This window comes from Dermacentor albipictus, chromosome 7, assembly GCF_038994185.2.
Source record: "Dermacentor albipictus isolate Rhodes 1998 colony chromosome 7, USDA_Dalb.pri_finalv2, whole genome shotgun sequence".
NCBI classification, from domain to species: domain Eukaryota; kingdom Metazoa; phylum Arthropoda; class Arachnida; order Ixodida; family Ixodidae; genus Dermacentor; species Dermacentor albipictus.
In genome coordinates this window covers 19295933-19578745 of record NC_091827.1, presented here as the reverse complement: position 1 = coordinate 19578745, position 282813 = coordinate 19295933, and the positions used below count along the sequence as shown (strand labels likewise).

Sequence of the window (282813 nt, the reverse complement as noted above, 5' to 3'; positions counted from 1 at the left end):
GCACACGTTTTCTCTTTGTCGGCCTTTGTATTTTGCGCTTAACCGTAGATGGAACGCCAACTATCTCGGTCGAATGTGTTCATGTGTGTGAAAACTTATTGTACTGAGGTCCGGAGGCTCGACTTCTCAAGCCAAGGCGGGCCGCTCCCACGTTGGCGCTGTCAGGCCAAGCCTTTCAGCGACATCATGGGCCCTCTGGACTGCCCTTAGTTGGTCCTGAAACAATGGGCTTTGAATCCTTTTCTCCCACTGTGTCCATTCTTCAACGAGGTTGGGGAGAGTCGCGGGACACCCCGCCAGCATATGTCTGATTCCAATGATGCCATTACAATCATTGCATTCCATCTTAATCTCCCTCTCTGGATAGATTTTATTAATGGTGTACGGTGTGGGATATGTACCCGTTTGCAATAAGCGCAGCGAGACTGCCTGAGCCCTGTTCAGTTTTGAATGTGGCAATGGGAATTGTCTGCGTCCTAAATAGTAATGTTTGGTAACATCATTGTATGTTAATAAATGATCTCTGGATTCCCTCGCTTGATGGTGAACGGCTCGGTTGTGACTGTCACGGTTAGCAAGTCCTCGTGCCAAGTCATGAGCAACCTCATTGAGGTTTACCCGAGTCTCGTCCACTTTCCCCATATGCGCAGGAAACCATCGGATTTCAGTTGTCATAATCGCAATGTTTTCAAAAAGTTTAGCTGCAACTCCAGCCACGTAGCCTTTATCAAAACACTTTACAGCGGTTTTCGAATCACTGTAAATGAAGGCCCACTTATTACTCCTGATGGCTAGAGCAATTGCCGCTTGTTCCGCCACCGTGGGGTCCTTGGTAAAAATTGTGAGAGCGTCTTGCACCTTCCCTTGATAATTTGATACAATGGCCGTATAGGCTTCTTTACCGTTCACCCAGGCGGCATCAACTATAGCTGCCAGTTGGTTCTGCTGCTCTATTTCCTTCAAGAGTGCTTTAGCTCTTGCCTTTCTCCTTTCGACATTATATTCTGGATGCATGTTTCTGGGGAGAGGGTTGGTTCTGATCTTGCTCCTAAGAATGTGTTCATGCCCTATTGTTGAAAGGAGTCCTGCAGCTACAGCAGTGCCGCAAACGCCTTGCGAGGTGAAGTGTGCAGGGTGTTTTACATAACTTGGACGAAGCATTTAAGAATAAAAAGTGGTTAGATGAATGAAACCAACCGCATATGGTTTGCAGTCATGTGGAGCTCGTGTATTCCGCTTAATTCGCGAATTAAGACCAATTATGTGAAATAATATGCGTTTCCTGGCGACTTTTTTTAGGCGTTCTCAGTTAAAAAGCCCGCGAAATATGAAATCGCGTGACTGCAATCGTAGTGCAGCGCTTTCATTTAGCTTAAGTGTGAAACTGCAAAACGCTCGGGTGCCAAGGTCGGAAACAGCGAAACGCGAACAGCTGCTCTGTTCAGTATACTGTAGTCGCGATCCGAGCGGGAAAGCATGCAAATGTTTGAGAAGTCTCTAATACCTGTGACGTGGCTGTCGTTCAAAAATATCGGCTACGCCACTGAGAACGGATGCATGTACTGAAAAGTACTAAACAAAATGCTCGTACATAGATGTCGCAGATTAACACAATTTGTGATATATAAAATAAAGGCGCTACGCAATAGTTTCTTCAGTGTCGGATTGTAACGTCGCAGCTGAAATTCGTACTTTTCATCTCCGCGGTTGCGATACCTCCCGTTTGCTGTCTCGTCAAGGCGCCCCACGCTTAACATAGAGAACGAGATCTGAGTAACTGATGCGATAGCACCAGTATCTGCCCAGCCACGTAGGTGCGTCTTTGGTTGCAGTAACTCCAGTATACCTATCCGTTTTTAACGCCGTAAGCCCTAGAGTAGTAGTAGTAGTAGTAGTAGTAGTAATTGGTTTGTTTAGGTGATTGCATAAAGGGCAGTAAAATTGCCGCTGACCGCAGTAACTGCTTAGAGGAAGCAGTGATGTGCGGATCTCAGTCACATGATCGTTTCGTCGTGCACTTTCCCTGTCCTGCAGACATCCCTTGCATGTCCGCGAGGGACATCACTGGGACCTGCAGCGTACACTTTGCGGACATGTACCAGTGTCTTTTGGACAGCGTTTGCTATGAATGTATATTGCTGTCGCAGCATACGCTATCCGACAGATGCAAAGAGCAGATACGAGCACACGCTACTCACCCACGTGTGCGGAATTGTACACTGAAGTTGTGAAAGTAAATTGGGTCAGAAAATTCGTAAAGTACGACGTACACACCAACTCCAGATATGATAGCTTCAGATTGGAATTCGAACATGCGAGAGAACAATTCCGTTACGAGGAAAGGCAGCCTGAGTTGGTGAACGAATATTCACGTGTGCGCCGATAGAGGTCCATGCGGGATCCGTGGCACGTTATCTGAAACAGATTCATGTGCGAAATGCTTGGCACGGCCGTGGTATGGGATATCCAAAGCGACGTCGGGCGGGCGTCCTGTTTGTCTCCGAAAACGGTGCATGGAAATTGGGACACGATTCGGACGTCCTACGGACGAAGTATATTCGCTGGGTGTCTACTGAGAAGTCTGCCGACACCTGGAGAGGTATTCTGTTAAGAGTCCACCTAGTGGACATGTCCATTTCGTCTGCTGCTGAGGTGCTCATTGGCTGTGGTGCCCCGCCGCCGTGGATGTGCAGCCCAGCCCAGCCCAACCAATCAGAACTTCTACAGCAGACGAAATGGACATGTCCACTAGGCGGACTCTTGCAGAATACCTCCCTAAATACCTCCCCAGAACCACGGTCAGCAGTGACGGGGGAAAGTGGGGAGAGAGTGAAAAGACATGACGCAGGTTTACGAAGCAAATTAAAACCTTTGCAAGGACGGCTCGCGCAATGGTGTCGATATCACCCCCCCCCCCCCCCCCCTTGGCCTCCTTTGAATACGCAACTCTTCGGCATAGGCTCACTTGAATATTGCAATGCCTCCGGGATCCGCCCACTGCAACTCGTCCAGACGTACACGGCAACACACCAAACCACGGAAAGGTGAGCATGGGTAGCTTCGCTTTAAAATAACATTAAGGTACTATTTCCCGAGAGGAAATTTATATATGCGCCAAGGCACTCGTGCAACTTATCCACTCTTTTTTTTTCTTTTTAGACCCTGACAATTTTTTTAGACTTGCAGGAACGCCGCATGACACTCGTGCAAGTTGGAACGGGCCATCACTTCCTTGCTATCCAAAAGAACTTGCCTTGAAGGCTGACCATTTTAACACGTAATTTTGCCTTTCCACGGCATTCTACATCAGCCCTGAATATACATTTCTGCACTCTAAATGGCGTATATCTAGGTTGTTTCATAGCGTTCTGGCATCAGTAGACCTCTTCGGTCATCCGTCCTCGACATCCCCGGACTGCCCAAGGTAGAGAGTTAATATGACCAACTGCCCGAGGTGGTGCTTTTGGCCAGCCAGCAGCAGTACGTATGCAGTGTGTCGGGGCGTTCTCCGGCAGTCCGGGACGACAAATCGAAGAGTCCCATCCGCTAGGATATGTCTCCACAGGCTATAAGGAAGTGGATTTGTCACTTCCGTAGCCGTTTATTCTCATAATGTATCTTAATATGTAATTTCGCCCAGAGAAAAATAAAATAAAAACACAGCAACATGTCAGATGGCAATTATTGTTGTGGGATAAGAGGCACCCCAACGGGTGAAACGCATTTTGAGGGTATATGAGCCACGTTTTCGCTGCATAAGAAAACTCCCTTGTTGACAGTCCAATTTGGCTTTTAACTGCTGCGTCATTCTTCTACCGCCTGCACACTCAAGAAAAAGTTTACACTCAAGGGGCTTGTCCCACAGCAATAATCGTCGTCTGTCTTGCCCGCATTTCGTTTAACGCTGCAAACCCGGTACTTCCAAGTCACGAACGGCATGCGCGTTATTAGCGTGACATGGCATTCTCGAAAAGAAAATAGCGAGCGCCGAGTTGAAAAGCAAGCAAGGTAGACGACGATTATCGTTATGGAACAAGATGAGCCCGAAGGGTGTAAACTTTTAGAGTGCAGAAACCCCACCGTGACCCCCCCCAAACTTCCGGCGGAGGACGAACAGACGAGAGCGAAAAGTAACCCTCTAAATAACACAATAAACATGTTTTCAAATAAAATTCATTTTTCTTAGCGTCGGAAACAAAACAATGTCATATCTCTTTAATGTATGCTGCCGCGTCTGTTGGCCAACGCTCTGCTGTTAGCACATACCCACATGTGTGCGATTTTAATTGCGTAGGTGCGAAAGAAGGCGTTTTCGGTGCAGGCTTCGTGGCCGTTAGCTCCCCCGCCGTAGCGGGTAAGCGCCATGGATTAAGGATCAAAGAAGCAAGTGGTTTGGCACTCCGGTGCTAGGCGCTTCGCACCATGCCGCCGAAAAATCAGGCGAGAAAAGCGAGCTCAGCTAAAGACTCCAAAGAACAGCCAGCGCGCTCCAGCAGGCGGGCATCGGCTTCGTCAAAGTCCTCCACGTCCCCCGAAGATACTACGACGCCGGCCCAGCCACAAGGGCGACAGCAACCGGCAGCTGACGCGCCTGCGTGGGTGCAACAGTACCAGCAGCAACAACCCGCGGTACTCCAAGCGCCCATGTGGAACCAAATACCCGTGGGTTACCAGGACCCCATGGGTCAGATGCAGGTATCTCCTCCTGCAGACACCTTGTCTATATATTGCACTGCGCATTGGCTTCAATCCTCTTCTGCATTGACTAGGAAGCGGTTACGTAAGGCATACGCCCCGGTTATGAAGTCAGGTTCACGCGGAACTGTTTTAGCGCACGGCATTGCAGGCAGCTTGGGTGAAAATCTGCGTCAACTCGATTTAGGCCCCGTTGTCGTCAAGTACGACAGAGTCTGCACGGGGCGGGTGGTGTCCGCAGCGACGACCGATCGTGTCGGTGGCAGGAGCCGTCAGTCTGTACATGCGACTCAGTTGCACAATTTTACAGTTCTGTTTAGTCCTACCACGACTCGATTCACACGAAAGGTGCAATAGTTGCCCGGCTATCACGGTTGGGGCCTAGAACGCAAGTAGAACCGCGACGAAACCGCCTTTTATGTTTCTGACAATGCAACAGAATTGATAAAAGGGAAGGAGGCATTATGAAGAGGAAATCTGGTTTGTCGATCGTTATTCAGTAGAAAAACAGCTGACGTCGGGACAGTGGCGTAGCAACAGGGGGGGCCGGGGGGCCGTGGGCCCCGGGTGCACGGGGCCAGTAGGGGGGGGGGGGGTGTCATATACGTCTGAAGACACCCGAAAATTGTCGATATCCTCGCCTTCCCCGACTCCACCCGGGGGGGGGGGGGGGGGAGTGACAGAAGAGCTAAGGGCCCCGGGTGCCAGACGACCTAGCTACGCCACTGCGTCGGGACATATCGCCGTACCGAGTGAGTCAATCCGGGACTTAATCAACTGCGCCTTAACACCAAAGATTCAAGTGGGTTCGACTCCCACCAAAGGTCGTAGGTTCGAGTGCCTTAGTTAACGCCATCTTAAATTCGCCTTAATTCACACACAAGTTCGTGGGCTCGACCTTCATCATTGCCTCCACGATGTCGATTCAAATCCAACTTAAGAGATTTGGCCGGTTCGCCCATATCTCCAAGTAGCTTCGACTCCCGCAAAAAGGTCGTGCGTAAGGTTGCCTTAATTCATTTTCCGCAACGAACACCAGAGGTCGTGGTTTCGACTCCCACCAAAGGTCGAGGGATCGACACCCGATTTTGGTGCCGGACGGTCAAAATGTTGTACCATGAGCTGTCTCTCGGGTATATGCTTGCTCCGTATGTGGCTGGCACGAGTGGCAAATCGCGCGGTGTCCTTTGCGCCAGGGTCAGGCGTACGTGGACCCGGCCGACCCGAACACGGTGCACTACGAGGGCTTCGACGCCGGAGCCCGATTCACCAATTTGGCGCCGGCCCGGGTCCCCCCGCCGCCGCCAGGGGTCATGCCCAACCCGGCCCAGGTGGCGCTCATGCAGGGCCGTAACGTCGTGGTCACGCAGCGCAAGTCCAACGTCTTCTCGGGGGGATCCAGCGGCGGCGTGGACACCGGCTGCACGCTGCAGTGACGTCACGGTCGCCAGCCGCCATCGCGAACGCCCGTTGAAATTGCTGCAGCAGCTGAAGATTCGCAACTGCGGTCATATTCGATACAGTAAATTGCTTACATTACGAACGCTTCTATACAACTTATTAGTTTTAGATTGGGGGACGCAAGCGGCTTGCGTCTAATCTAAAGCTCTCTATTCTGAAAACTTTCGTTGCAGCTGAAGTATAGCTTACTAATAATGAACATGTAGTCTTGCCGGCATGACTGTAGCGCTTTCGAAATAACTTCGTCCTCGCAATTTCATCAATAGTTTGCATTTTTATATACTTTTGTAACGATACTCTTTTATTCCCTCTTCTCTATTTGCCTCTGCCGACAGTTACAGTGCAGGCAGCAGGACTTTCTTTACCTAATAATAAAGCGATCATTTACCACTATCTACGAAGTGTTTTTCTCATAAACTTTAATTGGTAGCTGACTAACATTTCGTTTCTGTCTTGGTCATCCCATACTGCCCAACTGTTAGCTGAAGTTCATGCAAGAAATTGCTTACACAGTGCCTGCTTTGCACAATGTTAACGCCTTAGTGACGAATGTTGCCTACAAACATTTTATCAGAAAAAAAAAAACTTTTTTCTTGCACTGTTTCGGTACGAAGTTTCTCGTTCAACTTTCTCGGCTAGTACTGTCGAATGAGAGGCAGCGTCATTTGTTGGGTTAGAGCAGGAACACAGGACGAGGAGACAAACCGACGGAACATCTCCGCCTGCAGTGGTGTCACACGTGTGATGTAAAGCAAATGAAATGTACACCTACGGGTCACATATGATGAAAGATGCGAGTGCAAACTTCAAATGAACTTATAAGTGGATGGGGTGATGCCCACTTCCAGTTTCCTGCCTGGTGTTTTCCCCCTTTTGCTGGAAAAGTTCCCGCAAAATATGTTTTTCTATTCGTTGATTATGCTTACTCTCGAGCCCCCCACCAGGTCTGGCCATTTTGAGTTGACAAAGCGCCGTGCATACAACGCGCGATAACGATCCTGTCCCTGTATGCATGCTACGTAATACACCGCTACGCGCCGCGGAAAGAACTGAAATTTCAAACCGAATGCCTTTTGCCCTTCCCCTCGCGCGCGCCGCGTTCCCAGCCGGGGAGTCGACGTATATCGCACGAGTGCGCCTACGTAGATCGCACTGCTGTGACGTCACTCGTAGTGACATGTGACTTCGAGAATTATTCAAAGCAACATCTGTTATTTGTGTATCTGATCATTCAATAGACGAACTAAAGTTTAGAGAAATAATAAAACACACAAGCCGAATGTGTGCGTGTGCTTGTTTTCGCACTGCAGCAAGAGGTATGTACAGTCAACAGCAAAAGCTTACGGGATGCGGTTTCCCCTTCACTTGTGAATTCCTGCACTGTTAAGGCATGGCACTTCGTATTTAATGAATCGCCGTGTATAGGTGGCGAAGGCTACCACATGCTGGAACGTTTAATTCGAGGTTGTGTGACCACGCTTCGCGAGAATTCAACTTCTTGGCAGATCCTGCGTCCCGTAAACTTTTGCGGTTGACTGTACTTCCGTTCTTGTCGGCTTGTTCGCACGTCGTGCAATCGTAGGCGCAGGCTACGAAAGTATGTCATTTTCTACCTTGTCCCAGCGCGCGATCATGCTCTATGAATCGTTTGTGTATGCCTCAGTATTCGAGTAGCATTGGCTTGTACCGCTAGTCACGTGTTCTCGTGCACAGCGCGCAAAATCGTGTGCTGCGCGAAAGAAGACAAACGCAACAGCTCGCGCGCAGCAAAAAAGCCAGGGGAAAAATTGCCAACCCTTCCCCTACCGGAAAATGGGGGTAGGCGAAACTTGGCCTGCATGCACCTGACCTTCAGCACGGTTAAGTAACCCACACGTGACAGTGCTGAATTGCTTCGGCCTTCCGCTCCCTCAGCTCCGGATCTTCTCGTTGCTGTCGGGCTGCCTGGCCTCGGGCGGCTCTAACGGCTAGATCGGCGCGCCCGTACACGGACGAGTTCTCGCCGCCGCTCGTCGAAGGCTGCCAGTTCCTTTGGGGAACGCATAACGCGTAGCCGTCCCATCCGTTTTCCAATGAACTGAACGGAAACGAAGCCCGCTCAGCGCACGCGATACCCTTTCACTTCCCGGCGGAAGCGAAACGGCTCTTTGTTGCGCGCGCCTATGCAGCTGGAATCCTTGCTAATGACACACGCTCCGGCGCAGCTGTCAACTCATCAAACCGCCCTTTCACACAGCTGCTCTGCTCAGGTAGCAGCTGGGTTTTTGCGTGACCAGATAGCCACCGAAACTTGCGAGCAAATGCAAGGTTCGTTTGAAAAATAAAGGTGGGGCCTGTGACGTATGCGTAACGCGATTCTCGAGCTCCGGTATGGGAGCCGCCCGTGTACTTAGATTTAGGTGCACGTTAAAGAACCCCAAGTGGTTCAAATTTCTCGAGTCCCCGACTACGGCGTGCCTCATAATCGGATTGTGGTTCTGGCATGTAAAACCCCATCAATTAACTAAATTAATTGAGCTCCGGTACCGGAGAACGCAGGGAAAGAATTCCACTAGCGTAGGCTAGATGGGGTGAGTGGAAAGAGTGTCTCTCTTGGCAGTGGTCCTCACCTCCTGAGTTATGGGTTCACAGCACTGAAACATTGATGAACCACTTTGAAAAATTCTTGTGGTATAACGCTTCCTAAAGGGCACGTAACAGCTTCCAGCAAATAACTGAAATTTGCTATGTGGTCTTGTGAGCACATAGCAAGCACATTTGAATAGGAAATGATCATTTTTTTCAGAGTATTTATGTATACCATCATTAAAGAGTTAACTAGTTCCACAATGGCTTGCAATTTTCCTAAAGCCATGTGAACTGTCATGTGTTTTCATTAGCACTACCGGTCAGGACGCTGAGAATCTACATTAGCACAAACCTCAGCCATGAAGGAGTGACAAACTGCAGATGGCACACTCGCTTCCTTCCTTGAAGTTTTGGTCCTTTTATATGGGTCTTTTACATGTACCTTATGTTGGTGCTGGCCCAGGATGAATAATTTGTGTCAGCTGCAGCTGTTTCATATACTGGGTTGACTTGGTCGAATACATTAAAAATGTCCAGGAGCTCTAGAGAAACCGTACTGACTGCATAGTAGCCGTAGTCGTATGTACTTACCGCCAGTATTTCTTTTATGACGAGGTATTAATTACTTTTAATTAGTGAACGTTTTAATTATTGCTTGAATCGCAAACATATCAATTACAAAGTTGTAGGGCACCTCAATTAAACTCCGAATCAAGCATTTGTTTAGTGCTCAGCTTTGCCTCGTTGGTTTCTCCGAGAAAAAACAAAAGCGCGCGAAACACCAAAAATACGAAATAGCTAACGCGCTCGCGCGCCGCTACTCAAGCGCTCCCAAGCGAATAGTCACGGATACACGGCTTTACTAGCGGTGGCGGCTCGGTACAGGGCTTCACTCTATGTGATGGTCCCGGCATCAAGAGAACACGCCGCTGACGCATTGATAAGCTTAGCGGAGCCTTGTACGATGCGGCGATGAGAGAATGCAGTCGTATATCTTTCAATGGTTGCTTGTAGGCGCTTGAATGGCGGCGTGCGAGTGCGCATCTATTTCGTATTTCGCGGGATTTTGTTTTTTTTTCTTGGAAGAAACAATTAGGACCACTTCAGCCCGAAATAAATGCTTGATTCGGAGGTTACTTAAGGTGCCCTACAACTATGTAATTATTATGTTTGCGATTCAAGCAATAATTAAAACGTCCACGAATTAAAATCAATTAACTAATTAATACTTCGTGATGAAAAATACTGGCTGTAAGTACATACGACTGCCGCTGCTATGCAATCGGTACGATTTCTCTAGAGCTCTTGGGTTCTTTAAAAATCTTGGTCCACGTTAACTGGGTCACCCCTGTACATACGAACACAGGTTGTGGATTTAGTCTAGGAAGTCAATAGCCTGCATTGCTAACACACAACTTCACCCAAAGGTGACATGGTGATATGCTGTTGTCCCTATATTTGATGAAGGTGAATGGCCAGCTCAACTGGTAGCAAAGACACTGTTGTGCCTGTAGTATTTATGAGACTCAAGGGCTATCCGAGATCAGCAATGGTGATTAAGATAAATAATGATGGTGCATTTTCAGGGAAGTAATGTGTTAATTTTTGGTCTCATGAAATTTATCACCATGTGATACATATTCCCCTTATGTATTATGTTTTTACAGCTAGAACAACATTTATGTCTTGTAATATGCTCAGTGATTAGGTTACAAACCCTTGTAGAAAAAAGTACCAGCAGCCTCGTCAAATGAAAGAGTATATTGGGATGGCAACTCATGGTAGGTTAGTCAGTCATTCCATCAAAATTAGTGCTCCAGTTCATCTTTTTATATTATCCACTATATAAAAAAAAATTAAATTATGAGGTTTTACGTGCCAAAACCACTTTCTGATTATGAGGCACGCCGTAGTGGAGGACTCCGGAAATTTCGACCACCTGGGGTTCTTTAACGTGCACCTAAATCTAAGTACACGGGTGTTTTCGCATTTCGCCCCCATCGAAATGCGGCCGCCTTGGCCGGGATTCGATCCCGCGACCTCGTCACTATATAAACTTGTACACATATCCAAGAATCTAGTTAATTTTGTCATCGTCGAAAACTTTCTGCACTGGTATCTCCAGTGCAAGGGCACCTCTCCAAATTCGTGCAACAACTGGAGTACTGTAATAACCACGTGCATCTTTCCTGGCTTATTGTGCATTAATTAAGCTACAATAAGGCTACTTCTTTTTACCTACAATGGCTACACGAGTGTAGCCAATGTAGGAACTGGCCATTAGTTAATTTACACCATTTTACACCAATTTTGAAAATTGGTGCATGAAAAGTGTAGCTGCACCTACCTACACAAAGTTATCTCTTAAAGCAGAAGTGTCTCATGAAAACTACACTTTCTACACAGCAGTTTTGACGAATGTAGGCAGCAGACGACTGACAAACAGGCTGGAGCTGCAAAACATGTGGTGCCATTTTGTCTGCGACTGCCGATGCTGTATGCGGCAACGACTGTGAAGGTTCGTTGCAGGGAAGGCAGCGAAGTGCTCAAGTGACCGTTTGTTACAGAGGAAGGTGAGCTAATCTTCCAAGAATATAAGTTCTCATACTCACGGATGGTGCATATTCAGATTTTGCACTGCATTACATGCATAGAGAAGTTCTCGTCATGTGCTGCAAATTTGCAATGTATTTAGCTGCGGTTTGTCTAGATCTGTTGCAGAAATGAAACTGGTACATTCGCTTTTAGAGCTCCAGCAAGGGCATACACGCAGCGATTGGGTGTGAAGTGCGATGTTGGGCCTTTTTCGTTTGCTGATGCAGAAGACGACGTACAGTCTGCTCTAATTGGCTACAGTCCAGTCAACCAAGCACAGCACATGAAGGCATAGCCTCTGCCCACCACTACACTTGTCTGTATGCAGTGTAGGAAAAAACAAAAAAAAAACAAAAAAACGTAATGTTACTTATGAGAGACTGAGGAAATGTATATCTTTCAATTTGAAAGGCATAAAAACAATTTTATTTCTTCATTAATATGTTGCTTCTAGGAGAACGCTTTAATAAACTCTAGCATCCTTCTGCATTACAAAGGCAGACGACACACTATATTAATGTGCTCATCCGAGTAAGTTATGTGGTTTTGAAACACTTATTGGCCCGTATCATTTCCAGCTTTTTTTTCCCACTGTGAAGTCACCTCTATAACACTATAAGCCAAGGCTACATTGGCAATTTAATAAAGTGTGGCACATGCAAGACAAAAACAAGAAGGGTCGCATGGTTTGCGTGCACCAACTAGCGCAACAACCATGATATGGTATGCATGCACGCAAAGCACCAGCCACACTGGCCGTCATTATTGATGTAACAGTCAAATGATAGCATGACTGTGTTATTGCACAAGCATTGAGCATTGTCAAGCTGACATGATAGTTGGTCGATTAACATGGTGTGAGGCACAACTGAATACAACAATGTTCAAACCAAGAGAGCACACTTTTTCATGCCATGAATGAAACCAGACTGATTTGTGCATGGCATTATGGCTATTGGTTAGTTTTCTCCACATCAGACTAAAAAAACATTACACAAAATCGAAACACGTGAACATAAATTAACACCGCGCATTGATTTAACTAGCTGTTTGAAGAGACCCAAATGCAAAATTTAGTGGTGGTCACGATGTCGATTACTGCGACAGAGCGCTGTCCCTCTGTTGCTATTTTAATTCGTCGTGTAATACAAGCGCGAACTGTGCAAGGACTTCTTGAGGGCGCGTCAAACAGCTAGGAGTAACGGCAATCCACGGCACTTTTTCTGGCTTTCCGGGCGACTTGAAAAGCAGGGCAGACGCGGCAACGCAGTTTACTTCATCTTGGACGTTGGTCATAGTGCAGTCACCTACTCAACCACCCCAAAGTAACGGAGCACATTCTCTGTGTAACGAGGCAAGAAGACGTAGGTCGTGTAACTTGACATAGCGACGACGGCTACAAGCCCAATATCTGATATCAGGATAAGGAAATGCTGTGCGTAAGTTCATCAAACACATTTTTGCAGCAGCAAAGCGCAAATACGGCGAAAACGCACGCACGCACTAGACCAGCGCGCAAAACTGGGAACCATGACCTGACACGGCCTTCACACACTTATCGCGCGCCGCTTCGATGACGACATCGTATCAGGCTACCCAATCTACATGCAGAATTAGCTGAATTAGATAGTTGCGCTCTGGGTAGGCAGTGTTTCTTTCGTCCAAAAGCAACAGTATTCACTAAGAGGAAAAGAACAGAAAAGGATACTGAATACCCTCTTCTCCCAGGACTCCAACATGTAGAGGGACGTGTGGAGATCGTACATGAAGTAATACCACTTGATCTTCTTGTACAAGCGATTTAAAAACGACTTCATCACAATGCGATGCGTACCACGGCGTCAGTAACCACCGTTGAACAAAGGTACAAGAATCAAGGAATCAAGAAGTACGGCTAAGCTGAACGCTGCTTTAGGCTACGCTCGTTCCGCCAGGTTCATGTCACTCATACCTCTGTGTCTGCTCATATGCCACACGATTTCCGCGTGCTTGGCTCACATTGGCTTGTGGTAGCCTCGCGGCGATAAGGTAGTGTCAAAAGATGGCGATCAAACTTCGCCATCTACTTTCGGCGCCGGCAGTAAACAAAAGCATAGCCTTAGAGATCTAAATTTACAATTTTAACAGTAATCGGTTTTTTTCTCTTGCTCAAGTTTTGCAGCAAGCTCAAATTTTGTTATTTGTATGGGTCAGTATAACACTAAAAATTACTTCCATTACTTCTCAAGAGAAAAAGAAGAGGTTAGGTTGCCTTCTCATTTCTTAGCACTCGAACAAATCTCTAAGGCCATGCTTTTGCAGACTGCATGTGGCATGTACCAAAAGTAATCGCTGATCCGAAGCAAACGTTAACATTTTTTACGTCACATCCACTTCCGATTGTGTGGCTGGTTTGGCGCGCAATCTGCAATGTGAGCCGCGCTCATGCAGATGTTGTTTCGACATTGAGTGCTGAATTAATTTACAATACGTTCCGAGAGTACACATTGTGGTGCACAGATCAAAGCAGGTATGCCTCCTGTGGTAAAGCCCACAAGGTTTGCGCACGCCGAGGGGCACACCGATGTTTGCTACGACCCAACCGGCAGGTAAACGTCAGGAAACCGGCGTGTGCTCGAAAGACACTTTATAGCGTTGCGTTGCTGCAGGTATTTGGTGACATGCGGTTCAGATGGCGAAGTCAGGACGTGGGAGGGCTTCCAAGACGACGAACCCAAGTCTTACTCCGTCGGAGAGTCGGCGCTAGCTGTCGCCTGTGGTGTAAGTAGCGCTTTCTTTACTCGGCCGCTGACGTCGTCTCACTATTTTGTTCCATTTGGCAGGGCGACACGTTTTTCGTCGCCATCGACAGCTACTGCGTGAAAGCGTTCGAGGTATCTACCGGGCAGGAGACCAGCGTAGCCGCTAGCTTTCCGTCTGACGTCTACGCAGTTGCCTGCAGTAAGGACGGAAAGACGCTCGTCGCCGGTTCCGGGTAATGCCCTCCACTTTCGGTTCTGCAACTGCCAGTGATTCATTGAGGACTTGGGTCATTCCAGTCCCACACCTAATCGTGCATGCGCACCATGTTATTATGTGGAAACAAGCACGCTTTCCCAGACAGCATCTGGATGTCATCCCGAGCACAGAATCCTTAGGAAGGCCACAGATGACTTTCCCCAATATGTTTGCAGTACATCTGAAATGAAATGCGCAGTTTGCTGTAATAAGTATGTGTATATTTTGTCAAAAACTTTGTTGAATGCTAACTGCTTGTCTAGAGCACAACGCTGTCTGCATAACCATTTTTTTTCTCCATATCGCTTTTGCTTATTCAGTAACACAGGCATCACGTCCAACGTATGCACAACTTTCGAGGATGCATGAAATGCTACTTTTGCCTTATACAATCTACCACATGCACACACCTGGAGCTCTAGTTGCATGCAATAAAATATTTTGTGTTATTTGGCATGATTTGTTAATTTATTGACTCTAGCTACACAAAACCTCTATGCAAAATTCATGTTCTTTTGGCACTACAAATCATGAAATAGTTGTCTTCAAAACTGGCTGCAACGAGATGGCATCGCCCTCAGAAGAACTTTCGAGAGTGGTTCGACAATATGTGCCTCCTCTCAACTAGCTAAGAACATCCTCATGTAAATGTTTTGTTCTTGATGTACCCAAGATGTATTTGGGACGTTGGCATGAAAATGAAGGCATTCTCAGGATGCTCTGTGCCATCTAGCAATCTGACTAAATGGCTGAATACAGTGGTTCATGACCTTGGTCTCACTTTTCATGCGTTTGGTTGCGACTGTCAATGCTTTGGAGTAGACTACCTAAATGCTCTCAACAGTGGAATAATAGTTCGGGGAGATGAGTGCTAAAAGGATGCGCACGTAGAAAAGGGGACAATGTGTGCATCTAACTTAGTGCTAATTAATTGCCACCAGTTACGCAAGACGAACTAACCTAATTATAACAGTTAAACCTCGTTAACTCTTCAAGTGCCATGCCAAAATCTACTTGGCTGGCCACCGATACGAACTCCTGGCCGTGGCCGAGATGATGCGTGAATATAAAACGTCTGTAGACTGGCTGCACCATCTACTTAGAAGTTAGGTAAAATATATGATGGGCAGCATGACAACGCTTATCGACTGTCAGTGTTTCTTGCATATTGTTTTCCGACGTGACGGATGAGCACAAAAAGCCTGCACATTGTTTTTTTTTATTTATTTAATGATGCATAAATTCAAGAACTTGAATTTTCATTCAGACGGCTTTGTTGTTTTGAGATCTCTTCAAGGGACAATAATAGCAACAAGTAGGCCATATTGCATGGGGAACATGAATTACTGTGATTAAAATCATTAATTAGTACAAGTCCTAATTTTTTTTTGAATATTTAGACGAAATTGTAAGATCTTCAGAGACATATTGCCAATGAACAGTATTTGGATTTAAGCCCGGCTAATGTGTTACGCGGACCGAAATTGAATTTGTTGCACTTCGGGAAAACACCCAGCACTCAGTGTTAAGAGAGCAGAATGTTTATTTGCAGTTTGTCTCTGGTACTGGTCACAAGAGCACGCTTTGTTGTGCCATTTGTTGCAGGGACTTCACGTTAAAGGTGGTGGACGTTTTATCTGGAACCAGTCAGTTGCTGACAGGTCACACTGCACCTGTGCTTTGCTGCTGTTTAGACCCCCGTGCAGAATTTATCGTGAGTGGTTGTACACCTTGAGTTCTGGTCGTCTTGAACCTGAAGTGAAAAATGAGTTGGCAGGACGTCATAGTTAGCTGCAATTTCTTTCACGGAAGCTCTGCGAGATATGAAAGGGAACACACAAACAATGCAAGAGCAGATGATAACAACTTGTCAACGATCTTCCACAGATAATCTTCCACAGATACATACTAAATGTAATATGGTCACTCATGTCCAGGAATTTTTTTTAAAAGTTAAGGTAAATTATTGACCATGTTTGTGGATACAGTTGTACGTAGCTGGTAGGGATAGAAATGAAAGGTGCATATGAGTGTACTTATGCTGCATAATTTATGATTGAGACTGTGCGATCTCATGTGCAATATACAGCACTGGAGTTTTTTGTCTGTCATCCCTTTCCCCTTAATAAAGAGCGGAATAAATTTTATTTCGTTTATTTACATAATTTACAGCAGCTTGTCTTAGCCCCACATCTCTGAGGTTCCCAGTGGTGGCTTAAAAAAAGAGACAAAGGTATGGAAATTAAAAAAAGAAGACAAATATTAAGGCAAGTAACAAAACCAGCATGTTCAGTGAAGCGTACTTGGTAAACAGCCTTTATATAATATGTGCAATCTTTCCCTAGTAGGTCTGACTTTGCTAACATTCTCTGCAAACAATAACTTAAGATTTAAAATTAGTAGTTTGTGCATACTCATACAGAATGTACCGGTTTTCATAGTCCAGAGATGAGAGGGACCGGACTTTGGAATAGCTGTGCCATGCGTATATGTGGCATTTTTCACAATTCCAAAAGGCTGAGATGATTTCAGATCTAAATTGACTCCTGATTCTAAATGTTGGTGGTGTCGCTTGTGCAAGGCTGCATGCCTTTGTATAAATTTGAACATCGACTGATAAAATACTTAATATATTTGATAAATATACATTGACGGTTCTTGTTAAACGACTTGCTTGTTCTTCAAGTTTCGCACAGAGGTGACATTTAATGATGCAGTTTTATACCCCAGTAGGATGTGCTGCTTACCTGTTGCATTCGGAATAAACCAGAGATTCACAATTTATGCGGTTACCTTACATAACCAAACAAAACGAAGCTGAGGTGGCTAAATTGTACTGGTTTGTAGTGCTGTCAGTCAGAGAACACAAAAAAATGCAGTCTACATGAAACGCTACTTTCAACTCGTCTTTTTTTTTTTGACAAAAAACAGAGGCTTATATGCCTTGCATTTTCTGTTTTTCTGTGTGTGTGTGTGTGTGTGTGTGTGTGTGTGTGTGTGTGTGTGTGTGTGTTTGTGTTTGTGTTTGTGTGCGCAAAGGCTGAACCCCTGTGAAAACAGCACCTCCAAATTTGGATTCCTATACTTAGGGGGAAAGAAGAAATTAAAAATTAATTTATGTATGGGCCCCTCTTCGAAGCATTGTTACCTGTGCAACATCTTATCTAAGTGTGGTATCTGAAATATAGTGCTTAGATGAATATCCTACAGCACGTCAGGCTCCTGTCTTTTCATAGGTCATATTTTAGTCAGTCAGAGAGGATGGAAGCTCGTCCACATCATGAAACTTGTGTACCAGGCGCTTTTGCGTTATCCTGTCGCACATTGCTTCTGTGCATACACGATTGTACTACATAAATGACTTTTTGTAAGCGGCATCTGCCGTCTGGGTGCCACTGTGAGAATTTCAGTATTGTGCATAAAAAACGCTTCACTTCATACGTACTGTAAACATTTTTGGCCAGCTTTCATTGCATTTGCACCACCAGAAATGTACATGGGTAGCGTTGGTTGTGTTATTTTGTTTGTCTAGTGTGTCAGAACCCTGGCAGTTTCGTTTAGTCGCTCAACCTTATGTGCGGTGCAGCAGGTGTGCATCCATCCAAAGGCAGCATCACTATTGAGCAGCATGTGGTATTTGTTATGCGCAACATTGTAAACACGAAGATGTGTTGCTTTTCTAGTTGTTTGCATTTGGGCTCTTGTACTGTGGCCCTTGTGCAGGCTTCTTCAAGCTGTGATGGCACTGCTAGAGTCTGGAAGCTGTCGGACCAGAGCTGTGTCAGGACGTGGCATGCGATCCTGCCAAAGAGCAATGATTTTAGGTATGCATTGTTTATAGCAGGGCTCAACTGGGGGTTCCACTGTGCTGCCACCTTCTCCAGAGTTTGATACATTCCAACTTTGACATAACATAATTGCAGTGAAGCAAATCTGCAATGCTTTTTTGCCAATATCAGCTTTTACCGAACATAAGGTTATGACAAGTAATAGATATAGGGAAGGTATTTTCATCTGAGATACGACTTCATTATAACCAAGTTCAACTGTACTAGGAGTAGCATGCGCAACCTCTTCATTTGACAACAGGCACAAGGAGAGTGCGATGCTACTTGTGTTTGTTTATTCCAGGCAGTAGCGACAAAATAAAATAATGTGAAATGATTTGGTATGTATGTGGCACCCTCTGCTAGTGAAAAGTGATTCCGTCTTGCTGCATGTGCTTTTTTTTTTTGTCTGCGACTGCTTTCTCTGAATCATCGCTTGTATTACTGGATTATTCCTCGTGTGACATGTGCATGCTGTATTGGAAACATTACGAACATTATCGTTGATGGCAAAATGGGCCCATTGTTAGCAGATACTATGCTATAGCACTTTCTCAAAGCAATACCGGCATCACTGGCTGCTCTGGAATGTGTGAAGATGCATGCATCTACCGCGACTGATCTCGAGCAGTGCGTTTATTCAGTGATCACCGGCAGTGCTTGCTCCTATCATTCATGACTGAAGGAGAGTTTGCTTCTCAGTAATCTTTTTGGGAAGTGTTTCAGCTCGTGTGTCGTCATTACTCCGTGGAAAAGAAAATCGAGAATGTTGGTGCACCGAATAATAGTGAACACTGCCATTTTTGGGAGGGTCACTATCGTGGTTGATGGGTAGCTTGGCACGTTTCTGCCACAGCTGCTGATGGGTGTCCCTTCCTGTGTTGGAGTGCCCTGTGCTGATCACTAACTTACTCATCTGCTCTCAATGCAAAACAGAAATTGAGGAAGTGTTCATGCTAATAAGTTGAATTCGTAGAAAAACATATATAGGTGTGAAATATATACCAATGGTTGTTTGTAATTTTCGGGTGAAGGGACTGAGAGGGCAAAAGGACTTTACAGAACTTCCTAGAGGTTTTCAGTCTGACATACTGAATTAAGTTTGCTGGGTTAGGAGCAAAATGGTAGTCTACTATACTGTAGTTGTCCACTTAAGAGGGATAGCCCACTTGTCACCCTTTCAGGTATTTCTAACAACATTCCGAACTTCCAGCACCCCTAACTGCATTTCATAAATTATATAATGCCTCAATATGCACAAAAAGTAGTAGTACTATGGACAGGACTTGTTTCTTTAATTTAAACTTGTGGAAAAATGCCTTCTTCATAAAACTGGAAAGAAAGTGCGCTTATTTGTATGCATACTAGCAAAATAATGCCAGAAGTTTTCAGAGAGCACGGACAGTGCAGGTTCCACCACCATGTGTACCAAAGAGGTCTTTAGGAGTGTTAGCGGGCATCTTCAGGTTCGCTATTATTTGCTTAGCACAAAAGCTTACTAATAGTGCCACCAAAATACAATTTATGACCTGTCTGCCAACCGTGAGATAGTGGTACAAATGCTATTAGCTCCACCTCACTCGAAGCGTGTGTTGAAATCCACATATGTTAATGCTACTTCTTGGTTAAAACTAAAACGCATTCCTTTATGTGTGCAGGGTCTCCAAGGTGCTTGGCCGTCTGGCTTGGTCCCCATCAGGAGACAAGGTGGCGCTTCCTGTTATTGACATGTTCACATGCAGTGGTTAACCCTCTAAAGGGACACTAAAGGCAAAGATGAGGTCAACGTGGACTGTTAAAATACCAGTCCAGAAACCTTGCAGTGCTTGTTTCGTACCAAGAAAAGCTTTCTTCATGTTCCTTCTCTTCGTGTTGTCTGTTTACCGTCACATACAATGAGTGTCACTCCTTAATAATGAACCATTTAGGCCTGCAAGATGTTCTGCTATACTATAGTTCAGCAATAGGTTTGTTGCCTGCGGGCAATACCAGACAGAACACTGAAAGCGAGCTTTGCCCCTAGTCACCTGTGACGTCTTGTGAAACTCATACAGGCAGTTCTCGTTAGATATGAAACCGATGCGTACATTGCATTTCCGCAACATTCACTGTATGATATTGCTACAGCTAGAAATATTGTGTCATTTTTTTTCCTTTGAGTGCAACTTGAAAAAAAAAAAAGCGAGTCAGGCACCACCGGACTCCGTCTTAGTGCTCTGCCCCTGCTCTGATCCAACAAATGATGCCTGCTGCCTATTAATCACTGTTGGCTGAAGACATTTAGCCAAAAACTTTGTACTCAACATGAAACTCAGCTGGAAATTTTTTTATTATTATTATTGTTGTTCTTATTATTACCTGTAGGCGACACTCATCCACAAGGGTTTAAGGTGCTGGGGTGCTGTGTGGATGTCTTCTAACCTAAGAAAGCGTCGTCAAGCACTTGTGTAGGCTTTGTTCACGTAGCCAACAGTGCTCTTGCAGTGGGGATTCGTCATATCTGACCGCACACCGTCGTTGGCCAAGGGCAATTGTAAATAGTGAATTGTGGATGCAAGCGATTGCGCTGTCTTTCTAGGGTCAGTGTTCTTTAGGCCAGTGTAGAGCAAAACATTGTTGGCCCAGTTTTTGATTTCGAGGCATTTGAGAACTTAGTAGGCCTTAGGTCCAGTTTTGCCATTACACCTTTGCCACTGCCCGCTGTATCTCGATGCTGAATGCTTCTGTAAATTATTTTGTATTGGCAATTAACTTTGCTGTCATTGTGTGATTATAATGTGACCATGAATGTAATCCAAGAAATGATGTGACGACTTGGAATGTGCAGAAAATGACGTAGCCATTAGAATACAAGCTAACCCACATGTAGTGCAGGTGTAGAATGCTTAAGCGTAGCGTGCAAAGCACTGCAGCAGGGTTTTCAGTTGAGATAGTTTGGTCAGACATGCTGATTCCTTCAGCGTAGTATGAATTATCAGACAAAAGTGCAATGTAGATGAGAGATATCCAATTACAACACTGTCTTGAACAGCAACAGCTCTGAAAAAAACATGCCTTCGAATGCATGCATTCAAATGTAGATTTAAAACCTTTCAAAAGAGTTAATCTAAGATATATATTGACGGTCTTCAGCATTACCTCTGGCTATGAACTCATTTACATCAGCAGCAGTGGGCTGTCAACGAAGTGCAGCTTTGAAAGAAATATTGAGCCACAAACAGGAGTGGTAGTGTTCCAACTACATCCTCAATTGGAGGACCTCAGCTGTAACCTCCGAGCTAAACTTTCATGTCAAGAGTTGTGATTCCAAATCATGTCTTTTTTCCTGTCACACATGGGCTGTTATTTCTCTCGGCATCCCAAAGTTCTGGCGTTGTACTTTCACCGAGGCTGCTCGTCACAGTTTGGTAACTAGTGTGTGCCTTGCCTTGTGCAGTTGGCTCTGCCTGTGTGGTCAGAGGTGCGGCTGATTCCACGAGGTTCCTGGGACCAGGTGGAGATGCTGGCGCACGATTCGATTCAGGAGGTGAGCGTGGGCTGCCCCCCGCCCTTTACTTTTGAGGTAGTGTAGTGATGTAGTGATGCCAACTTGTCTGCATTTGCAACTCAATGCAGATTAAGTGCTGCTTCACAGTCGCAGTGAAAAAATAATGCATGAAACACAACATAAATGATGGAAAGGGAGACAACATAATAATATGCTTTCACAATACGTCATAATCCCGCAGGCCCTGTCGATTGTGGCATTCAGTGGCTGTGGCAAATTGCTGGCAGCTGCCACCCGTGGAGGACAGCTGCTGGTGTGGGAATTGAGCACGCGCCAGCTCATGCACACGTGAGAAACTCTTGTTTGCTTCTTTCCCCTTGACCTCACACGAGTGCAAAGTAGTCTCTCCTTCAAGGCTTCAGGCTGTAGTAGCTCTATCACCACCTGTTACCTTGGTATGGGAATCGACAGACGTCTACCAAGGAACGTGCCCCAAGCGCTTGGCTTCTGTGGCAAAATCAGTTCCTCAACATTTGCTTTGGCTGTGCCTTGAATGTGGGGTCTGGGCGATCAGACTTGAGATCTTAAGAAATACTGGACAAAAGCCTGACATACCTGAAAACTATACACCTGTTGGGTGATGGATAGTAAGTCTGCAGAGACATTGCTTCAGTTTTTGCCTGATGCAGAGTTACAACCCAGTAAGATAAGCAAATTTAGTGACACCTTGGGCAAGTGCACTTTGCTGTACAAAGTGTCACATTGGAGGCACGCTGCTAGACAAGGAAGGAAAGTGTCGTTTGGCTTTGATGGCAACGTCAACAGTCAGACTGGTATGCATGCAACATACTTGTTATTTTAGGCGATGCTATAAAAACTGGAAAAATATTCGAGATAAGCATAAGCACGAAAATAGACGGCTGCACCAGTGTTCTTGCATAGCTGCCAGCGCTTGACATTGTGCCTGCTGTTGGTCGGTTCTCTATAGTCAGTTTTGCCGCAGTACAGCCGTGTTACACGGTGAGACTTGTAGAGTGTATTGTGGTGAAGCAGATTATTTGTGCAGCGAAGCATACTAAAAGTGGAAAGGGGGCACTTCCACGGGGTCATTGCTAGTGCTTGCTGTAAACGCATACTGCATTGCCTCTTCATACATTTGGACAAGACCAACCGCCAGATGAAAACTTCTGTGTCTTCAACATGATTTCCAAACTGCAAATTCAACCACATAGCAAGTATGTAAATGTTTTTAGACCCCTGCTCTAAAGTAGATGTATGCCACCAGAATGCTTCAGTTGCAAAGTGGGTTAAGAAAACGTGGCTTTAAAAGAAGCAAGGAAAGTTTAAACATCAAGGAGCCTAGAGATGTCCTCAACAATAAAAGCTCTTGAAGAGGCCCATTCTACATCAGCACTGTGTACAGACTTCGATAAGCTCATCAACCAGCAGAAATCTTCGCTGCCACGTGCACAGGTTGAAAGAAATGTGCACAATTAAATTTTTGGCTGAAAAGGAGATCCGTGTGAGCATGGTGCTCAAAGCTACAGACCATTGGCTTGGCTTGCAAAGAGATACCTGCCGACACCTGATAGTAATGCGTCCAGTGAGTGCCTCTTTCCAGTGTAATTTCGGGGTGTCACTGCTCCACGAACATGTTAAGCAGCTATCATTCTGTCATGACAGTATTAAATAACTGCACTTGTAACACTGTCAAGCGAAAGTGTTGTACTACGGAATTTTGCTGACCATGAAGCATAATTGTTGCAACTGCATAAACATGATACATATCATCATAATCGAATAGAAGAAAGCATTGCATCCAAGGCAAGCTAAGGAAACATCTCAGTTTCGATTGCAGGTGATTACTTACAGCACGGCGAGGATTTTGAACATTTGCAATCACAAAAATAAAGTAGTTTCCACATGCATACCTGCCAAGTAAGCCGATTTTCTTACGAATGTCGCATCAGTGTTTAAGAACACATGATTCTGCTCGCGAAAAGATTTCCGCTCCTGATCTCCGAACGTTCTGTTGGAAGGATTATGATAGCGAGGTACAAGAGGATACTTGCTTCGGGCAAGTTTTTATGCACGAGTTTCCCAAGCAGGTGACACTGGCCACAGCAAAATTACTGAAGAAATCGCCATGGTCTAAAAAGAATGTGTTGCTTGTTAATATTTTGTTCCAAGTTTTCTGCTGCTTGTGTTCTGTGTATAAAGGTAAATCATTGTTGGTAGAGTGTGTGCATCCGTAAAAAAAGAATGTGTGCTTGAAGGGTCTCTGTTATAGTCAGGCTTAACTGTGTTAAGCCTAACTGTGTGGCCCTATGGCTTGCTTGAGGAATGCTGTCTTCACTATCAGCACACCAATGATCAGATGGTGATTCTAACGCAGGGTATCCTGTGGTGAGGACATCTGCAGCCTGAGCTGGAACCCCCGTGAGAAAGAGCTTGTTTACTGCAATGCCCAGGTGAGCCTCTGATTCCTCCAAACAGTGGCGCGCTTTGCACAATCATGAAGCCATACACAGCTGCTGTCGGACCTAATCCGCATGATGGTGAAACGTCTATAGCAGCTTAACTTGGACGAACAATGGCTGTAAGGAGCAAACATCCTCTGCTTTGGAAGGAAGACACATTTATACTAGTAAATATAAGGCTCTCCAACCAGAAGTGATTAATGTTTTGATACAGTCAAAGCAGAGGGAACAGGCTCTCCCCTTTCTGTTCTTGTTGCTCTGTCTATTTAGCAACAATAACAGAAAGGATATTAGGATATTGAGCCATGTTATACTAACAAGTGTAATACTGCATCCTTATAAACCAGAGGTTAGCTTTTTTGGCACTGACAACCTTTGGCTTTCCTCACCAATCTTCCTGACATTCTTGGCTTTGCTCTTGAACCTCAAATGCTCATGACAAAGGCATTACCATGAAATACTGAGCAAGCACCTTCCTTACCAGTTATCAGTTTATCAATTTCAGTTTATTATTCTTTAAATACAATGAATTGGTAAGAGACAACATACAGACGAGGGTCCCAAAGTTGAACTCTGCAACGGGACGCTCGGTTAATAATAACAATGTAGAGATGTATTAAAGATGCATTAAAGATGTATTATTACCTTCCTTAGAGATAATATCAGAAATACAGTCGACTTCCACTAATTTGACCCTGATGGGACTGACAAAATTGATCGAATGGTCCGGTGAGTTGAGTTAAAGTTGAGTTGAGCAAGATGTTGAAAAAAAGTCACAGCACACCGCTGATTCATGACATTATTTGTCCAATCCTAACACACCCCCATATCTAACTTGTGCCTACTTTCCATGGTTCCAAAGTAGAAAACTAATGTAGAGCTGACATTAAAGCTCCTTAACAATGTATAAGCCTAATGCGCACGCTATATTTTAGCAAGCAAATTGGGCAAGAGTCCACTGGTGGCCAATGTCCTAAGGTCAGTTTTAGGCTCTGATTTCTTAGAGGAAAAAAAGGCACACGTTAGAATCGGATAAATACCATAATCAGACATTGTGAGCTACCATTAATGTTTAAAAATCTCCCTAGAGCAGGCCAAAGAGGGGTGTTATTGTTGGGAAATTTTGACTTGTGTTAAGGCATTCACTGTCCCCTGAGTTCCACTGAGACGTGCCAACACTAAAGGGGTCACTATTAGGGCCACCATAGGGGCCACGTTCGTGCCTGTTGACTGGTCAAGTTCAAATTATCCAGCGAAGGCCAATTTTAGGATTGAAGTAATGAAAGTTTAGGCCCATTGAAATGCACCAGCCGGGATCTTCTGTCTAGAGCGAACGAAGCGAAAAATTGAATTAACTGGAGTCGAATCAACGGAAGTCTACTGTGCAATGATTCCCGTAATGGCTGAATGGGTGCATTGCCATATTTTTCTTTGCTAACATCAGTGTCCTGTGTTTGCCTTGCAGGGCCAGTTGGGCCTCGTCGAGGGCATCGAGGGTGGCAGCAGCAAGGAGCATGTGCCACCTCCGGTGGCCAAGGTGAGCTGCCAGTGCGTGCGGGGGCTGTACTTATTTTCTCTCTGTTCAGTTGTACAGGAAGTCTTCCTTGGCAGAGAAGTCTCATTGACCATTACTCAAACAACTGCATGCCAAATATGCTTGGGTAACAATGCAAATGCAGGACACAACACAAAGTGACACATGACATGGACAATGTCTGTCGTCGTAGTGGATTCTTTTTCCCTGTGTTGGTGTTGTTACCCAAGCACCATGGCGATTTGCCAACTAGCCCAATCTGTCGCACTTCTAACCGGCAAAGAGTTTCGCTGCTGTGTTGTTTAACATTTTGTTTGTCCTTTTTAAAAACATTATGGGGTTTTACATGCCAAAACCACTTTCTGATTATGAGGCACGCCGTATTGGGGGACTACGGAAATTTCGACCACCTGGAGTTCTTTAACGTGCACCTAAATCTAAGTACACAGGTGTTTTCGCATTTCGCTCCCATCGAAATGCCGCTGCCGTGGCCGGGATTCGATCCCGCAACCTCGTGCTCAGCAGCCTAACACTATAGCCACTGAGCAACCACGGCGGGTGTTGCTTGTCCTTATCAGCCTTGAGGCCAGCATTAGGGTTGCAGAAAGTAGGTGCAGTGTGTGTGTGTGTCATTTGGTGCAACTTTGGAGGGGAGCTGTTTCAATTCGGTATCGTTTTTCAAGTGCACTTGAGTGGTTTCACTGTGAGGAACCCCAGGAGGGAAGACATTCTGGTGAAATGCAGAGTAACTACTGCTGGAAAATAGATTGTCAAAGCATACAGCTGTAAACTTGCACACTTGTGGCAAACTGCTCTATGCATTTTGCTCTGCTTGCGGCTCTTACTGGTTGAATGTTGTGTGAGGAAGAAGATCGACACACTGAAAAGCACCGTTGCCATCGTGTGGCTCGCACCCTACCTGCTGGTGCTGTGTTTGTCGCTGCTGCTCTACGACCCAAATAAACCCCATTTACAGTTGCCAGAACAATGTTGAGTGAGCTTCTAATTTTCATTGCGAATACTCTGCCTTGAGTCCATAAGCGTGTGCTGTCATGTGAGCAGAGCTGAGAGTGCTTGTCTCCTTCCAGGCGCTGCCAGAAGAAAGAGCAGATGGCGAGGATGACGGCATAGGTGAGTGCCACATAAACCTGCAAGCCTAGCTGTGCTGTTACAGTGATGACCATGCTTACAAATTGTTTTCTTTTAACTTGCAAGTCTTGCTGTGGCAGGGCGGGCATGACGACATGGCTGTTGTGCTAAGCTTTGAAGTTTTTGACCTTATAAAAAATTTTGCAAAATCCACTAATGGAAAGGTTGACCTGTCAGGATCACCAAAAAAAATAAAATGTTACTAGACAGGACTAAACAAGGAGCACACGGGCACGGCTCCTCCATGTTCTGCCTTGTCTGGTAGTGTTTGTTTTTTAATGTGGTGGCGAATCAACTAGACCGTCAGTCAATCCTTTCTGACAAGCTCATTGTTTTTATTACCAGACCTGGGCCAGATCAAGGCAACCTACGAGCCACTCATCTTTGGAGGCTCGGATGCTGAAGAAGAAGAAGATGCAGCTGTGGTGCCAAGTGCAGGGCACGCTGCGCCTGTGCCGGCTGAGTACCGCCCCCGTCTGGTGCAGGAAGCCTTCCAGCCTGGCTCTACACCCATCCACCTCCAGCACCGCTTCATGGTAAGGATTGTCTCGATGGTTCTGCGTCCTGGTGGAAAGAAAAGAAACTGGTAGGGAGTGTCATGTGGCGGTCATAAAGTCTTGTCATAAAAAGGAAGGAGTAATTACGGAAAAAGCAACCAAGCACACGAGAGTAAACTGTTGTCTGTGTCGCCCCTGCAGCTGTGCTGGGTTCGTTGTCTGCTTCTCTGTTGTACCACCCTCGCGGCCGTTCGGCATTTGTAACATGTCCATAATTGTGCGCATGTTCTAGAGGTACTGTTGCCCTTGCAGTGGAATCAGTGTTCTCAGGTGTCAAGGCCGAAATCTAAAGGCATCAAATGCGGCGAGCAGAAAACGAGCAAGGCGGGCTGGAGAAAGCGGCCACAACTCTGGCAGCCAGCGGCACTCAAACCTCCCACGAACTGAGCCATGTATGGTGTGCTGTTCCCAGGATTCAGTGCGCAATGTGCACATTTCCCATGATTCTTCTAGTGAAAGCGGGGAGAAAACATCATCAGAGAACGTTGCCTTGCAAAGGCTAGCCACCTAACGTCATGTTCCCTCTTAAACTTCTTCCTTCCTCAATGTTCTCAGCTGAGCTAGTTGCCTCATACTTTTGGGAGAAATCAGCGAGATGACACTTCATTGATGTGTCATCTTCCTTCCGTGTTGCCAAATAAGTGTCTTCGATATCCTGGAAAGTTGTATCAGGCCTGTGTGCTGCTCTTGCCAGTGGAGGCTCTATGCTAGGTCAGGTCTCAACTTTTTTCTCGATTTATGCTAGTTTGTAATAATATCTCTGCATATTTCTTTATGCAAGCAGAAGCTCATTGAAATTGCTTGGTTGATGCATTGCTGTAACGTGACACAAGAAACACGACCGGATCAAGAAAATGCAATACAGCAGTGACTATCAATAAAATTGAGACCGAAGAGCTTGAAGCACCATTAAGTGGTGTCACATTAGGCATGTGGCCATGTAAAATGTGACCTATTGCACAGTCTCAGATGAATATATAAATTTTTCAACTCATATACACAGTCGACTTCTGTTAATTCGACCCTGACAGGATTGACAAAATTGATTGAATTATCCGGCAGGTGGAATTAAACGAGACACAGAAAATGCTCCAAAACACATAGCTGAGTCACTTGGCAGTATTTGCCTGATTCTAACACGTCTCCTCAAAAGTAGAAAACTAACATAGAAACGTAAATAAGGTTTTTAAATAAAGTCGAAATGCAACACGTACCCGATTTTTTAGCAAGAAAAAATCGTGCCATTTCACTTTGTGAAGGTGGAAGACCAGCGAAGCTGTTTTGCACACAACCCTGAGGTGACACAGATTGTTGAACAAAGGTGCGGACACATTTATTGTCCTATCAGTGGTTATCGTGACGATAGGTGCACGTACACATTTTCGTATCACCTTTGTTAAGAAATGTGTAAGCATTTCTATGCCTACCCAACGAAAAATTTGTCCGTCACGTAAGACGATGCATGGCTCATACCCCTGTAAGCAAGCAAAAAGAAAAAAGTGATCTACCCGAGAGTCTACTAATCTTGAAAATGGTGCCTATTGGTAATTAATGTACTGAAAATGCATGTATGAGACGTATAAGCTTTCGCTATAATGAAGTGATTTCGCATCAAATTTGAGAGTTGAGTTTTTGCACCCACAGATTTCTTGACGGGCACGAAAAATCCACGGAACCCGAGCTATAAACAGCTTCGCTGTAGAATGCGCAAGGGTCATGTGTGTGGCACAACGGAGGCTGGTTTTCTAAAATCAGCTTTGCCGCACGGTTTTGTAAAAACTGTTTCACCGCAATACAATCGTGTTATGCAGTAAAGCATTCGAACGCCGCGAAGGCGGTTTTGGTTTTGTATCTGATTGCACCGTGCAGCCAATTTATGGCCGAATGCATTTGAAAAACAAAAAGGTGCGCAATAGAATTGGATAAATACCATAATCAGACACTGTGAGCTAGTCCTATTGCTTTAAAATATTCCTTAGGCAGGCCGAAAATAGGCATTTTCAATGGGAGATTGACGTGTGTTCAACACATTCACTATCTCCTAAGATTTGCGAGACAGGCGCTGCCACTAAAGAAATCGCTATTGGGGTCACCATTGACTTCAGGTGTGTGCATGCTGTTTGATCAAGGTTGAATTATCTGGCAAAGGCCAATTTTAAGATCAAAACAGCGAAAGTTTCGGCCCGTAGAAATGCACGGGCCCTGGCCAGGAGCTTCGGCAGGGATGGAATTACCAAAAAAATTGAAATGAATGGAGTCAAATTAACGGAAGTCTACTGTATAGACCTTATGCCAAATCCTGGAACTGTACAACCCTTCTTGGCTCATTTAGCCTAATGTATATGGCAGACCTCACGCTACAAATGGAGAAAAGGGCATGACTATTCAAGCTGACCATTCTTGCTACCCTGCCTACTCTAGCTCCTGGGACATTACAACTTGCTTTGTCAGCATAGCAAGTGCAATCGTAGCTGATATTGAGCTGTGTTTTTGTGTTGTTTTGCTGTTTCTGCCACCTACTTCACTGAAAAGTGTTGTGTGCGTAGCAGCACTAACGCCACTCAGATGACCACTCTCTTCACCTTTAGCGAAGGAGCCACCATATCCTTACTTTATTGATTACCATTGATTACTAAGAAAACAAACAGTATGTTTGCTATCTTCATCGGACCTGTCATGGCATGTGAAAAGTCTGCTTGCAGGATTTAGCATAAGGATATGATAGAGCTCCACAGAAAAGTCCAGGTCAGTTTGTGCTTATGATGAGATTGTGTGGGTGCCAGGTGTGGAATTCCGTAGGCATGGTCCGGGCGCACAACACGGCCGAGGAGAGCAGCATTGATGTGGAGTTCCACGACACCTCGGTGCACCATGCGCTACACCGCGGCAACCCCCAGGGCCACACTATGGCAGCACTCAGTGACCAGGCCCTCGTGTTGGCTGGGCCCCAGCAGCTGGAGTGCTTGCATCTAGGTTCCTGGGATGCCAACAAGGAGTGGGCTGTTGACACCCTCTCCGATGGCATCCAGGTGAGTCCATTGGTGGTGTGCTCTGGGAGGTGAATGTTTCCAAGTCATACGGTGCAGTGAACTTGTGTCTATTATTACATTGTGTGCTCACTTACAACTCGCTCCACCATAAGTGGCCTGTAAGAGAGTTGCAAGTGCGCACTCATCCAGTTGTCTCCCTTGTTTTTGTGCACTAAAATCTCGTTAATACACATTAATGGTTAAAACGTAGCTGTGATGAATCCTTGACCCAGTCTCCACAGACCTTATGTGTTGGCTGATTACGCTGTAGTGGGTCATTGTATGCCTTTTGGTCATTGTACAACAGAATCAGTTTTTGTTGTGTAAAGGTTGAATATTCTGCCTCGACTAGCAGTGTGGCTGACCCCGTGCTGTGCCGCAAATAGACCTTCCGCCTATTTTGGAAGTGCAGAGATCGGTCTAACAATGATTCTGGCTTCAGTGTGAATGTAGTGATAAGCATGAGAAGTGCACCAAGGCGTGGCGGCGGCGACAGGTGACTTATGACAGTATGACTTATCGCTGTGTTAGCGTTCTTCGGTTAGCGTTCTGTGTTAGCGTTCTTCGGATACTTAATGCACTTTGCGAAGGCGATGTAGCTATGTATCTATGTTTGTATCTAACCGTTTTTCCGCATACCTGTGTCACTGGGTACACTGGTAGAGCGGTTAGCGCACAGGGCTGCTGTGCTGAGGTGCTGTGCTGTTTGATGACGCGGAGCACCGAGTATGTGCCATTTGGTCTGTGCTGGTCTTCAATGAACCTCTTTGATGCGAACTCAGGTCGCTGGGTAAGTCACAGTAGGTGTGTGCTGCTCTCCTATGAACGTCTTTAGTGCCAACTTCTCTGACTGGGTATGTGCCTTCTGTAACTGGGTATGCATTTTGGAGACCATGAGCACGCTTGGTAGCATTGCTAGATGGTTCCGAGTGTGTTTAAGGAAGCGCAAAAGAGGTGTCCCGCTGCAGTACACACTTCATACATTATCAGTTTCGATGGTTGCAATATGTTGTGTTGCTATATTGATTCAGTGCCAATGCATTGAATCGATATGTCGACAGTCATTGCTAAAAAGGTTCTGCTGCCGTCTTTTTCACCGCTTTGGAACAAATGAAAAACAGAACTTAGTAGGGCATATTTTAGGTAGCATTTACGGTAGCATTTCATTTATTCTGTGTTAGTAGTGGTGGCGGCATGCCAAGAGACACAAATTTGTATTTGGCAGTTAGTGCATAGTACTGTTTAATCTGTAGTTATGCCGCGTTCCTGCCAGGTACATACTAACGAGGTTTCACTGTGCTATTTCATGCTCACCTTTTCATATTCACGAATGTGTACCAACTCGCCCAACAACTTACTCTACTTGTGTCTATTATTCTTGCAGCGTAATGCTACATCATAACATGGAGAGATAGGAAGAATGAAGCTTCGTCTAGAGAACAGGTGTTAAATGAAGAAAGGAATGAGCAAGAGGTGGGACACGTGATGAGTGGGACAGATAAGTGGTGCCCTACGTGAATAATATAGCTAAAGAACAAGCTGCACAGTGTGATGTCAAAAAGGTGCTGTCAGCGTCTTTGCTGGCAGAAAAGATCTCTGTTCAGTGAAATGCACGCATGCTACCAGTGGATCTGTTAGTATGCATAGGCAAGCTGTGCCTACGCGAGCTTTTTTAATTGGACAACAGTAATACTTAGGCGCAGGTCTTCATGTTGCTTTTCTGGGACTGCTGTCCAAACAGCAAATGGTGAAGACGTGTAGAGTAAATTTCTCTGCTCTTCCTGCCTATGCCACATTAATCAGGTGCTTTTTTACACAATATTCATTGTAGTGCCTCCTTTCTTTTTCCATGTGTGCGCCTCTGTATACCAGGAACAGGGGAGAGACATTAAAGACCAACAGCAGTAGAACTTTTGCATTGAATAAGAAATTTTTGTAGTGTTAGTGGAGCTATAGAGAAGGCCCAAGGCTAAAATTTTGTGGAAATTGCAAAAGGGTTCTACGCCTTATGTTGTACCTTCTAACAGGGCTGGCACACTGACTGACAAAAGTTTTTTGTTATGTCTACTGTGCAATGTAAACAGTTTGATTAGCTGTGGCCCCCAGCTCTGAAGGATGCTGCACATTGCACAGGCAGTGGCGGTTGGTGATGACTGGGTTGCCGCATGCTGTAGCTCGGGTCTGGTGCGTCTCTGGACGTTGGGTGGCCTGCAGAAGGCCGTGTGGCGTGCACCAGGACCAGTGGTTGCACTTGTTGCTTCCGGCCGCTCGCTTGCCCTGATCTTCCACCAGGGGGCTGGTGAGCAGCTTTCAGATCACATGACTTTATTTGGTGCTTGTATTTCCAAGGAAAGAAATGCGAATGCCAGGACCTAATCTAGTAGCTACTACTATGTAGTGGCTTGATGTGATTCTTGCCCATCTTCTTGATATCGTACACAGGCATTCAAATGCGTACTGGTTTGGCGTGGCAGTTTGGTGAGAAACAAAAAAACAATATGGACACACATCCATATAGTACAAATATATGCAAAATATAAAAATATTTTTACCATAATATATACAGTTATCTGGATTATGTTGCTAACACCCTTGTAACAATACAGTATATAGTAATGCATGCTTATAGAGTCAAACCTTGATATAACGAATATAGATGTAATTAATTATCGCATATAACAAAGTATAAATGTAAAAATTGTTTGGTTCTGCTTTATTTCTACAAGTACTATCCTGCTGCAAATACAAAACCAAAATATGGGATCCGATACATTATCGGTAACAGCAAATCATTTCTGTGGAAGCCCGCAAGGTTGAGGAAAATATGTGAACAAGAAAAATTGGCATCCACCCATATTGTAGCATGAAACTACATCCTGAGCCAGGACGAATTTTTCTTGAACTGCGAGGCTTTCTTTCTGAAAAACCCGTGTGTGTTTCCTTTGTATTTTCGCGTTATTATTCGGGTAGGTGTCAATTTTCCTTTTCGTGCATTGTCCTTCACCCTGCGTGCTTCGGCAGAAGTGACTTACCATACTCAGTGTCCCAGTGCCTGGAGTTGTCAATTAATTTGCCTTGCTTTGCAATTGGCTAGTCTCCTGGTTAGCTCAGATGGCATAGCGACCACCCCGGAAAGGTGTTGGTCCCGATTCGTATCTCGGACCAGGATGAATTTTTCTTCAACTGCGAGGCTTTGTTTCTGAGAAATACATGTGGGTTTCCTTTGTTGTTTCGTGCTACAATTTGGGTGGATGTCAATTTTTTTGCTTTTATTTTTGTTCATTGATTATAGTGAAGGAAATTTTTGTTTGCATGTGGCTCAATATAATTGTGATCATAAAAATGTCAAATACTGTTGCTGACTGATTTTTCAGACCCATGCGACTATTTCAGCTTATCCGTGGAATTGCCAGCTACCCCTAGAAGCAATGTATATTGGCAACTGAAACTTCAAATGTCGGATGGTGTGCCGCTCAGTTTTTGGGACATGATTGGCTTGGATGATACTGAAAATATGGCAGCCTCAGTGAGAACAGTCAGGGCTATGTCAACAACGAGGGCTATGTCAACTCTACATGATACTGTAACTTTGATTGCAGATTCCTGACAAAATGGCACTGGTTAGGCCTAGCGGCCTAGGCCTAACTTCTTTCGACACAACCTTTCTGGCACAAAAAGGACCACCTTACATGTGGTCTTCTTTGTGTCTAGAGGATCTCTCGGCAAGAGCAACTTGACTGGCACCTTTTAGACATTCATGTATGTTTGGGCCAGCGGCTTGGCTTTATTATCCGCAGGCTGCAAGCCAACAAGCTGATCCGGTGTGATCACACCATTTGCAAAGTTGCATATTAGGAATGCAGCAAAGTCCGCATGTGCAATTTATTGTTCCCATGTCATGTATGGGTATGGCTGGCTGACAGGTCGTCAAATTTCAGAGGCTTTTTTGTTGTGCGGCCTGTCTCAGTTTTGCAAAATGCCATGATGACTATCCATTTGCTTGAAACATGTGATAGCTATTGTACACGGAGGCAACGGTGCATGTTTGCCACATGGTTTGAATTGATAAGCAGTGACAAGCATCTGTGGTGGTAATGCTACGTGTGTGTATGTGTGTGTGCAGGTGTCACAGCAGAGTGGCAGTCACTTGCCATGGTGCAGTACAATGTGGGTGCTGGTGTCCTTGAGCCTCCTATCCCTGTGCCCCTGGCTGAGAGGCAGCGGCTTGCCTGGGCAGGGTGTGTATGACTGCAGTGTTGGCAATCGCAACTTGGCTAACAGTTCTTAGATAGCTACTAGTAGTGTATTAGTAGATAGATAGTACATTTCTGTCAGCCATTTGGGCATAGCGTAACAGAAGAAAGCTTCTCTAAATTAAAAGAAAAAAGTTTTTCTCAGAAAATATTGTTTTCCAAAAATTTCTTTTGATAGTGTTTTGCTTCCGGGATTCACATACTGTAAAACGGCTATGGAGGGAACGTCATCCTACCATTAAAAGCTACACTAGAATTTTGATACAAAGAACACGAATATTGTGAATTGTGGGACATAATCAAGTAAACTTGAAATGTTGTTGGCCATGCTTTTATTTCAGTGAGTACTCTGCTCCTGTTAGAAACAGAAAATGCGAAATTCAAGACAATATCAGCTGCATTGAAGTGAAGCGAGTATATTTGCTTGCTCGGCAGCTCAAAATGTGTATTCTGATAGCAAAAGTTTTGAAAACTCAGCACGAGCAACTTGAAGCAAAATATTCTAGATGCTCGTGCATGTACTGGCGAGTGGCTTGGCTTGGTTGGCCAGCGGCCAACAGGCCAACGTGCTTATTGCATATGACCACTCTGATTGCATATGTCGTCAAAATTCACAGAACACCCATTGCTGGCATCACACTTGCACTTCTTTTTCATAGACCCAATAGAAGTTTATTTTACACCGATGTTGGTATGTGTGCTTATAATGAATGCTATTGGATATAATGAAGATATTTTCCTGTCAGATGTAACTTAATTGTAATCGGGTTCGGCTATGAAACAAACAAGACTCGACTTTTTTCTTGATGCTGTCAAGTTTAGTGACATTGCGTACCTTTCGTGCATTGGTTCCAAACTGCTGGTGCATATTCCAATATTGGTTTTGGGAAGGCTCTGTAGGGCAGCACTGTTATGTCCATTGTAGGTTTTCCCAGTGTACTTGAATGCCTGTATTTTTTAATAATACCTCTGCCTTTTTCTGAATGCAAGTCACGTATTCATTCCATTGGTGATTAGATGTCATTCTCACCCTTAAATATTTAAAGTACAGTAGGCTTACGATATTTCGACTCCGGATAATTATATATTTTTTTATTGAGTCAGTCCCAACCCAAGGTCATGGTGGGCAATCATACATTTCTATGAGCCCAAACTTTTGTTATTTTGATCCTAAAATTGGCCTTGGTTGAACAATTTGAACTTGAGCAATCGGTAAGCAAGTGCCTGACCCCTATGGTGACTTGAATAGTGACCCGTTTACTTGCAGCGTCTGTCTCGGCAGAGCTTAGACGACAGTTAATGCATTGAACATGCCTCAAAAATCTCCCATTGAAAATGCTTATTTTCGACCTGCCCTAGGAGGATTTTCAGGCAATAGCCCTAGTTCGCAATGGCTGATTGCGGTACTTATCCAATTCTAATGCCCTCCCCCTCTTTTTTTACCATAGAGAATTGTCTGAAAACTGCATTCACGGCTGTATTGTGGCAAAATTGGCGTTGAGAAACCAGTCGCCGCTGTTCAACACGTGTTAGACTATTAGACCCATGTCCATTTTGCATGCTAAAAAATCAAGTGCACGTTAGATATCCGTTTTCTTTCGGGGCTTTAATATTATCTCTGCTTTAGTTTTCCACTTTGGACCCATAGAAAACTGATGCACGTTTGATTCTGGGTGTGTTAGAATCGGGAAACTATCGCCTAATGAATCAGCAGTGTGTTTTGACATCAGATAATTCGATCAGATAATTCAGTCAGTTTCGTTGGTCCCGTCAGAATCAAAATAACAGAAGCCGGCTGTATTGGCCAACTTTCAAACATTTACATATAATGTGACAAGTGAATGTTAATGAATTGGTTTCAGTGTGTTATGTGCATTGCTAGTGTTTTCTTATATTTAATTTTTATCTTTGTGCAAAGTCACATTGCTCAAATATCATCCAAAGGATTTACTTAATGGTGCTTAATCACTTGGGCTGCAAATCTGATTGTAAAGTAAGCAGTTAACAAAAAAAATGTGCTTTAACTGCTTTATTGCGAACTATGTCGTTACGCTCTATGGTAGCGTGGTGGCTATGATATTGCGCTGCTTAGATCGAGGTTGTGTGTTCGATCCCAGCCGTAGCAGCTGCATTCTTGATCGTCGCGAAATGCAAAAACGCTTGGGTGCTTAAATTTTGGTACATAATAAAGAGCACCAGGTACTCAAAATTCGTCCAGAGCCTTCCACTACGGCATGCTACATAATCATCATAATTTTATAGCTTTAGCATGTAAAAGCCCCAGAAAAAAAATTTTCATAAATAATTTTAATTGTTTTTCATAAAAAGCAAGAGCAATAATGGCCAACAAGATACCTTGCAGGATGCCCGATATTCTGGGCACGATGTTTCAGTTGACATCATCAGTTTCAAGTTTTTGGTGCTTAAGTGTTATCAGAAAATAATTCCGAGGGTAGTCCTCAATTTAAAAAGTAGCTTGGGACACACAGTATAACACATCTTTAAAATCAAGGAATTGGATCCTGACTACACGTGCCTAGAACTGCTGCAAGATTAAAGCAGCATGAAGACTTCTTAGTGAAAGCCGTGTTGTTGGCTATCAGGGAAGTTGTTTTCTTTAACACAATTACCCAGGCAAATGCTAAAAAATGATGCGCTAAAAGTTTTTGCCCAGAGCAAGGAGCAGGGCCAGTGTACTGGGTGTTGGAATTGTTCTTGCATTCTTTCAATCATTTGGCACATCTGCACTGTTAAAGTGAATTATTAAATGCCAAACATGAAAGAACCTTGTGCAGTAGTCAGTGTCCTCTTCACTGCATACATGGGCACAACAAAATTTCCTCTTGTAAATTTCTGAAATCCATTCAAGAAGTTTGTTGCTGCTTTATGCGATTGCTAGGTTTGACAGCGGATGTTGTGCAGGTACACAGACGAGGGATCACTTGTGTATGTCGACTCTGATGGTGTCGTCTCCATCCTTGGCTCCTCTTATGGATGGAATCCTGTTTGCAACACCCGAGACAATGTGAGTACCCCTGCTGGTCACGTTGGCTCTTCACTTTGGGCTGAAATAGTTCGCCCTGGCTGTAGAAACTTGAGTACAGTCAGCTCTTAATAGTTTCTGGCTGGAAGATGAGCTGAGCTCATCTTCCAGCACTTGCACTTGCAAGTGTGCACTTTTTTGCAAGTGCACACTTGCAAAAAAACCCGAACCATGATCCCAACTCCTCCAGCATTGTTTTGTTACTTATGCAGCCCTCAAGGAGATTTGAGCTTGTTTGTTTCTCTGCAATTGTAAACGACACCAGATGGTATAAGGAGCCTGTTGAAGTGGGAACCTGTGAACATAGGCTTTTTGGTTGTGCCACCAGCCGTCTACTTCAAAAGCCATCTACAAGAGAGGAGTGAACTCTTCGAGTCGTGTTGAAAGGGAAAGAAAGCTTGACAAGTTAGAGCTGAACTTCTTCAAGGCAGAGCGATTTTGCGATACAGTGCGTCGTGTTGGAACTTGTAAATAGGAAAAGCAAACGCAAAAGTGAAACTGACCTGTGTACGGTGAAGCCCATCTTCATTAAGGTTTAATAAATCTTTTTTTCTAATAAGCTTTGCCTTTCTGACATAAGCTTTTTGCTTTTTTATTGTCCTTAAAGGGTTAAATTTATGCTACCGAAGCGTACACACGCTCTGTTTGTGCTGCCAAAAGCCGAGTCGATTCTGCAAGCGACAGGACAAGAGGGGAGAGCGTCTCTTTCTGCATTCCCAAGAGAAGTGAACAGTTGGGAGGGCGAGTTTGGCAGCTTTAGGCGACATGGTCATTGCGTGGCCCTAAATCATTGCATAGGATTGACTGGCATGCTCCTAAGTTGTTTGTGATACCACGTGACTTCCACTTCTGCATTCAGCAACACATTAAGTCTCTCTTTTCATGTCTGAAGCTAGGCTGGACATTTAGGCTGGGCTGGACATTTAGGACGAGTCGTATGAAAGGTGCTGTGGCTGATTGTTTGTGGTGCTCTCGAGGAGTTGAAGATTCATACCATGATTAGAAAGTTGATAGCTACCTAAATAAGCACGCACGCACATGCATGCACGCACACAAACAAACAAAGTGAAACAGAAAATTTTCACGTCAGTACATCTTTAAATTTGTACTCACATTATATTTGTGCAAATGCGGTATATTTGTGGGCAGAATAAGTTCATTCAGTGCATGCACTGCTCTGTTTTGATCCAAAGGCTTGTGGCTTGTGGGAGCTGTAGAAAAAACCAGACAAGTTGCATCTTCAAAGCAGTGCTTAGTTCTCATACCCATCATGCGGATTCAATTGCTGAATTGATGCACTGCACGTCTCAAGCACCTACTTTGTAGGAGCATTGCCAACACTTCGAAGAACATGGAAAAATTACATGGTTTCGTAAGGTGAGATGCACATTAGGGTCATCACCCCTGTGTACAGTTGACTTTCATTAATATGCCTCGGTTAATTCAACTTTTTGATTATTTAGAACGCATTAAAAGTGTGTAGTGCACTTTTTATGCCACCCGCGTTGTGAAACAGATAGGTGAAGATGCTTATTGTGATAGGGTTGGCAGCAATGCACAAAGCTGCAAATGAGGCATGTGGCGACCCACGAGATTCAGTGGTACCAGAATAGGAGACCGAGCACGCACCAGCATTTTCATGTGACGCAGGTAGGCGAGTAATGCGGGTGAAGCTGCTGCAGCGAGCAGTTACTGTTCTCAATCATGCGAGCCTCGCGCCTTTTCTTGTTTAGATGGGATCTAGCGGCTGGAAAACATATATGATTGCAGTTTGGAAGTGTACTGAACGTTGGTGCTGAAAGATTGTGTTTTCTGAGAACATATGAACCAGTAAGAAAGAAGCGTAACTGTATTGTGTCATTTTCTGTGTTCTCAATCGCAAATGTTGGCACTGGGAAGTCGTATGAGACAGGATCATATCAACAAGGCTCTACTGTATACTGTGGTTACCTCTGATTTGTCCGTGTGATGTAGTCCACAAGGTATGCTTTTGCTTCTTGTTCCACCTGCGCAGAATGAGTTCACAACATTGTAAATAGGGATGTGAGCTTCGTGCAAGAAGTGCTGAGCTTGTCCAGGACTAGCATGGAACTCGTCTAAACTTGTCTTAATTCTGATGCCGTCTGCAATGCAAGAACAATCATGTGCCAAGATATCTGTGTGGGTTAGACGACCCTTGGCCGTCCAGGATGCCTCTCGTTGTTTGTGTGTGCCCTTGTAATGAATTACGAACGCATGTGATGCATCAGAGAGACCACTTGTGTTTCCTTCCATCTTGATGGCCCTGTCATGTCTTGCTTTGCAGGTGAAGAGCCAGTCAGACCACTACTTCGTGCTGGGTGTGAGCGAGACGCGCCAGCAAGTTCGGTAAGTCCCGAGCCGTGTCACAGCGGATAGGCCTCAGTGGTGCTCATCTTCGTTGCAGGGCCCTGATGTGCAAGGGGTCCCGTTACCCGCCCACCTTGCCGCGACCTGTCATGGTCGTGCTGGACTTCAGCCTGCCTTTCCTGGGCACGGACTCCGAGAAGGGACGGCTGGAGGTGCTCCTTTTTGCAGCGTGCTCCTCTAGGCCAGAGGCCACATGCTTGCATTTGATTACTGTTCAGGACAGCATCTAGCACCTTAATTTAAAGGGACTCTTAAGGGATACACTAAATTGGGTTAAGCTTTAAAAAATTATCCCAAAACTCCATTTGTGTTAATTTTACAGTAAGAGGTTGATTATTAGTATTGTAGTAGAGTAGTTCACTAATACGGTTCAGATTGGTTTTCTCTGTGGTTTTGCTTTTAAGACTTTCATAAAGAGAATAGACAGTATGCCTCACTGTAATAAGTAACTCTTTTACTTTGTAACATTTCTAGGGCGAACATGATAAGTCACACCTTCTTATAAATTGTTTTCATCTCATTTACTTCTGATAGTGTATCTAACTAGCTCATGCTGAGAGAGATCTTGAAAGTGAATAGTCCATGGCGGAGCTTTTGCTTGTGCTCATGTCATGTTTGCTTGCTTCAGCTGCCTGGTGCAGCACAGTAATATTAGTTAGAGCAGCGTAATGGATTCTACATAGGGTACCCTGTGCTTAAAGGAGCCCGTTTTAAGCATGCCGTCACACCAGTTTCTCACTTGCAACTGCGAGGTCTGAGTGTTGCTAGTTAAGCTGATTTCTGTCCTGAAGGCTGTCCTGATTTTCGTCCTGGAGACTGCGAAACCATGGCTGCTGTAGAGCAAGGAACGCTCAAAGCAGCACCTATGGCTGCTGCTAGCATTTGTAATACTTCTCTCAGTTATGTCGTGGTAGAACAATGGGTGACTGCCAAGATGTGCGGCTACGTGCTTGCGCATCCTCCACTCCCCTTGTTTCTTCTTTATTCACTTGGGTTGCAGCGTGGCATCTTTGGAATGAAATTAGATGTAACCATGAAGGTCAGTTTCATGCAGACACAACAAAAGCAACTTCCATAACATGTTGTTTATGATCCATCTTTCATATTCTTCAGTGCGTCCCTTTTGTAGAGGCAGTTTGTGTACAACAACCACCATAACAAAACCGAATATTTTCACCTCAGTTGCTTTAAATTGGTGAAACTGGTATTCACAGGGGTTAGGCAAGCTTAGTGTTATGGCAGAAAAAAAGAAATGGTTTCAGCGAAACAAACACAATCTGCAAATTGTGGTGTCCTTTGCCTGTTTTGTGGGTGCAAACCTGTCTGGGTGGTTGGAACATGCATGAAAAACATGATTGAGTCGAATCTGATAGCGCACTCCAAATAACAGGCGCCTTGCTGGCAGTAGTTCAAGATTATCGGCTGGCAGAAACTTGGCAAGCTATAAACCAGCAATTTTTTCACCCAACCCACCAGCATCATAGACTGCCAAGGAATTTTCATAAAAACAGTTGGGGAACACCTAGAAAATGGGTAGTTTCAAAATGCCAACATGGTAGAGGAGACACACAGAGGATTGGTGCAGTTAGAACAGCAGAGCGCCTGTGCACATCTTAGGCCTAAGTTGTAGCAGCTAGGCGTTCTTGTTGACAGGAGGAGCTGTGGCGTGTGTGGTGCCTGGAGGATGCCATGCGACGTGCGGGCGAGGAGGGCCGTCAGCTGGCCGACGTCTGCAACCGGAGGCAGCTGCTGCTTCTCAAACTGTTTGCGGTGCGCACCATCCCTTGCTTGCATTCATTTGAACTGCCGTGGGTACAGGCTTTGCTCAGTGAATTCAGTTTTCAGCTTTGTTTGTTTGCCAGTGGTTTTGAATTGTAGATGCAATGCTCTCCAATGTGCCAGTTATGTGTGAAGCTTTTCATGCCACAATGTTGTAAGAAAAGTGTTGATAGATGGCATCATTGTACCAGACCATTTTATTTGAACTTGTAAGGTGCTCTGAAAAAGAAACTGGCTTGTAGAAACGGATACTGCAATTGCTATCACTAAGTTGTGTGTGTTCGATCGAACTGTGGTGATTCTTTGACTGCTTATTTTTAAGTGTTTCTTGGTACTTCCAGTACCATCTACGAAATGTGACCGGGCCTGACCTCTGCAAAAAGGAGGTCCTAGTACAGACCCTGACTATGGGATCTCCTTTCCCTTTTTTTAAGGGATCTCCAATGCAGACATTGTAATTATATGACTATAACCCTGTAGCGGCAGCAGCATCGGCGTCGCACGAGAGTTGACGCAGACGCTCGCGTCTACACGAGGCTCGAGCGGCTGGCGCGTTCCGGCGCGGGCTAGCGTTCCGAAGATCATTTAAAAAGAATGCTACGCTAAGCGATCGAGGTCGGTTCTTCCTCTCCTGCGAGAGCCCGAGACTTTACCGGTCTACGTGGTCGCTCGTCGCCACAGTTTGGTGACCCGGACGTGATATTGCCATACGCTCCTGTGGTAGAGACGACCATGGACCAGACCGACGCTACGAGAGCTCAAGGCCAGAACCCTTCCGAGGAACGCGGTGAGCCCTCCTGTTCCGCCATCGCCGTCCGCCTCCCACAGTACTGGGACCAGCATCCTTCGGCGTGGTTTCTTCAGGCCGAAGCGCAATTTCAAGTCGCTGGTATCCGCTCTCAAGCCTCGAAGTTCCATTACGCCGTCGCAGCGCTCTCGCCCGCCGCCATTGACGCGGTAGCAGATTTGTTGAACTCCCCATTGTCTGCCGCCGCCTATGACGATCTCAAGGCAGCACTGCTACAGCGCACAGCAGCTTCACAGCGTTCTCGCATCCAGCAGCTTCTGTCCGCTGAAGAACTCGGCGACCGACGCCCTAGTCAACTTCTTCGCCGAATGAGCCAGCTGCTCGGAAACAACGCGAGATCCATCGACGACACGCCGTTGCGCGAACTGTTTTTGCAACGACTCCCGGCTAACGTGCAGATGGTCCTGGCGACAGCCTCTACCATGGACCTTACCGGACTTGCCGCTTTGGCCGACAAAGTCATGGAAGTAGCCACCCCAACCATCGCAGCCACGTCACCGTCTCCGGGTGACAATACAACCGCTCTGCAAACTCTTCCCTGCTCTTCTGCGGTGCAATCTCCGCTCGACTCCTTGTGTGAGCGCCTGGAACGCATCTTCTGTGGACCGGAGCATCGCCTCACGTCTCGTCGCCCACGCAGCCGTAGTTCCAGCAGATCAAGACGCACGGGCACTCGCAATGGAGCCTCAACTACAACGCCTGGCGTTTGCTACTACCACCGCCGTTTTGGAAACGACGCTCGTCACTGTCGGCGTCCCTGCGCTTGGCAGGGAAACAGGCCGGCCGACCTCTAACGGCGACGAGTGGTCCGGCCCAGCACACAAGTCGCCTTTTCTACGTGACGGACAGAGTTACGGGACAACGATTCTTAGTCGATACAGGTGCTGACGTCAGCATTCTCCCCGCCCAGCGCTCCGACCGAAAAGCGACTCCTGTGTCGTTTTTGCAAGCCGTCAACGGCACCAAGATTCCAGTTTTCTCGTCACGCTCCGTCATGCTAAACCTTGGCCTTCGACGAGCGTTCCGCTGGATCTTCCTGGTTGCAGACGTCCGTCATGCAGTCATTGGAGCAGACTTCTTGCATAACTTCGGACTCCTTGTGGACATCCAACGACGCCGTCTCGTCGACTCCGTAACCCAGCTATCCGTTTCCGGCGTCCCATCATCAGGCACATCGCCCATAGCGCCTATTTTTGCCATGTTGGAGGAACCTTTCGCCGCGCTCCTACGCGAGTTTCCCACTTTGACGCGCCTGCCGGACTGGACGCAACCGGTACAACATGACGTGTGCCATCACATCGTCACCTCCGGCCCACCGGTCTACTTCCGACCCCGGCGTTTGTCCCCGGAGAAACTCAAGATCGCTCGCGTGGAGTTCGAACACATGCTGCAACTTGGCATCATCCGCCCTTCTTCCAGTAACTGGGCATCACCACTTCACATGGTGCCTAAGAAGACGGGCGACTGGCGCCCCTGCGGCGATTACCGGGCACTAAACAACGTCACAGTTCCTGATCGCTACCCTCTACCGAACATTCAGGACTTCACGGTAGCGTTGCACGGTGCGACGATCTTTTCTAAGATCGATCTCGTTCGCGCCTACCATCAACTACCGGTCGCTGAAGAAGACATTCCCAAGACCGCCATCACCACGCCCTTCGGTCTTTTCGAATTTCTCCGCATGCCTTTCGGTTTACGGAACGCGGGCCAATCCTTTCAGCGTTTCATCGATTCCGTCACCCGAGGTCTGCCTTTCGTTTTTGCATACATTGACGACCTCCTCGTGGCAAGCTCTTCGGCCGAAGAACATCTTCACCACTTGCGGTTGTTGTTTTCACGCCTTGCCAGTAAAGGAATTGTCATCAACGCCGCCAAGAGTGAATTCGGTCAAACCGAACTCGAGTTCCTCGGTCATATCGTCGACGCTAACGGCATTCGACCTCTGCCGTCCAAGATTCGCGTCATCGAAAACTTTCCCCGACCGACCACACTCACCAAGCTTCGCCAATTTCTCGGATTCGTCAATTTCTACCGCCGATTCATTCCCGAGTGCGCACGACTTATGGCTCCGCTAGACGCTCTCCTGGTAAACAAGCGCAAACAAGTGCTTCAGTGGACTGAAGAGGCCGCAGACGCTTTCGCAAAAGTCAAGTCTGCCCTCGCCGACGCCACGCTGCTTAGACACCCAAAGCCAGACGCACCCACTGCCATCATGACCGACGCTTCAAATACCGCCGTTGGTGCCGTTCTGCAGCAATTCATCGACAATGAGTGGCATCCACTCGCTTTTTTCTCCAAGAAACTGAAGCCTGCGCAGTCCCGCTACAGCGTTTTCGGCCGTGAATTACTCGCTGTTTACCTGGCTATCAAGCATTTTCGCCATTTCCTCGAAGGCCGTGCATTCACTGTCTTGACTGACCACAAGCCCCTTGTGCACGCAACGAATCGTTCGGCGTCCTGTTACTCGCCCCGCGAGATTCGACAGCTTTCCTACATCTCCGAGTTTACAACAACGTTCCGCCACATCAAGGGCACCGACAACATTCCAGCTGACGTTCTGAGTCGTGTCAATGTCGTTTCCACGTTGACATCGGAACCTTTCATCATCGAGGCCGACTTACTCGCCAGTCAACAGCGTGACGACACTGAACTTCGCACACTCCGGAATTCGTCAACGTCCCTGAAATTGGAAGACGTCGTTGTGACCCCAGATGGTACGTCTATCGTCTGCGACACTTCTAACGACACACCTAGACCATACATTCCGGCATCTCTTCGCAGACGCCTATTCGAAACCGTGCACAACCTGTCGCACCCTGGCATACGCGCGACACAGAAGCTTCTTTCCAGTCGTTTCGTTTGGCCTCGGCTAAACGCGCAAGTTCGCGATTGGGTTCGCTGCTGTTTGTCATGTCAACGTTCGAAGATCCAGCGTCACCCCATTCCGCCTGCCAAGTCTTTTCTTCCACCGGATGCTCGTTTTGACACCGTACACCTGGACCTCGTCGGCCCTCTTCCACCTTCGAAAGGATACTGCTACATACTGACATGCATCGACCGTTACACACGGTGGCCAGAAGCTACACCTATATCTGATATCTCAGCGCCCACTGTTGCAGCAGCGTTCGTGTCTACGTGGATAGCAAGGTTCGGCTGCCCATCCACAATAATCACAGATCGCGGTCGACAGTTTGACTCAGCGCTCTTCAACGAGCTACTCAAACTACTCGGAACGACACGTTTTCGCACAACTGCTTACCACCCGCAGTCCAACGGACTAGTTGAACGTTTTCACCGGCATCTCAAGGCCTCCCTTATGGCACATGAATCGCCGGAGAAGTGGGTCCTGCATTTGCCTCTCGTCTTACTTGGCATCAGAGCCGCACTCAAGAGCGACCTAGGTTGCTCCTGTGCTGAGCTAGTCTACGGCACCCACCTACGCCTTCCGTGCGATTTCTTTGTCGCCACCCCCCAAACGCCTATGCCATCACCTGCCGAATACGTCGCCGACCTGCAAGCCTTCTTCAGCCAGATGCGCCCCGTGCCTACACGTTCACAAGAAGCAAGGTCCCCGTACGTTTCTCCCGCACTCAGCTCTGCTACCCACGTTTTCGTGCGTAACTGTGCCGTGCGGAAGCCTCTACAACCACACTACTCCGGGCCATATTGTGTTCTAGAGCGTCGTCCGACGACGTTTGTTGTCAATGTCAACGGCCGATCAGACACAATTGCCCTGGAACGTCTCAAACCCGCCTACATCGAAGCACCCGCGCCATCAGCTCCACCTGTATGCGACGCGACCCTGCTGCATCCTTCGTCGCCGCCTGCGCACGTGACACCCAAGACCAACGCGAAGACACGCCGCGTCACGTGGACTTTCCATCGTTCGTCGAACTTTCCTCCTCTCTAGGGGGGGAGCCCTCTGTAGCGGCAGCAGCATCGGCGTCGCACGAGAGTTGACGCAGACGCTCGCGTCTACACGAGGCTCGAGCGGCTGGCGCGTTCCGGCGCGGGCTAGCGTTCCGAAGATCATTTAAAAAGAATGCTACGCTAAGCGATCGAGGTCGGTTCTTCCTCTCCTGCGAGAGCCCGAGACTTTACCGGTCTACGTGGTCGCTCGTCGCCACAACCCAAACTTTCTGTCACATTTTCAGGCTTGAGAAAGCTTTTCATAGTAATAGGTTCACAACTATGCCCTACAACATATGTAGGTGCAGGTAGTTTCGCATATCTCCACAGCAGCTTGCTCATTACATGTGCCAGACATCCTCTTTTGGGCCCGAAAACGCATTATGCACCTTTAGTTTGAGATGTAATATCTTCAATTACTGCAGCAGCTCAATGGCTTTGGTGTTTTGCTGCTCAGCATGAAATTGTGGATTCTATTCTTGGCCCCAGCATCTGCATCCCTATGGGGTGCAAAAACACTTGTGGACTATTCTTAGCATGCATTAAACGACCCCAGAAGTTTGTAATGAATCTGGAGCCCTAAAATACCAAATACCAATACCTCCCTTAGTCTCTGTTATCTTGGGATGTTAAAGGCCAACTGCAAGGAAACTTTCGACCGTGTAAAAAAAAAGCCCTATTTCTATAGATTGTAAATACTGTATAGAGCGGTCTAAGCACAAAATTACGTGTTTTAAGTTTGAGTGGCTACTGCACAAAAAAAACAGAAGAAAGTAATAGTAATATAGAAACTGAAAAAAAAAAATGATGCTGTAATTGTTCGCTGGTATGCGGAACCTAGAATGTTGCGACACAGTGCAGCTGTTTGGCATGACTTCCGAGATTGGGGGCATCTGCGGCACGCTCGAGGCGACATGCACGTGTCTAGGTACTAGTTGAAAAAGTGCTCATAAGAAAGTTAAACATTTACCAGCCCTGCAGCTTGGCCAAGAATGCTTCAATAGTAGAGTTGACTTCTGGTTATTCGACCCTAATGGGACCGATGAAATTGATTGAGTTATCCAACGGGTCGAATTGAACAAGATGCAGAAAAAAACTTCAAAACACAGTCGATTCACTTTGCAGTCTTTTGTCCTATTCTAACACACCCCCGAATCAAACATGCGCTGACTTTCTATGTGTCAAAAGCAGAAAACTAACGTAGGAATGAGGTTAAAGCTCCTAAATGAAGTATAAATCTAATGCGCAACCTGATTTTTTGGCAAGAAAAATTGTTGCACAATGGCAGCCTGTTTTCTAAAGTCAGCTTTGCTAACTCCGCCGCAATACATTCGTGTTATGCAGAAAAGCATACAACCGTTGCGAAGGCATTTCGTGTCCAATTGCACGGCGCAGGCAATTTTTGGCATAATAAGAAAAGAAGGGCGCACATTAGAATTGGGTAAATACCAGAATCAGACATTGTGAGCTATGGTTATTGCTTGAAGATATTTCTAGGGTGGGCCGAAGTAGGTGTTTTCAACGAGACAATGTATGTTTCTGCATTCACTAAGCTCTGCTGAGACAGACGTTACCATGAAAGGGGTTGCTACAGAGGTCAGGCACATTCGTGCTGACTGTTCAAGTTCGAATTATCCAACGAAGGACAATTTTACGATCGAAACAACTGAAAAATAAATTAACGGAAGTGTATATACTACTAATTTGTAATCAATTTCACCAAAGTGAAATTGTGTTGTAGTTGGTCTACACTTTGATCGTAGCCAAAAGGCCGAGAAGCGAGTTGGTCTTTAAACACCATCAGTTGGGTCAATCAATCAATCAGTCCTAGGTTCGCCTTTAAGCCCAATAAGTTGGCTAATCAATCAGTTTTAATATCTTTATTTTCTGGGCAATAAAACTTCCATTCCTGCCTTTATCTGTGCAAATACAGCATAGCAATTTTTTATCCACCATGCTTCGCTGACTGCGTGCAGCTGGCAGCCAAGGCCGAGCGAGAGGTGCGTGCGCTGGACGTGGCACGTCTCATGGACTCTGAACGACTGATCCAGGGAGCAGTGGAGTATGCCTCCAAAAGCCGACGGCTGGTGCTGGCACAGCGCGTCGAGCGTCTTCTGCTTGAACAAGAACCTCAATTTGAAACTGCTCCTGCTGCTCGGTAAGTCTGGGGGTGGGCATTGTCCAAGAACTACTAGTACATAGGCGTGTTCCCCTAGCGGCAGCTCATCTAACATGGGAATGATCACTGGGCTCAATTTTGTGATCAGACCACAGCCTTAAATATGAGCCTGTTGTACTCAGGTTCTTGACCTTTTCCATGCCGTGGACAAGCTGTATCTATCCACATGTTTCTGGTTAAAAAAAAAGGTTAATGAAGAGCTTCGCTCATCAGTGACACTCTTCACTTTCTTGCAATTTTCACTTTCTCTTCGGCGATGCATTTTATTTCTTTAATTTTCTTGCATAGTGTTAAAGCAAACTTTTGCAATGAATCGGCAGAAATTTTTTAAATACGCACTTAAAAGATTGTCTACACTGTTCATGTAGAATGCTGCGCTGAAGAATTTGGTCATTTTTGGCCAGGTTTCAGGATAATAGGGTGCAACCTGGTGGTGAGTGACAAAGTTGACCAAATAGTGGAGCTTGTCTTGTTTGTTTTGTTCGCGCATTGCGGCTTAATTTCTTTTTGCTATTGTCAAAGTGTCAAGCGCTTCTTTGGCTGACAAAAAATAAAAGCAGCAGAGATGATTGTGTACTCATGTGATCTGGCTGTGCTCTTCCTTGACACCACTGTGTCACCACTGCTCTGTAGAGCACAATTAGACCTGTTGCTGGCGAAGTTGATTTACATTTAAATTAACGAGTTACTTGCTGCATTAGCTTGGTAACTGTGACCTTTTATTGCTGAGCATGAAGTTGCAGGTTCAATTTACAGGTTTGATTTGCAGCTGTGCTGGCTGCATAACAATGGGGACAGAATGCAGAAATGCCTTGCACATACAAAGCTTTTGGTGCATAATTAGGATTCACAATTGGTCAAAATTAGTACAAAGTACCACCACTAAGTGTCTTTTGCAACGCCTCGTGTTGCTTTGGAAATTTTTTACGTATAGTGCTATTCGAGGCTATGGCTGCAGGTTCAAGTTGAAATTATCCAAAAATTAATGGCATTTGACTTATTCTCCTTTCGTTGTGTAAGAGGTTGTAGGCTTGCTATTGACATATGAAAAATTTAAGCTGCGATGAATACAACTCATGTTCTGCAACATATCTTGGTAAAACTAGGCAGGACTTCCAAGCTGTTCCATCCATGCGCAAACGTGACCCTGACCAAGCCGACGAAGTGGTGCTGAAGCCCAAGCCACTGCAGCTCTCCAGGAAGAGGCCAGCTGAAGTCACGTGCAAGGAAGGTGGGTTACCTCTTTTAACTTGATAATGCGATTTTGAAGATCGTGATGTACATGTCTTACTTCCGATGAAAGGTAGGCATGTCGAGCAAGCATTTTCTGTCAGGGAGGAGAGGGAACTGAGGAAATGAAAATGCCGCTTCAGGAAAACCACTAGAAGGAGATGCACTCAATTTCTGGATAGCAACAAGCAGACCTTGAAAATGTGAAAACCACTATAATGCCAACTCTCTGTAATTTTTCGTAAAGTTATGAATTTGGGCTCGTATTAAGATTTTACAAGGCTATTGGTGGTTGGCTTACATAGGCTCGTTGCGTCGTCCTCAATTTAAGTAGGACCCTTTTCATAAGCCTGCAGGTTTGTGCCCCGTAAGTGAGTACTGGTAAGACACAGCTGTTATACACCTTTATCTTTAGGGATAATGGCAACCTGCTGTTCATGATCACCAAAAAATCTGACTGGAGCCAAATCAGCGGACGTCTACTGTGTTTCCTACAGTGCACACGAACAATAAGAAATGAAACACAAAAGGAGAGCAGAATTGCATGTTGCATGAAAAAATAGAAAAAGCACCTTTGGAACGAGAACTGAAATTTAGGAAATGGCAATGTGAGCAAGTTGGCAATGGTTCGCAACGACTAGAGAGCAAGGAAACGGTGAAGCGAAAACGTGAGAATGAGAGAGTGTGTATCTGAATCTTTCTGCTAGGGAAGTGCCTTTGATTCAACTGCTTACCAACGTAGGGGCTGGGATAGGACGCAGACGGGAGTGTCTTCTGCCTCACGTGCCAAGTTACAAAGTTGTGGTGCCTGCTCTTTCTTGTTAGTGTCGCTGCCCACTGACGAGCATCGCACCACACTAGAACTACCCGTGACCCGCGGCAACCCATTTAAGGTGACAAAGGTGAGGCTTTGTAAAATATAATACGCATGCATGTGTTAAATTGTACGTTTTTTCACTAACATTGCCTGTGACATGTAGTGCTATGCTGGCTTGTCACTTGATTTATTTAAGGTGTACATTGTTTGTAGATTTGAATGCAATGTCCAGTCAGGTGATTTAGAAACCTCCAGTTATTACATTTGCTAACTATATTCACTTAAGGATACGCACTGCAATTGCACGACTGAAGCTGGGCATTAGTGAGGCCTTGTTCTCTTAGTAGAGGCCCTGATATTAGCTCATCTCTCAAGATAACCACCCCAAATTTTGCTATAATATCCCCTTCAGGTGCCATGGGCACAACTGTGTGCACCAACGTAGTGTGCCAAAAGCAAAAAAAAAAAAGCACCTGTGAAATAATTATATTTAAACTTGGGCATACATCTTCAAACTTTTTTGATTAGAGCTGCACTGCAGATTTGAATATAAGAGTAAAATGTATACGTGAAAAATGTGCAATGCTAGCAAAACGAGTTGGAAGGTAGACGACTGGGTGCAGGAAAAATCCAAGGAAGCTGCTGAAACTAAATTGTTAATGTACAGAATTTGATACAAGGGGAATTAATTTTGTCCTGCAGTGTACAAGGGAAGCTTTTTTGGGACAATTAACTGGGATGCCAGTGCGTGTGTAGATGTGTGCCAGTTCGCTGCAATAAATTCTTGCACACATAGTGCGGTGCATTGAAGTGTCAGAATATCTACGGCACATGACAGCAGGGTTTCATGCCTGGCGACAAATGTGAAGCGTAGCTGCGTGGCACTGAAAGGCAAGCTTGACTAAACACAAAGCCTTCTTGCACTGTGGTAAACAGCACATTCTTAGCCATGGCTAAATTTTAGACATGCAAGTTTATCAATGCTTTTGCTTGCACTTAATACAACTCTGACTTAATCGGTCACTTAATACATGTGGTTTGCCAGCTTCACTAGACCAAGATGACTTTTTTCACTACAAAGGTTTCTTCCCGAACCCATAAGAGTTTCCCTTGTGGCGGCGTGCTAAATTCAGGTGTATGGCTACTTTTCCTTCCACTGTTATCAAATTTGGTGTTCAGCAGTGTGTTCACACCCGACTACATTGTCACAATGCTAAGCAGTGGAACATGTGATAGCTTATTCTGCTCATAGTGAATCTGCAGCATTAAGCTACGATTCCCAAAACATTTAAATAGTAACAGCTTTCAGAACATTTGGTGTATGGTTTATGGAAAGAGAAAGAAAGCGAGCAAAACTCAAAGAAGCCGTCCCGACTTTCCGTTTGCACAGCGAGACATTGGTTCTCTCAAACACCCTGCAAAGGAACTAGACATGTTCCATGCCCAACCCAGTGGTTGCATGGCTTTGAAAGGGTGATTGTCTTGGTATGGCAGCGAAATAACTGCTAGTAGCGGGCCTTGCATTTGAGCACAAGGCTGTTTCTCGCAGTGGCAAGGAGACTGCCAAAGCCAAGTTAACAAAAATCGCAGTGCATGCCATCTACTTGCTGCATCGGGCCAACCCGAAAAAGAATGTAGCAGCCACCTCGAAGGAGGGCCACATGTCCAAAACGGTCTATTGCATGAGCGAAACTGGTCTGTTCACTGCGGATCTGAGAGCAGCACTCCTGTGGTGTGCAGGGAATACCCAGGGCAGCTTTTCAAAATACTTTGTGCATTCTTTTTATTTGAGGGAGAAAAAAAAAAGAAAAGCTGCACAAGCGATAGCACGCCACAAACAACGGGAATTTGTGTTTTCGAATGCATTCCAAAACCTTGCATTAGCATATTTGCTGTAAATTAGAAAGTGAATCATTGCAAACTAATTAAGAACGCAAAATACTGCGTTTGTTCAGATTGCTGCTAACAAAATGTAGTAGGTTTCATCCGCATGGAAAGCTTCTCTATTTTAAACCTTAGTGTATTAGCTGGGCCACTCTGATAGTAGTGTTTTGTGCCAGATAAACAAGTGATGCACTTATGCACCACCATTCACCTAGGGTAAAGGTTTTCACAAGAACATTGAAGTTTGAACTGTAGATGCGATTTAGTGCTCGTCACAGCTAATGTGGAAAGCACAGGTTAACGATATAGAAAGCCACTGCTATGCTGGCATATTGCTTGCCTTTATACCCCTTACACATTTGCTCAGCCACATTCGGGCACACTGCTTGGAGCAGTCGCAGTGAAGAAACTTGCTAATTCGCATCAGTGATACTTTCACTCTGCGTAGTTACTGTGATTACGAACTGGAGTGGCAGTGATGTTGCAGCGTCAAGTGGATCTTCCTACACTGGGTACCGTATTGTGCAAGTATAAAGTAATCGCTGGAATGTTTTGTTGGCCCTCCAGTCGCAGGAGAGCCCAGTGGGAGACGATGCCGCCAATGGTGGCAAGCCTCGAGGAGACGCGGTGGCCAGCATTCGACAGCTGACACTGCAGTTCGGAGCCCGCAGCGACGCTGCCCCTGCTGCCACCAAGTCCGGCGTGCAGCTGTACATGGAATCAATTAGAGCCACACTGCTTGAGGAAGAGCCGGGCCTTGCAGAGGACCAGCTTGTCAGCCGGACGGTGGCGAGATTCAGGGCTCTGTCCCAAGAGGAGCGGGCGGTGAGCTTGGATTTGATTACTCGCGCCCAGAAGTCTGACGTGATCAAAGCCAAGGCAATATTCTGCCTGGTTGAAACACGGCCACGACTGCTGCTAGGATGTCCCGAGCAGCCGAGTTGTACAGCGCTAAAGCAGCACTGCTGGAGAAAGATGGAACTGCTGTTCAGATCCGTTTCCACCATATGATTTTTAGGCACTTACCACTGAGTTACAAACTCCATCTTTAGTTAGCCTTAACCATGTAAATCCACAGAAAGTGTAAGGGAAAATTTAATTCAAATGTAGAAATACAGTAGTAAAGAAAAGGGAAATGAAAGCAAACGAAAAGACAACTTGCTGCAGGTGGGAGCTCAACCCAAACCTGCATTATGCCTTGCATGCTTTACCATTCAAGCTTGCGCGACAGCCATACTCTTTGTTAGCTATGTATGTGTATAAGGTTAAACCTAGGAGTGTTAAGTTATTTTCTCTCTCGTGGCGTTGGCGCATGTGTTCATATTTGGGTCACACCACAAAAGCAGTGAATTCGCATAACCTCTGTAGTTGCGCCAAAGTTTCGGCACTGAGAGGTTGTCTTCTGCTTCACAGAAGAGCGCTACCTTCCCTTTAAGTAATGTTAAACTTGTCGAAATATTTTTGTTGCTGGATGCGCACTTCGGCCCTTTTCAACACTGCAGACATTGTTAAATGTTGATCATGCGAACAGTATGGCACCCCTATTTCTTTGGCTAGAAACCTTGGACTGCATCCCATTCGTGGACATGCATGCCTTAGACATATAGACTGCATGTACACAGTTGGCCTCCCTAATTTGCAGCAGTATACAGATTTTGATATGTGCATGATTGCTTGTAATCTTGTTGCATCTGTTTCCATAAAGTAAAGGCAAACAGCAGGACCTGTCCACAGCAGTGCACTACTGTATGGTAAAATAGAAAATGTGAAACTTTTAGCCCTCATGACATGTTATACAATAGTAATCCCTTTGCCAGCAATATGAAGGATGTTTTGGCCATCATATTCTCAGAACGCTTTACATGTCCCATTGGAGCAAAACATGCTATGGCTTCAGCCAAAAAGCAAAGTGTTTCACTTATACAAGAACCTCATTTCAGTTAAAGAATGAGGCTTGTTTGTATCAGCCAAAATTACCTGCACTGGCCCCAGCCTCCATTGCAGCAATGTGTAAGAAATGTTACCTGTGATTACAGCAGTGGCTAGTATGCTTTTCTGTAGGCCAGTGACGTATTGCTACAATCACATTTTTGGAAAGTATCGGTACATCATACTTTTAATGCACACCTTTAGTTGTATTGTCACAACTTGTGAACTGACTGAAGGCAAAAAAAAAAAGGAAAACTGCAGTATCGAACTTATTTTCCTAAAAATCAAATTTCTGTGCAGAAAATGTCGCTTGTCAACAATATCTGAGCCAGTGATCACGTGCAATTTTGTCGCCATCTTTGAGGCTGCATTCACCTCTTCACAACAAAACTGCAGTTGCATGCGATGCTGTCGAAGGAGCCACATGGCGCATGAACTATGATTTCAAGAAAAATGTGTGGATTTTGGTGCAAGTTGTCGCGATGGCACGTGCAGGAGTGGAACAGCCGGGCCAAGCAGCGGTCACAGAGTCCTGTGCGTGCCGCCAAAAGACTCCGACCCGCCGTATGAACGCACTCTCGTTAGCCCAGGGTCAGCTGGGCAGTCCGTACTCGTCCACCTTCTCTAGGAGGCTGCAGACTATGGCCGACTCTACCTGCAAGCAGCAATTAAAAAGCCCCCGTTGCGGTCACGTGGTGCGTGTGCTCCTAGTGATCAAGGCTCACCCCGAGGATGTACTCGCAGGTGCGCGGCTCCAGCAAGTACAGGGACACACTGTCGAGGTTGCCCTTCGCCTGGCGGCACCTGCAGTTGAACAGGAGATGCACCACAGGCGCCTAGGCATTTATTCCCCTAAGCCTAAAGTGAATTTCTCGATAAAGGCAATTTTATTCTCCGTCTACGAATGTGAGTAGAAACTGAGGAGTGCAGTCCAAACAGTACACTCATCTATTTAGGTTAGTGTATCTCAATTACAAGTCTGTGTACAGTCGAAAGACCACTTGCTGTACTGAGTGTTTTAACACAGGTTTCTCCTGTTTACTCAATAGGAGAAGGTTATCTGTATGTGGCACCAGAAAGTAACCGAGGACCATGCTGAATTTGCCAAACAAATTTTCTTTGTGATGACAAAACTAAAGTGTCCTGTCTCAATTCTTGTCACACTGTGTCATTAGTCTCGTTGCAAACATTAACACTGTAGCGTTAAATTATAAAAAATTAATTGTATAGTGGGGTGTGAAAACCACAATCTGATTATGAGGCACTTAATATGGGAGGACTCTGCATTAATTTAACTACCTTCAGTTATTAATGCGCATCTAAATCTAAGTACACGAGCTTTCTTGCATTCCACCCCCATCAAAATTCAGCCGCTCCGACATAGCCACTGGGCTGTCACACTGTAGTATTGGCAGATTGACATGGCGCAATTTGATGGCTAGCACTCAGTGCAGTCCTCACCAGTACGTTTGATCTTGCAAGGTAGGGGTTGCTTCAAAGACAGTATCCCTATACTTGTGATATAGTATGTCACACTAATTAAAACTAGATCATGTTGAGGTCTGGCTGTAGTAAATCAATGAGAGGATCACAATGCACTATAACCAGTGGCAGCACTTACTTCAGGAGGACTTCCACTGTGCGAGGCTTGCCCGTGAGGTCGCAGGTGTCCCCGGATCCATAAAAGTGCGTTAGGTACCTGCAGCAGAACAGCATGCCCTACCGTCTTATCCACACTCAATACATGTTGTTCAGCGCAACTCACACTTCTATTGAAAAGCCTTTTGCAATGTAAACCTTCCGACTCTGGATTCCAGAGGGTGTTTGTTGGGGTTCAGGCAGTAGAAGACTGCCATGCTTTTTCAGATAATGTGTGGAATACGACCACATCTCTTGTGCAAAGTGAGATGCAGAATCGACGAGGATGGGCACCCTTTTATGGATGTTTTGATTTGTTGTAAACGGTGTGCCAAATATCAAGCTGTCTGTAAAAGAGCGCTTGGAGCGCAATTAAGAATTCTGGTCATGCGGCTGCTGGGACATGTGCTTTTCTAGCGCCTGCTGCAGGCCGTAGTGGGAGTAGCATGCACTGCATGGCATGCCATGGTTGTCCGCCATGTTTGATTACAAGAGAAACAGTGTGAACTGTTCTGCTTTTGGCCTCCGATGGCTTTGGCAAGCGGGTAAATGCTCATCTCAGGCACAGATCTTGAGTGGGTTCCACACTGTTGCAATAAGGTTTGGAGCACAACAGAAACCAGTCAAATTTACCATTAATACGCCTGCTATGTTGCTTGTGCTACAAATTGCCTTTTTTCATGTCAGTGAAATTTTCAGCTTGGGCAAATGTAGCAAAAGGAGTTTCTTTTAAGTATGAAACTACAAACAGCAGCACACTGTGCAGATGAGCAAGACTTTATAAATAGCTTCATTTGTTTTGTGTAGATACTTCACACAGTAGCTCAAAATAACTGATGACACCTCAACATAATAGTTTCAGGTTCTATTGGCCAAAAACATTTCGATGAGAGTTGCAGTGAAGTTCAATTTCGTTCTTCATCCTTTTAATGGCACAAACGTCTGATGACATGCTACAGGCACACAATCTGGCAAATATCCCATTCAATTGTGAGGTATGATACACTGTCAATAAATATGTAGACTTTTTTTTAAAATGTGCTGCAGAATTGGCATGTTGAACTTTCCCCGTATAGCAATACTCTGAAGAGAAATGGAGCCACTTTAGTTAAAGCGGTCCTAACCACCCCTCAAGCTTCATGAAAAGACAGTCCATGGATAGCATACGCTGCTGCGAACATCTCAGCCAAGTTTTGCGAGGCGTGTGGAGTTTGTAAGCATAGCGTGAAGTCGCCTTTCTCTAAAATGCTCTTCTCGTCACTCTTTACTGGACACTTTATTTCATAATATAGTGGATTTGCGCACGCGGCTGCTATTAGCCAACATCTGACATCAAGAAGGGTGTTTGGATCAGTCTGCTTCTTCTTACTGTTACTGTGTATATTTATTGACGAAGTTTAATGAACTGGACGAAGTAAGCGAAAATCTATCAAATTTCCATAATAGTTACCTACTTCCGGAAGAAGCTGGGCCACGGCAGCCCACATAGGAAATAAACTTTGGCCATCCTGCTTATTGGTGTTGTAGCCGTGGGGTCTCGCCAGTTTCGAGTGGTTATGAACGCTCAGCTTGCCAGCGCGTGCGCACTCCTGGCTGCTGCTGGTTAGACACCTTGACAGACTTATTGATAGCGCTTCAAAATGCTCAAGTTGGATGTGGCTACTATCCGTTGGTGAAGCTGGTGAAACACAAAGCCCGCCCACACCATGGTCAGACGACCATATGAGTGCGAGCACGCACTCAAGCCCTGTCGTGCACAAAGCAAACGCAGCGCATATGCGCTGCGGTCTGCCATGACGAGTCCACTGGCTAAGACTGCATTATTTAAAAAATGATGGTAGCACTAAAAGGGACGAACACACGGTGAAAAGACGATACGACGACGAGGGAACGCTTGTCGTCGTGTCGTCTTTTCACCGTGTGTTCGTCCCTTTTAGCGCTACCATCAGTTTTTAAAGAATGTGTCACCAACTAGCACAGCACCAAGTTTTATTGAAGGTTACTGCGGCTTGCTGAGAACAGCAGTGGCTCGTCGTAGACACCAAAATTGGAAGTAGTGATGTCTACGTTATCCAAAATCAAATTTGAACTGTGCACCATGGTGACTTTCAGTAGAAGGAGCGTTGTGGGCACACCCCGCTCTACCGTAGCCTTCGCAGTGCAAAGCGAGTGTTTGATTGCCAAGAACTCTGCTTTGGCTGAAGGCATTGAAGTACTCTTCGTGGCAAAGTATTTCTGAAGTAGCCTGTTTAACTTCAAATGAATTTCTCCAGGCCCCCTTTAAGCAGAAGGTTCAATCGACCCCAGCTCAGTGTATGTCCTTGCAACTACTCCACAGAACAAATTATGTGCACCATGACTGAATGGGATACTGCATAGCAAGGTATCACTGGAGTAAGGATTGGGGAACAGAATTAGTAGGTGACAGACATTAAGAAAAAATGTCACGGTCACAAAAAAAAGTCTACTAATTTGTCCATAGCCAGTTAATCCATCAAGACCATGCACATCTCTATTGCATGGGGGAAAAAAGAACTTACAATAGACTAATGAAGGCCTTAGCAGAACAATGCTAAGGTCTCCTTTATCAGGCTTTCTGCTCGCCACATTTGTGCCCATTCAACAAGATATGCAACAATATGCAAAATATCATACTTTCCTGCCTCAACACATTAGGGCAAGAGTGAGTAAATAAGGGCAAGGGCACCCTCACATGTTAGGTTTTGCAATAGGTGACTCAAAGTCCAGGCCTACAAAGGAGCTCGGGTTTTTCGGTACAAAATTTTTAACTCCCGATTATATACTTCAATAGCATATATTAAAACTTGTAGATGGGTTCAATTATTTCCTCATGTGAGTATTGCAGACCTACTGATATTGTCCATCCTTCTTACAAGTATGGTATTGGAAACATTTATATGGTAACTGTACATTGGGTTGATTTCTTGCTGTCTATTGCCTCCAAAACTGAATATCTGCAACGCTCTCTTAATGAAGAGTACATTAATGCACAGAACTCGTGTGTGATTTATTTACAATTTATGTTGTACCTCACTCCACTCTAGTTGATAACAGAGATGACTCACATTTCTGAACAAAGTAATTGCAAATTTAACCAGTTGTTATTTAGCTGTAGCAGAAATTAAAAGGTGCCACGAACCCAGTGCTTGAAACAGCCACTGCTTTGCAGCAACAAGTCTTAACGGTCCAACAGCCAGTTATCTCACCTGGGCGTGCGGCCAGGCTTGCGCTCAGAATGCTGGTCCAGCCAGGTCAGGTGTGCCTGGTGGTCCCAAATGCCCAGCAGGATGCTAGTCCGTTCCTTGCCTTTCTCCTCATGGAACTGGCTCACCCGCTGGCCATAGCAGAACTCGTACTTCCACCAGCCTGCACCCTGCACAGAACACTTTTCTTCAACATGACAGCTGCCTCTGCAACGTCACGATTTGGGACTCGTGATATAGGGCTCACTTGTGGGAAAACACAGGGAAAGTGGGAGATGGAAATTCAAGACGATGAGCAAACAGAGAACAAGGTGAAAGCAGGAGCCAATGTTTCGACAAGTGGACTTGCCTTCTTCAAGGCTGAAGAAGACTGGCCTTGAAGAAGACAAGTACACTTGTCGAAATGTTGGCTCCTGCTTTCACCTTGTTCTCATTTTGCTCAAGGCTCACTTCTGCAGCTCCTACATGTCCATATTAACAGCGTGTTCAAATTCACGCATTGGCCGCTATACAGCTGAAGCAAGGCAAACATGACAAAACGCCTCTAATGGCCTCACTGATGAAGCCACTGCGTGCTGCCTGGCTTATTAAAGTGTGGCGCTCCCTATCTGTGAGGCCAGTGATTTCCTGTACAGTACTTGAGAGGACTGGCATCGTGCAAACTTGTGCAGCCAAGTAAATCGAATGTACCATGTTTTACGGGGTGTAACCAGCAGAACTAGCTGGCAAAATAAATTTTTACTTTTCAGCATGGTGGTCAGTGCACCTGGTGGCATTATTTCTTATTTCTTCCCTGAATATAGTACGTATGTGCCCTTACACTTGCAACATTTTCAAATTGCAAAACTCATGTAATTAAGAGCATGTGAAAATAAGGAGTCTTACATATTACACCTGTAACATTATCGTGAGCATCTGAGCCATGTAATTGTTCCTTTACATACAGCCACATGTCTGCACTTGAAAGTTGCTTTCTGTTACAGAAAAACAGTCCTCTGAATGTCAACTGTGCATTATTGTTCTGGGTAGACAGAGCAAATGAGATTGGTCTTGTAGGATTATTTGAATCATGCATAAGCCATCAATACGCTGTCTGTGAAATCTGAAGTAACCTTATTTTGCGAATTTCTTCCAAAAGTTTAGTAAAGGTAACATAAATAAAATTAAAACTAGAATGATAAACAATGCTGGACCTCATATGGAAAGAAAAAAAAGCACATAAAATTGCATATATCTACGGGCTCTGAGCACCATAATTTGTACATTAACGATTTTGAAAATAGTTTTTGGTCTAAGACTCGGCTCCCCCAAATTCCACCACTTTTGCTCACTCTTACAGACATCGCACGCAATGGCTACTGAGTGAATTCCTTTAACATCACAATTAATCAGTGCCCACCAACACAGAGAAATCAAAACAAGCAGAGAAATCTTCGCTGATGAGGCACTGAATGATACTGCGGAATTTGAGAAGAGTGGTACCACGTCAGGTTGCCTAATGCACTCTTGAGGTCGTGCTTCGAGATTGTGTGGTGCACACACAAATTGATCAGAGCATAGTTGACCGGTGTTCCAAGCAGATGCATTACACGAATGCAGTAGGAATGACGAAGAGATGGTGAAGGCTGCGAGGGTGTGGCAGTATCGTCTAATTACCAATAACTCAATCTTTTAGAGGAATTATTAGAGTTGCAGAATGGGTGCCAAGAGAAGAGCATTGCAGTCCAGGACATTTGTATGAAAGGGGCCCCACAATAAGATGGCCATGCAAAGACGAGACAACAAAAAGAAAAAAAAATCTATTACTGTGAACAGCCAGTTGTCAGGTACACCAACCACCAAATCATGCATACTTTGGGCTATGTTAATAATCAGATAATGATAATTGCAAGGCTTATTCTTGTACTTGTGCATTTTGCCACTAGCCAGAGATTCGTTTTCTGAATCATCACAATGTGGCAAGCAAGTCGTGTGTTGTAGGAGCAGAGTGAACACCTCACCCCTGTCAGGCAGTGGCTGCCTGCGAGGAAGTCCTTCACCAGCTGGGACAACTTGTCAGCTGATGGAGGTGGCTGCGGTGCCAGTGGCTCGGGAGGAAGCAGCTGCACCTGTTCTGTCCCAAAACCCTTGGGCCGTCGGGGGGCACCATCTTGGGCCACACACTGGATTGGGTTCTCTGGCGACGTTTCCGGACTGTACAAGGTGGCAGAAGAAGAAAAAAAAAAATAAATCCTGAGGTTTCTCATGCCAAAACGATGGTTCTGATTATGAGTCTCCAGATTAATTTTCACCACTGAGGTTCCCGCATTTCACCCCCATTGAAATGCGGCCAGGGATTGAACTCACTATCTCAAACTCAGCAGTGCAACACCCGCCACAGCAGCTTAGCGGCTATAGTGTTGCACTGCTAAGCTGAGGTCACGACCCGCCCACGGCGGCTGCATTTCGATGGGGGCGAAATGCAAAAACGCATATGTCCCGTGCATCGGGGGCTTATAAAGGATCCCCTGGTAGTCAAAATTAATCAGAGTGCCCCCCTACGGCCTGCCTCATAATCAAATCGTAAAACCCCAGAATTCATTCAGCAGTGCAACGCCTTAGCCACTGGACCACTGCAGCGGGCAGCGTAGCTGGGGGCAATACAGACCACGCATGTTGCGGTGGAAAAGACATGAAAACATGTAAAGAAACGACCGGACAGGAAAAAACGACAGACCATGCATGTGTGGTCATGAAAAATAGCCTTACAATTTCTGTTATAATTGGCCAGTTTTGTTCTTTTCTAGGTGCTACTTTTTGTTAGTGTGCACAATGCATTTTTTTTAGAATTTGTATTGTAACTTGCACCCACTTTAGTCATTTTTTAAAAACACACTGCAAATTCTCTTAACCTTTGCAGCACAATGAGTGCTGACCCAAATGTCAAGCTCTAAATAGCATTACATTTCTGTGCACAGCCACTGCAGCCACTGCACTTGCCTGTTGCCTTGCAAAGGGACACAATGTTGCAGCTTGCATGTCACCAATCGCTAGGTTTGCAGCCCACAATGCAATAAGGGCGATTCATCGTTCCCGCAACAAGAAACCTCGAGAGCAGCAATGATCGTGCAGCTCACATCAACACGGAGCATGTTGTAACACAAGGAGACACTTCCTGCGGACTGGAAGTGCTTGAGTGTAGTGAACAATTTTTGTTGTGTACTCGCTCTGTTTTTATATATATAAGCAAATTAACCAACATTGCAACTATTAAGAACATTCAAGCACTATAAAGTTGGAAAAATGGTCGATGATGCAACCTGGGTATCCAATCGCATAGCTTGCCCAAGTGATGTCATCTACGCTAAGTAGATTGTAACAGGGTGGCTGAAAACTCAGGGGAGTGGCGCTGCTGCGATTAGTAGTGATGCACATTTTTAAAACCTTATAGTAAGTTACATGCTTCAATTAATGATCAGATGGACCTCCTCTAATGAATCAGTATGTTTCTACAATATCGTCAAAATCGTTTCAGGGTCCCTTTAATGCCATTCTTGCACTATTAAATGCTACAGGGTTGTACTCTCAATGGATACTTTTTGTGCTGTGTAGTGTCCTGTGCAATGACTCACTAGAGCCATGGGCATTCTGTCGTACACAGAGCACAGCCCCTAGGCAGTCATTGATTACCACCAAGCAACACACAAACATGCAATATTATTACTGTGTCCAGTCTATATTGAGAAGTCCATGGTGGCTTGCCCATGGCACTGCATGCTCAAAACCGAAGTGCTGGGTGATGACGCAAACACACAACAAATGATGGTGCGTGTGTACAGTGTGAAATAAACTAAACCCAACAAATCGACAAGGCGTCTTCGTACAAGTCTCTTGGCCGAAATGTCTGTTTCGCACCATATCTCATTCTAGCATTGCACTTCAAGCGTCCACTTTCCGGTGAACTGCTCTCTTGCTATCGGCAAGGCTGTTGACGCACCTGGTTGCGGCTCCAAAACCCGATACCTTGTCAAATCACATTAAAAAATTTTTTTTTTTTAAATATGCGCGCTCAGTGGCTGATTCGACACACCTGTAGTCTGGGTGAGCGCAGAGGTAAGGGGTAAACACCACGGCCTGGTACTCGCACGTGGAGAGCTCTTCGATGCTCAGCACCTCGTTGCGGGCCTCCGGGTTGCAGACGTACAGCACGCGGGTTGCGCGCTGCGCGCCCTCTCCCAGCTCGCACGCCGTGCCTCCGGTCATGTTGACCGCAAAGTACGGAAGCTCCAGGCCCGCTTCCAGCCGAATGCGGGGCGGCCGCTGCACATGGATGGACGCTGCTTAACTGCGCAATTGGCTGCACGTCCGCACAGTGCAGGCACCGGCCTGCGCCGTGCCTTTTCCAACATGTAAGCGTGCACCCCCCGTTTTCACAGTTACCTACCCGGCTTCTCTCCGATAAGTAGCTCGCATCTGAAATGAACGGAGCACAGACATTAGCACACGGTCGTCACTTGTTGTAGTCACAACTGCAATTACCATCAACTTCCAGCTTCTTGGCGTCGTACTTGCCCAGGTAGTACTGTTGCAGGACTACCTGGAACAAAAACGTCCACGTGGAATAAGAAACGCGTAGCGTCACAGCTCACGAACGGTTGCAAGGATGCTGCCAACGTATCTTTACTAAACTGAAAGCAGGGCTTTTATGCACCTTGTTGTCGATGCTTTCCTCGTGGTATTGCCGAACGCTCTTGCCATGGCACAGCTCGTATGTCCAGTACTGCTCCAGCTAGAAGAGAAAACCGGAAGCACTGCAGCCGTCACTGCGCGGTAAAACACTTCAATCGTCTCGCTTACACGGTAGGAACAGAAGAGCCGGGAGAAGAGCGGCTTCAGCAGCTCCAGCGGCGTTGGCCCCGTGTACGGGGAAGCAGCGTCGGCGTCCTGCGCCACATAGAACCACGTTAGTACGGCGGATCTCGACGATGAGCCGTGAGCACCTCTCGTGATAGTGGGTTGGCGGGCAGCAGGCACTGGTAGCGCTCCTTTTCGGCAGACACCATCCACAGCGTTTCTAGCTGCGACAGGGACCATGGGGAAACATCAGCCAGCCACTGAATCTCTTCGTCTTACCTCGGCGGGCGCCAGCTTTTTGTCAGGCGAGGAACCCGGCCAGTTTATGCTGAACAGGACCGAGTCGTCGGCGAGGTTACCACGAGCCGAGCGCAGCAGCAAGGCCAAGGTTGCTCCATAGAGGAGCTTAAGTATTGTCATGTTTCCCTAAAGTGAAAGCAAAGTTTTTCGGTGCATAGAGTACAGCCTGCGAACACGAACGGGCTGCCACTTTTCATATTACACGTAACATATCTTCGCCGCCTCAGCTGCTGTTACGCTACTCCAGCTGAGGCTGAGCTGAGCGGCGCTCACGACATCTCCTGGCGGTTTAGTAGTTTCTGGTTTCGTACATGGTGGCCTCCAAGATCTGCAAAAAAAAAGAAAGAAAACGTAGTGGCGCTGCCGATGGTAGCGATGCACGATGTTCAACGGTTCTTTCTCCACGGGGAACAGTCCTTCCTATACATCAAGGTGTTTATACGAATACGACAAAAACTGGTCGAGTCAACTTGTCGGTATAAGATTTGCTTGTCGTGTTCATGTAAGCGCTAGCGGACGGCCTGCGCCAGCGTCATGATGCACCAGCTGCCATAGAGTTAGAACTCAGCTGCAGGTGGTCCGTGCCCGACCAATGGCCCGACTCGACCCGTTCTTGAATTTGTGTAAAAGAAGCCAGCTAGTTTTTACATACTACGCAAGAGGAAAGATAGCATGATGCCATAGAATAAAGAACCAACTATGATGATGCCGTACTTCAATCTATACCAAGGAGGATCCTCTTTGATTCATGCCATGCCAACATGGAGGAAGAAAAATATTATGCTTAACAACGATGGTGAAATATGGCGGCTATGACGTTTTCATTGAGCTTGCCATAGAGTTACTATACTGACTCTAGAGGACAAGCTACCCATAGGGCCCATGCATTAAAATCGGGAACCTCAAGAGCGCCGCCATGTTGCTACGCGCCGAGGTTGCCAGCTCCTGAGACGCTTGCTAGACTTGGTGACAGTAGTCGGTTTTAATCCGGCAACAGTAGCAGCGTAGCAGCATGGCGTCTCGCTTGTAGTGTTGTGATGTGTGCATGCAGCAGTGTGTTTGGGCTTTATAAGTCGGTTCTTTATTCTATGTTGCGGGATGGTGTAGGTGTGGCCTATGTTGTCCGTACAGCTGGCAGTTATGCAACCGAGGGATGATCCTGTTCAAGTTTCCGGCCGTATGCGGTTTTCAGCGGTCACGCCTGTAGCAAGAGTGTCACTCGACGACGTTACGAGCTCGAAGCTGTGGTCAGATTCCTCGTTGGCGTTCCGCAATTCTCTTCTCACGGCGCGGTATGTTGCAAAAGCCGCTTTCGCGATCTATCGTCGTGACGATAGATCGGCTTTTTTATTATCATAGGTAATGATCCAGCTGTAGGGCACATGTAACCGACAAACGAAGTCTCAGGAGAGCACCTGAGATGATAATAGAGCAGGCGGCGCAGGAACTCCAGGGCACCCAAGGGACAGTGGGGGGATCAAAGCTCGAAGCAGAACGGTACGTAGGTTGGGGCCGCCGAGGCAGGTGTGTGCCAGGGAGTGTTCGCGCGGACAGCTCCCCTGGCACGCGCAGCCGTGCCTCGCAAAGTCGAGATACTTTAAAGGCACCTGCGCCCATGATCTTTCTTTTGCCTCGGCGCAGTGAGCACGATCAACGAGAATAATGTGGAGGGCATCCGGTGCAGTCGCGAATGCATTATGACAAATGTAGTAGACTTTATATATATTGCTACAGACTATTACTACAGACGCGTCGCCTGGCGTCTGTAGTAATATCAGAGTTGGTTGTATGAACTTTATGCATAATACGCTTTGTTACGGTACCTTAACGGAATGGGTCTAGAGGACGGTGTTGGTACATTTTTTCGTACCGCCCTAATCCTATACCCCCTCTACAAACACACACATACCCCCCTTTTTTATGTATACATACAATTCCTTGCCATGACGGATCATAGCCTCCTTTATTTTTGAAAAATAGAGGAGGCTATTGACAGATTGACCAGTTCAAGTTGTCAACTTGTCAGTAACTGTAGTAGGAATCACTGTAATAAACACAATTCCACGATCGGATTGTTTACTTTCATTTTTTGTTGTAACACTGAGGACTACATAGAACTTTATTTTGTATATGTGAGAGAAGTATGTGGATATCATGAGCTTAAGCCAATGTGCGATACACAGACAAAGCAGCTGCTACAACATGAACTGCATTGAGGGCCACACAACACATACGTAATTAAAGGTGCAAAATATAGGGGGAAGCTTCAAAATGCGCTCTGTAGCACTGCAAAGTATAACATATAGTGTATGTGTACAATAAAGGTTCAAAAATACAATGCATCAATGTCCCATTTGCCTTCAAGTTTATTATGAAGTTCAAGTTTACTGAAGTTTATTATGAGCATATGTACAACAGGAATCTACTAACACACCTGCAGTCAAGGTGGCTGTTCGAGGTGTGCTGGCTGCCTCAGTGTAAGAAAAAGAAATTGGGTAAATGTCGACACCAGTGCCACTGCTTCTTGCCTCTGACCTGCACGTGCCTCTGCGGCATCTTTGTGCACAAGTGTGCTGGCGTGGCGAGGCGTAGGAGTCATCTGAGAGAAAAAGTATTGTTTACATGGAGAAGTGGCTGTTCACATTGCCTGTCACTTTCCCTCAAATGTTTCCATGGCGACTAGGGTGACACACCCGCAGTCAAGGTGGCTGTTCGAGGTGTGCTGGCTGCCTAAACGAAATAAAAAGAAATTAGATGAATGTAGATACCAGTGCTATTGCTTACTGCCTCTTACCTGCATTTGCCTCCACGGCCTCTTGGCTTGCGGAGTCTGTATGAGGGAGCTGCTGTGGCTAGGCGTAGGCATTGTCTAAGCAAAAAGAAAAGGCCATTTAAATGGGGAATTATGGAAATAAAAGCGGTTGTTATGTCTGCTTCTTGCACTCTTCTTGCCTAAAAGTTTTCAAACGTAGTGCCCAGAACACACCAGCACTTTGACTGCTTCTGCTTTTTACCTGCAGGTGTTGCTGCGAGATCCTTAGTATGGCTGCGTGCAGCATTGTAACACTTGGTGGAGGCATTTGAAGTGGTAGCCAAAAATATAAAGAATCATCCTTGTCTGCACGAATGCTTTTAATTTCTAAATGCAGTGGTAACTATCACTATTGGTGCAAGGAAAATGAGCTGGAGCTGTCCACATGATGTACTTATTTTACCTGCGAGTATGGTCAACAAAAATGTGTCCCAGCTGCTTAGTGGTATTCGGGATTATGTCAGTATTGCATATGTGCCTGTTGTCGAAAATAACTGAATTTTGAAAATGCTCGCAGGGATCTGATGTGCATATCTGCAGTTTATGGATACATGTAAAAGATTCAGCATCAAGTGCAAGTGAACGGTCCCACAGGCCCGGAGTCGATCATGCAAATAGATTCGTTGCACAAATTTGTGACCAGAAAAGATATTCCACATGAAATGGCACGCAAGGAAGTGTTGAAAATATTGTACAGTTAATAAAACGCCTAAGCTATTAATATGTGGGTTGATGCACTCGTTATGCAAAACGGAGGTGAGGCGTGCAGACAGGACACAAGAGTAGAGTATTTACAAGCAAACACGAGCGCCGCCCACTTTTCTACTCTTGTGTCCTGTCTGCACGCCTCACCTCTGTTTTGCATAATGAATCCTTACCAACTAGCTCAGCTTTCTGTCGTTCTAAGTCTCGATGCACTCGATTTCGTCCGCATTAGGCACTCGCCTCTTGATTACTTCGTGGCACAGAAATATTCGGCATCAGGCTGTTTTTCCGCTGTGGCCTTTGTAGAAGCATGATTGTTCAAAGTGCAACAATTAAACAGATTCTTTGAGTTGCTTGTGGCTTCGCCAGTACAATTCCGGTGCGCTGGTCCGCCTGTCCAGCAATTTCCTACTGAAGTAAAACCTGCAAATAAAAACGCCGCTCCGCATGCAGAAAAATGCTCTACTGTGACGCTTCTCAAACGATTGTGATGTACCACAAAAGCTGCCTACTCACGTGATATTCTCAACAAGGAGATACATTCGTTTACTTACATGTGAAGGTATATGCCAGACCACTTCGGGGCTTCGGTAGCACATAAGGCACGAGTGTGCCATAGCGTCCGAAGTCGACGCGCGATCGCATGTCAAACCTAAACGAAACTACGACGCATCCAAAAAACAGATTCGAAACCGAAATTCGCGTCATCCTTTATTGCATGACTGCGTACATCGTGATTTCCATAAGTCACGGACTTAGCGATCGCTTTCTGTAAACTTAATATTAACGTACCACCTTCATAAAGCCATCAGGTATGCGTTTTTAGATGACAAAACATAAGGTGACTTGTACTTGTTCTCAGCTCTTTCAATAGTTTTTGCGCTGGCCACATTGACCAGTAGCAACAGGGCGGCGCCCTAGAGGTTCCCACTTTTCCGGCCCAGCTTTTCCTCTAGAGTTGTTCTACTAACTCTATGGAGCTTGCGATCGTTTTCAGCATTCAGCCATCTCTTTCTTTGTAATTTTCTACTTCCAGCCGCTTTCCCCTAAATAAAATAGTTTCGGTTTCAGTTTCGAAAATTTCAAAAAAAGAACACGCATGACCAAGACTTAATCGAATTAGTCACACTGATTCTTTGAGATGTGTGCTGAATCCGTACAGAAGTTTTTCTGCATGTATAGCGATTGTAAGCAATGAAAATAGTAATTTAATATCAACAAAATGTGTCGTTTGAACCAGTGCAGCACTGGTGCACTCTTTCTCAACACTTTTTTTAATTCTAAGAGGTTCTGTTGTGCACCGAGCATGCCTCGGACGAGCTTTTCTTATTTTCGTTTTTTTCCCCCCTTCTTTTTTTTTTTTCCTTTGAGTACGGTGCGTGCGTGACAGGCGACTGCAGCCACTGCAGCAAGTTGTGAGGCGGTTGGGGCTATTGAGCTCGCATCTTGCGATGAACTGTGAAGATTGGGCGAGCGCTTTGGAACCGTAGCAGACATGTCTTCGGCCGAATGTCTACGCTTGCTGTGGACGTAGAATCACAGAAGTCACGAAGTGGTTTGTGTGCGCGCTCTGCTCGTTGTCCGGTGCTGCTGCTGCTGACGTGTGTGCGTGTTCACCGTTGGAGCACTCGCATGAGCGCTGACGCTTTCTCGCCAGCGCACAGTATCCGTACACCCGTGTGACTGCGTTGATGTGCCACACTGTCGATTCGTCGGCTGATGCTTCGGCCTGCAGCGAACCCGCCCGCCGCCACTCCAGGTAACCGCCTCCCTCCGCGGGGTCAGGCACATCTCGGCAAGCACGACGCTATTGCATGGGAAGCTATCGTACAAAACCACCACAACTGACACACGTACGGACACACAGGACGAATACACGAAAAAAGGCGTCAAATCTTGTCTTTCTATCGTGCGATCTAAATACATGGGGGCAGCGCTGCTCGTAGCAACTTCACGCTGCACCGCGAGCGCTTCCCGTTGTGCCGATTCCGCCGGCAACTGACAGATCACACCTGTCTCTTCAGAGATGGCATTGCGTCCTTACACTTTCATTTGCCGTAGGTGTAGCACGGATTGTTACAAATCTTGATCCTTTTGTGCGCCTTGAATACCCTCTTCGAGCAGTGGCAGGTGGGGAAACAAAAACAAAATCGCTCATCCCTGCTTCCGGGGCGAAGTGAGTTCTGCGCTTGCCGAAGCTGAGGTCCGTGTGTTCCCGTGTTCCCAGATGGAGGATCCATGCAGCGGGGTTCCACGCGTGGTGCGAGCACCGGCCCTCAAGCGAGGCCGTGCGGACGCTACGCCACTCTCCGAGCGGGTAAGTTCACCACCGATCGAGATCGGAACCACCTGTTGATTCACGCCTAGCGCGCAGCCGCTATCCCTGCAATAGCCGCGCGGTGTTCAAAAGAAAAACACACGATCCCCTCGGTTATAGGCGTCGGCGCAGACACCCAGTTGCATGTATACTTGCATCCGAAAGAAAGTGTCAACACTCGTCGCGTCGGTTTCCTCGGCGCACTCGGTGCGTTTGAAAGGCGTGGCGATGGAATAAGAAGTAGCGGTACCAACGCGAATGGCCTTGTTGACAGCAGCGCTCCTCGTTGTGGGGGTGCCCTTTTTTTTTGCGAGGTGCGCGTTGGCGTGCTGTGTGGGCGGCGGCTAGCGCGCGCCAAGCATGCGTCCCGAGGCGAGACTACCCGCCACCCCCGAGGAACCGTGCTCAGCTGAGACCGTGCCCCTGCTGCAGGTCAAGCTCGAGCGGGTGCTGGGTCTGACGGTGACGAGCAGCGCGGCGCTTGACTGCGATCCCAGCTCGGGCTTGGTCGCCTATCCAGCCGGGTGAGTTCACCACCGGCAGCGCCCATCTAGCTGCCAGCGGCAGCGCTTGATGCCTTCGTCCGTGTCTTGTGCGGTGTGTTATGGTCACCTAATTGGCGGTCTTGGTAATGATGGACTGGCGAACACTGGAACAGACGAAACTCTGCACTCGCGGCTTCGATCGCGATCGAGCACACGGCCACTTTTGATCGCGATCGGGCCGTATACGGATCGAAATTATCGACCTCGGTTAGCTCCCACCCCCAGCCTGCGCGAAGCAGGAAATAGCGACCGACAAATTCGATCCCGATCAGGCTCGATCGCGATCGAAAGTGCGCCGTGTGACACCCGTATGAAGTACATACCATGATCAATGTTGCAATTTAAAATGTCATCAGGCTTTTAATAGCAGTGTTTTTTTACCCATTTTGATGATGCCAAGTCAGCACGCTGTTATGCCAGGCATACATTATGTATATATTGGCCGTTATGCTTTGGTGCAACAACTACATTATTACTGTACCGTAACAGATCTGAGTCGTCTGTGGTTTCTGTGCCAGTATATTACTGTAGTATGCAAGTATGGCTGTCAAGTGTGCAAACCACGTTGTACTAAATGCATCTGCCATTCTGGGCCTTCCATCTGTGCTTTCCATACTCTACACTATTGGTTCCTACCTTTGGTAACTGTATCAAAATTGTGTTAAAAAAAACATTCAAGTGCACATTGCGAGAGTACAAGGTCAACTTATGCCAGCTTCGCCATTGTAAGTCAAACTTGCATTGGCAAAGTAGACAATGCGACAAAAGGATTTCATATTGTCACATTGTTGTGACGGTGCCAAGTGACAACCGTGATAATCCATTGAAAAACGAACACACTTCAAAAATTGAAACAATACGTGACGGTATGACAATGGGGTTAGGGGTATATTCGTGGATGTCAGCTTCTCCTTTTATCACACAGCATAGCAGCTTGACAAAAAAACGAAATGACCTCGTACACAAGGTAACCAGTTCAGTTGTAGTATTACTGTTCTTGACACCTCTTAGTGCATTATCGTAACTGAGTAAAAATATTTTTGTGGTTTCTAGCCTGGAGTTTCGCATTGAAGCAGTCATGTAAGAATTAAACCTGAAGACCCTTATCAAAGTGGTCCATTCACATTACACCCAACATCAGTGTGACACTTGCAGCTATATAAAATGGATCAAGCATATATCACTTTTACTTAATTTTTATTAGACTTTTCCTGAATAATATTTTTGTTTTGTTTTAGGCATTGGGTTTTAATCGAACATGAGGTTAATGGGATTAAATGTTAGGATGTTAGGAAGCTGAGCACAATATTGACATGGAGATTCTTCATTGTTTGTGTCTGTATGTCGTTCTAGCTTCTCTAACAATGTTTGCCATCACGTGCCGTCTAAACATCATCCTGATGAAACCATCTTGCCATATTTTCGTTTTCCCAGTCTTGCTGGCTCTGTTTCTGAACACCTAAGTGGAAAGGGATGGCTAAAAATGGGTAAAGAGTGCCACCAGCAAGGCACATGCTAAAACTTCTTCCATGTGATTGTGATTTGATCTGTTGTATTGCTTTTTCTGTTTGAACATTAGCATAGCTTCCAACTCTCCCAAATGTTTCGTAAAGTTTATGAATTTGAGCACATTCTGTGACATTACGAAAGTTGCAATAGGTTTCATGAAAGTTGTTTCACTTGAGTTTGCCAACTTGCAAACTCACAAACTTTTGTTGGGCATGTTGAATGAACCAATATGCAATGTACAGTAGGCACAGGTAGGAAACATTCCAGGCGAGGACAATTGCTGAAGTTCCACAGGATTGCATCTAGCATTGTAGTAGCGTGGAACTTCACCAGTTGGATCCTGTGAAACGTTATCCAGAATTTATTGCCAGTCATTATCATCAGCTTTGAAACTTAACCACCAAGATCATTGCTAAGGCTTTTTGGTGAGAATAAAAGTGATAGCAGACATGTTGGCTGTGTGCTCATGCTGTCAAAGGTTTTGTTTGTTTGAGGTGCACAACAGCACCCATTCACATGTGTGCTGATTTTGTACACTATCTCTCAGGTGTGCGCTGGTGTTGTACAACACACGCAAGAACCGGCAGCAGCATATCTTGAATGCATCCAAGAAGACCATCACATGCTTGGCCTTCTCCTGGGATGGCAAGTACCTGGCCACTGGCGAGGTAGGTGCAGTGCACTGGCTTGGCGACTAGCTTGACCACTGACCACTGTCCTTGCAGTGCGGTCATCAGCCACACGTGCGCATCTGGGATGTTGCTGAGAAGACCCAGGCAGCTGAGTTTCCAGGCCACAAATTTGGCGTCACCTGCGTGGTATGTTGTGTTGCATTACTGCAGCTATGTCAGTGTAATTTTACTGGGTAGATGTCCCTACGACGCTAAGACGTTGAAACTGGAACTGTAAATCTTAGTCCAGCTCAAAACAGTGTGGGTACACAGATGAAGGTGCCAGCCATGCAAGGGGCTGACTAGCGAATACTTTATTGACTTTAATAAGCATGCTATAATGCCAAGAAACAAGCAAGTAAAAGGGCCAGGGAATGTGTTTGTCTTCACCTGAACTACCTCCATTTTTAGATCTTGTTTGGGTTCTGTTCAACAACTTCCTCCTGTGCAGGCATTCTCTCCCAACCTCAAATATGTGGTCTCAGTGGGCACCCAGCATGACATGGTGGTCAACGTGTGGGACTGGCGCAGCAACACTAAGCTGGCCTCAAACAAAGTGTCAGCCAAGGTAAGGGGCCCACTGCATGTTTCCGTGCCTTCCCATATAGACCAGAATCTTTTACTTTTGAATCTGTGTTTAGAGCAAGCGCACCATCTCAACCCCTGTCAGCATCTGTCGGCAGTACCGACGCAGGGGCTGCAGGTTTGTGACGGAAAGGATACCTGGCTCTGCGGTATCCTTCTTGCTCGTTTGCCAGTTCCCGCAGCCCCTGCAAAAGATGATTACCACCTGTAGGCACTCCAGATTCTGGTCTATAGACACAGCTTCCTTCTCTGCAGGTCAAGGCAGTGTCCTTCTCCTCTGGCGGGCACTACTTTGTCACCGTGGGCAACCGCCATGTCAAGTTCTGGTACCTGGAATACTCTAGGGGGACTAAGGTATGCTACCCATGCATGTCTTTTATGCCAGCTGGGTTTTGATTGTGCTTTAACGTGCTGTTGTTGATAACTGTGGCTGTGCCTCCTGTGCTGGTATGGTGTTTATAATCATGGAGTAAAGGAAAAACTTTGCAAGGCAACCTCCTTTTTCACCGTTGTCCCCAGTCTTTCACTCAGGGAATCATTGGAAATATGCATATTGCACGTTGAATTTTGGGAACAGCAAGTGCTATACACGGCCTAATTTGTGGTCCGTTTAAGTGTCGCTGGCTTATGAAGTTGCCGCCTTTTTCTCCACCTTGTGCCGTTCGCTTTCTGCTCGCTGCATTTGGTGCCTTTCATTCTCGGCCTCAGTACCTAGAAACATTGTTACCATTGCAACAGCAACACCAGCTCCAGAGTGTCCGCATAATTAGCCATGCATTACAACTTCAGAGTGTCTCCGCGAGCGGCTCGGCAGACAAGCACGCTATGAACCCAGCGCAGCAACACAGGATGACTAGCAAAGACTGCTTGCCATCACGTGCCTGAGTGCTTTTGTCATGGTGCTTCATCTTAATTTTTAGCACAAGGCTTCAAGATTGTCACATGACGCTTCCTCCTAGTTTTTTTTCTTCCTCCCGCCATGTTTGTAATTCACTATCGGAAAATTCCTTCACTTGTGAGAAGAAGCTCTATGCCAGCAGGCGACCCTGTATGCCTTGCAGTACAAGCCCGAGCCCGTGCCTCTCATGGGCCGGTCGGCCATTCTCGGGGACCAGCGTAACAACTACTTTTGTGGCGTGGCCTGTGGGCGGGGTGAGTGCCAAGGAAGCACCTTTGCCATCACCCGGTCTGGCCTATTGTGCGAATTCAACAGCCGCCGCCTACTCGACAAATGGGTAGAACTCAGGGTGAGTACACTCCCTTGCTCTGCCTAGTTCCCGGCTACTAGGCACAGCTGTCTGTGTGTGACCTTGTTGGGCTGGTGATTGATTCGTGAACAAGGTTCAGAAGCATGTCTTTGGGCTGCTGTGTCTGTTGCAGCAAAATGGGTAATGAGGGTTGTACAGTTAAAGAGGTGGGGGGGTAAGGGGGCTAGAGGAACTGCGACGTTATGTTTTTTATTTATTATAAATTAATATGCCCGTAAATGGAAGTTATTTCTTGTGAGTTATCTAACAACACATATATGGTGCTTTGAAGTTAGGCAGATAGTTTTTCTGTCATCTGTTAACACCTTTTTTTTTTGTCACTAATGCTTATATTGTGCTGCTGCCCACTATTGAGGCAGTTGCCTAGATGAACTGCTGTTTGATGCAGCTTTTTGCAACTGCCCTCTTCTGCTTGTTCAAGGAAAAATAAACATGATTTCATTTGGGTGACCATAAGGAAAGAAGTCCTCTTTGCTTCGGTCTATGCCCCTGTGCAGAGCAGCTGTGCAAACTGCATCACTGTGGGGCGGGACTGCCTGTTTGTGGGCTGCGCGGACGGTGTGGTGCGATGCTTCAGTCCATCGACGCTGCACTTCCTGGCAACGCTGCCGCGGCCACACCCGCTAGGATTGGATTTGGCCCTTGCAACGGGAGTTGGGGGTGCTCCCCCTGTCGTGGGAGGAAACTCGGCACCACCTCGTCACCCTCACACAGTGGCACTCTGCTTCGACGAGGTGCATCGGCGGCTGACGTGTGTCTACAACGACCACAGCCTGTTTGTGTGGGACGTGGGTGACCTGAAGCGCATTGGAAAGTGCCACTCCTACCTCTTCCACAGTGCCTGCATCTGGGGCATTGAGGTCAGTGGTCTGAAAACTTTCAGGGGAACGTCGCTGAATGTTGTTATTTTTGGCTTAGACACTCTTGATGGTCCTGGGTTTTTGTTCTGTTATGAACATATTGGGTGTTGTGAAGGTTTGCAACTTCCGGCTCTCTGGGAATTTTGAACACTCTGCAAAATAGTTGGATTGCAACCAACCTGTACTTTGTATTGTCATAGGCACGTTTCATGTCAAATGACTTTGATTGTTGTGCCTGTTTAAACTTGTGCAGGTGTCATTGGAGGGCCTTTTCAGAAACATGTTTGGTATATGAACAGGGTGGAAGTGACCAGCCTAGAGCCTCACCAAGCGATCTTCATTTTGTGGGGCACTATTCAGTGTTATGGTTTCCGGAGTGGTACAGTTCATTGCAATGCATAAAAGAGTTCAGGACAAGTTCATTTTCTCAGCTGCTTGTAACATAGCGGAAAATGGTTGTTGTGAAATGCATTCCCTTTCTGCAAGTCAAATCACTCTGCGGCTCTTCTGTTTTGCCTCAGGGTTGGCTGGGCTTGATGATGCTTGACAATGATGGTGCATGCACAACCTGAGAATGGCATTGCAAGTAATATGTCGTGCTACAGTTGCTGGTCACTTGCCAACCTGAAGCTCTGCCAATGCTCTAGGGGAAACCATACTGGAGGGCTCCAAAATCGCACCACTTCCTGAACACACGCGTAGTGCTTTTCACCTCCACAACTGTGCACTCAGCAACTCTTCTGATGCTTGAATCATGTATCAGTTAAGAGTGTAGTGTGATGTCACTTATCTGCAGCCCTATTGGCCTTCCTGCACAATGTTCACACGAAAATATGTCACTGTTGTCAGGTGGTTGCTTGTGACACTGGTTGTGGTGTTCTTCATCCATTTGTGTCTAAGAGAGGTTCACGCTATGACTGCTGGACTCTGCAGTTTGAGCAGTTGTCTCATTTAAAGGCGCCGTGCTAAACCTTTTTGCCAAAACGGAGAATGCACTGGAGTGAGTGCAGTGCCTTTCAGTGAATATACTATTCTCCAAAAAAGTGTTTGAATAGGATTTAATTATAACACAGATATTCTTTCTTTCTTTCTTTATTGATTTATTTAACACAATCTTCAGATTGTCTTAAATAAATCAGTAAAGAAAGAAAGAAAAAAAAGATAGATATTAGTGTGCATTTCACGATTTCCCCTCGACACCATGTTTTCTCTTGGCTGTTGCGGCACTGAAAGCAATACCTTTCCTATTGCTGCTTACCTATTAATGCATTAGCTTTTCTTAACTTGTTTCTCAGTTTCATGTTGCCATTTCCAGCACAAACCTTGGCAGTGTGCCAGAAGGTGCTTTCATTGGGGAAAGTGCACACAATGCCACCAATGCGAGATAGGAGTTTGGTCATGTGATGCAAAGCTTGGTTGTTGCCTTCAACGCCACCAGATGGTGTTGCTCTCTGCAAAAAACCTGGGTACTGGAAACAGCAGATGAGGAAGGAAGCGTTTTATGGTAACTCAAGAGGCAGTGTCCTACTCTTTGAAGCTAGGTCAGGATGTCTTAGAACGCGCAGCTATAAAAAGAAATTTAACGAAGAAGACACATGTACAGTGTGTGATAAATCTGTAGAAACAATAGAACACCTCATACTAAAATGTGATGGTATCCATCCCGATGTCGATGCGGTCATAGTCATGCTTCCTGAGGCCCTGGCTTTAGAGATGGCAATATCATGTAAATGAATATGCAGTGGAAATTAGCAAGAAGCGATTGGAAGGTTGGTGGCTCAAAAGCAAAGAGGTGACATAAGGTTAAAAGTGTAGGAAGACATATTTAAAGAAAATGGCGAATTTTAATAACTTACTACACAGTTAAACAATAATAAAAAGCTGAGCATGGTGGCAACCGCCATCACCCTGTTTCAATGCGGACGCTCCTACCTTCCATCCATCCATCCATCCAAGAGAGAGGGAGAGGGAGATAGGTAGGACATTGGGCAAAATAAGCATAAGAGCTTGGTGGTGCAACCCACCACCCACTTTCACAGGGGATGCTTATATCAGCCATCCATCCACTCATGCACAAGTGATGGAACCCACTGATTGTACCCGAAGTATCATGGAAGTTTTGCCACAGTGTGGTCACACCTCGCCTTTCCCTTAATGAGTTGGTGGGGATGCGAGCGTTTGTTGCCGTGTCGCATTAACCAGGTGGTGTTTACAAGAGCGCCAGCGGTGGCTTGCTTGGTACGGTGCTGCACACCTGACTGCGTCATTGTGTGCTTAGAAAGGCAGTGAGTACATGAGCATCAGAGAGGAGCTTAACAATTTAAACTATAATGCTATAAAACATTCTTTATGTTGAATTGTATGAAGAAAGCAGGACCTCCTGATCCCCCAAGCGATACGATGAGATCAGGAGTGACAACGTCTAGCCCACATCACAGCTCACATTTAAACATTGTTACCTGCTTGTAACCATTGTGCGATATTCCTTTTTTCCTTCTTTTCACAGTGCACTAATGGTAACCCTTCAAGGTTGACGTCTGACAAATGTGCTGTAGAACAACTAAGGAGCACTGATAGTGTGAGCAGGACACGTTAACAACTACTAATTCTCCATTTGCTAGAAGATTGCAGGGCTTTGCATGCATGTGCAAGCTTAGCTTTCGCTTAGGAGTAATGGCTGGTGTCTGTGGGCTGTCTTGCAGGTGTACGATGTCTTAGGCCAGGCTTATTAGAGAGTGCCTTGAAGCTGCAGAAGAGAGGGAGTGACCTTTTCTGTGAGGCTGTAGGCTCCCTGCTCATGCAAGAGAATAATATATTTGGCTTGCATGTTCGTGGCGACATCGTTCACAGACCGGAAACATTTTCTTACCGTGTCTGAAAGTGTTGCAGCCGTGTAATACAACAAACATGTCACGCAAACACTGTTGTTATTTGGCAGACTTGTGCTGCAGGAAGGAAACAACTCAGTAGCAAGCATATCGACAAGCAAACTGACGGTTTGTTGAACTTAAAAATCTTGCAGCTTACATTTTATCTCTATATATATGGTGCCTGCGCACATTTAAGATGTAATGGAGGCCATTGTAAATATTCCAGAAGATTGTGCAGTCATAGGGGTCAGTGACACAAGTGACCGATCTTGTTAGAAGGTGCTGAAACAGATTCAGTCTTAGAACAATAAGACACCGCAGAACTTTCCTGTAGGCTATTGCGTAATGGTAAGAAACGGTTCAGTGTAATTACAGCAGACATGGCAGATGATGGCACTAGAACTTTGATACCATATGATGTTGGCAGCATCATTTTATGGCATGCTTTCAATGTGGACTGATCTACAGGAATGTTACAGCCTGCAGCTGGGTAATGTAGCAAGCCTTTCATGTTGTGAGCTCATTTCTAAGCTTACTTATTTCCATTTTCTCAGAAATCACGGGACTGTCTTATCTTTGTTAATTTCTGAACACATGACCGAATTTGAGATTGCACACCCATCAAAGGGTAAGTTGCTTATATACTAGTTGCAACCCTAGAAAGTTACATTTGACATTGGCCAGTGAACCAATTTCATAAATGTCGCTGCACAGAACTACCCGGCCAATGGAGATCTGCTGCCAGCTGGCACGTTTCTTACCTGTTCGAGTGACGACACGATCCGAGTATGGAACCTGGATCGAGCGGCAGCTGGCAGTCGCAACATCTACTGTCCCGTAAGTGCCGTTGCGATCTTGGGGTTGTCCTTCCTTACCAGCGTGTGGTCTCACCCAGGAACTCCTCAGTATCCTGTACATGGATCCAAACCTGACCTTCATCTGTGACGCCGACTTCCAAGGTGAGAGCATGACAAGCTGCTCAGTATTTGGATTGGCTCCAAAGTCCTTGATGCACAGCAAATGTGTTTTTTTCAACCTGCTTTTCAATTAGCCACTTATTTGCACGCTCTTTTTGCGCAGCTTAAATGTGCAGCAGTGTTGTAAGCAGTTGCTTTGTGCAGGTGGCAGCAGTGACAAGGTGGACACAACATACGATGGCAAGAACGGTGTACGCTGCCTCTGCATCAGCCCGAATGGGAAACAGCTAGCCTCAGGCGACCGCACGGGTAACATTCGGTGCGTTGGGCATGCCATTCCCTATGGACGATTACATTTAGCACTAGCAGGGATTGTTGACAGTAAGGTGCTGGATTTCTCCTACCTTTGCTTGTTCCATTGTGCATTGTGCATACTGGGCCAAAGTGCAACTTCTTGCTGACATGAGTTGCAGCAAATTCTAAAGGGATTGCTGAGGAGATGAGATGATCACAGCTTACCACAAGCAGCTACTTGTCACATTTTCGTCACATTTTCTTGGGCTTTGTCTCGTTGTTGGCTTATCATTCCTCAGAAACAGCATCAATTAATCAATTACAACAGAACTGCTTGTTGGCCTAGTTTGTGCTTGCTAAAAGACATGTATACATACACGCATGCGCTGGCTGTTCACAAATCTATGTAACCCAGCGGTCAAACAATCTAGTTTCCGATTTATAGAGCACGATAGATGTATCACTAATGCAATTTGTACCTTTCTTTTTTTATATAGTAGGCTTCCATGAGCTCACGTGCTGTTTGAAATCTACTCCTGCCAAGAATCCTAATCTCAGAAAACCATGGTTTGCACAAGCAGGCCTTGCAGTGTGCAGGCAAATGTGCCACGCCATCTTTCATTAGATTTAGGGAACACGAACTAAATCTAATGAAAGATGGTGTTTTCTTGGAAGAAAGGTGCATATTACAATTGGGTAAATACGATGGTGATGATATGTAGTGTTTAATATGCAAGGGCTAGGTGTGCCCATCATGTGCCAAGCATTGATCGTATGTTTTCAATGTTGCAAAGGGTAGGTGTAACATGTCTATAAAAGGGCCTAAATACACTTGCTGTAAAGTGCATAAAATATATATGTATTAAAATTATGTTAATCACTAGTGAGGTGTGCTATGACCGTAAAAGTTGTATGTTACAAAAACATGATATAACGAACATGGGTCATTCATCGCTAGCACTACTGCCTCACCAGGGCCCTTAAAGGCCAACAGCAAAGAAATTTCACTTATTTAAATTGGTTATGAATAAGGAGTACGTAGGTACTACTGAAGCAATCTTGGCAAAGTTGCAGGGCTGGTGATTGTGTAATTTTCACATTAGCAGCCTTAAATGGCACCTGAGCCGACGAGGCATGCACCTGGTGGTTGCCAGGTGTGATGCAAGTCCCACAACATCGCTGAAGCGATGCTGTGGGACTTGCAGGAAGGTGTGGGCAACAGCTGATCTCGGGAGTTCTTGTCGAGGAACTATGTGTTCTTAGTCTTGCGTCACTTCTGGCGAGCAGTAATGGTGGGCTTTTTTCTTTTCCAATTACGGTGTAAAAGATGGTTATTTTTGCAAGCTTTATGTGACTCATCCACTCATATTTCAAGTGTAAAATGTTGCAAGGAGTCTGCTCTGTATCGCCTGTATTTAAATATAAGCTATTTACAAAGCCTAAAATTTTGTTGCTGTTGGCCTTTAAGTGTGAGGGCCTGAAGGCATGTGCTGTACAAAATGCTACTATTGCAGCTGCAGCCTCTGGTGAGAAGATGGGTAACGAAACACAACATCTGATACTACTACCTGGGGAAGAAGGAAGGAATGGAAGGGGCCTTTCATGCATTCTTAGCCTGCGACTGACTGTAGTCTCTTGTTCCCTCTGTTCGCAGTATACACCAGCTGCAAAGGACAGGTGCCCAAGAGGTCTGCAAGATCGAGGCTCACGACTCTGAAGTGCTGTGCCTCGAGTACTCGGGGCCTCCAGACGAGGGTGGCAGGCTGCTGGCCTCGGGCAGTCGTGATCGCTTCGTGCACCTCTTCGATGTGGACCAGGATTATGCCTTCCAGCAGACACTGGACGACCATTCATCCTCCATCACAGCCGTGCGATTTGTGCGGGGAACCCCGCCAGGCACATTGCAGATGATTTCCTGCGGCGCTGACAAGTCAATAGTTTTTCGGAAGGCACAACAGGTGGGTAGGCCATGTGGATACCTTCCGTTTTGGACAGCCAACTCTTGCAGCTGTGTGGTCCTTCTTTCTCTGTATAGGCGTACGAATATTCGAAACTTTCATATAACACAGTAGACATAGAAAACGAGAAGTTGTGTAGTGTACCGCGCTACATTGCTCAGTGAGGCAGACTTTTCGTGCTAAACTGCTATCATTTGCAATCATCAGAGAGTCCTGAGTATGTGAATAAGCTTCTCGTTTATAGCAGCTAGTGCTCCGTTTGTGCTTTTAATAAACAATTCTTTATAATGTGCACTGTAAATGCAGAAATTTGCTAATGTTGCAAATATACTACGATGTTAACATCGTTTTGTACTGATGCTGAAAGTGGGCGTTAATTACTCGAGACCTGTTCGAAAAGTATTTGACGTTTGCTCTGTTTCTGGCGCCATGTGATTCACATTTGGTTTGGTCTCCAAAATGACTATACACACACTCTTTGTGATCCGTTTTAGGTGACTGACCACACAGTGTTGTAGCGTGTCTGAAAAGCGCTCCCTTTGGCTGCTCCACTGTTGCAGGCGCAGGGTCCACCAGTGTTTTCGCGGAAACACCACGTAGTGGGGAAAAGCACGCTTTATGACATGGAGGTTGATAGCTCACAGGAGCAGGTGCTGGCTGCATGCCAAGACCGTCAGGTGCGTGTCTATGCGCTGGCCTCGGGAAAGAACACGCGCTGCTTCCGTGGCAGTCCTGCCGAGGAAGGCACACTCATCAAGGTAAGCTGCTGCTGACAGGCGATCGGTGTTTGAAGCTAAGGAAAATGTGCAGAAGTGCTCTCATGTTTGTTTGGCTTGATTGGTGAGCCATTTTGATGCCCAGTGACTGGCGCCAGCAACCATCTAGCAGGCCATGTTAACAATTCATCTGATGGGCCTCGTGGCAGGTGGCTCTGGACCCGACAGGCACATACCTGGCCACCAGCTGCACGGACAAGACGTTGGCGCTGTACGAGTACAGCACGGGCGAGTGCCTGGCTTCAATGCTGGGCCATTCGGAGCTGGTTACTGGGCTGCGGTTTAGCCACGATGGTCGCCATCTCATCTCAGTCTCTGGTGACAGGTGTGTAGAAAGCCTTGCTTCTCTGGCTTAAGACAACGAGCTCTGACGGGCCATTGTGGCTTCCTTCGCAGTTGCATCTTTGTGTGGCGGCTGCCTCCAGAGGTGAGCCAGGTGATCTGCAGCAGCCAGGCTGGTGTACCCTTGCCCACCACGTGGCAGGATGCAAGGTGCGTGCCTAACAGAAGTGGACACTCATTTGTTGTCTGCACCCCCAGACATCTAGTTTAGTGGGTCGTGGGTTACAACACAGCAGGCACCCAGTAGTGGCACCTGCTGTGCTGTACAGGCATAACAGATGGTAAGCATGTATCGAGGATGACAGGTATAGGCTTGAGTGGTTCGAAGCACCTGTCGTTCCTGTAATGTTTAATTGTGGGAAGCAGTTACTTGACAGCCTGCATTTAAAAACCGGCTTTTCATCGCAATCAAATGTGCACGACACAATACATAAAGTTGGAGCAAAAAATGTGATAAATTTTATCCTGACAGCCATTGTACTATACATAAAATGTGAGAAGTTGCGTAGGGGAGCTTGCTGCGTTGCTCAGGGAGCCGGAGTTTTTTTTTGTTTTTTTTTTGTTTTTAAATGCTGTGATTCTCACTTTCGTAGAAGTCATGGGTATGCAAACAAACTATTTATTTGTGCCCAATGTCCCGTTTGTGCTTTTAACGAACAACGCTTGATAATGTGCAATGTAATGGCAAGAACTTCTGAGCTTGTGTAATGGCAATACGTCTGAGTATTGTACATGCTCTTTCTTGTGCAGTGCTGCCCTGGAGGCCGAGCGAGACCCGTGAGTGCAGACGGCTACAGTAATGCATAATTTGTGGGCATTGCTGCTCGGTCGCTAGCTTTCCATCATTGCCTGCTCTGTTGTCAGCTACCGGAAGACAAGTACCTCGTGCGATTTCGTAAGCCATAGGTGGCATGTCTGGGGTCGATTACGCATTCTTGTGGAGCTGAAACCGCCTCATTCTAAGCCACAGTGCACACATTTGTGCCCATTGTGTGCTTGTCATGGTAACTCGTTTTATGCTTCTCATAGGACTTCTGCCCCCATCTTCTGATCTCATGCTGCTGGCAGTTTCACTAGTTGTGTCAGTTTCGCAAGTTGTAATTAATTCCACGTCAGTATTACACATCCCTGTTGTGCATGATGAGTGACTGTTAATGCAGCATTGTGAAGAACGTAATGCAGTCAGACTGTCACATCTTCAGTGCTTAAGTGTGACATTTAGCGATGCATGGGAAATTCAGCAAACTCCAGTGGCAGTCTTGTAATGTCAAACTTTGATAGAACAAGATCATACCTGCAGCAAAATATTTTGTGAAACAGCAAATTTCAGATAAGTTGGGGTTTATATGCTTCAGCAGTGCAACTTGCTGTGCAGCTTTTGATAACAAGCCTGGCAGACAGCATCGTGGGGCATAATTTAAGTTACTGAGCAATGAATGCCAAGGTGATGTGATCCAGTCAATAATAATGTATAAACCTGTGTAGGGGCAACACCCATTAAGGGCCACACCCTCAGCTTGGCAACCAACAATTTGAAAAAAAAAAAAATGAAACATTCAATCGAGAAGCAATTGTGTTTGGTGCATTGATGTTGCATGCAAACATCGGCGAATTCTTGTGCATTAGCTCATCCTCAGGCATTGGCAAATTTGCATGCATCGCTACCAGATGGTGAGAGCTGCGATTTGACCTCTGACGTTTGGGGCACGGCCACAACCGGCTTCTTCATGTTTCTCCCTGGCAGCGCACAAGTCGCCCATGCCATGTTATTTTTATTTTTTTGTGGGATTAGTTTTCGCAGTCAGCTCAACCAGGTTCTTTGGCTCATTTGTCAACTGCCGGGAGTCTGCACTAAAGAGGAAGCGTTTGATTATGTATGGCGCTGGCGTACATGGCAATAGCTTAATCCATGAATGTGCTAGCGAAGTGAGCATGAGCAGCAGTGGCAGTGATAGCGAAGATGAATGACCAAGTGCATGTCGTGCATGAATTAATGAATAAATTTGTTATGCAAAGCATTTGCTTTTGTTGGTCAGTCTTGTAGGATTCGGCGGATTTTATACTCGTGTTCAGAAAATTAGCACCAAATGACCTGTTCCTGTGTAGGAGCCGCACTTCAATAAAATCACAAAAAGAAAAGTGTGGTTTATATGGCATGTACTTGCCAACCCTAGTGTGCTGAACACAAAGCATGCAGACAGAGGCACTTTGCTTCATTGTTCATACCATTGCTACCCTTGTCTCTTCTTGTTACTGTGGCCCTTCGCTATCACTGAATCGAGGGGCCTTGAGGCTTCAGGTATTGCCATGAATGTACTGAAAATGATGTAGGCCTTGTGGATTTATTTCCTTTTCATTGGTCAGCTGTGCACTGTTTCTGTGCTGGGTAGCTGTCATTTATGAGCCCGTTTGTCATTTTTTCATTGTTTCCTGATAGTATCCTTTTGAAGCAGCCGAGGCCCTCTGCACGCAGGCGGGCGTCCTCTGTGGCGGTGGCGCGGCCCTTGGTGTCTGGCAGCCCACAGGAGGAGTCGCCTCCCGAGTACCGCTTCACGCTGGGTCCCCTGCCATCGTGGGCCAAGAAGCAGGTGCTGGACAATTTGCTTAGTGTTTTCTCCTTCCACCCTTGCAGAAACATACTGTATCAGCACAAATATAGCATGACTGTGAATGCCGTAGAACCATGGTATAGTAAACTGGTCAGAGCCAAGCAGAATGTTCGCTCAAAAAGTTTCACATTAGATACCTCTGTCATATACACATCTGTGGACTGGTTTGAAAGCTTGCAAGCAACGATGCCGAATGTATTATTGGATGATGCAGACCAAGGAACACTATGGTGTTGTGAAGCGAAAACAAGGTACAAGCAAGTTCAAAGGGTGAAATGCTGTTCTTAATTTGTTAGGATAGAACACAGGCCACTGTATGTTGCTGACGTTTCCATATGCTTTGCACAGGTTTCGTAGTGGTCCTTGAAACCCTTGAATGTCAAACTGCGATTTTCAAGGGCCCTAAGTTTTAGAGAGAGCTTAAAAATCGCTGAATTTTTGGGGGGTTAGACTTAGTGGATGCTATTTTTCTATAGGACCCCAAGGTTTGAGCAATCTAGTCAAACCAATCAAGTCTGATTAGCATCTCCATTTTGTTTGTCGTGGCTAGTGATGCTTTACGCAAAAAAAAAACATTAAAAAAAATGTGTTGTTTTCGAGCTATCAGGTGTCATGGCGCTTTAATTCTTAAAAAATAGAATGCTTTGCTAGGGCCCTGAAAGTCTTTGAAAACCCTTGAACATTTTCTTCGAAAGCATCTATATACCCCGTTTATATCGATACACTTACTCATGCATGCAGATGATGGAGCAGCAGCAGCCAGTGAACAGCAAGCCCCCTGCTGCCGCACCACCTGTTCCCCAGCCCCGAGGTCGCTGGGCCCAGCGCTTTGACGCAGCGCGTTCGCTGTTTGAGAATGGCAAAGAGGTATGGGCCAACCGCTATTAGCCTCCTATCTACTTCAAAGCTTGAACACACATTTATAGGACTTTTCAGCACTTAAACATTGACGACATGCTGAGGAAACGCTGAAAGGTAGGCTAGGTTAGTTAGTGCAGGCTCACAATTCAGGGTATCTCGATGCACCAAGGACCAAAACAAGAACAAGTAAACAAGCAGGACATGTATTAGCTTGCCTTCTCTCCTCTTAGGAGTTTGACATCAGAAGCAAGTTTTTGTTAACCCGCGACATGACTAGACAATGTCTACTCTTCCAGTGATTTTTGAAACAATTTTTTTCAATAAACTGCTTCATTCTTTATCCATGCATATGTGGTGTTGCCTTGAATAAACTTTAGGGGTGAGTGACGCATTTCCACTCTGTTTGTTTGTTTCTTCCTCTGGTCCCTGCTGCGTCATGCATTAGTGAATGAAAGTTGGCTGAATGAAAGTGAATGCAAGTCGGCTTTGCGTATAATCGCATATTAAGTCAGTGCTTGCCCTTGTCTTGTGAAATCGGAGAAGTTCAGACTGGTTGTCCAACGTCACTGTCTGCCTGAAGGGCATTTCTGCTGCTGTTTCCCTTCCTGAGAAGGATCATTTTCATCCCCGCCGATGGTAGTGCTTGACTAGATGACGAAATTCTCTTCTGGGCGCTAATTGACAGTCAATCACTTCAGTTGGTAACCCTGAGCTTGGAGGAGAAAAATCAGCTCCTTGTTCAGGAAACAAGTAGTGAGCTGGGAACGTAGCGCTTGAGGCATCCCAATCATGCTAAATTAGCTTTTCTATAAGAATGTTTAAAGCTTTTCGCACATCGTTTTCTACCAAGAAAGGATGAAGTTTCCCTAAAATATTTGATCCTAATAACTTCTTCAGGAGAAATTTTCTCAAATAGAAACCCCTTGAAGGTTGTACATTCTTGGTCAGTAATTTTTGTAGCTTCGTATCTGCTCACCAGTTTGTGTCAAGTTACACAGGGCATCACAAAAGCTTTCCCTGCAACCTCCCTTACTGTAGTGTGAGTTTAGTTCTGCTGTGCATAGTGACTCATTTAAGATATGCTGCAGTTTTTCGCTATAGCTTGAAGAAATGTCAACAGTGCCACAGTCGAACAAGGAACGTCGCTTCAGTGATGTTTTTTTTACCACTGTTAACCACTTCAAGCCTCCTTCTTTTTGTAATTTTTTGTCTAGTTTGCGGTGCCACGTTGTTGCTTAGGTAGACACAGGTCTTTGTCGCCGTGACTGGATACCGTCACTTCTAAAAACTGTATAAAACCAGTGTGTCAGTAAAAGATGGTCGCTTCAATGTATACTTTCTAAAATTTTGTGCTGTCTGTCTCTCTGAAAAATTGGGCCATTTCTCCTTAAGAAATAAAAAAGAAATTGTTCATTTGTTCATTTATTTAGTGGCACTTTTTAGACAACTAAGAAAAAAAGAAATTGAGCTGCACTTGTCCCTGACAAAGCCTGAAGGCTGCACCTGGACAAGTGTCTTTGGTGCAGATGGATTAACATGAATATAGACGGGGCACGCAGAAGGAAGCAGACATAAGCCTCAGGTGTGACATGATATAATTCAACATGAAAAGACAACCACGATTGACTGAGGCAGAGATATACCAAGGCGTGACTGTGCCTGCACTTGTTTTAATTTTAGTTTCATGACCAAGACAGCATGTCTCGTGCATTTCTTTGCGCTCTTTTAGCATTTTCCTTTCCCTGTTTCTAGAAACTGAAATAGTGTGCTTCTGCTCTTTCCATTTTTCTTTATGCTGCAGTGCTTTGCAGTAGCATGGGTGCTTCGTGGATGCTTGGGTGCTGCTCCGGCTCTCCTGACAGACGTCTTAGCATGTTTGTCCCTTTCTTCTCTCATCTTTCTCTCCTTTTCTGTTTGAGGCTGCACACAGCTCCATGATGTTAAAGAGGCGAGCTGGTGCTTGCCGACTTGTGTTGTTAGCAAGGCCCAGTGGTAATGGGCACTTCCTTGTCGTCGTTTTTGGAGGCAAGCTCTTTGCTTTTGTTGCAGTAGTAGCCAGTATTGTAATCAAAGGAAAGCCAGCAAGAAGTGTGCAAATTCTCTTTTCGTGTGCACGAGCATGTTAAGCAAGTCATATAGTAGTATGCCGTCATGCAACGTGGGCGATATTCTTGCGCAGTTACTTTTGGTAGTGCAATCACTTTCTCGAGATTTCATGTGACTCGTCACTGGATGCATTGAAGTATACGGCTGACAGCGTTCCCGGCATTCTGCTAAAGGAGTTGGCTTGGCTTAGCTCCAGAAGTGCCGTTGACTTATATGGGAACACGCCTGGTTCTGAACCGAGTGAAACCTTGTGAAAGGAATTGTATCCCCAAAAATGATTGCCCAGGAATACTGCCCCTGTACAGATTGTTGCACACTCACCGTTCCTCTTAACATCCTGGAGCTCCTTACACCTGTGAGCAAAATTACATGGACTGTGGATACCATGAAAAACTACAGCATAGCAGCTTACGTGGTGCACAGACTATTTAAGGGGCCCCTCACCAGGCCCTATTGCGAATTTTGGTTATACACTGGAAGCTGTAAAACGCTGTCTAAGGAGTAACGAGACAGTTCTCTCTTCTCCAATACTGAACCAATCTGAAAAATTATTTGGTAAAACACTGTATAAGGACCGTTTTACCAAAATACTTTTGCAGATTGGTTCATTATTGGAGAAGACAAAACTGTCCCGTTACCATGCCACCAGGAGACGAGCATCACTGCCGATGGGGACACTCTCTCCCTCTGCCTCTAGTAGTGCTCCCATATAGTATTCCTTCTCTGACTTGTCCCATACCTGAGCCAAGGGAAGCACCACGGCGTCGAGCACCACCTCCTTCTTTTCCTTCTTCTCTTTTTCTTTCTGCGCGGTGTGCTTACAGTGGTAGCGTTGTGCTTCCCGTATTGGATGGTTAGTCATGGTGAGTGGCGTAGATTGCACTGCGAAGAGGCACTGGTGCATATGACTTTGACTCCCTGGCTTAGAGTGGAGCTGTCTTGAAAGGGAGGGTGCACAGCATCTGCTATGAAATTTGACCTGTTATCTCGACGCTACATGTCGCAATGCTTTCCAAGCGTGATCGTCAGCATGTGGTGCATACGCTACTCTTGTTTGTTTAAATTGTGAAACCTGGTGAGGGGGCCCTTCAAGAGTAACAACTGCACATTCTCACGGCCCAGGTCAGGCTGTAGGCAGACTAAGAGGAAACTCTGTGGAACCAGCGACCTGTATACTTTTGCTTGCAAGTGTACTGCAGTATCACATTGTCATCATTAGTATCGCAGTGTCATAATATTTATCGAGGCCATGAATTTTGTGTGGGTGCACCACTGAGGTACATCCCCATAAATTTTACTCTGACCTCTGTTTTAAGAGCGTAAATGATTCCCAATCCTGGTGGACAGGCTTTCAGCCACTCTCAAATTGTCAGTGACTGCTTTTTGCCTGTGGTATATGTTGAACACTTGTTGGTTGGAATTCATTCATTCATTCATTCATTCATTCATTCATTCATTCATTCATTCATTCATTCATTCATTCATTCATTCATTCATTCATTCATTCATTCTATGCTATGCTTTGAGAGCAGCTCCCTTGTGGAGGTGCCCGGGAAGGCGACTCGAGTAGCGCAGCGAGTGGCAGTGTGCGCATGGAAGACGGCGATGCCGAAGACGAGCACTCGGACACGGAGGGCAGTGGTGGCGTCCTCTACCCTGTGCCCCAGGACGGAAACAGCACTGAGCCTGTGGGCAGCTTCCGGGTTACGGAGGCTGACCTGCCCCGCCGGCGCCCACACCGACGTGTCTACAACAGTACCCCAGGTGTGGAGCGCAGTCTCAGCCAGCAGCCTGTTGTGATTTGCGTCTGCTCGCTGCAACAAATTTTCACCAAATGAAGTATCGCACGTCACGAAACTGTCTATGGTGTAATTTTGCAAATTGGTAATGTCTGCTTTATAATAAAAGTAATTAATTTTTGATGCCAAAGGGCAAAGCGGAAAATGACGCATTGTAATTGGGCTGTCAGTTCTCAAATGAGCTCTCAGCATTTTGACCGTACTGCTTACTAGTCCTCACGAACATTGTTTAACTGCACGAACAAACGGACTACAGAGACAGCATGAGTCCCATGCTGTCTCTGTGGTCCGTTTGTTCGCGCAGTTAAACAATGTTCGCTAATATGTACGAACTCGCCCAACAACAAGTTCTTCTTACTAGTCCTCACGGAAATTCTGGCCTGATACCGCAATCTACTTTGCGCAGATCTGCAGAGTGAGGCCAACAGCGAGGACGAAGACTCGAGCAGTACAGCCGAGCTGCGGCCTTTGTCAATGTGTGTCAGCACCGAAAACCTGGACAAGCTGGGCCAGCGGGAGCACTTTATGCGCGCCACCTACGAGAGCCTCGAGCAGCCTGTGACGCCCCCTTCCCTGGCATCCGCTGGGCCCAGCCCCGGCACCCGCTCGAGCCTGTCCGCTCGCCACCACCGGCCAGAGAGCTCCATGTTGGGCTCGGGCAACAGCCGTAGGCGCGAGGAACTGGCGCAAGCCCTCAACCAGGCACGGCAGAAGCTGAACGCTCTGGGCTGGTGCAGCAGCAAGAGCAGCGGTGACCTGCTGGCGGTCAACCCCGAAGAGAACCTGATTCGCCGAACTGCCTCCATGACCGACATATCCACCAGACGTCGGCTTACCTACTCGTCAGGTGTGCACTGGCATGTTGCCGAGACCCCTAGGGTTTTTCTTTCACACGTAATTAGAGGAGCCTCCCGAATTTTATGCCAAGGCAAATTCGAGCTCATTCTATGATTTTACTAACGTTGCGTCGAGTCTTGTGAAAGATCTCGTTCTTGAAATAGCTTCGCCTGTTGGTCTACGATCATGTTTTTTAAGTCTTCTGATGGTGAAAGGGCACCAGAGGCATACCTGCTTCGAGCAAGTTTATTCGGGCAAATTTGGCGCCAGCAAAATCGCTGGAAAAGATCGCTGTGATCTAAAAACAGTCTTGTTCGTCACACTCGGCTGATCCAGATTGGCTGCAGCTTGTGTGTTGTGCCTAAGGGTAAATTGTTAACATAGTGCATATGTATACCACAAAAGGTATGCATTCGGGACAAATCAGGGGGAAAGAAATGAAAAACAAAATTGGCTATTGCTTCCCTCTCCTCTTCTGGTTGCAGATTTGTCTGTGGAATTTTTATTAATTTGAATGTTTGCAGGTTAGCAGGTATGTGCTTTGAATTTCCATCACATAAGTTAGCCTGTTCCTGCATTCAGAGAGAGCAAGGACCGAAAACTCAACTGCACACACACATGTACAAGCACACATACACTGTGACAAAACTGAATGGGAATGATGTTTTTTCTCTAGAACAAAGCTGAAAACTAACAGTTCCAGGGCCAATAATCTATCTTATACTGCTACTCCTTTTATCTTTCAAATGTCTACCACTGATATAGCACCACACATCGCAGGAGTTGAACAGGAAGCAGAAGATAATTCTCTCCACAATAATTTCTCCTTGACTTTATTGTGGCATTCATGAGGATGCAAAGAAAGTGATGCCCCTGCCAAAGTTGTGTAGAATATACAAATATGTAAAAAATGTCAGAGTCAAAATCATCCAGGGCTGTCCACTACTGTGTGTGTTATTGTCCCAGACTCGCTTTGACAAGGGGAGAGTGAGCCTTTTTCTCAAGAGGCAGGACTGACACTGTCATGGTGGAAAACAAAGCCACACAATTTCTATGCACTGTTATTGTGTGAATGCGCGCCTTTCTCTTTGTTCATTTACAATATGTCCAAGGGGGTGGGATCATCTTGGACTATCGGGATGGTTAATTTTTCAAGCTGTGCATATGAAGATAAAATTTCTCCGTCTGCTCGTGCTGTTTGCAATGTCGCACCATCTAGCCCGAATAAAGGTGTTAGATGCATAGGGGAAAGTTGGTGAAGACACCCAGAAAAAAAAAGGGGTAGTAATCTTATTCAGTTGTGGTAATGTCCAGGTGACTCGGTCGGCCTCTGGTCCCAGCAGCAGCAGCAGCAACAGCAGCCTCAGCAGCAGCCACAGCAGCAGCCACAGCAGCAGCTGTCCCCATTGCAAGGCATGCTGCGCAGTGCCAGCCTCGGGGCCCTGCACATGGCCGGTAGGCGGGTGCCCCCGGTGCAGGTGTCGGATGACTCTTCTTCCTCTTCGGACAACGAGTCGACAGTCAAGGGTCCCACCCAGGTACGTCGTGGCACCATTTCATACAGGTGACGCTGAATGTGTAGTTTGTGGCAACAATGTTTCGCCCGCAGAGTAATGAAATCCAAATGGATGTATAGCATTCACACAGAGGGAATTAGTGCCGGTGCCGAATAAAACGCGAACGGTGGAGCGTATGGCTCAAGCACAACTGAAAGTGTTGTGCGCGCCTTTCGTTCATCACCATTGACAGGTGCGCACACCTGGTTTGACAGCATTATGCGATGATGCTCCCCCTACACTATGATACTTTTGTCTATGTTCTGCTTCTCTTTTATTTGAAGGCAAGAAAATAAAAATAAAAGGAAACAGAAGCCAAAACATCGCAGTATAGGGCGAGTATTATCGTACAGTACAGCCTAACCGCACGTGTTACCGGCATCAAATGGAGCGCAAACAGCTGTGCGCACGCTACTCTCAGCGCGGTCGTCTTTTCTCACTTTCAAATAAAAGAGAACCATAACAGAGACGAAAATATTGCAGTGTAGAAGGCACATCATTGCGCAGTGCAGCCAAACTGGATGTGCACGCCTGTCAACAGTGATGACTGGATTCAGTGATGTTTCGGCCGCACGCACCGCTGTTTACGTTTCACTTGACGCTTATAGCACATGCAGCATTGCTTTGAATTGTGACTACAATTGAACATCAATATAATGGACACGGATATAGGAAACTGTTGGATATATCAGAGTAAATCTAAGCTATTGATCAGCAATGTCGATATCGGCATGTGCCAAATATACAGTTATAAGTGACTATAGGATATGATGAAGGTTTTATCTTGTCAGGTGCAATTTTTCTGTAAACGAGGTTTGATTGTTGGGCATGGTGGTAGTACAGTATAACATATATAGAGAAGTGTTGTGCGAGCGTTTTGTATTTATTAAGGGCTGTCCAGCTTCATAACAGTGCAGTGAATGGTCTCTCCAATCTCTCGTTCGTGACTGCCCGGGTTTGCGGGGACGTTGCGTGTGCCAACAGTGATTCGCTTATGTAAGCACGTCAGGTTGTCTTGAGAAGTTGAAGAAAACAAATCGGACACCAAAAGTTCTGCATGTCTATCAGGTCAACTAGTCATGGTGCTCTTTGGCGATAGTTGGCCCTTGCGTCATAAAATGCTACATATCATTGTCATCATTATCGGGTTTTGCGTAGCTTCTGAAATCACAGTATTCTGCTGTTAGTACTACAATGCATTGCCATGCCATGCCTTTGCATGCTGCATTCAGCTGCAGCCGCATACTGCAATGTGGCACCTGCATTCAGATAAGGGTAGAATACACAAAATTCTCGTACACCGTTTTGCCGAACGAATCCAGCAGTAGGAAGCTAAAGCGTTCTTTTAGTAGAGACCAGTGGCTATGACCGGATAGATAGGAGCAGGATGAAGAGCTAAGTATTTCCACTTTACCTTCAGTAGGCGCAACTTCCACAAGTGGATACGACGCACGCTTTTTTTACTTCTCGAAAGCAAATGGCTCACTCACAGCTGCGAATGTTCATTCCAACAGCACCGTACAAAGCAGTCAAAGGCTTACTGCGCATTATATATCACCAGCTGTCGCATCACTGCTTTGCATTAAGAGCTAAACCGTAATTTTCGCATAATGCTTGAGAAAGTTGGCATCAGTGGTGGACATTGTGTGCGCATGTGTGTGCAGGTGGTGACTCCAAGTAGCGGACGCGAGTGGGGCGGACGTGGCCACGAGGGTCCACGCGCCCTGGTGGAGCCCATGCTCCATGGGGGCCGTGGAGGGGGAGCAGCCACGCCGGGCACACCGCGGCCCCTGCCCTCGAATCCGGCCGTGGCACCTCTCACTCGGGAGCTTTGCGAACGCGTCGCCCAGGAGTTGGCACGCATCACTTCTTACGCCATCCACGTCTTTCAGAGGGTACGTAGACTGTTTTGACAATTGAGGATACCCGTAGTGTAACAGATGCCCGGGATGCCGACTACAGAGTAGACGAATGGAACGGTGTGCTTGTGTTCGATGCAACTTGGCACTGTTAAAGGAGTAGTACTGTTACCTATTATTGAGGAGTTGCATGAATGCTGTGGCACACCTCTCTGGTGTGAAAGAGTGACACTCGGCAAGTGTAAGAGCTTGGAAATGCCGATGGGAAATTTTAACTTGATTTAAATTCAGTCTCCAAATGCTAGACTTGACAATAGTGACCCTATCACAGTGTCATGAGCAAAATTTGCTGATGCGTAGCTGTGTGACTGGCTACGATGTGGGCATAAAAATAAATAAACGAGTAATGCCGCTCAATTTTTCTGGAACTTGCGTGTGGCAGCGGCAGCGATAACGGGAACTGAGCAAACTCTTCAAATAAGCTGTTGAGATCCTGTTTCCTCAGTGCATCCAATGCACAGCTGGAGCTAGATATACCTGTGCCAAGTAAGCTATGGCTGCATATTTAGCTGTGCTGCCAACATCTTTAGCTGGATTCTCTGCCAATGAGTCGAGAAATGATTCGGGCTCACTCCCGGCACCATTTACACTGCTATCACGCTATGTACGAGCTGCAACGATCGCATGTGGAATGATACATTGTCTTCCCTCCATGCAGGTGACCATGGATGTGGACTTGTCCCCAGCCGACAGGTCAGCTATGACCAACACCCTCGCGCACGGTGTGCTGCAAGCCCAGCAGAACCTGCGTCCAGCAGCACCTACGCCACTTCTGGCACCACCAGGAGCGGCCCCCCTGTGGTCAGCACCGCCAGCTGAGCCACCTGTCTTCCAGCAGTTTCCAGCTGCACGGCGATTCACCACTGCCGAACCTGCACCTCCCGCCGTATGTGCAATTGTGATCTTCCACAGCAGTGCCTTCATTCACCATGATAGAATGAGAGATGGCCAAGCTCTGCCAACGCTCCGAACCCTCTGCATTACATATATGTCGAGTTCCCGCTGCTTGGTGCCAGGTAGCAGCATGGTTAATTGGTTCCTACAGCAAATTTCCGTTAATCTGAATGCGGTTAATTCGATTATTCAGTTCATTCGATCCCGACTGAAGGTCCTGGCCAGAGTTTATGCATTTCTATGGGCCTTAACTTTCCCTATTTTGATCCTAAAATTGGCCTTTGCTGGATAATTAGAATGTGACCAGTCAGCAGGCACACATGTGACCCCTATGGTGACCCTAATAGCGGCTCCTTTCTTGGCAGCATGTCTTGGTAGAGCTTAGGAGACAGTGAATGCATTGTACACATGTAAAAAAAAAAATCTGCCGAAAACACCTATTGTTTGCCTGCTTAGCAAGATGTTTAAGCAGTAGCAGCAGCTCACAATGTCTGGTCATAGTATTTACCCAATTCTAACGCATGCTTTCTTGGGGAAATTCTAAGATTGGGCCAAGAATAGCCTATGCAGTGCAGCTGAATACGAATCCAAATCCACATTTGCAGCATTTGTACGCTTTCCCGCAAAGCTGACTTTAGGGAGTCAGCCGTCATTTGACTCCTACTTATGTTTTACTAAAATATTGGGTACCTGTTAGATTCATACTTGTAGGAGCTTTAATGTCATTTCGACATTAGTTTTTTTTTACTTTTGACACAAAGAAAGTGGGCGTGCATTTGTTGTGGGGGCCATGTTAGAATCTGGCAAATACTGCCAAATGACTCAGTGGTGCGTTTCGGCGTTTTTTTTCTGCATCTTGTTTAATTCAACCTGCCGTAGAATTCAATCAATTTGGCCGGTTCTGTCTGGGTCGAGCTAACAGAAGTCTACTGTATTTTGGTGCTCTGCCCTGTATGAAAGTACCTAGTTGTAGGTAATAACGCTGGATATTTATTTTATGTCTTGGGAGTTTGAAAAATAGCTACACGTTGCACCACTGTACATTAGAGTAGCTTTAAATAACAGGAAATGTATAACCTGGTGAACGGTCGTTTGAGTGTGCCTTTTCACAGCAATAAATATGCAAGAAATACCTGTGGCAGCCATCTTTAAAACATTAAACTCCTATTTAAAACAACTTGGGGCAGCTGATAATTACGCTGTGCATTTGAACGAAGAATGACAAGCGCAGAATAAATCCCACAGCATATGATATCGTGCCGTCCTTCGAACCTTCTTAAATGCAAACGTGTAAGGAGCAACAAAATGTGATAAAATTGCCATGCATAGTGGCAGTCAAAGATGACAATGTCCACAAAGTGGATAAGATATCGGGTATTGAGACAGAGTATGAACTAGAGCATGGTAATGAAATTGACAGGGTATCATACTTCGGATTGGATACATCAACAAAAAGTTGACATTTAATTGATGACAGTTTTTTTAATACTGACTGCGTTGTCGGTTGTTAGCGAATAGTACGTCGCATCTATGTCTTCAGAGTATTGTTGCTAGTGTAAAATTAGCATTATAGAGTTAATTTGCTACAACTGCAGTTGGTTTTGTGTACTAATGTACTAATTGTCTCTGTTCCAACATGCAGCGGTACTGAATGTAGTAGTATAGCATTTTTCTCATAACCAGTATATGCATCATACAATCTGTATCCTAATCCTGTGAGGGATCCATGATATTGTGAATTTAAAAAAAAAAGAAAAAGAAGAGAGAGAGCTAGATTAAGTCAGCTTGATGGATGCAACGTCAACAGTTGTGTTTTCATGGCATGCAGCCGCCCCCCCTGGCACCCATGGGTGGTCCCCTCAATCAGTCGAGCTCGGACCTCAATGCGCTGCTGCAGCAGTACTCGGAGCAGCTCATGAAGATGGTCAAGGAGCAGATGGCCAAAGGCGACAGCAAGCCCAGTGATTCCACATGACTCTTTTAGATGAAGCCATTTTTATTTTATTTTATTTTATTGCTGCCAATAAAGGGCTTTCAGCTGGTGACATGCTCGACGATGCCCTGGTGGATGAGCTTCTCGCACTGAGAGCGCTCGAGGAAGTGCGTGGTGTCCCGTGCCAGCACAATGCACGTGCCGTCCTCCGTCTCGAAGTCTCCGTAGTCCCGTATGCACCGCACCTGCACGTACAGTGACTTGGGCGGGCTTCGGTAGCGGGTCAGGTCCAGTCCGACGCTGGACATGTAGTCGGCTAGCAAGCCGTTGTAACGCCGCAGCCATTGTTGCTGCACAAGACAGTAGACGCCGAGTCAGTTTTCTTCGTGCAGTAATTGTTTCATGCTTGCACACCTCTAGGGAGAAACTGTGGGTTCATTAGTACAGGACACTGCTGCTTTATTTATCGCACTTTGAGGTTTAACTTGGAACATTGCCTCAGGGTAGTGAAGTGCTTCGAACTTAGAGTAATTATTTTTGTTTTTAATTTTGATTACAGGTCTAGTGCAACAACAGGTCATCTTTTCCATAACATATTTACTAAACCTACATTTTTCTAACTCACTGCGCATAATTTGTGTATTCTAAACAATTTGTTGTAATGGCCTGAAATCATCAAATGACAAATCTGGGCATAAATATGTGAAGAAAAAGCAAATGCTTCAAAAGCGTTCGTATTAAGATTTATAATGATAGGACAGTATAGGAAAATGACGCTGGTTGCACAGCTATATTGCATGCAGACACTCATTGTGAAGCTCTGTAGTTTTTATGGGTTTGTGACTGCTACATTGCGCAGACCGGCTCGTTTGTTATATTATGGCTTTTTCATTTTTTCTACATTCTATAAAAGCACTTTGTCCTTCTGGTTTCTAACATTCTTGTGGCTAGTTATATTGTCCTTAAAGTAAACACTAATTTATTAATTTTATGGTAATGCTTAGTTTTCAGTGCTTTGCAGCGAAAAGAATTGCAATATGCAAAATGGCTTGCAGATGTACTCAATGTTGCTATCCAGAAAATATCCATGTCTTGCGACACCAGCAAGCAAATTATTCCTCAGTTCTAAAAAATTTATTGCAGAGAAATGCCAAACAGGAAGACTGGGACCTGTGGAACAATAAAAGCCTCAGCGACTTGTTGTTATGCTATCCACACTGGGCTGAACCAGGTAGAGTTGTTTCATGTCTGAAGGCTGTACTGCAGGACACAAACCCTAACTTTCATATCTGCAGACTCTCCTGAATTTTCGTAATGTTAAATAATTTGAACTCGTTGGTCTCTGAACCAGCTGTTTGAAGTTTTCAAATAATGAAAGCATGCTGGAATGGCACTTGGTTAGAGCAATTATAACAGGCAAGTTCCTGAAGCAGGTGAAATTGACAAAAACAATGTCTCTGAAATCAAAGTTTCTGTGATCTAAAAACATTGTCTTGCTTGTCGGTTTTTGCTGTGCTGCATCTAAAAGTAAATCATTAATAACAGGCATATGTATTACCGAAAAGGGGTGCTCATGGCAAGCTTTAAAGAACTGTTAGTTTGGACAAAAAATTCAAAAGGAGAAACTATGGCCTTCCTTTTATAAGATTTCATGAAAGTAGCCTACACACTAATAAACATACAGCCAACCAATGTGCGTATTTAATATGTGTTGACCCTGTTCTGTAAAATGCTGCACAACACTGTCCACTGTCCTTATGTAAGATTAATGATGCATACTTATGACTGCTGTGATTGACATCATTTTCACTGAAAACATCAGGAGTGACAATAAATTGCGTGCCATTATGTTTCCATTACTTATCAATAACAGACAATAGAACAAAATCAGATGCATACATACGTAGATACAAGGCCATGTGTCTCACTTTGACCCATTTTCATGTGCTGAAAGTTATTGATCATGAACGAACTAGCCCGACAGCCTGTTCTCGTGAACCACACTGCTAGGTCATGGATAAACTACCACTTGAGATTCTAGATTTAAAGGTAACCATCTCCAATGAGAATCAGTCCCACTGGGTGCAACTCTAAAAAAGCAAAGCCAGCCATTCTTGTGAAATCTGTGAATCCTTATGCAAAATTTCAAAGAAGCATAAATCAAAAGAATTTGAGATTTTACTGAAATTACTGAGAATTAAAAAAAAAATCTGAAATATACAAAATATGTGCCTTGCTCCTGGTTTCAACTTCTCAAAAATATTGTGCATATTTGATTGTGTGAATATTAGCCGTGGTGGGAAAGTTGTGTCTTCACAAATGTGAAAACACGTATGTGTCTATTGCATAAGGAGCATATTTTGGGGGGGCTCCTTGCACCAAGCATGTGGTTCCTTCTGCATTCTTTAGGCTTTTGAAGCAATAGTCAGGTTGGGGAACATGTGCCAACATCCTCGTACACGATTATCATGCTTGATCGGCTTTTTTTCTGTAAGTAAGCTGGCCCAATAGACTTTGAATCTACGCTGGTGCCTTTGTGCGTTTTGTACAGTATCTCAAGTAATGAATAAGCACATTTGCACTGGCTCTAGCTAGCAAGAATTTTGCGAACAGTTAGTATACCGATCTAAATTGTTGTTAGGAAATCCTTGAGTTTCAGCCAAGGATAAATGCTTGTCTATCATGAACTTCAATGCACGTAGTGTGGTGGACAAGACCGATTTCCTAGAAATTCGCTTGCTACAACATGATCCGCACATCGCGGTCATAATAGAAACCTGGCTGCGTAGCGATATAACAAACTTATCTTTTCACCCGATTACAAAGTTTTTTGTAAGAGGGTTCCTGGAATGAGGAGACCTCCCACCGAGAGTTGAACCAGGGCTTACCCCGGAAAACTGTTTCCAAAATAAAAGTTTATTCCTCCTCCTCCTTGTAAGGATGGAATGCACGAAGGTGGAGGTGTAGCCGTTCTACTTAAATATCAGATAGGAGCTACACTTGTCGGTGATACTACCGAGCTGGAGTGGTTATGCCTTAGATTATCATGCTGGGGTCATTGCTATGTGCTGTACGCATCTTACAGACCAACTGACGCTACACCAGATTACTTGATCAAACTTCAAGAGAATATGTCTCTCTACCAAAATAAAATTTTATTGATGGCGACCTTAACTTGCCTGGTGTCAAGTGGGAGCTCCTCCAGGCAAACAATAATTTTTGACATTATGCTTACACATGATCTAATCCAAGTGGTTAATGAACCCACACATGTACAAGGGTCGTCATGTTCTATATTAGATGTTATACTTTTAAACTGAACCTTTTCTGAGCATATCATGACCTTGTTGCGATTTCCTTGCCCCTTGTCAAGACTACTGCTCCTAAAATTGCTAAAAGCACATCTTTTAAAGATTACTCCACAGCTGATGATGCCAGCATCATTGACTACATGGAAACCTGTCTTACAGGCTTTGCAGATAAAAGTGGTGATGTGTGTACTCTACAGACAGCCTTTACTAGAACTTGCAGATATTGCACAGATACATTTAAACTTACTAAAACTGAGAAAGTCAATAAAAGTGTGCCTTGGATGGCACAATGCTTAGTTGCCTATTGTGACTAATCTTCTACTTTTATCTGGTTTATGTAGCTCTGTTTGCTCCCACTTCTGCTTTCCATAATCGACTGGGAAGAACGGATTGATTAAGGCTTTCAGTTTTTATCTTTTCACAAATTGTTTTGTGAGCAATATATCATATAAAAGTTTATTTTTTATCAATATGTATATGAATGTACTATGCATGTTTGTATTTTTATTTGTCTAGTCTGCCATCCAGAGCTCAGAATATGCACGTCAAACTTGGGCTGTCCAGAGAGCCCACGATGCGGCGGTTAGGCTCAGCCTACCAGTCCCCACGTGGGAGCGGCCCGCAGCTCTGCCCTAGGGGAAAGCTTCTCAGGACCTTGTTATTAAAGTTTTGTCTGTCTGTCTGTTAGTCTTGCAGATAAACATGTCTGCCCGTCCTGCATGGGCCAAGATGTGGTCTGCAGCATCCACTAAATAAAAGAATGTCTGTCTTCGTGTGCCATAAGGGGCAAGGTTAATTTCATTAACTGCGTAAGACCAGGTTTTTTAGTGCTGCTGTTACACGCGCTTATTTAATTACATTAGACGTTAGGATGGCGACAGCTGCACTGGATGCAGTGTTTACCAATCCCGGATAGGCATAATTCAAGCAGAATTATTTCAGATTACTTTCGCGTTTCTCGCATGAAGCCGCAACAGCTAATTTGAGCTGCGACAGTACGCATTCGACGGCCCGATGAGTTGCAATCACCCTCTACCCCCTTTAAATGCCAGTGTAGCGCGGGAGCTCGCAATTACAGTTGTCGTTACATTTCATACGGGTTTACTGTAGGTTAGCTGAGGTGCTTCGTGTGCAAGTAGTGCTAGCAATCGCACACGTCTACTCATGCAACCCTCGCTGAGGCAACCTCTGCAGAGAGCAACGAGCGACAGCACCTCTTGCTCGGACAGGTTCTCCCTGAGCTCGGCGGCCAGCGCGGTGCCAAATCCCCATCGCATGTCGCGGGCCGACATCAGCCGCTGGTACAGGTAGGCGAGCAGGCAGCGCCGGATCTGACTCAGGGCGACGTGCCGTGCATGAACCGTGGCGTGTCTGTTCTCCATGTGCGTCTCCACGTCGTTCTGGTTCTCCGTGAAGAGAGCCTGCATGTCGGCCAGGCAGTCTCGAAGTGCATCCTCCTGCGCACAAGTGATCGCTCGCCGCTGTGGTTCGGGGCGCTGCGGTTCAAGGGGCTGCGCGCCACCCTGACCTCTTACCTTCAACGGTGGAAGCCAACCGCGAGAGCGCTTTAGCTCCTTAACGAGTTCTAGCGCTTTTTCAACAAACAGCACCATGCTTCACCTCCAACAGCTGCCTGAACCGCGCGAAATAGCGCGTGCTCAACTTTCGCGCTTTTCGCTGATGATGATCCCTTAGAACTCGCGCCAGTCGCGGCGCGTCAGCAAAGTCAGATTTTCCTGATATTTAAAATTATTAAACTACAAATTAGACACTCGTGATTCAGTTGTCAACTGCGGCGATTTTTGGCGCACACATTTGGTGCGGCGATTTTTGGTGCACATTTGTGAGGGAAGGAGCATAGGGCAGTGTCGCAGTGTTGGTTCTTTATTCATGGTGTGTCGTCTGGCGGCTAAACCTGCGAAAGAGTGACTCTTTTTGGTATGACAGCCTGGGGTGCTGGGGCACTCCGGTCAAATGCAGTATCTTCTACCGCTGCAGCCTGGAGTCATTGCTTGCAACTGGAGCCACAAAGGTGCAACACAGGACCTTCGGAATCGGTAGTTATGGTTGTCTCGGAGGCCATGCATTTCCGTAGCCTACTATGGTTTTCCGTGCTGCATTCGCACCTTTTTTATCCCTTTATTATGTCCACGGCAGTGAGTGATTGCGAACTTTATTTAGGCCCTGAGGAAAAAGAATTAAATCAGTCCGGCCGGCTCCACCCAAGTCGGGGCCCTCTGGACAGCCCTGAGCTGAGCGATGAGCTCTGTGCTTCTGGGCGCTGAGTCCCAGGAGGACTAGCTGGTCAGGAAAGTCCGTGCCCCGCGTTGGCAGGGCACAGCCATGTATTCGAAGTTGTATTCGTGGCCGCACCGGTCGCACTGTGGGTATTCAGTAGAAAGATCTGGATTGATCCTACTTAGTGTCCTTGGTGGAATGTATGTCTGCAACTGTCTGTAAGTGAAGGCCTGTGCTTTTTTGACCTTTGGGTGATGAGGAGGAAAAATTATTCGTCCTAAGCCATCATTTGAAGTGATTTCGCGGTATGACACGAGCTGGTCTTTGTTGTCTAGGTCCCTCCAGGCTGGGTCGAAGCGAGGGCGCGGACCGCAGACGCGGAATGCGAGTTCTCGCGCCAGTTGGTGTGCCCGCTCGTTCGGATTACAGTCGATCAGGACGTCCGGAAATGTTGCCTTTGTGGGCCGGGAACCATGTGATGTGTGGGGACATGAGGTTGTGTGTAATTTCCCGTTTATTAGAATATTTTGTTGACAACCGTAGCTGCTTTCTAAGAGACGGGGGCCGCCGAGAAGGTTCTATAATGGCTATTCTTGAGTCCGAGTAAATGACGTATTTTTAATTGCCATTTCTTCTGCTTCATGAGTGAAGTTGGTAACTATACTGTGGCTGCGTTGTCGAGTGAGCCACGGTCGTCCAGCACGGAGACCGCGTAGGCGCCTAAGTTCCATCTGGCCGCGTCAACGAAGAGGACTTGCGTTTCGTCACGTTTGATTTCATGTTGTCGAGGACTGCCTTGGCTCTCGCTTTTCTCCGCCCTTCGTTGCGGGTCGGGTGTATGTTTCTTGGGATTGGATCAACAGTTATTGCCCTCTTGCATTTGTGCATAGTTGCGACTTCTCTGGTGGCACGAAGAGGGGCTGTATACCTACTTCTAGTAAGATGTCGATGCCCGCCCTTGTGAGTGAGAGCATATTAATTTGGGCTTTTCGCTGTGCCTCAAGAAGTTCGGTTGCGGTGTTGTGTAGCCCCAGTTGGAGGAGTCGTTCCGTGCTAGAGAGAGAGAGAGAGAGAGAGAGAGATAATTTAATTAAAAGAATACAGAGAGGTCGGCCTGAGCTAAGGCGATCTAGCCTGCTAGTGTTTCTATGAAGGCTTAGGACCTTCTTAAATTCTGCTCTGATTAGTGCGTCGATTTTGTTCAGCTCCGTCTTCCAGTTGAAGGGGGCGGCATAGGTTATGTGGCTGATGAGGAAGGCGCGAAATGCTTTCATGAGGTTGTCCTCCATTGCTGCGAACTCAACTTTATAGAATGTTCTTCAATCTCTTTTTTGATTGCCGTTAATTTAGACCTCAGCCTCCTGTTTAGCTTCTGCTGTTTCCATCTTTCTCTTAAAGCGTTCTTGGCCTCCAGGAGGTGTGCGAATCTGGAGTCCATGGCTGGTACTGCCAGGTCCGTGCTTATTCCTTTAGTGGCGTTGGCCACCGTAATATTTAGATTTTCCATATGAGCTCTTCGGAGGTTCCTTATCTGTCCTCATTACCGCTCATTTTTCGGAGGAGGTCCCAGTCGTCGTGGGTGTACGTCTTGGGAGGAGTGGGGGTGTGATGCGGGCGTTGATTTCTAGGATGAAGTGGTCACTGCCAAGGTCCTCCTGCAGGTTGTCCCACGATCCGTCCGCCTTTCCGAGGAACGTCAGGTCCGGGGTGGTGTCCCTTTGAACCGAGTGTCCTCTGCGCGACGGGAACCTCGAGTCCGTGATGAGTTTCATGCCTAGGCTGTCCGCGCACTCGGCAAGGTTAATCCCTTTCTTGTCATTAGTGGCGTATCTCCAGACGGTGTTGTGCGCGTTGAAGTCTACGGCAACGATCAACGGCATGTCCTTGGCTTGCGACGCGGCCAATGTGAGAAGCTTATTCAAATTCCTGAGTCTGTCAATAGGGGAACTGTAGACGTTTGGTACGTAAAGGTTAGTCTTTAGGGCCCGACTGGGAATGATTTCTGTGAGCATGGATTCCAGGACTTTCTTGTATGTCGGGGTTCCCCTTTCCACAAAGCTGACGTCTTTGCGGATGAGAGTGGCAATGCCCCTGACTTCTATGAGCGCGTAGTCCAGGGTCGGCCTGGAAACCCTGTGCCCCGAGAAGGACATGTTTTGAATGTTCTTTCCCGCGCTGCACTCTGTGCCACCGTGTGATCATGTTAAGAAAAGCCACCGTGTGGCTTTTCTTAACATGATCTGACGAATTGCGTTAGGTTAATTAGCTTTCTTGTTGTTGAATGAGTTACAGTTCCATTGCCAGCTAGATATTGAAATATTGCGGTGCGTTATCCATTGTACTGTTCTGGCATGACCCCCTTTTTGCTGGGCTCACTTATTGATCCTGGCGGCTTGGCGTGTGCGGGCAACGCAGGTAGAGGTCCCAGAGAAGACGTGGCCCCTGGGTCCGGCGTGGGGGTTGTTTTCGTGGTTTTGGGATGAGCGATTGGTCTTTCTAGGCGACTGAGTCAGATTTACGCGAGTGCCTCCTTAATTTCAGTAATTGCCGATTGAAATGTGTTGTACTTACCCTTCTTCTTGCTGCGCTTCTTGGCTTCGTTGTCGCCGATGGCACGACAAGCGCTGGTTTTTCTAGCTCTTTTTTTTTGTGCACTGTGGCTCCTAGGGGGGAATTCTGTAACAGTCCACCTATAGTGGACATGTCCATTTCGTCTGTTGTTGAGGTTCTGATTGGCTGCGCTGTGCTGCGCGTCCACAGCCGCCAGGCACCGCGGCCAATCAGCACTCTAGGCACGTCTATAGCATATGGGCCTTTTTTCGATCGGGTCCTCAATACGGAAGGGGGGAGGGGGTTACCGATTGTTGCGAGATCTGTTGGTGAAGAAATGCGCTATTTATTGGTATTTTCCTAGCTGCTCCTAAATTCTACTGAGTTATCTGATTCTAGTGTTACCTGTTGGCATAGAAATAAACTATTCGTTCTATTTTTAAAAATTTTTTTTTGCCCTCGGCCGTTGCCTAGCCCATCCGCTTTTGAGTTTGAGTTTATTGAACGTTACAAGGGGGGGGGGGGGGGTGTTACTTATGGAGAAAGGTATACAGAAAGAGGTCCCTTAGTGTGAACACTGCAATGTGCCCCCCCCCCCCCCTGTCCCCTTTAGAAGAACCCTACCTATGTATACTGCGCCGAAGAAAAGCATATATATGCTTTTCTTTTTCAAGGCGACATACCATATTTACTCGATTCTAAGCACCCCCTTTTTTTCATGATCGCGATGCCCAAAGTGAGGGGGGGGTGCTTAGATTCGAAAAATCTGGAATGACCCCTCCTCTCCCTTTTCGCTGCGACATCACGACGAGACGGGTGCGAGAAATAACATTTTATTTTGCAAACATCCAAAAGAAAAATCGGTGCAGACAGTGAGCCCACCGCTTGTGTCGGATGCTTAGTCACTGTCACTGCCACTCACGAGCTCGCGCGGCTCTGCAGTCCGGCTGTGCGGCAAGATCGCGCCGCGGACGCTGTTCCACCTCGGGACTTCGACGGCTCCGGCTCGATGACAGTGCGAGCAAGCGCGCTTGGCGGTCTTGGCTACGCGCTCTTCCCAACAAATAGGGGGGTGCTTAGATTCGCATGCAAACTTTTTTTCCAAATTTTTTCGCGAAAGTAGAGGGGGGTGCTTAGAATCGCGAAAATGCGGTATGTCGCCTTGAAAAAGAAAATTGCAGTTGTCGAAACGTTGGCTGCCGCTTTTACCTTGTTCTCGTTTTGCTCGTCGTCTTGTATTTCTATCTCCCGCCTTCCCCGTGTTTTCCCTGGATGTGCACATTTCCTTATTACAAGGGACGCGCAGTATTCTTCAATTTTGGCACGACGATTTTCCCTTAAAGCGCTTCTCAGAAAAAAGTATGTTTCAACAAAAGACTATACGAACACCGAGACGGTACAATTCCACTAGTCTTCGTATTGTAAATAAAAAGTGACGCAAGTCAGTAACGTAAGGCGCTTTTCTCAGCCTGTCTTTTCTGGCCTAGGTCCTTTCGCTGGTTGTTGCGTTCCTTCTTGTGGTTTTCGCACTTCGCCATTGAATCAGACGCTGACGCGTCTCTCATATGGCATTGACGACCACACGGGGCGACGGATTATTAAAGGAAAACAAAGAAATAACTAAAGGAAAAAACGAAAAGTGGAACGAAGTGGGGGTGTCCTTTGTAAGGTCCTGATTTTTTTTCATTGACTCAGCTCGCAGAGTAGCGCATTTCACGAGATTAAAGCTTTCACGAAGTTTTATTTCTTTTCTAGCGCATTATTTCCCAATGGAACAGGTAGCCTAATGACATTTTCGTTGAAGGTCTTATGCAGTGCTTACGCGGCCTGCAATAGAAATGATCCAGTTTGAGTTATTTGAACAATCTTCTTTTATTTTTATGCTGCATTTTGGGAATGTGATATAGCTATTAACCTTTAAATCTTGTTCACGTATATTTTGTACTATATGTGCGTATATCTTGTAAACAATTACTTGTTTATGTGTATTTCGTACTCCGTCACTGACCAAGTCAAAAAGTATTTGACGTTTCGGAACCTGTACGGGTTCCGAAACGTCTAATACATTTAGATGCAATGAGGAGGAGGAAAGAACTTTATTGTTTGCCCTGCGAGTTGGTGGGGAGGGCCAAAGGGCCCGCCTAGGTGACGGCCAGGAGTTCTTGGGTCCTGGCGGCATCCTCGGCCCGCTGGACGGCCCATAATTGATCTTCGAGGGCGGGGCTGAGCAGCGCGGCTTCCCAGCGCGTGCGAAGGCTGCTGCTAGAGACCGCGTTTTCTTTATTGCTATTTAGCCCTCGGCATTCCCATAATATATGCTCCAGAGTGGCTCTGGATTCACATGTTCTGCATTTGTCCGTAGGATATACATCCGGATATATGATGTGCGAGAGCGCAGGATTCGGGTACGTCCTAGTTTGTAACTGCCGCCATGCGACAGACTGCTTTTTTGTCAATTTTTCGTGAGGTCGCGGGAATATGCACCTCTGTAACCTATAATGTTTCGTAATGTCATTATATGTTGTCATTCTGTCCTCCCACTCCCACTCATTTACCGCACCGTCACGTCCGGAGGGTGTCGGGGCGACACTTGCGACTGCGGCTCGGTCCGTAAGCCCTCGAGCCGCGTCATGTGCCGCCTCGTTGTTGCCGTCCTCCGCGAGGGTGTGAGCGGGTGTCCAGGTGATATATATCTTTCTTTTGTAATTTTGCCCTCCTGCAAGAAGAATTCGTAGTGCCTCCGGGGAGATTCGGCCGTTGGCAAAGTTTCTTATTGCCGTCTGAGAGTCGCTGACTATCACGGTTGCGTTAGTCTGAGCTGCTGCGAGCGCTATGGCTACTTCTTCAGCTATCTCGTTACTTGTGGTGCGTATCGTCGCGCATGTCTTGCACCGTTTATCCCTATCGATTACGGCTGCCGTAAATCCCCGTCTGCGACTGTATCGAGCCGCGTCTACGAACACTGCGTCCTTGTCGCTGCCGAATTTCTTCTGTATTTGCATCGCTCTGTTCTTTCTTCTGTCCTCATTGTGTTCTGGGTGCATGTTCTTTGGTAAGGGAGGTATTACCAATCTTTCCTTTGTATCTCTCGGGATGTCCACCTTGACACCATGCTGTGTGTGGTAACCTATGTCTAATCTCTCTAGGATGTGTCTGCCTGCTCTAGTCTTAGAGAGGCGTTCATATTGTGCCGTACATTGCGCTTCAATGAGCTCGTCTATAGTGTTGTGTAGGCCTAATTGCAGCAACTTGTCCGTGCTGGTGCTGATCGGTAATCCTATGGCTAGTTTGTATATTTTCCGAATGAGGCATTCTAGTTTGATCTTTTCCGCGACCTGCCATTTTAAGTACGGCGCTACGTACACTATTCTACTTATTACGAAGGCCTGTATTAACCTGATGGTGTTTTCCTCTTTCATCCCGCTATGTTTATTTGTTATCCTTCTGATTAGCCTCATGATTTGCGCTACAGTTCCCTCCAGTCTTCTGAGGGTTTCTCCGTTGTTGCCCTTGGCTTCAATGAGGAGCCCCAATACCCTTATCCTATCGACCTTGGGTATGGGTTTCCCATCGGCCGTCTTTAACTGTATCTCCTCTCTATGAGTGAGCTCTTCCCTGTAGTTGCCTGGTTTGCGACCTCTGCGAGTCGGTCTGTACAGTAACAGCTCCGATTTCTCTGCCGAGCATGTTAGCCCTGTCCCCTCTAGATATTTTTCGATTGTTTCGACCGCTGTTTGAAGCGTTTGTTCTATCTGCCCGTCACTTCCGTTTCTCACCCATAGGGTAATATCGTCTGCGTATAAGGTATGATTTAGACCCTCGATTTCTTGTAGCTTGGCTGGCAGCCCGATAAGCGCCAGATTGAATAGCATCGGTGATAAGACCGAGCCCTGTGGCGTACCTGCGCTGCCTATCTCGATATTCTCCGAAACTAGGTCCGCTATCGTGATCTTTGCCTTTCTGCCCGTTAGAAAATTGCGTACATAATCGTACGTGCGTTTTCCCAGTCCTAGTTCGCCTACTCTATCCAGTATCGTTGCATGTGTTACGTTATCGAAGGCCTTTTTTAGGTCCAACCCGAGAATTGCCTTTGTCGATCTGCCCGAATCGTCTATGATCTGATGTTTTAGTTGTAACAGAGCGTCCTGCGCTGAGAGGTTTCTCCTGAATCCTATCATCGTGGGCGGGAGCGCGTCGCAGTCTTCGAGGTAGGTGGTCATCCTAGCTAGGACCACGTGTTCCATGAGTTTCCCCACGCAAGAAGTGAGAGATATGGGTCTCAAGTTCTCAATTTGCAGTCGCTTGCCCGGTTTAGGTATTAACACGATTTGTGCCGTCTTCCATTGCTGCGGAATCTGCCCTGCCTCCCAGCATTCGTTAATATATTCGGTTAACTTAGCTATAGACTCATCGTCCAAGTTCCTTAGCGTTTTATTCGTTACACCGTCTAGTCCGGGTGCCGACTTGGTATTGAGTTTCTGCAGGGCTGCCCTGACCTCTGACTCGCCGATTTTGCTGTCTAATTCGTCATTTACCTGCCCTGTGTAGTCAGGGTGTACGACGGGCAGCACTTGCGAGATGTATCTTTTCTCGATTTCCTTGAGGAAGTCCTGCTCTGTCCCTCGGTACGTTTGTATTAGCCGATTTATATTTTGCCTATGTGCCGACTTTGTCCCGTCCGGGTCTAACAAATATCGAAGGATGTTCCACGTTTTTGCCATTCCTATCTGACTGTCCATGTTGTTGCATTTTTCCTCCCACTGTTGTTTGCATAGCTGCTGGGCGTACTTTTCTATGTCCATGTTCAATTTGGCTATCTTTCTACGAAGCGTCCGGTTGTGTTTTTGTTTTTTCCATCTCCGTTGCAACCCTGCCTTAGCTTCCCACATGTGTAAAAGCTTACTGTCTACGTTCTCTAGATGCGCCTCCGGCGGGACCATTTTCGTAGCTGCCGCCACATCTCCCTTTAGTTTTTCGGTCCATTCCTCAATACCTTGTGTCGTGTCGTCGGCCTCCTCCCTTATTTTCCTGAATTTGTCCCAGTCGACAATCTTAAGTGGTCTACCCTTTGTCTTGCGCGGCCCTGCCCTTACCGTTATTTCTAGTATATTGTGATCGCTCCCAAAGTCGTGTTGCGTATTTGTCCACTGCGCGTCCCGTATGTTCTTGGTGAATGTTAGATCTGGCGTAGTATCCGCGCAAACGCTGGTACCTATTCTCGTGGGAACAGATGGGTCGGTCACGAGGGTCAGACCTTCCTGCTGCGCGTCTAGCCACAGGTTCCTGCCTTTTTGAGTTTCGATTTTGTAACCCCACGCCGCGTGTTGGGCGTTAAAATCGCCTCCGATCACTACCGCTCGGTTGTCCGCTATGGCTAGTGTTTTTTTAAAGAGCGATCGAAATTTATGGTGTCTGCACTTTGGACTGCTATAAATATTTAATACAAAGAGGCTGTCCTTCGTTTTCCGCATGGGTATGAGTTCTAATAGAATGTGATCGATTGACTTAACTTCCGTGTCGTGTTGAACGACCGAGTGATTTCGCTTTACCAACTTCGTTAGCGCCTTCGTCTCCCCTTCGGCTCTACCAAAGGACTTGTAACCCGACAATTTTGCCAGCCCATTTGTTTCCTGCATCATTATAATATCCGGGTTTTCTTTGTCTTTAAGGTGTTGTTGCAAAATGTATCGTTTTCGATCGTATCCTCTACAATTCCATTGCCAAATCGTGTATCTAGTTCGTCTGTCCATGGCGGCGTTACAGGTTCTCCAATCCCTCGGCGGGTACGGGGGGCCTAGTGTACGGCTTAATGGCCGTCTTAACCGGTCCCCCCCTACTTGTTTGCGGTCCCCATATTGCTAGTTTGGCTTCGAAGTCAGCCATCATTTGTTGCACTTGCTGTAGTATCGCCTTTCCTAGCGCCTCCATCTTTGCCTCTATCTTCGCCTCAAGCCTCACTTCCAGTTGTTCTAGTTTAGTTTCAAATTTTGTTTCGTTCTGTTTGATGCTGGTTTCGATTTTCTGTTCAAATTCCTCCTGTCTTCCTTGGAGCGTCGTGGCTGGCTTGGGTTTCTTTACTCCGGTTTCAATCGGAGCGTTCTCGGTCTTACGTTTAATGGCGGTGAGGGCTACATCCTCCTCCATTGCTGTCTCTTTTTCCTCCCTTATAACTCGCGAGCTTTCCTCGTTGCGTGGCACTTTCCCGCTCCTCAAACGGTCGTTCTCTTGCCTGAGTTTTTTAATTTCATCCATGAACGCAACATTGCTCTGCCTGATTTGCGCCAATTCTTTCTCTAGCGTCTTAACTCTATTTCGAAAAGCAGCCTCTGCCTCCGCACGCGCCCCGGAAGCCGCGTCCGCCCAGCTCACCTGTAAGGGTCCTGCCGCGTCGTTGACGTTGCTCTTTCCTTTTGGGCTCTGCGATCTTCCTCCCCCCTGTGCTCTGGTAGATTCGGTATTACTGGTCTTGGGTCTGGATCTCGATCTGGACCGCGATCTCGATCTGGTTCTATTCGACGTCGAGCGGCCCCTTTCCCTTGCCTGGAGCTTGGGGAAATCTTCTAGTCCAGATCCGTCCTTTGTCCGATATTCCGACCGCTGTCTCCAGTCTTCCCGTCCTGGCCTGTACAGTCTTTCAGCTTCCCTTTCGTGGTACATCGTTTCTTCTTCCTCTCCTCTGACTCGCTCCCAGCGGCGCCTCTTTACCAAATACGGTAACTTGTATCTGGCATTACATCGGCGATCCGCCGTAGGATGGTCTTTGCCGCAGAGCTGGCACTTCGCTTCGCACTCGTGGTCCTGTGGCGGGTTCTCCAAGCCGCAGCCTCTGCATATCCTGCTGTTCGGGTTCGGGCAGACATCGGCTCTGTGACCAAGGCGTCCGCACTGGTAGCATATGTCTATTTGCTTCCGGTATAGTGAACACTTGACCAGTGCTCTTCCGTATCTCACGTAGTTTGGGACGTGATGCCCGTCGAAAAGGATGATGACATTCGTGGTGTTTCCCATCCTTTTGGCCATGAGGACCGTCGGATTCTTTGGTGTTACAAGCATCTCCACTATTTCTCTAGGAGACACCCTCGTGCGTTACTCCTCTTATCACTCCCTTAGAAGTATCCTCCGGAGCCGACTCGTACGCGTTGGCTTCGAACTCCTTGTCTCCCATCCTCAGTCGAGTGATAGTCCTGTATTTTTCGGCGCGCTCCTCCGATGGCGTGCTGATCACTAGAATGTTCTGTTTGTAGTTGGCACACACCGTGTCATCTTCCGATTCCTTTCTGGGGATTCCCGCGGCGTTGGCGACGCAGCATTCTAGGCGATTGATCCCATAGTCGGTGACGTTGAAGCTGTCACGTGGGCGCACTATTATCTTGTACTCCGCCTTCGGCAAACTGGGCATCCTGCTTGCCGCCATGATTTGTCTTGCTTTTTGTCCCTTGTTCCACCTATTACTGAATGCGTTCTCGCTGGAGAAGCGCGCTGCCTGATCCTGGGTTCCGTGGGATTTTGTCCGCTCACTGGCACATCCTCCTCTCTTCACAACACGCCAACCTGCTTCGTCCTCATACTCTTCTCTCGGTATATCATCCCCTTCGACGCGCACCGTTGCCATCTTGCAGCTCTAACCCGAAAAGAGGCGGGGCTCCAGCCACCGCGGGGCTCCAGCCACCAGCTTCGTTGGGTTAGGCTTAGCGGCCGTGTAGGCGTGGCGCTATATAAAGTGGTCGATGTGCCGAAAATAAACGGTCCACCTACTTGAGAATGATATCAGGGTGGTCCGTGGAACTTGCACTTCCTTCTCGATAATAAGGCGTCGGTGAATTCTTCGAATGTACGCCGAGAATCATTCAAAATCTGCGGAGCCGACGCGACACAGATCCGCACTTTGCGTCTTCTTCTTCTTCCATCCAGATGCAATGAGTCAATTAAAAATTAAGACGCAATGAATCCATACATAAAAGATACCGTATTTCTTGAATGCCTTGGGGACGAGGACATTTTAATACTTACTGATCACGGCAGCCTAAACAAACATTTACAAAGCACTACTCCAAAAGCTGCTGAGTGGATTAACTCAAATTCGTTGCAGTAGAGTGTACTATAAATCGAATTGCAGGCACCAGTCTTGAATGCCAGCGACGACAGCTTATCACTACCGCAGTTTTGGTTTCGTAAGGGTTCTAACGCGCATCTATTTCTTCTTTAGTAATGCTCTCCTGAGAAAAAGAAAGCGCAGGTTTGAATGGACTACATATGAGATACACGTCATTCGACTAAACAAACATGGCGCTGCTTCTTGGTGCCCCTTGATACAGTGTACTAGAAATTGTACCTTTGAAATGACATGTGAACCGAAACATTGTATCAGATAACTAGCGGGGATTTCTCCCAAAAGTTTGTCTGCATTTCCTGAGCAGAAAACTCAAGTAATTAGGACTAAAAGGGACAATGAAGAGAAACATTAAACGAGCTTAACTGGTGCATTATTTCTTATAAGCAGTTTTTTTTTTGCGGTAAGAGGTTAATTACTAGACGTGAAAATGAAAGCCACTTTCTCATTTCTTGTTCGACGCCGAAGCCCCAGCAATTGGATGTGCGTGCTTGTGGCGTGAATGAATACTCATTCACGCCACAAGCACGCACATCCAATGTTTTCAAGCGGCGACATACTATAGCGCCTGCCGCGAACGTGTATGCACTGATATATGTGTATGTGATGGATAGTTAACGTGGCGCGACTGTCGTCACATAGCGGTATAACTGAGCAACTGCAAAATGACTGTCATCAATGCACGTGACGACAGCTTTTCAACGGATGATTACATCGATTTCTCCTGCTAATATTGCTTTCATGTCACTCCCCACGCTGCTATATGCCGTCACCGCGGCAGCTTTTGCCGGAAAATGTACGCAGGGAGCGCTTCGCGCCTCGCATTGTTAGTGGCAGCGCCTTCCGTAATTTCGCATTTGAAGAGCACTTACTCCATAACAGTTCACAAAATGTACTTGACTTGGTATAAGCAACCGATCTCTTGGCCAACCTCCCCATATATAGTGGGTATGAATCACGACTTGGGTGAACAGCAACAGCAGCAGCAGCTTGAAGAAGAGGAGGCGCGGCATCTCGAGCAGCAGCGGCGGCGGCTTCGGCCCGCCCGCGACCCCTTCGCCATGTCGTCGGACGATGACGACGGGGACGCGGGGATTCTGCACCTGCTGGAGACGGCCGCGCGCGCCGCGGTCGTCGCGTTCACGCTGACGTTCGTCGCGTGGCTCTACTGCCGGCTGAGCCAGCGCCGCTGCAAGTGCGCCGCCCGGCTCGAGGGCAAGACGGCCCTGGTGACCGGCGGCAGCGCGGGCATCGGCTACGAGACGGCCAAGGCGCTGGCGTCGCGCGGGGCGCGCGTCATCTTCACCTGCCGCAACATGGAGGTGGGCCGCCAGGCGCTCGCCTCCATGATCGAGGCGAGCGGCGGCGGCGACGTGGTGCTCAAGCACCTCGACCTCTGCTCGCTGTCCTCGGTGCGCCGCCTGGCGGCCGACGTCCTGGAGACCGAGCCCCGACTCGACCTGCTCGTCAACAACGCGGGCCGGTCGGCGCCGCCGCAGCGGTCGCTCACCGTCGACGGCTACGAGACGACCATACAGAGCAACCACCTGGGCCACGCGCTGCTCACGGGCATGCTGCTCGACCTGCTGCGCCGCTCGGCCCCGTCGCGCGTCGTCGTAGTCTCGTCCATGGTGCACGCGTGGACGCAGCTGGACCCGGACGACCCCTTCCTCGAGCACCACTACACGCCGAGCCGCGCGTACGGCCTCTCCAAGCTGTACAACGTGTACTTCGCCCGCGAGCTGGCCGACAAGCTCCGCGGCGAGCAGGTCACCGTCAACGCCCTCCACCCGGGCCTGGTCAAGTCGCGCTTCTTCCGCGAGCCGCCCATCACGTACTGCTCCAAATTCCTGCGATACGCCGTCATACCGCTATTCTCAAAGGTGCCCGCAGATTTTTCGAAGAGAAGGTTTTCGTAGTTAACACTGCACACGGGTTTGGCGTATCTGGCATTTGGGTATCTTGTAACCGCATCCCGAAAGAAAAAAAATCAACGACCCTTTCGCGGCTTCAGAACGCCGTAGCGAGTTACAAGAGTTACGAAAATGTAGGTCTCAACGAGACAATAAGCGAGGATTAGTTTCAAAGCGGGTAATATTAACGATGCGAGCGTAATTAGCGTCAATATAGTCGAGATTTAACCCCATTGCACTTAGCCCCTGTAAAGGGTGCAACTGCGTAGATACATACATGTTGAGGCAAAGCCACCGTACGGGACAATATTGAGAAATGGAGCGGGTTCGCGTGGACCAAGCTGTGCTCGCGCGATACAATGATGTCTAGAAGGCGGCTTCGGTGGTGCCCACAAAAAGAGAGAATTAGTGGGCCAGTAGGTAAAATTAACGGTACGGGCGTAATTAGCGCCAATATGGACGAAAATTAGCCGCACGTACTGCACCATAGCCTGCGCGCTATCTCCGGGATCTGCCCACCTGGCGTCTTGGTTAAAAAGAAACAGAAGCAAATGTCGACGCTAAAGATGACAACGAATAAGATACGAAATCAGTGAATAATGACCATGAATAAGAGAGAGAGGATAGAGATATATATAATCATTTAATCATCGAATAGTTCGAACCACCGTACGTGTACGTCAACCTTGTCTTCTTTAGCGTCGACACTTGGTTGACCCTCTTTTTTTTTATTTTCTCACAAGCCTAATCTAGCCGTGAAAGCCCAGGCCATACACACTTGTGCACCCGCCTATCTCTGCAGTTACGTACTGCACTTCCTGACCTTGCGATGACGTCGTTGCAGTATATCTCAGCAAGTGTGATTGCATTTGTTCCATTGATCGTTGTCTGCAAAAGCAGCACCAGCGTTTAAATTTTCTTCAGGCGGAATATTTTCTACCCATAATTAAAATACATTTAGTGCCTAAGTGAACTATGTGTAGCTTGAAAATCCTTTCTTTCTATTTTTGCAGAAATTGACACCCTACTGCTGATAGGAGCAGTAAATAAAGTAGCACAAACTCCCACTGACGATTTGAATGCATTCGAGATGTGCGATGAAAGTGATCCACGGCACAATTCAAGAAGTAATGCACTCTCCGCCGCACTGGGGGATTGGACAGAATGTGCTATACAAACACTGCCAAGGAAAGCAGTTGTCGCCTTGAAGAAGACAATTCTCTTTGTCGAAACGCTGTCTTCAGTGGCATCCCCTGCTCGACCTTAAACTCTTATGTATATGTATACTTGTATACATTGAGTCGACTGTCGCCTACTGTACTATCTTTCATCTAGGCTGCTTATGTATCTGTTAGTTTACCGGGTGACATATAACTGATATCAACTGCATTTCGAAACGGAACAATCGGTTGATCGAGCTTTTGCAGTGCATGCACCAACACCAGAGCAACGATAAACGCGTGCGTGTTGTCGCCGTGTCTGCTGCAGTCGCCCTCGGAGGGTGCCCAGACGAGCATCCACCTGTGCCTGGCACCCGAGTTGGCGCACACGACGGGCCGCTACTTCATGGACTGCCGCGAGGCGAGGCCAGGCGCGCACGCCCTGGACCCGGTGCTCCAGCGGCAGGCCTGGGAGATCACCGAGCAGGCGCTCAACGTGCGCCTATGCAACTGAGCGGACGCCACGTCGAAAGCATGTCTAAAGCCTTGCCAGCTGTGCTGCTGTTGTGGAGTTAACAAAATCTGTTGCTCTATTCGGAGACGTTGCGGGTTAACTTGCAGACGCGGTATAGTTTGGGGAAGCAACGAGTTTTGCGCGAGTTGTCGCGTTACGGTTGTTGTTATTGATGGTCGCGATGATGACGATGATGATCTGTGTAGTACGTTCTCTTCTCCTTTGGATCGGTTGATGTGCGAGAAGATCGATCCGGATCTGGTACTCGTCTAAAATAATTAAAACATGCAAGAAAAAGGAAAGAAAACCGAATAAACGGTTCGTCTTATATATAGTCACATCACTTAGTTAATTGTGGTCGTCCTAAAGTCTCGGGAGCGCCACCGAAATTCCAGCAGCCTTTTTTGGTCACTTCAGCAGCCTTCCATGTGCGAGCGCTATAGCTAGCCTTTTGAGCGAAAGTCCATCGAGATTTATAGCATATTGCAGGCATCCGGAGCTGCGAAGCATGCAAGGTTCACTTGCGCTGGACGCAAGATTCCAGGATGCTATACCGGAGGATGTGACTTATTTGCCTGCAATACATTTCAAGGCCCGATCCATGATCCTCTTGCGTGATATTTTCTTCTGCCTGGTGACACGGAAACGAAGCAAGCCTAAAGCTTTTTGCTGCCCACGGCATCCGTTATTTTACCCTTCTCTTGACAGTCGACTTTGCACTGAACCGATCTGAGCCGCACAAATTCCTCAATAATGACGCTTCCTAAATGTCAGAACGGTCTGTTCCCTGATGTCACAGCCGTCTGTTTTTGAAGGTGCGCGTTTGTACCCGCGAGCTGTCTTCAGGCAACGAACTATCTCGCCTACTAACAAATGAAGTCGGTCAATATGTAAGTCGGCAATAAATTCTGCAGGTCAGTAAAGAAAGATCTTTGATCTTTTTGAAAGATCAAAGTGTTTACTGTAATTCACCGCCAAGCTATGCGTTATTGCCTGTTATCAGTTTTACGTTTATTAATTTATTTTTTGTTTGTCTGAGGTCCTCCCGAGATTTTCTCAAATTCGGTGCCTTAAAACGCAATCAGTTTCATGACATCTTCAGTGTTATACAGACAAGTGCATTCGTAACCATTTTTTAACAAGGTCGCCCGTTCGATGCCAAAATGTATCCATCTTTATCACTAAGATGATGAATTTTTTGAAATTTAGTCCTCTTTGTTTTCACTTATTTTATTGTTACTTAGCTATACTTTTTTTTTTCAATCTCGTACTGTGCCGAATGAACAATCTTAACTTGAAAAAAGGCGATATAGCCCGGACATAGTAGAACGGTGAGTTCAGTTAAACTTCGACGCAACGAAGTCAGTAAAACCGGCAATTTGCTTCGTTATATCGAAATTTCTTTGTATTGAAATTCGACCTTTTATACAAATAAGTACAGTCGCCGATCGATTTCTTATACACGGAAAGGGGCTGCAGAATTTTCCGAATTATCGGGCGATCGAAAAAAGCAAATATGAATGAGAAACAATTCGTTTTGATAAATTCGGCAGTCGGCGCGACGAATGATACCGTTTCAAGCCACGTCGACGATACCTCCTCTGCGCTACGCGTAGCCAGCCACGCTTTCGCGTGCACTCCGTCCCCGCAGCTGATAGCGTCGCTATCGGGAAAAGCGCCGGCAGCGGAGAGCGAATGCTTCGTCTGCCTCTCGCTCCAACGGCTCACCGTCGAAACTCGAGATTACGCAATTTCCCATACGAGATGCGCGAGAAGAAAGCTATGATGCCACGCCGTCTCGACACGACTACTCTTTGCAGGGTGCACGGCATGCGTATGCGCTAGCCGCCATGCGCACAGCCACGGCTGAGACGCGCGCCAGAAATCGAGACGTGCGCAAACTCAACCCCCCTCCCACCCCAACCCCGCCCCCTCGCGTGCGCTTGATCGCGCACGGCCGGACTCAACCCCTTGCTCCGTGGACTCGACTCACGCGCTCCTCCGCGCGGAGGTGATAGCCGAATCCGGCCGTGGATCACGTTACCGCAAGCTCGCTCCCCTGCCTCTCTTTCCCTTTGCTCGCGCGGGACGGCACTCGCGAAGCCGCTATCTTTCTTGTCTCTCGCACACTTTCACTCGCACCTAAAGCACACAGTGCGCGGGGCGCGATAGGAGCTTATCGCACGTGGACTTTATACGGAACACGATCCGGCTCCACTTCGGCGGTCGCTCTTGTCACGCGGTGCGTTTGCAAGCAGCCGCTCGTAATTCAATCATTTGACCATCTGCGCCTGCGGAAGTTTCCATTTATTGTCTCGGCATTCCTTTGCGGCGGCAGTGAAATTGCGTTATATTGAAATCGCATACAAACACACTTCATTATATTGAAGTTCTACATAGATTATGTTTTATGGTCAGGATGTTTTGAAAAGTTATATACTTCGTTATATCGAGAGTTTAGTTATATTGAAGTTCGTTATATCGAGGTTTAATTGTATACCCTTTATGTCAAGCTTGGTTAAAGTTATCAGTTTTTCTAATGCTTTCACGATTGCAGCAGCAGTACCACCCTTCATTTCAATGAACTCAAGGAGTGTATTCAAGCTCCAAATAATAACTGTAATCTATCGTGAATGCTTTTTTTAACGTTGTGCGCCCAGTACCTCAGTTCACGAACGCCATGCACATTATCACAGTGACATGTCATTCTTGACAGTAAAGTAGCAATTGGAGTATTCGATAAAGCAAAGAAAAGCAGGATAGAGGGCAATTATTGTTTGGGGACAAGGTACGCCCCAAAGAGTATAAACTTTTTAGAGTGTATGATGCTGTGCAAAAAGCCCTTTATGCACCCGTATTTTTTTCCAATTTTAATACTCTTAAAACAGTTGCACTCTCTGGCCTATATATTTGTCCCACAACAATAATCGTCATCTGCCTCGACTGCTTGCGTTCCTTTTCTTGAAAAACGCTGCACTCGCTACTTTCCTGTTGAGAATGCTATGTGACGCTGATAATGCGCATGCGGTTCATGACTTGAAAGTATCGGGCTCGCAGTGTTGAAGAAAGGAAATATGGGTAAAACAGATGGTGATTATCATTGTGAGACAAGATATGCCCTAAAGAGTGCAAAGATTTTAAAAGTGTAGGGCTCAACTTTAACAAAAACAACCATACTGTACCTTTAAGGCATGCAAGGGTGTATGAAGGGTATATTTCGCAGGTTACACCCTGTAAGGGCGCATTATTTAGTCAACCTAATGATGGCATTACAGAATTGTGTTGGGCTGCTAAGCACGAAGTCGTGTGATCATGGGCGGCCACATTTCAATGGGGGTGAAAACACCCGTGTACTTAGATTTAGGTGCACATTAAAGAACCCCAGGTGGTCCAAATTTCCAGACTCCCCCACTAGGGCGTGCCTCATAATCAGATCATGGTATTGGCATGTAAAACCCCATAAATTAATTTTGTTTGATTATGGGATTATTTCTGCAAACATCTGTCTCAGGATAATGTTCAATTACCAATTGCATGTTGCTCACTAAAACACAGAAGCACACCCAATATCTCATTGTTCGCGTATGTCTGCATAGTTTATTTGGTACATAAAGCTGGCCTTAGTGTCAGGCCTTGGGCAGGAACAACAGAAGAATACATGAATCAACACAAGGGTACAAGAATACCATATGAACAGCATCTTAACGCTGTTGTGCGACAGCACTCGGCACTGCGCATAAGAAAGTTAACATTTAATTACGCAGCTAAATTATCGAAAACAAGAATGGCAAAAGGAAAAATATATATGGCAGTGTATTCGTGGAAATGTCTAGAGAAGATACCCTCATATAGCTAAAACTATATTTTCTAGTTAGTTTTTGTCATATCATGCTTTCTGTTGCATTTTCACCCTGTCATGTGGCTCTTGAAAGCTGAAAGCCTGGGCAGGGCTTGCTACAGTAACTCAAGACACCACTGCACATGTTAATTGTGCAATCCATTGGAAGAGTTCAATAAACAATAAATAAACAGACATGTAATCAGTCCTGAGTGTGCATCTGCATTCCACTAGCTGCTTATCTCCACTTTATGCTGGCAGGTGCCGACATACATAAGCAAGTCATATTTGGGATCCATTTCTGTGAATGGCACAAACATGAAGATGAGTGGAATGCAGTCATGGCGCTCCCCCTTCAAGTGCTCCTCCTATAATACACTTATTGTACACCTTTAATACAGCTATTATATACTTTCCAGCAATGCACTACAGTCGGATACAACTCAAGTCTGCAGTGAAGCCCCGCCCATGTCCTCATAACCGCCAGCCACTGTTCCTCAGCAAGACTGCAAACAGTTCGTACTTCAAACTTTCCCTGTTACCTAAATAAGGCGGTAACGACAAAAATAAATTTATAAACGTGTAATTTTGTACGTTTTCATTCGTCTATAACAGCAGAACAGTGAACTGAAATTAAACACTTGCTTTGCTGCAACTATTTATTGCCGAGTTTCACTTCAGTTGGTAGTGAAGTTTCATAGGTAAAACGGGGTCAGCAGTGAAATTAACTGTACTGCGCACTCTTGAAGTATGCAATGCTCAGACTCCATACACTTTGTCATTGCTTCCACCGATGAAAAGACTCTTCAAGAACAGCAGACGCTCCGGAGGTATCAGGTACTATGCCATTTGAAATGGTCGCATGACGGTGATTTTATGTGTGCTTGTGATTGGCTAACGGAGTAACAACCCAATGTGGTCCGTGTGCTGGTCGGCACCTATAGATCTTTATTGGCCTCAACTATCGCTATTTCAATTCGGAAATTGGCTTTCGCTGGATAATTTGAACTTTACTGGTCAGCATACGCACCCCTGACCCCAAGGTGAACACAATGTTGAACCCACTGGCAGCAGTGTCTGTCTCGGCTGTGCTTGGCGACAGTAAATGCGCGGGTCACGCATTTCCTGCCTATTTTCTGCCTGCTGTAGGAATATTTTCAAGCAAGAACAGCAGCTCACGAGACAATTACATTCGAACGCCTCCACAATGAAATTATACGAATAACGAAGGATTTCGTAAGTCCCGATCTGATTCCTTTATGCCATGCAGAGTCCCCATATGCCATGTGTATTCATCATCAAAAACATTTATTGGTCTCTATAGGATCTTTCGTTGTAGCCAGTCAGGGTCTTCTGGAGGCTCTTGAATGGGTTTAGCATAGGTGGGGCCCTTTGTCCAAGGCTCCAATGGCCTCAGCTCCCTGCGTGCTTGCTGCATGAGACCAATTTGGTCCTCGCAGCAGTCGCTGGCCAGCAGTACCTCCCATTGCTCCACACTTTGATTTATGATTTTGGGGACTGCTATAATAAGTTGGCATTCTCATGTGGTGTGATACAAAGTCGGCTTTTGAACGCACCTCATTACATTTAGCTGCGTATCTGGTGGGGTACGTTTTACACAGTAGGTTTAAGTTAGGGGAAGTTCCCGTCTGGAGCTGTCTCCCATCAGTGGCCTCCGCCCTCGTGAGTGATTTAAGTGCGGAAGGATATCGTATCCTGGTTCCCCTGTAGTGTAACAATAAAGATGAGTGTTCATTTGGAAGAGACGGTAGACTTTCGAGTGTGGATTCTTCGGATGCTCGGATTGTAAACCCTTGAGCTACCCTGTCTACATCTTCGTTCACCGCTATTCCTGCATTTCCCGGCAGCCAGAATATCTTGTATTGGATCGGCTGTGGTTGTGTTGTGTGTTACGCAGCTTGTCGTCTCAAGGAGTACACGGAGTGTGCGGTGGCTTATTCTACCGTTCAAAAAATGCGGGCAGGCGTCTTGAGAATCAGAATTGTTTTGCCGGTTCTGAAGCCCTCCACCGCTGCTAGAGCGACAGTTATAGCTTCTCAGATTCAGTCATGGTGCTTGGCTTATTGAGCCGCTTGTGATTTTGCGATGGTTTGTGCTGATGACCGTGGCCACTGGGTGTCCACATTTAGGATCTCAGGTGGCTGCGTCTACGTACACTACGTCGTTTTTGGTGGAGTACGTGTTGTATGTAATCTGCACCTGCTGCCTGCCTGCCTTTGCGCAAGTTCGGGTCCATGACTTTGGGAAGCTCAGCTCCAGGCACAAAATTAAAGACTCCTGCAAACACCAACAGGCCGAGCACTCCTCAAATGCTTTGGCTATATATAGAACAAATTAAGAGAATGGCATGTGTAATGCGAATGCTTCTACAGTGATGACCACAACAACGAATTTGCCTGTACAGTGAAAGAATACAGGCGTCCCCCAAGGACTCATTGTCGGCTGAGGACAATTTATTGGCATCCTTTTTGAAACTGGGCTGTGACGTCACTCAGGAAGCATCACCGTGCTGCAGGGTCCGAACACCGCAGTAGATACAGTTGCTCGCCCCCCCCCCCCCTTTCTTTCAGCCGACGACATCGTCCAAGCTATCAAGGGCAGTGTGTGTGTATTTCATATGGGAGCGGGTTAGAATCCTGCAAATATTTCAAAATAATTTAGGGATGTGTTACACCACTTCTTCTGCCTCTTATGCAGTTCGACCCACCGGGTAATTCAATCAGTTTTGTTGGAGTCGAATTAACAGAAGTCGACTTACATTAATTAGTTCGACATTTGCCATCAGGCAAACTGATCGCATGAAGCAAACTAAGCATGAGTGTATCTGTACTGAATTTTTTTCTTCTTCTGTTCTGCTGAGGGACTGCAATAAATCAGTTGTGAGTGGGGATTTGGGTGCGAATACAAGACTCCTACATCTGTGGTTTTCGTTCTTCTGTTCTTTGGGTTTGCTTTACAGTATTTGCACTACACTGGCTACACCATGTACCCACCAACTTGCTCAAGGCTTTTTACTTTCAGAGCTGTGATGGTATAGGAACCGAGGAACTGCCTGCGCTAAATTATAGTAGTAAAGGTCAAGCCCTGACACTCGCACTTAGGTCTGTCTCTGGGTGTTTTAAAGTTATCCACGAGGAGTGAAAGTACAATCAATCGAATACTTTATTATTTTCCAAGCACAAAATAATTGCCAAGAACCTAAAGAAGTAAGAAGGGCTGCCCACATTCCCAGGAGTCTTGTTGGTGGCCCTGTTTTGCCAGTGGCACATCGGGAGTGCACAACAGCAAGGGTTAAAAACCGTCTCCGACACACAGAAGAAAAAGATGCATAAAAGCGGGTAAAAAAAAGCCAGTGTCACTGCACGGGAAAGGGCACAGAGTCAACTTTTTCCTCAGCCTTGAATGACGGGTAGAGGCCAGACCGACCCGTGCGTCTATTGACGCCTTTGCTGAAACCGTCCCAGTGGTTGCCTGCGATGCCCAAGGTGTCACCCACGCGTATGTCGATCTCCTGCGAAGAGCGGGCAGTGTGGTTGTATATGGCTATCTGGTTGTGGGCCTTCTGGCCTCCGAAGTAGTAGATGTCATCCAGTGAATGAAAACGGTCGGCAGCATCCACATGTGACAGCTGCAGGATCTCGTAGGCCAAGCGGCAGACCTGCACACGAGTCAGTTTCAAAATTCAGAGGTGGTGGCACTTTACGTGAAAAGTCTGCCAGCATATTGCGACTGTGTGCGTGCAATCATATACCCACTTACAGTGCCTGCAGCAGAGTGTATCTCCATTGAAAAAACACATAAGCATCATATTCAATAATTTCATATGAACATATGGGAATTCCATACAAAAACCTGTATGTTCCCCTATATCATATGGGGCATTTCCCATGTAGGCTTCTCATATAAAAACCTGTGAGTTTTTCGATAGAGAAGAGACTAAGTCACAAACAAAAGAAATTGAGTATGAAGATATGGCTGTGTTTGCATGGACTCATAAAATTCATCTCAGTTATTAATGGCGATAGGTGGTATCATCGATTTCATGGGTTTGAATAGTCACTGGAGAGCCAACGAGCAGATCATGGGGTGGAAAATGAATCATGCATCACATGTTCAAGGTGTCTGAACTAGGATGATGAACCGAAACTCTTTTCAGTTTAGATTTGTGCTACGGTTCAGACATTCTGCCTCAGTTCCAGTTCAGCTCTGGAATAGAAAATAGAACAATTCAAACCAGTTTAAGCCAGTTAATTTACTATTCAATAAAAACCACATCTTTTATTATTTGCTACTAATCACTTTCTCAATGCACAAGGTGATAATAAAAAAGCAACAGTTATGCAGTATTTATCTGCACAAAATGATAGCACTAATTTGCTACACAAATCTGATTGTCTATTCCTAAGCTACTTTTTTTTACCCCTTGGGCACAAAGCCCTTTGCTCTTTTAAGTTCAAACATGTATTTTAACTGTGAGTCAAAGTCGCACTAATTCTGCATATCATCTTGCTTATCAGTTAAACCTTGATATAACGAAGCTGGCGAAATTGGCGATCGGCTTTGTTATATCAAACATTCAATACATTGAAATTCATTCTTTTATGCAAGTTTATGTCACCTTTTATTCAACCTTTTATGCCGATGGACTTTTCTTAGATGCATTATACGAATTATTAGGCGATTGGAAACAGGCACATTAGAATTACAAAAAAATTAATTTTGTGGAATTTGAGAGTCGGCGGCGAACGATGCCGTTTCAAGTGGTGTCGACGACATCTTCACATCGGTGGTACGACACAAAGCTAGCCACATTTTTACGCCCACTCTGCCCCCGTAAGTGATAGTGTCATCCGCAGCGGGATCACGGTTTCACGAAATGCACCAGCAGTGGGGAGCGAATGCTTTGTATGCCCCTAGCTTAAATGCGTCACTGAAACTCGAGATTACGCAGCCTTCAGTACTAAACCAGCGGGAAGACGGTGGATATGATGCCACACCATCTCGGTATGCCCACGCTTTGCATGTGCGGCAGATTAAATCAAAAGCAGGACGTGCGAGCTGCGTATGCGCTCAGTCACAGTGACAGCCATGCGCAGCCAAGGCTGCGCTGGAAAAGGAGACGCGCACCAACCTGCACCCTTCACCCCTTTGACCTTGCTCGCGCGGGAACAGCGCCCATCAAACCGCCATCCTTCTCAGCTCACCCTCGCCCGCTTTCACTAACATTCAAAGCATACCGTGGGTGGTGTGCGATAGTATTTTATCGCACTCGTATTTTGTACGGAACATGACACTGCTCTGGTTTGGCGGTCGCTCTTGGTCGCGTCGTGCGCTGTTTAAGAGGTGCATTCGCAAGCAGTCGCTTGTAATTCAACCATTCGATCATCTGCGTTCGTGGAAGCTTCCGTTTATTGTCTCGGTATTCTTTCACGGCGGCAGTGAAATTTAATTGTATTGAAATCATGTGTAATAACCACTTTTTGTTGCATGCTTTTTGCTATGAGCCTCACTCTGCCATGGCTCATTACTGGGCAGAACTATATAGTTTACCAGGGGCTGTAAACACAATGCCGGCACCAGACACCAGTGTGGTTACATTAAACTCTCTCGCGTCCCCTGACCTTCGTCTTCCCCTCACTGCTGTCATGTCCCCTAATGTTTGATTTCACCACATGACACATACGCGGTGGTGGGATTTGACGTGTAGTAGTTGCAAAGCTGCAAAGAGAGTCCTCCAATGCAAGTGCAACCTGTCAACTTGGATAACACAGGCGCTGTTTGTTGTTTTTCTTGGGCTTCAGGTGCGAAGTTCACTTGAAGGAACCCCTGAAGGTTTCTTCAAGTAAACTTTACTTCAAGAAACCCCTGTAGTTTTCTTCAAGTAAAAACCCATAGGATTGTTTCAGTAAACGAAAAACCCCGTAGGCTTGTTTCAGTAAACGAAAAACCCCGTAGGCTTGTTTCAGTAAACAAATGTTCAGAACTGAAGTCCGTGAAGTGCTTTCTTATTTTGTGGCACTCACCTGTACGAATTCATTTACTATAGTACTATACTGCTTCTAAAAAAGGCTATCCTATTTGCTTACCTTAACTTTTCATGTCAGATCCCGGATTTTCGCTATAACGATATGTCAGAACAAAATGGCCTTTGGTGTTGTTATGTTCGTTATCTCCAGATCTCACTGCGCTATCAGCATAAAATCTGATGCGAACAAATCAACAATGACTAGGACGCATTATTTGCATTTTGGTCCACACCGTGCTTAAAGATCGGCTACAGAATGATTGCACTTGTGCTTAAAAGAAAGAGGTGTTCAGATTAGTTTGTCCTTCAGGTTTGAATTTAAGATGACAGTGCATACCTTCATGTACAATTCAACTAGCAGTAACTGCTTTAAAATAGCACAGGTTTGTGGCAAGCAAGAATAATGATATTGCAAGACGTACAAGCCAAATTGCCTGTATCAACAAAAGTGGCCAGGTACCTGAGAAGAGAAGGTGCAGACCAGGTAGTCGCAGCGGGAAAGCATGTGGATGTCAAGGAGGACACCCCGTAAAGACTCGGAGCTGTAACGCTGTCCCAAGGATGCCGTGTTGGCAATGCGGCTATCCCCAAAGAAGTGGTAGTCCGGGTACCTGTAATGCCACAGGCCTTGTCATTGTCATGGACACTACAGATGCCATAGGTCGGTTCGAAGCAGTGTCTATCTGCTCTGCTCTCAATGTTGAATAAAATTTGCACTAGTGCTTGTCCTGCCCCATGTGGCCTTGTTGCTCCTTTCTGCCAAATATCAATAAGGATGCTCTTTCTCTTTTTTCCAAGAGGGCAAAAGAGGATACCGATGAAAACCTTATTTCGGGAGTAAAAGCCTCTTCCTTAAAAAATTTCATAGTTTAATTAAGACTGGCTGTATGGGCCCGGAAGACACTTGTGGTTTATCTTATTGTGTCAAATACACAATAATTTAAAGGTATTCTGCCATTACCAGGTTAATTTGGACACACCTAAAGCACGGTTGCTCTGTAGAGCAGCATTTGTACATTTGGTGCCACTGCGGTTGATGATGAAGGACAGATACTGCCCTGAACCAGGTAGGTGACAGTAACTTGAAATACACTGTGGTGGTGCAGTCAACACACGCCTTCGCACTCACTTGCTGCGTGCCTCCGCCAGGAGCTTGGGGTCATCAGTGGCCAGGTAGACGCGGCGACGGGGCGCGCTGCCTCCCTTGAGAGAGAGCCGCTCGAAGTAGTCAGCCACGTGTTCCATGTACTCCTCGATGCCGTGGAAGTCGGCTTCGGTGCCCACCTTGTCGGTGCGGCGCACGTGCACACCCACCACAGGTCCCTGGAAGTGCATCTCGCGCGCCGCCTGGTCGAAGAAGCGCTGCAGGCTGGGCTGCGGCCTCAGCAGGTAGCCCAACACCTGCGACACCCACCACAGAGCGGGTTGCCCGTGCAGCCGCGTGAGTCTCGCCGTAAGTTCCTCAGGCACAGCCAGGGGAAGGAAAGCCGGCCTCGGCTGCACGTTGTCGATGATGGGCAGTTCGACGACGGGCGCGCTGGCTATGTCGGCCGACCAGGGTACGCCTGGCGCGGCCTCTGTGCAGCTATTGCTGACTGGCAGAAAGACGCTCTCCCAGCCTGCAGCCGAGTAGCGCCAGCCCTTGGAGTGGAGCACCAGCGTGCGACGCGTGGCGTATGCCGTGATGAGACAGTAAGTGGCGTGGTGCACCTGGCAGCCATAGCCGCAGCCCTTGTTCAGGCTGCACACCAGCTTGGGCGCTCGACTGCAGTCTGCGGGGTGCTGCAGCTGCGACAGGCGGGAGCGCAGCAGGTCCGCCAGGGCGCGCGACTCGGCCTGCCGCCACGCGTCGTGGCCGTCTGCCCGGCGCATCTCCTCCAGGTCCAGCTGGATGGTGCTGCGGCGCAGTGGTTTGAACATGAACCAGGAACCAACAACGTTTACCTCGAGCGTACTGTCAAAGAACTGTGCTACCTGTTGACAAAATGCATTTGTCACACTTAACTCCATTAGGTGGCCAACGTGCACTGAAGATCACATCTGCAAAAGTGATAAGTCAAGAATACAGACACAGGACAAAAGCTTTGGATACACAGGGACCGCAAGGACCATATGTAAGGACTTGGAACATAAGTTGTTACGTTAGCATGCTTTTTGTTTGAAATCATCTTTTTTATAAGGGCAGAGATATAACCCTGTTCATTTGTTAGTGTGAGTACTCATTCTTGTTTGTTTTTTTTTTCTCATTAATGCTGTATATCTGGTGCCCGCATTTTTTTTACAAACTTTTTAGAAAAATCATAATCCACTCCTGCTTGAGTCAATCTGGCTTGTAGTATTGTGAAATAAGTAAATAAAAAACGACCGTGGTTACACTGGCACACGCTGCAAGTACAAGGCATAGATGCAGAGAGACAAAGTTGGCTTTGTTAGTTCTGTTGAGAAACGATTAAATTTCAAAAGCCAAAGCTGCCCCTACCTCAAGCAGAAGGTTACCAATGTGGAACTTACCGTCGGTGCACGGCCAGATCATCGATAATGCGCTGCAGGGTGGCCTTGTCTTCCTGTTTCAGGCTGGGCAGCAACTTCTTGAGCTGTGCACGCGCATAGAACCACAGCTCCTGGACACCATTGGCCACCCTGCGCCGGCGCACCTCATACTCCAAGCTGGGCTCACCGCACCCTGCATGGCGACCTGTGGGTCATATCTTGCCCCAAAAGATTTGCGTGCGCCCTACTATCAAGCAACCTGTCATGATCACATTGCTGGATTGTTCCTGTGTGATTACACTGGGCAGCGGGAATTACGGATCGAGCAGGTATGAGCTAGTCATAAAAGGCAGTAGCATAGTAGACAGCTTCGTGGGAAACGAGGATGCCAAATGCCTAACGGCTATGACACGTGCAACCCAACCGAGCTCTTGCATTGCAACTGCAGACTATGCGTGAGCGGCGATTCGAGTGCCCCTCAGCATCCAACATCCAGTCACCCACGTCAGCAGGAGGAGCCCACCGAGGCCCATCAGCAACCAAGGGTTCATTCACATACTGGCAACAAACCAACATGCTCAGCTTACATAAACTTAGCTTGTATGTGGACCAGTGCCCACACCTGGCTGCTGCTAGTACTTGCGAGAAACGGTGCCTGCCTCAATTGTGGTGCATACAATGCCTAGGTTACCTAATGCTCTGTGGCCCAGCGCACGTGCTTGCGCTCCACAAGCTCCTGAGTACCTACGGGAACCGGGGCCTTGCCACAGGCTCTGAGGCCATGCTACTGTTATTTGATGGCATTGTGCAATCTCACAAAAGAACTCGTGGCAGCTAGGCTGAGCAACACACTTCTGTGTGTCCAAGCGGATGTACATATATCGTGGTCAGGGGAGGGTCATCTACCAGATTGTATTATTTAAATCATTTGTTCTTGCTGTACTTTGCAGTATGAATAGTTACGTTTCTTAGTTCTTATTTATGTCCTCCTCTTTCTCTATTCCATTGCTCTACCTTTTCCGAACAGCTCGTCCACTAGAAGGTGAAACAGTTATTATGGCCACAGCCTTTACTTTCCCTTCTTTTTTTGTTCCCTATGAATGCAATAAATTACTACTACCAGCAAACAGTGCACCACTGTGTTAGCCACCTATAGACTTTTTGCATGATGCCAATAACCCTGTTCAGACACAAGGCAACATTGGGTTTCCACCTCTATTATCATTTTTTTTAAAAACCTGTTTCAGCTCATCAAAGCCACAATTGCCTGGCATCCCATCCTTAGTTCAAGCAATGTGATTGCTGTCACCTACACGAATTTAGCTGAGTGATCCAGCTCATTACGACAGCGCTGTAGCACATGATGTTGAAAAACAGATTACTAGCCACATGTGTGCTGCACACATTCGTCTAAGTATACTGGGTGCTTGTTGAATAAAAGCTGCTACACTTAATTGTTACAATAAATGAACGGACAGTTGGCACGGCCACGCACCGGCCAATTTCACAGGCTAAATCAGTGCACTGAATGCTGTATTGAATGCTGCACACTTATCACATACCTTATGGCAGGATCATCCCATGTAAACACAATGTTTGCATAGTGGCATGCAGCAGTAGATCGGCACATCGAATCTCAGAGAAGGAACGCTGGAAAAACAGCACAAAGCATACAAATATGCAATGGGGTAGGCAAACGGCTACTAGAATGTCCCCGTGTCAATCCCTTATGATGGTGGCCAAAAACCAGCATTGCTTGAATGCACCACAGGGTCACTGGCTTTCTGCAAATCCCTATCACTCCGAAATACTTGTTGAGCTTGTGCAGAATAACTCAGCTCGTGTTATCCTCCATTTGTAATTGCACTGAAACCATAACAGCCATGAAAGCCAGCCTTCCCCTCCCATCTTCCACAGCTCGTTGAAACTTTTGACACCTGAATTTATTTCATAAAATTACCACCATACTGTTCTTCAAAAATTTATTCTATCAATGCAGAACATGTTGCATTGCAGTGATTTTCGTCATAAAGTAAGCATCCCATTCTGTAAAACAAAATTGTTTTCCGGTTCTTTTCTATCAGACACAGCAATTGAATGGAACCACCTTCCCACCTTCCTGATTATTGATGATAATCAACTTTCTCGCGATGCACTATCCAGCATGGTATACTAACATGTTACTTGAATTTTTTCATTGTTGTTATTATCACTGCATTATTTTCTTTTGCTATTGCTTCTATCTTTTACCAACTCACCCCTGTAATGCCTGTGGTCTTGAAGGTGAAATAAATAAATAAAGAGTAAGTTCTGGCTTATTCTCTACAACAGCAGGCACACATGCCTGAGGGCACGGGAACAAATCCTGGCTACAGTGGGTGCATTTCGATGGGGGCGAAATGCAAAAACGCCGGTGTACCGTGCATCGAGTACACATCAAAGAACCCCAGGTGGTCAAAATTAACCAGGAGTCTCCCACTATGGAGTGCCTCATAATCGTGTTGTGGTTTTGGCAAGTAAAACCGCAGAATTTTAAATTTTATATATTTAGCAGGCATATTTTGATGCCCCATTCCTTATCCTGTCTGACAGATGGCATTCCCGCAACAGAAGTCTTGTTTTTGCACACAGTACAGCAAAGGGCCATGGCATGAAAGTAATGCGATGTTCTCTTTAAATGTTCCCTGCGAGAAATCATTTGTGCTACACTGCTATACTGAAGTGGGCATGTTCCTCCCCTGCATAGAGCCATACCTGCTTGCTGGTGAACTGGCTGCTTTGGCTCCTTTGGCTCCTTCCGGCTCGGCTCTCTGCAAGAAAGCAGCACATGGGCCAGCCCTTAGGACATGTGCATGCAATCTCTGAACAAGACACTGAAACCATTTTAACAAAATGTTGCAGAAGCGCTCAACCAGGTCAGAGGGCCACCATAGATGCCATCAGTTTCGCGCGTGACCAATGGGAAGTAAACATGGAAGTTGCAGAGTAGGAAACTCGCAGGATAGGTGGACAGGTATCGCATGTAGAAGCTGCTATGTGCGCGCGTAAGAAGGATAAAAAGAAAAGCTATTCCAACCTAGTTGCCCATCAGCGCTCTGACAAAACGACATTTGTACTGTGGCAGAAGACGTGTCATGACGTAACCACCGCAGGGCGCGAATGAGTTAATTGGAGGTGTGCGTGTTACAAGGGTTGCGATGCACAAAAAACGGCGCGCGAACCGCCTCGTTTCAGGACTTCTTGCCCGCCCATTTGAGTGGTAAATGGCAAAGCTCACTTGATGGCGTTGAGTAGGGAGCGCAGCTCCTCGTTCTGCTGCTTGAGCGACTCTAGCTCCCCAACGGCCCGGGTGAGCCGTGCCAGCACTTGCTCGTCCGGCTCACCGCTGTGGAACAGGGGGCCGCTGATCATCAGCACGACCAGCAGCCACATGACCAGCACGCAGCCGATCAGCTTGCCCAAGCCCATAGCCCTGCACGGAGGAGACGACACGCTGGCAAAGAGATATTATTTCCAAGCGAACGCTTTCCACTCACATGGCTTCCCGTGTGTGGCGGCTTCTTCGGTGTTGCTTTTAAAATGTTGCTAGCCAGCTCCGTTCGACGCATCTTAGCACGTCGGCCTCCAAAGAAGATGCGGCCGGAATGGCCATGCTGTGTACAACAGCGGCATGCTTCCCGGTTAACGCGCGTGAATGCGCTGCAGCAAAGATTCACCGCCGCCGTGGCTCAAGCTGCCAGCTCGCCAGCTGTTTCGTGGGTTTCGTCGCGAGCACCTCTGGGCGCACAGAAGTACGAATCCAGGGCAATCCAGTCCATCGCATCATAGTCGGACGCCCCGACGTGGCGCCACTACGCCTTTATCTATTTATCTGTGTACATGGCCTCCGAGATAAGGCGGCGCGCAAAGCGCGCTCGCGAAAGCTTGGAGGCCATGTTGCGCAACGCGGGAGACGCATCGTAAGCAGCAGCTGGTGGCACCGTTGGCTTGTAGGTCAAACCTTCATATGCCTTGCTGAACTTTCGTGTCAGCCTTATGCAGCATAAAGAATGACCTTAAGGTGCTTTTCTAGTCGCAGAGTGACTAATCGTGTTGCCTCGCAAACTATTCTCGTAGCGTTAAATGAATTCGTGTCGTCTGCTCTCGTCATTTTCCCTCACGTTGCTCACCGTACGAAACCTAGAAACTAGCACATGAGCCGGTGATCAGAGGGAAGAAGTTGAGACGGAGACGCGCGTTCTCGAGGATTAGTGCTCATGTGGCATGGAGGAAGGAAAATCCTCCATGTCATGTGGCACACAATTTTAGTCGTGAATGCGTGTGTATCTTCTACTATCATCATCACTACTTACCAACGTTGGCTCTTTTTCACGCGCTCTCTATTGTAGCCGCATCAATCCAAATCATTAAAAACCCGCAAGGGCGTGCGAAACGCGCCGAAACACGCAACCGGCGAGCAAGAATGGCTGGAGTAGTGCGTTCTGTACAAAGTTTCACCAAATTGCTAACTGCTTGCCGTCTGCTTTCACGGATTGCCTGCCCACCTCGTGCAGCGTCGTATTACCTCTGCAAAGATCAGCTTGCGATCACGACCTATGTCCCCGAACGGTAATGATGGTGGGCACTTCCCCACGTGTTGTATATTTCAGCTGAGCACTATTAAGGAGTTTATAACCCATAACTAAGCATTGGTCTGTATTGTTTTTTTCGTTATCTTGTACGCATGGTTAGTACGTCTCCGTTGGCTTTGCGTGTACACGGTATCTTGACTTGGACTTGACTCAAAACGGCGGCTAGAGGACAGGAGCTGTTACAAACAGAAAAGCAGTTTGTCGTCATCATGAGTTGCGTGAACTAGTAACACTGCACATGATGCGCTAGTTCCCTCGTAGCTGCCTGCGCAAGCGTTCTAAAAGTAGCCCAGTGTCTATGCTTTCTGAAGCGATGGCTAAAACGAGATTTGATGCGGTCCTCTCCGAGTGTTCCTTGCAGCATGAAATGACCGTCAGAAGCTGTTTTCTTGATAAAAACATTTTCTTTAGAGGTCGAGAAGGTGAGGCTGATTTCGTTGGACATCCATCGGCCAAGTCCTGGCAGAGGCAGTGCCCGTCGTCTGAAAATTTTCTACAGTCGTCGTGGTTTTGATGATGTGCGCACCGTTCCGCACGAAGACACAAACAGAAGCCGCACTTGAAGTAATCATTCAGCTGATCAGCTTCACGCCGAACTAGCACACTATTGTTGGCCGCGGTTTCGTGTTACGAAAGGTGGATTTCACCATTCAAATTGCTAACAACTATTGGTAGTGCCATTCATGGTGCATAACGTTTTCGCCTCCTTGTATGGACTGCCTGAACAGTGTGCAAATTATAAGCTGTTCACATGGGCAGGCTTAATGTCGGATGGGTAAATTTTCATTAGCCTGTTACTGAATGCATGCTCCCATTCCTGACGTCTGCGTTCACCAGCACATGAGGGCAAAAATTGACGTACGATCAATGCCTTATAATTTACAGCCATTTACAGACCAAGTTAATGCCACTAACTGTTTAATCTATATTACTCATTTACGTGTTTTAATGTTTCATTTACTTGCAACATGCATACTCGGGCTGTCATTGCCTGAACCACGCATTGTTTCTTCATTGGTTTCAGCAACTTACTCAGTAACAATATTGACAGCCACGTGAAAAGTCTGTTCAGGAACTGTTCGATATATTGCTAGTAAGAAAGGCAGAAGTAAATGCTAAAATAAAAGTGAATATTAACTCATATAGTTGTACTTTGTCGTTTGCTTGTAGTCATTTTCCACTATTATAGTAAGGAGACATCAAACTTACATATATATGATCTTTAATTTTATGTCAGACCTCCATATAGGAGGAAAGGCTCCACCATCACTGTTGCATTTAGTGGAATTAATTTTAGACATATAACAGCAGACCCAAAGATGTCATTAAGCAACTTAAGGCATCAACCTCAAGGATACACACAGCACACAAATGTTAGTACGGTAAATAATTTTTCTCCCAAATTAGACTCTTGTTCTAACGGGTCAAATGAATGAGATGGTGACATTTACCAAAGCGGCCCTACAACCACTGTGACCACAGGCCATAAAAAAAGGGTAGTAGATAAAATATAATAGTAGTAGTAGTAAAAAAGAAATAGGCATATTGGTTAAAATACTTGGTTGGTTAAATTGGTTAAATAAGCACGGATCCAGTGCTAATTAATGTCATTTTTACAAGCTGCCATGTGCAGAGCACTAACACAATACAACGACCTCGAATCTTTTTGGCTCGGTGCATGGTTTGAAAAAAAAAAAAACACATGGGGCACAATGATTCTTGAGCACTATAAATAATAAGAGAACGCATTGTTCTAAACATAAGAAGTGACATCTGGTAGCTCAGCTGGATAAAATCTGGCCTCTCAAATCTTATTTGGACTATGCTTAAAAAAGAAAAGGAGAGGGAAAGAAAAGTGCATATCTAAGCTCTCGGAGTGCCCTAAATAATTTAATATTCAATTTACCATAATATGTTTCAAGCAGACAACGATGTTGATGGGTATCCCTAAGCTAAAGCTTCCTCTTAATAAAGTTTTCAACTTTGTAACTTAGCAATAAAAAATTATATCACAATTCTGTAAACTGCACTTGAGGCATTTAAAGTATATGTATTACACACCACTCTGTAATAAATGTTCTTGCAAAACTCTTGTATATATTGTAACCGTTCCTTTTAAGCTATGAGCACAAATATATTTGACAATTTCAGTTACTTAACAGATGCAGTTTATTGAACTGCAATGTCTGTTTTGTTTATCTGTGTGATATCTGTATCTGCACCAAAAAACAATACTTGTCTTTTTGTGCAGAGTTACCTATTTGTTCAACTTAGGGGATGGGGGGCTCAGCTTAGAAAATTCTTTGTTCTTTCTTATTTTTTTTAGTTCTTTAATCCAGGTTGTACTTCCTGAATTTGGTAGAATTTAAAATTCTCTCTCTCATATCCAGCAAACTTCATTTAAGTCTATTGGCTTAACGAAAGCATTTGTGCATTTTACATCTGTTTGAATATGGAAATCAAAGTTAGCCCTGAGGAATGTCCTCTTAAGGCAAGTATGAGCTCGCTGCTTCTCATTGCTTAGGTACAGAGTACCGAATAAACAGCAGTCAAGCTCTGGGGAGACTGCTCATGATGTACAATAGAATAAGGGAGTACTGACATGATATTTTTGGTACTCTTTTCTTTTTGTTTATTTATTTATTTTCTCTTTGAGCAATGGTTCTATACCTCTAAATCCTAGTGAAAAAAAAAAAAAATTGGTGAGCTGTATAAGGGACGCAGCCACGGAGAAGTCCGTGAAACATCTTCTGCATACTGCAGATGGTGTATTGGCACTAAGTTACAGAAGTGATGTAACCAAATGCACAAATTTTATTTATTCATGCATTTGAAAACTTACACGACTAACTTATGTTACAGCTAGTGGGGGTCTCGCGATCTAACTTTGCAAGCATGCTCTCTCCCCTTCGTAGAGATTGTTTGGGCACTGGGGCACCTGAGACTGCCCTGCACTAGAGTCCCTAGATAAAACAATTTAAATTATTTTATCGTGGGACCCTACCCAGCTCTGCTCGAGCCTGCCGCACTCTTGGGTGGTTGGGGCTCCTGTGCTTGCACTCCCTATGGTGTCAGACGCGTTTTGCTGTGTTCAGAGACGTTGGATATCTCTCCGTTTTGCTTTAGTCGTTTCCCACCATTTCTGGACCTGAACGCAAAGGGCCTGTAGCTGAGAAAACCTCAAATTTCTGCAATGCACACTTGTAGGCTTTATAACCCCTGATAAGCACCAGTTTGAGTTTGATGGTTTATACTTACTATGACGCGGGGAGCTCTCTCGAACATGACCATTCCTTCTCAGACGGACAGGCGTACTGCTGAGCTGCTCCTCTCTTAATGCTGCTCTCTGCATCAATTAGCCTGCCTCACCACATTGACTGCTGCGCATAAGGCTAAATTTAGCTCCGGTTGTGTCATGCAGGGCGCAACAGTGGTGCTGTTGGTATAAATTAAAGAAATAAGTGGTCCAAGGCACACAGCCTTGATGCTCACCAGGAATGATGTCACAGAGAGGAAAGGAGAAAGTTATCGACAACTGTGAACTGTTGGAGATTAGAAAGAAAATCGCGAAGCCAGGACAGGATTAGTGAGCCCAGGTTTCGGCACAGATAGCTTAGATGACAATGGGCTACATGATGGAATGCTTTTGAAAAATCTAGAAAGATGCAGTCTATTTGTTTGTTACTGTTCATGTCAAAGTGCAAGTGTGATGTGAATTCTAGTGACTGGGTTTTGCTAGAAAATCCTTTCCGGAATCCATGCTGTTTTTGGGTAAAATAAGTTGCTGCATATAAGATAAGAGCAGATGTGAGAGGCGATAACGTGCTCGAGCATTTTGCAACAAATACATGTCAGAGAGATCAGGCAATAATTTTCACTTGAACCCTTATTACTGCTTTTGCAATAAAGGTTCACTACACACGGTAATAAACCATGTGCAACAGATTATCAGTGTATCAAATGCAATAGATTATCTTCAGCCAGTTTCTGTTTTGGTTCTACTGTGCTGTGATGTGATGATGCAGAAGGCAATCACGTGGAAACAGGACACTGCATGGTTTTGACAATCGCTCTGTCGTCTGCTGCGCTGCTGCATCGGCCATCACAGTGACTAGCAGCATAGTCAGAGCAAGCCGAAATGGCTGTCAAACGTGACAGTGTGCTGCTACCATGCGATGACCACATTCTGCATCATAATGTCAGGACACAGCAACCTTTTAGGAATCGAAATTGAAACTGGCTAAAAAAAGCTACTATATTAAATTATTTTGGACACTCCGAGGCTTTTCAGTATTCTTTCTAGGGCTTAGATAAGGTCTAGAACATTAATTTAGTTCAAAAGAACAAAAAATGATCAGTCGGGAATGTTGCGTTGCTACCTGCGTAAGGAATTCTCGGGAAGTATTTTCCATAGAAACTAAGCACCTTGAACTGTGCTGTCTCTGCTGTACTCAACCACCATAAGTGTGATGCTTTTACCTATAAGTGCCTTGTTCTTTGCTCTGTGCTATAGGAGGTCCACTGTGTTGGCAGCTGCAGCGAACAGAGAGAGCTCCTCTTCGCAATGGCAGAGCCACCAGCTAGATCGGGCACTGCAGCGCATTGACAATGAGGTGCGTCGCACGGGCCGGGTGACGCGCCGGGACTTGGACGATGTGCTGTCGCAAGCCAGCGCCCTCGGTGAGTGGCATGTCGTTAGGAAGAGCATTATGCTGTACGCCCTTGCAGCGTGGAATGGCATTCACTGTTGACGGTAGACAGGCAGTGTGCGTGCCCGTCATTCCATGCAAACTGCATGCTGTGCACAACTTCGCAGATAAATCAGTGTGCATACAGGGTTCACTGCAATTTATAAACGTCCTATTTACATCTCAAGGATTCAGGTTGAGATGGGTCGTTCTAGTTTTGAGGCTGATCCGATCCATCTGAACAATTGCTTTGCTCTGCGTTGCATTTGCAATGTGGATCTTCTTGCCTTCATTTCTGTGTTTGCGGCAACTTAGGATCTGTTGCCAGCGGCTCTGCAGATAGTTGAATTTTGTGCCGAAAGACAGCCATGAGTCATCCTCATTACGCACTAGGTCTACTCACTAGGGCTAACGTTTTCTTGTCTGTATACCTCAAGAAATTCTTTGCGTAGAAAGCTGATATTTGCTGGAATATTACAGATTCTTTGCATTGAACATTTATATTGAGATTTTTCTGTTCTCTCTGCACGAAGCAACATTGACATTTTCGTATAACTTTATCTCTAAATTTTTAATTTTTTGTGTATGCTGTGTGTGTGTGTGTGTGTGTATATATGTATATATATATAATAATAATAATAAAGTTTATTTCTGCCTCAAAGATACATGGACAGAGGAGCTGCAGAAAAAGCTGTAAAAAATACAGCTTGACAAAGCCGCAGCCCCCATTTTACAGGCAGCAGCAGAAGACAAACAACGACTCAACTTCAGGTGTCGTATAAACGAAACAAAAGAACAAAAATGTAATGCTATACATCGCAAGAGCACTTCAAGCGTACTGAGTAAACACAGGGATAAAAAGATTGTTGTTACTTATCACACTCTCATACATGAAATATTAGATACAGAAGCAAATACTTATTTTGGCACAATTGAAGATGAAAATTGTTCGGAGCTACCATCTATATACATCCTACGCAATACCTTATGAGTACAGGTGAATAAGTCAAAATGTGCAGATGTATAAGCGTTCAGAAGGGAAGGGAGTGTGAATTGCAAACGTTCTTGCCCGGAGTTTAGGCGTGCTGTTGGCACCATCCATTGTTCGGGTTGTCTGAAAGGGTAATTAGTGGTTTTCTCTTGCAAGTTTGCCAATCGTCGAATATGGTTTGTACCATTTTTTATTTCTGTTTTGTAAGAAATGCTCAACCGGTATCGGTATAATTCATAGATTTGGACCACACCGGCTGTAAGAAAGAGACCTTTGCTGGGTGACCCATAGCTAACATTGAAGGCGTAGCGAAGGACCCTTTTCTGCAGCATGTGTATTTTGCGAAGACAAGAATGTGTTGCAGTTCCCCATACAAGATGACAATAATTTACGTGAGAATAAAAAAGTGCGTGATAAAGAGTTAGTTTGAGTGACGTCGGAAGAATGTGCCGTGTGCAACCAATCATGCCCACTACTCTAGCCAGTTGTTTGACGTGAGTTACTTGGTGTTCCCATGACATGGTTGAAGAAAATATAACTCCAAGGCATTTAAAATGATTAACTATTTCTATAGGTCGAGAATTATATAGAATATGACTGTGAATAGAAACCGGTGTTTGAACCGCACCGATGGCACCGGCTGTTAGAACCTCAGCGCTGCCACCAGCTGTTGGAACCTCAGTGCTGACACCCGTTGTTGCAACCGGACCGTTGGCGCCCGTTATTGCAAATGGGTCGCAAGCCCCAAGGGTAGCGTTGGCCTGGCGGCCTGGGGCACACTGGAAGCATCCGAAGGTCCCAGCAAAGCATGAGGCGACTGCTAACAGAACAACTTGTTTATTCTAGCATCGCAAAGAGCGGGCGGTCAGGTCGACCGAAGTAGAGAGACGGGAGAGCACATTACTCAACAGTAGAAATCGGAGCCTCTCTCTTGGCGTCCGGGGGCAGCTGCTCTTATACTCTCGGAGTTGAGAGCAAGAGGGAAGGTCACGAGATGACACCACGTGACGGCAGCGACGGACGGACTGAGAGACACGTTGGGACAAGGAGGTGACGCATCAGACGGGCCGGCGCCGGTCAGACCTCCTCGCTTCACACTGGGGGAGCTCCTCTCCCCGGCTGCCGCGCTTTGACAAGCGTGGGCACACACACACACACGCACACACAAAGACACGTGGCACTGAACATGCCGGGACGCGCTCGGCGGGGCGCGCTCGCGGCCGCTCCGAACGGGCCAAAATGTCCGCCGCTTGGAACGAAGCTCCGGCGTACGTTGCATCCGCGCTGGCTTTACCGCGCGTCGTAGGCGAAACGTAACAGACCGCCCCGCCGGGGGAGGGAGATCCCGATGGTCAGGGGACTGCATCCGCTGTCCGGAGGGATGTCGCTCGATGATGCTCATAACCGAAGTCGGTCGTCCCTCGGCGTTTCTTGAGCGCAGCGCACCGAGAAGGCCTCGTTCTCACGTTCAGGTTCACACAGGACACTGCAAAGTGACTTCGGGAGAGTTCTCATTTTTCTCTCGTTCCCAGCAAGCGTTAGAACTACGCCGAAACTCAGCCGCTCAGTCAGCAAGCACGGCACAATCCTCACTAAGCCATGCCAGGCTCTTTCCCCTTTTATACTACTGCCTAGTTCCTTACAGTAGTCTAGCAGCACTCAGAACGCGTCCACAAATTGGAAAATTGCACTAGAAAGCACATCATCACTTTGAAACACTACACAAAAGCAATATGTTAAAAATCCTGCCTCAGGAAGAAAAACATCAATAACAAACAATTTTGAGGCTGATTCCCACGTTAGCGGCTTCGACTTAAGCCATCGGCGTTACCGTTGAGACTCCCCTTTTTGTAACGCACCTCAAAGGAATATTGTTGCAAAGCGAGGCTCCAGCGCAGGAGGCGGCCATTTTTGAAAGAGATAGTCTGCAGCCATTGGAGAGGGCAGTGATCCGTCTCGAAGCATGCGAAGCGGAGATCGCAGCGAGCGACCGTACACTAGCTCAGCTGGCGAAAACCCCGTAGCCGCATGCGGCGCGGTCCTCCATGCAAACGTCACCCCAGGCAGAAACAGCTCCCAGTCAGTTTGCTGTTCAAACCACAATGCTCTCAACACGCGCTTCATGACGGAGTGGAGCTTCTCAACGGAATTCGACTGGGGGTGGTGCACTGAGCTGTGTAGCAGCTTTACCCCGCACCTTTCGAGAAAGGCTGTCGTCAAAGCGCTAGTAAACACTGTGCCCTGATCTGATTGGATTTCCGCAGGAAAACCAACTCGCGCAAATATGGACAGTAGTGCATTGACTATCTCAACTGAGCTGAGTTCTTTAAGCGGCACTGCTTCAGGGAACTTAGTCGCTGGGCAGATCACAGTCAAAATGTGTCTGTACCCCGTGGCTGTTACCGGCAGAGGTCCCACTGTATCAATAACGAGCCGTCTAAAAGGCTCCGTAATGATAGGTACCAACTTCAACGGCGCCCTCGATTTGTCCCCTGGTTTGCCCACCCGCTGACAGGTGTCGCATGTCTTCACAAAGTGGTCTGCGTCCCGAAAACACCCTGGCCAATAGTACTCTTGCAAGAGACGGTCCTTAGTTTTCTTAACTCCTAGGTGTCCGGACCACGAACCCCCATGAGACAAGCGCAACAGATCCTGACGATAGCACTGAGGCACGATCAGCTGATCGAACTCCACTCCCCTGCGGTCTATATACTTCCGGTACAGGACCCCACCTCTTTCCACAAAGCGAGCATTTTTCTTGGCGACACCTTCCTTGACAATGCAGCGTATGTTTTCTAGGCTGCCATCCTTCTTTTGCTCGGCTATCAAAGCCGACCGGCTGACTTTTAGCAACCTATTAAGTCCGTCTGACGTAGGCGCGATGAGCAAATCTTCAGATAGCTCTTCTAACTTTCCCGCATCGGGCATTTCTTCTCCAGTATCTGGTGCGTTTAACGCTACAGACTCAGTTTTATTCAGCTCGGGCGTGATCTGAATATCAGCTTGCTGCGCCTCTGACCCTTTCTCATCGTTCGACAACGTCGGCCCCGCAACTACCGCCTTTGCAGCGAGCTCCCGAACCTTCGATCTGGTTAAGGCCTGAACGCTAGCCTCACCAAACAAAAGCCCCTTCTCGCGCAGGAGGTGATCGGACCTGTTCGAAAATAGGTACGGGTACTGGGGGGACAGCATAGATGACACGGCCGCCTCCGTCTCAAGTGCTCCGAAAGGTCCTTCAATAAGCACTTTTGCTACGGGCAGACACACGCTATTAGCGTCCACGGCTTGCTTGATCCAAGCGCACTCGCCCGTGAACATATCGGGTTCTACGTAAGAGGGGTGAACTACATCCATCGTAGCTGCGGAATCGCGAAGCACTCGGCACTCTTTCCCGTTCACGAGGAGGTCTCGCATGTAAGGCTCGAGAAGCTTCATGTTCTCGTCAGTGCTGCATAACGACAAAAACACGACTTTTGTTTTTGTTTCTGGACACTGCGCCGAAAAATGACCCGGCTTCTGGCACGTATAACACACGCGCGCTTGCCTCGTCTCGAACCGCTTTCTGCGTTCGGCTTCGGCTGCCGCCGTCTCCTTACGTTCGGTCGGACTGCTTTCACTCGCATCCGCAGTACGTGTGTCCCCCTTTGCTCTCATGGGCGTGAACTTCGGCCTCTCGAACTTAGAGCCAAATTCACCCTTTTGACCGTCCTTAGCTCCGCGAGCCCGACGCGTCACAAACTCTTCGGCTAGCTCAGCGGCTCTAGCCACCGTACTAACGTCTGGCCTATCCAAGACCCAGTACCGCACGTTCTCAGGTAACCGACTATAAAACTGTTCCAGCCCGAAACACTGCAGAACTTTCTCGTGGTCACCAAACGCTTTCTCTTCTTTGAGCCACTCCTGCATGTTTGACATAAGCCTGTAGGCAAACTCTGTATACGACTCACTTTTGCCTTTCTCATTTTCTCGAAACTTCCGACGGAACGCCTCCGCGGACAGCCTGTACTTTTTTAGCAGACTCGATTTCACTTTGTCGAAATCCTCTGCCTCCTCTCTATCCAAGCGAGCGACTACGTCGGCCGCCTCGCCGGGTAACAAAGTGAGCAAGCGCTGTGGCCACGTTTCCCGAGAGAACCCCTGCTTCTCGCACGTTCGCTCAAAGTTAACCAGGAACAAACCAATGTCCTCTCCAAGCTTAAACGGCCGCATCAGGTCAGTCATTTTAAACAATACTCGTTCTCCTGCACCGTGTGCCTGACTTCCATTACGAGCGCGTTCCATCTCTAACTCGAGACGTTTCATTTCCAAAGCGTGTTGACGGTCGCGCTCTCTTTCTTTCTCTTGTTGCTCTCGTTCTATCTGTTCTTTACGTTCACGCTCATCTTTCTCTCTTTGCTCCTTAAGTTCGCGCTCCTGTCTTTTTGTCGTCTCCCTCTCCTCAATGGTCTCAAGGCATTCCGACAGCTCGTCATCCTCAGCTCCTAACTCAAGAATAGCCCTTAGCAGTTCTGGTTTTCTGAGTTTGTCTGAGACATCCAAACCCAACTCTCTTGCAAGCTCCAGCAATTTCGGTTTGCGCAACGACTTCAAATCCATGGCTGCTCTGAATGCTGCTTTCTCTACTGCCTACTATTGTCTTGCCGCAACTAACCCGGCAGCAACGACAACCACAATTACCAGCTCTGTTTCTGACACTAACAAAAGCCTGGCAAAACTCAGAAGAAGAAAGTCCCGCACTCACCAAACCTCGCAGCCAAGAATTCAGCGCAGTCGTTCCGCTGCAGGCAACCAGTCATCACACAGGGCTCGTTGCACTGCTCCCGGATGGTCGTTGTGCTGCTCAGCATACAGACAACCGCATATCTTCGCTGCTGGCCTCCGTTGTCGCGATCTCACCGCTGGCAACCAGATGTTTGAACCGCACCGATGGCACCGGCTGTTAGAACCTCAGCGCTGCCACCAGCTGTCGGAACCTCAGTGCTGACACCCGTTGTTGCAACCGGACCGTTGGCGCCCGTTATTGCAAATGGGTCGCAAGCCCCAAGGGTAGCGTTGGCCTGGCGGCCTGGGGCACACTGGAAGCATCCGAAGGTCCCAGCAAAGCATGAGGCGACTGCTAACAGAACAACTTGTTTATTCTAGCATCGCAAAGAGCGGGCGGTCATAGAATAAAGAACAACTTTAGAGAAGGGAAACTGTACCTTTGGCAGTGGTTCGAAAATAAGCAGCGGCAGCGCATGGAACTAACTTTCGGGGACGCCAGATGACGTTGCTCAATCCGGAAGCGGAAGTGCAAACTTTTTTTTTTTAGCGCAAAATTCAATATGGCCGTTTTTTGCCGGTCGCGTACGCTGGTACGTGCCGTGCTTGCCCTGCAGGCTATGCGGCATGCCTCAATGCCTTCGCTGCCGCTTAGCTGGTGCGTTCTAATTGCCAAGAGCCTCTACTGACGCCCATACAAACAAGCCACAAGTGAGTGAACAGAACGCGCGACTTTATTGGCAGAAGACAAGCAGTGTACATCCTCGTGCAATAGCAGAAATAAAACTTGCATGTCGAGATACGCTGGAATCATTGACGCGAGCTCGTAAACGGCTCACCGTCGTCGTCGCACGTGGTGGTCAGGTTAACGAGCAAGAACCAGCAGCGGAAACATATTGGACAGAGTGTGCCACTTATTTGCAGCGACAGTCGCCGTTTAAAATGCCCAAATTGCATTGCGAAGCAATCGGGAGACGCAGGCATCTGCTGCCGCAGCCTACACAGCGACATGGGCTACCCCAGATTTTAGCCGTTCACTCCTTTCCAACCTGCACGTTTCTTTTCTTTCGGGGGCCGCTAATGTGTGGCTCACACTTGGTGTCTCACATTGTCTCGCTATGGACAAGTCGCTTTCGTGGGCATCGCCTCCATCAGCTACTTTTGCGGGCCTTTCCACCCATGTAGCTATCAACTTCATACGCATCGGACTATGTAAGCACGTATGCTGGTCTCCGTTCATGCCTAATCGCGGCCGAGAAAGGCCAGAGGCACAATATGCCCATTGCTGCAGCAGGAAAGCGCGAACGGGGAGCACGAATCACGGTGCATGAAAATTGGGAGTCTATGTCGCTGTGCAGGCTGCAGGAGCGAATGCTTACTTCGAGAGACTGCTTCCCAGTGCAACCGACCAGGCCGCAATATTCTAAAAACATAACACTGCGACCATAACCAAGTGACATAACAGCAAAATTAAACAGCAATCAGTCACCGCATGAGGTTCAGACAATACGTTATACATTGGCGACGAACTATATGGCAACAGTGAGCATTCACATACACGGGTCTCTTAGGGTACATTGAGCTGCCTACCTACAGGCGTAGTGCCCGACTTCGTCGCACGTGGTGGTCTACTAACGAGCAACAACCAGCAGCAGAAACAGATTGGACAGAGTGTCCCACCTGTTTGCGGCGACAGTCGCTGTTAAAGATGAGCAATTTGCAGTGCAAAGCAGTCGGGTGACGCAGGCATCTGCTGCCGCAGCCTACACAGTGACATGGACTACCCATCATTTTAGCATTGACACCTTTCCAGCCTGCATGTTTCTTTCTTTTGGAGGCCGCTAATGTGTGGCTCACACTTGGTGTCCCACATTGTCTCAATATGGACAAGTCGCTTTCGTGGGCATCACCTTCATCAGCCACTTTTGCGGGCCTTTCCACCCAACTTCATACAGGTCCGACCATGTAAGCACTTATGCTGGTCTCCGTTCATGCCTAATCGCGGCCGAGAAAGGCCAGAGGCACAATTTGCCCATGGCTGCAGCAGGAAAGGGTGAATGGGGAGCACGAATCACGGTGTGCGTAAATTGGGAGTCTATGTCGCTGTGCAGACTGCAGGATCAAATTCTTACTTCGAGAGGCTGCTTCCCAGTTCAACCGACCAGGCCGCAATATTCGAAAAACATAACACTGTGACCATAATCAAGTGACATAACAGCAAAATTAAACAGCAATCAGTCACCGCATGAGGTTCAGACAATACATCATACATTGGCGACGAACCATATGGCAACAGTGAGCATTCACATACACGGGTCTCTTAGGGTACATTGAGCTGCCTACCTACAGGCGTAGTGCCCGACTTCGTCGCACGTGGTGGTCTACTAACGAGCAACAACCAGCAGCAGAAACAGATTGGACAGAGTGTCCCACCTGTTTGCGGCGACAGTCGCTGTTAAAGATGAGCAACTTGCAGTGCAAAGCAGTCGGGTGACGCAGGCATCTGCTGCCGCAGCCTACACAGCGACATGGACTACCCATCATTTTAGCATTGACTCCTTTCCAGCCTGCATGTTTCTTTTCTTTTGGAGGCCGCTAATGTGTGGCTCACACTTGGTGTCCCACATTGTCTCAATATGGACAAGTCGCTTTCGTGGGCATCACCTTCATCGGCCACTTTTGCGGGCCTTTCCACCCAACTTCATACACGTCCGACCATGTAAGCACTTATGCTGGTCTCCGTTCATGCCTAATCGCGGCCGAGAAAGGCCAGAGGCACAATTTGCCCATGGCTGCAGCAGGAAAGGGTGAACGGGGAGCACGAATCACGGTGTGCGTAAATTGGGAGTCTATGTCGCTGTGCAGACTGCAGGATCAAATTCTTACTTCGAGAGGCTGCTTCCCAGTGCAACCGACCAGGCAGCAATATTCGAAAAACATAAAACTGCGACCGTAACCAAGTGACATAACAGCAAAATTAAACGGCAATCAGTCACCGCTTGAGGTTGACAATACATTATACATTGGCTACGAACCATCTTACAGGCATAATGCTTGCCTTTGTCACATGTGGTGGTCTGGTAACGAGCGACAACCTGCGGTACAAACAGATTGGACAGAGCCTTGCACCTGTTTGAACCAACAGTTGCCGTTGAAGATGAGCAACTTCCATTGCGAAGCAATCAGGTGACGCAGGCATCTGCTGCCGCAACCAACACAGCGACATGGACTACCCGGCATTTTAGCGTTAACTCCTTTCCAACCTGCACATTTATTTTCTTTCGGGGGCCGCTATGTGTGGCTCACACTTTGTGTCCCACTTTGTCGCAATGTGGACAAGTCGCTTTTGTGGGCATCACCTTCGGCAGCCATTCTTGCGGGCCTTTCCACCCATACGGCTATCAACTTCATACACTTCGAACCATGTAAGCACATATGCTGGTCTCCGTTTTGAGCAAATCATGGCCGAGGTAGGCCACAAGCACAATTTGCCCATGGCTGCAGCAGGCCAGAACGAACGGGGCTCACCAGTTACGGTGTGTGTATACTGGGAGTCTATGTCGCTTTGCGGACTGCAGGAGCAAATGCTTACCTCGAGGGACTGCTTACCAATGCAACTGACCAGGCCCCCACATCTGTAACACAGTTACCACAACCAAGTGTGGCAGCAAAACCAGATTCTGCAATCAATCACTTCACTGTAGCTTGCACAAAGACCCAGGCTATCAAGGAAGAGGAGCAATCATCAACGAGACTAGGAATATGGAAAATGAGAAAGCTTGCATTCAAGAGAGAAGCCACTCTGCTCTGCAAGCATTGAAGGCTAAAAACATCAAGAAAAGTAAAATGGTGCATAGCACATGTGCATAGGTTAATGCAAGACGCATGCCGATGCTGCATCAGCTATTTCAGGAGAGTAATTGCGCATGACAACATACACTAGAAGATACTGCTACAGATATGTTAGGGTGCTAGACAGTGACTGGTATTAAGTATCAGCGAAATATCCAAATATAAAGGTTGACCTTTATATTTGGATGAGGATGAATAACCTCTAACAAAAATGGGCAATGAGAAAGCTTGCATTTATAGAAGAAAAATTACACTTCGCACAAACGGAATTAACATGGCTTGGAAGCTGATTAAGGACGAACTGATGAAACTCAATCTTTTGGCCAGCGTCGTCCGTGCTTGGTCAGATGTTGCAGGTGCATCTGAAGACGAAGAATTTCTAGAAAGTCCTTTTTGAGTTACTTGGATGACTCAGCCAAATGTCCGTGCTGGTGGAATGGTGGCTGAAGCTCTTTGCAGTCTTAACACAGTCCTTTGCAGACTTGATATCTCATCCATATTCTTGTGCATGTGCTTCTTTGTTCTTGGTGTAAAAGCCTTGCAAATTCGGCTCCAGCCCCTTCCTGTTGGTGCAGATAGGAGCTCCTGTGATGACCAAGATGTGCTTGGCATAGACTCTGTTGGGGCAAAACGGTGACACGTGAGATATAGCACAGATTAGCCAAATTTATGTGGGTTTTATATGTTCGAACCAATTATACTGAACCATATATATGAACAAACATTCATATCTGCTGCAAACGGCAAGCCAATACAGCATAGATCAAACATATTTATTTCTGAACCATATGTTGTTTACCTTGTAGTAGTAGCCAATGTCCACACAATGACCTTGTCGTAGCAGGCAGCAGCTTCTGTTTAGTGCGTGGAGTGTGTTGCTTTATACTGGTGCCGTCCTCATTACTGCATGTCTGGAACAGAAATTTTGACTGAATCAGAAATTGAAAAAGCAAAGTTTTGCAATATGAAATGCAAAAAGGTGTGACATATATGTTGTAATGATTTGCGACTGCAGAACACATGCAAATGTACACTGTCTATTCTAGGGTGCTTAAGCAGCATGTTAAATAAATATTGCTATTGCCCATAAAATTGATGTCTGCCTAACTACAATGCATGTCAACAGCGCAAGTACTATTAAGATCACAAATGAGAACATTTGTGGGTTCATTTATGCTCTAGAAGTGATCACACTGCTAGTTACTCAAGCAAATGCATGAAAGTCATGAAGCTATTAGAACTGATGCATTATTTTTCTCCACGAACGTGATGCACCGCTTCACTACTGCAAAAATAAATGCCCTACGGTAAACCAATCTGAACAGCAAGAACATTTGGAACCAACAAGTACGAAATATGGGTATCATGCTTGCAACTGTTTAATACATTAAATTCTGTACTTTCACTTCATTTTACCAAAGGATTATTCGGTTTTGTGGACGAAAGACGTTGCCGGCCGACTCGAAAAAAAGTTTAATCTGTATATTGATAAGGCTACTCAGTCACCTACAACCACGGCTACAATAACATGAAAAATGAGACGCGCGTTCCGATATCGCTCTTTCTTTCCTGGTTGTGTGTGTAAACCAAACGACAGCCTCGCAAGTAAAGGTTTATTTAGGAAACAGCAACTGAGATCCTCACTGCCCATATGTAATGCAGGATCTAGTTCGTTAACTTGTGCCCGCCTGGAAGGTAATGAGACAGATATTATATAACGATTGAAGCAGCGGTGTTAAACGACTCACCGTTATTGCCGTTGTCAGCCGCAGCAAAATCCAGCTCCCGTTTCGATGCAGACCTGTTCCGAATGGCTCACGACCGAAACCCAACTGCCGGGCTTACATGTCCGCTTGCAAACACGTAACTTCACCCCAAGTTACATAGAAGCGCAAGAAACTAGTTTTAGAAACAAAGAAGCAACCAGTCTTGAGTGTACGAACGAATGAATCCGTGCCGCCGTGCACTCGGAAATACCGGTAAAAATTTTAAATCCAGGCCAGAGGTCACGTGAAAGATCGATGATGCTGAACGCTATTTGCGTTCATAATGGCGAAGAAACAATAAACTTACTAACAAAGAGTACAATATCTAATTAGCAATGATAATTTTGCCCTGTTTTTATGTAAAAGAAAATGCTTCGATAATTGTAAGAGAAAGTTTGTAAGATAAAATTGCGCTTATTACGACGCCTCTACCGGGAAATGTTGGAACTAACGAACGAATCCCGAGGTGATGCTACTAGGTCGGCTTTGTTAGCAGCGGCGCGCGGTCGATTTTTTCGCCCTCTGTGGCCATTAGTTGAACTTGAGAGTGTACGGGGCCTGGGGCGGTCAGGTCGACCGAAGTAGAGAGACGGGAGAGCACATTACTCAACAGTAGAAATCGGAGCCTCTCTCTTGGCGTCCGGGGGCAGCTGCTCTTATACTCTCGGAGTTGAGAGCAAGAGGGAAGGTCACGAGATGACACCACGTGACGGCAGCGACGGACGGACTGAGAGACACGTTGGGACAAGGAGGTGACGCATCAGACGGGCCGGCGCCGGTCAGACCTCCTCGCTTCACACTGGGGGAGCTCCTCTCCCCGGCTGCCGCGCTTTGACAAGCGTGGGCACACACACACACACGCACACACAAAGACACGTGGCACTGAACATGCCGGGACGCGCTCGGCGGGGCGCGCTCGCGGCCGCTCCGAACGGGCCAAAATGTCCGCCGCTTGGAACGAAGCTCCGGCGTACGTTGCATCCGCGCTGGCTTTACCGCGCGTCGTAGGCGAAACGTAACACCGGCTTATTTTTCGGGCAAAATATTACGGCTTTTGTCTTCTTTTCATTCACGCGCATATCATTAGATTTCGACCATTTTTCCAGCGTGACCATTGTTGTATTGCAAGACACTATTAGATCCTGAATGTTTTTCCCAGCAAAAAAAATACTCGTGTCGTCAGCGTATATGATGAATTTGGCATTTTTGTTAATGTTAACAATGTCATTCAGGAATATATTGAAAAGAAGTGGGCCTAACACGCTGCCTTGAGGGACGCCAGAAATAATAGGTTTTACCTCTGATAGTACATTATGTAAGCTAACTGCTTGTTTTCTTTGCGAAAGATATGATTTTATTAACATTGCAGCCTGGCCTCGGATACCATAGTACCATAACTTCTTTAGGAGTAATTCATGATTCACCAAGTCAAATGCCTTTGAAAAATCTACAAATATACCTATTACGAAAGCTCTGTTATCAAATTGGGACAGAATATATTCTTTTTGATGTAGAAGTGCTAGCTCAGTTGATTTATTTTTGCGAAAACCGAACTATATATATATATATATATATATATATATATATATATATATATATATATAATGTACAGTACATTACAAATTACAGTACATAAGTGCAAGTAATTTCCCCTATGTTGTCCTTGGTGTCAGTGTTTGTTGGCTTCTCATGATATGACTATATATATATCCCTTTTAAAATCTTTTTTTTTTTTTTTACTGAACATGTTATCTTGGGCTAATACCATTGGAAAGAGAATGTGTTCCTCTACAATTTGATACTATAGACTTTAAAAACGAGCATGCTCTGTGAGAGGGAAAAAAAAAAAATATTAACTGGACTACCCTAAAGCTACTGCTTTTCCCGTAAGCAGGAAAGAATCAACCGTGGTGAAACAGTCCTTGTGTTCCTTGGTCAAATTCTTGTTCGGCCACTGTTAATTGCTGCTTTGCCCCTCCAAAATGAGCGTTCTTGGCCACTGTGGCGCAGGGCGTCTCTCGGGTCCCCAGGGCCTGCTCCTGGTGCGCATGTGCGGGGCCTTCCTGCGCGAGGAGCCTCCGTCCGAGCGCCAAGAACTGGCACGGGCAGTCTGGGAGAATCTGCAGTCGTTCAACTGCCCGCTGGACGTCAGCCACTACAACGCCCTGCTGCAGGTGTACTTGGAGAACGAGTTCCCCTTCTGCCCGTCCACCTTCCTGGCCACCATGGAGGCTGCCTCCGTTCAGCCCAATAGGGTCAGCTCATTTTCTGGACACTTGGCTCACTCAGTCTGGCCGCGGTAAAACATGTCTCGAGTTGGCACAAACCATGGTGGGGGTCACCACGGCAGGGCACCTTTCATAGACAATGGCCTGCTTTAGGCCATTGAGCCCATTTCACGCTTTTCTGAGCAGTCATCTCAGCAATGGGGCAGGCAACAACACTCCAAGTCATGAACCAACCAGCCCATATGCATATGCGTAGCTGATAATTTGGTTTCATTTATTTATCCCTGTTAGTGGGAGCTATTACATAATAGCTCTCATACTCAAGTACATACTGGAACAAGGGAAAGCACTGAGTGAAACCTTATTGTAATGAACTAGTGTTGATGAACTAAGAACAGTTAATCAAACACAGTCAAGCCTCAATACACCGAACATAGGTATAGAATTATAAGATATAAAAAGTAAATGTAAAATTTAGTTGCTCATGCATTTTTTCAGTGGGGTCTTCTCATGCCATAACGAAGTTAAAGATGCGGCACGTGACGTGGTATCGGTTAACCTCCTCAGACCCGAGAAGAAAGTTCGGTTAGAAAGTGTTTATTTCATATATGATGTTTCTAGTTGTAACCCCCAGAACACAAATTAACAGCAATTTCAGTCATAGCGATCTCGAGCTGTGTGATATTGCATGTCCCCCTACAGGGACATCTGGGTCTCTATACATATATTGGCTGTGCATTGGCACACCACTCAGAGGAGGAAGAAACTGCAAAACTTTATTGATATTTAGAAATGAGCAGTAAAATGCAACTGTGAAGTCAGGCGTGAAAATTGTAGAAGCAATTTCTCCCAACTTCAATGCAGAGGTAGACGTTGCGCTGGGCGCATCGGTGGCGTGTTTTCATCCCTCAACCTGCGTTGCAGCATCTTTGTCCACATGCGAGATCATTTTTGAGTGGTAGGTGAAGAGCCCCTTGTTTTCGGAATGTTTGCGAGGGAAGAGCATTTGGTCGCTTTCTGGGTTGGATGTCCATTTCGTCTTCATCCGAATGTACTTGTTCCATGTTTCCACAAATCAGCGCCTCCGCAACATACATCTTGAAATCAAGGTAGTCCAAGATATTCTTCCTCGGCAGCCCCATGGCGTTTTTGTCTGCTCTGTACTGAAGCCACCCGTTGACGCAAGCAAGGTCCGACAAGTGCAAAATGGTACGAAGCATCCACCAATTCATTCGGCTTCTCTGCGCGTACAGAGCTAGCATTCTGTCCGCTAGGTCGACTCCTCCCATTTTGTCATTGTAATTTTTGATAAACAAGAATACTGACTTATATTTTAGCTTCCGGACGTGTACTGAAAAGATCTTAGTACACGAAGCCAATCAAGAACTCTCAGCACTGAGACCCAGCGTCCCTCTACAGGGACATTTCATTAAGTGCGAAGCGCGGGACAGAAAACAATGTTTTTTCGCAAGGAACACCACTTAAAATGTTCTCTCAACCATAACAATTCTAAAAACATAGCATAAGGCTTACATAAGGTGTGTTATCAATGATCAAAATGTTCTTAAGTCGCCGTCATGAGTAAAACGTGCTCGTGCAGATTGCAGCCATGTTGTCTTCTCGACGAAGCAAACAAACTCTCCCCGCTCTTCACAGATGGCGCTACAATGCTTGTACTCCGACAGGGACACCAGTTCTCTGTTCTATAAAAGCTCAGTCTTAAGTCAGAACCTGAAAACCAATGTCCCCGTACAGGGACGTGGGGTCTGAAGAGGTTAAAGCAAAGCAAATTTTTCTTTTATGCATTGCTGAAAATATGTAGTAAGGCAGGAAAAAATGTCAGAAACAGTCGTGGGCCAGTTTTTCGAACACTTTGTTGTTAGAATCTGGGTGATGGTTAGGACCTCCTGGCAGCATTGCTGCCTACCCTAGAACCAATGTTAACCACTACCGTGATCTTAGATGCCTCAAGGTGTGCCACTCAGTTTTTCAGTTATGATCTGCAAGCACCATACAGCAAACATAGCAGCAGTGGACAGAGTTGCCACCATGTTGATTCAGCACCAAACCGCAAGGTTGTAGATGAAGCAGTGGTTAGCCATAGCAGGTAAAATGTAAATGCATATTTGCAGAAATTCAGTTCTGCTGTCTCAACATGCCAATGTCAGCTGTTGAGAGTGCTACGAAATTCGGGTGATCAGAACCTTCTATGTGCCTTCCACAAAATTTTTCTCATCAGAGTTCTTTTTATCGAGAGATTACCTCTATCTTGAAGGATGGCGTGCTGAGCAAGTCGGTATTCCAGTTATCTATCCGAGTAGTTGCCTGGAGTATTTGGCAAAAGCTTCTTTCAACCATATTTTCCCAGCCACAACATCAACTAGGCAGCTGTTGACCAGGCTTGAAATGGTCTGGTTTTTTGTGTGTGCAGGTGACATTCCAGAGGCTGATCCATCGGTACTGCCAGCAGGGAGACATCGGCGGTGCCAGGTAAGGTGCAAGAATTTGGTCACTGTAGTCCCACCTCTGCATTATTCCACTGCCTGTTGTATAGTACAATAATATCTTGGTTATGAACCCTCATGAATTAAAAAAAAAAGGATAATCTGGACGTATGTGGCCATGCATCAGTTAGTACACATTACTTTCAGAGTGCATCGGGCACTAGTGTCCATAGTCAGCAGTGAGAACTGTATGGGGACATTTTTTTCACATTTACTGCCGCACATGACACTGGTGGTACTGCCGTGCTTTTGTAACAGCGCCGTCACCATCCATGATCGCATTAGTAGTGATCATGGATTTACCTGTGGTGATTGGGGTGATCAGTGGTTTCTTTTTGATTATTAGCAAGGCGCATGCATTGCCGTAAACACGATGGAAGCCAGCAAGAATGACAAAGAGTTCTACTCTGACCTGCGCAATCACTTCAGCCCCACCAGCTACCAGCATACTTGCGACAAAATAATTGGGATGTGTGCACACAACTGAAGAGCATGTCATGTATGCAGTGTCTTACACCACAGCGAGCGCTTATTAGCCGCGAGATGATGACAGTTCTGGCTTCCATGCTAATGTTGTGCAAAATAGAAATGGGAGGTGTGGATTTCTCAAGTAAGTGAAGGCATGTTCATGTAAGAATTAGTTTATAGTTTGCTAAATAGAAATTCAGTTAATTCAAACATTTCTTTTTCGATCCTGTGAAACGTGAATTAACAAGGTTTTTATGTACTGAACTAGCATAGGGTGCACTTTTTGGCTGGAAGCCTGTTGTCTGTGCACTGGGGTGACATGTAATAGTTGAGCATGCTTTGTAATCTGTGTGCACCTCTGACGCTTGAGTTGTGGCACATTTGGGCTCCTGCTTTGTCACCCACTCTTTGTTTGCAAGTAAAAAGCTGCCGTAGCTTCCAAGGGTCGACTGTGATGAAGGAGTCGGAATGGTTACAAAACGTTGGGTTGAACTTCATAAACCAACCAGGCCGGTTTTAGTAGAATTTTTGCTAGTTGTAACAAGGCTAAGCATTGCCGGCAGCGGTCTTGTAGCTTCTGAATGTTACACGCATGTTCCTGTCATTGCTAGCAATCATTTGAGAGGGTGGGTTGTTGTTTGCTTTGTTATTCAGTGTTACAGAAACTATGACTTCTTTACGTTGCATAAGAATTTTTTTTCTTCTCTCTTTTGTCTTCACACGCTACCACTGTTGTGTACGGGTGGCTGGAGCTTTGTCAAGCTGCGAAAGTGCAGCTTTTTTCTCCAACCCCCTTTTTTTCACTGTACATAGTGCGAAAAATAAACTTCCTTGATGGATTGATTGATTGATTGAATAAAACTTTGCCAAGCTTTTTTCCCCCCGTGGAGCATCTGGTTAGAGTGCATCAGTTGGAGAAATTTCAGTGTGCATAGAGGATTTGATTTCGCCGGTCTGCTTGGATAATATGCTCGGTTTGTTGTTGTGCAGCTTAATTATTGAGCTTCAAAGAAGGTATGACAGCTGGTTGCTGCAGGTACCTTGCTAATCACTCGTGTGGCCTTGTTTCAACATTGCAGCAAGATACTGGAACACATGAAGAGCCAAGACATGGCAATCAACGAGAAAGTCTTTAACTCGCTGGTCCTGGGCCACTGCCGTGCTGGGTGAGTGCCACGCTCATACCTGCCAACTCTCCCGAATTCTCTGTAATGTTTACGAATCTGGGCTCGTTCTATGGTGTTACGAGTGTTGTGTTAAGTTTTACGAAAGATATAAAACCTTTCGTGATGTTTTCAAGCTCATGAAAGATATGGCTGTGCGAGGTTGCAAAAAAAGTGCGCAAAAAGGAAATTGTAATGGTACCTGCACCACCCTCTTGTTTCAGTGCAAGGTGCCATATAATCTTTAGCACTTGCTTCGAGGCGATAGCAAAGTCACTGTGATCTAAGAATGTTATCTTGCTTGTCAGTATCGGCTATCTTAAGTTTGCTGCTTTAAGGAAAGGGCAGATGGATGACACAAAGTCGCAAAAACATGCAATTTCTGAATTTAAAGCTTGGTACAAACGTGTGACCTCACACTTTCATTCTATGCTGGAGAACGAAAATAAACACACCAACAGCGATGCTGGCCAGATGCGCAAAACAATTTATTTGAACAACGACATAATTTTTACTTGGCGTTATTTGAAAGCATTTGACAAGACAAACTTCTGATTTGTCGGAAGGAATGGTGAAGTGCAGATTGCACGGAGAAGTGGCGGGTGTAAGAGTTTGATCACATGCTGGTGGGCCGATGCGAGCTGCTTTTGCTCCCCCTAGATGGCAAGGCATGTAACAAGGGCGGGCGATTCAAACACTCTTCTGCTGTTGGCTATTCAAACAAGCAAAATATTGTGTTTCTTTGAGTTTTTATTGACTTGTTCACACCTTTCAAGCCACGCGAACAAGAAAAAACTAATTCAGTATAATCGATTCAGCGTCAAATTTATAATTTTTTGTTTCGTGATATAAATAAAGCCCCCATTGAAGCAAAGCATGGACCAACCAAACTTAACTTTGTTTTTACTTTGTTTTAGTCAATATTTCACCGTATACATGTTTGGTATAATTAGGGTCAACTGTATTGCACCAAGGCACTTAACCTTGGTTCCACCAGCTGCAGTAGATGCAGTAGTTTTATTGAGGTAGTCGTTATCACTCGAATGTAGGTACATCATGGCTTTGAAGAACACATGCATGCTGCTGCACATGACGTCGTATGAGAACTGGCGAGATTTCAGAAGTACTGAAGGTTGGGCTTGTTGTTATGAGTTAATTTCTTGTGTAATGGCACAACAGAAAGCAAACAAGTATGAAAAAAGGTAGACACATTAACCGTGGGCTTGTGCTTCTGCTGTGTCTACTTATATTCTTGTTTTCTTTCTGTGGCAACATTGCACCAGAAGTTAAATAGTGAGAGTGCCTGTCTGCATAACCAGGCGGAGAAAAAGCATGGACTGTTGTCACTGTGACTGTGAAAATGCTGTGATCTTTGATATCCATTTAAATTGTAAAGTTGACCCCTCAATGTCCACCATGAGTTCCCCTGGTTATTAATGAGTTCAAACAGAACTATCGGAGCCATTTTAAGGTCCCTCTGCTAGTGTCTTATACTGTGAAAAACTGTCATTTTTGTTGTTCTGCAACTTGCTCTACCCTGTTTTGGAATTTGTGTTGCACACATTGCTGACCTTGTGCTCATTTTGCAGAGACACTGAAAGTGCCTGGAATGTCCTGGAGGTGATGAGGTACGTTTATTGCTGCTTTTGTGGGTGCACTGCCTGGATACTATCCCCTGCCAATACTGCCAAAATTTTCGGAATATTTTATGAATTTAGACTCCTCTGCGATATTACAAATGCTGCATCAAGTTTCAAGAAAAATTAATTCTGTTTGCTAAGTAAGTTTTGAAAGGTCGGGCTGCACAAGATTACAAAAGATTGCTGTGTGTGTGTCCATTCTGTGATCCGTGTCTAATGTCCTGGAAGAACATCAATGAACTTAAATTCTAATTGCATTAACGCAGATAATCATCCCCAAAGAAGGTGTCCTGCCTGATTTTTGGAGAGCAGTGGTGCATTAAGCGAATGGATTGCAGGAATGCACAGCTGGAGCCAACTGCAGACACATTTCACGCACTGCTGGTTGGCTGTGCCGAACGAGGTGACCAGGCGGGCCTGGAGCGAGCACTACGTGAGGCCGACCGAGTCGATACCTTCCTGCCCGATGAACTGCTGTTGGACGTGGTGCGGGTCCTAGCCTGTGCAGGCCACCACAGCATGCTTGATATGGTATGCGGCCGCTTCCTTCCATTGTTAGCTTCCATGTAGTCTCAGTGCGGCACAAGTTCTCTGATGCAGGAGTCAAGGTAGACAACTGGCCGAGTTGGTTTCGAGGCGTAATTGTAGTTTTGCATAAGAAACCCAGGACAACAAAGAAAGGGCGGATTGCACAAGACTTTGGTCACATTCTTTTATTCACGTTTCAGTTCAATCGCAGTCTCTTTTCATTGTCTCAAATTTTATGCGCCGATTACAATGACAAATGCAGGGTTTTGAGGATTGAGTTGTGTAACCCAACAACTCTAAAGGAAATGTGGCACTAATCCGTCTTCCTCCACTGGTTTCCATAATTTCTTGAACGTGAAATAATTTTGCATTGCATTTTGAATTTCAAAAAGTCGTCACGCACCACAGCCAAACTTCTGTAGTTTTTTGGCCAGGTAAATGTCATCGAGGTGGGAAAGCTAAGATGAGGGTTCTTGTTTAAAAAAAAATTCACAGACGATTGCGATATTCTTTGATGCGAAATTTGAGCTCAAGTCTATACGTGTTTTCATTTTGCAATATATTAGCTGGCACAGATAATCTGTCTCATGCGGACATTCCAACTGGAGTGTAGTGTGGCACTTCTGCCTCGCTAAATGGGATATCGTGAGAGGCAGCATGTGGGTGCGATTCAGAGCAGCTGCCATTGGCAGACCTCCGCTTTTGCAGTGCTTTGTTTCCACACAAGTGACTTGCGCTACTCTGGCGCCATATTGTAGCCATCGTCACCGCACAGACCGTCTTGCGTGGCACTACGCTTTTCTTCTCATGCTTTCCTTCCACGAACTGCGAGAGCGGTCCTTTGTTGCGGGGAAGTCGTGCCACCAGATTGTGAGATGCCGTGTGCCAGTTTTGTGAGATGCTTGGCGGCTGTTTGGACGCCGTCCGCTCTTATTATTTGTCCTGGGCCTTATTGTGCGTTCAGAAGCAAAGAAAATGGACTTTTGCCCATATCAGTATAAATCATTTGTCAGCCTCCCCCATAAGAACCAGCAATTTCATAAACACTCGACCCCCAACCTACTTCACACACAAAAAAAATCATAATTTATGTTCAAAACTACTTATTGCACAAGATAATTAATTGGATACTTGAAGTGACCATGTCAAAATACATCAATGATGCAAGTTTGATCAATATGTGCCCATACATAGGAGTTGTTTTTAAGTGGAGTGTCGCACCTCGGTGGACAGAGTGCCCACGACACCCTGGGAGGCCAGAAAGAGTCTCTGTGCTAATGCATCCTTAAAGAGACACTAAAGTGAAAAGTGATTTCTTCTGCATCAGTAAATCACCGTTCTACAACACCAAAAACACCACTCTTACAACAATAAGACGTTTGGTAAGCCAGAAAAAGCGCAAGAACGAAATACGGGTGGCGACGCCTACTTAAGTTCCCGTAGCTGGGGGCTGTGACGTCATGGATTTTGATGGCATCTTCTAGCGCCTACTAATTATTTATAGTGGTACAGATTGAAGCGGTACAGATTCTAAAGGAACCAAATATTAAACATGCCAAGTTTCGGGAACCTTTATTCAGCCAATGCGGCCCAAATGCGAAAACAAACTTTGGAATCCCTGACGTCACGCTGAAGTACCGGCGCTGGCGTTTCGGCGCGAAATTCAAATACTGGTACTTGAACCTTCATTTTCTCATCTAATATTCAAGCTATTTTCTTGAAATGACTGCCTGCAGGGTTCTCAAACAGTGCTTTATTAGTCTAAACTGATTTATTGTTTCCCTTTAGTGTCCCTTTAATGCTGTGCGAGTGTTAGCAACCACTGCGGGTGTTGTGCAGCTGCTGGAAAGGACGCGGCGCCTGGCAGGCTACACCCAGGACTGCATCAATGTGTGCCTGCAGCTGCTGGCGCAAGGCCAGGACGAGGTGGCTTACCGCATGCTCCTCACCATGGATTCGCCGCGCAATGAGTACCACGGAAACTTTTTCGTCAGCCAGATGGTGCGGCGAGGTCTGGTGAGCGACTTGCATACCGTTTTATATTGTCCTCTGATGTTGCGACAAGGTGGGGCTGTTGCTGCAATGAAATTACCTAGTGGTCAAGTTTATTCACTACATGGCCGTGGGAACAACCTGTGGACACTGTCTCCACGCCAGAAACCCCACCTCTCTCCCTTCAGATTCCCACTTAGGAAGGTGCCGAGGAAGACGCTACAGTGACTGGCCTGCTGTGTACTTGTCTCCGTGAATCATGCAAATATTCTGTTAAAATAAATTTCCCACATGGCTTCTTCTGTGCACAATATTTCAGTGGAGCTGCGGGCTTACAGCTTGTCCGTGATGGAGCTCGGACGCAGACATGGCCTGACCACCAGGGGCAAAGGGAAAACCTATTTACAGAATAGCATACATACACGTGTAAAGGTTGCACCTTCTTTTTCGTTTTGTTTTATTCCCTCCCCCCCCTCCTTCCCCTCTTCATTTTGATGAGATGTGGCCTTTACACGGGAGCCAACAATTTTGGTACAAGTTTTTTAGCCATGCATGGCCCTCCTGAGTGCTCCTTACCAAAAGAGTAAATTAAGTTAACATGCGTTATTATTACAATCAAGTTGTTTGTAAGCACCTCTCTCTGTTTGAACCAGCAACATACTTAGTATTTTTTTTAGCCAGCACCGATGTTGTGGCCGGCAGCATGCTTGCTTGACATACTTCACAACCTTTAGCTTGAATGCAGCATCATATGCTGTTCGATGGTTTCTTCTAGCAGCGTGATCTGAAAATACAGCTGGCCAGACTAGCTGTAACTAGGTTGTGTCCTTGTATCTCTCTTTCTCTCTATTTCTTTCTTTTTTTCATATTTTGGGCTGAGATGCTTTGAATGCAATTCTTGCCCTAGTATAAATGGTATTTACTCTATTCGGAGACAAGTGCACGGCGTACCAGTGACCAGCATCATCTTCCTCACCACCAAGCATGTGCTCTCTTTCATCAGTGTTGCCCGGAGCATTGTAAAAACACATTAGCGCTTACTCCTCAAACTTCTGACATTATGTGCTGTGTGAAGGCTAACAGTGTGCCTTGGTGCAGCCCCTGGAACGTGTCCTGCACTACTGCAAGGACCTGCAGAGTCGGGGCCTCAACAGTCGGGCTCTGGTGCGCTGTGCAGAAGTGGCTCTTGCCAATCACTCTGGTGCGTGTTCTCATCTCTGCTGCTCACATTTACAGTGCTTGCTTGATTCTAACAAACACTTCTCTTTCCGGAAAAATTTATTAAAAAATGACATGCACGTTAGGATGGGCAATGTCCAGAACATGGCGGCCACGATGTAATTCCGGCTCCTTCCCTTGTATCTGGCGCACGCATTCAGCAAAAGCATAAACTCCGGGATTAGTTTTTGTTACTCATACAAATCTGTCCCTGGGGTGTGAATTTGGAGTATATAGGGCTGCCTATAGAGTATGAAATGAAAACTTAAATAGTTTGCACAAGGTATTATCATTGGCATTCAAGATTTCTGCTGTCCAAACCAATCCACACATCAGCTGCAGCTTTAAAAGCTGCGATGTTGTCCATGCCCATTTTGTAGGTTCGTTAGGCCTCCATAGTTTGCAAGGTGTTTAAAGAATTCAGTATCTCAAATGCTGTGGACAGTGCTGAAGGTGAGATCCTATGGGCTGTTAATATTATGATGAGGACGCATCGAAACAGCTACAATGAGGTGATCCAAGCAATAAATTTGAATGTGATCACATTATAGGCAGACTGCAGCCACTTCGTAGGTATCCTGACAAAAAAATATGGGCAAATACCAAAGATAGTGCAGCCTGAAAAATGCAGCCTGCAGGTAGTGCTAGAGTATACTAGAATGTTTATGAGTGGCGCGATTGTTCCTTTTTGCCTGAGGCATGTTGTATCGCTGGTATCGACGGTGCCGCAGTCACTAACTATTGAAGGCGCATCGTGGTAAAGCGCAGCACGCGCTGAAGCGTGGCCCCTCTGGAAAGCATGTCTGGCGTCTGAGCAGATGCATGCTCCAGACTAGCCATGGGTAGAGCTGCGGTCTGCTAGGGCTGTTCAATAGCTGGCAATGACAATGCCGCCGCTACGAGCAGTACTTCGCGTGACACACGCGATAAGGCGATGCACGCATGTGTCAGTCGGTGTACTGCCCACTTATTCTAGTTCACTGTAGCAATGCAGTCTAACCTGCGGACTGCAGCTAATCCCAAAGATAGTGCAGCCTGAAAAATGTGAGCCGGTCGTGAAGGCAGCATAGTCTAGCACAGCGCTTCGAAACGCTAGTTGTCACAAGGAAAGAATGCGAGAAACTGGCATGTGGCGCGCATGCCAGACGTTTCAAAGAGTGGCTTTGGTACGAGAGAAGTATGCGTGCGATCGTAGCCTAATCGTTACAGCATTGGGCTACTATGCTGGAAGACAGGTTCTATCACACCATTGGTCACACACTTATATATAGCATTGTAGGCGGACTTCACCTACATTGGGGGTAGCCATCAGAAAACTGTAGGTGTGTCGAGCGTACGGGAGCACGTATCACGTTGTGCATGAAATCGCAAATTTGTAAGACATTCAAGTTATCATCACTTTAATAAATGAGAGTGTACAAGGTCACCCATGACACACATACGCACTGCTGTCGGGCCATCATAGTTATCACAATGTAAGTATGCTGTCGCATACTTGGAGAGTTAGCGGGGCTAAGTTCTAGCCAACTTTTTTTTTTTTCCAAGTAAGAACAAATTGTCACATACTTTCCCTTCTGCAGTGAAAATCTCGTAAGCAAACAGTCAAGGCTATTGCATTTTTCCCTTTGTGGCAGCGAAAACCAGCTGTACGTTACATTTGACAGTGCATCGTAATCGAGTAAATAGAGTATATTCAGCATTGCAGGTTGGTTTGTATTTCATAAAAGCTAGTTGTAGACAAGGAAACAAAAGGCTTAAGTTTACATTGTGTTTGAATAGCCAGATTTTAAGTTGTACCAAATTTAAATCGACATAAAGAAAGGTTAACCGATTCACACATATTGAATTGTTCATGAATCTGAATACTAGGCCTTATAGTTTCTGTTGCAACATGACAATCAAATGGATGAAATGTAGGAGAATATTTCTGTACATGGACTATTCACAAATTAGGATGGCTAAGATGGCAGAAAGGAAGAGTGCACATCATCTGTCTGGTTGTCATCATCCTCCACTTCGTGTAAGCAACACATGATCTCCCCTTTGGGCAGAGCGTCATCTTGGCACGAACTTATGAGACCTTGGTAGAAGAGTATTGTTTGACTCGAGAGATTTTGATTCTATAGACGGTAAAGAAGACAGTGAAGCAGTTTGCAGCAACACTTTATCATAGTCCATATCACTAAGCTGCTGTAAAATTTTATAAGGTTCTATGTTGCACAACAGAAGCTTGTATTTCTAACATATTCTAGAAAAATAGGGTTGGAACTGATTTGAATCATGTTTCAAGGCTTTAACAGTGGGCCCTCTTGTCGTATTTGTCGGTGCATCGTACAACTACAGTGTTCTCTCAATCGCAGAACTGGCCCTGCCGCTTCTGCGAGAGATGCACCAGCAGGTGAGCACTGCGCATTTTCTAACACTTCCTTCTTTTTACCACAATCAGTTTTTCCAAGAACAGAACGCCTCACCCTTTGTCGTTTTCTTATCTGACTCGGCAAGGGAATTTGAGCTTGCCTAGACGTCTGTCTTATAGGTGCAGAATACATGTACAACCTCCTGTTAAATTTTTCTCTTTATTGCTTCCGTAGTAGTATTCAGAAACTGCTGATTTTTAAGCTGTCAGTCCACAGCTGTTTGTCCTGTTTATTTTGTGCTTGCGTGATGCTTGAGACCATCTTGGTATCTCTGCTGAATAAGCCTGAGCTGTTATCTCGTTTAAACTGTACTACATTTATCGAATTCGGCAGCCTATTAGCCGTGGAGGTCATGCCCACATCTACGTTGTTAAATGCCTGCTGATTGTTATGCTTTTTAATGAAGCGTTATTGCAGTCTAATCGGTGTTGATCTTTTGCTTTGTATAAGCTATGTTTGTCATTTTTACCAATGCAGTGCTATGCTAAGACTTGTGTGTGCCCGCCTGCTAGGTCCTTTAATAGACTGCAGCATGTTTCTAAATCAATAAGTAAAAAATTAAAACAAGCCCGGCCTGTCCACTGCAACTTCGCTGTGCAGGGGATGCCACTGCGGACGCACTACTTCTACCCTTTGGTCTTGGCTCAAGGAAGCAATGAACAGGGCATCTACGACGTCATCAAGGCCATGGTGGACCTTGGAGTGGATGCCAACTATGACCTGCTGTCCGAATACGTCTTCCCAGCTGTGAACACCGAGGACGCTGCCACTGTGGTGGAGAAACTAAAGGTGGTTGTTGCGCAGTTTTGCACCGAGTTGCCTTGAGGCTCGTATCAGCAGCTTGTTTTATTGAATTTCAGTTCAAACTGACTTACCGTATTTACACGATTATAAGTCGGCCACGTTTTTAAATTTTGAAAACCTGAAGTGAGGGGGTCGACTTACAATGAAAACCAAAACATGTTACCGGCAAAAAAGCAAGATGCCATCCTTTACGTCGAAGAAACAAATCACTGCGCAGCGGGCTGCAAGTTCAATGTTTCTGAACGGGTGGTGCGAGAGTGGCGACTGCAGCGAAGTGAAATTTTCACCTGTGACGGCAAGTGAAAAATTTCCCATGTGCCGAAGTCTGGACGCTTGCCGGAGCTGTTGGCTAAGCTTGCGGTGTACGTCGCTATGAGTTATCGGTCCCTGCCAGTGAAGTGCGACAATGTCATGAAACAAGCCCGTACCTTGACCTTTTGAGGACTTACTCCGCTGTGAGTACAACGAGTGGCTGGCGGCAAAAGACCGCGAAATTACGCCAACCGGATCTGTTAAAAGAGCCTCCCTGACGGCTGCGTGTGGTTGGGTGCATTCGGCGTGGGCTCCTGTTCCACAAGATGTCGTGGTGCAGTCGTTTGCCAAATGTGAAATCTTGCTGGACGACAACGCGATGTGGGAGCTTAGCAGCAATGACGATGGCAGCACTAGTGAAGAAGAGTATTCCAGTGACCATGTCAGCTACTAATAAATTTTCGTTATCGAATGTGCCCTCGAGTATGCTCATTTTTTTTTCCTGTCACGCAATTTGGGGGAGTCAACTTATATTCGAGTTGACTTACAATCGTGTAATTACGGTACTAATTTGATTGTAATGTGCACCCTGAATTTCATACTAAAAAAAAGAAAAATCTAAATGCGATATTTTTACTTTTCGGTCAGCACAGTTTTATGGTGAGCTAGAGAAATAGCTATATTCCTCTTGCTCTAGAAAAAGAAAATCAACTTTGGTGCTGCGTGTCTATAACAAAACTATTGAATGTTACTTGTTCTTCTGTTGAATATTACTTGCTCTTGTGAGCAGGTCTGTGAGCTTTAGAGAGGTTTGCAGGTTTACAGCGTCATAACAAGGTCACACCCTATGCTAAAATACCTTCATTTTATGGAATATTCACTATAAACACTCACGTTGATAAGTCAAGCATACTCATAATGATCCCAGATACAACAATCTGTCGATTATAACCACCACATTTCATTGCATTTGCAATTTTTCCAACCCTGCCTATTGAAACTAGATCTAGATAGAAAGAACTGTTTTGAAAGTGCCATCCTGTTGCAGCAAAATTTCAGACCTGGTCGCGGTAAAAAGGGGGTGCATGCGAAGTTATCCGGAAAAAAATATTTCATAAATATTGTAATGGGCCTTCCGAAGCACGAAAGCACAATTGTTCTGGAAAAGAATGCTGGGTCAGCGTGAATGTGGCACGACGCACCACTGCCGCCACGCAAAGGTGGTAAGGAGAAGCAGTTTCCACACCCTTTCACTCTTTCTGTCGCTTGTGTCACTGATTTCTGTTGCTTCGTCTGAGTGCTGGTCCTGCCAAATTTTGAACTATGCTACAGCAACTGGTCCAAATTTCTACCCTACTGAAGTTGTCGGGAGGTCGTGGTTTGTTTATGCTTCATTTACAGCATTGGTGATTGCTGGTAATGGCTGGCAATGACATTCTACCTTTACAAACTTCAAACTTTTTCAGCTTAGGTGAAATGTAACTTGTAATGTAACACGAGCCATCACTGAGCTGTTTGTGGCACCCACAGGGCCTGGGTCTGAGTGTGTCTTCTATTGTGAATCCTCTGGTTCTACACCACCTTCAAGCATCGAAGTTGGAGAAGGCTCTCGCCGTCGGTGAGTTTTTGACACTGCTAGTAGCGGAGGGGGGGCAGAGCATCTGCACATCTGTCACATCATTAAGTAGTTTGAACAGGCCCGTGTTGAACAGTTGTTGGCCTCTACTAGGGCATATTAGTAGTATTGTTAATGTGAAATGTTAGGCTTGTGTGAATATTCAATATTTTCAAATGTTCAGTAGACTGTAATGCGATTTGATAATCTCTTTGGCTTGATTTTCAGTGTTTGAAGCAAACTAATATTTAAAAACACAAAGAGAGCAGCCAATGGTGCGTGCATCGGCAGTGTAGAGGGGATGGCATTTCGGCTGATGCTGCACAAGCAGCATAGTGTGACTGGCAGCAAGGGACGCTTGCCTGCGCGCCGTAAACGTCGAACTATAAATGCCCTTTTAGACACATGATTGTGCATTCAAGTTAACAAATCAAATCTGAGCGCTGTACGTGGAAGGAGTCCTGGTGGGAAGCTGTGCTATTTGTGCACCTTAATGCTTGTGGACTAGATGTTGTCAAGCAGGAATGCACAAGTGTAGAAAGGCTGGAGTGAAGCCAGATGTATCTGAAAACTGCATGCGTTGGGTGACAGACAATATGCTCACAGAGACGTTGCTGCAGTTCACGTACGGTGCAGTTACAAGCTTTTATTTTATCCTGCACGTTCTTTGTGGCAAATCCTTCGAATTGGGGGGGAATGTGGCAGCGTTCGTGAAGCTGCACTCAAAGGCAAATCTATTAGTTGAAATGCTATCAGAATAAGGTTGGCCAGCTATATGTGACAACGTGTTTGAGCTATGGAGGGAAAACACAAGGGTGGAGCGTTTGTGTCACTGTGTCAAGTAGTTGTGTGATCGCGTATAGTTTTCAGTTCATGTTTTGATTGTGGTGTAACACTTGTAAAAAAAAAGTCAATTCATGCTTCGAACGAAAGACTAGGCACTCCGTTGTAGTAGTAACAATAATTTCGAGGCCGCACCTTCGTGGCTTTCTCAGCAGCATTTTGCAGTACAGCTTAGAAGCACCTGCACTTTTCTATAAATTGGTGAGAGACACACACGAGGCAAACCTAATCGGTAAAGAATGGTTAACTTGGTCGGCATCTTCCAAGATATTATACTTAGGCATGGCAATCACTGGAGCTACGAATGATTGACAAATACAGAACTACTTGAAAACGAACTCAAGTATATCCGAGAACTCTGGCAGCACTTTGAAATGCCCTATCGATATGCCATAAGTCTCTTTGGTGCGGCTGCAGCGGAGCAGTTTCCAGTGAACCTGGTGCCATCGGTGATAGTACCGTCTCTGGCTGCCTGCTATCGGGACACTCGCCAGGCTGTGCCTGCTGTCAAGGTGAGACTGGGTTTAAAATGTTTCTGTCGCGTCCATTCCTGCAATAGGGCTTGTCCGCCACTTGTCCCTCACGGGCACACAGGATTTGAGTATGGTGGTTTGTCATTTGCTGGAATACTCTGCAGTGAGGGTGCAAGGCAGTGATTGCTGAGCAATTGAACCGTAAATCGTTTGGCAGATCTGTCGAACCGTACATTGCTGAGCATTGGTTTAGTGTCGTGCACTATCACACCCGATTCTGGAATGGAACAAGAACAGCTGAGCGTGTTGGCTTGCGCTTGGTATAAGCTGCGCCGGACGCCTAGCAGCTGCTGCGACAAACTCTTCAGCCACTCTGCTCATTAATGTTTCGTGAGCGTGCCGATAGAGTGCTCATAACTGGATGCAGACGTAAAAGGAAATATATTTTTAATTGTTTCTTTAGCACCATTTGCTCAAGCCCAGCGATGAGGATTGTGCAAAATCAGAGGTTTGTAGCATTCCGCTGACACACTGGCAAAATACCAGTGAGCCAAACAAAACAGTTACCAAGAACATACAAGCCATGAGCTTATTTACTCAGCTGTGAATCTGCAGCAGTTCATTGCAGCCATGGTCAGCTGGCACATTGCATACCACAATCCGGAAGGATAAATTTATGTTTATGCACCACTCTTTTCTTTTTTTCCGCATTTTTGCAGTCCTTTGGAAGGGCCCAATGGTCTGTTGCATTACTCCAACTTACCTGGTAATAACTTCCCCTCTTCTGCTGGGCACTGTTGGCCATGAGGGCAGGCAGTGGTTTCAGCAGTCATGTTTATAACGAAGTAATTTCAACTCCTTGTTCAGCTTCATTACCCCAAAAATTTACTATTATGTGCCAGCAAGGGTTTACCAATTCTCAGGCATTGCTCAGTCTCCCAGGCACTGTTTGATATGTGGTATGATGCTGACATGCTGACATTTTTCGAATTTCTCACAGCTGCTGTCCATGACACTGCAAGGCCCTGAGGCCACTGCTACAGGGGCAAGCCGTACAGGTAAGCCTCCGCTTAAAGCGGCACTAAAGCATTTCTTGAACGCAGTGACAAAGCATTCCCAATCTGTCGACAAGGCTGCGGTGAGCATGCAAGCCAGGTTTTGTTCAGCTTCGTGGAGTAGGGAGCGTACAATTCCCCATAACACAGTGGCCTACCAGCCTTGCTGATGTCTTGTTTCTCTTACCTTTTGGCTTACCTGGGGCACCACCCTCTTCTCTGTTGAACTAATTTATAATGGCAACTGAACTTTCGGATGCTGCTTGGTGTGTCTGTCAATTTTTCAGACTGATCCACATGTGCAATGTCGCAATCACGAAGGCCGTGAACAAAATTGCCCCCATTCAGGCATTCGAGTTACTGTATGTGCTAGTATCCTGTGCCTTCACTTTTGTTGCCAGGGTGATTCGCTGGCTTTCTGTACGGCTGCTGCGTTTCATCACCTCAGCGCCGAACTGCAACATCAGTCGCCAACTCGCAATGCAGTGACTCTAGTTAGGCATTGCGGAAGTAGCGATACAAGGTAGATAGAGATATCATAAGAAGCCAACAAACACTGACACCAAGGACAACATAGGGGAAATTACTTTTGCTTAATAAATGAAAAAAATAAATGATAAATAAATGGAAATGAAAGTGGATGAAAAAACAACTTGCCGCAGGTGGAGAACGATCCCACAACCTTCGCATTTCGCTTGCGATGCTCTACCAATTGAGCTACCGCGGCGCCGTTTCCTCCACTCTCTTGGGTATTCCCACAAGTTTCCGCAAGGGGGCGTTTGGCATTGCTGATGTACGTAGTGTCCTTTGTCATGTGGTAACATCATGGTTCCTGATAGCAATAGGATCATCACTGTTGTGGTCCTCTGCTCAAGAAGTGCATGTATGGGAAGTGGCTTCTTAATACAGCTGCCCCGTATTATAGCCAATACTACCTTTAGTTCTTTTACCGAAGTCTTTCCGATGTGCTGGTTGGAGTTGCTTGCAATCCAAATTACTTCCTATGACAACTGCAACTTGCTCAGATATTTTTTGCATTTTCACCTGCATGTCATAACATAGCCTACTGTATCCCGTAAAGTTTTGTCCCGGTCTGGCTCTTTTAATCTAAAGGCATAAATTTCTGGCTGCAGCGTGGGGTTGGTGGGGGGGGGGGGGGTACACTGTGTAACCTCGTGCAGTCTTAATTTATGCAAGTTTTGCAATTCGAGAATGTTGCAAAATTTGAGGGCACACGAAATTTTCAAGGCAAAATTGTGGACACCGTGCTGAAAACTGCAAGTTTATTTTGCCAGCTAGTTGTGTTGGCTGTACCTCCTGAAATGTGGCATATTCAATTTACATGGCTGTCCAAGCTTGTGCTGCACTAGTAACAAGTTTTGTTTGCAAAAGCATGCATCGCGTACGGTACGTTGCAAAAATTAGTAGCTGCGAATATGCCCAAAGTCTCCAATTCACGAACAGTTAATTGGCAGCGAAATTATAGCGTCTTACATCAGTACATATGTGCTTACAAGTAGCCTTGTATGTGCAGATTGGGCAGGAAGGTTCTTGACAGAGTGTTTGGTGGACGAGCCAGCTCTGCACCTGAACAACTTGATCCCTGAGCTGCTGGCGAATGTGAGTTGTTTCTTTTTCTGTATGTCTGACTGTTTGTCTCGCTGCATGCGTGCATGCATGCATCTGTTTCTGTGAAGCTTTTTGGGAGGCCATTTTGTACAGGTAGCACGAGTCTGTTAACTTCTAAGACATGATTGGACAGAGGGCTTTGTTGACTTTGGAGTAGGTGGGACTTTTCTGAAATTGAACCAGCTGTAGAGCCCGTGGTATAATTGTGTAACGGCTGTAGGAGTGATGGCGAGGCTATGTGCTTGAGAGGAACGAAGACACGTGTGACCTGTGTATCCTGTGGCGAGTATCACTGGAACTTTCAGCTGTCCTTAAGTACTAAGCTGCTTGAAGTGATGCCAACTTGCTTGGACATTTGTCGCACACTGCTTGCTACTTCTTCGTGTCAATGTCAGGCACAGCGACAGCCTATAAAGCCCCATGATGTGATTGATTTTCATTCCCAGAAGGTGCACATCTCCCGGTCCACTGCAGACACGCTGAGGGCACGTCACGGACAGTCTCTCAACGGTTCAATCCTTGATGCAAGTATCCGGTTGTAGCCTGTATAGATCACGACAGTTATTGACTGCCCTTGTCATAGGCTTAGCTGTGACGACCCTTTGTTCTTTTTTTTTCAAGTACCTGTCATTTCTTGTGATACCAGGAAATGCAAATTAACAAGGTTTTACTTTAGCACAAGTGCACATTACTAAACGTCAGCAGCAGTCTATGCGGGTATTGGCGGGGATGTTACACTAAATAAATGTTACAGATAGCTGGCAAAGGATGAAACTCGTGCATGCTTAACATTTCCTCAAAGTCTTTAAAAATGCAAGAGTCAAGTCTAAAGAGCAAGACAAGTGTACTGACAAATATGTAGTGCTTTGCTAACTGTGCAAAATATTGTACTGGCCAGTGATATCAAGTTTGTGCATGCCTTTTGCATTTTTTTGTACTCCCTTTGCATTCTCGTGTACACCTGGCAAGTAGCATCCCCTAACATTGGGTCCCCTGTTTCTAAAACTCCCTATTATACTATCATCAGTCTGGCCAATGCAGGATGAAAAGCTCTCCCATAATTTGTTTGTTATCCCTCTCGTACATTAAATGAGCCAAACCCATGCCTGCAAATAGTAATCCCATTTTCTATCACGTCCAGCATCTGACATCTCACTCTTACGGTCAGTTACCCCATTAGGTGATTTACAGTTGCATGGTTAAAATTCGCAGCTGAATAACATTGCAGTTTTTTTTACCGTGAAATCAAGTGGATACAGCATGAGCTGCTGCTTGTCTCTGCTGACTGTGTGCCTCTGTGTAAACTTCAGATGCTGGACCAGATATCGGCGGAGAAGCTGGATGACTTTGGTGACACTAGGCTACCTTCTCAGGTATACTGTGCGCATTCACTCGCTCTCATACTGTCCAAGTGCTTCAAAGTGTTGGGCTGCACTTGTCGTGCAATCCAGCTGTCCATGTGTTTGCGATGGTTAGTTGAGCCATACAGAATTGAACTGTCTTCAGCCTAGACACCTTTTACCAATGCTTGCAGAGTGCTTGTTTGTAAAGCGAGACCAGCTGCACACCAGCTTTAATGATGGATACTTCAAAACGTGTGATTCTGCGGGGTGAATTAGCCACGCATGATGTTAGTCATCAACATCATAATGTAAGCATGCATGAAAGCTGTTTACGACACAATACCTAAGTATATTGCTTATTTCTCAGCTTACTTTTTTTTTTTTGCTGTAGTTATCGTTGCAGTCATGTTTGATGTAGCACTTGATTATGCTAAAGCTTTAAAACTGCAATATAACCAATGCTGAAGCGTGAAAGTACAGATGCCAGACCTTCAGTGTAATCTATGGATAAGAACATATCAAAGGTGTTATCCCCATGGCGGCTTGATGTCCACCACCTCCACTGGCTAGGCCTAATTAACGCCACTTCGGCGGAAGTTGGTGACCGAAGTTGTGGCCTGGTGTGGAGTCAGCGAAACTCTTTTCGCAGCAGCCATATGGCACTCAGAAAGCTTAAAAGTTGCCTTGGCAATGAAAGTGAGAGCACCGATGACAGCCTGAATGGCAGCTACTTTGCTCACAGCTGCCGTGTTTGCAACATTACGTGCGCAAGCAGTCTAAGAAACTGAACATTATACTGTGCAATGCCCAACATTGCAATCATCTCTTTTACATTCGTCTTGTAGAATTGGTGGTAGCGCCGCAAGGAAGTCCAAATAATCGAACAAGTCTGAAAAAATAGGTTGATGACTGCGCAGTTTGGTGTGGACTCTGTGATGCCTTAGCGTGCTCCATTAGCTTTTGCTGCCTCGCAAGCAGATTACACATACAGGTCGCACCCACTGTTCCACGTTAGTCCTGCACGTGTATGGCACACGAATGTGAGAAAAAGTGAATATGCTGAGTGTCCCCACATTTGTTTTCTTAGTTATAGCAACAGGCACTTAACCATTCCATTCTGATGTGACAGCGGCACCTATTTTTGTCTTGCGTTGTTCAGTTGTGCAGATAAATGTCTCCATGTTAGCAAGACCGATTGAATAACTTGCAAGTTTGTAGTTTCCTGATGCTTCGTATAATTCGTTTAGGCTGTGTCAGGCCAGCCGTTTTCTCGATATACTCGGTCACACTTTCATGTTCCTTCCAGAACGACATGGGCATTGAGGAGCTGGAGGCCCACCTGCTGGAGCTGCAGGTATGTTCTGTTGGTGGCATCCTCGTGCTGCGGATGTGACTCCACCTCTCTCCTCCTTTTGCAGAGCAAGGGCATGAACACTCGAGGGGCCCTTCGCCGGCTTCTGCTGCTCCACTGCCGCTTCAGGGTCAGTGCATTCGCCGACTTGGCTTTGGGGAAAGGGATACACTTAGCAATCAATTTGTCCGTGAAATGAGAAAACATTTGCGCTAGTGCTTTCAGAATCAGAATCGTTTTACCATGCGTACAATACTCTACACATGTCCATGATAAATACTGGAGGAGGTCGCATAGTCAAAGACTGAAGTTGCAACCTCCTAAAACATCTAATTCAAAGATTTCATAGACTAGGCGCAGTGTCGGTGGTCGAAATAACAAGCAGTAACAATGTCCCAATGACAATGAATAAAAATCTGAGGCCTTGAGTATAACCAAGTTGTTGTCTTGTGTGTGTATAGTTGTCAGATTACCTGTTAAACAAGTAGTTAGGCTGTGGTTGTCTTCTGCAGTATTTTGCACTTGCGTTGCTGCATTATACAGGCAGTGAAATCTTGTTCTGTGCAGACGAGATCAAGGTGATGGGTTCAATTCTGGCTGCGGCAGCTTAATTTCAATGGGGGAATTCGTTGAAGTGCAAAAACAATGGTGTATCATGTGTCAGGTCCACCTCAGGTGGTCTAAATTAATCCAGAGTCCCCCACTATGGCATGCCTTATAATCAGATCGTAGTTATTGCACATTAAGCCCCAGAATTTAATTTCATTGTTAATTTAAATATCTTGTCCTTTATGCATCAAACCACTGTTTCATATCCTCCTTTCATTATTTGCACGAGAGTGCTACGTGCTGAGCCGGCTCACCTCCCACGCAGCACGTGGAGCGGGCCCTGTCGGTGGCCGAGCAGCTGCGTCAGGAGGGCTGCGCCTTCACGGGCGCCATGCACGCCCAGCTGCTCGATTTGTTTGTGTCCATGGGCGACCTGGAACGGGCACGGGACCACATGAGGCTGGTGCGGGACGTGGACCCCTCGTTCCGCTTGGACAGCCACAAGTTGCTCGGCTTGGCCGCCCTCGAGGCCAGCCGAGGACACACCGATGAGGCCCTGCGCTTGCTGGAAGAGGACACAGGTGGTTGCAATTCGTGTAACACAACTTTGGTTTTTAAGGTCCCCTAAACCACTCTGAGCTTGAAGGCGAGCTAGCGGTTTCTCTCTTGCCTTTGCTACCCTCTGCACAGGCGCTCTCTCCTTATCGCTACGGACGATTACAAGTAACCCTGCTCCCTAGCCATTCTTTTTCTCATCAACTCGTTTGCCAATTGATCGGATCTAAGCTCCGCCTTCACTGGCTCTGCGTCATGATGTGACGTGTCTTTTAAGGTTGTCTTGGAGCCAGTGTGCGAAAGCTCTCCAACCTCTCTCCACTAGCCGCCTGGCCGTCGCTCCTCAGTGAGAACTATCTGAGCAGCGTGCGTTGCGAGCCTTCTGTTGCAGCACCGAGTGTATCTGGTATTCAGGTAACCGCAGGCAAGCTGGGCATTTTGATGATTTGTTCACCATAAAGTTGGAAAGGTTATCGATGATGCTACCTGGGTAACCAGTCGGATAGCTCGGCCAACTGACGTCAATGGAGCTAACTAGGTCAATTGCGAGGATGCTGCTGATAACTCTGGGAAGTGGTGCTGCTGCAGTCGGTAGTGAATTTTAAATTCTTATAGCGAACTAGTACACACTTTACACAGAGTGCTTAAATGCATCAGTTAATGATCATAAGCACCTAACTTAAGGACTCTGTACGTTTTCACAAAATCTGGAAAATCATTTTGGGCTCCCTTAAGGCACCAGGTCATCATCTAAAGCGATGCTCTCCAACTTTTTGGGCCGTAAATAAAAATTTTGAGCTATCTAACTGAGAGTAATGTAAACAATACGTTGGGCATTACAGGGTTAAGCACCTATGCATCAATGCTTTGAACGACTAGACATTGTTGGCATGTGCTGTTAATAAATTTTTAAAGAATGTGCTCCAGGAGCTTGGTCTTACAGATCCTTGTCGTGACGGCAGTGTCTATTATATAGGACGCAGTAACGACGGTGGCCGCCAGACACAGCAGAACGGGCTTGACCGGGTGGCCTCCCGCCTGCTGACAGCTCTGGCAGAGCAAGGCGGTCCTGTAGAGCGGGCCCTGCAGCTGTTGCTGGAGCGCTGCTGGGTGAGCCCGTCATCCATCCTGCTGGCACCACTGGTGCGAGCACATCTGGTAAAGGACGACATACCAGGGGCCCTGAAAACATTCGAGGAGTATGCTCGTCGCTACCGGCTCACACCTCTCAAAGGGGAGCTGTCACGACATCTCATCAACAAAGAACTCTCAGAGGAACTGCAGAAAGGTCAGTGTGTTGCCTCTTTTATGTGTGCTTGCATCATACCTGTGTTTCGAAAAGCAGTGCAAGTCAGCATCTATTAGCTCAGTTTTGAACTTCCTAGTTAGTTTGACTACGTTCAAAGCTTAGGAGGGGGTGTTAGTGAAAGTGTATTGTTGCCAACTTGAACAATATTGTATAATTCTAAGTGGAGTGTATCCACAACAGAATATGAGCTCTATCAGTGATGATGGAACCTTGTTCGAACCAATAAGAAGTGCTATTAAACGGCCAGTAAGCACTGACCACCGCAAGAAAGGTAATTACACATTATTGTTCAACAGCTAATCTTAGTTGTCAGCTCAAATCTAGCTATTTTCAGGCAGTCTGAACAAAGATTAGCACTGGTGCAACCACTGAAATGTACAAATCACTTCTTCATAGACAAAAAGGCAGCAAGCTCTTTGAAAGCAATGTTCCCACCATCTTTTATCAGACCAACTGCTTTTTGATTTCGGACGTTATACAGTCGTCTGATTTTTCGGACCCCCCAGGGGCCACGAAAACGTCCAGAAAAGTCGGGCAGTCTGTAAAACTAAATATAGCTCTAAAGACCTGCCAGTACACTTATTAGGTGTATCCGTGCTCGTACTGTGGTAGGAGGTGGTGGGTGCAGGCGTGTATAATTAATAAGGAAAACTTAATAAAGGGAAAATGAGACAACCACCCAATTGTAGCAGTTGCTGCAAAGGGAACCATACGGGTGCCTCGAAAGAAAAGCCTAGCAGTTGAAGACAATTTGTCCTGGTCTGGGACTCGAACCTGGGACCACTGCCTTCTTGGGGCACCAGCTCTGCCACCTGAGCTAACCAGGTGGCTAGCAGATGGCAAGGCGAAGTCAAACTTGTCAACAACTCGAAGCAAAGGCAAGAGTTTGATGTAATAGTTCTGTGGAAACCCACAAGGTGGAGGGAAGTAATTAATAAAGGGAAAATGAGACATCCACCCAATCCTAGCATACGATTGGGTGGATGTCTCATTGCTTCACTGCAATACATCACGTATGCATCGCCCTGTAACAACCCTATATTGAGGCAAAGCTGACTTTTGGGAACTGGCATTATGGAACACGTCGGGCTTTCCAAGTTACGAAGCCATGGGCGAGGATTACAAAGCAGAGTTGGCGGCATTGTTAACAGCGGCGAATTGTTTCAATGAAACACATGGCGCCGAACAGCAAAAAGCTTGGTAGCGAACGTCGAAGAAGCCTAGGCCACTAGGCCTAGTGCTGCCGCGGTGGTGGCTACGGCTGCCAGCAGATCTGCATGCGAGAGCGCCACTTCGAGGTGGCGAGATAATCAAAATAGTTGCAGTGGTGGCTTCGATTAATGCCATTTCAGACCTGTGGTCCAGGAAGAATGTCCAGAAAATCGAATGGCGAAAGTTTTAAATATTCTTATACTTGACTGTATGGGCTACGTTGCAGTGCTATGAAGGTGTCCAAATTATCGGACATGTCTGAAAAATTGGGCTTCCAGAATATCAGTCATTCACTGTGCATGGTGGACATCAAGTTATGATGAGCAAAATTATTTTTTACATGGCAGATTTCATTGCTTTGAAGTTTATTACGTCAAACTGCATTGTGTACTGATGTATAGGGTGTGGGGTATTTCTTTTAATCGTTGCTCTTTCTTGCTCCTAGTGGTGGACATCAGCACAGAGGTCCATGGTGAGGCCAACACCCTGTTTGATTTGACAGCCTACTTCCTCGAGTGTGGTCACGTACGCCAGGCACAGAAGATCCTCGAGGTCAGTTAAACCGTGTCTGTAGAACTCACAGTGATACAGAGGCATGATCGCAAACGAGTGGGATGCACAATGACCCATGAGCTGTGAAGTCATGACACTGCTAGCGAGGCATACATTTGAGATGGCTGTATAGCCTAGCTGTTACAGGAAGTTGCACAACAGTTTGCGGGCAGTATGTAGTTGGTATGTAAGTAACTCAAAGAAAAGCGATCAATGAAGCCTAGATTGGAGCCCCAATGTGGGTGAGAGACCAGGGCGTCATTGAACATGCGCAGCCAAATGCTTTCGTCGGCGGTGAATTATTACTAAAAATAGCCAGCGACACAGCGCTGAAGCAGCTGTACGAGGACAGCAGGATGCACATTCTGCATCTGTAGAGAGGGAACAGAATATAAAAACATGGATCCATTGTAGCAGGCATTTTAGAAGTACCAAGCTCGTATGTAGTGAGGCATGTGAAGAGACTTGGATACAGCGAGGGAATTACACTGGCTATGCGAAAGGCACTTGCAAAGTCTTGGGGTAGATCTCAGGCAGTGGCAAACCAGACTTCTCGGACTTTCAAACTGTGTGAGAACTGCTTTACATAGCTTTGCATCCATTCATGTATCTCGTACTTGGATTTACATGACTTGTTAAAAACTATGTTAAAAACGAGACTAAGGAACATGTGTTTGTCATGTTTCTCTAGTCTAGTTCTGATCTTCGTGCAGTTTCCAAAAGTCCCTAGTATGTACCAGCAAACTTGCCTTAAAACCCCTTGTTTGGATTTGTGTACATATGTGAAGGCTTTTTTGCACTTGGCCTCCGTATGTGTCAGTTGACGCACGCGCACCATGTGCAGACTCCCGGGCTGCGAGCACGGCACGACCGGCTGAACCAGATCTGCGAGAACTTCTTGCGGCGAGGCATGGTGCGTATGGGAAATGACCTCGAAGAGGGCCAGGCCTGACACGACTGGTTCATGCAGGTGACACAGTTGGAGCAGCTCGTCACCATCACACGGAGCGTTTTTGATGTCAACAGAGACAGTCTGTACCAGTCCCTCTTCAGGGCGTACGGTGAGTCTGCGTGCCACGGCGAAATTTTGAACCTGCAGAATTGAAAGCTATGCAGAACCCTCAAGCTTTGATGCAGCAGGTGCTGCGCGTTCATGATATGCAATGACTCGTTCAATCTGTGGCAGTCTGGCTGCTGGTGATAGACAGTTTTAGCAGAGTGTCACTTAGGCTCCGCTCCATTCCTATTCTATGTGCTCGGGTGGCTGCGGAGAGCCGAATTAATTTCGTATTTTTAATGAATACGTCTCTGGGAGACGCTAGCGATGCGCAGTCGGCTTGGTTGCAAAACGACAATGAAGCCAAGTGGACCCTCCCTCACCCTCTGCTGATTTGAGTCTGTAGGGGAGTGAGGGAAGCGTATTTTGTTTTGCTGCTGGCGTAGCGTTGCGTGCACACACACTAGCGCTCCTACTGAACAGCTGTGTGCACATTCTTAGGGTATGCCGGTATGACCGTAGCACACTGTGAATGCTCTGCTAAAACTGTTAAACAGCAGTACCAGCTAGGAACTTGTTTAAGCATTGGTAAAGATGTGGCATACGACTGTATTTTCTAGCTTGCAACCTGCACCCACAATTACAACATCCCCGAGAGAAAGCAGATCTGCACATTACAACACACGGAATAAATGCATACAACAACGCTCAAATCTTTGTAAAAACAATCTCCATTTGCAGGTGCATCACTCATCCGTGTCGTATCTTTGGTTAAACAGCTGGGTTCCCCAGTGGCACTGATTATGTTCGGCTTTGGCTGTACTGCCATCGAGCATTGCTCATAATGATCCGTGTTACGGTTTACCGGCAACACTTGCGCTATTGGCTAACTGATAATACAGCCAAAACACAATATGGTGACCTTGAAAAAAAAGAATGGGCTAAGATAAGAATGGGATAAGGAAAGAAAAAGTTTAACCTGGATGTAATGAAATTGACAAATGCTCCAAAATTTTCGTTACGAAGAGGTTTTTGTTTTATGCAGTTTCAGCATGAAAATCCCCAAAAGAAGCGCACAAATTAAACAAAAGGGTAAATGGAGGTAGACCTCACCGAAAACAGGTTTATTTAGTAGGAAAAAACTGTTCCTTTGCTCTGTTGCTTATTCCTGAGGGACAGCAACACTGAACACTCATAAAACATCAAAGAACACAACGCTGCTCCATTATCATCTTGTGAGCCCACGACGCGGCACAAAACGCCAACGGAAATCCAGCACTTCCTTCGCAGAAGGCAAAGCACCTGATGAATCGACCTCGGAAGATCCATAATCATCACTGTGATAGCGGACACTTTCCACTGGTGCCTCATCAGACATCTCTTCGGCAGTGATGGCACAGTTGTCCAGGGCTGCTCCATTCGCGCACAGTGAAACCCAAGCTTCAGTGAGATTGGGTGGGCCTGCAGGTTCCTCATCTCCACTGCCAGTTTACACAACCTGAAATGCTTTTGTGATCCTCTCCTCTTTTGTGATTGTAGACTGAGATCTAAGTGGAATGGCAAATTTGGCAGCTGCATCCTTCTTTTTTTTTTTTTTTTCCCTCACGAAACAGCATGTTATTGACCATTTTGTCTGGAAGAGTCAATATCTTGTGTTTCTTTGTCGAGGCACTTGTCCTTGGAATGATACACCAAAGTGACTTGATGCATGGACTCAGGAGCTGACTCAAATGCGTGCACGGCATCAAAAATGAAGTGTGAACAGCACGATGGCAAAGCGGAGAGACGAAGAGACATCCTGACTCGCAAAACAGGGAAAGCTACAGTGACCTTTCTTCTAGTAGGGTTGCCTGGTGTAAGGTTAACGAAGGAAAGTGCAGAAACTTCTTCAGCAGCCAAGGAGTGCCACTGCCGGCGCACCTCCGGGAACCTGCAAGCAGCAGAAACGTTACTTAGAACAAGCGGCATGAAGAAGTTTGAAGGAAGGAGGAAAGTACGACACGGCCGCGGCAGCAAGAATAGCATTGCCAGCTTTGCCAGTTTTAGGGAAACGGGGTGCCTCAATGCGCACGCAGACATGTACAGACCGGCGTCGTCCGCGTTGTCGCTTCCTGCTCTGTGCGCCGGTAGCACTCTCCGCGCTCAGGAGATGCATGGAGCTGCTGCTCGCGCTAAAATAAGAAAATTTGGGGCAAAATCACGAGGTGGTTGCTGAGGGGAATCCATTATTTCAAGGGGGTCTCCCACTCTCACTTTGTGGACAGCAGGTGGCAGCAGGTGGACATAATGCACACCGCGGTTGTGAATCTAAAGCTTCCGCAAAAGCAACTGCAGATTTCTTACTCTTTCAACACGCCTAACACTTGACATGCTGTTTGGAGGTATAAATAGCTGTTTTATTTTTCACAGCCTACTTTCTACAATGTTGATTTCTTATAGTGACAAATTTGGTTTCAGAGCTACAAAGTTATGTTCAGCAGCTTTCCTTTTTTTACGGCAGTCACAATATAACGATGATTGGATATAAAGATAGGATTTTTCATTCTTTTTGATATCATTATAAACGGGCTGAACTGTACACACAAGAGTATGGTATGTACAGCTAAACCTTATTACGACGAAACAGCACTCGACACAAAAATATTTGTCTTAAACAGCGAACTCCCGTTAATTCAACCTTTGCAAGACTGCAAGATTTGGTTGAATTAACATATGGTGGCAAAATGAACTTATTAAAATATTTATTATTGCTCACAGTAGTTTGTAAGGCCTTTCTGCTTCTTGCTCTTTCAACGTGACACAACTGGCCTGCTGCAACTAGTGCTGACGTGTTTAAACACTGCCTCAGCGTTGAACTGAAAACAAAAATAGTTTTGAAAATTCTGAAAAGAAGAGTAAGGTAAAAGTGAAGAAAAACGGATTCATTCCTCGGGAGGCAGTAGCGCTGAATGCTGAATGTTTTGCGTTTTCAAGCCTTAGTAACTATTTCGGCGCATGGGGAGACGCCGGCGGTGGTTGAATTGACCGAAGTCGCATGCTTTTGCATTCGCACTAAAAAAAAGTATTTCTTCCATAACCAATGTATGGTTGCTAGCCAGTACTTTATAGTGTATTCAAATTAAGCGAAAATCCGAGTTAACTGAGGTTGAGAGTCGACAGCATCTGATATTTACAAGCATAAAATTGTTTACATGCGTATACCGAGAAGATAATTGCGATATTTCTTATAGCCCTGTTTGTTATATCAGGATGTGACTGTAAAGCCTGTTTTGGGACATGCAGACGCAGCAGGGGATGCCGACCGTGCCCTGGAAGCCTGGGCCCAGATGCAGGAGGAGAATGAGCAGCCCAGCGAGCGTACGCTACGCCTGCTGGCCGCCTTGCTGCAGCGCCTTGGCCGCCCTGTACCCTTCACCGTGCCCACCGTGGAAGCGGGCGCGAAGCAGGACAATTTTGACACTTTACTTACCTCGGACCCGGATGCAGCGTTGGACCTCTGGCACAGGTGCGGCCCTGTTTTACAAGCCTACTCATGCATGCTTTGGTCTGAATGGGCTGCTCTGTTGCTTTGCCGCAACACAAGCATGCCACTTTACAACAGGTTCTGCTGGCAGCAGCTGCATGTGAGGTGTTACACTGTGTCTGCCATTGGGGTGATAGTTCTGTGCCAGATCTTCAGGCCCTTTATCATACTTACTCTAAGCACAGCTGCAATTGTAATGTGAGAAGCAACTCTTAAAGCGAAGCTTTCTTTGCCTACTTCCCCGGGTTTCGGTGTTTGCTGTGTCACCGAGAACAAGGTCTTGCTCAATAAAAAAAAATACTGTTTGTCCAATTGTGGGTTTCGAACTCAAGTCCCTTGTAGCATCAACCTGATGCTTTACTCGTGCCGTTTCATTTTGCCTAATCGCCAAAACTTCGCTTACAACAGTTCTCACTGTGCTTGGGATCTTCATCACTTTTTGTTATGTTTGTGGGAAAATACAATTCTTTGAAATAATGTTAAAAATACAATTTTAATGCAATGCTGATGGCAGAAAGGCCACATTTCTCAATGACTGAGTTGCGGTGCAAGCACGGCTGCTTGAGAGTAGCAGGGGCAGCATCCACTTTAGCTGACCTTTACACTGAGGTCATTGACTTTAGTTGAGGGCGCCTTCTAGATTGGCTCACTGTGAGCTACCCCCAACCTTCGTGCAGAGGAGATAAAAATCATTAACACTCTTCTGTGTACTGGGAAGCTATCAGCAAGCACATATTGTTTATTTTCTTGCAATGACATGGCATCGCATCTCTTGCAGACTTTGCAGTAGTGCACTTGTGAAAAAAAAAAAAAAAAGCCTTCTGACACTGCTTATTAAAGCTGCGTTGCAAATGTCAAGCAGATGCACTCCACTGTGAGTTGATGACTCAGTACTACAGCAGAAAGTGACCACGTGCCTGTAAGAGACAAGGTGGCCAAACAGGGGCAGTAAAGCAGTGGGATCGATTGCACTTCTGCAAACCACAGGTGTCCACACCTGGCACTGCTAATACACTGTGACGTGGCACAACAGAAATCCTAGTTGCACGAGCTCACGCTAAACCATCTTGGATATAAGGCACTGCAACATGAAGGAAGCTTCTGGGATGCTAAAGAAGCAGCTCGCTACAGCCAGCTTCTTTACATCTTAGGTTTTCAGAAGGGTATGCGAATATTCGATAATTTCGAATACCAGCGAATGTGCTTTGGCTCAAATTTCAGTGTTTGGAATTTTCAGATTATTCAGGATGAGCTAATATCAGTACAAAAGCATACAACCCACACTTTCGGTGAGCAAGTAAGTTTGCCACTGACACAACTCATAGCCAAGACAAAGTCTCCGTAGGGCCACAGTTCCGTCCACCGGTTTCTCGATTGGTGAATTTTTAGATCCCGCAAGGCGTATTGCTCAATATTTTGCATCAGTTTGGCCATGGTAGCCTCCGTTCAGTGTGGCAGAATCATAGTTCGGCATGCTCACTCGCAAGTACAATGACTCATACTTGCTTCAAACTCATTTCACAGACGTGAGATAGAGCGTTAGTGGGTGACAGGAGATGTGAATGGACACGGCTATGGACTCGAATGAGTGCAGTTGAATCTTAGTAGACGTAAAAACCGAGTGAGTGGCAGTTGTCATGAGAATGGATCAAAGCCAGTGACAGTGAGTATGATTGGACATGAGTGACTGTCGACGAGTGTGAGTGCACATGAGTATGTATGTGAGAGAGCATGATTGGATGCTGGCAAATGTGAACGAAAGTGGCTGGGATTGCAAGCGAGTGTTGATGAGTTTGAATGGGCATAAGTAGGAACGTGAGTAAATGCCATCCATTCTGAGTACACGTGAGAGTGAGTGAGTGCATGAGCCTGCAGAAAAACATTGGTGAGTGAATATGAGCAAATGCAGGCTTATACTGCCTACCTATGGACAAAGTTTAGTGTGCTTGTCTGTACACTACCATGTCCAGCAAAAAAAAAAAGTGAGAGCGAGAGAGAGAATGAAGATGCTTGCTTGCATTATTCTGCAGGGGCCAAGTGTCCGGCAGTCAGAAGGGCTCCCAGTTGTTGCAGGCGCTTACTCGACAGGGCCGCACCCGGGAGGCCCTCCGGATTTTAGATCAGCTTCTGCAGACTTCTCAGCCAGCTGCCATCTCTGCCCGAGCCCTGCGACCCCTGCTCCAGCAGCTGGCCAGTCTGGGCGAGGTGGAGTCCCTGACCAACCTGCGCTCGCAGCTGCCTGAACGTCTGCTGCGGCAGCTGTCCTATGACAACCTGCTCTGCAATGCATATGTCCACAGGTCAGGTCGAATTGGGGGGCACGATTAAGCAAATTGCCACTGACATACAGCCATCGTGCCGAGAGCTGCCTTGTAACTTGATCATGGTAGTAAAACAAGGTTGTTTGATTTTTTTTATAAGTACAGTCGACTCCTGTTACTTGGATCATTGCGAGACCGCAAGTTTTGGTTGTATTATCTGAAAGCTCCTATTAACAAATGGCGGCACAATGAACGGATTCAAATCTGTTTTATTGCTTGTAGTAGTCTGTCATCGTTGACAGACTATTTCAATGCAATATTACAATAACTATACAAGTCTTCGCTGGCCAGTGGCCCACAGACCACGACATTATTCGCCGTGGCGACAAAAATTGTGAAAAGAGACATTGCCCAGGGCACAACGCAAGCCGTCGTCATCACTGCAGAGCAGATTGCTGCAGTCACTGTAGTCACTGTAGTCATCGAGGGAACCGGTAGCACTGTCTGCTGACGTTCCTGCTGAATTTCTTGTATTTACAAGTTTTTCATAGCCACTGCGCATTAGGGAGAGCCACTGTGGCCGACTTAATTAACCAGTGTGACATGCTTTTGCGTTCGAACTAAACAAGTGTATATGATTTCTCTCTGAGACTTTCCAGCACGTAACTGAGGTTGAATTAATGGGAGTCAACTGCACTGTCTAATGTGATACTGCCACAACCAAGCCCCGAATGCGTACCAGTTTTTCTTGGCATCCAATGCTGCGACGTTCCTTTGTTGTTGAAGTCATAGAGTTTCTTAGAAAAATCAGTATACTAATAGACAATTTTTTGTGGCTATGAAGGGAAAGCTACAGGGACAGAGCTTCTGCACATGTGTTACCCTGCCAAAGTCCACCAGCATTTGACAGTGCTTGGTTGCTCGAAACAGACGGTGAATCGACACAGCTTCTATGTGTGACGGTTTCGCGTTTGCCTAAACGTGGAAGAGAAAAGCCACAAACACAACATAAGTAAAATTTTACATTCAGTGGTGTGTTTTCTTATTGGACTGTTGCTAATAAGGTGTTTGTGCTTTCTTTTCCCCAGGTTAAACTAACACGGATGAAAACGCTGGACTCTTCAGAAGCGCGCTCACTTGTGCGCACTTTGCCGTCGTAGCTTTGCCTTCATAGCCACAGTAACTTGTCCGCGAGTATAGAGGAAACTCTGGCGCTAGTTTGTATGAGAGCTGCAATCATGGTGGTTCAGCCCACACAGAAATGGTACATAGATTTGCCTAGCGTTTGTCCTTCTGGATTGAAATGGCTTTGTGGCTTCGCAAATTGATAAATCTTAACAAAATATTACATTACAAATGCAACAATTCGGAATGATTATGCTGCACACAAGGACTAATTGCCTTGCTTTGTCTAAAATAGTGTGAGTACGTGGATATTTGTAACGATAAAATGCAATAAGTAATGTCACAAGAACATTTTAAACCATGAATACAAAGACTAGACATACCTGTATACTAAACTAACCATCATATCACGTGGTAGCTGAATTGTCGCAGCACCAGACGCATGGGAAGCTCTATGGGTTCATAAACTGGACATCCATGTGTCATGTCTGTACAGTTTCCACGTCAGTCAATATAGCAGGCATCTGTTTACATTGTCATCACTGGAGGCATCATTGTCACAGCTGTGTCAAACCTTGTCATGATGTGTCAAGTTTGTTGTGATAACTGTAATACTAGAACCATACAGTGGGCATCCCCGCTCGAGTAGACAAGGTTGGAGTATGGTGACTAGGTTGGCTGGCTGTGCTCACCATGGTTTTGTGCCTTGTTGGACCTGTACCACGTGCGTGTGTTGCAGGTGTCTGCCTCATGACCACTGCTAGCCTTTTAGCTGTTGTCAGGCTTGCCTCATGTAAGTGGCACAAGCCTATTCTGACGTTAGGGAGTTCAGTATAGCATGTCCATAATCTGCCTGAGTGGCTTCAGTATATATAATAGAGGTGTGCAAATACTTAGATGACACCAAATCGAATTGAATAGTGAATTTTCGAATATTTCAATTCGTGAATCGTGTGTCTACTATTCGATATATTGGGTGTGGACGCCCACGCAGTGCCACCTGTCGCATGGGCCATGGATCCCCTCCTGGTCGATGCCGCACAAACAGAGCACCCAGTGCGCCGTGGACCCATTGCGCTCCGTCGGCTGGGGCCACCTAGAGTTGGCCCTGAGTTGACAGGACTGATCGAAATGATAATGTGACGCAGACCGGGTGAACGATACGGACATGGGGTAACAAGCATAGCGCAAGCTTGGTGTGACTCTCCAAATTTCAGATTCTTTGACGGCGAATCTGACAATGAAACAGCATGAACGGCACATGCTGTTTACCGTCGGCGCCGGCTAGACGCAAGCTAGTGATTGAGTCACATGATGCATAGTCCTTTCGTCTGTCGCACAGATTGACCTTAAGATAACCCAACTGTTGTAAAGTTGGTTTAGCCCTTCTGTATTTTAACAACTCGAAAGGAAAACTTTCTGTGCAAAAAATAAAAGATTGCTGCAAAACACAGGTCCACTAGTAAACTGAGAACCTTATTAATATTCAGTACTACAGAATGTCACTAATTCATTAGTCTCAGGAGGGGGGAGTGGGGGGAAACTATTCTATTGAACAGCAATTCTGCTGATAAACAAAATGTATTTTCGAGACTTTCATGCACAGAACCGAGCTGTAATCAGTGCTGGCACACTAATTTGGTGTTCCCTTACATCAGAGTAGACCCTACTGCATATCTTGATTTCTACGTACCCAAGTTACTAATAGTTTGCAACACACTTTTTATTCAGTGCTAGGAGACTCCAGAGAATGTGCAGCATTACTTTCTTGCTTAACATTTCTAAGCATTAAATATTACGAAAAATTCTCCAATATTCGATATTCAACCATTTTTTTTTTGTCTTGATTTGATTCGATGTTCAGTATGAAATTCACTATTCGGTATTTGCACACCTATAATATATAAGGTTTTAAATGCATGTACTTCACAACGCCAAACCGTGAATGTAACTGCGTGCTCATTATATGACTGTATCCACTCATCCGCATTCCTCGTTCTGCTACTGCAGTGGACGAGCAGGTGACCTGTTGTCACAACTGGAGAATGCGCCGGGCGAGTGGGTGTCTGGTGGACGCTGTCCATTCGGCGGTCTCGTGGGGCTCCTCACACGCCACCCCGAGATGGCCGACCGGGTGGAGGCGTTGGGCCGCACCTACGGCACGGAGCACGACTGCTGGACCCCCCTGAATGCTCTGTGGTCCCATCGGGTGCTTCAGCAGGACTACGCAGGGGCGGACCAATTGCTCAAGGTACTTGTCCTGCTGGCAATGAGGGCACTTGTTAGGAAGAAGACAAGGTTGCGACCTCTAGTAAAGACCCTTTTGGTAATTGTAAAGCTAGCTTTTCCGCAAAGCAGTTTGGCCGACTAATGGTGGCATGGTCATATTTGCAAACAGCATGTACAAGTGTAGTTAGCTTGTATTATGAAACAGAAAATGTAGCTGTGTCTCTCGTGATGAAACCACACACAAGAGACAAGCCCCGACATGTGCGACAAGCACGTGGTCTTCATTTGACCAATGACCAGGCGACCAGGGCCTGTGTGTAGTGCAAAGAAGTGTACTTGGGAATAATGAAAAGGGTCTATAATGTTGCTCTCGGTGACAAATTGGGGCCGGCATTGTTTCGTGAACAGTGCACGTGGCAGTCAATAACCCACTCCCACCTGCATATTTTACGCTCCTTCCCGTGCAGTGCATGGTCAAGTCGTGGTGCATTCAGCGATTGGTATTTCACCAATAAGTGGCAGTGGGGTCCTGGAAAAGACCTGGGAAAGTTACTTAATATAAAATGAGTGTGGTGTGGAAAATAAAGACTCGGATAACACTATGATGGTGACTTTCAACAGTGTTTATTCGCAATGTACAAGTCACATAAGCACAGGTGTGTGTTTAAGAAGAAAGAATGAAAAACAGTCTAAGGTATCAGATTGACTGAGTCAGACGAAGACAAGACAAATACCGTATTTACTCGCATAATGATCGCACTCACGTAATGATCGCACCCCTGAATTTTGTCGTCAAAATTCGATTTTTTTTATTTCCCGTGTAATGATCGCACCCTGAACTTGCCGCAGCGATATGTCGTGTGCCAAGTCTAGCTAATAATGATCGCGCTTACCATCTGTCGAATGCTACACAGACTCGTCTGCACGCACCAAACGTGCTTAAGTAGATGCCTCATTTCATTACTTGCATCACTTTCCGCACTTCCATGGCAAAAAGAGGTACAACCAAACTTGCCTTTATTATGGGTAGGCTTTATGATGGTTATAGTTAACAAAAACAAAAAAGGTGCCTTTTGATTCTTTTCATCTGCACTCGTGAGCACGCAACAAATCGCACACGGCAATGATAGTAGCCACGTTTACACCGATACGTTAGAAGTGTACCTTATCCATACGCTGACGCTTGTAACACAGCTAAGATATTCGCCCACCCTTAGCGGAAACGTGCCGTGTTGGGATAGTAGTGAAAACAGATGCCGCAGTTTCCGCAGCACGCCGGCCATGGGTTTCTGTCACTGGCAGCTAAGCGCGCCCATCTGTTTCTGTCCCCTCAAAGTGGACATGGCTACGTTATTGCCGCAAACTTGCTGATATTAACGATATTATTCATCACTGACACGGAAGAAACTGTTTCAATGCACGTAATGTACTCACGAGAAGAAGAAAAAAAAAAAGATCGCGTTCGGCGCGTTTGGCTTGCTCCACCGGCCGCCATTTTTGTTTTGGTGTACCGCACCCGCATTCCGCAGCAAACGCGGGACGAAAAAATTTTTTTTTCGCGGGAAATTTAACTCGCGTAATGATCGCACCCCTGAATTTGCGTCAATTTTTTCTGACAAAAAAGTGCGATCATTATGCGAGTAAATACGGTATAGCATGGACGCCAACTGCCCACTAATCTTCAATTAGAGATGCACACGCATATTTATGTGCATGCAGCTTACACCGTCGCTATGTGTGACCGGCTAGATCATTTCCAGATACTGTCGATTTGAATTGTGCAGAAGTTCCACCTGAATTAAGAAGCTTTACAATTGATTCGGTATATGGTCAGCCAATTAAAATTTTCTGATTGGTTTTATTTATTTGAACCTAGCAATTAGTAGCTTATCATTGTCACTTGCTGCAGTTTTGTACTTTGTTGTGATTTTGTAACTGCTCCTATCCATAATGCCTCTGGCCCTGAGGGTATCATGGATAAATATGTAAAGATTGTGCAGATACCATTGATGATGATGTTAATGTAAGCAAATAGCATATATTTGCTGCAGTGAGAATATTTATGTTGCATTTGTTGTTTTTTGTTGTTTCATTAGGTTATTCTGCAGATAACAGAGCCATTAACCTGCACATATACCGGGTGTCCCAGCTAACTTGAACCAAGGGTTTAAAAATGAAATATTGGGGTCAGGAGAGTGAAACTACCTGCATATTGGTGACAGGCATTTGGCGCACCACAGGAAATTTTTTGTATCGCAATTACTTAACTAGTAATTAAGATAATTTTTTTAAAATTTTTAATATTGACTTTAGACACTAAGTGTGATTCGCAAAGTTGGAGAGCACTTTCAGAAACCCCCATTCCATTATTCGCCATAAAGAAAACCTTACGTGTACCTCTTTTTTCGAGCTCGAAAGAAAGCCCGCGAAATACAAAAAAAACCACGTGACGAGCGCATTTGCGCGCCGCGATCGTGCTGCTCTCAACCGTGCTTTCAGTGAACGAAATCAGCTCCGGTATTCATTCGGCGGCCCCGTTGCAGCGGCAGGCCGATATCTTGGCGGGGGTTTTTCGTCCGCGTCAGCTAGTTGGCACCCGGCGACGACGACTTAGTCCCAATCTGATAAGATACTGAGATGGCGAGTCTGCTTTGTCACTCAGAAGCAAAAGAGAAATACAGGGAATAATGTTTCGCCGCGAGGTGTTGGCGGCTGTGTGTTGCAGTTTCCTAATGAGGATTTTGAAAGCTGGAAGCAGCGGTGAAGCACAGTTTGTCGTGTGCTCTTCTTATGCCACTCTCATGCGAGACTGAATCTTTGGTGTAGTGATTACTAGCACTGCAGACATGCCGTTTACAAATGAAGAGAAAGCAGACATGGTTCTGGCTCTAGGTGCATGTCATGGGAACAGAAGGCGCGCTGCAGACCTTATGCAACAATGGCACCCAGGCAGGCGGCCAAGTTCAGTAACGATCCTGCGTGCCTTCGAGACGCTGCGACGGATGGGCAGTTTTACGTCCACACGACACAGAGCACCTGTTTTTGACGAGGACTTCGAGACGCATATTTTATCGCTGTTCGCTCTGGAACCCCAAGCAAGCGTGCGCAGCGTGAGCGAGGATACCGGAGTCTCCAGGTCATCAGTTTGGCGAATACTGCGCAAACACCGCCTGCATCCGTACCACGTACAGCTTCATCAAAATCTGTTGCCACGGGACTTCCAAAACAGGACCGATTTTGCTAATTGGATTCTGATAAAGATGCAGGACGACCCGGATTTTTTGAACAAAGTGATATGGAGTGACGAAGCTAGTTTTTCGCGCAATTCACAGGTGAACCTGCACAATGCTCATTACTGGAGCGATTCAAATCCCTACTGGGTTTTACAGACGCAGCACCAGTACCAGTGGTCATTTAGTGTTTGGTGTGGACTTTTCGACGGTAGTTTGATCGGGCCTGTGTTTTTCGACCAGACGCTGACAGCAGATCGCTACACCAATGATATCCTCAGAGGACCCGTTGACGACTTCCTTTCGGATCTACCGCTCGCCAGGGCCACAAATGTGTGGTTTCAACACGATGGCGCCCCCGCGCACAGCAGCGCCAAGGCTCGGACCTGGCTCGACGCAGCGTTCCCGCAGAAATGGATAGGACGACTAGGTCCCGTGAACTGGCCAGCCAGGTCTCCTGATATGACACCTCTGGACTACTTTTTGTGGGGTCATATCAAGGACAAGGTGTACAGCACACCAACTTCCACACCGCAAGACCTTAAAGACAAAATAACGGAAGTCTGTTTAAACATGCCTGAGGCTGTCATACGAAATGCAACGGCTGATTTGGTTACAAGATGCCAGAGCTGTATCGTCGCACAAGGTGACCTATTCGAGCACTTTTTATAATTGGTAAGAAACCGAAATGAAATGGAGTCAGGACAACCGCATGCCACGGCTGTCATCGCCGCACAGCCAAGCCATAAACCGCCACTTTTATTTTCTTTGCAACTGGCAAATAAAACTCCTCTCATTTGAAAACTTCGAGCTTGGCAGTCTTTATCGCGACTGCAAAGCGCAGCGCACTCGCTGCAATTTACACCGTCACGCGCGAACTGGCTGACACGGCCGAAGAAACCACCACCAAGATATCGGCCTGCCTCTGAAACGGGGCCGCCGAATGAATACCGGAGCTGATTTCGTTCACTGAAAGCACGGTTGAGAGCAGCACGATCGCGGCGCGCGAATGCGCTCGTCACGTGGTTTTTTTTGTATTTCGCGAGCTTTCTTTCGAGCTCGAAAAAAGAGGTACACGTAAGGTTTTCTTTATGGCGAATAATGGAATGGGGGTTTCTGAAAGTGCTCTCCAACTTTGCGAATCACACTTAGTGTCTAAAGTCAATATTAAAAATTTTAAAAAAATTATCTTAATTACTAGTTAAGTAATTGCAATACAAAAAATTTCCTGTGGTGCGCCAAATGCCTGTCACCAATATGCAGGTAGTTTCACTCTCCTGACCCCAATATTTCATTTTTAAACCCTTGGTTCAAGTTAGCTGGGACACCCGGTATAGCATTAGCGTAGGTGGACAGCAAGGGCATCTTGGAGAGCTATGTAGTTGGCATCCGACGATGAATGTGCCAAAGAGTTTGAGTTTCGAGTGCACAAGCCCGATGTGTTGATCACTAACCTCCAGCCACCAATCCGTGGCCCCCAACTGCCGACCAAGAAGAAAATCGAAAGAGCAATAAAGCAATTAACTTACTACAGTCAAATCATGACAATTTATGGTTGATTTAATAAAATAAATCATGAACTGCGACGATTTCACTGTGTGGTGCATGCCAGCCATAGCTGCTGAAATGCAGAGATTCCTTGCTGAAACTAGAGTCTGCTGGTTGTTGCGTTTCTCGCAGGAGTTTCCACAGCTGGGTCCACAGCTCCTGTTTGTGCCAGTGATGCACGAGTCCAGGGACAAAAAAGATGTGAGAACTCGTCCACCACTTTATCCCATTCAAGCTTTGTGTGCACAATTGTACATGCCTGAGGCAGTGCCTCAGAAGCAAGAACACTCCTTTAAGCAACAAGTTTCAAAATATGTAGCGTTCATCTTGAAGCACTTCCAATTAGACCTGTCTATTCAAGTACATTCAAGGTCTATTCAAGTACATGTAAAACACAAAAACGCTTTTCTGCGATAACCCTTGGCCCAGTTTTAATGAAGTTTGTTGCATTTGAGAGAGAAAGTTGAATTCTAGTGACTGTTGGAAGCAGATTTTGGATTTAGGTCCTGAATTTTGTTGAAAGAATTTTCAAAAATATGAAAATTAAAAAAAATGGAAGCACAAAGTTTACAAATTAATAGCTTTCCATCAAGAACAGGTAGCGAAATTCTGTAAATGGCTTTCATTAGATTAATAAAAGCAGACAAATTCAGTGTGTCAATTTATATACTATTACATGAATTTGTTAGGTTGTTTACAGAGGTTCCGCAAAAGCTGTATTTTCATATGACTAAATTTTTTGGGATTCATGTGTAACATATCAATTTTGTCAGCTTTAGATGTGCTATTATATGCAATTCACAGAACTGTGATGTCATTTTTCATTGCTGAGTTACGAAGTTGTAAACTTTATAGTTTCTGTTTCTGAAAATGTGTGATTTTTGCCAATTTTTAGTAAAATATTTGACAATAGATCAAAAATTAGAAATGAACAGTCACTAGATTTTAAGTTTTTCTTTTAAATGCAACAAACATCGTCAAGTTCGATGGAGTGGTTGCCGTGAAAAACGAATTCTCCTTTTACATGTATTTAGATAGGAGCACCCGAGCTAAACCTTCCTCTTAAGCACAAAACTCTTGTAATTCAAGTCCATTATGAGCTAGAACACTGAAACTTTCACGCTCTGTGGGCAATATAAGTAGAAATATTGTGGGCATTTATAAGCTACACTTTGTCATCTGTACATGATCATCAACATGTGGGGTTCATATGGCGTTCTTCTTCATCATCGCTTGTGGGGCTCGCTCTTGTGTGATCCGTGCTTTGGGCATGGTCGGTTCGCCGCATCTCCGACGCGTAATAAACGTCGGGATAACTGCTGCATCACAATATGAGTACTTAAGTTAGCATAACATTCTAAAAAAATTTCTATACTTCTCAGCAAACATTTTTTCACAATTTATATGACATATCTTGCCATAAGTTTATTCAAAAATTAGATATTTGGAAATTGCATTTTTTTAGCTTTATATTGACGTATACGTTTTGTTGTAACTATGGTGTATATATTGTTACCAAGCGCATCCACAGAGAAAGCTTAAGACAGTAGAGAAGGCTTCGACGCTTCCTAATGTTGTGTACACTGGCCTCCATCTTTTATGCCAGCGAATGCTTTGTAAATATGCTGTAAATATATTTAAACCTGTTTTATTTCCATAACAATATTAGTCAATAAAATGTCATCACCGAAGCATTAAAGGAGAGCCTTTTATTCATGCTGAAGAAAGAGTTAAGAGGAGGTCATTACAGTATATCACATGCACTCTGAAGAACTGTACAATGGAAAACATCCAAGTTCGAATGCCGTGCAAAGGCTTGTAACCTTGGCTGGGCTGCTTAAATATTGTGAAAGAGTACAGAATGCCAGTGCTTAGTTTGTTTTTGAAACTTGTGTACTTGTGCGCTGCTAGGTAATAGACATAAGGACTTTAGTGATCTCATGAGACTCATGTGATCTCAGTGATCTCATGTCAAGCACTTTTTCAAAAAATTTCAATTATATTCTGGGGTTTTACATGCCAAAACCATGATCCAATTACGAGGCACGCCGGAGTGTGGTACTTTGGATTAATTTTTACCATCTGGGGTTCTTTAGCATGCACCCATTGCACGGTATGCGAGCGTTTTTTTTTTTACGTTTCGCACCCATCGAAATGTGACCACTGCGGCCGGGATTTGATCTCGTGGCTTTGTACTTAGCAGCACCACATCATAGCCACTAAGCCGTCACGGCAGGTTCGCACGTTTCAGGACAATTCGTAAATCGTGCTTAAGGTGCAGCTGGACAAAAGCTGATCTAATTAAATTTATTTTGATTGAATAGATTTTATTTCACAGCGGGCATGGGTTTAGAAAAACATGTCAATAAATGGTAGTGAGGTTGTCTGCTCTTGAAGTGCCCAGTAGCATACCTGCCAACTTTTCGAAGTTTCTGCAAAGTTTGCAGATTCGGGCTTCTTCTTCAAATTTACAAATGGCTTGTCTGGCTTTCCTAAAGGTGTATTCTACTTGTAAAGTACTTTTGCTCCTCACTCTTGCCAGAGTCACTGAGTGGTCCCTGCTTCTAGCAAGTTTATTCACGCAAGTTCCTGAAGCAGGTCAAATCGGAAACTTCAAAATTTCTATGTTCACAGCATGGCTGGTAAAAAAGTATTAGTGTAGCATGCAACACTGCTATTTTCTTTTAAACTTTACCTTTTAAATGCAATCGTAAGGCTTCGTTGTCAGCTGCAACCTTTCTGTGTGCTCCGATATTGCATAGCACGGCGTTGAGCTCCTTTGTGTTTCAGGAACGCATGGCTCGCTACCTGGCAGATACATTGGCTGCTCATGGCAGCTCCCCAAGGAGCCAGGCCGTTGCACAGAGCAATTTGATCCGTGTTCTCGGTGAGTGATCTGTACAGCGCTTCCCTGTTGGTGGCAGGCTTGAAAGATGTGGCCTTGCACGCTGATCGTTTTGTCTTTTGGATAGCTAAAAACCAGCACTGGCTTAGTTTAGTCTAGTGAAGTATTCTTTCCCAGATTTCAAGATGAGTAGACAACCTGCCCTCAAGTGGTAGCCGAGCCGAACCCACATCCTACTTTTAACATTCCCATCCTTTAACCGCGCACATTTTGTAGTAATATGATCCGCATGACGCTTGCAGTTAACGGGATCTTCCACGTCCACTGCCATGGCTACTGACAGGCGCTAACTAGCACTTCTAGGACTGATCTTGTAAATGTACCCAAATATTCAGGAAAGTGAGTGGTAAGATGGCTGCTGCAGTAGCCTAATTAGTAGAGCGTGGCACCCATAATGCGAAAGATGTGTGTTCAGCGCCCACATGTGGCAAGTTGTTTTAGTTTCTTTAGTTTAGCATGAAATGTGTTTTATGTAAAGCTCTATAGAAAATATGTGCCATGTACATGCATCACGAAACCACCATCACACAAATCCATGAGATGACGATGCTTTGCCATTTTATGCCTACCTTATGGTTAAGAAAATAGGCATAGAAAGGATAGGAAGGTTCAATTTGTTAACGGAAATGTGCTCTTTATGAGATATATTTGTTTCAGTGAGGATATTTAGGTATCATTTGCTTTATCACTGAGTAATTTTGTAGACAGCTTGGCTGGCAGCTTGGACACCTATGAAAGTAGTTAAGATTGCAGTGCTTGGAAGTGTCTTGCAGTCATACTTTGCCATTTTGTGCCTGCCTAATAGGAAGGTTTGCTTTATTAAAAGAATTGTGCCCTTGATGACGTGTATATGTTCCAATGAGGATATATAGGTATAATTTGTTTCATCACTGAATAATTTTGTAGAAGAGATGGCCAGCAGCCTGGATATTTATAAGAGTAGTAAATATTGTAGTGCATGGAAGTAGTAAATATATCAGTGCCTGGGCATCGGCATTCCTCACACTTTTTTGAACGTAAATGGTCACCGCTTAGTGGAACTGCAGCCGCTCAATTTTGAACATGTGTATGGGTGGATGCGCGCAATGCTCTAATGATGCAGTTACGCCGCATACGCGCTCGCCATAAGGTCGAATATGCCTGCGATGCCTGGTAGCCTCCGGAATTGTGTTTATGCTGCATGGCAGCACAGCTCTCGAGTGCTTGCTATCGCCATGATTGCTTCACCCTTCTAGCAAAATTGTAATTATTAAAAGACTGCATATTTATGGGACTTGTATTTGTCAATGTATAGCGAAGTTGCCACTGCCTCCTAGAATGCATGTTTTACTTTCATTTTGTGGACCAATTCCTCTGAAAGAGGGATCAACCAATTGTTCATTTTATCCACTTTTATTTCCCCTTGTTTATTATTATTCCTACATTTCAATTAAACATAACAGTTAATTTTCCTATGTTATGTTATGATTTTAGGTGCAATATTACAGATTATTGCAATAAGAGGGCTTACAGTGTTCAACTGACAGCATGGCCTCCGGTTGTGAGCAACATGCTACATCACTTGAAAGGGCATTCATCAGAACGTAGCGTAAAGATTCACTTTCTTTGCAAGTCTTGTGGCACAAGTGCCACGAGGCGCTTGTGCCAGAAGAAATTCAGGTGCTTCTGCCAGAATTTACGTTTCGGCAGAATGTGAATTTGCACCGTCATGGTGTACCTTGCACTCCTCACACCAAAATTTCAACAAACTCTATGTGTCTGTGTATATCAGCGTTGCAGGGTAGCGTGGATGAGGCCCTCAAGCTGCTGCAGGCGGCCGACGAGTCGAGCATATCCCCATGGGCATTGGTTACGCTGCGGGATGCCTTGGAGGCCGCCGGCAAGCCTGTGCCGTTCCAGGTGCCTCAGTCACGGCAGCAGGTATGTTAGGCCTCAGTTGGTTCCCCCCTCCCTGAAACGCCATTCCTTGAAACCTGAGGCATGCATTTGAATGAGTGTGGCGCCTTTCGTAAAACGTGTCCACCACTGAAAGTTTTGACAAGTGAAGGACTTTACATGAACAGTTATTTACCTGCGTTATATTTTGTGGCCTCTAGTTCACTTGTGTATTTTCTTCTAAATGTAATGATTTTTGTTTTCCGCCTATTTTATGTACCGAAGTGTTGCTGTAAGTGCCTACGTCTTAGTACCTGTAACTATCTCTTTTTTGTGTGTCTTTGTGCATTGTGTCATTTTGGGGGTGAATTGAATTGGCACCTTGTCGCACTTTTTTGCCTTTTCGCCACTCCCCTAGGTACCTGTACAATTTTTTTTTATTGTTGCCTGACATAAGCTTATTATACTTCAACTAACACACATTCAATTTTCACAGCTGAAATGATAAATGTAGTGCCATTGATTATCCACTGGCCAGTTTTTCATGGCAAGAGAGAGAGATAGTGATGCTTATTTTATTCTCATATGGAAAAAAGAAATATTGAATCTGAGCCACAGTGGACTGGGTGTTGCTCGCTATCAGTGTCGGAAGCTGCCTTATCACAGTTAATATCTATGCACTATCTATGATTGCATTTGAAGGGGCACATTTCTTAAATGTCTTGCAGACCGCAGTAGCCAAGGAAACTTGTGGAGTGGGCCTAAAGCTACTGCAGCTTTGACAGCTGCAGTGATGCATGTATTGGATGGGATAACGGAAATTTTTTATGTTAATGCAGTTTTCATTTGCACTTGAATGTAACAAGCATGTCATTTATTCATAAATTTTTTTCGGAAAGACAGAGTGCATCAGAATTGAGTATTAAGATATCTTACTGAGGGAGGGTATCAATGTGCTTACTTCCTCAAACCTCTCTCTCTCTAGTCATCTGTACCACGACGTTTATGGTAAACCCTTTAAGGTTGGCCTTGTAAGCCTGATATTTTCTGGGCAAGAAAACACAGCAACATGGTAGTACAAACAAGTAGAAGGGCATTTATTGCTCCTTGCATTCAGATAAGGACAATCACAAGGGGGGAAGTAGAGGGGGGGTCAATTCCTCTTTATTTCAAGGAAATATTATATATAATACCAGAAACACAACGTTATATTGAAACCAAGCTTGTTTATTCAGCAAGTGCCTTTGTTTGAGCGCGAGAACATTTTAACGAGACGTGGTAGAAACTGTAGCATGCAACGCATAATATTGGAAATTTGAAAGTGTGTAAAAAAGATTAATGATATTTTCTGTGCCTTCATATTTCTTGTAAATGAAAAAAATAAAGAAATCAGTTCATTGCAGAAGCTGGCAGCACAAATGAAAAGTGTCAAATTTAGCTCAAACACTGTAGCTTGCCAAACCTTTTAATTTGGACGCATTATCTGTTTTTGTGGATGTACCAATTCGGCCAAGTCTGATATTGTCACTTTGTAGTGATGGTACAAAATAGAACTGCCAAAATTCCAAGTCAAAAATTTAACTCTTTATTGGACGAACTGTGCCCGGCAAAACAAGCAGCACTCGGAGCACTACGAGAGTGGTTAACACAGTCCGTCATCTAACTTTGATCTACAAGTCAAATGTGCCGGCCATTCATACATGACTCATTGTACATTCCAGCATAGTCGCTGGTGCTCACATATGTGCCAGAATGTACAGCACTTTTCACTTTGCACACGCAATCTGATTAGACAAGATTCTTCGCTGTAGCGTCGAAGACAAGATTCAAAAAAGTTTCGATACATGAAGACGCATCTTGCGCCGAAGAAAAGCTTGGTAGCAGTGGTTAGCTGGTGAGAAACAGTCCAGAAAAAGAATGTATGCATGTCAGTATTTCGAAGTTCCGCAAGCATTCACCATTTGGCATGAGACGGAGCAGCCCGTGAGAGCCAGTGAATATTGCCCTCCATGCAGGGGCGTAGCCAAGGGGGGGGGCTTATGGGGCTTCAGCCCCCCCCCCCCCCGAAATTTTTTCGTGCTGTCATGTGCCGCCGACCAAAACAACTCCCGGCACTGGAAATCATGCTCGATTTTGTCTAGAATGTCCTTAATTCACGCTAAACATTGCTAAATCGGGCTTGATTTCGGGGCAACGCCCATGCATCGGGAGTCACATATCGTAACGCAAGGATCGAGCCCCACCGGGCACAAAATTTCAAGGGCGTTTTGAAGGCGAGCGGGCTCGTCTCGGCATCTCGCGGAGGCCGCGGAATCTACGGAGCGCTTGGATTTCAATTCTGAGACGTTGTGGGTATAAAGTTCTCATAACATTTTGATGGGAAAGGTCCATGGACATTTTCAAAGTCGTGCTTTAGATTTTCAATTCCGGAACTTCTTGCGTTTAATGCTGTTGTAAACATTTGTCGCCAAAGGTGCACCGACTTTTCTAAAGTCGTACATCGGGCCATACAACGAGACAAGCCAAATCAACATACTATCAGATAAGTTGACAAAGCACGCAGCGAAATCCGATGAGACAAAGCGTTGTGGTGGTTCATTTGTGCCGTCAGGTCACAGAAAAGAATATAAACATTTTTTTTTTCACCTGCGCCAAAGCATCCATGTCAAGACACTAAAGCCACCATTGTAACTAAGTTCTTATTCATTTTTCTACCTAGACTTTTATTCGCGAGGATATATTGAGCCTCCTTCTCATTTCTTTTTCTTTTCTTTTTTTTCTCGCAACCCGCGGGCTGCCGATCCAGCCAGAGCACATGCGTTTTTCTCGTGCTGCATCGATAACCGCGGGTCGCACTTGGATGCGCGTTTGTTTTTCTCTGGCCGACTGCATTTTCGCCTGGCAGAGTTTTGGACGCTTTCTGGCTAGCAGATGAGAAAAAGAAACAATGCATAGTCGCTCGCCGCCAGCACTGCGGGGACTCGATTGATTGCAACGCGTTCGCTTGAGCGCAACCTCTCCGGAAAATTTTGTCTTGCCGGTGTAGGATACCGAGCAGTACGCGTATGGTTTTCTGTGGACCAAGCGTCACACGTTTTCTTCGATATTCCTTCGGTAGCCACACTAGGTGCCCAAAGTAGGCATTCGATTGTAGCCAACATGCTTTCATTTGCGTTATTCTATTTCGCCGCCCCGCGCACCCACAAAAAAAGAAGACATTGTTGCGGCGCAGCGAATTTTAGCATGGCGAAAGTTCGATTTTGTTACTTCTTTTGCGGAAAGTAATGGGCGACGGGACGCTTCAGTTGCCGGATACTATATTATTATTGCGATATCAGCTCTATGAAGAATCCAGGCGCATTTCTGTCGTTGCCCTCATGTTCCGTATAAATAACGGCCAAGGGCGATACCATCGTGAGCGCGCGCCGCATGCTCTATGTGCGAGTGAAAACGTGCAGGGGGGAAGGGGAGGGGGTGAGCCGATGATGGTGGCTGTCTTGTGTGCGCAAGGGAGAAAATCGGGGTGGAAGCGCGCCGCCTTCCGTCGCACGCTTTGTCTTGGGAGTGGAGGGAGGGGGGGGGGTGCTGTGATCTTTGTATCTGTGGTTGCGGAACCTGCTTATTTGCCCTGTTTGACGCATTATGTATAGGGACTTTTTCTTAGGTGCGTAGATTTATTGGTGACTTATGCGTATATTTAAATATCTTGTTGCGAGGTTTTGTGCATATGCGCAGTGAACATTGTTTCCAGTGACAATTTTCTGCCCTGTATCAAGCTGTATCTTCACATTTGTATATTCCATCGTATCTTCGCATTTCTAATGTACGAAAGCGAGTCAAATGAAAGTGAGACAACCCGCCTCGCGCAATAATGGTTCAGTTCATTATTTTCGAGGCATGTGCGTAGCACATACGCATCTCATTTACAAGTGACATGCAGAGGTGAGGTTAAATGTTCTATAATGCGCTCATACACGGGGTTGAACATGGTTGCGTGACATAATGGACACTTCAAAAGTTGAACAGCTTGGTGTCGTGAGGTTTTTGACAAATGAAGACGTTTCCCAAAAAGAAATTATTCGTCGTATGGCTGCCGTATGCGTTGAACATTGCGTGTCATTGGCCACTGTGAAGCGTTGTAGCAAACTGTTCAAAGAAGCACATGAAAGTTACAAAGACGATCCATGGCCGGGCCTAAGCCACCGTGCAATCACCCCCAACACAATTGAAAAGGCCGTGGTTGCTCAGTGGCTATGGTGTTCGGCTGCTGAGCACGAGGTCGGGCGAATAGAATCGCGGTCATGGCGGCTGCATTTCGATGGAGGCGAAATGCGAAAACACCCGTGTACTTAGATTTAAGTCCACGTCAAAGAACCCCAGATGAGGGTGACGACTTTTTGTCTGCAATTGTGACCGGAGATAACTCACGGTGCCGCTACTACTAGCCTGAAACACCGGCAAAGCTTACAGTGGAAACATTTGAATTCACCACTCCCAAGGAAAACAAAGGCCGTCATTTCTGCCGGAAGAGTGTTGACTTCTTTTTAGATCATTAGGGGCCACTATTGATCGAATTTTCTAAACCTGGAGAGACTCTAAATCGTTTCAGATATTGTGAAAGATTGGATAGGCTGCATGTCGCAATTAAGAGCAAACGACGTGGAAAATCGAGCATTGGGGACATCTTGCTTCACGACATTTCCCAGTCCCACGTCGCTGATGTGGTTAATACAAAACTGGCAAAGTTCAAGTGCGAAACGCTGCAACATCCCCCATGCAGCCCAGACCTGTTGCCTTGCGTCTTCCACATTTGGTAAAATTTGAAGAAACTGCTCGAGGGAACCAGATTTGTGTCGGAAGATGACGTGTAGTCATTTACAGATTTTCCAGGCAGCAACCCAAGGATTTTTATGAGACGGGAATTACGCGACTCGTTAGTAGGACAAGTGTCTAAATACTCATGGTGACTACTTTTAAATAAAGTACCCCGTTTGTCATATATTCGCATTGGCTCACTTTCATTTGACTCGCCCTCGTATATGTTGCAGAACTCCTGCTTTTTATATGTGCTCTCTGTTACGACTATAATTTCGGAGCAATTACTCGCAATGCACAACCGGTAACAGCTGCTCCAGCGCAATACATTCTAACAAAGGAAAGCGTCATTGAGATTTTCCCCTGGTCGTTGCATATGCACCAAAATGTAAACAAGGTTGTTGAATGATATATATATATATATATATATATATAGACCCCTCGACTAATTTTATAAGGAGCGGGCCGAGCTGCAAAGTGAGCCCCCCCCGAACGAAATTTCTGGCTACGCCACTGCCTCCATGCTATGGGAAATGTGGCCAGGCACCTTTTCTGATTTGTTGAAGCGATATCCACACCCAGTGTCATTCCATTGCTTAGCATGGAATATGTTTCCATGGACATAACTTTTGCTTATCAGTGTCCTGATGTATGGGTGTTCTTTGAACTCGGGGTGGGAAGCAAGCGTTATACACTGAATGTATGCAGTATGTTTGCGATGTTGCCTCTACATCTGCCTTTTGAGGAGTATCTGAAGAGTGTCTTTGCTTGTGCAGGAGGAGCAGCGACAGGACCACGTGAAGCAGTAGGACACACCCTGTGCTCAGCCATTATGTACATAGATCTAGTCGATTAAAACATTGTTCACTCAAAGGCATCTTGTGTTATGGTCAGTGGCAGCCTTTGGCTCATATGCACATTGTGGCGTCCTCGCGATTTAATTTCCATGCCTGTGTTGATGCTTTTGTCCATTAGTCAAAATTTGCATTCCACTTGAACATACGTAATTGCATTTTAATGTTTGAAGACTGCACTCACTGGCCAGCATTCAATGGGCACCACATTGCCATTGCAATAAAGACACCCATTAAACACATGTCATGCTGCCTTGACGTCTTGCATGAGTGCTGGTAGCGATGCGAGCAAAAACCCACGATGAAACGTGTCATAACTGCAGTAAAATTTCAATGATACAAGCTTCTCTATACTTTGAAAAATATTAACACCATTTGAAAGTTGTGAGCTCCGTAACGAACCACAATCATAGCACCAAAGTGAAGGTAGAACATTCTTGTTTACACGTAATATATGGTTACTTTCAGTCGAAGTAGTCCATTATGGCTTCCTAGACCTTTATTTTCTCAGTGTTGTGATGTGCTAGATGCATCCGGAATGCACAACATTGCATTCTTTTATTCATTTCATTCCCAGTCGATGCACACCACAGTGAGTGTTTTCAAGTATGTAGGCCTCTGCGAGCATCATGGAAGACCCAAGGTATTGGATGTCTTCACAACTGCACACTTCGGCCTTACTCCTCTTCTACCCGAGAGGTCTCAAGGCAGCTGACAAACTCTTATCATCCATTGTACTTTCATCGATTTACTATCATCCATCATACTATTAAGTAGAAACTGTACTTAACGCATTTTGGCCAGGACTCTTTCAAAATGTCCATTGTCCAGAAATACTGGTCGACTATAACCATGTCACTGAGATTCGACTAAATGAGCTGTTGGAAAGGCCCGTTCCCCACTTCATACAGTTGAACGCCTTTATAATGAAATGCTTGGGGCTTTGGAAATTGCACGTTATACAGGTCACTTTGTTGTAATGTTCACGCACTGCATAGCTCACAATAGAAGTGGTACAAAATTATTGCTTCATTATACGTGTTATTTTGTTGTGAAGACGCTCAGCCGTAACTTTTATTTAATTGCACTTGTGTACAGCTGTTCTTTGGTCCTTCTGGCATGTCAAATTTTTGTGAACATTAAGATTTTTCTAGTTGTGTGAAGCAGCATTCTTGGGGGGTGAGGGTTCCCTTTTGCACTAGGGTTTACTTGATGGTAAAGCTAAAATGTTTTTGCAGCAACCCATCCTCTCTTGCTTAAAATCAAAGCTGATTGCTGTACACTGAGCATGTGTTGGTGGGCTAGTTGGTTAAGCATGATTACACAGACGGCGCCGAATAAAACAACACACGTGCTGTTTCGTGTTGCCCTTCTTCGTGTGTTGTTTTATTCGGCGCTGTCTGTGTAACAATGATTGCTGTAGATACATTTTTAATGCCTGCATAAATTTAAAGGCCCTGATTGTAGAGTAGTTCGATATAAGCCGTAACACAAAGTTGCATTTCACACAAAAATATCTTGGTTAATCCGATTTTCTTTATAAGCATATATTCGTTATATCCATGTATGTGGTGAATGGCGCACCTTGAGGGATGGCGAGGGCATTCGCGATCACGCTTCAATCCAAGGAGAAGCAAAGCAAAAGCGGGCAACGTGGGTGGCCTAAGCGCCAGTAATCATACGTAACGCACAGTTGAGTGCGTGCTTGCTCCGGGCGTGAAGTTTCGAAGGCCATCATCAGAGGAGTTCGTAACTGGTTCCGGGCATGAACATCATGTAACTGATTGCTCTAGCGCAATAAAAACGGAAATAATAATAATAATCTTTTTTCACTCATAAAGTGTGGGAGTGCGGGAAAAAAAGCTGACAAGTCAGCTTGACTAGTTCTCAAAGTTCTCAAAATACCGGTCTTAAAGGCTATGCATTTTCTGGTTGAATGCACCCACGCAATGTGAGAGCCGGAACTGTTCATAGAAGTCGGTTCTTTTTGCACCACCCTTTGCTTTGTTTTTGTTGTATTTTATCCAAGGGTCATTATTTACACGAAGTAGCGTCCGCGTGAAGTAAAAGCATATCTCGAAGGTCATGCTTTTGTGTCTCGACGGTGCCTAACAAGGTTGCAGACGACGGAAGTGACGTCATGGCCGCCATAGTTTATCTGAGTACTGAAGATGCCAATCCAAGTAGGAGCTCTAGCCACAAGGTGCGACAGGTCGCGGGTCATGTCAGCATCTGTGGGGAAGCCTGTGCTCTGGGTCTGTAGTAGCGTTGGTGCACAATCTGTCAGCATGTCTCCTGAGCGGTGTCGGGGCTGTGGGTGTGAGATCGGACGTGAGGTAGCATGCACGCCGTAAGCTGGCGGGCCGTGGCATGTTCGGTGTGGCGTGTGAGCCCACGCTAGAGCGCCGGGCATGTCAGACGGCGGGTCGAGGCCCGTCTGGAGGCACTGCAAGCACTGCCCCAAGCAACGCGCCTTCAAGACAGCGGACGAGTTTCGGATGCACTTGCGCGAGCGCCACTGCACCAAGGAAGGCGGTTCGTTTGTGTGCCGCTACGGTGAACATGAAGTGTGCGCGTCGTTGCCCCTCGAGGGCGTCAGCGACGAGGACTATGAGGCGCACGTCGCCAAGCACCATCTGCTTCGCGAGTACTGGCCGGACGCGGTGGCCGAGGCGCGCTGGACGTTGCACCGTTCGGCGCAGAACTTACCGGCGGTGCTGAACGACCCGCGCCGCAGCCGCCGCGAGGTCGACTTCTTCACGCGCACCTGGGGGGACCACTTCACCGAGGCGCCGCCGGCCGGCGGGGAAGGACCCGCAGCGCGGATCACCCGCCAGCTGTTCGACCCGTATCTGGCGCGATGCGCGCGGTCGCGCCGGCCGTGCTCGTCGGCGACGGCGACCCCGGAAGCTGCGCCCGCTGCTGGAAGCGAACTCTGCCTGCCCGCCGTGTTCCTGGGTCCCGAGCTGCGGCTCGAGGAGCCGGCGACGTTCGCGCAGGCCATACCGTGGGCGGCGGGGCCGTCGCGGCTTCTTCAGGAGCGGCTCACGCACTACCTGGACCTGGTCGAGGTCCAGCTGGCGCGCCAGGTGTCCCTGCGCTCGGACGCGTTCTTCCAGGCGGTGCGATCGCACGACGTGCTCGCCGAGCGGTTGTCGTCTTGCGCGTCGGTTGCGGCGGGGCTGCGCTCCCAACTGGCCCGCGCGAGGGACCAGCTGGCCGGCGGTGGGCTGCGGCTACTGCTGCTGTGGCGCCGCCGGGCGCGGCAGCGGACGCTGTGCGCTAAGCTCCAACTGCTGGCCACTCTGCACGAGGCGCAGCCCACCATACAACGGCTCCTGGCCAGCGGGGACTTCGCGCGCGCCCTCGATTTCATCGAGGCGAGCCGGGAGATCGTGGCTCTCGAGCTGGCGGGCGTCCAGAGTCTGCGCCACCTAGGCGCACAGTTGCTGGAACTAGAGCGGCACATCGAGCGGAGCATGGCTGCCGACCTGGCCCGGGGCCTCAGCGCAGAGCTGAACAGGCCGCCCGACGACCTGGCCCCCATCGGGCAACAGGTGGGCACACTTGTGGGGCTGCCCGTGTTGCACTGGCAGGGCCGGTGTGCAGGGCAGCTTGTATTCAGATTTTAATTTTTAACGTTCTGCGCAGGAATGTCGCAATTAGGTGTATACTGTATGAAAGACAACTGCATAAAAAATATGTTGTATTTTATGGCAAATGAAAAAAGCTAGGTATATGTGTTAAACATGCCACTATCTGGGGTGTCTTGAAATTGGGAGTGTGTCACTCCAGTCACACATTACCATAGTGTGGTGGCACCTGCACAGGCACATACCCAAAAGGGGTACATGCCTGCACCTGCATGAAACGTCTGTAATTTGAGCCTCCATCCTATGTGTGACACAGCGTCTGTGCAATGACATTAAAAACAGAGAGAACTGCAACGCTCTTAAGAACAGCATGCGGAGTATGTATACTGCACAGCCCTTGAAGAACGGTGCACTTCTGTCCAAGCACTCTGTCTGGCAAACAATGTGTAAAGCATTGCAACAGCAGCCCACAGCAACCATTTTATTTTTTCACACACACAGTACATACATGAAAGCTATTTGAAGATGTCGCTAGAGAGCACTGACTCTACTGGTAGCAGAAGTATTGCTGGCGGCCACGCACGTCCATGGCGGCAACGCACTTCCATGTTCATATTTGGTGATGTATTTGCTATCCTCGTTAAAGGTTTCATGGGGTTTGAACCATCTGGTTGGGGCACACTTGACACTAAAAAAGGTGAAATCTCAGTCACTAGACTAGTGGGACATCAAAGTGGTGTCCCTCACTAGACTTGTCGATGATGTGAGCTCACTGAGACATGTTTTCCATTTTAGTAAAAGACACCTGTTAAGAGAAAAACCAAGCGAGAGTGATTTAACCACAAAGCAATGTCAAATTTAACCGCTTAGCTGGGATTGATATCGCCTTGTGGCTAAGTCGTACATGAGTGACGGCTACAGGCAATATGACGAGGAGGCAGCACGATACTCTGGGTCATGTGCTTCGTCACTTTTTTGTTAGTGAGCACCTCTTTTAACAGCAGGCTCACACCTTCCACTCCAGTTTGCCTGTGTCTGTGTTAACTACTACGAACAGTTGGGGTAAAAGGTTTGTTGTGCCCATTGCTCAAATGACACAGTATTTAGGATCAAGGGGCCGTACTGTCATACAGCGCAGCCCAAACACCACCCTTGCACAGAGGCGGAAATTTTATTTGCAAGAAAGGCAGAGATGTTTGCATGAACTAGTGCACTAGCCTACTACTCTGCACATAGGTATAAGGAAGTAGAGTGGAAGTATAGAGATAAGTTATAAGGAGAAGGGAAGAGGTGGATATATATGTACTTTACACACCAACCCTACTGAAGCCACTCATCCAGTCCCACAGCATGCAGGAACTCAAAAACACCTTCATTGCCTGCCTCATAGTTGTAGCATCAGCCCATGGCTTGAGAATGCCTTTTGACAATGGTTGCTCGCTGACAATGCCTAGAAAACTGTCCAGCATTCGTCTCTCTGGCACATAGGCTGGGCTCAAAACACATAGGATCACTCAAGTCGCTTCAGGGCAATGAGCAACAGATTCTAAATATCCAGAACCAATAGATCGAGCAACTAGAACAAGCGATCTGGTCACAAGATGACATATCTTGTCGCCATCAAATGGTCATGTCACACGATAAATTTCAGAAATTGGGTTTGAGCTTTGATGTTGAAAAATTCACTTAACCTGTACATTTCATGTTTATGCCTTCGTCTTCCTTGGGGCTACAACTATGTTCTATAATGCCAGCAATAAAGTAGCTAAAATTTCGATAACAGTAATGTGCACACCCCCTTTAAGTTTTTGCCTCCATAGTATTTAAGACTCATTCAGGCACTTGTCTGAATGTTTCATTCTGGAGCACCTGCACCAGGGCTGCTCTCGACAGAAAAAGATTTGTGCATGTGCAGGAGGAGGAATCCCTGACCGCCCTGGTTGCTGGCATCCTGCGTCTGAACCGACCGGCAAGCGCAGACTTTGCAACACTGCTGCGTGAAGAGGCATGCACGGCCCTGCAGGCAGCTGTCAAGGCAGCCCTGGCTGAGGGCATGTCCCAGGGCGACGCGTGGACTGCGCTGCTCGAACGTGCTCTGGATGCTGCCGAACTCGTGCTGCGGCGCACCTGCAACCTGGCACAGCTGCAGCACTGCGCTCTGGCTGCACAGGCGGCGGAAGGGGCCGCTCTGGAAGCCGAGGAAGAGGCCCGGCTCGAGCAGGCTAGACGGAGCGCCCTGGCTGCCGTAGCCGAGGTAGCTCAGGAGCGCTGTGCACGGCTCGTCCCGTCCGACGCGCACCGGTCGCTGCTCAACACAGGCAGCTTCCCCGCACTGTGCCGCCGTGCCGAGCAATGCGCCGAGGATTGGGCGCAGCTGTGTGAACACCGTAGCCAAGGCAGTCTGGTGCTGGCGCTGCGCACTCAGGTGTGTCTTGTGAAACCCGATGCACCGCACTTTTGGTACTGTGGTCAGATTATTGGACATTGTTCTCTTAGGTACGGCGCGAACAGCACGAAAATAAAGTGCTACTTTCCAACAAGTAAACGAGGCAACCAAATAGACGAGACGTACTGCTGGCTATCAGCTTGTGTTTGTTGCTGGATTCTGCAGGATACATATGCCATAATCAAAGGAGGACATATGAAAAGGCAGCGTTAGAGCACACACGACATATTCCCAAGAAAAAAATTCAAGGAAATTCAATAGTGGAGAGGGGTTCAGAGCTTGTGTTCTGGTAAATGCTTTGCTTACACCGGGTTTGTGCACTGCAGGCGGATCGGTTCGTGAGCCGCTTCCATGAGGAGCACAAAGCCAAGCTCAGGTGAGGACATACCAGCAGTGTACAGAGCAGCGACTGGAGGTACAATATTACCTTGAGGAAAATGTGGTGCCACTGCCTATGTGAGAGTTATGAGGGCACTGCGACATCATGGGGATGTCGAGATACGAAAAGATTGGTGTGTCTTGGTGACTTAGGATATGGTCACGGCTGCACAAATAAAGCTTCCTTAAGATGACATCTACATAAAAGTTCTTCCCTAATGCATCTTGCATTAATGTTTACTTGCCAGGCTCTTATGCTGAACTCTTTGAAAAGACGCGTATAGGCCTTTGCTGTTTTTTGCAGGTAGGCTATGTGGCTAGGCAGGCATCAGCAGCAAGTATATTTTAAACTCTAATTTTGGTAACAGGTAAATGAAAAGAAAAAAAAAATGTTTAAAGATGACGCACACCGAGTGTGCACATTCTCATCTGTCTTCTGATTCAATCTAACTGTGGACTTCAGATCTAGTTTTGCTAAAATATATTTCTATATAATAATGCAGAAAAAGCAGAGTTTTATGCATTGTTTTATCAGTCGGCCATTATGATACTGTTAGCCTCTTGAAGGCATCAGAGACATTCCCTCTGGGTAATTGTTGGACGATGGCTGTGCCACCCTTTTTCGCTGTCCGGTGCATCTTGGACCTGCTCCTTTCATAGCCTGCTGCTCGATGGCGAGGTATGGGCACGGGTGGACGTGCCAACCGAGCTGCAGAGCATGGTGGACCAGTTCCTGGGCTCCCAGAGCCCACACACGCAGGGGGGCAGTGCACCCCAGTTGACGCTGGACGAGCAGCGCTACAGCGTTGCTGGCAGCACGCTGCTCTTGCTTCGCATGGTGCTCGAGTACTGCCAGTGCGCGCGGGACCTTCCCTGGGTTGGCCTGAGCCTGGCGGCCAAACTGCAGGAGCTGCTCCGGCTCTTCAACTCACGCACCTCCCAACTCGTGCTGGGGGCCGGGGCGCTTCAGCGCGTCGGCCTCAAGACCATTACTGCCAGCATGCTGGGTACGAACTGCTGCAACTGTTCTTGGGGTGTACTCCCTGTAAGGGACCCTCTAAATGCAAGAACGCCGCGTGCATAGATATGGGTGCTTGTTAAAGAACTCTAGGTAGTCAAAATTACAGTTTACACTCTGGAGTACCCACTACAGCATGCTTCATGCCTCAGTGGTTTCTGCATGTGAAACCTCAGAATTTCATTCTTTTTGTGAGCAATTATGGTTTATTGATCCGTAATGGCTCACATACGAAAGTAATGCAACTTTGATATCTGCGACATCACAACAATTACAGGCTTGAGCTTAAGGTCCAGTGCAAATGTGAAAACATTGAGCTTTGGCCTTAATTATCCCTTTTAATGAATGCAAATTTAGGGAGCTTTAACCATAGCACACCACCGAAGTGTTCTTATGTACCCAAAACACCATAACCTGCTTGCTTTTATTTTTTTTTACCCCTTTTGCGTTCTTGTGTATGCCCAGCAGTTCGTGTCCCCCAACTTTGGGTGCGTGAAACTTCAAAAGCTTAACAAAAATATAGTTTAAAATAACGCTTTTTAAAGTATGGTATGATTAAGTATGAGTTGAACACACATGCTAGCTTTCGAGATGCTTTCCTGCAGTCCATGTATATTGATTGAGCCAAGGGCGTCTGTGCAGCCCTGGCAGCCCGCTGCCTGCAGCTGCATGTGGCGTTCTTGCCCCGTGTCAAGTCGCACTTTGAGCAGCACCTGGTGGCTCGCAAGGACACAGCCAGGCACTTCGATGCCATTGCCAAGGTTAGTCCAGCTGCCATTGGCTTACCTGCGCCCTAGTTCAATGCAGTGCATCCCCAAGAGGCCCTTGACCTGTCTTGAGACGTACCCTTCTAGCATTTCTTATGACTGGAACGTGTCTTGGTTTTGGAGGTTTGCACCATTCAAAACAACATGTGTTCAAAAATTGGTGGTCATGCGATTTTCTGAAGTACCATTAGTAGAGTTGAAGAGCCTTGTGAATGCCGAGGCTTGCAAGAGTGTAATAAGCAGAAGACATGAAAATACAAACAGGATGATGCAGGTGTTTGTTGGGTTTCCACCTGGCCAGATTTGCACTTTCACAGCTGGCGTTTCCACTTGCCGCCAACTCCAATGCACCATTTGGCAGTTTCTCCATAAATTGGCATGTTATAAGCTACACTGCACGACTACTAAAATACTTGAAGTTTTCCATAATCCCCTTAAATGCCATATATATTGTCATTATAATTTGTATTTCTTCAATGTCTTTTGTAGGCTACGAACTTGGCTAATGAATATAAATTATTTGCAAGAGCAGCAGCAAGAACATTTTTTTTATAAAGCCTTTCAGTCGACTTTCACCATGCAAAGTTTGTACTCTGTGTATCGCCACATAAATTTGTTTTAGCATACAGCAATTTTCACAAAAGACACCCCCTCCCCCCCTGTCAGTGCAGTTTGCTTTTCATCATAGTGGTTACCGTACATGATTTCACATTTCGTCATTTTTTGCTTCAAGCATTTCACTGAAAAAATTTGCTTAAAACATGCGAGCAGCAAGTGGACCAAACCAAGGCTGTTTCTCTTAATTGTGCAAAATTCTACATGTGCAGTGGTTATGGTTTGCCAGTGGAGGGAATTCACTGTGTTGCGTGCCACAGTATCGCTGTTTCTGGATTTTATGTTGGGAACAAAACTGCATGTCACAGTCACTAGGGGCTTTCCTTTCTGCACTCTGTGTGCATCGTACCCATCTGCAACACCATGTCGGCAGACTGCAATATGATCAAAGTGTGTACCGGTGAAAGTCACCTCTTCAATTGTGCCTACATGGTTTTATGTAAAAAGCTAGTCGAGGGACAGCCTTTGCTTATCTTAAGGAATAGGTGAGCACAATCATAATATAAAAGCTATATTTCACCCAAAAATTTATCGGTAGAGCAATGCATACCAGTGACTTGGTCCACAATGTGGGCCCGTGATGAGGCTTCAATATTTTGAGTGAGCACGTGCGGTGTGCAGAGCATTGTTGACCGACAACACAGAACCCCCAAAGTGTTTTTCTTGGTCAAGTCATCCAAGATTAAAAAACTATGTAGTTTCTATGATAACACACCGTAGCACCAGGTCTCCCTCGTAATCTTATGAAAATCTGGGCTTGTGTGAAAAGGTCGAACAATATTGCAGTGCTGGTTTTGACCACAAGCCTGCTTATGTCATCCTGACTATCACTCAGTTTCCAGAAAAAGAAAGAGAACATCTTTATTTGCAGGAGTATGCCGAACATGTGACGGAGATCTTCACCAAGCTGGCCAGCATTGTGAGCAATGTGCTGGACGGACAGCTTGCCGAGGTTAGCCTGGCAGCGCGAGGGGGTAGGGGCACCTTTTAAATGCGTGCACTTCTGTCCAGTGGGAGGTAAAGGCACCTGTGCCATCACCAGCCTTCCGGGGGATCGCCCGCCACCTGACCAAGTTCCACACTGCCGTGGCAGAGCTGCTGAGCCCAACAGACGTGGGAGCCCTCCTGCAAGCCGTGCACGCCACATTCCGGTCCCTGCTAGCACGCCACCTGGCACGTCTGTCCATAAGTCGCGACGGAGGACCTCAACATGGGTAGCTGCTCATATTGCTGTGCTCAGGGGGCCTTCAACCAGCTGAACCCTTGTGTCCTTCTCTCGCAGGCTGGTCACCCAAGAGCTGATTTTCTACGCCGAACACCTGCGCAGCCTGGGTTGTCCCGTGGCAGACAGCAGCAGCCTGTGGCAGCAGGACGAGTTTATTGAGGCAGCTGCTGGGCCAGGGGCTGTGTGAGCCAGTAGGCAAGAGCCGGCTGGAGCGCACACACGGCCAGCAACAGATAAAGGCCCCGGCGCGAGCCCTCGGACGAGCTGCCAGACAGCAGGGAGAGCCGCAGGGTGCGCAGCTGCAAAATGGGTCCTGGTCAGAACCACACGCAACACTGGTGGGCAGGCCACTTACCAGGAAGAAGTCAAGCGTGAGGCAACCGTAGGCCAGCACGAGCAGGTATCCTGGCTTGTGGAGCAGCATACTCGCCAGCAGAGCCGCTATCATGCTGCACGGGGAGGGGGACAGTTTACCATGGGAGAAAATACTGCAGCCACACGGACAACCAGCCTTACCTGACGAACTTGTAGCTGCTGAACGCGACCAGGTCGAGGACACGTAGGCTGGAGCGGATGGAGAGGATGTACGTGGCCAGCCAGATAGCCAGAACCTCGAGCGTGAGCCACATGAGCGCCGAGCTTGCCTGCAGGCCTAGCCGTTCAGGGGTAAACCTGCACGTGAGGAGAGAGTTTGGGCGCGCCGCCGGCACACCAACGCGGCGAGCACTCACTCATTGCGCAGGCCCAGCAGGTAGCCCGAAAGCAGCACGTACGTCACCAGCGCCATGCCTGCATTAAATGCGTTTTTGTGACATTGTGTTTTCCGGCTCCCTGGTGCTTCTTACTCGGAATATAGAGGTCCGGGGCGTTGACGTCGTACCGCGGGGGCACCGGTTCGTCCTGGTCGTACTTGACGGCCCAGTCCTGCAAAGGACTGGCCCGTCAGCTCCGTGCCGCGCTTCCGCCGTCTGCCACTATCACTCACCGAGTGGCCGAACGGGAACATCAGCAGCAGTAGTTTGCGGCCCACGTAAGCCGTGTCCACGGCGAAGTAGTACTTGATCTTGGACACCGAGACGTACTTCTCGAGCTGCGCGATACCGAGGCGTCAGCGGCAGCATCGGAGATGCCGCGCCACCTTACCTTCTGGTGTACCATGTCTTTGCCCTGGCCCGCCAGCGCGGTACCGTACTGCATGGCCATTGCGGCCATCGGGTCGGGCATCATGGGGTAGAGACCAGGCTGTGGCATACTGCCGTATGGTGCCCCTGGGAACCCCGTGTCCTCGAACAGCTGCGGGCCGGCCGGTCGCCCTGCGAACCGGATTCGAGTAGTTTGAATGATGCTTGAATTCCAAATTGGATCCATCTTCAACAGCATGCACTTTTTCAACAGGGGCGGGGCGAGCAACGAGGACGCAGGCCGATCATGTCCTATTCAGCGTCCCATGTTGTCGAAAACGGGTTGTTTGCTGTCGCTACGAAAACATCTGTGCTGCTGCACATTTGTGAAAGACTCGCGGGGCGGAGCAGAGAGAACGCAGGCCGCTCATGCCTAGTGTTCACTGTGATCGTCCCTGTTGTAAGTGATGGTGTTGAACATTGTACGCTGTTTTGCCCTTAGTGAAATAATTCTCAGTACACAGCGGAAATAAATGCAGGACAAACAGGCAGAGGGGGCAGAGTACGACATATCGCGCAGCGGAACGAAACAATTTGCACTTACCACCGTAAGCTTGCTGCCTTCTACCGTCCATTGCCGCGCTCGCGCGCCAGAACCTTGTACACAGTTGTTTTGGAGAAAACGCTGCGAACCGGTACACTCCCACAACACGTACGGCACTTCAGCGTCAGAATTGTTCCCTGCTGCAGACAGCGGCTGACAATATTCGATACGTGTTTTCTGCCATACAGCATTGATGATGATATTGATGTGATCACGTTTCTCTCACGTCTACGAGCAAAACTAATCTCAAAGATCATACTTCAATGTTATACAAACGACAAAAAAAGACATTTGTGACATCATAGTTGTTTTACTGTTAAGCATTACGGTACCTTTCTTTCTTTATTAAAAACCAGACAGGTAACAGTGCCAAATGCATGACCACGTGTTACAATTGAATAACCTGGACCAGAAAATACAATGTTTATACAAAATTCGAACAACAAAGCTTTAACGAAGTAGATTTAAAAGGATTTAATTTTGCTCAAAAAATACGTCATGATTCTTTATAGTCAAGCCATGTCAAATCATACCTAAGCCATAGCCAAGCCAATTTGTGGCGGCTTTCTCTCTGGAGCGTCCGAGGTTCTGTAGCGTGTGTTGATCGCATTGTATGCGTTGTGGAGATTGACGCTGTAGGTTGTAGTGCAACGCGCAGCCTATGCGTTCTTTTTTTCTTGTTTCTCGCCTACTGCCGCTGTAGCCGCCGTTCATCTCACGTTTGAGCTACATCACGCCTACTCATCGTTTTCACGGGCATCGTCGAAGTTCGAACTACTGCATCTACTGCCATCATGTCGTAAGTCCCTTTTCTTTCGATTCGCACGAATTTTCAGAAAGTCAGCTGCTCGATCTTACCATCTCGTTTTTCCTCTCCCAACCACCAGTCTTTTGCAGAAACCTAAGAGTGAAATGACTCCGGAGGAGTTGGCGAAAAGAGAAGAGGAAGAATTCAACACCGGACCCCTTTCGGTGTTAACTCAATCTGTAAAGAACAACACTCAAGTACTCATTAATTGCAGAAACAACAAGAAGCTCTTAGGTCGAGTGAAAGCCTTTGATAGGTAAGAGCGCAGTTTTATTTCCATAGTAAAAACAGCGCCAAAGAAACGGCAACACAAGACAGAGAGGTACGCTGGACAGGCGCTGTGTACTTCTCTTTTTTGTGTTGCCGCTTGCCGTTTATTTTGTGCTTCTTTTACTATGAAGATCAACCAACTCGCCCAGTATTGCACTCTATTGCAGTCGAATTTCAAACTTTTCTTGCGGCGCAAGCTAACAACTCACCTCGTGTGTCATTCTGTTCTGTTCCGTCTCACACACACATCCAGCAGAATGCATAAGTCTTTGTAGGAACTACGCCGAATAGCGGCCTAATGCTTGGAAAAATAGTTACAGTGTTCAACAGTCACGGCGTGTGATCAAACTCCCTGGAAGTCCCAGCAAAAAAACTTATTAACGATGCGGTCTTGCTCATTCGCAATAATCTGGCCGTATGTTTAGCACTCTTATGCCACGGGTACATGCAATTTACCTTGTTATCAGGAAATAAATACTTTGTCGTACGTGGCTTCTATCGAGGCAGCACCACTCAGGCTCTCAAGAGATCTTTCACTGCTTTTAAGAGGGTATGCAGCTTAGCTTGTAACTGTGTAAAGACAACCACCGCTTCAGCCACCCAATGCACTGAATGGTAGCTTTTCATCTGCTTCATTTTATTTACCTAGTGTAAGGTGACTTTCCATACAGTAATACGCATTTCCTGCTTATCTAAACCCAATCATATATTCCACCAGCCGCATCTGACATCACCTGCTTGTAGAAACATTGCTGCAGAGAAAAAAAATTTAAGCAAATTATAATTAGACGTGAACAACAAAAATGTCTCATTAGCTTAGCAACAACGATAGTCTAAAGGACTGTACTATAAAAATTAATTGGTGAGAGTAATCACATAAATATTTCAAAGCAAAATTTCGTGTGGAGGCTGCTTTGTATCGTGACTGATTATCGTGGCTTTTAATGCCAAGGTACGTGTAAATGGTGGCCTTGTGCAACTGGAGCATTCATTGCATGCACAATGTTGGCAAATCATGCTTGTGCAGCACCGAAAGGCGAGAGACTGGCCGACTGTTGGGGTTAGGCTTCAGTAGTGTTCGTCATGTTTTCGATGGATTAATGCTCTGCAATAATGAACTCTGCTCAAGGTTTTTTCATATTGTACTTTGGTGTCGAAACTCAGGAATTGAAAATTGCATTGGAGAAGAGGCACACATCCTCCGGACCATCACCCATATTTATCATTGGTCAGCATTTCCTCGAAAGAAGTGACTGAACGGTTCCATCAGTCATGAACTACCTTGGCTCCCATTTTTAATGCCTTAAACATATCATGCCATCATGCAGGCACTGCAACATGGTGCTGGAGAATGTCAAGGAGATGTGGACAGAGATTCCCAAGACAGGAAAGTCCAAGAAGAACAACCCCGTCAACAAGGACCGATACATCTCCAAAATGTTCCTTCGGGGGGACTCTGTCATTCTTGTCCTGAAGAACCCACTGGCTGCCACCAAATCGTGAATAAAGAGACGAGTGCTGTGTACTGTGGGGCGTCATTTCGCGGTCTGCTACAGGTTTGGCTTGTTTGAGCAGTGGGCTGTAGTTGACATCATTGATAAAACTGAACTTAGAGTACCTACTAATGGTTCTCACATCTGCAACTATGCTTGCATTTCAAAGAAATAATTTCAGATTAGATGAGAAAATAAACAGCAGTGGTGCACGACTAATTTGCACTTAAAAAAGTGAGCGATATGAAAGCGCACATAGGCGTTCCAATGTAGCAACAGCATTGTCAGCCATAGTGTCAATGTCTGTGTAATATGAGTAGGTTTCTCAACTGTGCAGCACCAACTTGGTGTGTTGAGAAGCCATTTTGCAATGAAGAGTAGTAGCACATATACTTATGTAAGATGTCAGTTCCATGGATGGTTGTGGTGCTAGCAGAAGATTGTTAGCACATCATTTTATGAGCCATTGGTATTGCAAGCTTTTTTTTTCCTTTTTTTTTTAGATATCTGCACAGTTGCACGTTTTCGTGGTCTGCCAAAAACATTGAAGTCATTGTGCACGCGACCAGACCTTCTAATAGTTCGCACACTGCAGTTCACAGGATGTTCCACATCCACCACATTGTCCATGTATGCCACTTACACTCCCAGGGCTAACCTTGTAACATCCAAGAAAGCGCATGCAAGGATGGCTGCCGTGGTAGCTAAACCAGGAAAGCACTGCACACATAATAGCAAATATGCCGATTCGACTCCTACCTTTGGTAAGTTACCTTTCCATCAACTTTATTACTGTATTTCCCATTAAACATAACATTTAATTTCCCAATCATTTACCTACCTTCATGTGCTTGTAACAGAACAGTTCCTGGGATCCCCTTGATTCTTGCTTGGGGAGTATTGCCAAAACAGTGGCCAAGACTATATACATTTTGATGCAGAAGCCTTGTGCAGTTGCCTAGAATTGGTATTTACAGGCACCTCTTCATAGGAGTGTGCGTTTTCAGTGCATTCTTCCTTGCCATCTAGTTTCCTATAGAGGCTCGAGCCTTGGCAGCCTTTTGTCTTGGCAACAGTAAGCTAATCTCATTTCATCATGTGGCAGCAGCAGGCTACAGCTATATCTGTCCCACTAAGCAGAGTTGGTTTTTGCTGCATTCTAGACAAGTTGTATGGCTGCGCTTACACGAACCTGCGGAAATCACTGAATTGCGACAGCATTCCTGCGCCTTGCTGCCGAAAATATTCCACTCGAATGAATGAAAAATAGCATAATGAGTTGGATATTTTTATTGAACTCATCACTCCCTCTCGGCAATGGCTACCAAGTGTGCATCCACCTCTTGCTCGGTAAGCACACGGAAGTTTGGCTGCTCCTTGGACACCACGCCCACCTCCACCTCGGACGGCTTCAGGTCGGCTGACAGGACACTTGACAGGGCACTCAGGGCCAGCTGCACAGAGAGATGGTGCAAGGCTTCACATACGCTTGCCAAAGAGGAATCGGCTCCACAGCGCACTCTGCTGCAGATGCTTCTGTGACAGCATTTCACAATTGTGTAGAGGCATCAGCAGTGTTTGCCGTCATGTAAACATTTTTGCTTATGCACACAGCAAAAGCGATGAAATCATGAAAGTTTGCAGTGCTATATACAAGAAGTATCCAGAAAGTTTGTTCCGATAACAGTTAAAGGTGCAATCATCAGAAAAGAAACGCTCATTATATTCAGGCACTTGTCACATTGTAGTACCAAGTATGTACTGTACATATATTGTATTCCTGTGTCATAGGAGCCTACCGACAGTGATTGAAACCAAGCTGTCACCTATTCCTGGGCGGAGAAACTTCACCATCATAACACTGCCCTGCCAGGAATTGTTTCAGGTGGGTGAAGAGGTGAGTGTCACTGAGTGCAAGATCAAGGCTATCTAGGGTGTTATCTTAAATTGCTTGCCACATGCTCTCCATCAGTTTCACAGATACAAGTAATGGCTGGCCAATATGGTCTTTACTGTGTACTGCATTGGCCTGCTGTGAACTCCTTGCACTATCATCTAATCACACTGTCACTTCTGATGTCTGGTCCACACACTTTCCACAACTGACAGCGAATCTCTTCCAATGTCGGCTAGTTGCATGCGAAACCTTACGGTATGGTACTTTGAAGTTGCAATGAATGCGTTATTGTTAGAACACTCCTCTCTGTAATGCCCTCAGGTCCTGAGAGTATGAAAATAAGTATGCCGTGAAGTTTGCATCAGTGAAAAACTACTGCAGCGCTGCACCAAATGCGCACCTGTACAAGCGTGAAACTGGCTTCGTCTTTCGAGTCACTCGTAAACTGATATGCTTTTTAGCAGGGCAGTGTAAGTGATGGTGTGGTGCAGACAGAGGTAACTTTATGGTTTCAATAACTGGCAGCAGGTTAGCACAGTGCTAGCATACATAAGTAGTGCTGTCCTACAACAATTTACTTTTAAAAGGGAGGGAGGGGTCTTAATCATATTTAGAAAGCTGCCTATCTAGCACTATTTGACAATACAGTATTGTTTCTTTCCTTGCCTGACGTAAGGATTAGACAGAATTTCGTGGACTCGTTTCATATACTGGATGCTTTTTGTGATTTAACTTTATATACACATCACAGACCTACCTACGTGCATTTTAACATAGCAGATGTGTGTAATTGGTGACGCTCCTAAGCAATACGCTGTTTTTAAGAAGACATCTGGACAGCTGCGACAGCATCGTGTGTGGCCAAAGACTGGTATACTTGGCACTCCCCAGGTAAATAAAGACTCAAATCCCACATAAACCAGCACAAGTGCGCAGTGGAAGAATTGTCTTACCTGTATGGTCTCGTTGGAGTTGTAGTCCTGGCGCTTCTTAAACTTCTTTTCGAGGTAGCTGTTGGCTTCTGTCTGCTTGACACCAACACTGGTGGCCCGGTAGCCGCAGTAGTATCCTGCTGGGTCCGCCTTGTAGAGCTGTGGCCCGTGCTCAGGATCGTAGGCCACCAACATCATACCTGCGTGGGGGCCAGCCATGAATATGCAAATCGGGCAGCCACAGCAAGCAAGCACTCACTGCAACCAAGGGGTCTCATCTCGGCATTCTGCGTGTACACCTGCGAGATGTCAGCCACACGGCGGCACAGCATCTCAACCGGGATTGGATAGCCGTACTTGTGTTTCCAGTTGGCTGCCTCATAACGGGCGCGCTGCACCTGGGACTGGCCATCAGCTGCACAACACAGAGCAAAATACTCGTAATGTTGCAGCACCAAGTGGCACTGACGACAAGGGCCCCTGTGACTCACCCACCACTCCTGTCATGACGCAACCAATTCCCTCAGTCAGCTGGTACAGGTGAGTCACGCTGGTTGGCTCCAGCAGCTTGTCCTGGTGAAAAAAGACTATGCTTAGACCGTTCAAGCTGCAAGGATTGTGTGAAGCCACGTACCGGCACTTTCTTCTGTGTGACCACCACGGCTGTGTCAACGCCCTTGACTCCGATAGACGTAAGAGCTCCCTGGTTGATGGCCTTGAATGCATACTCTGCGTGGTCATAATTGGATTTTGGATGCTGAGCACCTTGCAATGTGCCCATCTTTATTCGACGGACTGGAAAGCAGTTCACTCCATGCCTCAAAGAATGTGTGGCATACTTCTGGGACATAACTGATCATTTGGCTTGCTTAGTTCTGCCTTTACCGGTGCCACGGGTGATGAGCACAAAACCAAATAAAAAGTGTGAATAGCTTTCTCAGATCAGTAGATACAGGAAGAGCACTAAAATCATATCGATAACATACATAAAAAGACCGTTAATGCATCCTTTCATACATTTAAGCCACTGGTGTCTCAAGATAAGTAACCAAATAGTCAAAGCACCCAGATTCATTGCAGGGCTGGCCATCTAAACTATGGGCCCAAGCAAGGCATTGCGCATCTTTTTGCACTTGCTAATGAAGGGAGGCTCAAGTATGTTTGAATGCAATCAGCAAGACAGCTCCACACTAAGGCCTAGATTAAGGAACCCACATAAGCCGTGTAACTTAGAAACGGATTTCAAAAGTTGCATTTACCTAACGGTCACAAGGACGCTGCCCTGTGTTTTTTCACCCACCTTTGCTTATCTAACATAAAATGATTAGCTCATAAATAAGCATACTGGCCAATCTGTCAACATTGAAAATTCAAAAGATCACTCGGACATAACACCGAAAGGGGGAGACATGGAATAGAATATACTTAGTTATCAATTTGTACTGAGCACACGCCTTTTGTGGGATACATAAGCATATAACGATAATTGATTTTTAGACACAGCAGACAAGCAAATGTGGAACAGCACAAACTGTCGAGCGATGTGTTACAGATCACAGTGGCTTTTTAAGCAATTTTGTTGGTAGTGATTTCGCCTGCTTTGTGTCCTTGTCTGAATAAAGCTGCTCATTTCACAATGAGAAGACTCTCAAGGGTATGAGACCAACAAGTTTCTCGCAAGATGAATTTATTTTCTGTAAAACTTGACGAAATATTTGTAAAATCGTAGAATAAGCCCACATCCTTAAACAGGTCAAGCAATCTGATTGGCTTCCCACGCAGCAGTGCACAAACATTCTATGTAATAGCGCTGTCATGCAAAACAAAGGCAACAAAATATTACTTTTCTAAGCAATGGCACACCACAGGCTGAGAACAAAGCTTTCTGCCTCTATAGGCATGCAAAGTAGGTTTGGAACAAATCAATAAAAAGTGGTACTAGATAATCACCTATCGGAGTACTGAGAAACAGTTTCGTCTTTTGAAGCTGATGTGGTCTTTCTCTTTGTATCTTGTGATCAATGACGGCTAAAACACCATGAGAGCGATTTTGTGCATGACAGCGATGAGCGACAGATAAGCCGTCGCTTGAACAGATCGCTCGGTTCTGCAAATCTAGAATTCGTCGCGCGTCGCCTGGAAGTGCTATGAGCAACTAGCCAATAGCGGGAAGCCAGAACTGAATGTACATAACTCAAATAATACCAACTGTCGCATGGAAGGAGCAAATGATAGAATTTTTATATGTGCAAGGTTAAGAACCTACTGCAAGAGCCTAAGAAATATCTTATGCTTCATTTTACAGTAAAATACATCAACTTAAATTAATAAAGCACGCATCACGCTAGTTTCAGCACGTATGTTGCTGCCCTCATACTGGCAACACTGAGGAGACGTTGCTCAAAATTGTCGCTCGCGTGGGGTACGACTTATAGGCGACGAGCGTTCGCAACAGCCATCTTCATCACATCGCTTGTCACTGTCACGTGCAAGATCGCTTGCATGGGGTTTATACTTGCGACTTCAGATTCAACACTGGCAGTTACCAACTTTCAGTTGTTTTGCACTTCATACAGTTGTTTTGAGTTCATACTGTCATGAAGTGTACTAGCTACCATCACAAACGAGACAATGGTGAAGGCAAGAGCATTCTCAAGTGACACGATAGAAAACCCGGAGAAGGGATTGGGGGGGGGGGGGGGAGAGAACCACAGATATCCTTGTGATGCAAGCCTGTAATGAAACAATGGCACTATTACAGTGAAAAGGCCGGCAAGGAATTTCATATCGGCAGAAACAGCAGTTTGTTGGACTACGGGTCTGGGCTTCTGCCAGTGAAATTTTCCCAGGGCCCACACCTGTACACCCAGCTAGTGTATGTCTTTCGGCCATACAGTAGGGCACAGAGTGCAGTCTCTCAGCTCCCCTTGTGCATTCCGGTGGATTTAACTTGAGTGCTAAGCATGCACCTTGCAACCTGTATCAGGTGGGACCACATCTTCCATCACAGTCACTTGTCTCCTGTATAACTCTGTCCCTAGAACCTCCCCAACACAATGGACTGGGCCGCTATTACGATCTGTCCACGACTGCTTGAGACACTGCATATGCAATGCTCATTGGCTGAAAGGAAAGCACAGCCTCAAGCAGTCCAGGATGATAAATTGAAGAGCCCCGCAGAGACAAGGTAATGTGCAGCTCTTGGCTCTCTCTCTTAGTTGAAGGACCGTTTCCTGTTTTACGTTTTAAAAAAATTAAATTAAATTATGGGGTTTTACGTGCCAAAACCACCTTCTGATTATGAGGCACGCCGTAGTGGAGGGCTCCGGAAATTTCGACCGCCTGGGGTTCTTTAACGTGCACCTAAATCTGAGTACACGGGTGTTTTCGCATTTCGCCCCCATAGAAATGCGGCCGCCGTGGCCGGGATTCGATCCCGCGACCTCGTGCTCAGCAGCCCAACACCTGTTTTATGTTTGACGTGTCCATTGTCCATGCACTTGTTTTTTGCTACCCATTAAAGGAGTGATATAGCTTTAGTATGAGTGTAAACACACGATCCGTGTTTTATTCTCATTCTCTCATATCAAGTATGTTTGCATTTTAAGGAACCTGCACAGTAAGCCCTCTTTAACCGTGACACGTACTCTCATTACAGAATTAACCGCTACTCCGTAAAGAACAAAGCGAGGCACATATTTTCCTTGTCAGTAGTTCTTTACCATAGAATTAGGTGCGGCAATGTTCTCTGGTGTGTCGCGGGCACTTTCGATAGCGATCGAGCCCATAGGGATCGCATTGCTCGACCACCACTGGTTTCCTTCCAGATCTTGCGCAAATGATCCAATCGCAATCGAGAACTATGATCTCCACCAGGCTCGATCCCGATCGACAGTGCACCGTGCGACATCCGCATAACACATATTGTCTCCTGCACCATCGAAGAAGCGTCATTCCTTGAGCATCGCTGCCTCCTGCTTGCCCGCGCTGATCAGTGGCTGGCTGATTTACGGTAATAATCTGCACTCGACGCCAAATAATCGTCATCTAGATAGCGTTTCTTTTTTTATTTCGTTACTGTACGGCACTTTCAGCTAACGAACAGCATGCGCGCATCAGCAGGGCGTAGCGTTTCTGACTTGACGGTGGCAGTGTTTAAATGAAAATAAATGCACGCAAGATAGGTGACTACTGTTTGGGGATAACACACGCCCCAAAGGGCGTAAATATTTCTTCAGGGAGCAACTTGCCTGCCCTGCTCGAAGAGAATGCGGAGTTTCTGCGCTTACCGACGGGAACAATTGCAAATAGAGTGGTTGTCTACACACCTACTTGGTACAGCCTTCCTTCGGGAGAGAAGATTGTGATGTGACGGTCAAACCCGGCGCTCGTTCCCCGTGCCATGATGACGCTGCAATTGAGCATTTCGAGGGGATACAAGTCATCGCAATTCCCCGCGCACAACTAGCCACGAAAGGAGGTTTACTAGTGTAACTACAACCTAGGCATCCTGACCACCACTTACCACTGGACCTTCCTTAAAAGCGTAGCAGGCAGCACTCACAGTACGAAAAGATCCTTAGGACGCAGGAACACACAACACTACGGAACGGACTCTCACGAGTCCATAACCGGGAGGAAAACTTGCCGTTCTTGGCTCTGGCTTGTGAACGGCTTGTGTACGCTACAATATGGCCTCCATGACGTCGTTTTTAGTGTCTACAGTTGCTTTCGGCTCTTACAGTACACAAAAAACATTGCCTTCAAAATCACTTTTTGTTACTATGAAGGAGCCGTTACGAAGGCTAAATAATAGGCGGTGCCCAAAACTCCCATGTCTGACGTGTTTCTGGCTCCCGAAATTGCTTCCGCCGAATTCAACAAGCAAAAGCGTAGCCTTTAAGATTCGCTTTCTAAATTTAGAGGGCGCCCTATGGAGCGCGGATTTTAGGCAAATTTTAGGGGTACGCTCCCTCGGAGGCTATGCTATGAATCTCATAGAGTATACCCAAGTTTCAGCCCTTCTGAGCCGAAAACATATTGCCGTCATCATACAGTATATTGTAGGAAACTCTATGGCCTTCATGTCCTAGATTGTAGGTTGTGTGCAAACTGATGTATTTTCGGCTCCGCAAATCGCATTCGGCTCCTTCAACCATAGAGCTTTCTACAATAATTGTTGTGTGAAACTCTTGCATTAAACCCTCCATGCCTTCAACCAAATGAGTCTTGGATTAGGACGTCACAAGGATTAGGATGAAAAGTAGAGTCAACAATGCTGCAGTGGCAAAACTGCGTACTTGTAAGGATACAACTAGCGCCGCTTTGCTATTGAGTTACTTCTCAAATTGCACGTGCTAGGCTTGGAGGTTATGGATAAAGACTTCTGGAGTGGAGGTAGCTCCCTAAAAGTGAAGCCTGTCGCCGCCATCTTGCTAGAGGCAAGAAGCCCGAACCTCCGTAGTGGCAGTTAGCATGTTAGCATGTAGCAAGCACCTCAGTGTTCCACCAGTCGTGTGTAAAGATGACGCCTGGTTTAACATTTCACTTGTAACATACGCTCTCGATCGTCGTTTGCTCACGACCGTGTCGTGCGCACGTTTGGGAACGATTGGCAAGGTACGCGTAGGTAAATATTCTTCAAGTAAATATTACATTTACGTCTTAAATACTCGTTCGCACCTCACTGTGTGGTGTTTTTATATAGCACATATATGGGCTACATATATTTCAAAAGGAGAGGAGGAAACAACTTTATTATATAGTAGGAGAAGGGAGAGGACTTCATCGTTGGCTTGCAGCGGCCTCGGGTGGTGCTCGAATACAAGGTGTGCTTGTACGATGTAGTTACCGTGTAGTTACTGCGCCGCGTATGTGTGGACAGAAGGAGCGCTGCACTTACAACAAGCGAAACGCTGCAAGTTGCAAGTTCAGCGCTCGTCCTGTTCATTTCTCTTGCGTACGCGTATGGTTCGTAATTTTTCTGTTCATTCATTTCCACTAACATCGTCCAGCGAGAAATTCTTCTGAATAAAAGCAGGACTTGAACATGAGTCTGTTAGCGCACAAGAAAATTGCAGAATGCTAATTGAGGTTTTGGGTACTGCACACTGAAGTTTCGCATGACGTAGCCACTAGCTAGATTCAGTATATATTTGAATAGCGAGTACTTCCTTGTGTAAACAATGTCATATGTGAAGGCCTTTAATTCCGATTACTCCATGTGCATTTTTGCTGTCGGCATCGCCGTCACCGTGAGGTTCGATCCGTATAAAGTCCAAGGACGATAAAAATTATGCGTGGCTCTGCTATCGCAAACACCAGAGACGAGCGGAGCTGGGGCAAGGTCAGTGAAGTAGTGCCAAACCGCACACAAGATACACGAGCGCCGGCAACGCATCCATACGGCGTCCGCCAAAGGGGTCTACTACAGCAACGCCTCCTATAACTATATGCCTGGAACGTCGCTCTCTTTTCCATTGGGAGCTCTCTGCCGAGTGTTGCGACCATGCGCCGCAGGATGGCGCGCGCCACCGTACCGGTCCCCATGGCAACCACTGCCGCCGCCGCCGAAAGCTCACGCCGCGCCAGCCGCTTGGCTGCCGACGTCGCTCCCGGTAGCGTCTCCCGGTAGCCGTGCCACCGGAGTGTTTACAAGGGCTGGCCGCAAGAGGCGCTCGCCACCGTACCAAAAGGAGGAGAGTACAGGCGAGGGAAGGGCAGCGCGTTTGCGGCTCACGTTCCAGGCATAGTATATTATAGGAGGCGTTGACTACAGCATCCGCCAGCGTGGCCAACGCCGTAAAAGACGCCGCGGTTGTCTCCACTCTGTACTGAATGGTGGGCGAGGAGGGCATCGGAGCAGCCGCCGGCGAAGAACGCCCCTCCTCCGTCGCCTGCCCTCCCAGCCTCGCGCGCCACAGGGGAGGGCACGCATATGGGCCGCGTTCCTCGCTCGCGTGCGCGCCGCTCCTGCTCCCCCGCTGGGCCCCACCCACCCTCGCCGTGTCCTTACGCTGCGCGATGCTATTTTTATACTCTGGCTTTTACTCTCTCACAGCTCTCTCTCCCCCAGCTCGGTGAAGCTGCGCACGTCAAGAGAAACCCAGCGAGGCTCTCACAGCTCCACTGTAAAATCGTCGCCGCGCGCCGTATGCTGCATGTGAGCCGGCGAACATGGTTTAATCTCGCATGCGCGAGCGAGGAAGGCGGTGCGGAAGCGTACCCTTTTCTGTCGCCCGCGAGCCACGGTGTGAGGCGACGGAGGGGGGGCGTTTTTAACGCGGCAGCGTTAAGGAGCTCGTGTCGCAGAAAAGCCGTTGTCGTCGGCGCCGGTGTCGGCGTTGGCCGTGAGCGATAAATCCCAGCAGGCACTTCATGAATATTCTCCGGCGGCTGCTGCTTACTGCGCGGCCGTGCGGGCGCCGTATCTTAAAAGCGGTCTGTAAAAAGTGCGCGCACGCGTGGGCCTCATCTTCTAAGCGATGTTTGCAGATGGCGCGTATAGTGACGGTGATATGCTCTGTGCTTTCGACGTTTCGTTCACGTCGAAGCGAGAGATGCTGCCGCCGCGATTCCTCACTCCTGCTTTTTGACAAGGAGTTTACGCGGTTATATGTTTACCACTGTGCGCGTGACACCGTGCTTAATTTACTTGGTACATACAGTTGATAAAAGTATTATCATTATTTCGTAACTAATTTGCTTTTGCAATCGGTGCTTCGCCTTTCTGGCGAAGCTGCGTACGCGTCTTTTTAGAACTGTCTGCAGCAGATACAAAATATTCAGCACAGTTGCGTATGTCCTTTATGTTAGCTCTTCTCAGAGTGAAATATTAAAAGTGCGAAACAATAACAGAAGATCAACCCACGCAAGAGGCCGCGTTTCTACCAGAAAGCTCCCGGGAGCTTCGCGCATAGCGTTTTTGAAACCCCGGAACCGCAAACGCAGTGGAGCGCCGCGCGCATTCCGCGGCTTTTTGTGCTGGAGCCGCCCATTTTTTCCTCATCAATATGGCCGCCGCCGGCTTCTCTAGTATGCGGCTGCAGGGGCTACCACTCCAGAAGATTCATATATCCTCCTTGGCCATTCCCCACTTACGCCTTGTCGAAAGTTGACCAACTATTCTCACAGCAATCTATAACTTTAAAAAAGGATTTTCTCTAGTTGATGAGCTGCTAGTGTTAGTTTAGGAAAGAGGTGACAATAATACAGTACTTGGCAAAGAATTTTTATCGTCTAAGCTGTTCCATTTGCGGTAATACTGAGTTTATGAGTATCTTATTTGCGCCACTGGGCCGGAATGGAGGCTCTTTGCTGTGGCCTATAAAATCGTCACAGCTGGTTAGCACTGCGGAAGCGTGTGTCTCTGACACATCTGAACATTGATCGCTCTCACTCAGCCGATCTGCTCTGATGATGTCGACCGTACACAGTCGTCGGCGTTCCCGTTGCCACGTTCGCACGGTTGAGCGCTGCCTGTTCTAAATTGCCGCTTTTCGGTGGCTATGGGTGTACAATCGGCACTTTCTCCTGTAGGTTTCTAAAGTGGGGAGGGTAGCTACGTACAAACCTGCGCTTCCATGTGCTGGCACTGCTCGAGGCAGTCTGCCATGTTTTTGATACTTTTAGGAACGTTTGTATTTTCGAAGCCGAGCCTTGCTGAAGTTACTGCCGGGACTCGGGAACTTTTGGCTGGGCAGGTAGCTGCATGTGTAGCGCTTCCCGCTGCCTTGCTCTTTCTCAACATTTCGCATCGGACCAATGGGGAAATTGGAAACTCTAGGTTCCCGGCCACCAGAAATGGTGACCGGGAAAGAGAAGTTCCTGTAACAAAGTGTAACTGGCGAGCAAAAAGAAAGAGAGAAAAGATCTTTAATGAGCCTAAAGATGGCTTGATTTGCAGGAGTGGTTCTCTCTTTACGGACATAGATACGCCGTCTACATACAGCAACGGCCCCCACTGCTCTGATTTTGTTTGCAATCTATGATGTTGCACGTGACACACCCCATATCTCTTGAACCACCGCACTTTCCTGGTGGTGCGATGGGCGGAATTTAGGTTTATGAGATTGATTGAAAATAATTCAGCAAGGTGTCAAATACACCTAAGCTTGAAAGCTGGGAGCACATAGTTGTAATATATGTATTTCAAAAAACTTATTTCCCAGCGTGAAAACTGAAAATTTTAACAACCATTGCGTACTGCACTTTCTACGGTTCTACGGTGCAGCCGCGGTCTATCACGCTGCACGTCACTTCCGCCACAGACACAGCAGACGACGCAGATGCCACAAGCCGAGACGGGCCGAGGTACGTTTCTCCATGTGTTGTGTGATGGTTCTTGGTGTTTTGTGTGCTGAAGATTTGCGCTGACGCGTGGCTGCGAAATATGTCATTAGTAGCACCGTCGTTTGGTTATAAGCGTCTGCTTAGCATCCTCTTTTCAAGACAGGTACGTACAATCAGACAATACAAAAAATGATGGCAGCTTTCACACTTCTTTCCGGCGCATGCTATTGCCCGTCTCCATAGCTTGCACGCCGTGTTGTGCAGCTGACGACTGCTGCCGAGAATGGGACGGCGACGCTGCGCACGCCGGTGTACCTTCAGCACAAAATGCGCAAGTTGCGGCACAAGCTACTCGAGAAAGACCGTGCCGCGTTACAGCGGCTCGGTCAGATGGGCAACATGCGGCGTCCTGTGGTGAGCTGCCGCCGGCCGGAGCGGAACTGGCACTGGGGCCAGACCACCGTGGGGCAACCGCTTGCGTCGGCCGGTTGGACACGCTCGTCGCGCAGCCACGGCGACCACTTTACGGTGCGGCGGCTGGCAGACGCGCCGCCGCCCCTTGAGGCAGAACCGTTCCCGGACTGGCTGGACCCGCGGCTGCTGGCCGCGCTGCAGGCGATGTCCATCACCCGGCCGAGCCCTGTGCAAGTAAGTGATCGCCTCGCATGAAAGCGCTTTTCGTGGCTGCTGCATGGTGCCCTAGAAAGCCTCACCTTTGGCGAGGCGTCTTCGACTGGGCGCGCTCCCCTCCTCTGTATCAGAGCAGATAGCGCACGCTCGTGCCAGAGCGCCGAGAGAGCTACGGTAACGGACACCTGTCGAAAACTTTCCCATGAGCCCGCGGCCGCACTGCTGCTACAGATATGCGCATCATTTTCGTCAATGGCAATCTTGCCTCATTGATCCTCGATTACAGTTGATTTCAATTGTGCTCTCAACCGAATTGTGCGCATCCCGGTGTTTATGTGCGTCGTGGACTTTCGGAGCTCTCTAGAGCAGTCAAGTCGACCATCGGAAGACGCCGGTAGACATTTTCATGGCTGGCTGCCTACAATGGAATGGAATGGAAAGGTACCTTACGCTAGTTTAGCGCACGCAGACCTTCCGTCACAGGCCAGGCTACAGTCCCAGGGTTCTAAGCTTTACTGCAGACCACCTCGAGGCAGAAGATGTTCAGCAGCAGCAGTGACCGCCATCCCTTCCATGCACTACCGCCTGTCCGCTCCTGCAGTCAAATCGCCGTCGAGTCTCGCGTTCAACCCTGAGGACCTCGCTGATGGTGACGACCCGCAGACCCTAAACATGTGCGCAGCAGTTTTGCTGACCGTGCATCCCGAGATCAAAGCTTCTCTGGTCACCAGAATCGACCACCCCTCGAAACTGTACCTGCAGCTGACCCCACAATGCGGTATGAATCTGCACCTCAGGTCGACCACCATTTGCTTCAGGCTTGTTTGAATTAACTGTGTGCATGGCCAAACACCTCCAAGTTAACAGCCACTGATTTATGCATGAGAGGAGTTGCATGCTCAGGGTCAGATGTTGCCTCCATCAACCAATAATGGCAGCATTAGTTTCAGTTTCAGCATTAAAGACGGCAATTTTTGCAAGCTATCCGTGACACTTCTGCTCCTATTTCAACCGTCAAATATTGCATGAAGGCTCCCACATATCTTTGCTATCTTAAGCTAGGCTTTTTACGTAGTCCAAAATTTTTTTGCAGTTGGCTTTTAACCAAGGGAGGTCAACCTGGGTCATTATTGTCACTTGTGGCACTCAACTTGCGTTGGAGCTTGATATTAGCTCACTATTTCGAGCTGAGCTGTTGATTGCTGAAAGAGCACAGTTTTGGCGTGCAATAAGTAAGTGCAAACTTCAGACGGGACAGTAAGACAGACAAGGGACAGGCACTAACTCGCAACTGTTCCAATTGTCTCTCACACTGTCCCGCCCAATAAGTACACCTATTATTCCGTGCAAGAATGAACCAGCTAGCCCTGTAACATATATATTCTATTTAGAGCACAGTTGTCGATAGCCTGATAACCTATGGCATACACCCACTTTGAGAGGTTGTGCAATAGTCATAGGGCTCGCTAAATGGTCCCTGTTTTATTGCTCAGACCCCACAGATTGTGACATAAATGGGAGAGATAGTAATGCAAAAACAAATATTCCCTGAAAATTAGGCATCCTCTTTATTCTTATTCTTTTTTTGCACAGCTCGAGTGTCTGGAGGAGCTGGCGCGCGAGAAGGAGCGTCCTGTGCTATGTCTGGCCGAGCCCGGCAGTGGCAAGACACTGGCCTACCTGCTGCCCCTGCTGCAAGACATGCTGCAGCAGCTTCAGCAGATGCAGCCGCAGGCACTGGTCGTGGCCCCCAGCCGAGAGCTGGCCGACCAGCTGGCTAGAGTGGCCCACACTCTGGCCAGCGCCTGTGGCCTCTCAGCTTGCCTGCTTTCTCGCCGTGTGTCACACGCCAATGTAGACAAAGCACAGCTGCTGGTGCGTGTCCTCGGCATTTGGTTTTTCTAATAATTTGACAGTTCACACGGCGTAAAGTTTTCTCACTCCCTTCAGTCACAAATTATGGTAAAGTAGGTTGATAAGTGTGTCAAATTTATGTAATTTGATTCCAAGGTGCTGAAGATTATCCTGAAAGCAAGTCAGGGCAATATAATGATGGCTTTGTAAGTTTTCCCGTAAGCCAGCGTAATGAAGAGTAATTAACTGTTCATTGTACCCTCTGCAGTAGCTTAGTGGCTATGGCGTTGCGCTGCTGAGCTCCAGGACTTGGGTTCGATCCTGGCTGCTGAGGCCACATTTTGATGGGGCCGAAATTCAAATAGGCTCGTTTACTAAGATTTAGTTGCACGTTAAAGAACCCTAGGTGGTCAGAATTAATCCAGAGTCCCCCATTACGGTGTGCCTCATGATCATATCCGGGTTTTGGCACATAAAATCCCATAATTCAAACTTTTAATCTGTGTACTATTGTGCTGTCAGTCACAATGCATTGTGTCAGTCACAATGCAAAATTTAATTCCCAGCTCAAAGTGCACAACCCGGCCAATATGAAAGGAAACACTAAATTTGTGTTCAAACCCGTTAATTTTCGTTGTGTGTGCTTGTATGAGGAAAAGTTCCATGAACAGGATTCTTCCACAGGCGAACAACATAAATAGCAGTGAGTGAGGTTTCGACTTGCATGTTTACAGGAATTGTGGTTTGAACACAAGTGAAGTGTTCTCATTCATATTATCCAAGGGTGTATACAAGCTTGAGTTATTTTAATGGCCTCAAGCAATAAGAGTCAGGAAAAATGACTCTTTTGTCATTGCTGGCACAATGTGGCACAACGAATGTCATGTCAGGCATAGCGGTGCCTTCTGCAAATTGGTCGTCTGCCCCAATACATTACACTCTCATGTAAAATGGAGCTACTCAAAGGTGAATGTCAGCAATTGTTTTTCTTGATATCACTGGACAGAAGTGGCAAGAACAAGTTGCATACATTAATGTGTGCACCATGACTGAAGGCGTTATAACAGGAAGAGGATGGAATACGGCACCGTTGCCTCTGTCCTCTTCCTATCCTGTTCTGCTCGGTGCATAAGGCACTGATGCTGAATTCCAGTAGTGGATTCGGAGCAGCTGACCACCTTTGCAAGCAAGCACCCTCTTTCTGTCGTAGAGCAACACCTCATAATTTACAATTGGAACACAACCCACATGCCACGTGACATCGCATAGTGGAAGAGCAGAAGTGCTATAAAACATCCAGAATTGTCCTGGCTACCCTGCGTATGGTCATTCGCGTCTGCAGCCAGCACATGTAAAGCATTTTCTAGGAAGCCCGCTCGTAAGCAACGGTTTCATTGTGATTGTGTGTCCAATTCGTTGTACATATCAGAACTATCTGAGTCGGTGCTGTCACTATCAAGCAGCTAAAGCAATGCCCTGTACTGCAACGAGTCGTCCATGGCGTTAACTGCTAGCGCCAAAGCCGCTACTGCTGCGATTTCACCAAATGTGGTGAGCGGTAGAAGAAAAAAAGCACACGTGAAGGAAATACATCATGCAGAGTTTGTCCTCTGCGCCAGTTCTTGCAGAGCAGCCTCAACTACTCCACAAAGCGGTCGTGGCTCAAAATCTACTTTCAATATCTGATTGGAACATGCAGCTTGTGCCCTCGTTCTGACATTGGAACACCCCTGCTGCAGAGAGAGCAGAAAAAGTTGCACTGACTCTACCATTGGAATTCACCATAAGCAAAATTTTCGCAGAGCAGTACCTGCAAGAACACGTAAGCTGCTTGCCAAAGTATAGCGCTCATTTGCGGACCCCACAGAGATTCTTACAATTGTTGGCCACGGGGAAATCTGATGCCATCATCTATGCGAATTTCGTAAGTGCAAAGTGTAAAAGGCCTTGTGCCACCATGGCAAAGCCATTTTGTGGGTGTGCGAAGCTTGTGTAGTCGTTTGTGTGACAATAATGCCTGCTTAGAATGTAGTTGTCATGTAAAGCATTTGCTCGCCCTTATGACATCATTCGCTTTGTTTACTCACATTTAATAAAACTAAGTAATAGAAACAACAAGAGATGATGGAAGATCCTGCACTGTGTATGCCGACTTTTTTTTTGCTATTATGGTTGCCAGTATTACTTTCATTTGATACAACATCCTAAAACCAGCACAGAGGTTACAAGATGTAGATGCCGCTATCGAGGGCTTTGAATTCAAGTTTTACCAACAGCTGTTCAAGGGGCACATGAATCCAGGCATTGCTGCTACTGCCACGTCAGAAAGCTGAAGTCTCATGGCTGCGCAACGCGACACTCCAAAACAGAAGTCGTGCCTCACCAAACGCAACTTATTCTGTACGTCACTGTATGTTGTCTTGTTTTGTACTCTGAACAGAATGATGCAATAGGCTTTTGCAAAAGAATGGATGACCATTTAAAGGAGATTAATGTGGGTAAATTTCACCCAAACCATTTGTGATTCTTTTAATTCGATTTCCGAAACTGTCAAATCTCTGAATTTTGGCTTTTTTCTTCTTCTTTTCAAATTCTGCCACCAAAATTTAAAGCTGCAACACGTACAAGATCCTGATTATATTTTGCCTCACATTCAGAAAGTAGGACAAAAAGATGCACAAAAAGAATATTGAGTGAAAATATTTGTGGTAAGCAAAATTTTAAAAATTTCAAATTGGGCCCATTTTTGGACTTTGCACTCAAAAGTTAAGTGTGTCATTCTTTACTGGGGTTGTCAATTTGTGCAATAAGTTGAGTTTGTTTTACTTTAATTTAGAACATTATGTAAGCACTGTATAGTAAGTATAAATGAATAAAAATGTTTTTATTTTATTTTTTGACGTTCTTTCAAATTCAAGACAGCATCCAATTGCATTATTTGCATTCTCTACCTTGTCTCTGGCAAACTTTTCATGCTGTAACAAAAGCAAGCGCCGGAAAATTAAGCTCCATTCTCATGTATGGAGGGTTGTTGCTATGTTATCTGAAAATTTCATTCAAATCAGAAAGTACTCTGGAAACTGCTGGGACTGTGGTTATCCGGACAGGTCCTTCTAGGGAAGTTTTGCTTTGTTGAAATTGTATTTTAAATGTATGCATTTAATGTGTGTATTCAAGCGAAATTAAAATGAAAAACTTGCTATGGTTGAACGCGGCTAAACCAAGTTTGTCGAGCCGTAGCATGGTTTTGCTTGCTTCGGGAAAGGACACAGGAGCTGCTCGGCGCGGCAGCAGCAGTGAGCAAATTGACCTTCATGCTGCATCTCGCTTCAGCGCGAACTAAGCGTCGAAAGCACAGCACACACGAAGCTACCAGCACTCGTCGCACTTTGTCCACACTGCAGATCGCTTTCAAGATATGGACACCCCCGTGGCATACGCAGCAGCTGCCAGTAGCGGCAGGCTAAGTTCCAGTTTGACCTTGGCTGAGCTTGAAGGTCATATTTACAGAACCAGGCATTTTCTGGGTTCGTACCTGGAGTAGTAGAGCTATCGCTCTGTTACTTCCCTGTGGAAGAATGTTGCTTCACAGTAAATTAGTTCGGAGCCAAAGGAATCGCTATAGTTTGTTTTATTTTTTTCTCGGCGCGAGGCTGTAGATATTTGTATTGGTTTTAGTTCTCTACATATGGGCCATTCTTTTAAAATGAGGCTTGGCTAAGTTTCTGGGTGGCAATTCTGAAAATTCCGGAGCGTCAGTCTCCGTATAATTTTTTCTGTCCTTTACACTGCAGTGACAAAACAGCTAACTACTGAAAAAGAAATTTAAGTGGGTGGTACCTTTTCATTCTGTGGAATAAGCAAACAAAGTGACTGGTTCATTTGATGAAGCCACTGGTGGCTAGTTATGGCTGAGAAAAGATTTGCGCAGGTATCCACTCCAGGGGTGCTGCGGAGTACGAACCTGCGGCGTGTGAGACGGCTAGTGCTGGACGAGGTGGACACCTTGCTCGACGACAGCTTCCGTGACTCCATGACCAGCATTGTGGATGAGGTGCGGTGCTTCTCAAAATAATAGGTGCATGAAGATCCCACCACTTGTTCGAAACATCTGCTACGAACGATGACAGGCCTACACGTTCGTCGTAAACATTCCCTTTATTAATGCACTCCGCGACTCTTCCCTCACGCTCTCCGCATGCTGCCCATTTGTGCACACCACACGCAAGACATACACATTGTACCACCCACATCTTCCTTCCTGTGAGCCAAACATTAGAATATGTGAGCTAAATATCATTGTGCTGCGTGCAGCAGGGAATTTACAATGTCGTGTCAAAGGCAGTCAAAAGACGCTTGCTCTTGCATCCGCAGTGTCATCATCGAAAGCTGATCGAAAGCAGCTGGAAGACCAACACTGTTGGCTGATTTCGTGATCACAAGAACATTCTCAGTAATACATAATTGGTCATTTCGAGCTAAATAAATAAATACATATGTCTGCGATCTCAGGAAGACAGAAAAGTCATTTCATCTTTGCACTGTGCGTAGCTGCATATGCTGTACATAGCCTCTGTGATGGCAGCAGCGTGCTGCATGGCGTAGTCTATCGTGGCCGCCACAAAGTGCTGCAACAAGCTCTTTCGCCGTCACGGCATTAAACGTTTCTCCGGTGCTTTGCATTCGTTTCTTCTCCACAGCATAGCTTCCAACACGCTAGTGGAGACGAAAAGAGAGAGAAAGCCATGTAGCGGTGCCATAACTCCATTTGTTGTTGAAGGATTGGAAAAACGTTGGCGCCATAAAATTCGTGAGATGATTAGATAGAAAAGTCTTTCAGGGTCACTTTAAAGTCTCTTAATTCTAAGTAACTTCTTAAAATAAGAAGTCTTTAAAATCAAATGCTCTTATTGTTGATATGTTGCTGAAGATATAGCAAAATTTTCAGTTTCAAAATTCAAGCAAAAGTTAGGAATTATCCTAATTCATGATTTTAGTTGAGGTAACTTGTGTTCTACAGGCAACCTGGCCTCTTCATCACCACCATTGTTACTTTTAAGACGCCTTGTAATCGCTATCAGAGTTCTCTGAATTAGCATTCATAAGATAACACCAACTTTTTGCACTAGTCATTCGTGCCAAAAACTAGAGATGTGAGAAATTCTGACAGGTAAGACAACCTTTATCGCACCATCATATGTCTAAAAACTGTTTGACAATTATTTACATGAGGTTGTCTAGAAATATTTAGTCCGACAACTCCATAATCGATTTTGTTTGTTTAGCTCTTTGAAGGTCAATTTCTTTTTTGCTGAATGAGACTTCCAGAGTTGCATTTTTTCTTTTCACATTTAAAATCTTCAGAGTGACCTATTTCAGAAAAAGTTAAGTGACCATAAACCATAAGGTGACGAAAAATATTTTCCATATGTGAACAAGTATTGTTTATTCATGAATGCAGATTGGCTTGCATAAAAACTCATAGCAACAATAAAAAAGTAGATATACACTGGAATAAGTATACTATTCTGACTCAGCACTTGAGCAGCAGTCCACATTAAAACATCACCGCTCGAATCACATGCAGAAGATCAACCGGCACATACATTCATAGTGTAATCGAACTTTTTATCTGAGCGCATGCAAGAAAACTCAACGGTTGTGTGCCCATCATAAAAACGAAACGAGTCGGAAACTTGTGGTAATGCTTTTCCCATTGCCAACGAGGGGCAATCAATTTTCGTGAGTCTCAAGAAAAGAAACGCAGGCATGACAGCATCGTTTGTAATACCAGTGCCCACCTGTGAACAGGTGTGATCACTCCCCTGTGAGCAATAAAAGAGAGAGCATCTAGTGGTGACCCTTTGAGAGATTAGAAACCAGATAGACATCAGTTTTTCTGAGCATGACAAGCAGAAACGGCGCGCAAGACGAAACCAAAACTAACGCCTGCGCGGATTTGCAAGTAGTCACCAATGTGCCAGCATAAACAAGCCTTGGAATTAAAAACAAGAGACTACGAATTAAAAAAAAAAATTATTTTATCTGCACAGGTTGGCGGCACTTGCTGGGTGGGCAACAGGGAGTTGAAACATTTGCATGTTTTATAGTAGTACAGATGGTGTCGTAAATACACAGCATCACCCATTTGGGACTTGTTCGCCGCGCCCTATATTTTCGTCTTCGGCCCCTGAAGGGTTAAGAATAATGTATGCCTCAAAAGAAGTTCCTTTGGTGCTGCGCATAAAAGACAGGCAAACATTATTTAGGTTGATCTATTGTCTGGGAATAGTGGCACCTGTCGAAGCAGTTGCGTTCACGTTACACCAGACGTGACCAAACTACAGAGCAACTGAGTAAGCAATGAGCTATGAGCATAGGCCGTTGCTGTCTCACATCTCATAAATTATGAAGATTTACTGATAAGATAACTGCTATTTTCAGATTGGTTGCCAATTCTGAGAGAAATTCCTGTGCCGCACAGGTGAAGGGACACTAAAAAGAAAGACTGCACTGGTTTATACTGATTTTGTGTGGGCTTTCACAACTCCGTTTTTGTTTACATCACAATAAGAGGTTGTTCATTAGAAAAGAGACAATGAAAGTAAGCTCTCTCTCATCGATGTCCCAGTGCCAGTATGTCAGTGTGGTGACATGGAATGCAAAACTTTTTTGTATTTGGGCCATTGTGGATCGGTAAAGGTACTCTTTTTTCGCTAACTTTAGTCTTTGGCAGTAAACAAGTTCACTAAGCCAAAGCAGGCACTGCCAGAATCCATGACGTCACAGCGAGCTGGTGTGTGAACTTCAAAGTGAGGTTCCCATCCTGCACTTTAATTTCCTGCACCTTCTCTGGCTCATCAATCCTCTTGTCGTGGTAAGAATGGCTTTCCGGATATTTTTGAAGAGTTTACTGATACAGCTAATTACAGTTTTTTTTTCTATTTAGTGGCCCTTTAATGCCATTGTCTTGGACCTTAACTTTCTTCTTCCCGTTATTATTATATCGGAAGTTGCTGCTACGTGTGCCCTTCTAAATACACTAGACATTGAGAGGATGGTAGCTCCTGCAGGCTGCAGTGAATTCAGTAAGTTGGCTTGCAATGTAAAAATTAATTTTGCAATCTAAAGCATTGATAGACATAATTTATGTAGGATTATTTCAGATTGCTTCACAAATGTCTATTGCAAGCAGGGAATAATGCTAACATTAGGAGCAAGAGTATGCATCTGGTAGCTGAATGAATTGTGAAAAATCACTGTGCTGCAGACAGAATTCTTTTAATGCCATTGAGTATGTGTATGAGGCATTGGGCAAGTAGCATTTAACTTTAAGACATTAAGCACTTATAATGCCAGTTTGTTTTTTTATTCTTGTAAAGGGTTTGACTGAATAGATCACTTATTATTAAACCTGCACTACCTTCATTTGTTTTGGTAATTTCCTGACTTTAAACTTTTTCAGTTCTTGAGCAGGCGGCCAATTTTCTGTGGTCATACGAAAAAACACATCAGCAGTATCAACAGCAGGTTCCAGTACATAATTGAAAGTAATGCACAGCTTCTGGTCTGTCATAATGAAACGGTAAGCATTAATTGCTTAGGTAGGTGTCTGTCCAGCTTAGAGCACTCTTCCAGTAGCACTGTCCCTGTCAACATGCACATCATGGCTGTGGAAATGCACAGAAAGCGTTTGAGCTCGAGTGTTGACAAGCGTTGAAAAATCATCTTGTCAGCACTTTGTCATTCGTGTCCTAGCTTGTCCTGTCCTTTCACGCTGTTTAGACTCCAACAAGCATTTGCTAGTATGACAGAAAGCAGCTGTTGGAAGCCACAGTATGCCTGTTAGCTTTGGCAGCACTGTAGAGTACTTGAAAAAAAGTTGTTTGCAGATTGAAGCAAGATGCTAGTGTAATGTACCACATTGCTGTGAAATTGTGGATAGTGTCAGGTACCACTTACGTCATTAATAGTTTTTTTGGGTGAACGCAGCTACCGTGCGTTTACACAGCAGGCGGCCAGTGCAGTAAGGGTAGAAAGCACATAAATGAAACAATTGTGTCCTAATAATATTTGAAAAATGCGCACGTGATACATATGTTCCTTCGAACTTAGATGCAAACAAGCAGCCAGAAAGAAGCACGCGCCAGCGTGTGTGGAAGAGAGATGATTTCGTAGCTCTTGAAAACAATGTCAGCTGCTTGGTCTGCGAGGTGCAGTGATGCCATGTGCATATCGCCCAACTGACCGCAGGTAGTGCGGCCGGATGCACAGCTGGTGCTGGTAGGTGCTGCGCGGCCCCAGAAGGAAGCCTTGTCGGAATTGCTGGGTGACCAGGAAGGACAGCTGTTGCGCATCACCAGCCCACAGCTGCACCGGCTGCTGCCCCACGTGGAGCACCGATTCCTGCGCGTGCGTGCTGCGGCCAAGATGGCCAAGCTGATGGAACTGCTGCAGCGCAGGGGGCAGGCACAGCTGGTGTTCGCCAACACGAACGCTTGCTGCCAGTGGCTGGGCCACCTGCTCCGTGAGAACGGCATGGATGCTGCCTGCCTCCATGGGGAAATGTCTGTCCAGGTACTGTGCGTGCGGAATTAGAGGCTTTGCCATAAAGGAAGTGACGTTAGCAGTCAAGTGAGGATGTATACAGAACCCCACCTGCAAGCCACATACAGTATTTTTGCGTGTAACAGTCAAATAAGGGTGCAGATGATATGCAAATATTGCTTTAAGGTATTTCATATCAAATCAGAGTTCTTTGCCATTTAAGTTTTGCTACCTCCTGAGGAATCCCACCTCACTTATTGAGGCTCTCTCTTCTCTCTTTCATGGTCAATCATTTTGCTGGGTTAGCAGTTGGGTTATAGTGCATGCGACACCAGCAAACCAGAACTCGGACAATGGGAGTTGCGCTAGACTGCAGTTCTTTGCAATGTAGCAGAAGATATCAGCGTCACCAAAATGGTGGGGACACAGCTGCTGGCTGAAGGTGCGACATGGAAGAGTTGTCATCCACGTGACTGTTTCTATAAAGATTTGAGCGTTGTTGTGTGCAGTTGTTTCTGCATGTTATATGGATGGGCCTTTTATTCTTCTTTCTGGGTGTTGTAACTGCGGTTGTGGGTTGTATGAGGACGCAGGTTATTTACAGAAAAATGCAGTATGCTGAATTGGACTCGCGTTCCACCATCAGGTCTTTGACACGGCTGAAAGTGGTGTTTTCAAAGCAGGTACCTTCTTTTTCTCCGAACTGTTTAGGCTTGTGGCTGTTGGCAAGATTAGGTTACGAACCTAGGCTAACAACACTGCTGGGGAATGACAACTCTCTGCTGTGATAGAAGGCAAGCTGCTTAGAATTAGACCAACCATGGGTAATGTCACACATGTTGAACGATTCTATGCCAGTGTCATTGACTCACATGATTTTCGCTGGAAAAAATAAGAAATAATAAAGAAAGAATAAAAAGATTAGCTTAGAAATTGATTTGCACCGGGCGGTTTTGCATCAGCTGCCCAGTCCTGATTTAGACTGTATTCCTAGTTGAATGAGCTTCATGCTGGGTATCTGTTTCAGGAGCGGCAACGGCAGTATGCACGCTTCGCCGAGGGCGAGACAGATCTTTTGGTGTGCACCGACCTGGGCTCACGAGGTCTGGACACTTCACGTGCCAGCCGTGTGATTAACTTCGACTTGCCTGCGCACGTACCCGACTACCTCCACCGGGCAGGTCGTGTGGGACGGCTGCAGGGCAGTCCACATGCCACTGTCATAAGCCTCGTGGCCTCCGCAGCTGACGCACACCTGGCGCAAAGCATTGAGGTCAGCGTTGGTCCTTGTTCAGTGTTAGAGGGCCTGTCTGCCGTTAAGAACATGCTTTTGGATTGCGGTGGGAATGAGAAGATCACGTGTCACATTGGCGGAAACGGGCATGGAAATGAGCATGCATGTATCCTGTAAACTAGGAATTGTACCTAATTTTGCTCTGAAAGTGGTGCACAAAATACATGTGGCATTGCTTCACGGAGAGACATTGTCAACCACTCTGTGTACGGTCACATTTCATTTTCATTCATTCGTACTGTCTGCCTTTACGAGCTATTGTAGGAGTGGATAGGGCACATAAAGGAAGTGCATTTGTAAGAAAAGGAGAAAAAAAAAACGACATTTCTGATACATCAAAAGCGAAGGACTAAACACACAAGAACAGGCAAAGAGGCAAACCAAAGAAAAATGAACAAATCACACTCGACACGATAACACCTATATGACAGAGCATCGGGTACACAAGGCATATAGTGTTTAGAAAAGTTCCTGGCAGAATTTGGTGTGACAACTGATTCCAGTAAATAATTCCAGTGTTGAATGGCCCTAGGAAAGAAACTATATTTGGAGCAGTCATTACGCACTGTTCGAGGGGTATATGCATACTGTGCTAGTATATGGATATTTCATCAGTTTTTATTTGAAAATATTGCTCATGTCTTATTCTTACTTGATTGATGATCACTAAGAAAAAAATATTTAGTCTGTCATATTCGATTTCTTTTTCTAGCTCTGTGAGCTCAGCAAGATTACATAGTTCATTCAGAGAGTAACAAGTAACCAAGAGTAACGAGTAACATAACCAAAAAACTGGGCATGGAGAGTTATTCTGCTTGGATTCATTAATTTATTGCCTGAAATTGCATTTTATGCCCTTATGCCAACCTTTCTTTGCATAAGAGAGTAACTTCTTATTTTTGGTTAGTGCATATTGAAAAGTGGCGCTGCCTTTGTGCAGGCAAACGGAGTTGTGCATTGATGGGTCCTCAGGTACAGTTGCCGATTGGTAATCCAGACTCGATTGGGATCGCCAAAATGTCTGAATAATCGGGAGTCCGAAATATTGGGTTAGCTCAAAAATAAGTGAATTTATTCCACATGTGGCCAAAAATGTTGTGCCGTATTGGATCGTCGCTTCCGGTGATACCTTTAATTTCGCGTGACTGTAGTACAAGACACATCGGCGTCTACGAGTGACAGCATTCTTGACAGTGCCCAGCATGCCATCTTTCGCGTGAATCTGGATCATCGTTATGCTTTCACTCCACGTGAACTACTAGAACAACTAGGCTTCGCTAGTTTCATTTTCACAGGGCGCTGGCAACATGACTGGCAACCATGCCAGATACACACAACGAAAATACTACAACTGTTTCTGCTGGACTGGGTGGCCATATTAGCACGCATTCGTGCAGTTAGAGTCCGAAATTTCAGTCGTCCTTATACATTAAGTCTATGGGGTTAGTGGTGGTGCTGTGGGTATGTCTGAATAATCAAACATGTCCGAATTACCATATAGACGTATGTAAGGGCCGTACTTTTTCTCTTTTTTTACAATTTTGATGAGGTGCGGCCCCTACACGGGACCGACGTTTTGTTCGAAATGGTGCCAGCCCAGCGGACGACTTGTGCACGCCGAGGCTCTCGCCATCTAGCAACGCCAAGCGCAGTCGGGACTCCAAATGGAATAGCTTCTCCCTTAGAATTCTGTTTCATTATGTTGGGCTGCCAGGTTGGGGGTGCATTCCTTACATGAGTCTATACGGTATCGATTGTTGACTTTATTCCCTCTTGACATCTAATGCACAGTGCGAGTTACATTGTGAGAGAGGGGTGAGGGTGGCAGTCTTTTTCAGAACATCAAAAATGCATTGTACTTTTAAGAGGGAGCTTTAGCTTGGAGGCTTCTATCTAAAATACTTGAGAAAGGAGAAATCATTTTTCTCTGCAACCACAGCATCAAATTTGATGAGGTTGGTTGAATTCAAAAGAAAAAGTTAAAATCTAGTGACTGTTGGTATCGAATTTTTTATTTAGGTTTAAATTTTTAATAAAGATTGGAAAAAATTACAGATTCTGAACAAATGGAACTATCATGCTCACAACTCTATATCTCAGCATTGAAAAACAATGTCACAATTCTGTAAACTGCACCTAATAGTACATCTAAAGCGGACAAAATTTGTATGAAACATGTGGCCCTCAAATAATCCCCTAATGTGTGAGTAAAACTAGCATTACCTTTGTAAACAATGTAACAAATTCATGTAAGATATAAATTGACATATTAAATTTATCCGTTTTGGATGCTCGAACAGTTGCAGTTTACGGAACTGCGATATCTTTTCTTAGCGCAGAGCTACGAATTTGTAAACTTTACGCTTCTATGTTCTTCAAACTTACAAGTTTCTTATAATTCCTTTTTATAAAATTTCAGGCCCTAGATGGAAGTTCCTCTTCCAGCAGTCACTAGAATTTAACTCGCTCCCTCAAATGCAGCAAATTTCATAAATATCAGCCCAGTGGTTATCTTTGAAAATTGATTGTGTGTTTTACGTGTATTTGAATAGGCGGGATCGGAGTTGGGCCCGAGCTAAAGCGTTCTCTTAAGGCATGCCAGTTTCATCACAGTACTGGTGTAGGCATTCCTTACCATGATGTCCCTGCTTTACTGTTGCGAAAAAGGCTAGGATTGACTACACAGACTGATCCTGTAGGGAACACGTGATTATAGGTTCCAAGAAAAAGATAACTATGCAACATGTCACATGCTGAGGACAGCCATTATGGTAATAATTTCAGTGTTTAACATAAGGTAGCCATTCCTCCAGAAACTCGATGGACTTCCACTTTCTCACTTTTGCTGGCATGGTATTGGCATCGGCATCGTGTCCAGTAATCAGTGTTGTGAGCGTCTGTGGGCAACGCAGATAAAAAAATTGTGTTCTATGAATTTCTGCTCATTTTCCAGAGAAACTGCTGCATGCTTAGACACTTCGAATGGTAAGCTTTCTTTTGGGGTACGAAAGAGGAAGTATGAAAAACAGTAGACAGTCCCTTTAAGCAGCTTGTGAGCTTTTTCTTCGCTTTGCTCATCAATCACTGCACCAAATTTGATGAGGTTTGTTGCATTTAAAAAAAGTTAAAATCTAGCAACTCTAGGAAGTGGAATTTCAACTTATGCTCCCAACTTTAAGTGCAAAATCTTTGAAAGCTCAGAAATTATATTTAAAAGAAGAAAACTCTAGTATCAAGTTTACAATTCTGTAACTCTGCAACAAAAGAACAGTATCACAATTCTGTAAACTGCTCTCAATAAAATAATACACATGCTGTGCTCTAGCCACTCATCAGTAGCTTGCGCTCCAGGCAGCACTGCACACCAAATGCATGTGTGTTGTCGCTCTGCAGCATTTGAGTTTGTGCGAAAAGTAAATGCTTTCCTCTTTTGCTTTTTTGCTTGTGTTACTTTGTCTGCTTGCTGTGAACACCTTCTGTAAAGGCTGGTCCTCTGGTTCTAAGCTTATTATCATTCACAAATTGAAAACTTGGTCGTACTTCGATTGTCAGATGGACACAGTTGCTTGGTCTGCGTGTTTTGCACTTGCGCAGGCTTTGAAAATTGTTTTGGTCATTGTGCGGGTGTTCAAGACTCCAGCACTTCCATTTATAAGAGGTCTATGATGTAGTTTGCTTCCGCACTTGCAAATGAACAGTTGGTGATATCCGTTCTTGTGTTTTGTTCATGCAGATAGCAGCCCGTGAGGCAAGGCCAGTCAGTGCTAGGTGACGGCCCAGCAGGAGCAGCCTATTTCAACAAGATGGAGAGCTGAAGAAGAGAGCCAACAGAACATGCAGGCTGTAATGCAGTAGTCAATAGGTGGTGAAATGGCCTCAAAGATTGGTGATCATAGACTGGAGCTCAAGAGTGGCCAGCTTACTTCATGTCCGGTGGTCTTCTGTTGCTTAGCAATGAGAGCTCATTACAGAAAGTTGTATGCCATGAGAAATATACAGTCTAGATCCTTATCTTCTACATGACGTCTGAAACCTGCTCGGATTAAAGGGACGACAACACCAAATTTCTGAGTGTGAAGTATGCTTTACATGGTAAACTTTACATGTCCCAAAGCAAACTGGCAAAACTTGAGCGCATCCAGTGCAATAAAAAAAATTATTTGAATTTTTTTTGCATTGCAGTAGGACCATGCAGCAGTATTCAACCATGACAGGAGATGAAAAGCTGACCAGGTGTTCCATTGACCAGGTGTTCTGTGTGGTCAATGTGCACAGGCTACGCATGGTTTCGCTTTCACATGTGCATCTCAAGCTGATCACTGATGTGCATCTCAGTGGTCAGCTTGAGATGCATTTGGCAGCCACATGGTTTCAGAATGTTTCTGAGCAGACGACACAGTGATAGCCCCCACTTCTTGACATCGCGCAAGGTACACCAAAATGCTAGTCTCTGCCATTGGCACAAGGTTAGAGGCAGAAGTTTTAAATCAAAGTCTTGGCTTAAAATGTGTGCCGAGAGCCCAACTTATGGGTGCACAGTAGAATACGGTCAATTCAAACTCCAAGAAAACTGGAAATTTATTAAAATGGAGTCCGAGCTAAGGAGAACCCCTTTAATATATAGAGCACAAAACCAGAACCATCACTAACCTCACACTGTAAATGTGTGTAAATGTTTCCTCCAACATCATGCGACATGTGCCGGAAGAAGCCTGGGTTCCGTATAAAGTCGAAGTGTGATAAGGTCGCACCTCACTCGCTGTTTGCCATGGTGCAATGGCAAACATGCAACGGTGAGCCAAGAAAGACTGTAGCGTGACGTGTGCCCCATATTGATGACGTCATTGAGCGCTCTTTAACATGAGCAAGCATGCACTAGCGCGCATTGGTGGCTCCTTCCTTCTCCTCTTAAGCCTGAAAGAAAATGAGGGCGTGCACTGCTCTGCTTGCTCAAGTTCAGTCTCGGCTTCCCAGGCATCTTTCGTCATAATTTTTATGGTATGCGACATTACGATAGCTAGAGATGCATCAAAGCTTTGCCTTTGCCTTGGGTTTGGCCAAAATATGGTGCATGGGAGTGGGAGATTTCGTTCAAATTAACCGTTGCGTGTTTTTTGGAGTTTGAATACATGGGAGCTTTTCTCTATTCAAATACACAGGATTTTGTCAGGACCAATGGAGCAGGCCGAATGAGCCGTCAGTTCGAATTAAGAGATTTTGAATTGTATTGTTAATTTGCAGAAGTCACAGATAACAATCTATTTACAATATTTACAAGAGAGACAACTATGCATAAACAAGATGGCTGTCGAGACGGATTCCACCTACACACGTTAAGCCGTCATCTTCTGACTGGCGCCACTCTTGGTTGTGCCGTAACAATATTGAGATTTCATTGTATAACCATACTGGCCTCCTCTACTCTCAGTTACAATGGTAATAAAGGAATAGCTGGATGGCTTTGTCATGGCCACTTTAGGTTGCACAATTAATTCTGCACCCGCCGTGGTTGCTCAGTGGCTATGGTAGGCTGCTGAGCACAAGGTCGCGGGATCGAATCCCGGCCATGGCGGTTACATTTCGATGGGGGCGAAATGCGAAAACACCTGTGTACTTAGATTTAGGTGCATGTTAAAGAACCCCAGGTGGTCGAAATTTCCGGAGCTCTCCGCTACGGCGTGCCTCATAATCAGAAAGTGGTTTCGGCACGTAAAACACCATAATTTAATTTTTTTTTAAATTCTGCTTTAGTGATGTTATACTAATTTGTGAATGCCAGTGTTTGAATAGCTGACACACTATTCTGTTGCCTCTTTTCAGCAGGCTTGCATGCGTTTGCTGAATGTAGTAAACAGAAATGGCAATTGTGAAGGCATAGCAGCAGCAAAACACACATTTTGAACGTTTTGTCATCCCAAAAATTCAGAACAGCTTGTATTGAAGTTTTCTTTGCACTGGTGACAGATCGCCCTAGTTGGTATGGCTTTGTCTGGTTCCCAAGAAGTCACCAGGGCGTCTATTCTGTAAGTGTCCACCTATCGTGAACATGTCCATTTTGTGTGCTGTTGAATTAGGTGCTGATTGGCTGTCTCCTGATGCGTACCCAAGCCCCGGCGAATCAGAACAGCAGCAGACGAAATGGACATGTCCACTAGGTGGACATTTATGTAGCAACCCTGCAGGGCAACCGCTCTGCTTGAGCCTCTAGAGAGAGAGAGAGAGAACACTATTGTGTCCTTGATGGGGTCCAGGGGTGGCGAGGGCTGGGGGAGGGTTGGGAAAAATGACATAATGCTTCAGATATTTTAATCCTGACATTCTACTTTATTACTCAATCGTAATGTGCACTTTTTTGGGGCGGGAAAATTTATTAAAATATGTCATACATACGTTAGCATCTAGTATGAAACCGAAACTACAATTGGTGATGTCTTGCCCTGTAATCTTCTATATCCCACCTTCCAGTTTTTAAGGCCGTACTTTACCGTAACTGCAGTTGTTGGAAGCTGCAGCGAACACTGGAAGTTCATTGTCGTTCAACACCACCAATAAATGGCATATAATCGTATTTCAAGCAACATGCTAGTAATAAGATCTGATCTCGGAGGTTGTGCTCTTCCGTGCGACGCTTAGGTCGCAACAACCAGCCCCCCAGTATCTTCGATAAAGTGTTGCTGGTTTCTTAATTGTTAGATTAACAGATGGTTTTCGGCCTCCATGTTTCGGCCCTAAGCAGACACACATGTGGGTATCTAGTTAGACATCTGTGTCAACCCTATGCTCTGTGCGCACGAAACACGCATAGATGCGCCATTAAAAGGAGAGTTTAATTGTAAGCGGCTGTAAGTATTCCGACAGATCAGAAATTTAGGGGTATCCCGCAGCCTTATTCTTGTAAGCTTTGTGACTTATTTTGCTCATGATGTAAAATGCCAAAGAACATCAATAAATCGAAGTGCATGGGTGCCTTTTCGCTGTTTGTTGCAGCTGTACTTGCATTGATCTGGTTCTCACCCTGATGCGGTTGTTGAGTTTCGTATTGAGCATTGCGCATTTGGCATCCATAAAGTTTCATATCACGTTTATTTAGAACATCTATGGTGGCATCTTAATATTGTGAAAGCAAGGTCATGTTGTATCGAAGAGCGAAGCACTCGCGGTTATATAGCTGGATAATCCCGCAGTAAATGCGACGAAAGGAAAATTGTCATCCACCGGAATGTAGCACAAAGCTACAAAGGAAACCCATACGGGTTTCACCGAAAGGAAACTTTAAGGTGGAAACCAGTGGAAACATTGAGCTCGAGTGTGCCCTCGCCCGTTTTTTTACTCGCACTGCCTCGTTCACTGCCTACGCCCCCCTACTTGGGAGAAACCGAAACCGATTGGATTTTTGGAAACCGATTTTTCAAATAAGTTCGATATTGTCAAGAACATTTCGAATATCAATGCTTTATACTAGTGTCCACTTACATCTCATATTATTCACCATTTAGTCGTAGCTCGTGGCTATTGCTGCCATAATATCGTTGCTCCTGCGGTGCCGTCTACCCTGCGGCGCACAGGAAAGAACCAGCAACGCTTTCCTCGCACCTTCGCGCGCGTCTTCTCACCAGAGATAACTAGCCACGTATCCACGTATCTGCTGAATACACGGGCTCTGCTCACAGGGCGGCGATTATCGACACTCGACGACAGCTGCTGAGCAGACAGCAGCAGCGATAGCGCAACGCGGGGCGTGGGTAGCGCGCGGTGTAGGCTGCGTAGACGCCGCCCAACTGGCTGTTGTGGACAGATGACAGCCAAGGTGTCGTCGGTGCTCGGTCTACCGCTGTACCCGGAACCACGCTTGGTGACTTTTGAACCGGTAGGCCTTTGGGCTAGGCTTGAGCGCTCCAGCTGTGCCGCAGCTGTATATCGTCGATCTCGCAGGTAGTGCCAATGGACCAGCCCGTGGAAAGGCTACTGCCGGGCACTATCATCGACCTCTCGGGCCATGTTCTCGGCAGTCCCAAGAGGTGACGTCGATGATCGGCGAGTCGATCGCCCGTCTTGGCATGGTCCGGGTATATATTCCTGCATCTGCAGGTTCAGCATCAACCTCGTGACAGCCACTGGCGACATCGCGTTGCACGTGAACCCGCGCTTCGACGTCGGCAACACGGTGTTCAACACGTTCCGCAACGGCGACTGGGAAGACGAGGAGACAGTCGAGCGCCTGCCTGTGCAGCAGGGACACAACTTTGAGGCCATGATACTCGTCGAGGAGATGGGCTACAAGGTGCTCCTCCTTTTCCTTTTCCCCGCTATTTTTTTGAGGCGTACCTCTAGGTGTATCGATACCCCGCCCCGAAATAACCAGAGCTGCGCAGTAAGCCTCATCGAATTACGAGCTTTAATTTTACGGGTCACGTTTACATGCAGAGGCGCACGATTGAATGTTGATTGTCAACAGGATTGGTATAGTGAATGGGCAGTATTTTTGGTGAGGCCCTCCCTGTTGACACATTTGTTAGCATACAAGTGCTGGCCCGTTTGATTCGCGCGCACCTTCTTAACTAGCTCAGAAGGTGCTGCACTTGGCTGTTCGTTTCACCACTGCAGCTTAACGTAGTTGCCATTTGCTCCTAGCCATTCGTTTAGTACTCTAAACTTCGCGCAGAATGAGTTCACAGCATTACCTGCACTTATCAGAGAGCTAAGGCAGGGCTCATGCAGGCTGTGCCGTGTCGGTGCACGAGAAACAACTATCACCAAACCTGCTGATCAACTAGCGGGAAACTAGTTCATGAAGTGCAGGACGAACCGAATGTGTCGATACATAGCTAGAGGTGGCCGTAGCGGGCAAGCTGCCTTGTATCATGCAATTCCTACATTAAAGTAAACATTCACAAATTCGGTCTGTTAGAGAAGAGGAAAGTGAAATAAAAAGAACAAAAGGCCATGCTTACTAGCCGGCAGCGCACGTCCATCGTAAGTCTTAAGCTACTGTAAAAGGTGCGAAAGAAGTAGGTTAGTGAGTGAAATTGTGGTCAGGCTTGTGCGAAATTGATACCGGTGACATATGGCGCACTTTTGAACGAGATCAAGCCTAACCCGGATCGAAATTTTTGACTGTGATTGGCTCCCCCGTGCAGCTTACGCAATATGGAGCCAATCACAACCGAGAAATTTGATCCGGATCAGACTTGATCACGGTCGAAAGTGGGCCGTGTGACATTGGTATGAGCCTGCTTCGTTTCGGTCTCGTAAATGCCACTGCTCACCATCTGCAGTGTGCCATGTGGTGCCAATATTACGAGGGCCTTGAAGTATTTCTCATATCACTCCCTTCGCATGATGACCAGAGCAACATAAGCTTGCTGCCTTGTCTTAGAGGCCATGGTTAACGAACCAGTTCTTGCTTCTTTTAAGGAGCAGCAACCACTCTAGGATAGTCGATGCAGCGTGTCAAATGAGTAATGCTTGAAGGGCCCTTGACCAGGTTTAGGCATTGTAAACAGGCAATCATGTGATGTGATGACTATGTACTCTTCAAAGTATTGCACCCATGCACACAGCGAAAGAAGCTGAAAATTCAAATTAAAGCTTGTGCATTTTTATCCTCACAGGCGTATTTACCAAGTGAGATGACATCGCGCACATAGTGCTTTCGCCTCACACACACATTGCTTGCTGCACAATAAAAATTCGGGAACAAACAATCGTCGCTGATTTTAAATGTATGTGAAAAGCCATATACTCCTAAAGAGCTATTCACTCCATTAAAAGGAATGATGCACTTCACGGCGTGCATTTGTAGCAATGTTTCATTGCGTAATTTCATATAGAACACAACCGTTAACCAGCCTGTCTATAGCTGTTGTGCACAGCACGTGCATCTCAAAATGCTTTCATAGTTGACATTGGGCAATGAATGCACCCTGCAGCTCAGCTGTGCGAGAGCATGCACCCTTTGTATCAGCAGTGAAATTCCAACCACCGAACACGAAATTGGACGAAGGAGCCAGAGAAAGCAGTTGGCTTTGACAGCCAGCCAGCTGCAGCGGGAACAACTTGGGGGAACGAATTCTGGGAAATGTAGAGTGCGTAGGAACGCCTCTGGAAATGTGACATGCAGCAAGGGGGAGTCAAAAAGATTAGTATAAGGAGGCCAGGGGGTCGTGGCCCTTGACAGAATAGGAGGTGGTATGGCTCCTTGCTTCGATGCGGGAGAAGGTAGAGAAGGAATGTAGGTTATCAGCAGTAGTCGAGGAAACTGTATAGGAAGCTTCCATGCGGGTAGGGCAGCTTGCTTCCTTACACGGCTGCTTTGTGACATTTTTTCTTTGGTTCTTACTCGGCTACTACTATACCTTTTTAAATATTTTGGGGGGTATAACGCTTCCTGAATGGCCATTTGTAAATCCTAGTGCACAACCAAAATTTCTGATTGGGGTTGATGTGGGGGCCTTTATAGGAACTGAGGGCTGCCTCACCAGCCCAGCCGGTTTTCTAGAAGGCTTTGTCAGTACTCAGTTATCACAGGAGGGGCTTTTCGTTGCCAGAACATGACCTTGAAAGGGTATTTCAGTAGAGGCATCCACTCTTGTTAGCCCTTCTAAGTACGAGCTGCTATATATATAATGCTGTGAACCGAAGGCGAGACCCACAGAAAGGACAGGATCATTGACTCTTTTATTAACCGGCGCAAGTATGGCTGATATAATTGTACAGGTGTGTAGCAATGAGAGAAGGAAATGCTACAATGAGACAGTATGGCAACTGCATGAAAAGCCATACCTGAACAGTCTAAAGAAATCTCCTGGGATAAAATTAAATGCAAAGATGTATAACTTGTACATCATAGTGGAAATTGTAAAACAGCCACCCATTAGAAAAACAACCTTTTGGCTATAAGAGACTGTTTCACAATGGCCTCGCCATGTTGTGGGAAGCCGTCCTTGCATAGCCATACCATGCAGCTTGTAACAGCTGGCAGACCGTATGGCACCTTTTCTTGTTGGCTTCTGTAGGCATTGCCTGCCTGCTGTTTATACAATGCATAAAGGGCTGCATTGTCTGCTTCACTGCATCTTACAAGACAGCAAGCAGGTTGAAGGATAGCTTTTCTCTCTGAAAACAGTGTAGAGCTCATGCTGTATATCTTTGTTCCCATCTTAAATACTGTAACGTGCCAAATAGGTACACGTGACATTTATTTGCTGTGTTTATGGTTATAATGTTATTTTTTTATTATGCTACATGCCATTATTCTTTACGTGTTCTTATAAAAACTCAGAAGCACTCCCTTAATAACATTTGAAATGTAATCCATCCTAAAGAATTTCATGGGAGGATGAATGGTCGTCCTGTGCTAACCTATCGCTTACCTTAACTTGCGTCATAGTAGTTTGTATCGCACAATTAGCAAGAATGAGGTGAACCGAGGCTTTTATCATTTACGACTTAAGTCAAGGTAAGTTTGTTTACACAGGTTTTGTGTCAAGCTTTATGCAAATTGTTATGTTAATGAAAAAGTATCATTTGCGGGTAAACAATTGGAAGTCTTTTGAAGGTGAAAGGCTGCCAGAGTGATACTTGCTTCGAGCAAGTTTATACAGACAAGTTCTGGAAGCAAGTGAAATTGTGTGTGGACACTCATGCGTCCCGTAACGTTGTTTTCCCCATAGCTAAGCGCTGGCGGCGGTAGGTGTGGTTGCAACACATATAAAGAGATGGTGCGAGTGTTGCGCTGCTAACACTGACTAATGCCGACTAACGGTGGGGTTATTCGGGCGTGACAAGGAATAGGCTTTTCCTCTCTTTGTTCCACACTTGCGCCAATCCATGCTTCTGTGAGACCACCTTGCGAGGTCTAGGAGCAGCACACCGGAACGGACGAACACAATGTTTCAAACGCACCACCGTTTACACGACTGTACGCACAAACAACCAGGTGTTGGTGTCCGGAGTGGGGTGAACATATTCTCTCGATATCCAGTCGCAGTGAGCTGGGCTCACCGCGCCCATGCACATTCTGTGGATAACAATTCAGCTAGCAGGCATTAGTGTATAAAAGGTGCAATAAATGCCCTTGTGATTGTTTGCACTACTGTGTTGTTGTTCCTTTGTCCCAAGAGTACATGCGAGACCCCCACAATTGATACCAGCAAATTAATTAAAAAGGTCACTGTGATCTTAAAAACAATGTGTTGTTTGACAGTCTCTGCTGTTTCGACTTTGCAACGGCTTGTGTGCTGCATCTGAAGTAAATCATTATTAACAAAGCGTGCATGTATCCCACAAAAGGCATGTGCTCAGGGCACGCTTTAAAAATATGCATGATATCCCGCCCCTCTTTTTCTTTCCTTCTTTCTTTCTTTGTCATGTCTGTGAGATCTTTACAAATTTTTAAGTTCTCAAGTTGGCAGATAAGCAAGTACTACTGTGACTTCAGTGGAACCATCCGTATGTGTGCAGGTGGCCTTCAACAAAAACCACTTTGCGGACTTCAAGCACCGGCTGCTGTACAGCATGGTGGAACGGCTCAAGGTGGACGGCTGCGTCACCATCCACCGCGTCGAGCAGCGGCCACCCCTCGGTGCCCTGGTGTGTGCGTTTTCTTGCTGCATATCTAGTACACCGTGTGCGCCTATTTTTTTTCAAGTTCACAGTACACATGCCGCTTAATGTAGTGGCTAAATGCACTGTGCTTAAACTGACAACTAATACTGCAGTTTATTTTACCCATAAGTACAATGCGCATGCGTGATGCACAGCTGTAGTGAAGTGTAGCTTGCATATGCTAAGTCATTGTCACAGTATCTAAGTGAGTAATATGTTGCGGTGTCTTCAATAAACCCTACTCTGGTGGACAAAAGTTGTTCTCTTCGTACAGAGGTTATTTACAGAGCTGCAATGGTAAAAAGCCATCGGCATCTCATCAGAAAGGCATTTGAGAAGAGAATAGTTTTTTTTTCTAACTACTCTACGTGCAACTTCACCAGAAGTGGTACTTGAACGTAATGACGGAGGATTGGCTTTTATTTTGATGCAAAAGCTCATTGAGCAAAAAAGCCGGAGTCCGGCATCTGTAGCGGCGAAACAGCACATAAATTCCCGTTGGCTGCGATGCCACGTCACAAGCACGCTTCGATGGACTTCCCTTTGGCTGCGGCACCATGGCACACGTGCACCTAGAGGGAGCAGAGCGGGCAAAAGGGAACACCTCCTGCCGCAGTTGTTTGCTGGTGTTACGTGAGCGAAGAGTGCATCACCGCGATGCCAAATCGCCCTCACTCTCACTCCCGGAAGCCTGGGTTACCCGTGCATTCCTTGCCCGTCCAAGCTCTCGCCTGCGTTCTAACTGCGCCTTGGTAAGGCCAAACCAAAATGCACAAGCATCTCAACACTCTCACTTGCCTGCAACTTGAAGGACTGCTCAGCGGCATTCAGTTGGACATTAATGCATTCACAACTAATAAGAACTGCTTAGGTTTCCTCTGATTTTCTTTAATTTCTCTTTCAGTTCAAAATGTCCTTGTGCACTTAGCTTGCCATCTGCTTCGAACACGTGCCACATGTGAAGATCTCTGTTCCTGTGTAAAGGGCATTTCCAGATAACATTGAATAAGGTGGGCTGGGTCAACATCTTCAGTTTTGACTAAATTTACATTTGCGCACTTAGCTTGCCATCTGCTTCGAACACTTGCCACATGTGAAGATCTTTGTTCCTGTGTAAAGGGCATTTCCAGATAACACTGAATACGGTGGGCTGGGTCAACATCTTCAGTTTTTACTAAATTTACATACATGTGGCACACATAGAAACTGCAAATACTGTATCTATGTATCGATAGCTAACAGTAGTTTTCTGTGGGAATGTATGCAAACAAATTTCCATGAAGTGAAGATTTGTTTCCTACAATATTGTAGGACAACTTCGCAACAATGAAGAAACAGTGCTAGCAACAGAACCACAGGAAGAATAAACAACATCGGCACTGACTATCAACTGGTAGGAAAGACTTACTGTGTGCATAAATAGGAAATACATATATGCTTGAAAAAGTGCGAAGGTATTAAAGATAGCCAACATCACATCTGCATCTCATCTAGGAAAGGAACATACTGAAAAACAGCTGGCCAGCAACTATGGAGAGGTGAAGGCGCAACTTATGAGGGGGACAAACTGAAGACCATTTGATAAACAAAGTACAAAGATGAGTAACAAGGATGACATATCACTCTAAAGACAATAATGACAGAAGTAAAAGTAACAGTAGTAAAAATAAAATGGCAGATGATCGACTATGTGTGGGAAAAGCAAACAAATCTAGCTGTTGAGATATGTAATCTCCTTGTCGAAATCGATGGCCTCCTGATAAATGTGGAAGCTCTCTTTTGAATGGTATACACCTCCCAGATCTCAAGTGCTTGCTGATCCCGGTATTTTCATACTGTGCAGGAATAATCCAAGATAGATGAACATCCACAGGTTTTTTAAGCACCATGTTGCACATTCAAGAAAGACAACCACAGGAAAAGGCAGTGGAGACTGAAATCCACAGGTGTTACACAAATGTAACATTTGCTGTATTTAATATGTTCCTGCCTTTTCATGTATATGTGTCTTTCCTTTGAATAAACCACCAGTCGATTGTCAGCATTGTTTGATCTTGCTATGGTCCTGTAGCAAGCAATATGTTCTTCTTTTTTATTGCGATAGCAATTATATGGACACTCCAGGCGCATTTCTGCCGTCTCCGTCACCCTGAGGTTCCGTCTAAAGTCTAAGGGTGATAAAATGGTTGTTGTGCACTGTATGTGTGAGTGAAAGCCTGCGAGGGTGAGCTGGTCACTGCGGCTCAATTTCGCACACGCAAGTGAGGGAAGCGGGGAGGAAGTGCGTCATCTTCCATAGTGCGCAACGATCCGGGGAGAGGGTCGGCAGGGGAGGCGCGTTCTACTCCGCTGTGTCTTGAAAGCCATCTGGGACGGGAACAGAGTCTGGCCGCATGCTGTCTTTTCGCTGCTTAGTTCATGTTGATGCGAGATGCAGCAGGAAGGCCAGTTCGCTCGCTCCTGCTGCCAGACTTCCTCACTCAAGCATTTTGACAGCGAGTTTCCGTGGTCATAAAGTAAGATGTGTTGATGTTTGCTTGTACGACACCATGCTTGTTAATTTAGTTAGTATGCCTATGTTTACAAGGTTATAGGACCAATAAAGCTACTATCCTTACTTCATATAGCTGGCTTCATAATGTTGCTCAACCAACTATCCCAACATTGTACGCTTGTACTACTTCAGAATATGCCTCCATCTAGGCAGTGATACCATTTTTACAGTATTATCTTTTCTGTTTATTGAAAAAACTCTTGCAGCTGTCAAGATTAAGTGTATAATATCTGTCATAATTTCATGTCTCAGTCATCATAAATATGTTAAATTTAGTGAATGACCAGAACTATGGAAATCTCAATTAGTAATTGAAAATTTGACAATATTGATAATTCATAGGCAAGCTTCTTTGAAAACTTTTGAACTACTCACTTAAATTATATTACGCAGATAGTCCATTTTCATTTCTTCTGTCTTTTCCATCCCTCCCATTGCTATGTAAAGCATCTGAACGAGTGCGAATGCTTTTTGGTTAGCTCAGACTAAGTGAAAAAAGAGAACGGACAACTCCGGGGTGTCCTGTTAAAAACTTGCTGGTTTTCATGCAGATGCCCCCCATGGAAGGCTTCCAGCAGCCGGAACAGTCACTGGCAAATGAGCCAACCGTTGTGTACAACCCGGTAAACGATTCCACTTATTTATCCAGCCACACGCATGTCATGACTCGCAGCACACAATAGCTGTGGCCAGAGAACCGCTCCAAGTAACGCAACAGTAGTGCAAAAGAGGCTGCTTCACAAGTGTAGCCAAGGATAGGCTTGATGAGCAGTAGCAAGTGAACACAGCCTGTAGCTTGCCACTGTGAATGTTGTGTTGCAATATTTAGCATCCATTAGAGCACTACCTGAGCCCTCCTGACTCCAAGAACGGTATTCTCAGGTGATCGCTTTCGTTGATGCGTTCACGTTTGCGACATGTTGTGCAACATGGCTTCGAACGCTCCGGTGCATCCGGCCAACAGCATTTCTCGTGTCCTGCCAAGCTTGGTATGTTCATAGCACAGTGCCAGCAATATTGCCGGCTATATACACGGATGCGTCCAGTGCCAAAGTCTAGCGAAAGTAATTGTATCTTTGAAAGTGATTGCGTGAGAGTGCCTCTTCATTTAAATGAATTGAGCAGACACATAGTAGCACGGCATTATAAAATTATTGCCACATAGGACAGACTGTTTCACAAAGTTGAGGGTAGCACATCACCCCAGCCAGGTGCTGTAACATTGCACATAGTGTTGAGCATTACTGCTGCTCAGAAGAAAGGGCCAAGAAATAGTGACAGGAAACAGTGCAAGATGTGATGGGTTCTGGTAGCTATTAACATCATGGGTGCAAGCGTAAGCACATTACTAGTTGAGGATGGATTTGCTACAGAGCTGGAGAATGCACACATAGTGAAATAGGTGTATCAGTAACTGGATTGGCAGTCTCCGAAGGAGTCGAGTCTGAATTGTCTTCTGCCATGCAGCCGACGCCCTTCCTGCACATGTTGCCTGGCGGCCGCCTGGCACCAGGGCTGATGGTGTATGTCAGCGGCCGGCCACACAGCGAGGCCACCTCGTGAGTCACGCTTGCCCTGGTCTGCATAAACTCGCGGAAGTCTTAAAACATGGAGCAAGTGATTTCAATTACAATGCAGCCTGGCACTGTAGTATGTAAGAATTCTTTTTGTCTCATTCTATTAGCCGTTGCTTATCACCTGTCCTGCTGGTTGGCCGATCTTGGCAATAGCAAAAGTGGGGCTTCACACAAACCATTGACAAAGGGGATAAAAAAAATGAAAAGAATCATTACATAATACAGGCCCTGGTTCTGTGTACAGTAGAGCGCTAAGCTTGACTAGGTATGACTCCGGCATTGGTGTTAGCCATGTTTTTGTAAGTAACAACATGTTACCTCCTGAAGATGAGATTAGACACAAAGTTTGTTTAGGTAAGAAACTTCTGTATGGGGCGAGAGAAGCCTTTATGTATACTATAGCCAGTACCCTTTAATCTGTGTCTGCTTGATTGAATGTTGAGCATTAGTCGGCATATCTATATATATCTTCTTTATTATCTTCTTTTATATCTTCGTTATTATTTTATCTTCTATATCTATATATATCTTCTTTTGTTGAAAGAGAGTGCATTTCACAGTGGTTAGGCAATTTCAAGTGCTTGAATAGTGCCTGAAAAATAAAATTGAAGCCATTCAACAGCATTGCTCCCCAAACATTGATATGAAGTTCATTGTCTTGACCAAACAACTGCTACATACTCTTGGTCTTTCCTATCTAACTAGTCTGTGCTGTAACTGGAATCACCTGCTCACTTCACCAGATGGTGTAACCATGACAAATTCTATAAACAACTAGTGGTTCCCTTTAATATTTGCTCATCTCTTCTATTGTGTTGTATTTTTCAAGGATTGCATTTGTGTTTGAGAGGTATCAACATGCTTATCTACCCATCTTGACACTTGCTTCTGTTGCATTTGCCCTTTTCCTTGCTCTAACATGTTTCTTTTTTTTTTGTTCTTTGAATTGTGGGGACCACAAGCTGCTGAGGTTTAATCTTGTTCCAGTGAATCCAGGCCAGGTTTGACAGCTGGGCATTTCAAACGCATGCACCAGAGCTCAGGTTGTCTCTTGCCACAAACAGTAGTTTTCTCAGAAGCCACTGATAGGCACATCCCACAGAGTCATCCTTCTTCCTTTTTTTTTTAACATTTGTGATGTGTTCTTTCATTTGTCTTCGACATTGTATTTCACTTCTTTGGACTCCTATGTGCCTGTGAAGAAACGTGATCCCTTCCTTCATAGTGTATGCCATGAGGGCATTACAAGTGAAATCAAAGTGTTAGCCTGTTCATGAAATCGGAGCTCTGTGCAATACCCGTGCAGGTTCTCGCTGAACTTCCAATGCGGCGGCCTAGGCTCGGACATTGCGTTCCACTTCAACCCGCGCTTCCATCGCAAGGAGATGGTGCGCAACAGCTTCCAGGATGGTGACTGGGGAACTGAGGAGCGCAAGTGCCATGGTTTCCCCTTTGCCCCTGGGGTGCACTTCGACATTCTCATCCGGGTACGCCCTTTCTCCACATGGCTTCCCCTCAAAACCACACACCCCTGTGTGGCAAGCCAGTGGGCAGTAAGCTTTCCTGCCCACATGCAGTTTCCTGCATGTGGGCAGGAAATTCAAAAGTGTGCTGCTGCATCTTTTAGGGCCTATTTGGTGCACTGGAATGGAGAAACCTAATGTGAGCACTGGGCTGGCCCCTCTTGACTGTATTGCGAGCATTCGCGAACTTATTCCAGGAACAAGTGAACAGACACGAGTTGAGCTCCAGGCATTTGCATTGCATTAGCAAACTTACTGTTCCACAGTACCAGTCAGGCTGCTGTGATAGGCTGTAGCTGTTCCATGTGTCAAGATTATTGACAGTGCACAAAGCATCATACAATTAAGCCCGAATGTAACAAACTTCAATTTAACTAAATATTTAACGAAAGTTTTAGCCCAAATACAGCAAAATGCGTCTATCCTCAATTTCAATGTAATCAAATTTCAACAACCATAAACACCAGTGGCCAAGTAGTCAAAACATATGTGGTCCTTTGCAGATTGCAGTGGTGTTACAAAAAATGCACCAAATACACCAAATGTACAGTAAGAAGCTACCAGTGTTTTCACACAAAACATGAACTGAGTAGTTCAGGCAAATGCACCAATATATGTTTCAGGTAGTGCAAAAGCAATAAAAAGTTTGCTCCGTAGGTGTATTTGTGAAGCGCAGAGCCTGTGCGCTCTGCCTTGTGGACGCCATGCAATCCAGTGAAGGCTGACACTTGTGCTAGCCAATCGGTGGTGAAAGCTGCCTGCATATTCTAGGAGGGGAGAATGGTCACATACATTGTGAGCCACTTATCTTTCCATGAAGCTTCCATTTAGCCGGCATCATATGAAGGCCAATCAGTGGTACACAGTGGACAGGCCCTTCATCTGGTTCTATATACCAATTGGCTGACATGACCTGTAGCTTGCTGTGCTGAATGAAATTGGTGAGACACAGTACAGGGCAGCACAAAGTAGCAGGTGATACTTTTGGAAATTGGCACACGTAGGCTGCACTAAGACACGTGCACAGCGTGGCAAGACATGCTGCTGGACACCTGGATGCAAATTTTGCCGAGTTGATGAGCTTTCCTTTAGCATTATCAAATGTGGAAACAACCAAAGAGGAAAGAGATACAGATACAAATGCCTCTGCGCACCAAGCCAGTCAGAGGTGAAGCCGCCCTTGCACGTTTCACCGCACGTAAGATAGTGCAGTTTAAAGAAGAAGAAGAAGAAAAAAAGAAAGGTATTGGGGTTCTTACGCAAGACATGTGTGGAATAAGAACGTTCCAGTTGAAAATACTCAGTTATGTTTCATATGGTGAATGAGCAATGAAGGCTTACCCACAAACATACAGCTAAACCTTGTTATAATGAAACCCACCATGATGGCTTTGTTGCTGTAGCATTGCACTTCTAAGCGCTAGGTTGCGGGACCAAATCCAGCCCATGGCAGGCGCAGTCTGATGGGTATTGAAATGCAAGAAGACCAGTGTACCGTGCATCGGGTGCATGTTAAAGAATCCCAGGTTGTCAAAATTAATCCGGAGTTCCCCCAGTATGGCATGCCTCATAATCAAATAGTGGTTTTGGCGGCACCTAAGACTCTGGAATGTAATTTTTTTTTATATAATGAAGTTGCATTCAACAAAGATAAATACCTTCATTATCTCTGATATTTCTTATAAGCATGTATTTTTTACATGTTGATATCAGTGACAAACATTTTAGATTTACTTTGTTATATACAATAATTTCTTGTAACCCTGTTTGTTATATAGAGGTTCGACTGTATCAACAGAGTGTAGGAAGCCTTGCTGCGCAGTGCACTCCGGACAGCATGCAGCGGCAGGCGCCGCCTCCAATAAGTGGTGCTGGGGGAATGTGCAATGGGAACAGAAAATTAATTTCAACAAGCTTCTCGCCAACAGACCGTTAGCAATCAAAATAACTGAACAGGAGACTAACAAGCTTCTGTGTATCATGTCAACACTACATGGAGTTGACACAGCACATCTTGTACATCTGCGGTTTATGAGGGAAGCACTTGAAAAAGAGGGGTGCGGTACTTACACATGAATATGTTATTTCGATGTTGTAGAGTTCGATTGTAGCAAAGTGCCACCTTTTTTTTTTTTACTTTGCTGCATCTATGTTATTACATTCTCCTGTTGTACTCTGCAAAGTGCATTTCTGCTGTGGTCTGATGCTGCAATTCCCAGTTGAGTAGATTCACTGGCCTCTCGTGTGCAGGTTTTGGATGCCACCTACGATGTGGCCGTCAATGGCCAGCACTATCTGCAGTTCCAGCACCGGCTGCAGCCACTGCAGCGCATTAGCCACTTCAGCGTGGAGGGCGACGTGCTGCTGGCAGCTTGCAAGTTTCAGTACTGCTGAAGCTGTTACTGAAAGGCTCAGCATAAAATGCTAATAACTTGTTAAACCCGAATAAAGATCTAGTCTTGACATGTTAATGAAATACCTGTTAGAATAAACTCCACGTATGTTTGGCTATGCTTGTTGAGTCATCACTGGCGAACATTCACAAGTAGCAAAGTTGGTGAGAGCGAGAAAGATACACAGCAAGAAAGAAAGGAGATGGGCACGGGAAGAAACACTTGTCTCGTGTGTCTTTTCCCCTTTGTGCTGCATGTTTTTTGCACTCACTTTGTATGCACCAACTGGGCACTCAGCAAGTCCTTTCAATTCAAAAGTGGCTTGTGGGCAGAATGAAAGATAGGGAAAGAACGTAGCATATGTGATGTCACCCAAGAACTTGGAGTAATGATGTGACGCTTTTGACTTTTCATTTCCTTGCTTTAACTGAGGGCTCTCGACCTCAAAACCCTAGAAAAATATTGTGCCAACCAAAACTGCAAAACAGTTTTGGTTGTGTTTCTTAGCAGATTGTGTACGTGTCATGGCATTGCAACAAAGATTACATGGGAGCAGAAAATTGTAATGGAAGAGACAGTGACACCGAGACAGTGTATACGATGATTTGAATATTCATGTGAAAGGATATGTGTTAAAATCTGAACGAGTATATTCTGACGCCACGAAAGGAGACGGCACATGGACCAAGTGACTCGGGAGGCCACATACAAGTCATTAAAATTTGGAAAAACATTAGTCAAACGCATTTGCTGTGAGCTTCATGTTTACGGCCTGGAGGCGTATTTTTATTTCTTCCATTGCACCAAAAAAATCTTGGGTAAGTTTTTATTATTGTATTAAGTTACAATATCTGGCCAGAATTTGCTGAGATGGAAGGAGACTCTGGAACAAGCTTGATCAGCTAAAGTTGCTTGCTAAGCACCAGCTTGCTATGCGCAGTGTATTTGTACTTGAAATGGTAAAAGTTTTTGTGAATATAGGAAGCACTTGCATAATGTGAGCAACTGCACAACATATATGCAATATTGGAAGCAAACAGCCAGGAGTCGAACACCAAACAATCTTAACATCTTATCTGGTACCTTATCGAACAAAGAGATCAGCTTGCAGAGCAGCAACGGGTAGCTATAGCAAGTTTCAAAAGATATGTCTAACAGGACCTTGCTTGTGTCTAACCTATCAGGTTTACATCAAGCTTTTCTCATAAAGAATCCGTAGGTAATAAATAAGGAGCTAGGAGTGCAGTCAAATATATATAAGTCGGGGTAAAAGTGGGCAAATGTGATTGTCTAAGAAGTTCAACAACACCTGGCAAATCTATTAGTTCAGCAAACTTCTGAAAGCTAAAAAAAAAAAAGGAGGGTGGAGAGATTAGCGAAATTGTGTGTCGTTCTTGAGTTTGCAAATAATATAAGTAACAAGGGCAATCCAGGGCACCCCCCATTGTTCCAGGTGTTGTTTCAGAAAACCTGAGCTTTTCTGTTCTTCATTAATGCAGGCAGCGTTATTTCAACTGTTTACGCCTATGACAAGTACTACGCTGTGCCAGCGGTCTCTGTGTGCGCAAGGTAAATGGTGGGCACGCGTGCATGTATACGTGTTCGGCATTTTGCCATACATTTGCGTGCGGCGCCACACCCACTCCATCCCAATCACCAAGACCATCCCAAGACCGTGGCCTTCGAGATACCTTTTAATAAAACCCAATCTCAAAGGCAAGGGTGCAATATCGACACATTATCTACTTATAATTAATAAAGATTCGCATTTACAACGCTTTTTATATCTTGTCACTTGTTTTACGTTTAGTTAGTATAAACAAACAACTATCACACATTTGGGTGCGCAAATACGCTTTGCCTGACACCATGAGCGTGTGTCATGCTGGTCGAGTGTGTGTGTGTGTGCCGTCGCGATAACCACCCCATGGATCTGTGTAAAACGTAACGTTGTGAATGTTTCAAGAAGATGCGGTTATATTTCAGCCTTTTGTTGCTGTGCGTTCCTTGTAACTGTTTTCCTGACCAGGGGAAGTGGTCCTTCAAGGTTGATAATGTGCGTGTTTTTGCCTCTCGGTTCTGTTTGCGTCGGCGTTCGAAATCCCCCGATCGAGCGCTTCATGAAAGTTTTGCCCGGTGTTGTGTGCTTGTTGGTTTCGCATCACGTTGGCCGCTGCGTGCGAAATGTGCGCCGACGCCACTTGTGTGTTTGTGCTGTGCACCTACCCCGCGCGGTTTTGACGACGGTCCGCCCGATTCTTCTTTCTCTCTCGGTGGTCGCAGGTGTCCAATCATTATTTCGCCGTTCAGAAGAGCCTGTACAATGGATCCACGGTCTCTGTGACAAGTAAGTGTGTCCTGATGGCCGGATAAAGCGTTCCTTCGCGCGTGCTAATCGCGTCGTGATTCGGCGTCGCCGTACGGCTATGCGCGAGCTGTGAATGCCAGCGCGTAGCGATGGCGACACCGGATGACATCTTGACGTGCGAAAAAATGCGGCCGCCAGCAACCAGTGCCTTCTGTGCCGCAGTTTCCTGCGAAGCGAGCGTGCCCGGAGACGCGCTGACGCTGCAGGTCGGCTGGACGATGTACCGCAGCCCTTGCTTCCAGGAGTTCCTCGACGTCGACCTTCTGGTGCGTAGCAAAAGAGCTAGCTCTCCCGGCCCGACACTTACGTGGATTGCGCCACAGACGCAGGAGCAGCTTGCGGGGCTGGACGCCGGCGCGAAGCTGTTCGAGTTGGCCACAGCGTACAGTCGCACCGAAGACGAACGCCACCAGTGCCTGCACCTGATCGACCTGGGCGCGCTGCGGCACCGTCCACCGGTGAGTCGCCGGACCGTGTGCGAGCTCCAGTGCTGAGACCTTCTCCTTTTTCTTTCAGCTGCTGAGCTTGAAACCCAAGGGTAAGTGCGACCCAGAAATGCACGCCTCAATCGGAATGCACAGGCTTTTCATGCGCACCTTGCCGAAGATGCTCGTACTGCGAAACATGTGCCTGAAGGTGGCGCATCTTGATACTGACGCTGATATATGGGCTGTACTAGTTTTGAAGTGAGGGAAGCACACAGTAAAATTGATCATGAGGAACGACTGAGGAATGTGGAAGAAAGTAAATGGGCTGGGAGAGTGCTGGAGTTATCTTTACGGGAAAAACATTGATTCACAGCGGAGGAAAAGAACTAGGAAGCTTACTAGCAAGTATGTGGCCTGTAGGGTGGGCAACACAGCAACAAAATGTCAAGTGGAAAGTCAGAGAGGCTGAAATAATCTCGTGGGTGGTGGTAATGGAAAAGAAACCTGCCATGAGTAGCTACCTAAGAGGAAAAAACGAGATCAGGAAAGAAACAATGTATGATAACTCAAAGGGAAGCCGATTACTTTTCAAAGAGAGGTGGGGATGCCTTAGAACACGCACCGATAATGCGAGATATAAGAAGGAAGAAGAAGCATGTGCTTACTGCGGTAAAGCTAGGGAAACATGGAGCATGTTTCATTAGAATGTGAAGACATCTGCCCAGCGTTCAATTTAGGCACCACTGGCCTCCTTGAAGCCCTTGGGGTCAGCGAGAGCAGAGAAAAAGTAAACATGCCCGCAATAGGGGCAATTGGGAGATTGGTGGAAGAAAAATAGGGAAACGACAAAAAACGGAGACGTACAAAAGCAAAGTTTGCAATAAGGGGTCAGAAAATTTGGCTGTAGGAGTTCATAATTTTGTTTTTTTCTTTTTTAACTAGGTAGGACATGAGGCAGTATAATAGCAAGAGCTTGGTGACACAACCCACCGCCCCGTTCCAAAGGGGACGCTCATAAGATCCATCCATCCATCTACATTTCATACACAGCAGGGAATGATACTAAAGCTAAAGAGACGTCTGGCATTCATGACCAAAAAATAGCATGTGACATATGAAAGAAACATGTATGTATGCATCATGTATTTAAATGTAACATCAAATGTCATTTTTACGTCGTATAATATGGCTAGTCATTCCATGGAAAGTGTTGCAAGTCTGAACCTTCTCACCAACTGAACTAACAGAGTGACACATTTATGCGACCATCAGCCACAGTGCATTGCTCGAGCTCACGACCAACATGTAGATGGCTGCCTACTGGCAGCAGAGAGGTGCGCAAATAATGCATCATTTGACATAACGTGACGTCCATAGGATGTAGTTGTAATATAAGAATGAGTTATTCTGTAGAACAGCCATGAGCCATTTTGGCTGATTAAACGTCTTGAAGCGGGGCACAAAGTCTAATTGCTTCACCTCTGCCCCCAGTGTGGTATGGTAGCTTTCCTCTGGTCTCAGTGTGAACACACTTCCAGAGAGCTGCCCTGGTCCAGCAGGGGGCTCAACGCTTGGGCCTGATCTCCTGACAGCTTCACTCCTGCTCACTGGCCTCCCTTCCACCTAAGCCGCACTGTTGGAGATATCTTGTTCAAAACTGGACTTCTTTTCCCAGTCGTGATCAGACCGATTTCATGCCAACTTTCACTAAACCACTGCTGCCCCAAAGCACGCAGGTAGTAGTAGTCCTTAGTGGGCCAAAGGGCAACATTGTTAAACATGTTGTCTTTGTACCATGACAAACATGCTTAGTCCTCGAGATCAAAAGGCGGAGGGGGAGTATGAATGAATAAATTTTATTGATGAAGGGAGGATGGTTCTGTTGAGGGGGAAAATAAAAATATTCTGCTATAGAAGTGGGGTTAAGGAGATGCGCTCCCAACTTGCCTTCTCATTCTAAATATTCACTATGGCATCATCCTTGGCATTCCTCACAAAGTTGCCTTGAACCCAAGTATGGCGCTTACAAGATCGCTGTGCATGCACTCTGAACATGGTGAAGTTAGTCTATTGAGCTGGTTGGTTCCACATGACATAGAAAGACGGCAAAAGAGCTAGCTCAGCTTTATTCAGGAATTCACACAATGCACATGCTGCTATTGAAATCGACATGCTCGCAATAGCACAGAGGCATGAGCCGACAATGTGTCAGCCATTTCCATTTAGAAATCAGCCCAGAGGAGCACAATCTTGTAATACTTGCCAGTTTACGCTGGACAAGTTTTTCTTTCAGGTGCTTATATCAAGCAGCAAAATGCTGTTTTTTAGCAAAGACAAGAGCAGTCAGAAGGCTGCATCAGAACAAGTTTAAGTTGACGCCAGTGATTTTAAAATTTCATGCGCCCATGTGCATTGCAGCTCTTTTCAGTTTGTCTACTCGGCCACACTCAAAATGGCTGGGCAGCACTGTTGAACAATGCCGTACTGTTTCGGCATGCCACAGTTGCAGGAGGCAATAAGACGGCAGTCGAGCCAACAGAGCTGCCGCCCCTGTCTAGCGTGAACGAGGATGGCATCTACATGCTCTTGCTGCATGTGCGCTCTGATGGCAACTTTTCCTTGCAAGGTGAGATACCCACAGCAGTGCAACAAGCACCCGTGCCGCAGCCAATGGCAGCAGCAAGTATTGAGCTGCTTGTTGTTTCGGACGGCCATGCATTAACCCTTTAAAGATGAGACCCATGCATATCCAAGGGAAATTTTTATTTTGCTTATAAATGTGGAAAATATACCGAGAATGAGCATATTCAATGAAAATTTTAAAAATACTTCTTTCGGAACGTTTTCAGTAGTAGAGGGATAACACAAGACAGAACACCGAGAGTGAGCTTCACCACAAACCACTTATAGCTTCGTATGGAACTTGTACAGAGAGTCCTAGTCAGATGTGAAACAGGTGCATATTGCACTCCATTTGCTTTACATTACATGAGTGACCTCTGCAGCTGGGGATTTTGTATCAGTCTGTATCCTCTGACAGCATCTTCAAATAAAACTGTGCGAAACTTCATCGTCCTGTGTTCCCGCTCTCATCCAACAAATGAAGCTTGCTGCCCGTCATTCAGTGTTGGCTGACGACGTTTAGCTTGAAACTCCGCACTCATTATCAAAATTCGACGAGAAAACAATTTTCCTATTATGGTGTGTTGCTGGTAGGCAACACTTCTCCATAAATTGTTAATATGCATGCAGTACCCATGCAGCCACGTCACCATTAGGGTGGAAAGTGAGCTGCACATACAATCGTTTCATCCCCAGTTAAGGAGCAAATAAGTTGCAGCCAAAGATGACTCGGGCAAATGACGCAGTGAGGCAACCTTTAGTTGAGGTATCGTTTATTGCCAGATGTAAATAGGGCACCTTTAAGGCATTGGTTGCAGAATGAAGCAGGGTGCAACACTGTGTGCGCAATTCACTGTTGGTATAAATTGAAACATGAACAATATCCTATATAAAGTAATAATAATAATAAATAAAAGAAATAACTGTAGAACACGACATCAAAGGCATTCTTGCCATCGTGTTCAGGCCCTACAGTTTGTGCTGCTATTATGATGAAAGGACTCCTACCTACAAGCCTGACTGGCAGGTAGTATTCTACGGTATCAGCCTGCGGTACCGGCCAGCACACACAAGATTTGGAAATGAGTGAGTCTTGCTCATCAAATAGCTGCACATGAAAGGGGAAAATCATCATCCTCTGACATTAGCACTAAGCCACCAAGGAAACGCGCACCGGTTTTTGAGTAAGAAAGCTTTGTTGGTCCAGAAAAATTTGTTCTGGTCCGGGAATTGAACCTTAAGCCCAGCGCCTTTCCGGGGCTTTGCTCTGCCATCCGAGCTAACCAGGAGGCTAGCAGTTAGCAGAGCGAGGTCAAATGAACTCTTTCTGCTCTGATGATATCCAGCATCAAGAGAAATGAACATCAAAACTATTTTCACAAATGTCTATGCACTGCATCATGCTGAGGGTAGGCCCCTGCGCTTACCTCTGGTGCCTGCTACCTAATGCTTATCACCTGCCTTGGGTGGCAGAAAAATGGTCTTCAAATAATTGGTGGCCATATTTTACACCCTTACAATTGTGAATAAAACCTTTGATTCATTGCCAAGAACTCCCAATGTGAATATGTTTCTTTATTTTTCCCTGACTTCTATCATTCAGATGCACATAATATAAAATTTTCCCTCTGTTTGAAAAAATTCAGACAGGAATGGATTAATTGACAACTCAGAGCAGGGACACTGAATACGGCAAATCAGTTCTATGGAAATCTGCAAGGTTGGGGAAGTTTTACAGCAAGACACTTTCATGGTTGCCCCTTTCATGAAATTTTCTTGCAGATTTCCACAAAACTGATTTGCCAAATAACTGCACAGTTAAAGTTATATGAGCACTCTCTCTACAGTGGACATGTCCCTGCGGGGCAGCCACGGCTACCTCTCAGCCGTCGACTGGCCCTTCCTGCCGGTGAGTTGGATGGCGGTAACCAGCTGTTGGGGTGGGTGACTCAGCTGCTCTTCTTGGTGCGCAGTTCTATGGGGTGATGTGTGGCGTGTACGTGGTGTACGCCGTGGTGTGGCTGGCTGTGTCGGCACTCCAGTGGCGAGACCTTCTGCGCATCCAGTTCTGGATTGGAGGTGTCATCTTTCTGGGTGAGTGCTACGCTCCTAGCCCCTACTGGCATCTAAGGGTTCAATCGGCATTCTGCAAGACTGCACACTGGTTCGGTCTAAACTGTAATATACAGTTGCTACATGGCACCCTAACCAAGCTAACTTATGTTTAGCTCTGAAATTCGTACAGAGTAATGCATTCATTTGCACAGCCAGTATAACGGCCATTTAATTTAGTCCATTACTCATCTTGATGTCCATTGCCAGAGCCTTCTGCATTTGCAGTAAGTGAGTTCAGAGCTGAAGGAATTGCTGGAGCTACCTGATTTCTTTTTCCAGTGTTATATTTGCTGTCGTGGCAAACAAGGCAGAGGTAGCTTACTAATTAAGTGGTGCTGTCTTGAATTTTCTCTAATTGAAATGGTGTGTTCAGTCATTGTGTGCGCTGGCAATAGTGGCGAGTGTTCCTAATGGTCACTGACAGGTGGCAATTCAAATATGGTAGGGAGCATGCATCCCTTTTGCCTAGGATGTTTACGAATGCAATCAAAAAGTAAGGTTAATATTTATGCTTTAGCTGTCATGAAAGAAACCAACGGATTTACGTAAATTACAGTTGTGATTGGTGCAGCTGTCACAAATGAGCACGAAAGGTGCACTGTTTCTGGGCTTTATACTAGACGTCCACTCTTGTTTGTGTTTGTGTAGGCATGCTGGAGAAGGCAGTCTTCTACGCCGAATACCAGTCGATCAATGCAACCGGTCGCTCGGTGCAAGGGGCCGTGCTATTTGCCGAGGTGCTGTCGTGCCTCAAGCGGTCCCTGGCACGGCTCCTGGTGGTGGTGGTCAGCCTGGGCTTCGGCATCGTCAAGCCCCGGCTGGGGCCTATGCTCCACCGTGTGCTGGGGTTAGGGGCCGCCTACTTTGTGATGGCCTCCCTCGAGGGATGCTTGCGCACACTTAAGGTGGGTGTGCCAGAATGGGACCTACCTGCGGCACTTTCCAGGTGGGAGTCTGTTGCAAAATGGTTGTCAGTCAGGCTTGTCAGCATAGCAAAGTAATGCGGCAAACAGCACATAAGTGAAACTGCAACTGAGCATAGAAATGGGACAGTGCCTGAGTTGTCCGTTTCTACAGTTTCAGTCCCACTTTTGTACTCTTTGCCGTATAATGGGTAAATGTGATGCCACTGTATGTGCAAGTTTCTCGTCATGGGTGCCTATCTGGATAATACTATTTTGATGTACCTCATGGCTTGCATCACTCTAGGTGCACATAGCGGACATGCAGTGTCAGCGTAGTCCTGAGCACTTTCTGCGTGACCATCTGTTGTGCGCAGCCCAAGAACACGCCTGACCGGTTGCTGACGGTGCTGGGCATAGGGCTGGCCCTATTGGACAGCGCCATCTGCTGGTGGATCTTCAGCAGCCTCAGTCAGACAACGCGCACACTGCGGTTGCGTCGCAATGTCATCAAACTCTCCCTATACCGTCACTTCACCAACACTCTGGTGTTTGCCGTTCTGGGTAAGTGTGGGAATGTTTGGTGGATAACTGTCTGTTGCTGAGCAACTCTCCTGCTTCCAGCATCTGTTGTGTTCATGGTGTGGGTGACTTTTGACCACCGCACGGCTGAATGTCTGACGGTAAGTGCTGTCCTCCTCGGGTTGGTGGCTGGTGTTGCACTAGCAGCTCTGCTCCCTGCAGGACTGGAAGGAGCTATGGTTTGACGAGGGCTACTGGCACTTGCTCTTCTCCCTGGTGTTGCTGGTCATCATGGTCCTCTGGCGCCCTACCAACAACAATAAGCGGTGGGTGCACTCCACATCTCAACACTGCAGTGCTGTGTGATGCCCAGTGTTCGCTTCGGTGCAGAAAGGATTATTTTCTTCGCTTTTTCTGACTATGCCATCCAGACATTGTGCAAAACAAACTTGTATCAAAGGTAAACATCCGGCAGAGATCTGCCTGGTTGAGAACTGGATTCGAAAAGTGTCCATGTGCCTGTCAGAGCGTTAAAAAAATGCATATAAGCACTGCTACATCTCATGCCATCTCACCCCTGAAGAGGGAGCTGGTCGGACTTCGAAGCTTCGAGCTTTTAAAATAAATATTGGTTGGAGTTTCTTTATTCTTTATTTTCAAACTTGCATCAAGTGCCAGTTAGTTCAACATTCCTATATTCCGTTTCATAACAGAAGGTGATGCTGTGGATTGAGTCTACCCAAGTAGTGCAGTCAAAGAAGTCTCACTCAATGCGTTACGTAGTACAGACGTTTTTGATCCACAGAGCTTTCTGTAGAATAATTACTTTCGTGTAGTTATATGTATTACAAGTGCAACTCATGGATGTAGTGCTAAGTCACATTGCACATTATTTCTGCACCTTGCAGCTTCCAGTATGTGAGTTGCTATGTTTTCGGCGCAAGCGAAAGTGGTGTGCAGTCACAGAAAAAGTTGTCGCTCCACTCGTTCTGTGGTAAATTGGTTTGGATCTGTGACACCTTCTATGTAATTATTGTCATATTTTGCTAAGTGCCCTCAAGTTCTTGCTGGCATGTACTGTTGGTCTCCCGTCGATAGTAACTTCAACTATTTTGTGCTGTGTTAGCAGACTGCGGTGGCTGACGATACCTCCCTATCGCTCTGCTGATTTGTCCCAGCGGAATGCTGTTCTTCCACCACATTCTTATTACAAAGTGCTAAAAGGAAGCGACACACTTATGGTTGAAGTTATTCACCTTTGCAATGAATTGAACGTACTATTATTGGGACATCTCGTGCACAATGATCACAAAGAAATTCCACTATGGTGTCGTCAAGTCCACTATGAATAGCATAATGGTGAAAGTAAGTGAAAGTCTAGTTTTACTACTTTAATTTCTGTTTGCAGAAATAGAGTGGTGCAGTGCCACTGTGCTACCGTTCACTTATGCGTGTTCTATCATACTGTTTTTGATTGCAGCGCTAAAGTCAAGCCTACATCTGCTAATTTCGTAAACTGAGGCAGTAGTAACTCTCTTTTGCACAGAATTTGCAAAGTTTTAACAGTCACAAAGGCAATAAAATGGTGACACTTTCTCAGTTTTCTTTTTTTTCCTTGGCTCACCGTGGCCAGACGACAATTGAAATTGTGCCAAAGACAGCTACAAAAAGCGAGATGGTGCTTTTCCACTAATTTTTCTGAAAATAACAACAACAACATATGTTTCAGTTGTTGCTGTGGTTGCCATTAATTCCCATTAATCAACCAAATGTCTGTGCACACATTTGATGGCCCTCCATGCAGGTATGCCTTCACGCCACTTCTGGATGCTGCTGACGATGAGCTAGAGGAGGAGGAATTCCAGCAGCAGCCTCATGATGCTTTTGGTGAGTGCTTGTCGTGTGTTCTTTGTTTGAGCACGCATTCACTGCCACTACCTTTCATTTGCAGAGGGCATGAAGATGCGGTCCACCAAGCCAGCAACAGGCCAGCCAGCTGCCAACAAGGAGGATCCAGTAAGGAACATTTTATATTAGAGAGATTGTGACATGTTGAACTTAACTGGCTTCCTTAAAGGGACACTGAAGAGAAAAAAGATGTGGCTTGTGTTAGTGAATCAACCTTCTGCAACACCAATAAAGCCACTCTTACTGTAAGAAGCGGCCCGGTAAGCCATTAAAGGTGCAAAAGTGAAAGATCGGTGGCAATGTCGCCTTGACATTCCTGCACCTGCTTTGACGTCGTAGATTTCGTTTTAGTTAATCATTATCGCCAAAAAGTGACTGCACTGTTATCTAAAGGAGCCAAGGATAAAAACATGTCAAGTTTCGGGAAGTTTAACTGAGTGAACGTGGTCCAAATGAGTAAATGTGAGAAAAAATAAGTACTTTGAGATCCGTGATGTCACACCGACATACCGGTGTCTGGTTTTTGGCACGAGATTCAGAAAAATGGAACTCTGACCTTCATTCGCTCTTCTAATAATCAACCTATTATTGCAATAATAACGACAATGGAGCTGTCAGACAATACTTCATCACTCTACATTGATTTAGTGTTTAGCTTTAGTGTTCTCGTAATGCTCAACGTATCATATATGCTAGGCCAAATTTGGTGCCTCAAAATGTTGATAAAAGTGCGGGAGACTTAACGCAAAGCCCATAGTTGCGTTTTTGACATGCTGTTAGTGAAGCTTCGACTGTGGATAGTTCAACAAATCGCTTACTAATAAATGACTGTACTAATTAAATTATAACTGAAGTAACATCTTTTTTTTTTCTTTTTTTTTTGTACGAATGTACTGTCCTTGGCTAGAAGTAAAGGGCGGCCTTCCAATTTTTCTTTATGTGGAACTACGTTTGGGCATTACAAGGCTAAATTGCATGCCTCAAGAATACCAACGGCGGCAATTTTCTGGGCACATTGAGTCCTACCTGATTGCGCTCTGTGCTGTTTAAATGTTCGTTCAGTAAATTTTCTTGCATGCAACATTGCAGTGAAGCAACGGCAATTTTTGAGCATATTTTCCTGCTGCAGGAGGATGACCTGAAGTGGGTCGAGGAGACGATTCCCTCATCCCTGGGAGAAACGTAAGTTTTATTGGAAACCCTCACTGTCTGAAAGTTTTTTTTTTTTTACTTGTCTGATCGCTTACTTCCTCTTCCAGGGCCCTGCCAAGCCTTTTGGACTCGGATGAGGTGGGTGCTACTGGTCGCATGATAAGTCAGGCATGGATTCTGCCATTGCTGTCACCAGTCATTGGTACATACAGCCAGTTAAGGGAGCACCTGGGTGGTAGACAAAACTTTTTTTTTTTAATCTGTGTTCCTCGAGGTATCTGTGTTGTGGTATCATTTGGTATTGTGGTTGGCAGCGAGACTGCCACTCCGTGTGTCTGCGGTGGCAATACAATGCGTTGCTACATCGCTGTAATGCAAGTCGACATGCATTGTAAGATCAGTTCTGCCTTATTCTTTTTCCCTTTAGTTTTTATGCATGCTCCTGTAAACGATAAAGCCCTTCCTATATTGTGGTGAAGCGAGTCTGCCTGCTGGACGAGGCATCTAACCTGCATCTCTTCCATAGGAAATCATGACTGTACGGTTTGAACGGAACAAGATGGAGTGAAGACAAGCTGTGTGTGTGTACAGCTACCAGCCAAGCACCAGAGGCATGTCCATGTCCAGTGTGCCTGAACTGTGGGACAAGAAATGTGTTTGCCAGTCCTTTTTTGATTGAGGCTTCCTTCACTTTGTGACCCAAAACCATTTTCAGTGTGAGAAAAATCACACTCCCATGGATTATCACTTGGTTGTCATAATACTTGCCCCGGTAACTTCCCTATTTATTTCAGCTAGCCAAGTGGCATGGTGAATTGTTATATAAAGTGTGGTGTGTTGCCGGTGTTACTATGCACAACGATCTAGCTGAGCTTGCTTTCTTTCCTTTTCGGTGGGATGATGACACTCTAGTCTCCACGAGAAAAAAAGTGCTGTGCATAGTTGGCGAGCAACATTGGGAAAAGTTTGAACTTTGGAATTGATGCACAGCCCTAATTGATTTTCATTTCTGGGATTAGTAGAGTCATAGATGTGCACATACGAGATATGAAAAATGGGATGAGGCAATTTAATAGCCATCTCTCACCATCCAAGCAATTGACATGCATTGCATGGCACAGCATGCTTATCTTTCTGTGTGTCGTCCTTGCCACACCTGTGTAGGTGGCATGACTTGCACTTAGGCATCCTGTAAATAATAAATGAGAACCTTCAGCGAAGTTGCTGTCCATCAATGGAACGTTCGCTCTCTGCTTGAACCTTATTTGTGGCGACCTGGCAGGGGGGGGGGGGTCGTTGCTGTAGTTCTGACATGTTTGTAGCGTGTGCATGATTTGGCATTGTCAAGTGTGCACCAGGGGCTTATGGTATGCTTGCTAAACAACACATGTGCACATGAAATGCAAAGCATTGCTCAAGCATTCTTCGAGATTACTGATGCTGCGGGACGACTGCTCAGGAATACAGTGAATAGATGTCACATACTGGGTGTCAGAGCAGAGGAAGCCATAACTGAAAACAAAAGTAGCCGTTAATTATTGAGCCTGGCGTAGTGTACAACAGTGTGCAACGCTTGGTACACAGGCCCCACTTCACACACCTTCACTCAACTTTTATAGAATGTGGAAGTTTGTTGTTTTGAGTGCTTGCGGGCCACATCAAACGATGCAAAAGTTTTCACTTGCTTCCATCAAAAGGGGAGGGTTTACACAAAGACATTTAATCAATGACGTTTCGCTGATCTTTACTCTCCCTTAACACTTTGGCATCAAAAACTGAATTATCTGACTTTTGATATTAAAAAAAATACTTTGTTTGCACTCAGTGTTTGATATATTACCGCTAGGTAACACAGAAATGGTTGTGGCGCATTGCACTTCTGTATGCTGTTTTCTTTTTAAGTGAAGCTAGCGTTAAGGTGGGAGGCCACACTTGAAAGTCAACTTTCCTATTTATAAGTAGAGCCTTGTCAGATTTGCACATATTTTGTATTTTGAAGTGTTGATTTCAAAAATGTAATTATTTTTGTATTAGAACAAAAAGTTCCTGATATACCTTAGGAAGGTTCTTTTGTTTGGAGAAAATATAGCATCTAGGCAAAAAAATCGAACACAATGGGTAGGATATAGAAATGACCTAGAATGTCTAAGGTGTGTGTTGAGGTACAAACCAATCTCCTATATTCATTTGAACTAGAGCTGGAGCCCATCAAAAGTCCGAAAAAGTTTGTAATTTTGACATGTGAAACATAACTCAATAAATATGTTTTCTGAAAAAAAAAAAAAGATTCCACTAAAATTTGACTTGGTGCACACTCCAGGCATTGGTCTTTTAGGTAAAAAATGAATAATTACGACAGCTAAAATATTACAGAGGCTTTTTTCTCCCCAGAATTGCAAGTTTGTCAAAATTGTCCTTTTGACAAGTCAAGGAAAAACGTTCCAAACCAATTTTATTGGAACAAAGCCTATGAAATCTTATGGAAATGAAATGTCTTAGAAGCACAAAAGTGGGCAAACTGAGAAATACAATTTTTCTTTTTTTTGGGGGGGGGGGGAGCGTAGTTTCCGGCCTTTAAGGGACAGTAAAGCCAAAGCGTCTAAGGCGTCAATTTGGGTCAATTTGCGCAATGACGTAGGCACTTCTAATTTTAATTCTGTCGCTAGTACTCAACCTCTTACAATGAAAAAGATTATTGCATTGCATTATAAGACGGAAGAAAATGTGAGCTGTCCCGTTCTACTCGATGTTTAAAAAAAAAAGTCATTGACGTCGCCCTTGACACGGACGTTCGAAAGGTTTCGTTTCCGCTCTACTCTGCCCTGCCGGCTCTTTCGCGTTTAAGTAGTTTCGTTATCGCGTAGTGCTGCGCTGATTTTGCCGACTCGCGAAATTCGGCACAAACGGCATGCAGCAGAGAATGACACGTCCTTGTGACGTCGCGCGATGCCCGAATGGTGCACGGCACTTGACCAAAAGCAGCTGCAGCGGTAAATCCAACACTGTGTATTGGCTCGGTTTCTCCATGGCCGCGCGCTCGCATTTTGCGCATAAAGCCACATTAAAGTCCGTTGATCATTTGAAAGTACCGCCACTTTTTGAAGTCTGTGCCGCCGCTGCGCGATCTCCTCGCCCCTTGCTCGTCCCCTCCGCGGGAAACCGTTTTGCGTCTGTTTTTAAAGAGAAAAGCTTTAAAGAAAAAGAGAAAGAAAGGTTGTCTAGCTATGTTGCGGCTAAACGCGGCAACATAGCTAGACAACCAGACTAACCTGGACTTGCAATCAATGTTAACCAAGGCTAACCATGCCACGCTACGTATATCCTGGCATAGCCGAGCTAAGCCACTGCCAATTTTTCTGCACGACGATTGATTGCTGCGCGTATGCACTGATCTGCGCGCAGTTGGCAGTAAACATAAAGATAATGTTTTCTGATATTTGCTGGACGCCGACGGACGCTTACCTTTCCCGTTTGGTCTCCCTGTCGTTGCCCTTAGAAAACGCGCGGATCGTGCAATGGTTTCGCTTTTTTTGTTGTTGTTGGTGGTGCCATTTTTCTCCTTGGCTCGGCGCAGTGAGCGTGCACGCTGTGTTTCCTGCGGTGTTGTGCTAGCGCAGTGCCGTGCTCTAGCGCATATAACTTCAGCAAGAAGCCTGAAAATGATTATGCAGTTTTTGTGATACGACAATTAAGGAAAGCGTGACGGCTTGCGCAACATTGGCACGTTGTTCTTTAGGCCGGAAAGAACAGAAAACAGTTGTTTGCGAGGTAAGGCGCCTTTCTTATCGCTGGTATCAAAGCATCACCTAATGCTTCCTTTTTTTTTCTTTTCATTCTTACGGCGTGCTCATCAGCGTTGTTGCTGCGACAGTTTGTACGTTGCGTGAAAATGGGGTTGACATCGTTATGCTGAATATATTCTGCGATTCCATAACCCCGGTTAAAGCCACTGCATCTACGCGCCACCGCCGGCCAAGAGCGGCGGTGGCGCGTAGATGCAGGGGCTTTAACCCCGGTCGTCGTCGACTGTCGCACTTTTCGTCACGTGGTTATGATCCGTTGCCTGTTTTACTGACATTCGAAATAGCGGCTTGTATAGAGGAGCTCTCTTTCCAGCTTCAATGTGTCTGTCAGTCAGTTAGATACAATAAATGCAGGCCTTAAAAAAAAAAAGTACACTCGTGGTACTGCGGGTGATGAGCGCTATTAGCCCACATTGCGCCTTTTTGTCAGTTCTTGAATTTGCTTTGAATTGGGCTGTCATGTACGCATGAGTGGGCGACGATTATATTTGGTTTTCTCAAGGATACTGGCAAGGTGCAAGGGGTGTTCACACGATGGCGCATGCTTTCTCGCACTGAACAACCGTCGGACCATAGCGCGAAGGATACTTTCAAATTCGTTATAAGAATTAAGGCACGCTGTACATGTGCCATAATTAAGGCATATGTGCACAATACTAGCAATATTAGCTCAGATGCACAACGTAAAGCATCTTAATTACGATGTGGTAGAAAAATGTCTGGACTATGGAACTCGCCTCAAAGCTCGTTTTGCATCAGTATATACCCAGGGTTGGGCAAAGATAATTTGCAGCTTTGTCATGGTACGATACAAGATACTCGGGCAACAATACTTTCCATTTGCATCTTAAGATAGTTCGATGCATATTCGCAAATTTGGTATTTAGATGTCTATGGGGCTCTTGCATTGCCCAGGGGGCGCTGCGAAAAAGGTGCTAAAAAGCGCCCTCTATCCTAAAATGGGTCGTACCAGGCTCGGTCGTCTGGTTCGGAAAGCACGTTTACAATATGGACCCGCCACTTTCGGTTGTGTTGTAGCACGGCCTGCAGCGAATATCGGGCGCCGAAGATTTTTCTCAGGGGTGGCACGCTGCGTAAAGGCAAGAAATTATGCAGTGCCAAATACGTGTACGCCGTTCAAGAATTAGGCGGCGAAGTTTTAGCACGGTGTCAATCGCAAGTGAAGCGAGTCGCGTACGAAGTGGAATACAGGTAAGGTTTGCACGCTAGCTGCTGGGTTCAGGCGCACAAACGCGAGAAAATGTGTGCTATAAATGAATCCACAGCAGCGATAAGCAGACATCGTGTGTACGAAACTGCTCGAGCACACGTCGGTACGCGCCGCGATGTACGAACTGCTCGAGCGCACGATCGTATGCGCCGCGACGGCAGCGGTCTTTCGACATGCCGCGAAACGGCGGGCCTCCTGCAATCTTTGTTGACTGCATGCCGCTAAACAAGTAGTGCCTGCGTTGTAGTAGCGGCCATCTGTCCCTTTTAGTAACTGGTAATAACTGATGCAATGCATATGAGCTCGCACGTAGTACGTGCGAATCGTGCTGCAGCGCGAGCTCGTGCGCTGCTCGCTTGATGTAGCTTTTAATGACAGCGCTCGAACATCGATGTGCTGCAATCAATACTGCCTTGCTGCGCTGCCTCAACGTGCTGGCTTGAGATCAAGGATGAGCGCATTTAACTCTCTTAACCTGTGCTGCTCGTAGTGGAGTAGTGAATTGTCATCGAATGAGCCCGACCATTTGTGCCTGCTGCTATGTCGGTCTGCTGTCGGTGCAAAAGACCGAAATTTAGAACGCAGATAATCAAGCAAGCTTTAAGACAGGCGAATCGGTCAGCATGGTGCGAAGTTTCGCTTACTCAGCGCGACGAACTGCAGCTATGCAGGGCGCCCGACGCTCCACTTCGTGAGGCCTTGAAGGAAAACGGTAGAATCTGATGTTGGGGATTCAGGCCTTCTTGTTCATGGCAGCCCACGACGCAGAAGTAATGACGGTGACGCCTTTTCGAGGCTGGGCTAGGTCTCTCCGGATCGGCGTCACCGATTCCGTCTGCTCCCAGCATTACGTCCCACGGCACACGGAGAGTCCGTTTTCGTTAAACTATAGGCTGCGGCGAGCTCGCAGCGGGGTCGGCGTGGTCTGTGAGAAGTGACGAGCCTTTTCGCACTCGCAACAGGGCATAAAAAAGTGCGAATCGACGCAAAACTTTGCCTAGAAACGTGCTTCGCCACAGCCAGGGCTCAATACGACCCAAGCTGGTACGACCCAAATGTCGTTCCCAGCGCCGCCACCAGGCGCCACTACTATACCTCAAACTCCAGCGCAAGACGCCCATAGTGTACGTAGCAGCTAACGCGTATGTACAAATATGTTTGCTTGGAACCAACCTTGTTTCATTTGAATGAAATGTCAGCATGTAAATTTTTTGTCTTGCTGTCTCAAAGTATATCTTCATTTCGAAACAATATATTGGGGTTGCTTTAGCTGCTTAACATGAAAGCTCTTTATACACTCTGCTGTATGCGGATTTTGCTGATCGCTTGTGTTCTGCTTGCCGACCAGCTGGCGGGTCGCCATCTAAATACTACAAGGTCAATAAGAAGCATCTTCACGATGGCGCAAATACAGCTGTGGAGTTATACCTTGTCTGCAAACGTACGTATTACCGTTTACGCGTGTAACGTAGTCCTAAATAATTGCGTTGGGTTGCGTGCGAGCAAGAATCACGTACACAAAATAGCCGCCTTATGCACAAATGCACAACGCTTTGGTTCACAACAGTCAAACATGCGTCCACGAGATCCTTCAAATCACTAATGTGTGAAAGCCACTAGAATCAGGGAACCACATTCTTCCATTCTTTGGATTCCGTAACGATCGAAGCACCATGCAAGAGAAACTTCGATAACGGCAGCATATAGTGACCTCAGAATTTGCGCGATACACTCCGCACGCATTGGCGTACGCAGCACAGCACGGTGGCTACGCGCAAGTGTCATGCCACCGACGCAACTAAAGAAACAAAAGGTCTGCGGCGCGCTTGTTTTCTAGCGAAGCTTGTGTTGACTGACAAGTGGCGTTGTCGTGGTCACGTAAAAAAAAAAAAAAGAACAGTTGCTCCCAAAGCAGAGCAGCTGCGGGAAAGGGTGGTTTGATAAGTTGACAGCTGCGTCGGAGCGTCAGTAATAAGCAACGATTCCAGCTGCATAGGCGCGCGCTCACGCCACGCGTGCAACCAATCAGCCGTTTCGCTTCCGCCTGGGAGGGAAAGGGCAGGAAAGGGATTCGCGCGGGCTTAGTTTCCCTTTAGTTCAGTCTCGGAAAATGGATGGGACAGCCCATGGCCTCCGAGATCACCCCCGTGCGCAGGGTTGATCTCGGAGGCTAGACGGCCACGCGTTGTGCGTTCTCCCGCGGTAATGTTGCGATAGTAGTAGCTTGTATCTTACACATTCTTTCAAGTATCGGAAATGCAGATACTGATTCGTATCGTAATACAGATACAAGATACCCAAAGAGTATCCAAAATAGTATCTAAGATAAAGATACATGCGTCTTCGATACTGCCCAGCACTGAGCATACCCAATTCATACGGCTTTAAGAAGGTACCAGCCTCCTCATAAACGTTACCTTCAGCATTCTTGATGTTGTTATCACCGTTTTCTTTTTCAACAATTTTTACACCACGTGGTGCGCAACTGGCCCAAAATCACGCAACTCCATCGAAGGCTGTGGCTCGTTCGTGGGAGCCAAGGAGAAACAATGTGCCGCTGGCAGCGCATGCAGCCAGCGGGAGAGGGGAATCAAGGAGGAGGGTGTCGCTACCTTCCAATTAACAAGGGGCTTTGAACCATATAAAACTAGCAGCGTCTGTCAGGTGCCATTTTACACACCGAGGGCAGTAAAGGGCCGAGATGCATAGTTTCTTACAATTATTGTATGAAGCTTTATGCGGTGATGTATAGGGTTACTGTATATGCTACTGAAGCATATACAGTAATACTAGTGATGTATGCAACGACACTACTACCCCCCCCCCCCCCGCTTCTGAAGCGATTTTCTCTTAAACTGAGTCTTTTCTT

The 282813-nt window shown here is 46.1% G+C and overlaps 15 protein-coding genes and 1 long non-coding RNA gene across 19 annotated transcripts; 10 read left to right on the top strand and 6 right to left on the bottom strand.

The window, feature by feature from the left end:
• The first annotated feature begins 4296 nt into the window (after nucleotides 1-4296).
• Nucleotides 4297-6551, top strand: LOC135896358 (DAZ-associated protein 2-like). The gene is made up of 2 exons (XM_065424743.2): nucleotides 4297-4695; nucleotides 5892-6551. Exons 1-2 carry the CDS (start codon nucleotides 4423-4425, stop codon nucleotides 6129-6131), a joined length of 513 nt encoding a protein of 170 aa, XP_065280815.1. The 5' UTR covers nucleotides 4297-4422; the 3' UTR covers nucleotides 6132-6551.
• Nucleotides 6552-11722: 5171 nt separating this feature from the next.
• Nucleotides 11723-13424, bottom strand: LOC135896380 (uncharacterized). The gene is made up of 2 exons (XR_010562687.2): nucleotides 13028-13424; nucleotides 11723-12730 (listed from the first exon to the last, which is right to left on the bottom strand). It is a non-coding gene; the product is annotated as an uncharacterized lncRNA (long non-coding RNA).
• Nucleotides 13425-13690: 266 nt separating this feature from the next.
• Ctf4 (Chromosome transmission fidelity 4) lies at nucleotides 13691-55236 on the top strand. The gene is made up of 24 exons (XM_065424736.2): nucleotides 13691-13907; nucleotides 13968-14079; nucleotides 14142-14293; nucleotides 15922-16030; nucleotides 18040-18140; nucleotides 19802-19850; nucleotides 21580-21669; nucleotides 21872-21978; nucleotides 24026-24101; nucleotides 25576-25647; nucleotides 26733-26775; nucleotides 27139-27329; nucleotides 30134-30379; nucleotides 32513-32678; nucleotides 34503-34617; nucleotides 37555-37657; nucleotides 39981-40042; nucleotides 40101-40215; nucleotides 41717-41833; nucleotides 48536-48717; nucleotides 49845-49969; nucleotides 50794-50870; nucleotides 53237-53494; nucleotides 55094-55236. Exons 1-24 carry the CDS (start codon nucleotides 13831-13833, stop codon nucleotides 55166-55168), a joined length of 2820 nt encoding a protein of 939 aa, XP_065280808.2. The 5' UTR covers nucleotides 13691-13830; the 3' UTR covers nucleotides 55169-55236.
• Nucleotides 53752-64911, bottom strand: LOC135896353 (endoplasmic reticulum lectin 1). Its single transcript, XM_065424737.2, has 12 exons — nucleotides 64573-64911; nucleotides 64440-64517; nucleotides 64297-64383; nucleotides 64151-64228; nucleotides 63979-64036; nucleotides 63884-63912; nucleotides 63530-63759; nucleotides 61461-61653; nucleotides 59464-59630; nucleotides 56220-56297; nucleotides 55324-55402; nucleotides 53752-55253 (listed from the first exon to the last, which is right to left on the bottom strand). The coding sequence occupies exons 1-12, from the start codon at nucleotides 64711-64713 to the stop codon at nucleotides 55191-55193; spliced, it is 1281 nt and encodes a 426-aa protein (XP_065280809.2). The 5' UTR covers nucleotides 64714-64911; the 3' UTR covers nucleotides 53752-55190.
• Nucleotides 64912-69456: 4545 nt separating this feature from the next.
• Wdr62 (WD repeat domain 62) lies at nucleotides 69457-97648 on the top strand. 3 transcript variants are annotated; one of them, XM_070521720.1, is made up of 25 exons: nucleotides 69458-69869; nucleotides 70338-70427; nucleotides 70860-70951; nucleotides 73029-73149; nucleotides 73207-73299; nucleotides 73604-73720; nucleotides 73993-74091; nucleotides 74799-74984; nucleotides 75503-75865; nucleotides 79450-79572; nucleotides 79631-79694; nucleotides 79857-79971; nucleotides 81601-81904; nucleotides 82465-82662; nucleotides 82830-83005; nucleotides 83077-83172; nucleotides 83773-83799; nucleotides 85496-85610; nucleotides 86373-86498; nucleotides 90131-90362; nucleotides 90804-91244; nucleotides 92549-92772; nucleotides 94455-94685; nucleotides 95368-95595; nucleotides 97432-97648. In XM_070521720.1, the coding sequence occupies exons 2-25, from the start codon at nucleotides 70338-70340 to the stop codon at nucleotides 97576-97578; spliced, it is 4008 nt and encodes a 1335-aa protein (XP_070377821.1). In that variant the 5' UTR covers nucleotides 69458-69869; the 3' UTR covers nucleotides 97579-97648. The 3 variants fall into 3 exon arrangements, with proteins under 3 accessions (XP_070377822.1, XP_070377820.1, XP_070377821.1); XM_070521721.1 differs by lacking the exon at nucleotides 83773-83799 and having other exon boundaries at nucleotides 69457-69869; XM_070521719.1 differs by lacking the exon at nucleotides 83773-83799 and having other exon boundaries at nucleotides 69457-69869; nucleotides 85460-85610.
• On the bottom strand, nucleotides 97587-102624 carry LOC135896354 (DNA replication complex GINS protein PSF1-like). The gene is made up of 3 exons (XM_065424738.2): nucleotides 102383-102624; nucleotides 102062-102304; nucleotides 97587-97886 (listed from the first exon to the last, which is right to left on the bottom strand). Exons 1-3 carry the CDS (start codon nucleotides 102458-102460, stop codon nucleotides 97638-97640), a joined length of 570 nt encoding a protein of 189 aa, XP_065280810.1. The 5' UTR covers nucleotides 102461-102624; the 3' UTR covers nucleotides 97587-97637.
• Nucleotides 102625-114680: 12056 nt separating this feature from the next.
• On the top strand, nucleotides 114681-117670 carry LOC135896366 (retinol dehydrogenase 14-like). The gene is made up of 2 exons (XM_065424748.2): nucleotides 114681-115628; nucleotides 117147-117670. Exons 1-2 carry the CDS (start codon nucleotides 114696-114698, stop codon nucleotides 117330-117332), a joined length of 1119 nt encoding a protein of 372 aa, XP_065280820.2. The 5' UTR covers nucleotides 114681-114695; the 3' UTR covers nucleotides 117333-117670.
• Nucleotides 117671-124329: 6659 nt separating this feature from the next.
• On the bottom strand, nucleotides 124330-133503 carry LOC135896368 (alpha-(1,6)-fucosyltransferase-like). The gene is made up of 7 exons (XM_065424751.2): nucleotides 133243-133503; nucleotides 132984-133178; nucleotides 132461-132516; nucleotides 129728-129899; nucleotides 128346-129113; nucleotides 127677-127827; nucleotides 124330-124849 (listed from the first exon to the last, which is right to left on the bottom strand). Coding segments are annotated over exons 1-7 (1647 nt in total). The 5' UTR covers nucleotides 133245-133503; the 3' UTR covers nucleotides 124330-124546.
• Nucleotides 133504-134094: 591 nt separating this feature from the next.
• On the top strand, nucleotides 134095-203480 carry bsf (bicoid stability factor). The gene is made up of 31 exons (XM_065424749.2): nucleotides 134095-134314; nucleotides 138851-139017; nucleotides 152406-152650; nucleotides 155055-155113; nucleotides 156675-156761; nucleotides 158348-158386; nucleotides 158737-158929; nucleotides 160766-160942; nucleotides 162017-162119; nucleotides 164497-164534; nucleotides 165154-165342; nucleotides 167140-167227; nucleotides 168485-168579; nucleotides 169541-169598; nucleotides 171130-171215; nucleotides 171671-171748; nucleotides 172535-172597; nucleotides 173874-173921; nucleotides 173986-174048; nucleotides 174793-175048; nucleotides 175999-176310; nucleotides 177989-178095; nucleotides 178940-179008; nucleotides 179066-179156; nucleotides 182375-182597; nucleotides 184646-184915; nucleotides 188012-188252; nucleotides 193141-193209; nucleotides 195799-195895; nucleotides 197685-197833; nucleotides 203380-203480. The coding sequence occupies exons 1-31, from the start codon at nucleotides 134169-134171 to the stop codon at nucleotides 203410-203412; spliced, it is 3939 nt and encodes a 1312-aa protein (XP_065280821.2). The 5' UTR covers nucleotides 134095-134168; the 3' UTR covers nucleotides 203413-203480.
• A 2150-nt stretch (nucleotides 203481-205630) lies between these two features.
• scat (VPS54 subunit of GARP complex scat) lies at nucleotides 205631-213697 on the top strand. The gene is made up of 8 exons (XM_065424752.2): nucleotides 205631-207014; nucleotides 208966-209475; nucleotides 209823-209872; nucleotides 210535-210881; nucleotides 211535-211653; nucleotides 213146-213226; nucleotides 213286-213488; nucleotides 213557-213697. The coding sequence occupies exons 1-8, from the start codon at nucleotides 205869-205871 to the stop codon at nucleotides 213684-213686; spliced, it is 2586 nt and encodes an 861-aa protein (XP_065280824.2). The 5' UTR covers nucleotides 205631-205868; the 3' UTR covers nucleotides 213687-213697.
• Yif1 (Yip1d-interacting factor 1) lies at nucleotides 213652-215457 on the bottom strand. Its single transcript, XM_065424753.2, has 8 exons — nucleotides 215225-215457; nucleotides 214643-214812; nucleotides 214485-214589; nucleotides 214345-214423; nucleotides 214231-214288; nucleotides 214016-214171; nucleotides 213855-213948; nucleotides 213652-213798 (listed from the first exon to the last, which is right to left on the bottom strand). Exons 1-8 carry the CDS (start codon nucleotides 215253-215255, stop codon nucleotides 213652-213654), a joined length of 840 nt encoding a protein of 279 aa, XP_065280825.2. The 5' UTR covers nucleotides 215256-215457.
• A 310-nt stretch (nucleotides 215458-215767) lies between these two features.
• Nucleotides 215768-217827, top strand: SmD2 (small ribonucleoprotein particle protein SmD2). Its single transcript, XM_065424754.2, has 3 exons — nucleotides 215768-216023; nucleotides 216112-216288; nucleotides 217631-217827. The coding sequence occupies exons 1-3, from the start codon at nucleotides 216019-216021 to the stop codon at nucleotides 217803-217805; spliced, it is 357 nt and encodes a 118-aa protein (XP_065280826.1). The 5' UTR covers nucleotides 215768-216018; the 3' UTR covers nucleotides 217806-217827.
• A 1240-nt stretch (nucleotides 217828-219067) lies between these two features.
• Nucleotides 219068-225342, bottom strand: LOC135896350 (proteasome subunit alpha type-6-like). The gene is made up of 7 exons (XM_065424730.2): nucleotides 225150-225342; nucleotides 224953-225035; nucleotides 221259-221353; nucleotides 221116-221197; nucleotides 220884-221039; nucleotides 220646-220824; nucleotides 219068-219249 (listed from the first exon to the last, which is right to left on the bottom strand). The coding sequence occupies exons 2-7, from the start codon at nucleotides 225026-225028 to the stop codon at nucleotides 219097-219099; spliced, it is 741 nt and encodes a 246-aa protein (XP_065280802.1). The 5' UTR covers nucleotides 225029-225035; nucleotides 225150-225342; the 3' UTR covers nucleotides 219068-219096.
• A 4421-nt stretch (nucleotides 225343-229763) lies between these two features.
• Nucleotides 229764-247974, top strand: Dbp21E2 (putative ATP-dependent RNA helicase Dbp21E2). 2 transcript variants are annotated; one of them, XM_070521718.1, is made up of 7 exons: nucleotides 229764-230078; nucleotides 230159-230563; nucleotides 232139-232420; nucleotides 236331-236453; nucleotides 240653-240976; nucleotides 241974-242219; nucleotides 245974-247974. In XM_070521718.1, the coding sequence occupies exons 1-7, from the start codon at nucleotides 230016-230018 to the stop codon at nucleotides 246010-246012; spliced, it is 1482 nt and encodes a 493-aa protein (XP_070377819.1). In that variant the 5' UTR covers nucleotides 229764-230015; the 3' UTR covers nucleotides 246013-247974. The 2 variants fall into 2 exon arrangements, with proteins under 2 accessions (XP_070377819.1, XP_065280831.2); XM_065424759.2 differs by having other exon boundaries at nucleotides 229769-230078; nucleotides 230180-230563.
• A 1720-nt stretch (nucleotides 247975-249694) lies between these two features.
• On the top strand, nucleotides 249695-263009 carry LOC135896378 (galectin-4-like). Its single transcript, XM_065424761.2, has 8 exons — nucleotides 249695-250107; nucleotides 250173-250258; nucleotides 250329-250521; nucleotides 254703-254831; nucleotides 257952-258023; nucleotides 258868-258959; nucleotides 260284-260464; nucleotides 262751-263009. Exons 1-8 carry the CDS (start codon nucleotides 250036-250038, stop codon nucleotides 262892-262894), a joined length of 969 nt encoding a protein of 322 aa, XP_065280833.2. The 5' UTR covers nucleotides 249695-250035; the 3' UTR covers nucleotides 262895-263009.
• Nucleotides 263010-264760: 1751 nt separating this feature from the next.
• LOC135896336 (transmembrane protein 87A) lies at nucleotides 264761-275769 on the top strand. Its single transcript, XM_065424708.2, has 17 exons — nucleotides 264761-264949; nucleotides 265177-265240; nucleotides 265424-265527; nucleotides 265585-265719; nucleotides 265778-265799; nucleotides 268193-268315; nucleotides 270159-270220; nucleotides 270285-270405; nucleotides 271075-271331; nucleotides 271706-271892; nucleotides 271953-272011; nucleotides 272073-272176; nucleotides 273655-273737; nucleotides 273802-273866; nucleotides 274888-274940; nucleotides 275018-275048; nucleotides 275437-275769. Exons 1-17 carry the CDS (start codon nucleotides 264863-264865, stop codon nucleotides 275476-275478), a joined length of 1599 nt encoding a protein of 532 aa, XP_065280780.1. The 5' UTR covers nucleotides 264761-264862; the 3' UTR covers nucleotides 275479-275769.
• Nucleotides 275770-282813: the final 7044 nt, after the last annotated feature.

What these genes read in the sequence shown, in the direction of transcription:
- LOC135896358 (XM_065424743.2), top strand. Translation starts at nt 4,423, where the DNA reads ATGCCGCCGAAAAATCAGGCGAGAAAAGCGAGCTCAGCTAAAGACTCC. An exon ending in ACCCCATGGGTCAGATGCAG is followed by an intron (nt 4,696 to 5,891) that starts GTATCTCCTCCT and finishes CCTTTGCGCCAG; the next exon opens with GGTCAGGCGTACGTGGACCC.
- Ctf4 (XM_065424736.2), top strand. Translation starts at nt 13,831, where the DNA reads ATGCCTCCTGTGGTAAAGCCCACAAGGTTTGCGCACGCCGAGGGGCAC. An exon ending in TGCTACGACCCAACCGGCAG is followed by an intron (nt 13,908 to 13,967) that starts GTAAACGTCAGG and finishes GCGTTGCTGCAG; the next exon opens with GTATTTGGTGACATGCGGTT. An exon ending in TGCTTCTCAAACTGTTTGCG is followed by an intron (nt 41,834 to 48,535) that starts GTGCGCACCATC and finishes GACTGCGTGCAG; the next exon opens with CTGGCAGCCAAGGCCGAGCG.
- LOC135896353 (XM_065424737.2), bottom strand. Translation starts at nt 64,713, where the DNA reads ATGACAATACTTAAGCTCCTCTATGGAGCAACCTTGGCCTTGCTGCTG. An exon ending in CCAACCCACTATCACGAGAG is followed by an intron (nt 64,384 to 64,439) that starts GTGCTCACGGCT and finishes TATGTGGCGCAG; the next exon opens with GACGCCGACGCTGCTTCCCC. An exon ending in ACTTATCGGAGAGAAGCCGG is followed by an intron (nt 63,760 to 63,883) that starts GTAGGTAACTGT and finishes ATCCATGTGCAG; the next exon opens with CGGCCGCCCCGCATTCGGCT.
- Wdr62 (XM_070521719.1), top strand. Translation starts at nt 70,338, where the DNA reads ATGGAGGATCCATGCAGCGGGGTTCCACGCGTGGTGCGAGCACCGGCC. An exon ending in ACAAATGGGTAGAACTCAGG is followed by an intron (nt 74,985 to 75,502) that starts GTGAGTACACTC and finishes GCCCCTGTGCAG; the next exon opens with AGCAGCTGTGCAAACTGCAT. An exon ending in TCGGCTTACCTACTCGTCAG is followed by an intron (nt 91,245 to 92,548) that starts GTGTGCACTGGC and finishes GGTAATGTCCAG; the next exon opens with GTGACTCGGTCGGCCTCTGG.
- LOC135896354 (XM_065424738.2), bottom strand. Translation starts at nt 102,460, where the DNA reads ATGGTGCTGTTTGTTGAAAAAGCGCTAGAACTCGTTAAGGAGCTAAAG. An exon ending in GTTGGCTTCCACCGTTGAAG is followed by an intron (nt 102,305 to 102,382) that starts GTAAGAGGTCAG and finishes ACTTGTGCGCAG; the next exon opens with GAGGATGCACTTCGAGACTG. An exon ending in AGAACCTGTCCGAGCAAGAG is followed by an intron (nt 97,887 to 102,061) that starts GTGCTGTCGCTC and finishes TGTCTTGTGCAG; the next exon opens with CAACAATGGCTGCGGCGTTA.
- LOC135896366 (XM_065424748.2), top strand. Translation starts at nt 114,696, where the DNA reads ATGAATCACGACTTGGGTGAACAGCAACAGCAGCAGCAGCTTGAAGAA. An exon ending in TCATACCGCTATTCTCAAAG is followed by an intron (nt 115,629 to 117,146) that starts GTGCCCGCAGAT and finishes TGTCTGCTGCAG; the next exon opens with TCGCCCTCGGAGGGTGCCCA.
- LOC135896368 (XM_065424751.2), bottom strand. An exon ending in TCCCTACTCAACGCCATCAA is followed by an intron (nt 132,517 to 132,983) that starts GTGAGCTTTGCC and finishes GCTTTCTTGCAG; the next exon opens with AGAGCCGAGCCGGAAGGAGC. An exon ending in CTGGCGGAGGCACGCAGCAA is followed by an intron (nt 127,828 to 128,345) that starts GTGAGTGCGAAG and finishes GTGGCATTACAG; the next exon opens with GTACCCGGACTACCACTTCT.
- bsf (XM_065424749.2), top strand. Translation starts at nt 134,169, where the DNA reads ATGGCTGGAGTAGTGCGTTCTGTACAAAGTTTCACCAAATTGCTAACT. An exon ending in ACGACCTATGTCCCCGAACG is followed by an intron (nt 134,315 to 138,850) that starts GTAATGATGGTG and finishes TCTGTGCTATAG; the next exon opens with GAGGTCCACTGTGTTGGCAG. An exon ending in GTCGCAAGCCAGCGCCCTCG is followed by an intron (nt 139,018 to 152,405) that starts GTGAGTGGCATG and finishes ACTGTGGCGCAG; the next exon opens with GGCGTCTCTCGGGTCCCCAG.
- scat (XM_065424752.2), top strand. Translation starts at nt 205,869, where the DNA reads ATGTCAGACGGCGGGTCGAGGCCCGTCTGGAGGCACTGCAAGCACTGC. An exon ending in TGCTGGCGCTGCGCACTCAG is followed by an intron (nt 209,476 to 209,822) that starts GTGTGTCTTGTG and finishes TGTGCACTGCAG; the next exon opens with GCGGATCGGTTCGTGAGCCG. An exon ending in GACGGAGGACCTCAACATGG is followed by an intron (nt 213,489 to 213,556) that starts GTAGCTGCTCAT and finishes CTTCTCTCGCAG; the next exon opens with GCTGGTCACCCAAGAGCTGA.
- Yif1 (XM_065424753.2), bottom strand. Translation starts at nt 215,255, where the DNA reads ATGGACGGTAGAAGGCAGCAAGCTTACGGTG. An exon ending in TGTTCCCGTTCGGCCACTCG is followed by an intron (nt 214,424 to 214,484) that starts GTGAGTGATAGT and finishes AGTCCTTTGCAG; the next exon opens with GACTGGGCCGTCAAGTACGA. An exon ending in CTGCTGGGCCTGCGCAATGA is followed by an intron (nt 214,172 to 214,230) that starts GTGAGTGCTCGC and finishes CCTCACGTGCAG; the next exon opens with GTTTACCCCTGAACGGCTAG.
- SmD2 (XM_065424754.2), top strand. An exon ending in CGAGTGAAAGCCTTTGATAG is followed by an intron (nt 216,289 to 217,630) that starts GTAAGAGCGCAG and finishes GCCATCATGCAG; the next exon opens with GCACTGCAACATGGTGCTGG.
- LOC135896350 (XM_065424730.2), bottom strand. Translation starts at nt 225,028, where the DNA reads ATGGCACGGGGAACGAGCGCCGGGTTTGACCGTCACATCACAATCTTC. An exon ending in CGTCATGACAGGAGTGGTGG is followed by an intron (nt 221,040 to 221,115) that starts GTGAGTCACAGG and finishes TGTGTTGTGCAG; the next exon opens with CTGATGGCCAGTCCCAGGTG. An exon ending in ACTCCAACGAGACCATACAG is followed by an intron (nt 219,250 to 220,645) that starts GTAAGACAATTC and finishes CTCTCTGTGCAG; the next exon opens with CTGGCCCTGAGTGCCCTGTC.
- Dbp21E2 (XM_070521718.1), top strand. Translation starts at nt 230,016, where the DNA reads ATGTCATTAGTAGCACCGTCGTTTGGTTATAAGCGTCTGCTTAGCATC. An exon ending in TAGACAAAGCACAGCTGCTG is followed by an intron (nt 232,421 to 236,330) that starts GTGCGTGTCCTC and finishes AGATTTGCGCAG; the next exon opens with GTATCCACTCCAGGGGTGCT. An exon ending in ACCTGGCGCAAAGCATTGAG is followed by an intron (nt 242,220 to 245,973) that starts GTCAGCGTTGGT and finishes TTGTTCATGCAG; the next exon opens with ATAGCAGCCCGTGAGGCAAG.
- LOC135896378 (XM_065424761.2), top strand. Translation starts at nt 250,036, where the DNA reads ATGACAGCCAAGGTGTCGTCGGTGCTCGGTCTACCGCTGTACCCGGAA. An exon ending in GCTTGGTGACTTTTGAACCG is followed by an intron (nt 250,108 to 250,172) that starts GTAGGCCTTTGG and finishes TCGATCTCGCAG; the next exon opens with GTAGTGCCAATGGACCAGCC. An exon ending in CCACACAGCGAGGCCACCTC is followed by an intron (nt 258,960 to 260,283) that starts GTGAGTCACGCT and finishes ATACCCGTGCAG; the next exon opens with GTTCTCGCTGAACTTCCAAT.
- LOC135896336 (XM_065424708.2), top strand. Translation starts at nt 264,863, where the DNA reads ATGCGGTTATATTTCAGCCTTTTGTTGCTGTGCGTTCCTTGTAACTGT. An exon ending in TCCTCGACGTCGACCTTCTG is followed by an intron (nt 265,528 to 265,584) that starts GTGCGTAGCAAA and finishes ATTGCGCCACAG; the next exon opens with ACGCAGGAGCAGCTTGCGGG. An exon ending in GCACGGCTGAATGTCTGACG is followed by an intron (nt 272,012 to 272,072) that starts GTAAGTGCTGTC and finishes TGCTCCCTGCAG; the next exon opens with GACTGGAAGGAGCTATGGTT.